Below are 288,358 nucleotides of genomic sequence, written 5' to 3'. Positions count from 1 at the left end.
GTCCCTCTCAAACCTCTTCTGTTCCTATATCTCCATTAAGATACTACCCCATCTCTCACCACTTTTGTACTGTTGATTCCTCAAAACAGAGTTGTCCACACTTGGATGAAGTGGTGACATTCACTGTGATAGCAAAAAAAAAAAACAACGCAGAGGAGAAATAAGTTGGAGTGAGAAAGTAGGGGGACCAAAGTAGGCACAGACCACACACTGGGGATGTGCTGGATTTGAGACACCTGTGAGATTCCGGGGGGAAGATGCCATGTGGGCTGCGCCATCTTTTTATTCACCTATTCTTCACTTTTTCTTCTCACTACACCCACCAGTGTGGGTCTATCCCTATTTCCACCTGCATTTCTACATAATAGACATCAAACAGATGTTAGCTGAATCGGATAAATTAGCATGTCTTATTTTTCCCTCTTCTAGTATCTTATTCTTTTCTTCTTTTTGTTTGTTATTTTCTCTTTTTCTTCCTTCTTTCCTTTTCTTCCCCTTTCTTCCTCCAACATATATTTAGTTGAGCACCTATTATATGCCAGAGGCCATGCTGGGCCTCAAGAGTATAGTTTTTAGTAGGTAATTTCCCTCTCCTCTTGGAACTTACAATACAGAGACTGGCACTGATCAGATAAGCCCATCAGTAACGTTAATAATGAGCAATGCTGACAAGTGCTGTGGAGCAAAAGCTCACAGTGTGTTGTACTGGATGTGGCTGATGTAGCCTCGCCAGGGTGGGGGGTGAAGGGAAGCTTCCTTGATAACATGGGCTGAGAGCTGAAGGAGCATTGATGTGAACTTGGGGCCCAAGGGCAAGAGCCAGGAGGAGCCTGGTCGGAGGACGAGTGGTTGGAGCGAGGATGTTCAAGGCACCGAGAGGTGGGCGTGGGTGGGCACCGAGGGTGAGGGAAGAGCGCCACAAAGGGAGCTTGGCTCTCTGTGCATTTGTATTTAATTTGTCAGCTTTTTCTTGACCTTTCTCTCTTTTGATTTTCCTTCCTTGGTGTGTTCTTTTGTGTTTGTTATTTAAGTTCTATTTTTAAATAGCCCAAATATTGGAGAACCAAGATAAGATCAGCGCATTGAATCGCCTTCCCCAGGTTTAGATGTGTACCCTAAACGAAGAGTCGGGAAACACTGGAACTTGGAGAAGAGTTCAAGGGGATGTATGCTCTTAAAGGCTGACATGACATTAAAAATATCTAAATAGTTCATACCTTAACGAGGAAGCTTTTAAGAGTGTCCAGTACCTATTGAGTGAGAATGCATAGTGAATCAGTGAAGGAAAATTTTAAGATCGCTAATGTTTTATTCTCTTTTTGGATTTACCACCCACCTGTGTGGTGTTGCCTACCACGGAGGCTTTGATGATTATGCAAGTTTTTCTTGTTTCGAGTTATGGTACGTATTGTTCAGTTTATACCCGCAATGGACGATTGAATAAATATAAGAACTATAAGGAGCACATGTTCAAACACAGAACATTAACAAGGACCATAAAAATAATTAAAATTCTGCAAATCACCTCAGTATACTATTCATCAGAATACAATGCATTCATCTAAGCAATTTTTTTATACCAAGTGCCTCAGAACTAGGATTAGAAAGAGTAAATCTAGTGATTAATGTATCTAAATTGACTTTACATTCATTTACATTCATAAAAATGATATATGTGCACAATATATAACTTGCAGATAGGTGCTTGCAAATGCCACACTTGCATATATTAATCTTTCTAAAGCCTTTCGAAAATTGTATGGGTCTGATGAATAGTATATTGGGGTGATTGCTCAGAATTTTTATTATGTTGTATTATATTTGTTGACAAATCACTCTTCTTTCATATTTAAATTAAATAGCATGGGTCATTTGATAAATGGGGAAATTTTTAAATTTACCTGTATCTTATGAATATTATTAAATATTCTATCAAATAAACTTTATACATATATTTTTAATAGTAGGATGATATAATTTTACATAAAATAGTTTCTTTATAAATCACTTCATAAAATGGTAAAATGATTATAAAAATTCATGGAGGGGGTCTCTGAGATCATTTATTACAACAAGAATTCACTAATCAGAAGAGTTGGAAAACTGTTTTAATCTACTTTAATTATTTCCCAAAGAGTTCAAGCACACATAGCAGATGCACCATCGAAGGAACAAGCACACTAGCTAGATACCTTAACAGTCTCCTCTTGTTTTCTCACCACAATTTGTTTTATCTTGTATAGCATTTTAAAACATACATGCATATACACCCACACCCAGGCAATCTGTGAACATGACATGTACAGATTTCACCAATCAATTGCATATGCACTTAAGTAAATGAAAATAGCTCCTAGATTTTTAAGAGAAGAAGCGTCTGGGAAATCTTTAACAACTTAGAACAATTACCCAAAGAATTGATTTATGCTCCTGGTATTCAAACCGCCAAGGTCAAGGTCAGCCTTGATTGGCATTTAGATTTTCATGTATTTCAAAAAGTGTATAATTTTAATTAAGTCCTAAATCACTTTAGAGGAAAGTATGCAAAGAATATTATTTTCTTAGTACAAAATCTCAGGGATTTAGCTGGGCTCCCTGAGGTCTGTACAAATCGCTTAATCCCTTTTCCTCAGTTTTTGGTTGGGAATTATACCCCTACCATATAGAGATGGGATGATCAAATACTCCAACATCTATAAGAAGCTTTGAAGTTTAGTAATACGGATGTGCAGGCTGGGGGGCAGCGTTCTTGTTCTCATTGTGCTTCGTGACTTTCCTGACCCGGGGTTTCCCTTGATGTGAGCCCACAACAAAGCCGTCATGGCGTTTGTGTGTTTCCACCTGCCACATTACTGGCTGCTTGTGTTTACACACAAAGCATTCGCTCATTGGTAAATCAGTGTGAACTAAGATTATTTGACATTTTTCAACGTTTCCATTCTTTTAACTTACCTTCAGAGTCACCAGAATGATACAGGTCAGAAATACTCTTACTGCACACACCTTGCCCTGGATGACAACGCTTATTTCACAGATAATGATTTTCACACACATACACACACACAAAGTTGTGGCATTTTATAGCCCACTTAAATGAATAAGTGACCAGAAGGGCTAATATTTAAAATATGTGTATGTGATGAGATCAAATATTGCCAAATCAGTGTGACTTCCTGAAATTCCAGTAAAAATGAGAACAGGAAGACGATTTCGTTGACATCCATTAGAAGAAGTAGCTTCAATAAAATAAGATGCATTTCTCTTTTCCTTTGTCAATTTCACTTCAGAATCATGTAAAGTCTTATATTCCAAACTGAAGCCAAGACACACCTCTCTATTACTACTGAGATTTAACGGATTTTGCCACCCTTTCATAGAACTCATTTGCAAAAACAGAAAAGTAAATTTCATAAAATGAGTTTGTCACATAAGTAAGGACTCACTTGAAATATTAATCTATTTAAATTAATACTTTTTCATACCTACACATTTCTCTAAAATATTAAACGAAGGATAATTTAAATTGTTTTTAGTTACAATGTGCTATGTGATTATGAGAAATGACAATGCAATAATATAAATCATACTGAATGCACTCTACATTAAAAAAATGAACCCAGTCACATCAGTGTAATCTTATTAGGAACTACACATGTATTCAAATGGTATACTTTGAAAGTTTTGCAGCTCTTTGTGCATAGTAGGTGTTCATTATTTGCCAAAGGCCTAAAACATGAATGAATGAATGAGTGGACAAATGAATGAATTGCCTTCAGAGATCATATAATATTTTTAATATAAAAAACAGTGATCAATATTATTCTGATCCCCAACCCTCTCCTCCTCCATTACCACAGAAATACATTTTAATAATGTTTATGTATCATTTGACTGAAGAAGCTAATTCATGCCATTCTGTTAGTTGGGGATACAGGTGAATAAGATGATTCTACAGAGGCTAAATGAATTGAGGATTTTAAATGCTTATGGGGGAGGGTATAGCTCAGTGAGAGAGTGCATGTGTGGTATGCATAAGGTCCTGGGTTCGATCCCCAGCATCTCCATCAAAAAACTTTAGGATATAGCTGATATTTTATAATTTTTTATAAATCCTTTCCTCCACTATTCATTCCATGTTCTTTTTCTGTAAAGTATATTTCTTGATTGATTTCTATATTGATTTCAGAATCATTATTAAGTGATTCACCAAAGTGTCTTATTTATTTGGTATCTTATTCACCGTGACAGTGAAATAGGATAAGCAGTGATTTTTAAAGTCAGAAGTATCACAAGAAGGGAACACGAGTGCATGTCTAAAAGAAGTACTTTTTCTGGTGAATACAGTCCCTCTAAACACAGCAGATCCAGCCCAAGCCACCTTCTGCCAGAATATGATGCCCTGTCGGGAGGTCGGCTTTGATATCTGCGACAGACCAATGGTGCGTTAACTGGCAGTAGTTGGATCCACCTTCATGAAAAGGAGACCAGATCCGTTAGTCTCTGTCCCTGCTGCCACAGTGCTTGTTGACAATCTTGAGGCAGCTGGGATGGAGACGACTACCCACAGAGCAGATCATTACGGCCACTAGATCTTTGAGAACCTCTTCACCAAGGAACCCTTATGATGAACATCCATTTGGGGCAGACATATCCACCCAGTCTAAGAGGTCTAGTTACATAGCTCTTCCCCAAACTTTCTTTTCACCAGTCATCCAGTTGTGGCCTCCCCAAGTCCCTGACCATCTGATCAAACCACTCCTCACTACCCAAGAATCAGTGGAGCTTCAAATCAAAAGCAAAATCTTCTTTCGGGCCAGTGGAGTGGCAGGTGAAAGTCTCAGCGTTCCTCACTTGGCGGATCTGGCTTCCCCAGTATCCCTCAGAGCCAGGACGGGCAGGCTAATGCTGCAGCAGTCCCCTGCCGGCTGGTGTGGGCCCATCATGCTCGACCACTCAACGGGCCTTCACAACACCCCAGGAGGAACGGATATAGATTGGAAGATGGCAGAGGAGCAGGCGTCCTGGCACTGTGAGCCACCTGCTCTTAGAATAAGTTTGTACCTTCAGGACCTACTCAAGCCACTCAGTGATGACATGCCGCCATGTAGACCCAAATAACAAGACGTTCACTGTGTATTTTCTACCCAAAGACCTCATGCACTCCTCTGTCACTTCAAACCGTATCACTCATAGAAATATCTAAAAATTATTAAATTTTGGATAGCTCACCTAGGTTTTTGTGCAGTCAGAACTTATTACTCTACCAAAAATAATGGTTTTTCACCTAAGAAGATAGTCTATAGTTTAGTCTACTTGTCTTAATTGACTTTATTCTAACATTCACTATCAAATACATTATTATCTTTATGAAACCGCTCTCGACTCTAAACCATTCTTATTGCTTATATCAACAGATGATTTTATATAGATCATATGCCACACCTTCATTTAAATTTATTCATTTCCATCTCAGCCACTGCATTCGCCTCTTTTTCACTTTTGTATTCTGATCAGACACTCTTCAGCCTGTGCCAAGAGCTGGTTTTGTGTTAAGCATCCTCATCAATGTCGATTTGATTTTAGCAATTCAGCTACTTACATAGCACTTCCAGATTGTGTGAAAAAGTGCTTTATCTTTTGCAAAGTACTTTACATGCACGATTTCAGTTTCGAGTCACAATAAATCTAGGAGGTGAGGGAAGTAGCGAAGGTATTCATTCTTTCTTTCATTAATTTAACTTCTTTCACTTACCTTATCAGTAAACAATTTTTAGAGCAGTTTTGGGTTTACAGAAAAATTAAGCAGAGCGGTCCCATGTCTTCGCTCTCTCACATACAGTGTTCTTTATTACTGACATCTTGCACTAATGTGGTACGTGTGTTACTGCACTTTCTATCACCTACAACTGAAAGAAGGCAGGGTAATATATCTATGTTAATTTTCATTAAAATATATAAAATTGGTTTCAAAATTTTATTTGAACTTGACTGTTGAAGGCCTTCTGTCAACTGAAAGATATGTAAGTTGCTATTTTTAAGAGACTGTCACTGATTAGTAAACCCTACAATTATAACCCACAAGGGGAAATCCACATAAATGTCTGAACTTAAGTGACCTAGCCCTAAACATCTGGACCTTTTCATTCCGGCAGATTTTGTAATAAAAAAGAAAAAGGGAGGGAAAAAGAATGTTATAGGAAATATACTCTTTAAAATATTTGGATAAATCTATTTTATTTTCACACTTTTGTTTACACAAGCCACAACTAAGAATCTCAAAGTCTAAATAATATAAAGCAAAAATGGGGCAATACAAACTCAATATCATTAAACACTACTTACGGAATATTGAAAGAGTCAAATAAAATGACAGCTGTGAGTTTTCTATCTGCTCTTGTTTATCAAAATGCAAATCGAATCAAGTCATTGATAGTTCATATTGTGTAATTTATGAATTTACATATAAAAATAATTCATGTTACCGAAATTGAAATATAATCGCGATATAGCAATTTGATTTGCAGTGCAAGATGATTTCAACATTATAAAAACAGAATTTAATTGAATTTGAATAAAGTTATTTCCAGGATATGTATGAGATGACTTCGAAACTGGGGGACAAGGGAGTACAACAAATGTTCCTTCAACGGTGTTTTCCTTCCAGCACTCTCAGTGACGACGTGAAGCCTGCCCTCTGTAAATGGTGCCATCTGGTCCTCCCCAGAAGAGGCCGCTGAGTATGGGGCTGCCCCTGGTCCAAGGCAGGCTGGCCCTCTCCCCTTCAGGCCAATTTTCTGGTTTGAACGCACGTGCTCTGAGGCGTATAAACTGCTTTACTTCCCTTATTAAGACATTGACATAAGTGTCCCTGGCGTAGTGAAGAAAGACTTCAGAATTGAAATGAACCACCCTTGGGGTTTAATGTTCTTGTCATGTAGAGTTTCTTCTTTTCTTTCTTCTGTTCCTTTTCCCTTTCTCTTTTTTTTTTAATAAAGACTGTAACAGCAGGGAATACACAGACCCTGAAATCGCCAGAAAATGAAATGTTTCCGCAGCCCTGAGATGCGTTTAGTGCCAAGACAGAAACTTAGGTTCCTCTATTGTCCTTTTGTAAAAAGGAGTTTTTTAAAAAAACTCCAATAAAATAGGAATAATTTCAGGGTGATGGGAGACCCCCATGCCTCAGGACATGCTACTCATCATTTGCAGGGTGTTTGGTGATAAAAGAAAGTGAAGAAAAAGGGAAAATTTCCAAATCAGGTTTCCATCAGCCGAGTACACTAGAGAAAATGGCAGTGGTCGGTTTTGTGTTCATTAAATGACTCTTCAAAGGGAGAGACTTCAGGCTCAGTGACACCGGGCATCTATTGCTAGATTCATTGTGGTTTTTGCTTGCAACTTTTTGTTTTATATACTTTTTTCTATTTCTTCTTCAGTGACATAGCTTCATAATATAAACTTACATGTGTAAACATACATACACACTTACGTACATATATACATACATAGTTGCGTCTTTTTACCTCTTTGAATTCAAATTGCCGATGTTTCATTATTCTGGAAAACCTCACTCAAAAGAAATTTAGGGTTTTTAATTTTTAAAAAGCAATGAATAGCTCAATAAATATATACCTATTTCATTTAAAAACTTAAAAAGTAAGCTATCTTATTTATACATGTATTCTTTTTCTTCTTAAAAAGTTCTTTGATATTTTTCAGGCGGTAACAGTATAATATGATTGTTGTAAACAATGATGGTAATAGAATATAAAGACGTAGAAATGCAAAAACAATCCTTTCCCATACCCTCCCAATTCTTCAGGGGAACAGTAAGCCAAAAATCCTTGGCTGCTATAAAAAAAATTGCATAAACAGTGCTCTCAGAGTATAGGACAGGGGTAGATCTGCCTAGCAGTGTCTCAGAAAGCTTCACAGAGGTAGTTTACCTACGTCTGAAAGGGGAGATTATGTAGAGTTCGAATTTATTTTGTTGGTTTTCTAAGTAATTCGGTATAATGAGTGTTACGGAGTTTACCTTTGTGCGAATCACTCCACTGGGGGCTGTAGGAACTATGAAGGTGAGATAAGATAAGATTTTCACACACATGAAGTACAAAGTATAAGAAGGAGTAGGGTAAGCACTGATGCAAATGTCCAGAGGAAGAATCCAGAGTTTGGAGAAAGCAGTCGACGCCACTCTGGAGGTGGGACCTGCTTTACCATCTGTCTGCTCCATTGAATTCCAGAAGAATATTTGCTTTTTCTGTTCACTCCTTATTCTTTCCTTCATTCAACTGCCATTTACGGAGCACAGACTATCCACCAGACATCAGGCTAAGTTCTGGTTACATGAGATGTCCGAGAGCATAGGTGAGGGAGCAGATCCTGAAACAGGTTCAAAGAAAGGAGAAAAGCCCAGCCAGGTAACCAGGTAAGGGTATAGGAGGGAACTGGGTGGGAAACCAGCAGGGAACAGAGGAGAGGTAGTCCAGGAGAGGGAGTCAAAAAACTGCGAAAGGAAGGCTAGGCTGTGTGATAATTCTCCCTTTCCTCCTTTATTTTTTCCAATGCTTTCTAACCCCTAAATTATTCACTGCCAGTTTTAAGGCATTTTTAAAGCATTTTAAAGCACTTCAAAGGGACAATTCAAGTGCTTACAACGAACCTATGCGGAGCAAGTTTGCTTCTCGTTTTACAGTGGGAGCAGCTGACGTTCTTCCCGGTGCCGATGGATTACCCCATTGGCACCCTAGAGTAAAGACACCCTTCCCGGATCCCGGGCCCGTGACCCTTGTGTGACATTCTCCCACTCCCCTGCTGATGCCTTCCTTCTTTCTAAGGACAGGAGTGGAAAGTTCAATATTTCAAGTTCATCTGTGTTGTAGCATGTTTCAGTACTCTGTTCCTTTTTATGGCTGAATAATATTCCATCATATGGATTATAGCACACTTTGCCTATTCACTCACCTGTTGATAGTCATTTGTTTTTACCTTTTTGCTATCGTGAATAGTGTTGGAAACATTCATGTACAGGTGTCTCTAGAGACAGAAATCAGATTCGTGGTCACCAGGGCTGGGGAGTGGGGAGTAAATGCTTAATGTACTCTTTTTGGGGTGATGACAAATTTCTGAGACTAGCAATGGGATTGCACAACATACTGAATATACTTAATGCCACTGACTTGTGCACCTAAAATAGTAAATGGCATAGTGGGTGTGTGTTACAATAAGATGAAGGAATAGCTTACTTTTTCATTTCTCTGGCAGAAGTCCCACTTCCTTTCTCCCGCCCATCACTTCTCATTTGCCCAGGCACCTTCCTCCTCTTCCCATTTTCACTCAAGCAGAGCTTTGACTCTGGGCAGCTCTGACTCAGGCCTTTGCTTGAAATTGTAGGAAGGAAATGCCCAAAGCAGTCTATTCTACAGCAGAGCTTACCTGGCCTGGATGGTCCAGAGTAAATGGCCTTGGAAGACCCACTCAATTCCACCTCCACATCTGCTCTTGTTCGTCTCTCGTCACTCTGCTGAGATCTTCGTTTCTGTTAAAATTGCTCCTCAAATACAGACAATGGCAATCCCACCCCAATTCAGCCCCTACCTTAGACTCCAAGCACAAACTCACCCCGCCTGCACTTGAAGCCCTTCGTGCTCCTTGCTTTGGGAAGAGGAAATGATCCACGTGGCTCTGTGTGCTGCTGGACACATGCGTCTTCATCAGGATGAGCAGGGAGGCAGAAAGTCCAGGGGCAAGACTCTTGAGGGTGAGTGACTTCTTACATGTGATCAGCAGAAGCTCCCGGGAGTTAATGGGGCATCCGAGCCGGCATCCAGGCGCGGAACTCCTCCCACGCTACCTCCCCCTCTAGGCTTCTTGAGTAAAGGGACAGTGAAACTACTCCGTTAGTGCTCTGTTTCTGAGTGTTTGCCTTCATCTGCCAATTGGATGAGACTTACTACGTTTCTGAGGAGGTTTTCTGGTTGGTTTTTTTTAGCCATCATGGGTAAGTTTTTCCACCATGCCTAATAATGAGAACTGGACTAGTGCTCGGAATTACAGAAGGATCTTCAGGAACTTAGCATTAATGAACAGGCAGATGATTTGCAGTTACCTGCTACACACAAATAGATAGCCTCAGGCCAAAGTGAGTCTCTAGGGTGGGTTTGCCAGACAAAACTATATTCTAAAACAGAAGATGGGGGTCCCAGCATTAGGGGAGGGAGGAGGGGAGGGGTGACCATTGCCTTATAAGCTCGTAGATTGGTTGGTCCTAGTGGGAGAGAATTTTGTCTTTAGGAATTATAATGAAGTATTTTGACATTTTAAATTTAGTCGAGAGAAAATGTAAAACGATCAGAATCCTCAAACCAAATTTATTTTCACTGATCTCTAGGGAAACACCTAACAAATGACACAGATGTGTTTGGCTATTCCCCTTCACTTTTAGGGTGAAAGTGTTGATTTGCCGTCTAGCTTATTACAAAATTCAGCTGCTGACACTCTTTTCTATTTGTCTCCATCCCCTCTGAAGTGATTTCTTTCCTCCTGAATAGGAGCCGCCAAAGATAGGTCCCTGACTCAGAGTTGACTGACTGACATTTTTAGACAAGCTTGTTCTGAATCACAGGAAGCTCCTTAGGTGCTTACCTAGAAGATAGATGAGTTACCATCTTGTTCTCTGTATCTTTTTCGAATAGAATTTTTTTCAAACAACAGATTTATTGAGATATAACCCCTTATACTATAAAATTCACCCAGTTACAATCTACACCTTTGGACTTTAGGTGACAGTGATATGTCAGCGTAAGTTCATCAGTTGTTAACAAATGTCCCACTCGGGTGGGGGATGTGGATAATGGGGAGTGGTGCGTGTGTGGGAGCAGGGGGTACGTGGGAAATGTCCGTACCTTCTGTCCAATTCTGTGTGAACCTAAAATTGCTTAAAAAAATAAAGTTTTTTAGTTACAAAAAGTTTAACTAAAAACTAAATGAAATATACACTTTAAAGATCTTCAGTATATTCACAGATTTGGGCAACCACCAGCACAATAATTTTAGAATGTTATCATCACCCCCAAAAGAAACTTCATTCCCATTAGCAGTCACTTCCCACTCCCTCTCCCCACCCCACCCCAGTTCCTGGCAACCACTAATGTACTTTCTGTCTCTATGGATTTGCTTATTTTGGATATTTCATAGAAATGGATTCATGCAGTATGTGGTCTTTTGTGACTGGTTTATTTCACTTAGCATAATGTTTTCAAGGTTCAACCACATTGCAGCCTGTGTCAGTACTTCATTCCTTTTTATAGCAAAGTAATATTGCCATATATGGCTATGTCACATTTGAGTTCTCACTCGTTGAATGATGGACAGTTGGCTTGTTTCCATCTACGCTATTATGCATGATGCTGCTCCGAACATTGGCGTGCAAGTTTTTGTGTGGACCTATGTTTTCATTTCTCTTGGATTCAATATAAATTTTGATTTAATATAGACTAGATCTGACTCTCAATTACCTGGGTAGGTGCTCTGAGTGCTTGAGTGGGCAGGTACCTGAGAAGTGTGAGAAGAGGGAACAAAAGAGAACATTAAGGAGTAAGTAGATGGGACTTAGTTCACTGGCTTCTCAATTTGCAAATCGCTCTAAAATAATACAAACTAATGTCATAACATCTTAGAATCATCTCACTTTATGTGGGAAGCTGAGAACCCAGTAAAGTTAAAGAACTCGCTCAGTGATGGTTGAACACCAAGCAGGACCCAGGGCCTATGGTTTATAGTTCTCAGGACACCGTCTTCTGTACCATTTGCACCACATTAGCATACTCCGTGATCCGCGAGGTGTCTAATTTGAAAAATTTGCCAAGGACCCTATTTAAAAAAAAGTTTAGAATTGACTTGGATTGTCTTCATTTTACTGGAAAGGGACATTCAATTTCTCTGCTAATCAAAGATAATGTTTATGGAGAGTTTACTACGTACCTTGTACCAAGCTGAGTGCTTTGCCTGAGCTACCATATTTAATTTTGAGAACAACCCCATTTCACAAACAAGGGAATCAAGGCTTAAAGATAAGAATTTACACAATGTAATACATGGTGAAGAAGAAAGCTAAAGCCAGAAGCGTCTCACTCAACAAGACTCAATTCTTAAGTGCTCTGCTGTACTGGTAGAAATACCTAAAACTTCCTGTCTCCTTCCTTCACCCTCCCACTCCCAACTGCTGTTTTCATAGGTTATGAGTTTGAGACAACAGACAACCTACGAATGGGACATGCGTCAATTGGGAACGTCTTGTCTATACATTTATAACTGTACTTCAGCAAAAATATGAAATCATTCCATTTATAAATAAAATCACATATATTCTTCTCCAAAATTATCCACAGAAAGGCAATGTTCTTCATCTGAAACCAGATAAGCAAATGCCTTTTGAACTCAAGTGCAAACTTCAATTGTTAGTGGCTCCTAGAATATTGTGTCCAGTATTCTATAGATTATTATGAAGCCTTGACCAGATTCAGGAGAAGATTGCAGTGATCTGTTAATGAATTGGTGTGGAAATGGGGCGCGAAAGACATGCGTTTGCTTTTCCTGAGTGTTTAAAACATTCTCACATCAAATTAAAGATCGTAGAATGTGTTTGTGTGTGTCCCTTGTAAATGTTAGTTTTTCCATAGGTATGCCCACTTGTTCTTTTTCTTAACTTTAAAAAACAAGATTCTGTTAGTGTTTTATTTAGGGCACGTGGTAGCTAACTAAAGAAGAATAAGAAAATCAAGGGTTCTATATAAACATTATATTAAATTTAAAATCCTTCAATATAATATTTGGATAACTTCTATGACCAAAGAAAGTTTATGAACTAGTACAGTGATCATATTTTTGAAACCTAAATTAGAACATACAATTCCATAATGACTTTTAAAGGAATGGCTACCTTTATTGGCATAAAGATATTTTGCAAAGATATTCAAATTAAATAGCATTTAAGGATATTTTCAATAAATCACCTTTATATTAAAAGTGATATGTAAAAGATACACAAATTCATTCTATCTGGGAATGGCCCTGGAAAATATAGGACTGTTGGTTTAAACAGCAGGACAAGAATTCGGGGGCTGCCACTCTCTGATTTCCCCAAAGAAATGTTCTTCCACCTTGCCAGACCCATCGCCTCCTGAAATTCACTCACCTCCTTTAGCTTCTGGCTAAGATCCAAAAGTTGGAGATCAACTGTTCTATCAGCAAGGAACAGACAGTTCTCTCCAGAAGGAGCAAACAGTCTTCAGAGCAAACTCAGTCAGGCTCTGAGGGCGCGGTTCCTAGAGGGAGAATCATGCCACCTCCTCTACGAGCTGTAATTGCAGGGTTATTCACATCAGAATTCACGGTTCTCACCCTGTCGTACTCCTGAAATCCCCCATTCTAATCATGTGCTCACTCTCTAAGGGTGACTTCGTTTTAGCTTTGGTTTTTGTTTTCATTTTCGTTTTCCGCGGTGACCAGGCAATCTGTTATTTTCATGAGTGGTCCAGGAATTCCTTCGCAGAGTATGAATTCCTCCAAATTCCAGCTCTATTGTCCTTGCTCACGACCTTTAGCCCCAGTTTAAGACTTTTTTTTTTTTTTTTTTTTTTTTGTCATCTGCGTTTAGCTTCAGGACATTTTGCCAAACCCAACAGGACAAAGTCTTAACTTTGGCATCACTTGTCAGACCCTGGATAAGCATATTTCTCTTTTTCCCCCATAAATATAAAAAACGGGTGCCAGTATATTAACTAAGTTGAACTTCAAGGTAAACCAACTACCCTTCTTTAATGCTCATCAATAATCCTTTCATTTTATCATGTTTTCTTGCCTCTTCCTACCCTGTTAGATATTTGTTCTTAAAGGTTGAATCAAGCTTCTTCACTCCTGGATTTTTATTCCTCGCATTCTTTGATCCTACATTGAAATCATAATGCTGGATTTGTGACATCACTCTCAATTGTTTTCAGATGGTTTCTCAGGCTGATCAAAAAGAAGGTGAAGCCAGTATATGTTAGTAAAAAAGTAGACATTCAAACAGGAAGACGGTTCAGAAAAAAAAAATATATATATATGTAGAATAGTAATGTGGAAAATACAAAACAACTATAGGTAAATTGCCTTTTCTCTGTATCTTAAAATAGTCTTTGATCAATTGCGCCAATGTATGAAAATTTGAACTCTAAAGAGGCTGGGCAGCTCTCTAAACCCAAACATCAAAAGCTTTGCTTTCATTAGAAAAATTTAAATCCATGATACTTTGAATGGATTTGAAATTCTCTAAAATGAGCTCTAATAATAACCTTTACAAACAGGAAGGAGAAAAACAGTAGGTTACGTGGCTTCGTGCTACCATTTTCTCTGGTACATTAGTTTTCCAAAGGTGGCATTTTGGCTTGTACCAAATAAAAGGGCAAAGGTTACCAAACGCGAGCCTGGGGAAGCCAGAGAGAGAAGAGCTGTGACAATGGAGGGGGAAATTCAACCTGTCAGCTCTGAATGGATAGAAATAGCATGTGTGAAATGGACAACTAGCCACAGCACGGCACCTGAAGAAGGGCCAGGAAATGAATTCCACTAGCACTCCTGTTTACTGTATTAGAGCTGCAGGTCTTGGGGGTCCATTCAAGATTCCTAGAGACAAATGCCTGGGTCTCTGATAACTTCGGTGATATTCCGTCGTTGTTCAGAGAGAAATTTAAACAAATAAAACATCAGGGTGAGAATGGTAGAAAAATGATGCAGAAGAAAGCATAAAGAAAGAATAAAAATCACCCGTCATCCAACCTCTCAGGAGGCACTGTCAACAATTTGGTTCATTTGCATCCTCTCACATGCGTTGTTTTACAAAGGTGAAACCAGCTTGCATATGTAATTTTCATTTCTGCCCTTTTTATTTAGTATTATAACCCAAATATTTTACCGTGTCATGAAAATGTCTTTATAACCAGTGTTGTTAATGTTTATAGAACATTCTGTCATGAACACACAGCCCTTAATTTACTTAACCGTGATTAATTCAACAACGAACTCTTTCCCCATTCCTTTGTCCTATTCCAATATATTTTCCACCGGGCAACTAAGAGTGAGCACTTAAAAACTCAGAGTTGATCTTGTTATTCTCCTTTTTAAAAAATTCATTCAACAACTTATCATTGCTCATAGAAAAGATCACTATCCTTAGCAGGCTCTTCGGGGTTTTATATCCTTGCTTCTACATCACCATCACGTGGGAACTTCGAAATGCCAAACTTCTACCTCTTCCCAAAACAACTGAATCAGAATCTGCATTTTTATAAGATCCTGAAGGACTCCCACGCACATTAGGATTGAGCAGGGTTGGTCTTCATGATCTGATTCTCCTGTCACTGCACTAGCCTCACTGGGACCAGGCTCCCCAGGGTCCCTGTGGTCCAGCAGCAGGTACATGTCCTCAGTGCCTCACTCACCATGCCCCTTCCCCACAGAGAGCGTTCACAGGTTCTATGCACTGCATGTTTGTGTGCCCCAAGATGCATACGATGAAGCCCTAACTCCAAATGTGATGTTATTTGGAGATGGGGACTTTGGGAGATAATTCGGTTTAAATAAAGCCTTGAGGTTGGAACCGTCCTGATGGAAATAGCGCCCTTATAAAAAGAGATAGCAGAGAGCATTCTTTCTCTCCCTCTTCCTCTTTCTGAAAACACAAAGAGAAGAAGCCTATCTTAGGAAGAGAGTTCTCATCAGCACTTGACCATGCTGGCACCCTGATCTCAAATTTTCAGCCCCTCAAAACTGTGAGAAAATATATTTCTGTTGTTTAAGCCATCCGGTGTATGGTATCAGTCTATGGCAACCTGAGCAACTAAGACAACAAGTAGGCAGTGTGCTCTCAGCCTGGAAAGATCTGCCCATGACTCTTTACCAAATAACTTCCATTTTCCCTTCAGAGTCCAGTTTAAAGGGGGAATGGGGACAGGTCTAGTATCCTGAATACATAAAGAACTCTTATAAATCAACAACATAAAATAAGACAACCCAATTTAGAGATGAGCAAAGGACAGGAATAGACAGTTCTCCGAAAAAGATACATAATTTTTCAACAAATATATGGGAAGATGCTCAGTGTCATTAGTCATCAAAGAAATGCAAATCAGAACCACAATGAGACATCACTTCATGCCTACTCGGTTGGCCGGAGTAAATAAATAAATACCAAGCTTTGGTGAGAATATAGAGAAACCGGGACCTCATACATTCCTGACAAGAGTATACAATGGTGCAGCAACTGCAGAAAACCAGTTTGCTGGTTCTTCAAAAAAATTAAACCTAGAATTACCACACAACCCACTCACCAATCCCACTCTGACGAGAAATAAACTTATGTCCTTGCAAAAACTGGTACACAAACTTTCAGAGCAACATTAACCAGAAGGTGGAAAAATCCAAAAGTCCTCCAATTTATGGATGGATGGATAAATAAAATGTTTTAGATCCATACAATGCAATATTAGTTGGTCATAAAAAGTAATCTAGTCCTGATACATATGACAACATGGATGAACCTTGAAAACATTATGCTGAGTGAAATAAGCCAAGCATGGAAGACTGAGTATTGTATGATTCTATTCATATGAAATATCCAGAGTAGGCAGATCCTTAGAGATCGAAGGTGGATTAGTGATTGCCAGGGGCTGGGGCCAGGGGTGAGGGGGATGGAGAGTGACTGCTTCGTGCTATTTTGCTTCGTGGGTGTGTGGTGACCTTTGGGGATGGTAAAATAAGAATATTCCAGAACTAGTTAGTGATGATGGCAGCACACTATTCTGAATGTAGTTAATGCCACGAAATCGTATAATTTTAAATGGTTAAAATGAATTTTGTTATGGGTAGTGTACAAAAATAAACTTTTAAAGAAGAGATGGAGAAGCAAAGGAACAGAAAAGAACCGAGGTGGAACACAAAAACAAAGAGAGGGAGACAGAGAGACCAAGATAAAAGAGGGTTCTTTTAAAAAATGACTTATTTTCTGTGAAACCCAACCATTTTTTTTTTTACACTTAATATTTGATGCTATTGGTCATCGGATCTACCTAAAACTTTCCTGGATTCTCCCTTGCCAGAAAGAAAAGTGCTTCTTCCAAACATAGTCACTGGGCACTGACCTGCAGTTTACATCCTTACTTTTTCAGAAACTTCATCTTTCCACATGCCATCATCCAGTTTGTATTTTTAGTCCTCATTTCTCCGCTGAACTTCAGGATGGGTATTTCCAGCTCTCTCACCATCACCTCATACCGAACACATTCGTAATTCCTCCCTGAGAACATCTCCAGTCTCCGCTTTTCTCTTGCACCCTTTTGGTCAATCATCTGAATTTATAGAATCCAAAACCCAAGAGAAGTGAGTGAGTCATGACTCTGAAAGGTTACACAGTCTTCCTTCATTCAGTATTTTCCTTCATCCGGGATCTCCCGTTAGTCACTAAATTGTGTTGACCTTTCCTTCAAACGGTCTTTGTATCCACCTGCACCCTTCCATCCACACTGCCAACCCCCAGATTCGGGTTTCCTCCCTGGCAGGTCCCTGCAAAGCCATCATGCACGGTGGCCTAGGAAGCTCTCCTGAATCCACAGAACGTTTGCACAGAAAGGTTTGGGGAGATCATCAAATCTGTTGCACGAAACAGAGAGAATGTGTGAGCCAGCGTGAAATTCTATATCCTGTCTCGGTCTGTGAGGAAGCAATATAGGATGAACGTCAGGATCCTCATGGCTCCCCAGAGGTTGTCAGCAGGGCTAGTCTCATGCTTGAAGGGACCAAACAGGGGTATATTCTCATGGAATCTCACCCCAGGGAGCTCAAGGACAACCCTGTGTAGGGTTTGAAGAACTCCACAATCCAGGTCTGTCTGTCTTCCTCCCACCACATGGGTCTGTGCCATCAAAACCAAGGAAATAGAGGATTGACCAAAAGTGAAGATTCCCAGGATTATTGCTGGGGTATTTCGGAGCCACACTTTGATAGTATGTGGCTGCCTAGAGGAGGATCCTGGAGGGCCACGGGGCAACAGAGGACTCTAAAGTGGAACTTGAGGCCTTCTAATGTTCTCATTTCATGGATGGGAGACCCACATCCCAAAAGTACACAGGAACCCATCCAGGATTGCTGAAACAAAGGGGAGCAGAGCCAAAATGGAACTAAGATGATCTGCCTCCTAAATCAGTGCTCGTTTCCCTTCCAGTACGTCTGACATCAGCCTCCCCTACACAGGACACTCCTCCTAACAGGGCAGCATTTGACATTATTCACAATGTCCTGCCTTCCAAAGCCCGGGGTGAGACAGCTGTGCAGGGGCTGCCACCCTTTTAGCCTTGGGATCCTCAGAGGGTCCCTGGAGGCGGGTATCATGGGTATTCGTTGCCATGAGTCCCAAGAAGCCCGAAAGTGTAAGCTCCATCCTGAGCCCACTGTCCTGGTGGAGGAGACAGCAATGCCCATGGATCATTACGTTAGCACCTCATTAAGCAGGACAACAGAGGTAGGAAAGAAGTGGGTGAGTAGTAAAAAGAAAGGCATGATTGTCTCTGTCTAGGAGGGGAGAAAATATTCTTAGAAGCGACACCTGAGCAGGACTTTCCAGGATAACTAGATAATGACAGGAAAGTGTGTATGTTCTGCATACTTGCCAGTGTTTTGATGTTGGCCCTCACTCCCAGCTCCTGGAGTCAGGCTTCCTGAGGAACAGTGCTTGCTACTCTGGGCACCTTCTCCTGTCCAGGAACATTGCTTCAGTCTGCACAAAAATATCCAATCCTTAGTCCTCGTCTGCTCTTTCCAGGAAAGTCTTCAAAATCGGGGCAGAGAGAAGAAAGTCTCTTATACTAATTAGGCAAAAGAACACACCTCTGTCCAGATTCTGCAGTGGTTTTCTGTTCTCCTGGCCTAAAACAATTTTTTTTAATTATTTTTTCTTTCAGTCATCATGCACTCCCAAATCCAATCCAAGCCTCAGTCTTACGACTGCATTCCCTCTGCCTAGCTCAGACCTCTGCACTGCTGTGATGCCTGACCTGTCGCCAATCTGCTTGAATTCCGAACCTTCTCCAATTAGTAGTACTTCAAACTCTGATTTCTCTCTCTCTTCCCCTCTCTCTGTCCCTTTTCCCTTTCTGTTTCTGCTTCATGACCCCACTATCCAAGCCTTCCTCCCCATCTTGACTCTTTCCACCTGTCCTTTTCCTCAACGGCATATGGCCTTGACCAGCACTGACCATTCACAGAGACCCAGATTCAGGCTTTTGATAGTATCTCCAAATTTGATTGCATTTACAGACCCATAACTACTCTAAAAGGATTTAAAAAAAGATGTTTGTCATTCGACTTAAATGCATGTCCCATGTTCTGCTGTATCCTAGGAATGACTATTTTTGATATATCTTATAATCATGGTATGAATGGTACAATTATATTGCATTAAGTATTTGTGGGTTATGAGCGCAAAGTTTTATATGCAAATATATACCACAAGGATGTATTAAGTTATAGCAGTCTCACTTTTTTTTTTAATATGCCAGAAACTTTCCCCCAACCTTATATTCTCCTAGACAATAGTATTACTAGCAAGGGGCTGCAGAATTTGGTCCCAAAAGCCACTGCAGTGGATGAAAGAGGGTGAGGGTGAAAGAAGGAAGAATGGCAGAGTCCATTAATTTTCAAGGGTATATAGGAAGAAGCTGGGAGCTGCCTGGATGGTTACAAAATAAGCGTATTGCTAACGTTAACTTTAGATTAATTTACATTTTTAAACTTTCTATAAGTAACATATAGAAAACACAGAGGGTCCAACTCACTTTGGATTCCTGGTGTCTGGAAACTTAAGAAAACATGTTCCTGATGATACGATGTTATAAATGTGGTCATCTTTGAGACAAGGGTCAGAAGCCTAATAGATGTGTAGTTGAACTAAATTATACTGCACGGAGGAATCTCACTCCCTAGATTAGTGAAAGGTCAGCACTAGGCACAGTTTTGAAACAGGCAAGGATTTTATTTGATGTCTTCCCACCCCTCTTTCTGTCCTCCCGGCCATATCTCCTACGCAAACTCCAATATCCTCATCATGAGCTGGCAGATTTTTTCTCCGAAGAATAAAGGGCAGATGGTTTTTGTTTTTTAAACTACACCTATTAAACCAGATAAATCTCTATCAGAGGAATTTCAGATATGAGAGAGGTCAACAGGGCTACGAGTTTTCTGTGAGGATCAGTTCCCCTAAATTTCCACTTTATAATGCTCAGGTTACATGTAATTCCAAGGTTTTTGCAATGGTTCTCAGGGTTTAAAGGGTTCTCGGGGTTATGGAAGTTAGGAGATTTACAGGGCAGTGGAAGTTTGGGTGGGGGGAAGCATTGGGTCAATTTCAGACCCCCAGTGTTCCTATGTCAAAGATTGTGGAAGCCATCCTTTCAATCTTCCCTAGAAGACTGGGCTTCTGTGTTCAGTCTGATATGATATTGAGTTCATTTTAATGAGGTTCAAACAGCAGAGAGAGAGCCTTGATAAGCTCTTTCTTTCTTTCTCTTTCCTTCTTTCTTTCTTTCCTTTCTTTCTTTCTTTCTTTCTTTCTTTCTTTCTTTCTTTCTTTCTTTCTTTCTTTCTTTTTCTGCCTTGCAACCACTGCAAACCATCAGGAAAGTATCCTTACAATGTGAACTTGGTTTCTAATACTTGTAACTCTAATACTATGAGTATCAGAGAACAGTAGCATTTTAGGCAATAATAAAACACTTTAAGTTGTTCCTTTTAAAGACTTTGCTTTCCAGGGCAACAAAATACACATGGTTTGATTGACACATCTGTTCTAAAACTTGATCAGAAGACAAAGATTAGGAACATTTCCCTCTGTTACTCTCCGTGGGTGTGACATGGGAAATGTTCTGCTAGTTGACGCCCTACAGGGACATTTGTCTAAAAACAAATTTCTCTTGAATTCAAGGCTTTCCATTTTTCTTTTAATTTTAAATTACCTCCTCAAAAAAAGTACCTTGAATTTATTCAGGAGACTCTTTCCAGAAAATATCTTATTAATGACTTTATCATCAAATGCTAAAATGTACCTTCCCAAACCCATTGACATACTTTGCAAATCAAGACCCAGATATATTTTTTCTAGGAAAAACTTATCTTCTTATTTAGTCAATAAAGAAGCTGGAGGTAAATGAAGTATTTTACTTAGGAGTTGGAAATGATTGATTAAGTAGAGAGTGTGCTTAATATGCATGGGGTCCTGGATTCAATCCCCAGTAACTCCATTAAAAATAATAAACAAACAAACAATCCTAATTACCTCCCCCCAAAACAAACAAAAACAAAACACCATTGAGCTAAGTTGAAAAAAAAATGGTATTTAATGACTTCCATGAGGATATTTAGCATGTTTTTTAAAAAATCAAATTCATGTGGCTTCTAAGCCCTGCAAAGAATGTAGAGGCTTAGAAACTTGAAAGGCAACCAAGGATCTCAACAGGGAATGCAGGTACAAACAGGTGCACGTACCTGCCTTAATGTTTGTTAATATCACCGCAAATAGTACCTTCTGGGTCCTAAGTGCCCCATGTCCTTGGGTGGGGGAATGAGTCCAGCCCACTGAATGACAGAGATGGATCATTCATTGCAGGAAAACTCTTCTTTAGGGTTGTTAAAACAAACAAAATTCAGCTGAGTCCATTTTAAGGGTTTTTTTATTGACTCTGTTAAAAAATTCGTGAATCAGCCAGCATCCAATCTAGCAGATAAGAAGGCGCTCCAAGGAGCTGTACAAAATGAAAGACTTATCAGCAGAAGGGAGTATAAAGAAGTTATACTTGACAGAAAAAAGAGGATTGGTTATTGCAAAGTCAGTTTCCTTTCGGGGATGGCAGGCGTTTGTCAAGCAGATCACCTCACTAGAGCTGATTGAGCAATTCCTGACTGACTGGTTTAAGATTCCATTCTGAGACAGCGAAAATGTAATTAAGTGTTGGTTTGGTGACGTGGGGCTTAGCATAAGGGACTCCATTTGGGGCCTGTTGTCTTGTTTTTAACAGGGTTCACTTGCGTCTCTCATTTCAGAGCAAAAATGGGGAGTAATTTCTCCAAATTGCAAAAACCTCTCCTTCTAGAAGGTGCCCTTACACTTCATAAACACTCACATAAACATGAAGACAATTGGACTTGAAGACAATGGGGCTTTCGCAAAGTTGTAGACTCTTGAGGAATGACCCTACCACCTTAAAAGACTCATAAATAGAAATTAGACAGTCGAAACAAGAACAAATTCAGTAGGGACATAACCTCTGAAGAAAAGAGTTCAAATCCAGGATCTGCTTTTTACTGGATATTTGAGCTTGAGTCAAGCACTTTATGTTCCTAAACGTCGTTTCTCCTGTCTATAAAACATAGATACCACTAGGATCTTCCTCATTGGAGTATGGTGATGGTTAACTGATTTAGCCTGGGGTTTATATATTAAAGAGCCTCACTGATAATGAGTGTCCCAAGACTATCAGCTATTATATGATGATAAGGATGAGGAGGAGGATAAAAATGTGGAACCAGAAACAATTGTTTTAATGGGATAGGTCAGTGGGAAAAAGGCAAGACTAAAGAGCATTATCTTTAAATGAAAAACTAGGTCAGTACTGGCAAGGCTTACATTAGCAGGAGAAAATTAAATACATTTTAAAAATAAAATACTCCCCCAAAAAAATCCTTTCAGAGGGTATATCTTTTTAAAATTAAGTATGTTTGTTTTTAAAATAAATGAGAATCATGGTAATGAACCTCTGAAAGTGTACTGTTTGATAGCTTTTGGCTTTAGTATTGTAATTGATGACATTAGAGGCAATTAAGCCATTAATTAGAAATCTTTACTGATGCAAAGCAGAGAAGAAATAAACCACTTCAACTTCAGCTTCTGACATATTTACATTTGAAATCAAAGCTCTTGTTAAATTAAACCAGAAAGAGCTATTTAGCATAAGAAAGAGTTAACATTGGTTTGGGGATGTTTTTAAAAAAAGCGGTTTGTTGGAAAATACTTGATAAGTCTGCCTTTAAAATCAACTGCAAAAATACTGGGAGCACTCTTTCGACAGTCTTCCTAGGAAACTTAGCTGACACGAAAGAAATCATGGTTGTCAAAATAATAAGCAAACTACATTTAAAAATAGGGAGAGAAGAAGAAACAAAGTTTCTTATTTTCTATGCTTGTGTTTTTTGCACATCCTCATGTGTGATGACTAAGAAAGACCAACAAAAGGATAGGCTAATAATGTCCATTTGTTGAATATCTTTTTAGAAGAATCTAACAAAATCCAAGCTTTTATTTAGCTCACAGAAATTCCATTAACTTCTTGAATAAGGAATGGAAGATGGCTGCTCACTTAACCAACTCGATATTCTATGGAAATGAACATTTTTTCAAATTAACATCTACAAGCTTTGGTTTCTTGGTAAAGACTGTAACAGTAACCAGTGTGAATGTGCAACTGTTTTCCATCAATTACTCAGAAACTTTTACACAAGTACCTACTTTCCAGTAGTGTTAAGTGAGCATTAGAATAACCGTATAACCTGCTGGGAAACGGAAAAGGAAAGTTTGTCAGGCGACTATATTCTGCTTTTGAATAGCTATGTATTCAGTAGGAAGTAAGGACCTTCAAGCTAACTACTTAATCTCCCTAGACAAGCTTTGCTATAAGATTGTCCAAGAAGCAGCGTTTGCAAATTCTACCGAGACAAGCAACTCACGAGCACTAGAAATTTTTATTGAAAATCTGTTTCATAAATGCATTGTGCTAAATTCTAAACAGAAGGGATATAAAGATAAGACTTTCTAATATTTTGCTCCCTAAGACTTTGTGATGTTAAAATTGATTGTCCTGTGGGCCTAAGAGAAGGAAACACTCCCCCTTTTTTCCTTTTTTTAATTTGTTTATCTTATGGAATTATTTTTGCCCTATGTACTCATTTTTCTATGGTATCCTGTTGTGGTGTTCAGTGATTACTGTTTGGCCACTCAATTTTTCATGTCTTCAACTTGTCTAAGGCTCAGTTTTGTATTTTAAATTTTTCAAATAAATGTCAGAAAAGCCATGAACTTGATTTTTTAAAACATGATCCTGGTTGGTACATAGGACAGTATACCTTGGTTAATTTCCTACACATTAAGCAAATACCTGGGACAAATTCCTGCCCTATATCCAGTTCTTATGGTCCTACAAGGAAAAATTTCAGTTCAGGGCCTGACATCCATTTCTTCTTAAATCAATACAGCATTAACCTTATTGAGATAGCCCCAAACCTCTAATCCAGTATATCGAAAAAAAAAAAAAAACATGAAAGTAAGGAAGGTTGATAATGTGTCCCCTGGGATCTATCCCACTTTTTTACAATAAAGCATGACCACAAGGAAAATCATTTTATCCAATAATTATTAAGTAAAGCTCTGTGGCATTCATGATTATACCTACTACCAAATCTCATGGCGTTAAGAGCTCTGGGGGCTTAAAGAAGAAATACTGCAGGACCAAAGGTATTTTGTGCATCTGAAGTCCCAGTAATTTCTCAAATTATGTGACATCAATAAACACACTTACTCCAGTTTAAGAGGATCTTTGCAGTTACAGATTTTGTTTCTAACAAAAGTGCATGTGGCTACTGAGAGCAAAAGATGTGAGCTAATAGATTGAATCTTAAGATTTATTCCCCGTTCCACCAATGACTTCCAATATGCTCTCTTGGCCTCACTTTTCTCATCTCTAAAATAAGGGGATTCAATTTTATCTATAATTTCTTCCAAAAGCAAAATTCTCCTCTATTCTCCGGAGGTGAGTGACGCCCATCCCCGCATCCTGTTTTCTACCTTCATTCACACTATTTACCTTAAGTGGGGAAGTATGTAATACAAATGGAAGACAATCATGTGAGTCTTTAGGTCTGGGACACATCCCATCTCAAATAGCCCAACCCCACCTCCAGGTAGATCCAATAAGACCTTAAGTTCTTATCACCAAAAATTTTCTCTTACTTGATATCTAGACTTTCTGATATGTCTCATGAATTGAACTGTCTGCTCCAATGAGGACTAACACTCAATGTCTCAAACACTGATTTCCACAAATACGGATTTCACATAGGTTTTAAAATTTTTTACTATCCTATTTGCCGTATTTTACTGACTCCAGTGTCTTTTATTAAATTATCCCACTTGTGGGTCACTGTTTTGTCCTGAGTAGTTTAGTACCCCACCTCATTCTCCCCAAATTATTCATAGCACAGCAACTCGCTCCTTTTCAGCACACTAAGGCTTGTACTTCCTGGAGGGACCGTAACTTCAGTGATAAAACCATCCGTCTGATATGAAAGTCACCATTGGATCCAATGTCACCTCCCAAATAGCTATGCCATCATTGGAAACACGAGCAAGCTTGATGCTTCTTGTGTACCGTGTGACTTCATTTAACAAGCAGTAATTTCCCCTCTCTTTCTGAGAATGATTTGGTTCAATGAGAATAAAGGCAGTAAACTTTAGTTGCAGGAGAATAAATGAATGTCTGAAGCTGTGTAGCTCTGAGTAATTTAGGCACACAGGATGTTCCAAATTACCAGATTTATTGTGTGTGTACAGAAGACACTTTATATGATATGGCTAGCAATGGACTGATTATTATACATGGAATTTTAGAACACATTTGCCGTTTGTTTTCAAGGAAGAAAACCTAAAGGGATGTTACCTTGAAAGAAAAGAATTCCTCTGCATAAGGAGTTTCACAGACTCCATAACTGATCACATAAGACACTGGTGATGAGAACTTTTTTCTTTTCTAATACGTAGATTAAGGCGACCTCAGTACCAACCTCTGAAACTACCTTAAGAACAAAACGTTTCAGCAGAATTGGGGGAATCTTAAGCCTCGTTATGTCAAAACAGGTGTTGGAAAAGTGGTGGCCCCCGAGGTAACATGAAGAGGAGAAATCTAATGCTACAATTTTGACTTACTCTTAGCAAGATTAAACCCAGCCATAATGAAAGAATTGGCTTCTAAGCTGTCAGCATCGTCTCTGTTCTTATAGGAAAGTAGAAGTAAAGTAAAAAAGAAATAAAGTCAGCACAAATTATGAGCACCCTTGTCTTGGTAAGTTCTCACAATTTCAAGCCTTTGCTGAAGGTCCTCCCCGACTCTACGTGGAATTCTTCTGTAGTCACGCCAGCTTCCGGGGGCCTCCAACAGCATCACCCTGCCGCAGTCCCGTGGCTCAGGACAGCCTGTGGCAGCCAAGATGCTGCAGGTCCAGGTTACCTCCCTCCCCACCAAGCGTCTGGAGCGGCAGTCTCATTCACCCTCACTGATCATTTGTTTACTGAGCTCAAGTTGGGATCCTTGGCCAACTGGCTGCACAAGGGGGAAAGAACCATGGTGTCTTAAGTGCATTAAATCTTCATACAAGCCCCCTGGCTTGGTAAACCTTTACTCTGCCTTTGTCCTCCTTTTTTCAGGCATGACAAACAAGTGGTTTTTCTCCTTCACTTTAATGATTCTTTAGACAAAAAGGAGTCTTTTAGGGCTTTCTCCGAGGCTGATAGGTGTTCCTGTTTAATGAGGTTTTTATTATACTGCATTGGCTTCCCTGAAAAGAAATGACAAGCAGCAAACAGCTGATAATAGAACAAGCCTGGAAGAAACAATAACCAAGAGGGGGAAAAATTAGTGTGGCAGCAGATACACGCGCTGTAGCTCAAGGATTAAATGCCACTTCCATTCTCCCTCGGCCACCATTGTACCAGTAATAATGTAGACGTGGGCACTTATGTGCGGGTTATGTGCGTGCAAAAGATATAGATCCAGCTGAACTGCCATCTGCGGAGGAAGAAGGGTGCTGAGCTCAGTCTAGACAAAGATGAGTGAAGCTCTGAGTGCGGGTTTACAAGGGCTGGTCGGTTACCATGGCAACTAATTGGAGCTAATAAGTAAAGGGACATTTTAACTGTGGGAACAGAATAGGAGGGGCGATTTTTCAATATCACCGTTACCTACAATTCATCTTTCATTTTAGGAGTGCTCCTACTTAATTCCTGCGGTGAAGCTGTACCCTTGGCACGCAACCTCGCCCTGATCAATGTTATATTCAAGTGCTGAATATCATCTTTTAGAACGTGTCATGTTTTAAGTTTGGATCTTTCAAGACAGAATCAATTTCATTTTTTTTTCCTTAAAAAATAAACTGTTTGCAGATGGCAAGGCGAAAGGAAGGGAGGTAATGGAAAATTCTTAACTTCTAAACTGACACACTGCTGAGCAGGGAAGCTGGTTACAGAGAGACGGGGAGCTGGGATCTTGTCCTGTAGCACCAGCTTCAGGTCTTTGTTTGAGTTGATTTTCCCTAACAAAAGCATTTCAGAACATCAACCAAAAACTGCATACTTGTGGACTCATTTTGCACAACTTTTGAAAGGTAATGTTTACAGACTCTGCACAGAGCGAAAACTAAGTTCACAGCAAACGGGCAGAATCTGTGGCTCCACTTGAATTTTTTATTTTAAAGCAAGTTTTAAGGAGTATAAATAACTGAAGTTATCAATAAAAGAGAAGTAGGGGCTGAGATTTAATGAAAAGACTTACAATTGGGAATAGAAGAAAAATGTTTGTGCTAAAAAGCACTGTCAACAGTAAGTGTGGGTCAGAGCCAGGACCACTTGGGAAATGTCTCGCAGAAGGTGTGTTACAAGCACAGGGTTGATAAAACGTGATTCAACACCTTTACAGTTTCGTAGGTTTTACTTTTGAAACTCAATTTACAGTTTAAGAGGAGGCAAACCACCTTAATAACGTCTCCAGGGTCTTCCACATCTATGCAGCTGAGGTAATTCAGATTTCCAGACGTGAGTCTGGTTGGATTAACCAAAAGAAAAAAAAATTTTTTTTTAATGAAAAAAATTGCCCTGCAATAATTGGCACTATTAAGAATTTTATGGTGCCCAAGGGAAGTTTCAGCCCCGTGGGGCTACTTGCCATTGTTGAATGTTTCAGGGTTGATTATGTATCTGGATTTAGCTGGTTAAGAGCAGTGGTTTAGTGTATCTACTATATATTGTGAAACGGACACCTCATAATCACTTCTGGGAAGAAATTGAGCAAATGAATCAGGAGTTCAACTTTTAATACTGTTCTTTTTCCCTTTCTTCTCTGCAGCCCAGTTGTAGGAAAAACTCACTGTGAAAATAATAGTTCTCTAATCCTGTGCTTCAGAAGATTGTACCAGGAGTAATTTTTAACTATCTTAATATACGATCACACAGAAATTCCTGAAAAATAAAAAGAAGTTAGTCAAGTAGTTTTGCTAGATATTAAAATAATTCTTTGTAATACAGGCATTCCTAGTATTAGATACCTATTTACAGTCTAAATTTTCATGCTTTCGGCAGATTTAAAGGATTTGTGTGTGTGTGTGTGTGTGTGTGTGTGTGTGTGTTTTGCCCCCGTGATCTCCCTCCCAGTTCAAAGAAATTCAAAAAGTGCAATATTTAAAATGTTGGTTTCCCACAGACACTGTCAGGGAGTTGATAAGATTTCAAATTCTTATCTTCTATTTCAGGTTATCAAAATTTCTTAGAAGTCTAATGGAATTTTTTAAATGGTGATATTTGTAGCAATTAATTTATTTCCAGATCTCTTTTTTAAAGTATTGTAACAAGTATAGCCATTTTCTGGGTTCAAACTGCTATCCAAATAATTAGTTCTATAAAACAGTTCAGAGAACTCAAAAAAAAAGAAATGCACACAAGAAGGAGGTATTGAAATGGCCCAAAATTGAAAACATTTCAAAGCAAAATTGTTAATGAGCTGTTTGAGCTATATGGACATTATAAGTGCAATTAACTAGAAGCCAATAAAAATAATCAATGACAGAGTGCAGCCCTCTGGTACCCAGTGCTTTTTACAAAGAGATGTCTGTGAAAGCTGCGAGTGATTAAAAAAGCCACCTTTATCTATGAGAACGCGTGCTATTTCACATGAGTAGAAACGAAAATGATTTTCATTGACTGTTTCTGAAGTTCAGCCCGTGGCAAACAGTGAAGAGCTGTATGTGGGAATAGAGAATTTTCTGCTCTTAGCTGCGCGCCCCCCCCTTCCTCCTAGGAATGTTGGAAGCAGCCACGATCTAATCAAAGGAAGGTAGGAGTTTAGATTTCAAAATGTAGATGTCACATTTCAGTGCAAACGACTCCTACATTAACACTCTATCAGTATGTCAAGATGAATTTTTTATCTCCTTGGTCGGGGGTGGGGGGTGCCTCACTGAGAAGATTGCACTCACTAGGTTGGCAGGAAAAGATTTTGAGTGTTTCTGTGCATCCTACAGAGGTCCCCATCATCCCCCAGGCAGGATTGTGGGGGGAGAGTGGGGGGAGGACAAGTTGTTGTGAAAAGTAACTCGCAACTGGCCACCGGAATAATTCATTCCCTCCACCTTCTCTAGAGCACCTCCCACTTCTTCTCTCTTTATAGCCGTTCTTTCTCTCGGAAAATCTCAGGTTACTTGACTGGGAGTTCTCAGACCTCCAGTTTCAGTCCTGCCCTCAGCCTGCAGTCGGTGAGAGACACCCAGCCCCAGCAATTGGATTGGGCAGCCTGTCTTGACACACCACTGTGCTGAGTGCTTGAGGACGTGTTTCACCAGATGGTTGGGGTTAGTGTGTGTCATCACATTCGAGTGGGGATTAGGAGCAGGAAGGCTGCCTTGCTGGAGCTGTGTGGTCTCCTCCAAGGGAGAGTCGCAGGCACGAGAACTCCTTTGCTTTTGGAAGAAGAGGAGGAATTCATTTTCTGCAGCCGCAAGGAAAGCAGTTTTTCCAGGTAAAGTAAAAGACATTCAATGCTTCTCTCTCTCCCTCGCTCTCTCTCTCAACAGAGTTTTGAATGGAATGCTAGCGCAGCACACTTGTCAGACCCAGTTGTTGCTCTCCTATCAATGCTGCCATTGTACGGCTGACAGATAGCAGTGAGCGTAGCTTGGTGCTTGGCTGTCTTTCGAGAACTAACACTCCTCATGCCTTGCTCTTGAAGGTGTAGCGAAGAAAACGTCTCTGGAAGCGGTGTTTGTACCCAGCCTTTAATATCCTCGTTACAGACTCAAATCAGGAGCTATACGTTGTTCACAAAGGATGCATAAGCCCAAGAAAGCATGTATCTTAGCGTCCAAAATTAAATTTCACTTTCAAACTGTTGCATTTTACTCCTCAATTTGTAAAGGTTCTTTTAAGAGTCTCTTACGGAGTGAGGGGCTGGCAGAGACAGAAAAGCTTTCTTCACCGATTTTTGCAGTGTAGATCCTGTCTGATTTGGGATGGACCAAAGCGTTTCTAAAACAAAGTGGAGATTGGCTCTAAAGTTGGAAACTCCTTAAGAGAAGGGGCAGCTGATAGAGCCGCTTTAAAACAAAAATGCTTAGAGCTTGAAGAAAAGCCGAAAAGGAGGAAGTAAGGAAATGCTCTTTAACTTAGCCCTCTTGCAGCTGCAGGGGAGCAGATGGAGGTAATTCATTTGCAGATCTGTTTGTGAAAGTTTTACAAGTCACTGAAAACTAAAGTAGCATCTCTGTAATGGGTCATTAAAGTCACTACATTTATGGGTTTTAAACAGGCTAGCTCAAGTGTTAATTAAATGTAAATAGATTTTCTGGCTTGGTTATAAACAAACTTTAAAAAAAAAGGTTTTAATTATAAATTAGTCATTGGAAATTCATGGTCATCCAGTGCCCGAGCAACATGAAGTGAGTTGTCATCATATATGTAAGTAGCCGTTAACGTAACGGCTCTGCCAAAAACACAACCAAAATTAAATTGAACCGAATGCAGCAATGGGGTTTAGAGGGAACGCTTAATTTGTGGTATAACAAAGGCCTTTCAAGTGGATGCTCTGTTTTTACAGGGATCAAAAAATTTTTTTAAAAAGTTTTTAAGTTTTTGATCAAGCGAGGTAAGTCAGTGAGTCATTTCTGCACCCTAGCAGACCTGCCCTCCTCCCTCAGCGCTCAGATACCTGTGGTGCCCCCAAGAATTCTTTCTCCAACGGGACTTTCACGTTGGGTAGAGAAACCCAACACTGTCCTCACCTCTGGCAGGCGAGAGATCCTATGAATAATATTGTATATAAGCTATTCTGAAATAGGAGCTGTTTTGTACATTGAAGGACAGGATTTATGGCTAATGCTCTGGGATTTTTGTATTCAATGGCATAAAGATGCCTGCAAAATTCTGTTCCGAGTTGCATTACATATAATTTTTGCAGCAAGAGAGTTGGCTTTTTAAAATCCTCTTTTAAAATTTTAGAATTAAGATGAAAAGAATTTGTTATTAGAGTGTCCAGTTGTTCTTCAGAGTGTTCTCTGAAACAGCCTCAAAAATCTTCTCCAATGAGAAAACATCCTTATAAGTAATCAAGCGGTTATTACGACTGAGGATGATCCGATTTCCAATATTACATAACCCAAATAGGACTGAGTTCATAAGCTGAAGTCTTTGGGAATTCCAGTCATTCCATTTCAGCTTTACAATGGAACTGGGGTTTAAAAAAAATACAGACAGAAAGTCAAACCAGTATGTGGCGTCGTGTCAGGGTTAGGACTGCATGCACAGCCTGCGGCAGGGACGGTGCTGGCTACGGATGCCACTCCTTGATCACAGAGGTATTTCAGGGGAAAGTAAGAACCTTCTTGCTGATGGCTCTGCCTCCTGAGGTGTGGGTGATGCCATCTAACAAAAGCAAGTGGCTGTTTAGCCACGGGAGCCCCACAAGCATATGGTGCTAATGTTACAGACTGACAACCAGGCTGCCTGCCCAGGATTTTGGCAACACGGGAGAATTCCGCACCCCTTCCCGCAAAAGTCCGTTGGACGCAGGATTTAGGCAGGATGGAAGCAAGAAAGGAAGTGTTGAGAAATAATAAATTCACACCTTGAGAAGGCAAAGTCGTGTGTTTTTTCCCCCTAACAGGGCTAAGGTAGGGGGCAGTTACTTAGTGAACCCAAAGGGTCTGCTTCAGGACGGTGCCCTCAGGGCACTCCCAGCTTCTTGTCAAAATCTAAAATCCACTGCTCCAGATGGTAAACATTCAGAGACATGTTTATGGTGACTTCCACATAGCTCAGTTTGACATTTGGTTTCTTCCTGGCAGCACTTGGGCCGGTAACACACATGAAGTTCCCATCAGGAGTCTAACAGCTGTGGAAGTGTCTGGGCCCTGGGTACCCCTCCCAACGAAGGGGAAAAATCCCTGGGGGGTGGGGGAGGTCTCTATTAGCACAGTGGATGCATCCTGTGATCTAGGCACCCAGTAAGGTGACGAATCTCAGAGGCGAAAAGCAATCGGAACACTCGATCCATTAACTTCCAAAACCCGCTTTGAGAGTGGAGTGGAAAACTAGAAGACATGAATCCAGATAGTCACTGAACTCACAGCAGATGATGAGCGAGAATCTTCATCACAGAAATGAAAAGGCTCCACTCTTCCCTCCCGGGGAAGCTGATGTGACTTCAGGCAGAGTGTCGTGGTGGTTTCTGTTGTAACAGCAGAGCAAGTGTGACACTTTACATTTCGTTCTTAAGTATATCCCCATATGGGAATGGACAGAGGCTTGCTTCTTTCCTGTTTTAGTTTTAAGTGGTTTATTCTTTTTCGTTTCAATTTGTTTGGGGGCGGCTGGTATGAGATTTATTTTCATAGAGATATTGGGGGTTAAACCCTGGACCTCATGCATGCTAAGCGTGTACTCTCCCACTGAGCGATACCTTCCCTCCTTGGTTTATTCTTTAAAAAGCCATAAAGCAAGATTTCTGACACTTGAGTATTGAGATTTTGCCAACCATTGCCACGTGGATGAGGCCAACCTATGGGTCAGGTCAGGACATCTGGTTCTTTTCTTCCCCTGAGCAATATTTTTGTGTGGAGAGCATGGAGTAAATTTAAGGGGTTTAAAATGTTTAAGGAGCTGACTCTGAATAGATTATTCTTTTTAATCATCATTATTGACTTCAAGGACCAAGAGGCTTATATATGAAATTAAGTCTATGATCATAGGGTAAATTTACCTTTACTTTAGGTTAGATCCATGGGGGACAGGGAGACGATATTTGAAAGACAACATTTTATGGGAAAAGTTTGTCCTGAAGTATGTTTCCTATTTGAAATATTTTCAACTCTATCTCAATGTGCTGAGAAAGAGGGGAATTAGCCTGTGAGCTTTTTTCCCTCTCTAATAGTCCCCTAACTGCCATAGACAATCTACCACCAAACTCTGTGAGCCCTTCCTTTAAAGTGTCACCCACATCTGGCCCACAGAGACCACACAGTGCAGTGATCACATCACACGTGGGTCATTACAGCCACCTCCTAACTGGTCCCCTCGTCTCCACTTCCTTCTTCTGTCCACCAGTTGCAGCTGAGCTTCCTAAAACACTGCTTCCGTCAAAGCATTTCTCAGCTGAGAATCACCACCTGGACTTTCGTCGTCCACAGGATGATGTTTGAATTTCTCAGTCTGACGTGCTGGCCCTCCGCTAATGACTCTAGTTTTCCATTTCGTTGTCTGCAAAATAAGAGTTTATCATGTGTGCCATTCCTCTGGTTCTATGTGTATAAGCCTGCATGTAAAACACCCTCAGCACCTCCATATACTTATCCTTCACAGCTTCTGCTTAAGTTCTGCCTCCTCCAGGAAGCCTCCCCTGACTACCGTATCTCCCGGTGATGTTTTCCTTGCCTTCAGGCTGACCATTAGTTATCTATGGGCTGCACTTAGCACAATTACTTTATTTTTTTAATCTTACTTCTTCCTTTGCCTTTTTTATCCCTTGACTCCTCAGGTAGAGTAAGATCTCTTAAGACAGGGCCTGGCCTGGTCCGCTTTTGTGCCTTAAGAAGACACTCATAAAGGTGTGTTGACCAGCTCACAGGGACGTTCAAACAGCCAAGGCACTTTCCTCTCTAGTTACCCGACATTGGCCATTAACTGGCTCTAACGGCCTCCTCTCTACCCATAAGAGGAAAGGGGGGAAAATGGTGAAACTTGAGTGGTTGTATTTGGGGACAGCCAAGGGAAAAATGCCACTTGGGCAGAATGTGAAATTACAGCCCCAAATTAAGCTTGACTATTATATGAAAAATCCTCACCTATGTCAGCTTTCTATAATTCTGTTAGGAATTACATCTATTAACCGCCCCTCTGTGGTATAAAATTTCAAATATGACTTTGGAAGCAGGAGAGTGCAGCCTTTGGGATCAGGCAGACTTGTGTTCCAGTCCAGGTATCACCTCTCACTAGCTGCGTGGCCTTGGACAGGTGGCTTAACAGTTCGACTCCCTCCTCTGTAAAATGAAGGGAGGGGCTCTCACTTTGGGGAGGTTACTAAGAAAATTGCAAAGCCCCTAACTCAGCGCATGTGAGATAAATGGGAGAGAGAGAAGCTTCTAGGTGCCTGTGTAGACATAGATCTGGCGTGCATGACTGTGTTCACCCCGGACATGCCAGTCATTCATATTCTCTATTTAGAGTGCATCTCCTCTTAGCCTTTTTCTCTGCCACCAAAGGTCGGGGGGTGGGAAAGAGGGAGAGGTAGAGGGGAGAGAGAGAGAGCAGAAGAGATGCTTTTGGCATTTAGGGATTTGGAGCAACTGAGTTAATGGACCTGCAGGGACAATAGTAACAGATGAATACCCTTTGCAGGGAGAAGGTAGTCCTTGGTCCTGTATCAAAGGATAATCAAGAGCAGGCGCTGGGCGGCGGTGCTGGGGGAACAAAGGGCCCGAGTAGTGGACCCCAGCAGGGAGCTGAATTCACCTAAGGGTCATGAGCTCCTCTTCCTCCTGGCCCACTGTTTAGAAAGAAATAATAACTTGGCAAAACATTGTAGAGAGTCAGGTCAAGCTTCCAGAAATAATTGGTAAAGCAAGATACCATTTAGACAAAACAAGGGGCTGGGACCTCTGCTGTCCTTTGACTTTAAACCAAATTTAACAAAAAGCTGAAAGCAAACAGCTCGAGCTCTGGTCTGTTCCAAATGCCCACCATAGAACCCTGAGCCGTCTATCTGCACCTTTTTCCCAGCAAGGGCGGCTGCCCGAGGAATTAATCTCACAAAGCAATAAATGCCACCTAGCAAATACATCGTCGGACACTGGTCATTCAGTCTCAGTTGTCGGGACCTTGGGATAGATCAAAGGAGATTCCTTCCAATCCTGATCATCTGGTCTGCACCTGCCCCGGACCGGGGAGAGGAAAGAAACTGGAACTCCTCTCATGAAGAGCAAGGCAGTATTTCTGGAGATGCGTCCCTTCTGCGCAGCCAACACATCTATAGAACTTTCAGAAAGAAGCATTAACAGTTACACAGTGTGACCTCATCTTCACCATAGCAGATAAACTATCTCCTCAAAATATGGGATTCATGTACGGCTGCCCAATAGTGTGTCCAAACTTTGTTAACTAAAAAAAGAGTAGCTCTCCACTTGACCTTCAAAGAGAAAACCTTTTCTTATACTCTGATTTCCCCTTTTCACTACACAACTACACATCTGTAGGAAGCTATTCTTGCATTTTTCAAATTGTGACTCTAAGAAACTTGGACATGCCACCATTAACTGTGGCGGGTGAAGCTGGTAATGGACTGTTGTGTTGAATAAATGAGCAGATGCAACATGTTTCTGGGTGAAAGGGTGGAGTCTCCCAACAGCAATCTACAAATTTCACGTAGTAATAATCAAATTCTCACACAAGAGAGCTGGTGATGGGAGCAGCATTTGGGAACAGGCAAGAGCCCAGATGGCTCCGGGGGAAAATAAAATTCTAAAGTCCACGTGGATAATAAATTCATGAATAAGACTGGACACTTTTGTAGGAGAAGAACCACAACAGTATGGCGACTTGTTTTTATCACAGAGCGAGTCAGGTTATAAAATGATAATAACTAGATTTTCTGTTCCTAAGCAGCTGACTCTGATGCAGACTTTTCACCTCCCTCCATATATTTCTGCTTTTGTTTTATTCTCCTCCGTTTTAATCTCTATTCCGTTGTTGGATGGTCCAAATCTTCAGCTCAGCTACAAACTGGTTGCTAGAGAGACATTCTGTTGCTACAATTAATTGAAACATTGAACTAGTTTTTTTTTTTTAATCACTTTGTTCTATGGTTTTTCCCATCTGCGAATAGAATGCAACTTTTCCACTTCATGGAATAAGTTTGTTGCAAGCACTTGGGAAAATCCTCCTCTATTCCTTCCCTTGACAGAGGCCCCAAATACACCAATCGAAGCATCTTCCCATTTTTCTGAGCGATAACAGCTCATTCCTAACAAAATGGAAATCTGAATTAGAGTTTTGTTTACTGACCAGTTTGGGGATATGGTGTTATAACTCATAGGCAACACCTGCTATATTAACTTAAAATAAAACGGAGGGTTAGACTATTACAAGATATTAGCTCTACCAGAGTCCTGGTGAGGAAAGACGAAATGTCCAGACGGTGCACGTATTGATAAGCTAATTTAGAACCGTGCACCTGTGGATGTTATCTTCAAACTCACATCACTAATATGGCTTAGCATCAAAAATCACCTTTCTATATTATAACACGTCCTCTGCATAGACTTCCTGCCAGCTTAGAGCCTCCCTGTTGACCTTCACCTGCCGATAATCAATCTTCCCCTGAATAGACTGTCCGAGCACACAGATGTGGTTGGCGTTGCCTCCAGAAATTCTTGAAACTTCAGCTTTTAACTTTCATCTACAGAAGTACAGCCTCCCCAGAAGAGACCCCTGCAAATCATGTGCTCCTTTTTCCCTCTTGAGAGCTTCATGCTGGTAAGAAAAAAAGAAAGAGTTCTGGAAATAGCAAATGAGTCAAAGCAGAGGGTATGCCGTATTTTTTACTTGAGACACCTGGAGACTTCACATCTGTTATCCCCTCCTTTTCATATATGACATCTATATTTAGTAAAAGAGATCTGGGAGCTATGCTCAATATCAAACAGCTCCAATTACTTTCTGGCAGTTGAGCTGAGGTCCTGAGGAAGAGCCATGAGGTGTCTTTCTCTAACTAGAGCCAAAAGGAACTGGCTTAAGGAAGCTGCGTCAGTGTGTTCATTCATGTATTCCACGTGTATTCAAGAATTTCCTGTGTGTGTACTTCTATCCTAGGGCAGAAAGGAACACAAAATAACACAGGGCACCCTCCTTGCCCTGGAGGAATATCTGTTAAACTGTGAGGGGAAGACATGCACACACAGAATTTTTAAGTAGTAATTCAAAGAATTTGGTGGTTAAGTACCAATTATTCATAGTCACTAAATTAAAGGGATGTCAACAGAGCCCCCTGTTGGAGGAGCTGGAACTTGAGCAGGGCAAGTTTGCTCCACATCCTTAAGCAGATGAATCAGAGCGGTGATTCACCTCCATTCTTTTCAAACTCTGCAGGGACAGTTCAGTTACGCTCGTTCACTCAGTTTCCTTCTCTATGAAAAGGGGATATGGTGATCACAAAGATTTGTTACAAAGGTTAACTGAGAAAATAAAAGTAAGATGTTTAACACAGTGCCTAGAGTATAGTAAGCATTCAGACAGCTATATATATATATATATTTTCCAAGATGGCAAAAAGCATCTCTCGAGTTAAGGCTTGGAGTTCAACTGTGTATATAGTTTTTAAACCAAGACATAGTATTTTTGAATCAGAGGATTTGCATAGATGCAGGTTGGGAATCCAAGAAAGGGAGGCACTGGACAGAGGAGAAGGAGGAAAGGGGGAGAAAAGAGGAGTCAGAGAGGAAGGGAGAGAAGACGAGGAAGGAGGGGGAGGAAGTATGGTCCTCGGTTGCCTCTACTCTGCACCCTTCTGTTTTAAGCACGTCATCTCAGCTATGTCAGGCCAGATATGAAAGTGTCGTGACACATCGGGACATCAGGTAGAGGGGCCGGACTTTATATTAAATAGATGCCTTGGGAAGTGTAAGCAGTAGGGTTTTCAGGAACAGGGAGAGAGACAGAGATAGACAGAGATAGCAATGGGGGAGGGACATACAACTGGGAAGGTGCCGGGAACCCAGAAAAGGAAAAAAAGTTGTCTGTCCCCATCAGCGACACTGTGAAGAACTAAATGACAGTATCAACAACTTGGTGGTTGGTCAAAGAGAGGAGAAGGAAAGACACGTGACAAAGATGACACCGGGGTATCAAGCCCAGGAAACAAAAGAATGGTGACATTGCCTAAGGAAAATGGGGGTGCTGGAAGTGAAATTTCATTCTGCAGCACCATAAATATCCCAAGCTATGGTTGGGATAATTTTACGATGCAAACACAGGTAAATATATGTGCATATAAATGTTTGATAATATAATTTTAAACAGATAAAAGCTGACTTTCTGATCATCCGTGGACATACTATGATGCTTTTTATGACATAGTCCCCCTTATATAAAAAGAGTCTCTTCTCAGATTAAAAGTGTTTTTAAACTTTAGGGAAGTGATGAATTTTCAAGTCAGAACAACAAACTACTTCTGCAAAAGACCTATCATTCTCTTCTTTCAACTAAGAAAATGTTGGTGGAGAGGGATATATAATTTTATTAAAGAGAGCCTAGAGTCAAGAAAAGATGAAATATTTAAGTTGCTTCTGCTTATAAGCCTTCAGATTCCACCTTGGTTGACATTGTTTTACAGAATGTATGAATGACTTATTTTACAAGTGACATAGACACTCTCTTTTTCACTCACGACAAAGACAAATCATTCTTAATTTTAAGGTTTGGGAAAGATTTGCCCACCCACCCCCCTGCCCTTTTTTCTAGTTCCTCTTGCTTTACCGTTTTCTTTTATGTGTTTCGGCCACACTTCATTTTAAGCTTCTCTCCAAAACAGGAGAACCATTCTACAGTCACGTTGTTATATTAAACCCATGAATGGTTTTCAAGATCGAGTATAATATAATTCAAGGCAGGAGACTGCGTTTGCCATTTCAAATTCTTGTACTAGACGTTGGGGTCGGGGGAAAGCGCAGCATGACTGAAAGAATACGTTTCTTGAGTCAGCAAGATTTGGAATGAAAAATGTAGTCCTGTTGCTAGAAATTTGTGTGAATAACACTAACCTGGGGAGACCTGACAGCATTTTGGTTCCTCAAAAGAGACTTGGGTTCTGTTCAAGTTTTTAATGAAGATTTTGGCCAGTTTTATTTTACTCAACCGGGTTTTCTGAACCATGCTCCCAGGTTCCTATGGGAGAAATGCCAGGCCATAGAAGTACTTGTAATATAGTTCTTTGTTAGCATTGCCGTGCATGAGGGTGGCATTGGCATCTCGGTATATATTCGGAAGTTATTCATGGCAGATGACTGGATTGGTCATTCTTGACACATCCATTTCCATGAACCAAAGGGAAAAGATACAACACACTAGAGCCATATTTGGAGCCACACACATAATCTGCAGTGAGCACAGAAGTTGGCTTTAGCTGCCAAGCTTAACACTAGACCTCCTCAGCTGGTATCCACTCAGGTCAGGATGAGCTTGCACGGAGATTAGGGTATGGAACGTGAGCTGATATTCCTAACCTTCTTAATTTCAGGCTGTCTCATCTCAGATTTCAATTCAGGATTCCACTCCTCCATGTTCAGCTTGTCAACCATCTCAGGGGTGCAAAGACTTCTCGAATTGGCGGTGTCCCTGTAAGAAAAGAAAAATGAATGAGTGGAGGGGAGGGGGGAGAAACACCAGTCAAAACACATTCCATCACGGAGTTATGTTTTTTGACACAAAAATAAGGACAGAAAACAGAGAGGAAATAAGTTTTATGAAACACTTCATGTAGAGAGATTATTATTCTCATTAGTTATTTTGCTCCAAAATCAGCGATCCATTGAACCGCCCTTCTGGTCAGCCACACTAGCAGTCTCACAGGTGGCACTGGCGGGACTCCTCCAATCGCTTCTGCCACTGTTCTGACCCCTTTGGAAGTTTCGAAAACTCCAATGAACTCCTTCATGTTTACTTGGCTTCAGGTAAATCACATTTCATCCTGGGCAAGTACTAAATTAAAATGTTACTAGCAATTAAATAAAATGTGCTGGATAGTGGCAGTACTGTTACAGCTAGGCAAAAAGCAGCATGATGGTACAGTGGAAAACACATTGGGCACCTGGATTCTAGAACCTGACCACCATTAATAATGAGATATTGAGCAAAGTATTTAACCTTTCAGGAGCACGCCACCCTCAACCTCTTTACCTTTATTCCACGGGTCCCTCCTCCGTCTAGATTACATTATTCTCCTTAACTGGCCGACTCTGCTCTTCCCTTAAGGCCAGTCTAATTAAATAAAACATTCTCCTTGAAACTAAAAAGGGTGGTGGTGGGGAAATGAGGAAGGACTTTAATCCAGTTCTGCATCACCTCGTGCTTCTAAATGGAGCTCCATACTTCATCTCTTCCTTATTCCTGCTCATCCTATGTATCACTGTTAAACTAATCTTCCTTTAGCACTTGTTATCGTGTCCTTCCATGACTCCAAAATAGCCATCTTCCAGTTCTCTACAGCATCCAGTCTAAACAAAGTACCAGCGTCTGAGGACCTGCGTAGTCTTTTCCAACAGATCCATCCCCCTTCCCCCCATGCGCTTTCTGCTCTTTACTAAGCTGGTCCAACATCACCTCAATTTACATCACTGACTTCTACCACTAAGGATTTGCTCATCCTGGTTTTCTGGGCAGGGGCTGCCCTCCCATCATTTGAGAATGTCCAAATCTCCCCCATCCCTGAAGAAAACTTACCCTGTTACCTCCAAGGAACTTTGTTTTTCCAACTATTCCCACCATTCATAATTTCCTTCTCATAGGTGATCTCCTTCATTCAAAATGCTGCCATGTAATTTTAGCTCTTAATTAAATATTAATGTTGCATTTAATGCTATTCTTCATAGGTCTTTAAATATTGTTTCCTTTATTCTTAGAAACATTGAGGCGGAAGTTGAGTTTTAAACCTCTGCATCTCTCAAACCCAGCTTCAAGGTGCTATATCTAACATCTGCCACAGGTCTGTGTTGCACACTTGCAGTCAGGACGGTCAAGGGCAACTGGGATGGAAAATTGCATGTTAGTCACTGAGAAATTCTAGAGAAATAATAAACAGCAAATCTACAGCTATACCAGGCAATTCTTTTGACACCGTGGAAAGTACTATCTCATGCACCAGTTTGCTGCTTAAATTTTTTCTTCCATCTTCTGCCCACATCACTCCCAGGACTGCATTCGAGCCAGCTGGATTCCATCCAGAAACAGATTCAAATAGACAATAGGCCAACTAGAATTCCCATCTTCCTTGATTAGATGTGAAATTGTAGAGCTGGGTGTCACTCACATGCCAGCCACTCAGGAGTCTGTTATCAATTAATTTCTCTGGAGAGCTGAATGGAGGGGACTGTGACAAGTCTGTTTTTAAAGGCTCTGTAACATTATGGCCAGACCAGAATTTTAGAGATAGTGCCAGACAGACAGACCTGTCCTACCTGAAGGAAAGTATTCACTATCTGCTGCATGTCATAAATTAAAATGCTCTGTAAACTCCATAGTAAATCGTATTTTTTTTGTAGTGGGACTTGATGGTTAAGATTCTTTGGCTCGAAATCACATCCCCAAATTGTAGGACAACTTGCTAATGAGATGTGAGAAGTTTTAAACCACTTAGAGGAAAGAGGAATTATCACACATTCTGTCAAAAGCTACTGGATCTTATTTTTTGTAGTTTTCTTAACTAGTCAGAATTAAGGGTAGAATTTCCAGGAAGGGCATGTAAGATATCACAGAAGCACAGGATGTTAGAGGTATACCTTAGAGGTCATCGAAGTAAAATCTCTTATTTTACATCTGAGGAAACTGAAGCCTGCCTGAAAAATCGTAAAACTCATTCTTACCAAAGACAGTTCTATAAGTCAGGCTTTATCAAGAAGTGCGAGGCATTAAATTCCACAAAGAGCAATGGGAATTCATGTGTCCGTTATACGCTAGAACTAAGGAGAACGTGAAAGTATGAACCCAGCTCTCTTTTTGGACCTTGAACCCTCTTGCTAGCGCTATGATGAATAATCAGGTCCTGCAGAGAATTCTAGGGACTGGAACAAATACCAGCAAAAGCATTTACTGTTCAGATGGATTCTTTGCGGAAAATCCATTGTAACAGAAATACCCAAGCCCTGATCTGAAACCTTGTTTGTAAAGGCACTTTGTAACCTTTGCCAAAAGAATGCCACCCAGGGGGTGATGACAACATTCACCACCACTCCTTCACAACATTTTCACTTGAGTTGAATCATTGGAACTTGCGGTGTTTGAATAGGCAAAACAGATACATCATTTCTGCACACCAGAAAGCTGCACCTAAGGAGCCAGTGGGTGGAGTAATGAGCCTGAGAACTCGTGTCTTCTAACTCCTACTTCTAACTCCTACACAGCTTCATGCTTCAAGTGATTCAAAATACATACACACTAGGGAAACCTACTGTATTACTACAGTTGGGCTGTCTCTCAGTAACGTCACCCCATTGAGAAATAAACATTTGTAACACATCCTCATATCCTGGAATTTTCCCAAAAGAAATGTAAGAACCATACTCTTCAGAGCTTAATAAATTATGTGGGTGTATATCCCATTATATACCTACATAATTTATGTTTAAAATTGATTTATTTGTAAAGGAAGTAAAATGAATGATTATTGGCTTAGAAATGTATTTCATGGTCATCAGCTTACATTTTTCATCTTGCACTATAAAGAATAACAATTCAATAATTCAAAATAGAGGCTTAATTTGGCCTACTTAAGTGTGGTTTTGAATTGTTTTGAAAACATAGTTTTGTTTTTCAAACGCGCTCTAGATTTCTTTTTATTGTTGTTGTATCTAAAGGAAGCCATTATGATTTTCAGAGCAAGGAAAGAAATACGTCACAGGAAAAGTTATTTTGTATTTCCATTCAGATTGTTAAGTTACTGGCTATATTTCAATCCACTGGAGAATGTGATTGAAAACCTGGTTAGGATGATAAAGAAATCAGGCTGACCAGTACGACATCTGCTGAGGAAAGGGGGTTTCTATTGTGAATGTGAAGGTCATGCAGCAGAATGATTATCTGTTTGTCATAGAGTTAAGCCTTGATTACAGTGTGTGCTGAGAAAAGATTCTACGAAAAATTATGTCTTTGGTCCATGAGAACACCTTTGTTCATACTATTTTCAGTTAAGCCTATACATTGACAATTTCTACAAAACATGCTTGAGTCTCCATTATTGTCTATAATGAAAACTTCACTTTCACTACGCAAAGGGAGTACCAGAAGAAATAAAGCCGAGTGCTTACCAAACTCTTTACAGTGCCGGTGTTCTGAGATTGAGCAGAAATGGCCCCTGAGTTTCTAGGACCTTTTCTTAAACATGCTGATAATCTCCACCAAAAGAAACACAAAATGGCAAACTGTTAGAGTGAAAAACAGCACACAAAAAGATGCAAGCCCTTGCAGAAGGACTGTATGTAACTCATGAGCGTCTTGTTTCCCTCACTCATCACAAAGACTCCTAAGTTAGTGCTCATCTCCAGCTTCTTATGCACACAGACAATGGACTTCCTTCATTTGTACTCGCCTACACTTTGTAAGTCCTCTGAAGTTTTATGTTATTTGATTTCTTCCAGCATATGAAACTTTTAATTTTATATAACAATTCATACTTTCTAAAGTGCTTTCAAACATTTCATTTGATTTTGACAACTCTGTGGAGCATGTCACACGACTAAGTACCTGTGCCTCTTTTAAACAATAAAAACAGATCTATGTTCTTAGGTAATATACACCAAAAAATATTTAGGGTTATAAGGCCATGATGTATGCAACTTTCATTGAATTCAAGGAAAACAACCAACCAAAAATATATATTAATGTAGATACATACATAGAGAGAAAAAGAAAGTGAGTGACCGATTGACAGAAGAATGGGGCAAACTGTTAGCAATAGATAAGTCTGAGTAAATGGTATGCAAGTGTCTTTTCTATTATTCTTGTAACTTTTCTGTAAGCTCAGTTCTCCAAACTTAAGGTTTTTCAGTAATTATTTTCAAATAAAAGCTTTTTTTTTAAAAGATAGAAAGACGAGGGAGTTAAACAATTTGCATATGCTAATAGAGCTGATTTGCGACAAAAGTGAAGAATCAGAATTCAGGTCTTCTATTTCTCCACATTTCCTCCAAACTTATGATCTATTTCTGTGTAAGCTGAAATGTAATTGCCACTTAAAATATTTATAAACCACCATTACACCTTTAACCAATCAGTCATGAGTAATCAGTACCAGAGCCCAGGGACAATTCATAATTATTATTTAACTATTATTTATATATCACATTAGCCATTTCAATCATTTTTACAATCCTGTTTTATCTGACCCTCATAACTCTGAATTAAGCAGATAGAGCAGGCATTATTGTACCCATTTTACAGATTAAGAAACAGGATGTGAAGGTTCCTTGTATCATTATTATTGTTCATAGCTACTAACTGGCAGTCATATTCTGCAGACAGTACCAGAACCAGTACCCTTTCCAATATATCCTCTTGATGTTCCAGTGTCCTTTCATACCCCTAATGACCATATCTAAAACTTCTAAGGTTTATGCTGCATTCAGCAATAGAAACACAACATTCTCTTAAAAAAACAAAATGACTGAGAGAGATGCCTATGTTTTATTTACTAATATTATATATAATAACAGCAAAGATTTACTGAGTATTTACCTGCTGTGTGCAAGTTAAGTGCTTTATATACATTACCTAATCTAATTTTTTCAACATTTCTATGACATGAAATTCTCATGGTCCCCATCACACAAAGAAACAGGGTCTGAGAATTTGACTAACTTAATTGATGTGACAGAACTACGGGGGCTAAGGCAAGACATGAGCCACTATGGGCCCCCTACCATTAATTAAATTGTCCTATTCCACATTTTCCCCTTTTTCCTGTAAGCTCAGTTGATCTCTTAGCCAATTTCTTTTCCGTTTATTCAGTGATTTTTAATTTCTGCAATCAAGAAAATTCTTTCCAGGAACACAGTTTGTATGGAAAGCATAGGTTTGAAAAAGCAGGTCCCACATCTTAATTTGCAGCAGCAGCAGCAGCCCCTGGCATACAGTAAGCATTCAGTAAATGTTTGTTGAATGTATGATGTTTGGAGTTCTCTATTAAAAAGCTTTTAAGATGTTTTGATCTAAATACTTAAACACAAGACCTAAAAATTGAGCAGGTTCAATTTGCCAAACCTTGGATTTTACAGCAAAGCACACAGTTTCAAAGCAGGGGGTGGGGGTGGGGGGGATTGATAATAAAAGAAGAAAACAAACTTCACTTAGAAATTTTTTAAGCCAGCCCTTAAAAAATGCTCTGTCCATAATCTGACAGTTTTGACTGCCTGGATCATCTTTTGTAGATAACCTCTTGTCTCTATGAACAAAGGTGATGCTCATCTCACCGCTGGTTGGACTCCATGACTTTTCCCTTCGCTGTAACCAGTCGGGATAAAAGGTGACCACAGCTGGCTTACTACGGCGGCGCCCTTGCAGATGCCGTTCAAGCAATGACGCAAGAAGGGACCAGCCAGGGAGCTAGCTCAAGCTAAGCGGCAGGATACACGGGATACACTTTTCCACCTCCGTTCTTCCAACCCACGCTTCCAGCTGCCCCGGTTGGGTTTCTTCCCACTCCAGAGTTTCCCATTACATTGATTTGCATCCATTTTTCCTCAGACCAGAACAGTTAGGTGAGCTAAGAGGACCACACCCTGCTGCCTCCCTCCTGCTTTATAAGATGGCCTTTGTCCCACCTCGTGCATTCCAGCCCAGCACACAGACAGCGTAAGCGCACGGCCTAACCTGACTGCGATGTAAGGGAATTTCAGGGTAAAAAGGGCACTGGTGGAAGTCAGTCACATCGCGTCTCGGGTTTCTCGGCTTGGCACCGGTTTGCAGCATTAACGCAATTCCTTTCAGGCCTGCTATCACTCCCCCGCTGCCCATTACCCTTGCCTCCCGCTCAGGCTCTTAGCCTCTGGTTCTTCTTACTAATGCACCTGCCAGCCCCGGACACGGGTACTTGCAGATTCTGCAGAATGAGGCTTTTTCCGCCCTCGGGCTCAGCATTATCCTCTACCATTTTCCCTCAGAGACTGCACCCCCTGCAGTCAGCCGTGTCCCCCACACCTCCCGTCTCCTCATCTGTGCGCCGTCTGAGCTCCGATGCTTGGCCCATCCCTGCTCTCTGACATGTATATTTTTACATTTGCCATTTATTCCTCCACCTGCTCACAAAAAGGCTGGAGGGGACAAAGTGGATTTGGCACTTCTGAATTTCTTGGATGATGGTTCCCTGCGATCATTTTTTAAAATGCGTCTCTAATCCACTGTTTTTCAGGCAGAACCTTGCCTACGATTTCCCACACCCATCCCGACACCTTGATTTTACCGGATCCCCTGAATAACTGTCCCCAGGGCTGCAGTCACAACAGTGACATTCAGGTTCTTATTAATAATTATCACCATCTTTTAAAAGTGATCCTTATTGTTATTGCTTCATATCATTTAATATTTATATTTAAATACAGAAAAAGGGGGAGAGTATAGCTCAGTGGTAGAGTGTATGCTTAGCAGGCATGAGGTCCTGGGTTCAATCCCCAGTACCTGCTCTAAACAGTATACATAAGTAAGTAAACCTAATTACCTCCCCCTCCAAACAAACAAACAAAAATAAATACAGAAACGGAGGCAACTGTGGCCAGGGTCATCCCTTGGCTCACTAAATAAAGGAATAAGTTTTTCACTTGCTCAGGGCAAATAATACAAAACCAGTGCTCAGGACACAAACACGCTAAAAGCATCAGAAAAGGAAGGAGAACCTGAATGATACTGAGTAGCACCACATGCTGGACACTGCTGTTCACTTCCAGACTTCCTTATTCTGAACTAGTCATTCTAGTTATAAGTAAAAGAATCAGACTTAAAACAAAAATTTACACACCTGTAGAGTGAGGATTTCCACCCAAGTCATTTTGTCTCCAAAAAATCAATGCTGTCTCTCAAAAGAAACTTCTATATAAATGCTCAACAGTAAAACCCCATCACTAATTACATGGAAGGAGTTTTCATTTGCCTGCCATTTACATCTTTTCTTCCCCCAGTCTAATTACATTGCCAATGCCAGTAAAGGGCTTCTTATCATAATTTATTAGGCTTTTTGGTAAAGAGCTAAATGAAGGTTTGCTGTTAAGGTGGCGAGGAAGAGAAGACTGAGATTCCCATAAAAACTTGCTAACTGGTGTGCAATACCATGCCCATTAAATGGGGAATAACTCTCACAGAATACAGACTGGTCTCTACAGCACTCGTTAAGGGCCGGCTTAAACTTGAACTGTGGGCTCACACCCAAGCCTGCCCTGAAAGGCTGAAACAAACCCCCATGGAAGACACTATTGGTTGTTTAGAATCTAGGGCGTCACGAAAAACACGCTGTTCAGTGTTGTCCGTAAGGCACCGTTACTGTTGTTCCAAATTAGCAAGGCATCCATGCACTTGCTTAATGTGTTTTCCCTTGATTTATGCGCCCTTGCTTCTTAAATCATTTCCAGAAATTCTCAGGAAATGTGAAAGGAATTTATCAAATGAATGTGTTATCTTTTTCTCCAGCAGAATGTCAGATCACTTCTTGAAAGATCTTCTCCAAATTCTTTAGCTCAAACCGATTTTAACAAACTTGAATATACACCCCATAATTAGGAAGCCAATTTATTCCGTTCATTTGCATCAGTCTAAATAATTTTTCCTGACAGATGACTTCCGTTCAAAGTACCAAGTACTTTTTAATCGTAGGCAGGTTATTGCGAAGGATAAATGATTTCACATTTCTCATAAAGATGCCAGTCATTAAGAATATTAACGCAAATTCCTTCCCCTTGAATAGAAATGAGCTGTCATTTTAGCCATGGTGCTGTGTCAGCCTTTCTATTGTCAAACACAACAAATGATGAGAAAATCAATTTACTCTTTAGAATTAGTCAAGTGAGGAATTCTTTGAAGTGGGGGCGGCAGGGTTTTGCCTGAATTCCATAATCACATAAAAGCGAGCACTGTATATATGTTGGTAAAATGTTGTGAAACTTAAAGAGGACTGTTTGCTGTCATAGACCTTCCAGACAGAATCTATCTCTGAAAAAGAATTCCCTACTCCGAATATAGAGGTTTGATGAGCAACAGATGTGGTTTAAACGAATCCTTGTTCAGCTGAATATATTTTGATCTGTATGAGGAACAGTCCAGAGAGCAGGGCAGTGACTTGGGCACAACCGGTGTTCAGGTTGGTGGTTGGGGGCGGGGGCGGAGTGGAGTATATTTATTTACTCTGGAAAGCTGCTCTCACGAGGCAAAATGCAAATGAGCTTTTAATGAATACTTTCTACTAGTTGTACGAAGCTTATGAAACAAGTTACAATTTTACTTTGTCATCTAAGATGTGTGGAGGAAAGCATTTCAACGGGTGGCCGCAACCTTTAGAATGATCTGTGTCCTGGCGATGGTTTGCAAGTTCCACAGCTTGGTTTCTCCACGCATAAAGGGAAGATTAGATCATTGTTCAAGAATGACAAGCATTTCATATTTGGAAATGACTGAATAATGAAGTGCTTGGATTCTATAGAAATGCTGAGGAGAAAAGAAGACTAATTTCAAGCCAAAATCCAGTACAAACATGACTTTCCTATTGTAAGTCTTATGTGTAGGGAAAGAAACTACTTCGAAGGCTTTGTTTCTAGGGCTGCGAATTTGGAAATACATTAATATCGGGATGATTCAGATTTTTTTTAAAAGATCTGCGTACTATCATCTCTTGTCTGTGGAGATGAGAAACATTCTTTCTGCTACCCTGTCCTGAAAGAATGCAGTTGCTAAAGATTTAAATGACAGGAATGGAAGGGTCATCTTTTGATTCCTTTGCCTTTGGGCAGGACTACAGTTAAGCCATCTCAGGAAAAAGAACAATGCTGTTGCTCCCAAAACTCTCCAGGTGAGAATGGTAAAAATTAAAAAGAGCAGATGGGAAAGCTCAGGGGCCTTGAAATTAATAAAGGTCAGTTCCAGCTGACGTAATTTCAGTTAAAGTCATTTCTATTTGCAAATAGCCTGACGCTTAGCAAAACTCCAAAGGATATGATATTTGGCACTGGTTCTCTGAAAATTCCACTTAATATTAGCATTAATGTCTGGTCATTGTTTTGTTTGCCTCCATTTCGCCGGGTTGATGAGGGAGGTAGTCCTGCTCTACGGTGCTGGGATGACCAAACACAGGACATCCGACTCGGGACATGGAGGATCAAGGGCATTGATTAGTCACATATACTAACAGCCCAGGGTAAGAAGACACTTCATGCCACGCAGGGCAACACAGAGGCTGCATTCAGGAACAGCGTGAACAAGAAGGGAGCTGTGGGAAGCAGGCTCTGTAGTAGTAAGACGGGGGTGGGGGGTGGGGTGCCCTGATTCCCAGGGGAGGACGTGATTGGCTCGTTGCAATGACTGTGTGGGCTGGCAGGAAAATGAAACTCATTAGGTTGAGGACCAGGTAGAGTACAGGTGTCTAGCTGTAAGGGAACTAGCCAGTGAAGGAGGCTTTCCCACTTGGAGGGAGAGCATATCAGGGAAAAGTAGGGGGAAGTCACAGCCCTTTGAGGCCCTGTGAGGCTCATAGATGTCCAGGCAGTGAAATCTTAGACCTCATGCACCAGTGGTCCACACAAGCTTTGTCACTTTGTACGATGATCACTTCCCCTCGGCCATCCCCACTGCTCTAAGAGTAGTAACTCCACCACACCTACTGCGTCTCATGTGAAAAGTCACTTTTGATTAGACTGATAAACATGGGGGTGTAAACAGTTTTCCAGCAACAGACTCAGGCCAAGGTGATGTAAGTAGAGGATTCAGGCAGAAGTATCCTCTACTACTCGCTTGGATTTGAATAGAAAGAGGAGGAGAGCCCTGAATCATCCAGACAAATTCCATGCTTCACTCCTCGCTTGATTTTAATTTGCCATGAGGTGAATGTTGACCAACTTTAGACTTGGAGCCAAAGAAGCAAAAATGGTCTAGCTTGCCAAAATGAAGAATATGCCTGCCTTCATTTTTCAAGAGGAACACTGTCAGGAAACAGTCAGGTCACACTCTCTCTCACTTTCCCTGCGACTTAACGACTGAGGAGATAAAGGACACCGAGACCTGGGGTTTCAGGCAGAGCTTGGACATCTGAAGTTAAGACTGAGCCTGTTATAAAATCTTGGGCAAGGCATTTCATCTCTCTGGACCACATATTCTGTAGCTTTTTAATGAGGAAGTTAAACTAGACAGAGAGTTTAAAAATACTTTTTTAGTAGCACAACCCTGGTTTAAACAAAGGCTAAAGACACTTGATGAAACAGATGGAAATGAAGCTTCTCTGTTTGAATCCAATGAATGGAGCCCAAGCCCAAGTGACCTCGTCTCCCTGCTCCCCAAGATTCCTGAAGCACTTCCTTGGAAGTCCAGTGCTCCCTGGAACCCAGTTTGAAAACCAGCAGATGATTTACTATCCAAGGTTCCAGCAGAATGGAAAAATCATGGACTATGGAGTCAGACAGACTAAGGTTCAAATCCTAGATCTGTCACTTCCTAAGCTGTATGACCGATTTCCCATCTGTAATACGAAGATTTAAAAAAAAAAAAAAAGCTCTATTTCAGGACAATTACTATGTTAAGAATGCATGTAAGGCCTTTAGCCAGTGCCTGAAACCTAGTGGGGACTCTTCCATGGTTGTTATAATCAAGGTTATGCCTCTGACATGAGCAGACAGGTTACGCTTCTGACATGAGGAAAGATCCTATCCGTGAGCTATTAAACTGCAACAGGATCTCTATCATTCCTGAAGCCCAGACCTCAAGAACTGGAGGCTAAAATTCCTCTTTAGAACCTGAATTGGTTTCTATTGTTCCAACTTAGCAGAGGCGGGAAAATTCTTCTAATTCACTGAACATTCTGTATGCGTGGCAGAGCATGGACCGCATCGACACACCCCGAGTATTTTCAATGACAACGCAGTCAATCCAGCCACCACAGATGGCATTTAAAGCACATTGCTGTCACCAAAGAATAACAGGGAAATGTCACTAAGAACACTTGAACACTAAAGCCACAGATATCCAGCACCTGACAGCCCACGTCCTGTATTTTGCCCTGGATCATAAAACAGTGCACCAGAGAGCTATTGTCCTCGCGTTGAGCTGCTGTTGTGATAGTCCGCATTCTTCCCATAGCAGAGGAATGCCCTCATAAAATGCATCCCAGAAGCCTGCGATTTTGGAAAGTCTCACCTTTCGGTAATTTTCCTGGCATTCTGTGAAGTAAGCGCCACCACACAGGTCGGATGTGCAGTAGGTGAGGCTCAGTGGATGCCAGCATCCCTGGTACCCCGACAAACACACGTTCTGAAGGAACTGGACTCACGTAAAGTTTATTCCCTTTTTAAATGTTGTTCCCCCTTTTCCTCAGCAGAGGCACTAGGGATTAAACCCAGAACCTCATGCACGCCAAGCACGCGCTCTACCACTGAGCTCTACTCCCACCCCTTCACGTAAAGTTCAGACACTCCTCTCCACGTTCTATAAAGCTGTTTTTTAATGTATGAAAATTTACAAACATACACATGAGTAAAGGGTATCACAAACCCTCGGGGGCCTCCTTCACAGCCTCCAGCATCAGTGCTTCCCTGACACGTGGCGGATTTCATCCGCGCGCGGGGGGGTGACACACATCCGCTTGGCTCCAAGACTGATGGCCCAGGTGAGACCAGGTCAGCTGCCAGTTAAACTCAGTGAAGTGCCTGTCCTAGACCACCCCGAAGAAGCACACGAGGCCCCAGACGGATAAAGCCAGACTCACATCAAGAATTACAACCGAGAAGGCAGAGCCAATAGGTAGAAAAGATGGGAAATTCTGTGGGGAAGATGAGACTGGCCCTGAGCTTTGAAGGGAATGGGAGTGAGGACATTCCAGGCTGAGGGGGAGGATGTGAGTAGGGACAGGGAAGGAAGGAACGGAAAGGCCTCTTTAGAGAATGACTCATATTCCAATGCGCAGGAGTAGGTGACGGGAGGCGGGGCGGGAAGCGGGAAATGGCACGGAGACGCGTCGGGGCCTCACGCGCCCGCCCGGATGAGGATGTTGCTCGCCTGTGGGGCGCGGTGCCAGGAACCCCGCAGGAAAACGGGAGGTAGCAGGTGTGCGCACGGAGGGTGGCAGGGAGGTTTGGTGCCCGGACTGAATGAGAACTTGCTCAGACCCAAGCTCCGGCCTGAAGAACCCTCTGGCTGGGTGTTTTGCTCCCACAGGCAAAAGAGCAGAGCCCCACGGAGATCTCACACAGAGGGTTCAGCCCTTGGCGCAGGGAACTCCCTGCAAACCATCACTAGGAAAACAAGAGACCAGGAATAAAGAGAGGCAGCAGAAGCACCTGGTCCGAGGCTAAGAAACATTAGTGTTTACTAAGCACTTGGTCTCTGGAACGGCTGCCTTTCCAAATACCACACCTTCCTCATCCACTCCATCTTGCCACAGGCGGCTACTGTGCCGGCTGCTGGGGAGGGGGAGCCGGAACCGCACGCCTGGGAGCCCTGCCTCCCCGCCCTCCCTCCGGGGAGCCTTCCCGCCTCGCCGCCGGCCAGCTGCAGCTCAGTTTGTTTGCCGAGGTTTGCATGCACATATTGAGTTGCCTTTTTTCCAGCCAGTTCAGCAGTGTCCCGAAATTCACCCCCAGTGTAACTTCTGCCTCTGCTCCTCCTCTTCTTGGAACTGCCTTTTGTTTGTCTGGCAGCCTTGGTTCTATGGGGGTGTGTGATGATAATAATACAGCGGGCTTATGTAACCTTCTTCATCTCCAGCAAGCACTTCGCAGACAGTTTCGAATGCATCTCCGGGCCGAGGTCAGGCCGGGAGGCTTGAGCCGCCAATAGGAAATCCCCACCCGAGGCGCCGAGGCCAGGAGGGAGGGCGGAGGGGGTCAAAGGCCGGGTTTTCGTGGCCCCCTCGCGCCCCCGGAGGTCAGGGAGATAAGGAACAATGACTCTCGCCCCCAGGAGGAGGAAGGAAGTCCCGCTGCCCCCTTATCTCTGCTCTGCCTGCTCCCCGTTCCCAGAGCCTGTCTCTTGAGAAGACTGTGAAGGCGGCTTTTGTAAGTATGATGCGCTCCTTTTTCTTTAAAAAGAAAGGAAACAAACTTTCCTTACTGCCCTTGTCCATTTCACCTTGTTATTCCCAGGACTGTGTTGCCGCTTTCAGATTCTGCCAGGATAGAAAGTGTTTCCGGCCCAAGGCCTCCACTCAGGTGGGACCCTCCTGAAAACAATATGAGGGGAAAGAGGTTTCTGTTGATAATTCACTTATTAACAAAACAGCACCCAGACGAGGTGCTGAAATCGCCCCCCTTTCTCTGCTTCCTGGTCCTGGTCCTCGTGATGTCTATCTCTTCTCCACACCTAAACACACCTCACCCTGCAAAGGAGCCCTGGGTATTCCCTGCTTGTTAGACACGGAGAAACGATGTAGCAACTCTGAGCTTCAGTTTCTCTGCTTTCAGTCCCCACAATTTCAGGCAAATATAATTGCTGCAAGTTTCTTTTCCCACTATGAAATAAATCCCATTTTTCAGTATAGGCTTGAAACTTGCACTGGCTTGCATAAACTTCATGAAATACTGTAGACATGTGAATTCTTAAGTTTTTCACTGCATAGCTGAAGGTTCTAAATAGTAAAGTAAAGTGGACAAAACGCCTAAAAGCACTGGCAAAACCCAAAGTCCTGTAATTAAACCACGTGTCTGCAAAGGATCCTGAACTGACAGTATTTTTCTCAGGGATGATGGTCAGGGCTTTGAGACATTGTCTCTCAACAAAAGGTGAATTTAAAACTGTAGGGTGACACTAAGATCCAGTTTCAGAACACTTAGAAAGTACGAGTCGCTAATTGAATAAGCCAAGAAAATAAAGTTCTATTTTGGGTAGCTGTACAATCTGCATTTCTAAAACCTTGATTATAAGTTGGTGTATTATGAGACATGGAGCATTACTGTCTTTATTTCAGGTAAGAAAACTAAAAAATATAAATTGACAATAATGTAAAGAGCGAGGTCTCTCTGCGTAAGTGCTGTGATTAAGCCACTGACTTGATTGCCTTTATCTTTAGATAAGCAGATATGAAAACCACATATGAGTGTGTGTGTGTATAAAAGAGTTCAGGACACTTAAATGTATGGATTTGTTTAATTAAATGTAAATATATATATATATTCAGTCATCCTGAACTCTTACATATCTGTTTTAACTATCTAGTGTTCAGTATTTACATGGTAATATAATATCCAAAATAGACCGAGTGGAAAGATTTCATATCAGATTTCAGAATGCAACAGAGCTATGTATTCATTATTTATTCAACAAACATGGGAAACATAAAATTATGTCCATTTTTAAAATTCCCTTTAAATGCCGTTTCCACTTAAAATTCTCTGTGGCCCCTTCTAAGAAAATTTAAGGCATAATTGAAGTTGAAAATAAGACTGGATTCTAGTTGCTTTTATTTCTAAATGTAAAAGTGAGCTGTCAACAGTGACTTCTATACTCTGGTTAATTTAGTTACAAAGATCAGCCACATGATCTCAACGTTAGCCGCAAAGGTGGAAAGAACACAAACTCTGATGACATCCGGATTTGAGGCTTGGTTTTCCCATGCCTGGTTATGTGACAAGCAGCAAGATCTTTCAGATGCTCAACCTCAGATTTCACATCTATAAAATGAGACCAATACTACTTACCCCAAGGAAAGGATTGTTGAAAGGACTAAAAGAAATAATATATGTAAAATATCCAGCACAGTGTCTGAAAATAGCAGTGTTTCAGTCAATTTTAGGGCTTTTCCCCTTATTTTTTTCATCTTTGATTCAGTTCATTTTTTGAGCATCTCCTGTAACCAAGTCCAAACTCGTTCTACTCGCCACAACAATAAATCTGGAGACAAGATGTTGGGGCAAGGAATAATGACTTTACCTGGAAAGCCAGCAAATGGAGAAGATGGCAGGCTAATGTCCTAGAGAACCATCTTACCCAAGTCAGAATTCAGGCTTCTTTTATACTAAAAGGGGAAGAGGTGTGGCTGGTTGTTGTAGACTTACTAGTATTGGAATCCTTTGTTCTGTCAGCTGTCCCCTGTAGGTGAGGTCAGGATGTTCCTGTAAACCTCTAACAAGATAAATGTTATTCTCAGTTCTGTAAATTATCTCTATGTGAATGAGAAGTATTAGAAGCTTAAGGGTCAGAGCCTTGAGAATGGGCTACACTGTATATTTCAGGCTACAGGCAACATTCTTTTACAAAAGTTGCAGAACCAGCATGACTAAGCAGAAGAGACAGAGCATGGGGTTAAAGCAAAAGAACAGATCTAATATGGAGCCGGATTTGCTTTTCCCTGTTTCACTGTTACATATTGCATGCTCTGCTAAGCACTAGTGATCCCAAAGTGAGTAAGAGTAACATCCTGTCCTGGAAGAGATCGTATGCTGAAGAAAAAGACCAAAACAACAGATAATTTTCTTAACAGTATAACACCCGCAAAAAATAGAAGTGTATTGAGATTAAGTACAGAACTGAGGCCAGAGTAGTTCTTTCTCTCTTATGAAAGTCAAAAGAACATTTATAGAGATGATGTTGATTGTGTGAATTTTAAAGGATTAGCCTGAGGTGTGGAAGGACATTCCAGAAGGGGAGAGCACTGGAGAACAGAATATGTGAGAAAACCTGGGGAACTGGTTTCAGTTGGTGCTGGGGTGTTGAATCTTGGTGGGGTGGCGGGGTAGGGCTAGAGATTTAGTCAGGGGCCCAGTCACGGATATTGCGCTGCTTCATGCCGAGATGTTTAGACCCATTACTCAGGTAAAACGCAAACTTGTGCTCATGAGTTTTTGGGGACCAGCTCAGGATCCAAACAAAGTTCATTTTATAGGTTCACGTCAATATAAAAAGCTTATTAGGCTGATACGGAAGTCAACGACAACACAAAGACATTATTTGGTTCAATAGACTATTTTTGTTTATTTGGGTTTTTTGTTTGTAGCAATCCCACCTCAGTGATGGATGCACTGCAACACAAGGTCCTGACCTCACCCAGATCTGGCACTTTCAGGAATACTCTGTAGTCAAGAGAGAGGCAAGGATGAACTTTGCTTGGGGCTGAGAAGGCAGAGGGTAGATGTGACTTATATTTTAGGAAGATTTCATACAGGTTGCCTACTAGCCAGTATAGGATGTGGCTTGAGCACGAGCCTAGGGAATGATAATGCTATAAACTAGGAGACCAATTAAATTCTCACTGTACAATTGCCTTGTACAGTGAGAAACGTGGAGGGTCTGAGCATTGTGGGTGGACAACAGGGCACAGATTCCAGAGATATTTAGAAGGTGGAATGTTCTCAACTTGGGGACTGAATGAAGGAATGAAGAAAAAGGAAACATCTACAAAACTACTTTTAAGCTTGAGCCACTAGGTAGCTATAATGGACCTACCATAAGACAAGAGGCACAAGCTAATAGAAGAAAATTGAGTTAGCTGGGGTAATGTTGGCTTGAGAGGTTAAGCTACTACATTAAATAAAATACAAAGTCATTTTTGAAAAGTATGAAATTGCCAGATTTGTCTTAGAAATTTAGCAAAGGACCATAGAACCAGGCTCTCCCCATTATGCTCAGTTCCCCGAAGACAGGTCAGCATCCGGGCTCAGGGGGCTCTGAGCTTTCATCTCGTATCCCTACGGTTGAGTGAAATGCTTTCCCATTCACTTTCAATAGGAAGGCCATGTCTAGCACAGGCTGGCCGGTAACTACATATAACCCCCCAAAAAGAGAAATGTGTACTTCCTCTGCACCTTTGGAAATGAGTGGAGACTTGGGAAAAGGTCCATGGGCGAGTAGCATATTTATTCATAAAGAACACATATTCTTGAAGAATTTATACTTACTCATCAAGAAGCCGCCCTTTTCTTAGAAAGGCTTTGTCACTTCCCTTGAACTGGGGACCCACTCAGAGACTAGAGGAAAAGCGGTCACATCTAAGACTAAAGCAAAGGGGGAGATTTCTTACCTGGCCATGATTTACCCTACCAACATTTCCTCCCCCTTCAGGCTCAGCGAGAAGTTCTTCCCGTTAACTTGAATGGAAAGGAAAGGTGCATCACACTGGTGAATTTTTTAAAGATAACAACTGGAAAATTCTGAACATTGAGAATGAATAGAAAAGAATCTGATTAGCAGACAGGAAGCTGCGACTTAAAGTCTTTGAGGTCTGATTACTCGATAACCTTCATTTTCTTATACCCGTTCACCCTTTCTAATCTTCTGTGGCAAAGCCTCTATCGGATTTCCTGGATTTCAGAGCTCTTACCCCACCTGAACTTCAGAGCAAATGCCATTTACTACGAAAGGGGCTTAGGCCTAGCCTTCATGGCTGATCTCACAAAGTCGTATAGTATTTCCTCCTGGTGGGTGAACTGTATCAACACATTTAAAAGCAGATTTAAGAAACTCTTTTCACCTCTAAATAGAAAGAGTTTTATCACTCATCAGGAAGATAAGATTTGGATATAATCTGAAGCCATTCTGGCTTCTGTTAGCTCATTTCAGATTCCCCTAACCTCAGAAATTAATCTTTGGTTTTTGAAATGATGAGAAAGGTTTCTGTTTCTGCTAAAATGCTTCCACTGTTAAAAAAATAAGAAGAAGAAAAAATGAGTCCCCAGGAGCTGTTACTATCTCAGTTATACAAAATAATCACCAAATATATTTAGAATAAGATGAGCTTGCTTCATGGGAAAGTTTATTATTTAAAGAAGGAGCAAGATCTATCTGGGGGAATTCCTATGAGTGCAACTGAAAGTATGAGGACCATCCTGAGCTTCCATACATGGTGCCGGCCATTCTCCTTTTAGGCTACTCAAGCCATTTAAAGTCTTGGCTTCACAAGGAAGGGCTCCAACTTCACAGTCTTTTTGAGTTTGATGACATGATGATTTACTCCAGGCTGGGGACTGCCCTGAGCCACCGTGCTCTCCTGCGCAGCGTTTGAAGAGTGGACAGGGTGCAGCTGTGCATCCCCCAGACGCCTGAGGCCAGAGCAGCATGCTGAATTTTGCTTCATCTCTGTGCTCCGTGCAAAGCTGGAAGCGCCCCAGCTCTCTCTTGGGTTTGGCTTCCTGTTCACATGTTTTCTGGTCTCAAGTCATTGTACATGAAGTAATAGCCCCACGTGCGTGCACCGTCCACAAAGGCAAGACTTGTGCGGTTCAGTGTAAGTTTTCTAATGAGGACATTTTGAACCCTTCAATAACTCCTTGGGGAAAGCAGCTTGGAAACAGTTACAACCTTCCAAGGTGCAGGAAGCAAAGAGAAAGACACATCAGCAACAAGACTAAAGCCACTTTTAGGAGACAATTAAAGGACAGCTGCTTAAGGAGGATAAACACATATTTGACACATCTCTCTAAACACATGCACATACGTATACAGTATAAAGAAATGCCTCCAATGCACAGGTTTAAAATATCAGTTACTGTTTCAGCATTTCACTAACTATGAGTGGTACTAGTGTTTTCCACCGAGGACTGTTATTTTAATGACATCTCTCTGCAGCAAAATCTGATGAGTTTACGAAGTTTGAGAGCCAGGAAATGCAGCTCCGTTTCTGAACAACCGAGAAAGCCAGGAGAGTTAAGTTCAATCATCTGCTTGCTTTCCAGCATGGATTCCTGAGTGCTAAGTGTAATAACACACTAATACAGAGGGGACGCCAAACCAAACTTTTAAAGTACAGCTCTTAAACTATCGAGCTTAACTTCTCGACATATTACCAGCAGGTGGAATTCTGGCGCGCACCCACACTTATTTGTGGATGTTAATGTCAAATTAATGGACACACGTACCAACGTTTTATAGAATTTTAGAGCAGAAGGAGATTGGGAAGTCTTCTAGTCTTACCTTTTATTTTACGAACAGAGAAACCGAAATTCCTCTGCACGCTCCCTAAACACACACACATATATCTGAGTCTTCCTGCATTGCTTACACGAAATACTATAATTCTGACTTAAGAACAGGAAAGGACAAAATGACCCAAAGCCGAGGCAAAGGTTCCCTGCTCCATTCAGGTTTGTGTGGCCCAGCTTTCGGGCTGTGAGCTGGCCATTTTTTCTTGCTTCAGGAGCCATTCAGGGTCTCAGTTTAGATATATTTAACCAAAATTTGGATAAACTCCCAAGCAAACCAAGGGTCAATGTGTGACTCAGATCCTGACGGCACAGCGATGCCCAGTCAGTGCACAGGAGCTCTGGGGCCACAGGATGACCACAGCACCGAATGTAGACAGAGCCCGAGGTACAGCCCTCACTCACCTTCAGACCTGGCCAGAGAGATGACACGGTCACTGGTCTAGGCAGCAGCGGAGACTGCATAACTAAACATTGCATTGGGGGGCACAGGTTTTGAGTGTACAGGAGTTCTGGAAGGAGAGAGAGATGAAAACTGAGGTCATCAGCTGATCCTGAAGGGACACTTAGAATTTTACTATGTGGAGGGAGTTAAAGGTAAACTTTTCTAGCAGAAGTGAAAGTATGAGAGGATCTCACTCCAGGACCCCGAGGAAGCCAGGCTGGCGCGTGCTGTCCAGGGGCACCTGTCCACCTGAGCAGTGGACCACGGAGTCCCCCATCATTATCTACTAAACCGTTCCTGAAATAAGTAATGGTTATTTCACCCCCCACCCCGACGGTTATTTATACCCCCAAAGGACCAGATATAAATTACTTTAATTATATTTATATAACTATAAATCCACAATAATATACATACAATTACATCATTGAAAATCCAAAATAAATTGCGGCTTAAATGTAAACAGAACCGTAAACCAGTAATGTTCTATTGGTGGGAATAGAATGAATTGGTCAAAACTAGAGATAGTAATTTGATTTTCCAGAGGATGCTGTTTTGCTGAGTCTAAAAATACAAATTTGTTTTAACCAAGTGTTCATTAATGAAATTGTAAAAAAAAGAGGGGGAGAGGGAGGGAAAGAAATACTTTAATTAAAATTTTCTATTGCACATTTCATTCTCCACTTCTAATGAATTATTACAAGTTGGCACATGTAAAAGAAGCAAGGATCCAGGCAGTCCATCTGCTGGTGTCAAGATTAGGGAACCGAGAACCAGGGCATCACCCTACTCTCCTCTGGCAAATAAAACTTTATATGGCACAACAGAGGTATTGCTTTCTCACATGCATACACATACCAAGCAGGTATAAATGCCTGCTTGTGTTCTTTCACAGCCTTTAAATTATGACATTAATTTAATAGCGCTTAAATATTTCACTATTCTCCCACACATTATCATTTTAATGATGACAAAGCAAAGTCTCCATTTACAAAATTTATGAAAACTCTGGTCTCGTGCCATGAAAATGTCTTTTGATAGCAAATCACTGCAAGAAAAATTATATCTTTATTAAGGGCTTAAAAAAAAGTCCTATGCAAGTGATAATGATTGCCATGTTTATTCAATGCTTGTGATGGGCCACGTACTCCTCTGAATTTTTCACATGGATGTTTGTATGTAACCCTCACATCAGCCCTATGGGATAGATACTCTTCTTAATCCTCACTTTCTCAGAAGAGGATACTGAGCTGTGTTCTCTATGAAGTAACTTGCTCAAGGTCACACGGCCAGTGGATGCTGCAGCCTGGAATTCAGGATCTGCAGATTCCAGGGTCCGCTGCTCCCAGCAGTTAGATTCAGAACAACCGCGGAAAGGATGTTGTTGTTTTGACGGTTGGCTAGTCCAGCATGACCACAGATCCTTGTAGCCTCACATTCAAACGTCATCTTTTACTTTGGGAGATTGCAAGGTGCCATGCATAATTATAAACAAACTTTTCTATGTCTTCCCGGCACATATTGAGAAAGTGGAGATCTGCATAATGCTTATAATCATTTGTCATGTTATCAGAGAGGCAGAAACAGAAAATATCAAAGTTCTCGAACTCACCAACTCCCAGGATGAGTACAAGGGAGTGGTCAAAAAGCCGACTGGTCAAAAGTGTGCCAGATCACGGAGGGCGGCATCAGTGGGTGGAGGAGTTGGTCTTCTGCCGGGGATGGAAAGAGACGTGATAAGGGAAAGGCAGCTTGGGAGGAAGAGTCCTGCGACGGAAGGCCAGCTCGGGGGAGGTCCTGCTGCAGCAGTCTCTGAGAGTGAAGCTTCCAGAACACAGCGAAGAGCCTGGGACTGCCCACATTTAACCAGAGTCAACAGGGCCAGTTCCAAACAAGAAGAGATTCCAGGTCTATTGTATTGAAGTAATCTGCACCCGTTACCTCTGAGATTCTGAGATTATTCACTAGTGAAGAGGTAAGAAAGCTCCGAATGAAATGCCTTATTAGTATATGGGCAAGAGAAGTATTCTTAAATGTAAAAGAGATTTTTGAGTTGTTAAATAGGGTGCGTCTTTTTCCTATTCTTACAGCTTCTATGTCTTACAACTTATGTTTCCTTGTAAGACGTATGTACTAGATTTCTTTCCGTTTCTATTTTATGTATCATATCTGCATTTGTATGTAGTGTGTATACGTTAAAATGTGCTATTCTTGGCAGCAAGATTGTTTCATCAAATACTTAATGCAGTAAAATGGGTGTTTCCTCTTACTCAAAGTAGCTAAGTTGATGTTAGTCACTTACATTTTTTCAACTGTCATAAATGCAGAATAGAAACAAATTTAACCACTTTGCTTACTTTGCTGCTCTTCAAATAATAGCTTGCAGTCACTTGAGAAGATTTTATGATTCTGCACATGTTCCTTTAAAATAGGTCTCATAACCTGAAATTAGATGTCATTCAACTTTTAAACTCAAAACACTTTATACACCTTTAAAAATCAACTCTTTTTTATTGGCTTTATGAAATCCAGTCAGAGAATAATGTGAAATGACCCTAATGGAGAGTCTTTTCCTCAATGAAGAGAAAGTCAAATGGAAACTTCTAGGAAAGGACCAATTTTTCCCACAAGGCTTCAAAAGTCTCCTGGAACAACTGTAAGAAACTCAATCAGGATGAAATTTGGCGAAAGCTATTCCTAACGCCGTCCTCCTTTGAAGGTGTGAAAGGGCGTGATCTGAAAGATAAATCACTGATAAAATGCCGCTGATGGCACCTTTGCTGTCTTCCATCTTAGGTGCTGACGGCCAGCCACCATCATCTGAGGACAGTGAATTTAGCAAATGACATGCCGGTTCTCCAAGGCAGAGTGATTGCAGAAAATCTTCAAAGGTACTCATATCAAATATTTATCTCTTGATTAAACTAAGGCGGTAATTAAACCTGAGTGCTCCATGTCACTTGAAGAGGGGGATGGTTCGTGGATGGGGAATTATGAGAAACTGAGAGCGAAAGGGGACCTTAAATGTAGCAGAGCCATTTCATGAAATTAGTCTTCAGGATGACGAAAGAACCAGCAAAAGAATCGTGTAACTTTATCAACATGTCATGGGCTATTCAGGAAGCTCAGGGATTTGAGAGATTGTTGATGGCCGGCCAGCTATGCCCAGACATCCACAGTTTCAGGCATGAGAACTGCAGATGTCAGCTGTCTTGTTCACAGTTTGACTTCACAGTTTCTCGCCTTGGCCAGATACATTAGTGCCAAGAGTGTCGTGAGGCCAGGGCAAGCTACCGAGACCCACCCCAGCAATACAACATTGGTTGCAAAAACATCCCAGGGGTGTTAATTCATAAGCATTTATAGACCCCACGAGTCTCTTCTTAAATGTCAGCATTGAAAGTTGTTCCACTTCGCCCTCAACCAAAACAAACAGGGAAACTGTTGAGTTCCTCCTGGTTTCAAATTGCAGCTCTTCAAAATCATTGCCCTTTGCTTGACTTTCATTCTGAATCTTGTGTTAGCCCAGGTTGCCTTGGGATAAGTCTTTTAATCACCAAAAAACTCATGAACTTCAGACAAACAAAATGAAACAAAACAGAATCTTCCAAGTGTGACCTGAGTTTCAGGTTTGTCTTTTGAGGGTTGATTTCTCCAGCTTATCTTGCTAATACTTACGGAATTAAACACGTTGTCTTCATACTACAAACGGCCAGGGAACAAGGGAATAGCTAAAAGTGTGTGGGAGTCTGGGTTAGCTTAGTTCCTTGACAGAAAATCATGAGCACTGGCAGTTCTTCTATAATTTTCAGAGCTTTGTCTGCAGGTGGGTCTGGGGTCTCACCAGGAATGTATTGGATGCTGGTTATTCATAAGTTAAATTAACAGTAAGAGAAGACAAATTGAAGTTTAGGTCTCCTTACTTCAAAACTCCAAATGGGAAAGGAAAATATTCCCCCAAAACTGAAAAAAGGCATGTTTAGGAATAAGTTCAATAATCAGTAGAACCGTGACTTCTTAAAGCTTCTTCATCTTCTTGAGTCAGTTTGCAAAACCTTTTTCTGTGACTGTCTAGTCCAATGCATCAGTTTTTCTGTAGGAAAGAAAGAGATTGACCTTGAGTATCATGCCATTCAAAATTAACTATAGTAGAGGCTGGAAAACCTTTCATGCTGGAGGCCACCCTATGTCTTCCCAAGAGGTCACTGAAGACCTGATTTTGCAAAGCGTCCATCTCAGACTCTTTTGTGTTATGAAGAGGCCACTTTTTGGGGAGACCGAGTTGTTTATTATCTGTCCTGTGATCTTTCATTTCACACTTTTTCTCCCTTTCATGGGTAACTTCACCACTTTTGGTATCACATCCTTTTATTTCTCAGCGTAGCCTTATTATGAGAAAATAGAAATGTGTTGACTCTAATACTGGATCAAGTTAGAATTACTTGCTCAGATTTAACATGTATGACACTTACTTCCTCTAAATCTGCGGAACCCCTGTTAGAGCAGGCTCCAGTCTGCTTTTTCTGTCTTCGGACTGGAAAATTCAAATTCAAAGTCTGACCGGCTGCTGGCTTCAGAGATCTGTGCCCCTCCTCCTCCATCATTTGAGCTGGATTAGGTTGGTAGCTGATCGCTTCCCGTGGCCGCATCTGTATTCACCTGGGCACAGTCCTCCCACTCGGCAAATTTTGTGGAAAGAAATAGGTCCTTTCTGTGTGTGTGCAAGCCGTCTGGTTTAGAAAGTAAGGACCATTTTAATGAGTCTTAGGGCTTCAGCATGCTGCCCTGTGCATTTTTGATGGCCTCTGTTTGTGTCATTGGGGTATAAAGTCCTTTCATTTACTATTTTTCCAGCTTTAAGAACTGCTTACCTGCAGTTCATTGAATTTGGCATTACCTCCAAAGCACATAACGCAAGAAACAGAACCAGGAGAAGGCAGAAGCAAATCTCAGAGGCTGCCCAAAGCATCTTCTGGCTGTGCGATTGCCGGAAGATTCGCTCTTGTTCCAAGGAGAGACAGGTTGTATTTACATACAATGAGACACCCGAAGGACAACTTAACGTCGCAGCTTGGGGGAGATTTTGAGGGCTCTTGTCACAAATGTTCACACCTGTGGGATAGACTGTTATTTTCAGTGGAGCCTGGTTTTCAGCTTGAAATACACCTGCCAAAACCTGAATGGCCACTATTGTACCTTCTGGACTCAAACACTGTGCTGTCAGACCAGGTTTGGTGCACACAGATGGGATAACTTAGAATGGCAACTGTGTTGTTTGGAAGGAAATTAAGACCTTTCCTAGACCTCTTGATGCTTATTTGGGATGGAAAATGTTATCTCAAGCATGCCTTAGCTGTGCCTCCTTGGCACTTTTTTTTTCTTTTTTCAGTTATACTCAGTATCTTAATTTAAGTATTTTTTAAAAATTGTCCATAGAGTGTAATAGTAAACAATGTCTTTTCAAAGAATCAATTTCAGATGTGGACCCTAAAAAAACCACTAAAATGATCCTCGTCTTGGTATCCTAGAGCATTTAAAACTTGCTGCAGATTATAAAGAATTTGGGCATGCTCAGAAGCAGACTTCCTTTGTGACCACTCTTACCCTTAACATTTCTCATTAAAGAGGGCAATTTATTACACAGAATCCTAATGTCAGTTAAAACCATGTATTTGTTGTAAAGGCAGTATAATGGCTACCTTATTAGGAACTTCTTTTGAAGTTAAAAAACATGCACACGCTTAACCCCAAGCCCCTACATCTTTTCTGTGTGAATACATGCTATGTGGAATCTTAGAAAATTGCTACTATTGGACTTTTTCTGACTACAAAGGCAGCAGTTTTGTACGGTACTACCTAACATTTATGTAGTTGGAAACTTGGAGAATGTACAATTTTATTCTGATTTTTTTTTCACCTACCTTTCTACCCAAACAGTTTAGTCTCTGCCTTGTCTTCATCGCTGATAGTTTAAATTCATGCACCACGTTCCATTGCACGGAGGTGGGACATCAGTTGATTGTGCTTTTTTCTCTATAAAAGGAGTACTCAAAACACCGCAGTCAGTACCTTCCTTCACACAGCCGCTCGCTCTGGTTGCATTTCTCATGCCTGTTTTTAAACTGGTGGCTTCCCCTGCATCATCCTTTCATCCATCTGAAACTAAATACTTTCGCACGTGAGTCTTTCAATACACATCGAAGTGACAAAGCCAGTGTTAGTGGGTACAGATATACAAGTGTGCACACGTGGCATGTACGTAGTTGAGTGGATCTGTTTAGACAATACATCCTCAAAGCCGGCAAGTTTGTGTTTAAGGAAAACCAAGCTCCAAAGCGCTGAGAAACGTTCTGCCGCCTTCAGCTGGCTCGTCTCCGTTCCCATCTGACTGAGACCTGTCCCAGCAGATGGCCCTCGCAGTGTGCTTTGGCTGCCAACAGAATAGTGCTTTGTCTCGTACAGCGGAGAAGCAAACTCCAGCATTGTTGACCGACCAGAGGGAAACCCTGGGCTCTTGCCATAGTGATACATTCAGGCAGGAAGCTAAGAGCAAAAGAGTGATTCTCATGGGGATGTGGAGTGAGGAATGGGAGGGGGGAAGCAGTTTAATTATGATGAGGGTCAGGGCTGGGGGACGGGGACAGGCACAAGTGACCATCAGAAAGAACAAGAATAGGATGATGTCATTCTTTACTGGGACATTCGCTGAAATGAAATCAGGTCACACACAATGGTCTTGTTCTATGCCCAGACCCATAAGTGTTACAAGAGATTACTTTGTAGTAATGCTTCTCAGGCGGGGTCTAAGGACCCTGCTCACATGAAGACAGCCCCCAAGACATCTTTGGGACAGATAAGAAGGGCAGAATCATTTCATCCGATGCTAAAAAATGGCTTACACTAGGTTCCCAACATTTGTGTAAGATGATTTAGCTGCAGTTTAGAACAGAAAAAAAAAATGTCCAGATATTTCAACACAGTGAGTTTCAAAGAACAAAGTGTAACTATGCAGCTTGGTATCAGGCCAGATCTCTTAAACTGGTGTCCTTTTCTGTGGGATAATTTTGAATGGTGTTCTGAAGTTAAGACAGAATGTATTTCTCGGCATGAAGTTGGCACTTCCTGAAGAGAGATACTGCCTTGTACCATGTTAAGATATTTTTAGGACTGATTAATTCTGCGTACAGAGGAAGCATTTGATCTAAGTGACTCTGGAGTTCCTCCTGCCGCTGGTGGCAGATACATTCAATTTTAGGTTCCCTCTCTCAGTGGTGTCCTAACTTAACCTCATTCATCTGCTTGGATCTCACAAGAGGGCATCACAATTACAAATGAAAGTTAGAGTTTCTAAGAAGTCATCCCTGGAATAATTAGGTGATAGGGTCAAATCCCGTTGTATTGCGTTAATAGGGCTTAAAACAAATAAGTCATTGACTGAGGCCTTTTTTTTTTTTAGGATATTTTTGCTGAATGAGTATTTATAATAAAACTGGAACACTGTAACCTTTTTACACTGGCATTTGCAGTTTAGAGACTTTGCAAAACTTAACGTTCAGTTATACTAAGCCACTGGTCTTCAGGTGCATGGAGACAGTCCAGGACAAGGTCTTTCTGTCTCTTGTAGAATATACAAAGATGGAAAAGTAAAATTGGGTTACAGTGGGAGTTCGTGTTTGTTTTACGGTTTTGCTCTCTGATTACTAAGGAATCTCGTGTGGCAATCTAGGGAGCAGGGGAGGTGATGCTACAGACGCCACAGAAGTGTTTGGACGCTGCTGTGGGTTGTGGCTGTCGAAATGGAAAGAGGCACATTTTGAAAGAGTTTTATTTGGGGCGGATTCTAACATGAACTGAGGTGATTTCTGCTTCCTGTATTTTTAATTGGAAGGTAATTAGTCTTTAGGGCCTTTTTGAGAGGGTATCATTATTTAAAAATGTTTAAAGTAAGCAAAATACTAACAAATAAACGGTCAGCACCATCCGAAGTTCCCAAGTTTTCAAGACAGGATTTTATTTTCTGTTTATTTTCTAGTAGGCTTAAAAAAATAATCTAAGTCCATTAGGGATAGCCAGTTGACAGTGGCAGCTAAAATGCAAGCATTTAAGCAAATCCACTATTTACAAAGCAAGCAAACCAAGTATGGCTTCTTACAAGAGGATTTGCCATCGCATTAATTCAAACATTATTTGCTTTGACGGTTTTACCAAGAAAAGATTGGATTCATTTTCTGCATTAAAATATATTTATTTATTACATGAAGTAAGAATGCCCCAGCAGATAAAATCTGTGCTACAGTATTTGTAGGAGTCTGCTCTGGCCAGACAGGGTGATGCCCAGCAATGACAGCAGCCATGGGAGGATCAGCAGCCAGTCCAGTGCAGTCAGTGCATAGAAACTCAGAGTATCTCTCCTGATGAGAAGTATGCCGGAGTATAACTCGTCGCAAAATTCTGCCATCCAAAGACTCCTGCACTGAGAGTTGGTTCCCATTATAGGCATTTTGTTTACCATGTACTTTCCACACAATTAGAATATCCTTGTCTCCCTTCCCTCACTGGGCTGCTGTAAATACGAGATAAAGGATGTAAAAGTGCCTTTGGAGAAAGCAGATGTACAGAATCGCTCAAACACAACCTGTTGCTACTGCCGTAATATTAAAACGCTAAGGTATTGCATGGTCATCACTAGTTCCCATCAGAATGTGCTGTTCCCAGCCCCTTATTTCTCCCTCCTTGTTCTTTTCGTTTTATACCTCTGCCAGTAGACTAATCCCAGTGTGTATTTTTGATGGTTGGCAAGAATTCAAAAATGCTTTGCAAAGATGGAAGGCTATAGAATCACTCGGATTATGACTGTGTATTCAGTGCATTTTTTAAGAAAAGCTTCAAAATGAAGTATCTTTACAGGCTGAAGCAGTAAAAGTAGAAGCGAAAAAAAATTAGCTCCTACTGTGTTATGCACTTATAGTTGTGGAAATTCAGCTAAGGATTGACTCCAAGTAATCTTTATGATTGGAAAAAAAGATGTGTAAGATGAACTCACTGGGGATGGCGCTATTGCTTTTCATATCTAGTTGATTGGCTCCCACTTGCACTGAAATGGATTGAGAAATTGTCATCATCTTCATTCCCCAGATGGAGGCCAGGGAGAAAAAGATGACATCCTCTGCCCTCTGTCAGTACTTGTCATAAGACTGCCCTTCTCTCAGGGAACTGCTCAGTTTTCTCGTTGCTTTTTCCACCCCTAAGCATTGATTTATAGAGGAATTTCTTTCAAATGTCAGATACAGTATCAGCTTAGTACTTTGTAAGTGCTGAAATGTCACTTCCGGGTGAAAGGAGAGGAACGTCATTTACATTTCTCGATGGGAAGTCCGTCTTACGCTAAAGAGCTTTCCCTCTGGTTATGGAAGTACTAAGACAGAGTCTGTATGGTGTGACTTGCGTATATATGTATGAATAGCTGTTCCAGGGACAACCAACTCCTTAATGAGACAGACAATGATTCTAACTATCAGAACATTGTTTTTTTTTTTTCTTCCTGACTCATGTTGACAGTAAGACAGTGCATCTGCTTGGTACTCACTGGGCTGAGCTGTTTGGCCTTCGTCGGTGTGAAAATGTACACAGTGATGTGTGTTAGAGTCATGTACGCAGAACCTTCGGGAGCCGGTGGGAAAAGTTCGAGACTTATCACCAGCAAAAGTGATCTTGTCTTCTTAAAATGGAAAACTCTCTGTCTTTTTCTAATTTATCGTGGCATGGGAAAGGAGTGTCACGTCGTGGGTGGAAAGAGTGTCACGTCATGGTTGGAAGCACAGATCTGGGAGCCGGGCAGCGTGGGTTTGAATCCATGCTCTATTGTTGGTTAACTGTGTAACTTAATATCCTTGTGTCTCAGTGTCCTTATCTGAAAAATGATAACACTGCCCTTGTTTAGCTGTTTAGAGAATTAGATGATTCCATATGTATAAAGGGCTTAGAACAATGCCTCCAACTCAATATAGTACTTTATGCATGTTAGCTAGTACTATTCATGAAAATTTTAAAAAAACCAGAAATGCATAAAGTGGGTAAGTTCCCATAACGTTAGTCTGCCTCTGGTTCCATACACTTAAATACGGATCACACACACACAACCAACACCCACACAGTCAGTGTACCAGGTGCCGTATAGAAACTAGTCATGGGCCACAGTGCCCACCTTGTGAAAATTGGTGCCAGTCAGAAGTTGGACGTGCACGTACACCTCACAAATAATAGCAGTAATGATACCTCATTTACATACTTAAAATGTACACTGGTGTACTTGTAACAGTTATCGAGAGAGTCAGTGACACAATGAATGGAAATGTGCTTTAGGAGTAATATCATCATGGGAAAAACTTTTTTTTTACCTGAAGTATAATTGACTTACAGTGTTGTGTTAGTTTCGGGTGTACAGCAAAGTAATTCAGTCATACATATGTATCTATAATTTTTCAGATCCTTTTCCATTATAGGCTATTCCAAAGATATTTAATATAGTTCCCTGTGCTCTACAGGGACCTTTCTCAGACTCCAATTACATGTATGTTAGACTCCTTGATGTGGAAATTGTTCCACAGATCACAGAGCCAGCATTTACATTTCTGAAAAGCCTTTCATTTCAGATATTATGGTTTTCAGTTCTCAAGATTCTATTTGGTTCTTTTTAAATAGTTTCCATTGCTCTCTTCATTATGTTCACACTTTCCTTAACATCCTTAAGCATATTTACTGTAGCTATTTTTAAGTCCACATCTACTAATTCCATCATCTCTGACTTTCTATTGACTGATTTTCTCCTGATTAGAAGTCACATTTTCTGGTTTTTACATGTTTAGTAATACTTGATTGGCTGCTGGATATTGTGAATATTGCACTGTTGAATGTCTGCATTTTGGTGTTTTCATTTAAAGAATATTGGATTTTGCACTGGCAGACAATCAGTTCACTTGAGGATTAGCTGGATCTTTTAAAGTTTGCTTTGAAGTTGTGTTAGGTCATGTCTAGAATGGTCTACACTCACGGTTAGTTGAGCACTACTCTGAAGACTTGACCTTTCTGAGGTCCCCACTGAATGCCCCATGTGTGTTCAATGAGTACTTTCCACTATGGCTGGTCAGAACTTGAGTATTTCCCAGTCACGTGTAGTGTTCATCTTACAGCCCCCTAGTAATTGTACGTTGCCTGATAGTTGTCCTTTGCCCAGCTCTGTGGAGTTTCACCCCACACACCTGTAGCTTAGTGGTCAGCCAAGGACTCAAGGGAATCCCATACAGATTTCTGGAGCTCTTTCCCTTTGTTGCCCTCTCCTCTTTTACTCTACTTCACAAATTCCACCTTGCTTCCCCCAAATAGTTTTCTATCCTCAGCTCTGCTTGGGTTCCCGTCTCTGTGCTGTAGTCCACAAAAGTGTCTCTAGTGGTACATACTTTAATTCTGTCCCCTCCCTTCATGGATCACAGCCCATTGTCCAATGTCTTAGATAGTTGCTGCATATATTTTGTTTTCTGGCTGTTCACAGCAGGAGGATTAGTCTCGTACTAGCTACTCCATCTTGACTGGAAATAAGAGTCCCACCACATTAGTATGCAAACTTGACTTTTTGGGGTTTTTTGTTTTGTTTTGTTTTCTCTCCACTAGTCAGTGAGACCTTTCAAGGCAATGAGATGGTCTCATTCAATGCCTAACGTGGACTTATGACAAAGCAGGCACAGTAAATACTGTTGCATGAAAGAATGAATGACTATGGACCCACAATATTTAGGGTATCTGTATCTAGTTGAGACACTGATGTAAATAGTTGAGGGCTTCTGTAATGTGCTTTTTTAAGCAACAGAGAAAAATTTGTCAAACAGCTGATTCCATATAAGCTCTCAATCAATGCTTGGGGAAACTAGTCCTACGTTAAGATTACTTAACGCTCTTTACAGCTATAACACGCCAGTATCCAGAAACAGGGATCACATGTTCTCAGGTACCTTTAGGACAGTCATGACAGGTTAGTCTAGAATTAAGTAGTGGTGGCTGTTTTTACCATTTGGTCTATGAAGCTGGCAAACGCAGTTGTCCGCATTCAGGGATTTTTTTCTGCCTCCGAGTCTATGCCAGGATTATAAATACCCAGACTGTAGTTTCCTTTACCTTAATCTTTTGAAGGGACTAGGGTGGTTTTTCATTTGTATGGCAAGATGCAAACGTCTATCTAGCTTGCTTTCTATGATCAAAAAGGAGATTTATAAATTAAGAGTTACATTCAACTGCTATAAACTGCACAAAATTGGGCAGGAAAAGAGTGCTGCATTTTCTTGGTACAGATTTCTGTCTGAAATTTTAATACAATCCCTGTACAAGAGGTTGTATAGAATGAAGTGTCTGTACCTGGAAGAATTCAGGATTTATGAAAGTCTCTTAAAAATCAATGATGTTTAGACAGAGAAAGACAAATATATGATGTCACTTGTGTGTGGAATCTGAAAAAATGATACAAACGAACTTATTTACAAAACAGAAGTAGATTCACAGACATAGAAAACAAACTATGGTTACCAAAGGGGAGAGGAGCAGGGGGAGGGATAAATTAAAAGTTTGGTATTAACAGATACACGCTACTATATATAAAATAGGTAAACAACAAAGGACCCACCATAGAGCACAGGAAACTATATTCAATATCTTGTAATAACCTATAATGGAAAAGAATCTGAAAAAGAATACATACATATATGTGTGTGTGTGTGTGTGTGTGTGTATAATTGAATCACTTTGCTATACATCAGAAACTAACACAACATTGTAAACCAACATACCTCAATTAAAAAAAAAACTCAATAAAAAAAGTATGATGCCTAAAATCTCTGAACATGGGAAATTTCTTATAATTTGAATAATTTTACCTGATTATTTAAAGGGCCCTTAAAATTCAGAAGTATTCCAAGCTTACACACACACACACACACAGACATGCACACACACATACAAACCACGTTACTGATAAATTATTCCTATTCCATAGGTCAGCTCAGGTTTCATACAATATTGTTATTATCAAAGCCACAGTCTTTTAATTCTCAATCTCATGTGATCCACAGGATTCTTAAAATTCCCTTTTGCTTCCTTTTGACTGTATTTCTGGTTCCCTGCAATGAAAGGCAGCAGTTTTTGTGGGTTCAGGGGCTCAGCAGTGAACATGATGCTGGCTCATTCCTCCAGTTGCCTTTGGCACGTCACCTTTTCATCTTTGTGCTTTGCTTACACAACCTACCAGATGGAAATAATAATTTGCTCTCCACACACATGTGTAGGACCCCTGAAATTCTAATATAGGATAACAAAAAGCCGCTTCGCTGTTGAGGGAAATTTTTCACAATAATAATTGTACTTGTTTAAAGCCTGAGTGAGATGACATTTAAAGAGCAGTGATTTAAGTTTGTGGTTCCAGAACTGTTCAAAACCGAAGGTTTTATTTCACTTTGTTTTTCTCCAACATTTCCCCCTCTTGATTTACATTCCCCAGTTAAGAATTTAACGTGAACCTTTGCCAAAGCCTCAAGTTCCACCTGGTGTGGGGTTGAAACCACATGAAGCCACTGAATTTTGCATAGTTTCCATTTGAAATGATGTATCAGCTTAGTTTCTCTTTCCACGTGAGCCCGGTTTAGAGGAAACTTGGCCAGGCTTTAGATGAACCTGCTCTGAGTTCTGATTTTATATCAGACCCTGAAATGAGGCCATTCACTTAGTTCCGTCCAGAAAGCTCTTATTATAATGTCCCCAGAGCGTGCCTAAGAGCTCCTAGCGGCCGGCGCAGTCACGCCTTGTTTTACTATAACGTGGGGGAGGATTTCTCAGCGTCTTGGAGCCCATTCTAATTGGGAAACCAGTCAGACTCAATACCACAGGCTTTTAGTGTCAGGCATACCACTTCAGGGAAAGAATTTCTTTTGAAGTCTCAGCAAAAGAGTTTTCAAGTAAGTAGCTCAGGGAGACCAGGTAAATTCACCTTTTCTTTTGTTCCTTCCTTCACTCATGCATTCATTAATCCAACGACTATTCACTGAGCACCTGCCATGTGATGTGCCGCACCCTGTTCTAGGTACTTGGGATCAGCCATGATGATCTAGTACATTCGTGAGCAAAATATTTAGAGAGCCTGACGCCTGTGGCACTTACATTGTAGTGGCAGAAGGTAGAAGATAAAACGAAGCATAATATGTAGGTCAAATACATATGGTGCGTTAGAAAGTAATGAGTATTCTGAAATAAAAGAGAAGTCTGGCGAAATCAGGGTAGGTTGCAGCGTTAAGGAGAAGTCACAGGGAAAGCCTCGCTGAGATGGTAAGACTGAACAGAGACTTGAAAGTAGCGGGGAAGTAGCACCTAGAGATGTTGAGGAAAAGCATTCCAGACAGAGCGCACGGCTAGGGCGCAAGTCCCAGGGCATGTCCACGCTGGAGGAGCCACAGCGAGACCAGGGGGACAGCAGCGGGGAGAGGAAACGGCAGAGTGGTGGGAAATGAGGTCCAACAAGTAACAGCAGATCAGCACGTGACCAGGGAGCCGTGCGAAGGATGTTGGCAATTTCCCTGGATGAAAGGGAGGAAGACATTGCAGGATTTTGTACAAAGGGAGAGTGCATTCTGATTTCTGTCTTAAAAGGCTGTCTGTCACGCTGAGAGTAGATGACGGATGGCAAATGTCAAAAGAGACTTATCACAAGGCTACTGAACGAGATAAGAGGGCTGCAGATTTGATGATAGCAGTGGAAGTGGTCAAAAGTAGTCAGATGTTGGCTATTCTTGGAGACAGACCTAACAGGATTGCCTGATTGACTGAAAGTAGTATTGAGGGGAGGGAGAAAAGAGAAGGATCAAGGAGGCTTCAAAGGTTTTGGCAGAAGCAACTGAAAGGATAGAGTTGTCATCAACTGAAGTTAGAAAGGCTATCCAGTTGAAAGAGTTGTAGGGAGGAAGTTTTGGAAATCAAGTTTGAGGTGTCTGTTAGACCTCCAAGTGGAAATATCACTGAGTGGGCGGGTGGTTGGATTTAGTCTGCATTTGGGAATAGAGGTTTGCATTTGGAAGTCATTAGCGTGGTACCAACAACGATGCGAGTATAAACAGAGAAAAGACGGAAAGACTAGCCTCTGTGGTTCTCCAGCATTAAAAGGGCAAAGAGAAGAGAAGAGAGTAATAGAAGATACTGAGAAGGAACCCAGAGGAATGAGGCAAGAAAAAGGGTGGAGGAGTTCCTGGTTTCCTGGAAACTGAATGAAGACAGTGTTTCTAGGAGGAGAGTGAATAACTATGTCCTACAGGTCCAGCAGGATGAGGATTGAGAACTGACTGATGGATTTATCTCCTCGGTGGGCATTGGTGGCAAGTCTAAGAGCAGCTTTGGTGAAGCGGAGGGAGAGAAAGCATGATGGTAGTAGGCGTAAGACAGAATGGGAGAAACGAAACTTAAGACAGAACTATGACAACTCTTCCAAGGAGTTTGCTTCAAGCAGAACAGAGAAATGTGGGGCAGCAGCTGATGAGAGACGGAAGGTCAAGAATGTTTTTAAAAGATGGGAGAAATATACACACTACTATATATAAAATAGATGAACAATAAGGACCCCCTGTATAGCACATGGAACTATGTTCAGTAACTTGTAATAAACTATAATGGAAGAGAATCTGAAAAAGGATATATATATGTGTATAATTGAATCACCTTGCTGTACACCTGAAACATTGTAAGGCAACTGTACTCCAATTTTTAAAAAAAGATGAGAGAAGTAGAGCATGTTGATAAGCTAAAGGGATTGACGTCATTTGGGGAGGAAGAAAGAGGAACTGAACAAAAGAGGGGAGCGTTGCTGGAGCTAAGAGGTTTCTGAATAGGAGAGAAGAAACAGAAGCTAATGCACAGGTGGAAGAACTGGCTTCAGGCTGTGAGGGCACGGATAATTCATCTCCGGTAGCTGAGAAGGCATTGTGTCAGGGAGCAGCTGCTGGTAGGTGAGCACCCTGGGGGGGTGCGGGTGGGGGAAGGCCATGGAAGTTCTCTTCCGGTTGCTTCTGTTTCCTCAGTGAAGTTTGGACCGAGGTGATCTGCTTGAGTGAGGGGAGGAGTGCTGAGGATGTGAGGAGAGAGGTGGCAGGAAGGACATCTGAGAGAATGGAAGGGCACCTGGACGAGGGAGATGACATGTGCTGCCTGGCCACGTTGGGGCCATTCAGGCCAGTACCTTTTTTCTAGGCATGTTAAGTTGCACAGGTACAGATACAGAGCAGGTAGGGAGTTGGACTCGACAAGGGTTGCGGTGTGCCAAGTAGGGATGGCGAAGTGATGGAGGAGGAGGTGGGTCAAAAGTATTCCCAAAGACTCATGGTGATGACTGTGTACAATGACTTTAACCTGGTCAGGCAAGGAATGAGGATGTCAAGGAAGGGAGGGCTGGTCAAAGAGTGGCTGGGTCAAAGGGCTGAAGAGCCCTAGCCGGTCAGAGAATTGTTGGGGTTGGCATCGTGGAACGATGAGACACATCAGAGGAAATTGAGACAATCCCGGTACTGCTAAGGGCTGGGGATTGGCCAGACTGGCCCAGGGAGCAGAGAGGGTAGAGGAGAGGTGGTCCAGACAGGTAGAGGTGCTGGTAACTCACATCATGGACTTTGAAATTTCCAAGAATTCAGCAAGTATAACAGTGGAGAGTAGAGAGTGAAACAGGAGCTCAAATCACTTCCAGAGGAGGAGGAATGTCCTGGGGTCAGTTGATGACTGTGGAAGTAATAGGCTATGTAATCTAAGAACAGGAGCTAAAATTTTTCATAAGAGGAGAAATAAGAAAGCACACGGATTTAAGGAGGAAAGGTGAGAGAGAGAGACTGGCAGGCTTTAAGAAAGATTTTAGCATGGCACTGAGTCAGTGGATTCACCCAAATTTGCATTGAATTTTCTAGAATTTATATTATTCAAAGACAGCATAGTTACCCACAAGCCTGGATAAATCATTATGTTTCATATAAAGTAGCATTTTGCCAAAATGAATTTTTTCCCCTTTCCCTGCCAGAAATTATCAACTTGCCCAGTAACTTGCTGCTTCTTGTTTTACAGTGAAATAAACAGGAAAGTCCCTAGAAAGGTGTCAAACAATAGAAACACAGAAGAAAGAATCCAGTTTAAGCCTAGATAGTCTAGGCCTGCTTTATGGCAAGAATAAAACGAGTATCTTCTCTGGGAAAAAGAACTGAGATCTCTGAAGGATGGTGGATAGTGCTTTACATGTGCAGTGGTGGCTTCATTACCCCTTTTTACGGCTTTGCATCTTCTTACTTTAACAATAGGTCATTCAGGTGTGAATTTATTTTGATGAGATCTGTACGATTTTATGCCTAGAGAAGTAACTCACAGTATTTATCCCCAGTGATGTCTTCAAGGAGATGGTCAAATTTTTATATTTTCATCGTTAAGCCATATTCCATTCTTGACACACAGGAATATTTCCCCAAAAAATTTCCTGGAAGTCAGTAACGGCCCCTTGGTTAGATTCTGTACAAAGCTGAGCCCACAGAGGCTCAGGAAGTGCCCCATGGGACACGTCACTGGGTTGTGAGTCCCATTGTAAGTTTCATTTTGTAGTGGAGATGAATCCTGTTTTCTCTGGAGTGAAACCGAGAAAGATGACCAGGTGGAAAGTTCCCTGGAGTCATTTTCCTTTTCATGTTTATGGGTCACGTCTTTGCCTGCAGTGAGTGAGGGCAAGGGTGACACCAGGTGACTCGTTTTAAAAATCAGCAAAGCAGAGGAAACTTTCTTCCTTGCACCCTTCTAAGACACCAGGTAAGGAGAAAGAAACCTTCAAATGGAAAAAGAACATGAAGCAGAGGGTTTTTAATAAATTAGGGATCTTGCTTATACTTTACTGTAAATAGTGATTATATTATAAATTGCAATAAGCTCCCCAGGCAGCCAAAATCCACGATGTGAATTAGATTTTTTTTTGGACTGGCGAATCTCAATCATTCATTCTTTTGATAAATGGCAACGCATACCTTACATATGCAGGACATAATGCAGATGTAATATTGGGTTTGCCCTGCGGGCTCTGTTCTCAGGAGCTTATGGTCTAAGAGGACCACAAGACTGCCAGTGTGAGCTTAATCTCCCTGCCAGTGCAATTGCTGTAATCTGCATCTGTAAAGGGGTAATGAGTGGTCTTCAGCCTTTGGTGCCTGTATCTTAAAACTCTTCAGTGGATGATAACTGCATCTCCATTGTTTGTTAGAATATATTTCAGAAAAATAATTAAGGATTAATAGTGAAGATTTGCCAGATCCTCCCAAGAACTGCAAAGTTTCTAAGTACAAACTGCTACCCTAATGCCAGGCCTCTGCCCATGCTTGCCAGCTTAAGGATGCTCAGGATGGTGGCAGGAAATAGTTCCACAACTTTCTCAACAACCAGGTGATCTGAGTGCAACAAAATCCCCTTTTCATATTAGAAGTGCAGTTACTATGTAGGCAGAGAGCGCTCCTCAAATACTTTCAACAGAAAGGCTCCCTCCCAGAGCTATTGCCTTGGGTTTTAGTGCAAAGAAGAATTTAAATTTATGGACTTTTGCTCCCAGAGATCAACCTGTCTTTTCTTATATTTTATTTTACTAATCAGTCTGTTAAAATAATTTTTTTTACCAGTCAATTTTTAAAAATGCTTTTATTTCAAAATATTTGTTTCCTGAAGCTTACTGAGAGAGGTTACATGAATTCCACTCAAGTTACAGGATTTGCTTCATGAGAAAAATAGCAAAAATATTAATAACCATCTCTTGTAAGTGTCTGAAACATAATACCAATCCAAAAGTACTTTCAACACTCTAGAAATACCCGTAACAAAATGTCAGTGTGAACAGTTCTCGTCTGGCTTCAGCTGGTAACTTGGTGATGGTCTTGAGAACGCCCTCCAGTTTGCTGACGGCTCTGCACCGCCCGCCCGGAGATGACATCCCAGGCAGGCAGAGTATGTAAGCGCTCTTCAGGGCAGATGCAGGCAGTGCACAAGGAGCTCGTATTCAGAGCTTCATTTTAACCGTTTGCAATCATATTCTCAATCTGTAAATTGTCTGTGCACAGAAAAGATGTAAAGAGAAAATAACGGGGTGGGGGGGGGCGCTAGCTGGCAGACTGTTCCATAGAAGGCCTTGTAGTAGAAACCAGAATAACACAAAACCCTTACAATAGCCATGTCACGGGGGGCAAGTGAAAAGACAAGGTGAATGACCAGCAGAGCAAGAGGAAAGAACTGGAGGTCAGAAGGACAAAGGCTCTGCGGAGAGGACCAAAGACGTCATCCCAGATGCTCCAAGCGGAGGATGGCCGCTGTTAGCGGGGGTTCCCGGGCAGCTTAGGGACTGGCAGGCACAGGCTTTTGGTTTGCTTTAAACACCAGTTACATAAAAATCAGAACTGCAGGTGTCTCCTAAGGATGTTTTTCTCCACACGTTCCTAAGTGAATAGAGGATGGACAGAAGGATAGATAGATGGATTACATGAAAAATAAACAAGCATTATCCATACAGATTCAAAGGCTTAAAAATGAATGAGATTCTCATGGTGTGGTTTCTGTCCATGTAGTGTGGGCACGTGTGTGTGTGTGTGTGTCTTTTTCTTTGGAGCTGCAGGAAAAATGCATGATGAAAAATAACGCTAGAAAAACAAAATCCAAATATGTTTCACTGGGTTTGGGCAGACAGAGACAAAGTGGAGGGAAATGAGAAAGAGAATGTGTAGTCTGATTAACCACTCCCCCCACACCGTGTACTGCAATAAACTAAAAGAGGGCTAGTTTTGCTAGATAATTTAAGCTAAGTAATACAAGTGTGATCTATCAAGCCAGTTTCTTACTTTCCCACTAACTCTTTTTATGTCTAACCCCACAGCCTCTATCTTCTTCTAATCCTTTTCAGTCTTCTTGCCCTTTGCCCCCACATGACCTTTGGCACATTGCCTCCTGACCTTAAAAATGAGGAGTTCAGAGTTTCAGGGAGATTTTGAGGAAACCACCTGCTGTTCTGCTCTGCTCGTCCCCCCACCACTGAATGCAAAGAGAATGACAGAGCATAGAAATCCGCCAATTTTCTGAACCTCCCTAAATCCCCAGTTCAACAGTTCCTGTGATATTGTCATGACTGGTTGGATTTCAAAATTCTCCCACCATGATTCAAATAGAACAGGAATGAAAAATCTCACAGTCAGAAGTGGATCCTGATTTCTTCTCTCAGACAGAAAAATCAGTGAAGAAAAAGACCAAATTCTCAAAAGATGAGTCAGTTTCGGATTGTGCTTCGAAATTGAGGTGATCCTTGATTATTTTTTCTTGAAATACTTGGTTTTCTTTAATTATGTCACTGGTAAACTTTGGCTTGAAAACTGGAATGTTTAGTTACCTAAAATTTTCTTCTAAAAATCCAACTTTCAGATACACAACTCTTAGAATACAGAGTCCTATCAATGTAACCTGAGATAGGGTGTCATTTAGGTCTAGGGATGGGGGTGAATTAAGACCAGCACACACGGCTTTGGGGCATCAGTCCTGGCGAGACACAGTCTTGCTGGGGAAGGTGGGGCTGGGGGAAGGCGGAAGGCAGGCAAGGCAGTTGACCAATCGTAGTGGTTCTCTCAGACAGCACGCCCTTGTCCAGTTCAGGTTTCTAACTCAGTTTGGAAAATATCTAGTTGACTAGATGAGGGGCACATGAATTCATGGATCATCGTAAAAAGAAGCAGAAACTGTGACAGGGTCATGTGATGTAGGTTGTGAAAATAATTTGATGTTGAAAATGGTAATGACTCCAGGGGCCTTCTGTGTACTAGTCTCCTGAGAACTTCACATGTATTAAGCTTTTTAACCGTCACAATATCCATGAGGTGGGTCCTATTACATCATCTCTACCACTGAGGGAACTTTGGTCCAGAAAGTCTGACTTGTGCAAGTTCTCACAGCTAGCACACAGCAGAGTGCAAATCAAAACCCAGCTTGTCAGACCCCAAAACTCACGCTTTCTCTAAGCCACTGTGCTAGATGGGGAAAGAGTGCTTGGGTATACGAAAAGGAAAAAAGAGTGAGGATCTTTGGAAAAAGCCATTAGAAAATTCCTTTGAACTGTCAATGACAGAGCTGATAAACTTTCCAGACACCTCTACTCTCTGATCTTATGAATTATTAGCGGCTACTGTAACTCCAGCTACAAAACTGAGGGGACTTCAGTCACTCATGAGATCAGCCTTCTTTAGAAGCCTATTAGTTACCTATTGTTGCATTAAAAATGACTCTGTATGTAAGTTGCTTGAAACAATCATCAACATCTTATTTCATATAATTTCTAGGGGTCAGGAATTTGGAAGCAGTTTAGCTGGGAAGTTCTGGTTCAGAGTCATTCGTGACGTTGCGGTCCAAGGCCTTACCAGGCCTGTGGTCATCTGAGGGACTGACTGGGGTTGGAGGGACCTCTTCTAAGACAGCTCACTCACACGGCTGGCACGTTGCTGCTGGCCGTCAGCAGGAAGCTTCAGTCCCTCGCCGGATGGACCTGTCTTCGCAGAGCTGCTTGAGTGTCCTCACAACATGGCAGCTGGCTTTCCCCAGGGCAGGCGATTCAAGACATCAAGGCACAGCAGCGATGATTTTTAGGACCTAGCCTCAGAAGTCACACTCCATCATTTCTGCAATAAGCTGCTAGTTACCTGGGTCGGCCCTACTGAGTGTGGGTGGAAATTTCTAAAAGGTGTGACTACAAGGAGGTGAGAATCACAGAGAAGTGTGTTGGAGGCTGGCTGGCACACAGTATCAGTTTATTAACGGTACTGTTTGGTGATTTGGGTTCAATTTTTTCAACAGAGAGATGAAATACAAGCAGTAAATACATTCAAACAGTTAGGAATGCAGTGGGCAGCCTGCCCTCCATCTGTCCCAGGAGGCCTAGAGTTTGAGGGTGTCTTTCTGGGCTAGCAACTCATCATCCTCTTGCCCTACTGCTGACATCAAGTGAAGGACTTGCATCTGAGTATAAGTCTCATCAAGACACTCAGCCATCAAGCAGACAGAAAAAGTAAGCATGTTTAAGGCCACTCTCCATATTCAATCATTTACTGGATACATGTTAGTGGTCAGAACTACAGTCTGGGCAGAATCTTAGACATCATGAACCATCGGGAGGGCTCAGTCTGTTATTCTTAGGGACCCATTGCTAAAATAAGCCCTTAGAGTTAATTAAATAAAACCACCACCCCTTACTGCAAATGAAAAAATTGACGTCTCCAGCCCCCTCTGTCTCCATCCCAGCCCACTGAGGCTGCCTTTCTACTGGTGGAGAAAAAAGTGAATCCTCATTTTTAAATATGATGTTCTTTCCCCCAAAACTTGTGTATATCATAAGCCCTAAAAAAGTCTTTCTTTGTCAACACATTTTTCTGCTTTAGAGTTACAATTATAGTAGTTAAGGTGGATGCTGAAAAGTCAATTGTATTGTGACTGAGAGAGGTCCCTCAGAGGATCCTAGATCTTTGTGCCATCTTAGAAGTATTTTTATTCTGGAATCTTTTTTTTTTTTAATGTAGGCACATTGTTTTGTAATTTTTTTTAACGTTTCCAAAACAGGCTATTTATTTCCTCCCGATAAATCAATTGGCAGTGATTAAGAAATCGATGTGACCCGGGGAGGGGGCTGTAATTTTAAGTGTAGGCACATTATAATCAGTGCTTTTTATTTCTCCTTCTCTTCCTTTGTAATTACCAGGAAGACTTTTTTCTCTGTTTCTGCTTGTGTGGTGGCTTGGGTGGTCAGCTCCGGGTCACCGCAGGCGAGAGAGGCAGTTCTAACCTGAATAAATACACCACCATCCCTTTACAGAGGGAATGCTTTGCTGCCAAGGCTCAAGAATTCACATCCTTTACGGCAGTCTCAGCTGAAGGCCTGAGACTCACTTGCCAGCTAGTAACCTACGAGAGATAACTTCTAGCTTTGCTGACACTCCAAGAGGTACACAAGTTAGTCAGAAAGCAGGAGAATTAATGAAGTCACCGACTCTCCATTCAAGAACACCGAGGCACAAGCCCTTAGGTAAAAATCAGATCCATTTAGGTGATGAAATTGTTCTTCAGGTCATCATATAACCTCAAACTCTATCTTTTATTTAAAAAGTCCTTTTTTTTTTTTTGGCCCAAGGATCTAGTTAGGAAATAAGTCATTCTATGTCTTAAAATAAGTGTTTCAAAGCAGACCCGCGAGAAAGCTTTAAACTTCAGTGAACCTTAAAAGAATTTTCAATATGTAGGGGGAAAAAATCTTCCGTTCTTAAAGACAACGAAACCAAAAAGCTGGAAAGCAATATGAATAGCATGGATTCCTTAGCACTGTGAAAAACAGGTCACTAACTCCTTTTTTTCCAAAACAACAACAGACACTTCGCCGCTATTGTTAACTTAGAAAGTCAGCTCATAACAAAAAGGAATAGTGCTTCCACGCATTTCTGAGAGAAGAGAATGTAGCGTGCGGTCTTTAAGTGCATTCGACAGTGAGAAAATGAAAACGGAACGCAAGCGGAAAGTGGGCAACTACCCGCTTGACCTGCAGATATCATAGATTTATTAGAATCACTGTGAGTACAAACAAGATTCAGATGTGCAGATTGATTAGTCTGGATGTACTAATATAAGAAAATCACTGACAGACCCCTGAATGCCCGAGTGATTATGAACACTTACTTGACTCTTACTGTTTCTAATACAGTTTTCCATGTGCTTGATTTTATGCACAAGTTGTTAAAAACCTGATCACGGATGCCTACAGTCCCAGCAAGGCCAGGGTGGTCTTGGGCTGTGGAGAGTGGTGACACCTCACGCTGAAGGCACGTGGGCCATTGGTTCCAAAACCAAACAAGTTGGAAAGAATGTGGTTATTTTTACTTCTAATCTGGCACTATTACGATACAAAAATCAAAGGCTGGTTGTGAATCGCTTAAAACTCCATAAACAAAGTTAAAGGGCAAACACAGACCAGGAGAAAACATTTGCAAGGTTCAGCTGTAAAGTTGACTATTTTCCCCAGCTTAAGTGAGTTTTCTTCTTACTGCTTATAATGACGAAGACCATGACATGGGATGGAAATGATGAGGAAGCTGCCAGTGGTTTAAGAAAATCTCCTGTTAATGACTTTAGTGAGGGCTCCATGACCCAAGCTCATCTCGAGGCTGAATGTACTTGATAATGTACATTTCACATTTTTAAACCCTTAGGTTCGCTTACCTGCAGTTCACGCAGGAAGAAGCTACTAATTAAATAGGCAGTTTCCAGGGACCAGATGAAAATTGAAAAATTCAGGAAGCATTTGCAAACACTTTGTTGAGATGTCTATAATATTATACTACATCTTTGGAGCTCTTTGGGAAACTCCTAAATTAAGAGATACACAATGGCTATTTTCGCTACATCGTGACTTACTGTTAAACTCAGTGTTTAAGGGAATTACTTGTATGACATAAGAAAAAAATGTAGTGCACTTGGAGATGCCAGCTTTGAGGAATAAGGATATATTTCTAGAAGCCTCATCAGTCACTTGAAGCTCCATCATACTGAAGAACAATGGCCAAAAAAGTAGGAATATTACATTTCTTTTTACTTATATCTGTTTTATTACCAATTCAAACTTCAGCTTTGATAAAGTCAGCTTGATCTTCCATATGTCATGGACTGCATTTCTTTGATGAATGAATGAATTCTAAGACTACCTCCCTACTCTTTTGAGACTTAGAGAAATAAGACAAGGTAGCAGTACCCACAGGCAATGTGAGGAGGTTGGCGAGATGACAAATTTCCCAGTCCAGTGAAATGAGAAGTACATTGATACAATTGATGTCATACATATTTAATAAGAACTGTATCTTTAAATTGTCATAAGCACAAAAGTCACCATTCATAATTAATTCTTAAGTGAAAAAAGTATAAATAATTCAGATAGGAGTGTGCTGATTGGAAGGGAAATAATAGACTCCATAAGGATTGTTTTAATCATAAAAGCAAGCTGTTTTTTAAATTAAAGTTTTACATGATATACGTGTATATGTGTGTGTGTAATTTAGAATGCTTTGGGTTGAAATAGAAAAAAATCCAGCTCAAATTGCTTTAGGCAGCAAGAATGTATGGGTTTCCAAATGATGATTCCAGGGATCACTGCTCACTGCAGCTGAGGCTGTACTGGAGCTTAGTTAAAGTCACCCACTCTGTTTCCTTCCCTACTCCTCTTGGCTCTGCCTGCTCTATGTTTCAACATGTCTATGTCCTCATATTTACAATATGGCTGCTGTTGCTCCAGCCTTTCATCCTCAAAGTCTTAGGTCAATGAATGTCAGAGCACTACCTTTGTCTGCAGCTCAAACAACACAGCATTGGAAGTGAGTCTTATTGGCTCTGAATGACTTGGCTTTGGTCAATGATTAGCATGCACAAGGTTCTGGGTTCAATTCCCAGTATCTCCATTAACAACAACAAAAAAAAAATTAAAAAAACTGATGTCTTGCCATTACTATTATATATCAGAGGACATTCAGACTCTTTTTGCAGCTTGCTATTTATGTTTATAAATATCTGTGCTAAGCAGGGCACCCTGCTACTTAAGGTACATTTGGGTAGGGAAGTGGCAGACTGTAATCCATTAGCCACGTTATCTGGGCTAAAGGGGGTTGCATTTTAAGATAATCATTTGGCAGACAAAATTACTGAGGATGAAGCCCCAGGACACAGACGCTTGAGGATGTTTCCTTTTTCTAGGCATAGTTGGGATGTTGATTCACTAGGTAAGATTCTGTTCATTTAGAGGAGTGTGGTGGATGTATTTTCCAGTTTTTATGCCAGTAAAAGAATAAGCTGCAGAAACAGGACATAGAATGGAAACTGCCAGGAAGTCTGGTGAGGTGGTAGAAAACCATGTTCCCAACCAACGTGGCCCTCCCAGGGAGGCAGTGTGACTGTCCTGGCGCAAGACTCACGATGAACCCCGCAGCCACTAGCCATGGAACAATGGAAAAGCTGTTTAACCTCTCTGGATCTCAGTTCCTTCAGCTGAAAATGGGGAAAAGAGTCCTGCCTCTCTGGTTTTGTAGGGAGTTACCACAGTGTTCCTGGCACATACCACAGACTCAGTCAGTGTGAGCTTTTATCATGAGCATCTCTGACTCCCGTTGTGCACATCCTTGAGGGCATCTGGGAAGGCTCTCCCTGGAGAGAGAGCAAAACTCTTGAGTTGGGACTTTCAGAGCATCCTCTCTGTTTCTCTCTGCAAGTGGAAGGAGATTTAGACCACAAAACAGGTCCAAATACCCGGATTTCTGGGAACCTTTGACAACACATGGTACATGGGACAGAGCCTCAGAGGTTTGTTGAATGAATGCTAGCACCCTGGCTGAAAATTACTTCTCACCCCCCGAGGTATCAATCGCTTGGTAGTTTCATACATTTCTTTGTAATAACCTCAACCGAATGTCCCGTGAATGGGTTTTTGTTGCCAAAAACTATCATCCAATGTGTATAATTTTGTTAAAACATTTTCTTGATTCAGCTTCTCCAAGAGTATTCCATGAGTATTGCAAGCACTTGTCTAGAAAGTGAGGGAGGAATACGTAGTAATGTTTCCATGGAGAGAAGGTTGGAAACAAAGTAAGGAGCAAAAATGAGACAAAGAGAGAAAACAGAAACCCCTGTGGTGTCTAAGCCTTCCCAGGCTTGTCTTCTTCCCGCTTGCAACCCCCAGTTTATTTCCAAAACAAAGTGAGGTAAGCCAGGCCTGAGCCTGCAGCTGGAGACCGGCTAGTGTCCAGGGCTGTCTTTGAAAAGAACAGGGGCCCACGTGTCCGTGAATTCTTCCCTCAGCTCACATGCTCACCTCCCTGTCGCCTCACTTGCTGAAAGGCTGAAGGGGCTGCTTCAGAATCCAAATACCTGAGCCTTTGTTCTGGGGAAGGACAACTTAAGACAGAAATGCCTTTCGAACTGATTGGAAATAAAGTCAGACATTCACAGCTTTTCGTTCTTTCTTTGAGTCTACGAGTAAAAATGATCTTTTCGAGAAATTGAAGTTCATTGAAAAAGGAAAGACTTTTAAAGATGAAAGATCTTGTTATTTGAAAAAGAGATTTAAATATCCGAACTTTCTCGTTTTACGCTATGATATGCAAATAGGAAAAGATCTTGTCCTAGGCAGTTGCTAACCAGAATCTTAGGTGTGATTGAAAATACCCAAGTGTGAGATAATCAATTCCTTTTTTTTAAAAAAATATTTTACATTTGGGTTGAAGAAGCACCCTTAAAGGAGTTACATTACCATCTAGACATTCATTCTTTTATCCCAAAAATATTGACCAAGCCCCTGCAGTGCGCTAGGTTCCGGGTGGGCTCCAGAGGGACAGTGATAGTCCATGTGCACAGGATGTTACTAGAGTTCAGAGGAGGGATGCAGAACTCCTGGGGAAGGGAAGCCAGCGTGTGAGTGGCTGCGGGAGGTCAAGGAAGGCTTCCTTGATGTCAGAACTTTCTTACTGAGTAAAAAAAGGGATCAAGCATTTTGGTGGGAGTGGAGTGGGTTGGGCAGATGTCATGCTGGTACTTGAATCTAGAAGGCATTTTTTTTTCCTTTTTCCATTTTTTTTTAATCGAAATATAGTCTGTTTACAATGTTGTGTCAGTTTCTGGTGTACAGCATAATGTTTCAGTCATACATATGCATACAGATATTTGTTTTCATATTTTTTTCATTATAGGATACCTCAAGATAGTGAATATACCTCCCTGCTCTGTACAGTAGGACCTTGTTTATCTATTTTATATATAGTAGTATTTGCAAATCTTGAACTCCCAATGTATCCCTTTCCACCCCCATTCCTTCCTGGTAAGTTTGTTTTTCTGTTTGTGAGTCTGTTTCTGTTTTGTAAGTTCATTTGTGTCTTTTTTTTTAGATTCCACATATAAGTGATATTATATGGTATTTTTCCTTCCTTTTCTGTCTTACTTCACTTAGAATGATAATCTCTAGGTCCATCCATGTTGCTGCAAATGGCATTATCTTTATTCTTTTTTATGTCTGAGTAGTATTCCACTGGGTGTGTATGTGTGTGTATATAAATATACCACAACTTCTTTATCCAGTCATCTGTCGATGGACATCTCAGTTGTTTCCATGTCTTCGCTATTGTATATAGTGGTGCTGTGAACATTGGGGTGTGAGTGTCTTTCTGAATTAGAGCTCCCTCTTAATATATGCCCAGGAGTGGGATTGCTGGATCACACAGTAAGCCTACTTTTTGTTTTTTGAGGAATCTCCAAACTGTTTTCCCTAATGGCTGTACCAACTACATTCCCACCAACAGTGTAGGAGGTTCCCTCTTCTCCACACCCTCTCCAGCATTTATCGTTTGTGGACGTTTTAATGATGGCCATTCTGAGTGGTGTGAGATGATACCTCATTGTAGTTTTGATCTGCATTTCTCTGATAATTAGTGATAGCATTTTTCATGTGCCTATTGGCCATTTGTATGTCTTCGTTGGAGAATTGCTTGTTTAGGTCTTCTGCTCATTTCCGGATTGGATTGTCTGGTTTTTTTTTTGTTGTTATTAAGTTGTATGAGTCGTTTATGTATTCTGAAAATTAAGCCCTGTCAGTTGCATCATCTGCAAATATTTTCTCCCATTCCGTGTGTTGTCTTTTTGTTTTGTTTATAGAAGGCATTTTTAATATTAAAGCCATGTTTGGGAAGGCATTGAATTTTGAACAGGGAAGAGACATGAGTAAGCCAGCATCTAAGAAGATCGCTCTGGTGCCTGGGTGAACGGAAGGTGAATCTAAGAGGAAGCAGACAGGAGACAGACAGACCATTAGAAGCTGTTACTGTGATCTGGAAAAAGAAGGCATAAACTATGGTAGTGACAAAAGAAATAGAGAAAGGGGAATAGAATTGAGAAACATTTAGTTAAAATCAGCAAGATAAATGATGGATCAGGTCTGAGGAGTCGGGAAGGTGCCAGAAGAGATGAAGAAAAGGGAAGTGTCCGGCCTCCAGATTCATCCGTCACTGATGGAATGACAGTTGTGCCACGGAGACAGAGACACTGCTGAGACCCAAAGCCGCTTACCCCTCTGGCGCGACGACATGGATTGTCTTCTGTAAACAGACACCAAAATATTAGACCACCTGATAGACACAAGGCATTTCGTGTTTAGCAGGTGGTCCACGAATTTTAAGTCATTTGGAAGACAGGCAGAGCCACTGCGTTTTAGAAACGAGAAACTCCTGATTCAGAGAGGTTGTTGACTTCTCCAGAGTCACACAGCTAGTAAGTGAGACAGCAGAACTTCCTTCCAAATCCATCTGTCCATCTCCCCTCGCAGGCCAAGTTCTGTTTCAAGGAGCTGTCCCCGCAGCAGGACAGAGGCACAGGCTGTCCGTCTTGGTGACGGTGTTTTCCAACCCTCCTGCCCAGGTTTCTGTGTATGTGTTGCTGCGCGTGGTTAAGAGTGCACGTTCTCGCTGTAGGGTGATATTTGAGCACTCCAGTCTAGGTAGATACTTACTGCGCTTTCTTTTCCCCTTTGCCAGATAGAATTCACAACTGGAAAACCAGTGATAAGCTCTTGGATGAAATGTACTCTAGGTAACTTTCCCAGAACCTGTCACACAGTAGACAGTGGCAAGCATTTCATGGATGAAATCTGTAGGGGCTCATTTACCTCTGTTAGGATCACGCTAAACTAACCCAGATTAACTGAAGCCAAAAATATAACATAAACTGTGATTTCGGTATGAATCTATAGTCTGAAAAGCTCACAACCTTTCCTGTATGGCACAGCTAAAGGATTCCTGAAAAGGGGAATTCCAGAAAGGAGAAGGGAAGGAACAAAAGTGTATCGGGGGAAGGGAAGTGGAGAATGATGGAGCAGGAGTGGAGGGGTTGAGGGCAGGGCTTACAGGGAAGACAGGATAAAGTCTCCGGGTTTGTACATTCATTTCTTATTGAATGCAATGAATGAAGTCTTGGTAGAAGCGGCATCCGCATTATACAGAAGGATGACGGTAAAGCATACTGAGAATGACTGCCAACTGTGAGACCGGAGCACACCCCAGCTGGTCTTAGCCTAGGTGAGGGCAGCTTGGCATATCCTCTGAGAAGCGCGATGCCAGCTAGCTCCACCCGGTGTCGCTGGGGCCGTGTGAAAGTTTCTCTAACTTTACCTGTGTCGCTACTCAGAGAATTGAGGCAGTGGAAACAAGGGAGATGCATTCTCACTTTTTATACCCCTTGTTTTCCCTAACATGCAATTTGAGGGTTCACTATGACATATTTACTCTTACACAGAAGGGGAGAAATAGATTCGGCTCTGAAGAAGGAATATGGGGCGTTGGTTTTAATCAGGCGTAATGAAAGGGAAGGAAGGGAAAGTACAAAAGAAAGGTGCCCCCTTCTGACAGTAACATTTTTAAACAAGCACAGTGATCCCTGAACATGTATTTGAAAGCACGGCTGCCTTGTTTCATCAGGGTACCTCAAAATCCCAAAGTTCTCAAAGGGAGGAGAACCTCTAAAGAAAGTCTTTCCTTCTAAATATATCTTAGGGAGAGCAAGCCTTTTGATAAAATATGTGGGTACTGTGAGGACAAGCATGTATGGCTAAATAGTGACGTTTGTTTTGTCGTCCAGAGCAGGGGATACAAGACTTACTTTAAAAAAAAAACAGAAAAGGAGAGATGGAAACGTTCTAAGCTCAGAATTGCGGACCCACCAATTTGCAGATCGCTGAAAACACTTTGAATTTCCATTCTCTTTTCTCAGTGCTTCTGGATCCAAGCCATGGCTGGGGAGGAGCTGGGGGAGGAGCTGGGGGAGGGGCGGAGGAGGAGTCGGTGGAAGAGCTGTCCTTCCTTGAACTTGGGGCTTACTGACCTGGAGTTGGGCACTTTCTTCACAACGCAGCACATCAGTGGAAGGGCCAGAGGATACACAAGGTCCTTAGAGCCTTCTTCCCAGACAGCTGAAGACATAGTCATTTCCTTTTCTTCCTCCCACACCTTCCCCAGTGGCATAACTTCTCCTGGGAGTCACCAATTTGAAACCTTGGGGGTTCCGCATACTCTGAAGAATGTTGGAGAGTGTTTCACAAATTTAGGTGTGTGGGTGGGGTGGGGGCAGAAGACATTTCTTCAGGCTACAAATGCAATTGACTCATTTGAGCAAGTCCCTTAATCTGAGACAGAACTGGCTTCAGGGAACATATTCATGGAACTCACAGGAAACTGCCTTAAGTTAGTTTTGCATGAAGTGCAACGTGTAGCTCAGATATGATCGCCGTGATCACCGTGGAGCGCTGTGCGAGGTGGCAGCGAAGTCAAGGATGCGGGATCCTTCTCTGCTTTGAGAAGCAGTGATTTGGGGGTCATTTAGCCTCTCTGAATCTGGTTTCACCCCACAAAAAATAGGGAAGTCCTTACTGGAAGATTCAAATTAGAAAAGGTATGCGACATCTTTGTAGAGTATACATTTGATGCAAATGGTATCATTGATTATTTGAAGCCTCAGTTTCCACAATTTTAAAATAAGTTAAATAAGATGATTTTTAAAGCCCATTCTTGGCCTTGGGAGCCCATGAGTCGATGAGTCTAGGACTTCTTGAGTCTGTGCTTCTTTGAGGTGGAGCTTAAGTGCATTGTCCCATTGATTCTTCTTCTTGGTCAAATCAGACTGCTTCTGTTTTTACTCTAAAAACACCACCACACATAACACATACCTACAAATATAGAAATTAAGCCCCTGGTTTTTTTTTAATCGTCTATTTTCAGTAGCTCTACATAATATTTTTTGGACAAATAGCCACATCAGTTTGAGGATCTCGCAGCCCCGTTTGACTCTCTGAAGCACAGCATCCTAGGAGCCCCTCTGTGTCGGCAGTGGGTGTGTCAAGACACCCATCTCCTCAGTCTCAGGATGGATAGGAAAGGCCAGGCTGGCCAGAGTCTCCTCGTCTGCTCCAAAGCACTGTACATAATTGATACTATGATTTCCTTTGTGTGCCATGACATGGAACAGTTTGGGGAAACCAAGCTAGACTAATCAAATTTACCATGTAATTTCCATTTCATGGTAGCTAAACAAAACTCAAATTGAATAAGGTATTTGTGTATTCATATTTTTTCCTTCCAAACTTTGCTAATTTATTCATGGTAGTGGTAGATTAACCGTTAGTAATTGTTACCGAATCAGTCTCACCAGTCTAAGAAGAGTGTGTCACTTCTGTGTATTGTTTTGAGTTTATGAAATCCTAATTTGAGGTATAACTTGACAGATAACTGAGACATATATGAGGAACAAATCATTTTGTAAAATTCCTTTGAATCATAAATACTTTGGGCTTCAGGAGTTTGTTTTTTAGAAATTCCTTTCTATTCAAGTTAAGGCAGAATTCCTATTTTCAACCAAAAACGAAAGTTATATTTGCAAGAATGAGAAGGGAAAAAGGGAAAAGGTCTGCAGATGAAGAGAGACAACTGAGTTTTTCTCATGAATAAACATGTCCCAACATTCCTTCAGAGGGGTTGTTTCTGTCACCATCTTTGTATCCAATAAAATTTTTCAGCTAGGTAAAAGAATAATAGAACATCTCCTAAGCAAATTTTCTAAAAATATTAAAATTCCTCCTTTGGATATGACATATGAAACTCCATCATTAGCAGGTTTCAATGTAACTTCTTTTAAGAAAACTCAGGTGGAGTATTGGTATATTGTCTACAGAAAGACTTTGGGCTTTTTTTTTTTTAAGACAGTAAAGAACAATTCATATCATAATAAAATCCACCTGAAGCCCCAAATTACCGAAAGATAGAGGAATTCATTTCTGCTTTTCATTTCCATAGCTAATAAGAGATTTCTAACATTCTTTAATTGACCCAGAAACCTTAAACTGCCTTAAATATTAGTTTGGAGCTTAAAGCCTGCTGAGAGAATTTCGTGTTCCTTCTTGCCCGTATGGATTTCATAGCACCTACATAACTTGTAATTACACATTTATTTGTGTAGTTCCTTATGTCCTTGAATCTCTCATTAACCACAGGTTTCTTTTTGTCCTATTTGGAGTATAAATCAGACTCTTCTGGTTCGATTTAAAAGGCCATATTGTCCTAACATTTTAAATAAAAGATGGTGGTAGAATGTGGATAAAAATAGTCATGTCAGTTAGAAGATGTGATTGGGAATTTTGACCACACGTAGCAGAACTTAGCCACGATAGGTTTTGTTCTCTCAAGGAAAAGAAATCCAGAGTCAAGCTGTTGGGGCTGGGATAAGTCACTTGGGACCCAGGCTTTTCTTCCCTCTCTGTTCTGCCGTGGAGCATTCCATCAGTGAGAGTGTCTTACTGTTCGATATAACTGCTGAAGCTCCGGCCGTGTTATGCAACAAATGGACACTCACAGTTTTTTATGGAACCATCACAGAAGTCACACGTGATCCTTTCATTACATTTCATTGGAAAGGATTCAGTCACGTGGGCACATAGGGCTGTAAGGGAAAGTAGGAGATGTCACCTGAAGTGGGGCCCCTGCAAATAAAAGAATCTTGTTATAAATGAAGAAGGTATTAATAATGATGAGGTAGGCAATGAGCAAGCAGTCCCTGCCATAAAATTTAAAATAATTTGCAACAATCAAAAATGAAAATGTATTTTTCCTTCCAATCAATGGTAAGAGAAATTATAAGACCTCAGAATTTGCCTGGAGAAAAATAAGTTGTTGCCATTAGGCAAAATAAAGGAAAGTTATCATTGTATGGGATATTATTTGGGGCTCTCCATTCATCCCCATAGTCAGGCAAAGCAATGACTCAGGTGACGTGAATTTTCAGAAATCACTGGTGGGTCCTGCTGCACACCCCCCAACCCACTCCTACCTAAACAACGAAAAGTTTTCCAGCCACTGTCCACTGAGAAGGTGCTAACTTCCTATAAAGTGGTCCTTTCCTATCTAGTTGAGTTTTGTGTCACCTACAAATGCATTTTCAGCAGTGAAATCAATCTAATTTTCTAGTTTGTTTTTGTTAGGACGTTAACATCAACGTATCTTCAAGACTTTCCTCAAGTTATTAATCCTCGCATTATTTACTCCAAATTATCTTATAGTCATATTGTTTTTACCAAAAAGTTGTTTTTCCCAACTTTTCAACCTAAGATTCTGTTAAAGATACTCTAATCAACATAATAATATTGCTGAAATTATTAGAAAGGAGCATTAGCACTTTAAGTCGCTCTCTTCCCTTTACTAGGGACATTATCGCGTCTTTGTATTTTCATTGGTTATGGGTTTGTGCAGAAAGAATAAATAAACCTAGAACCAATATTCTGCCTCCTTGAGAGTAAGTAAACCTAGAACCAGTATGCTGCGTTGTAGTGAAAAGTTACAATGAAAAGATTTGAAATTGATACAAATGCGTGTTTTTTCTTCTGCATGTTTGTGCATTACATTAGTCTGTATATTTTTCACATTTATGTCCAGGGATGATCCAGTTGACAGTCGTTCAAAAAATATTTGGATAAAATGCAAAAGAACTGATATATTAAGGGAGGGGAAAGCCACCAGCCTCAGAGTCGGAAGACCTGAGTGTGAGTTTCGGTTTCAGCTTTCTGAGTTTCCTGGAGGGGATGGCGGTGGATTGGAGAAAGAACAGTAACGCTTGCTCTAGTTCCCTCTAGAGGAACAAATTTGATAGTCTGTGCCAAAGTCTTTCCTGAATTCTGATGTATTGTGAACATAGAAGGAGTTATTTTTCCACAAAAGAACAGAGATACAGATGGGATTTCAGATGCAGGAAAACACCTGAGGGCATGAAAACTCTTGTTCGCAGTTCAGTTACTGTCAGTGTGAGATCAGGCTTCCAGAGGATGACTAAGTGTGTATCAGAGGAAGGTGCCAGCTAAGGAATAGTTGTTCACTAACCAAGTAGGAAATATCTAATTTTCATCTACTTTGACTGCGGCTCTTTGGGGGTGTGTTTAAAAAAGATGAGCATCAGGCTCCACTATGATCTTCAAGGTGATATCAACCCAGAGGGAGCATTGTGCACACATCATAGGAAGTCCCGGGGCCTTTCAAAGTGTGCTGTCCGTCCAACCTTTAGAAAGGGGTATAATCCGATTGCCAGCACATTCTGGACCTGGAGTATACCTCGCATTGCACATAACTGTCCATTCGAAAGCAGAGCTCTTTTCCTATTCGCCCCTTACCTCCAGCTGTGCCGCAGTGTGCTTTACCCCGGTGCCCTTCAAGGCTGCTCGATCATTAAAGTAAGTGGAACTGAGCAAGAAATGACAGGTAGTTTCTGTGCTTAGTCAACTCTCTAGGAAAGAACACAGGAAATGACAAAGTACTCTCGTGGAACTGCACTCCAAACCCACTCTTCCCCGACTTCGCTTATCTGACACCTTCAACCAGCCAGACACGGGCAATAAGATGGAATCTAAGAACCCAGGAAGCGCTCACACCCACACATTCGTCCCAGAGTCCATGCACCAAACCCACCCATGTATCGTGCTTGAGAGAGACCCTCGTGTCTTGACTTTTATTTTAAAGACAGATCTAACCAGCCATTGGGCATCCCCCTAGCATGTTAGCAGAGGGAAGGTGGAGTTGAAAGAGGTTAATACACTTGTAATAAGTACAAGTGATGATGGAGAGGGAAGGTGTGAAAACAACACTAGGAGAAGTATTCACGAGGAATTCCAAACGGTGTTGTACCCTGTCACTGATGTGTTGGGCAGGCAGCTCTTCACATCCCCGTACCCACAGGGAAAGGCGGAATTATTGAAGGCAATACTGATGTTAACAATGATGACCCAGGGCCATAAAACAAAACAAAACAGTGCCACCATTCCCAGTATTCTTTGAAGACTAGGATATACAGGATTAATTTTTGAAAATGCATGTCATAGATTAAATCATAATCCTCAATTATTGCTGCCCCTCCCTCACCAGAGAAGTAACCAGAGTTCGACATCCCCCGCCCGCCCCAGGTTCCGCCATGTGTCTTGCTTTGGCCAATGGCAGGTAAGCAGGTGCACCAGGCGCCCTGTCCAAAAAGATGATGCTTCGAGCGACGGTCCAGGTTCCCACCAGCTCTCCTGTGCCAAGTGTCTGTCATGAGAACAGCGTGTCTCATCTGGGGGCTGCTGCCTCGGCCAGAGACCTGGACAGGGAGGACTGAGAGAGCCACCGCCTGGAGCAGGGCTGAGCTGCCACCCTGCAGCCTCCATGTCACACAGGGAGAAAGGACCCTTTCTTTTCTGTGATAAGCCTCTGAGCTTTGGGAGGTTTTTGTGCAAATTCCGTGTGCTTGAAAATCATTCCTTTTTGTTTGTTTGTTTGTTTTCAACTCCTGCCTCTAAATAACTGAAGTGAGGTATCATAGTCACATATTTGGAGACCCTCCTTCTCTTGCTGTGACAGATAATCGAGGTGCTGCTGTGAATAGCCTCCGTTAAAACTGCACTTAAGGAGCTGCTGGGAAAATAGCCACAAGCAGCCTCGTGCTATCTAGGAGCCAGGCTGTACCTCGTTCACCCAGCAAGTTGGGGAGGGCTCCTATCAGGGCGCCTCCCTCGGGCTGGGGAGCAAGGCCTGCTGGGCTGAGGGGGTCCCAGTGGGTGGAGTCTCCGTGGGCGGGTGATACTGAGGGCGATGTCACGAGGGTGTGGTTTCAGGACAGCTGGCAGCCACCTGCCCTCCTTGTAGTAAATTTCAGGGGGTGGGAGGGGTAGATCTCTCGGATCACAGTCACAAAGCAGAGTAAGTCCAATCTTTGCGTCTCTGGAGAACGAAGCCCTCCAGCGCTAACTTGGAGCCTGAGAATGACCAACTTCGTGAGTGCGCACAAATTATTTCACCTCCTGCCTCGGCACCGAGGATTAATTAATCATTGCAAGATACCTCGCGACTCCACAATGCTAAATACAAACAGAGGAGACCCCCGAATTCATGGAGCTGTGACTCGTGGTCTTGAATATTCATGTTCAACCACGCCAGTCCACTCTCTCCGCCAGCAAAGACTGTTTCACTGAGCTTCGAGGGGTCCGCTTCTGTTCGCGAGGGGAAAGGGGCCCTGTGCGGGGTGCGGGGTGCGGGGCTGCAGTACTGATGCCTCGTGGTGTTCTCTCGGGGAGATGCTCGGAGGCACCGTGACAGCTGCCTGGAAACATCCTCAGCATCTGACACCCCTGTTTGCCCCCAAATTTCTCCTCAGCAATTTGACCGGTTCACAATTCCTTCGGCTCCCGAGATCTTTGTTAAGTCAAAATGCAGCCCAAGAGGCAATATAAAAACAGGACAGTTACAAACAAGGTATCTGGGGTGGGGTGGCCCTGGTTCTTCCCATTGCTGTGTAACCTTGGACAGATTCCTTAACTTCCCTGAGTCTCAGTTTCCTCATTTAAGATAAAAACTAAAAATAACAAAGCAATAGTAATGCCTGCTTCACAGGTACGGGATGGGATAAAAGGAGCTAAGGGCAAGTTTAGTGCATGGCACGTGCTCAACAGATGTTAGTGAAAATTGTTCCTTCTTGATAAAAGGTAAAGTCTGATCCACATGGTGGAAATCGTGGAAGGTTGGAGACCCAGGAAAGCAAAAGGGAGGAGGGTGAAGGACTTCCCGGGAGCATATGGGGGCAGAAGTATTTGAGGAATGAAGGAGAAGTAGACAATAAAATAAAGGGCGAGGGGGGAGGGAGACAGGGAGAAGAGCGCAAATTCAAGATGTGTCACTTCTCAGAAGGGTCCAAGGCCCCATGGCCGCCCACGCGGTGCAGACTGTACACCCTGAAGTCCAACAACTGGAAAACCTGGACTCCAGAATCCCTGCCCCTTCTCAAGCGGGACAGCTCTGTCTTCTGAGAGAAGCGGCTGCTACAAGACGAAAGACGCACAAAGTAGCTTGGAAGGTTGCAAACTTGACCTCCGCTCTGTCTCGCCCACTGCTCTGGCTCCGAGAAGTTTGGTCCAACATTTCGGATTCCCTTACAAAATGTGTGGCCTCGTCCTTTCCCAACTCTCGCACAGTGTGAGGAGGAGGATTCAGCTTGGGGTTCCCCAGAACACCGAAGGTGTCTTGCACGTCACAGTGCGTTGATATCTTCTTGGATCAGATGGTGGCATTGAGTCAGTTTCTTTTACTGCACCTGTATTTATCTGCCAGTGTCTCAAAGAGGACAAGACAGATGGGGGTGGAAGGCCCAGAGATGGGCAGAGTCAGCTGGACAGAAGTAGCAAACTGAGGAGGGGCTTCATCAAAACAAGAGAAGTGACTCGCTCTGCCACCTGACTAGGAATAATTTACCTAAAGGTAGAAAAAAAAAAGTTGGTGTTGCTAAACCCATCTTGGTGCCTAAGGATCGTTCAATAAATGTAACAAACTTCCACACTGCACTGGGCCACTGCCAGACTTCACTAGTTCATGTATCAGGGATATTGGAGCCTAGTTTCCTCAGATGTTAAAAGAGAAACGTATAGAAAGGGATATTAGAGGGTCCTTTGAAAGCTACTCCAATGGACACTTCTGGGTATTTGCTGAGGAAAGTTTAACACTTTCCAGCGGAAAACTCTGTCCATTGTCCATGCCTGGTGAGTGCATTGGAATGTTTGCCTTTTGGCCACTCTGCAAACGGTGATCTTACAAAACAAACAAGCAAAAAATGATCAGCTATGAAATAATTAGCACTATTGAGAGTCCTGTTTTGCGAATGGTCAGCTGTCCCAGCCAAAGCTAAGGCTGAGAGATCAACCTGAGGGCACTGATCTCATTCATGGGGGTTCCACGCTCATGACCTAATCACCTTCCAAAGACCCCACCTCCTAATACTATTACACTAGGGGTTAGGGTTTCAATATACAAATGGGGGCGGGGAGCATAAACATTTACATAAACCCAGAGGTGCTATGATTATCTTTCAAGAATGCCTCCTTCACATGGCCTCTCTAGAGTGGAGGTTGCTCCCCTCTTTTCTCGTGTATGATCTGGTCTAGGAAGCTGTGTTCCAAGGAGGAAGAGCAGATTTTCTGTGTCACGGTGTTGCTATTTCGCTAATTTCACAAACCCGTTTGTGAACACGTACCTGTTTCTTTCTGTGTGAGTTTCAAGGACATGACACTGTGTGCAGGAGATCCTGAAATGGATGGACCAGAAGCACATCAAATCTTATCCTTTGTATTTTCATCCATGATTGAAAAGAAATACAATCAAGAAACAGAAAAAGCATCAGGAAAAATAAATAAATGAAACCTCCAGAGATGCGTACCAGGACCGGAAGTCTTGGTAAATTTTGTTGGCAGCCAGACTTACTCAACTGTAAGAACGCAGTTCTCCTAATGAGGACAACGAATATTTTGAACCTGTCATGCTGTTATGTGACAGATTTTGATAATGTTTCACCATAGCGAGTCAAAAGAATGATATACTTAGAGATTCACAACTTTATAAGGGATTTTCTGAACAATCTAAGCTCCTCACTTTTTTTGGTTATAAATACTTGCTTAATTTTGCTAATCTGTCCATCAGTGAAAACTGTTTTAGTTTCTCCTCCAATTTTATATGCAGATTTTATAGATAAGTCCAATTCAGATAACAGGGGAGCATTCTTTATTTTTTTTTCCTTAATTAATAAGTAAACATCATGCACCTTTGTATGCATCATGTTTTAGTAAGCTTACAAAGTGTAACTGAAAAATGCTTTCTTTTTGAAGACTTGGATGTTAAAATCAGCCCAAACGTGTTGCATTATAATCTCTAATATCACATCAGGTTTTAATAAGCCTCCTCTTTGCAGCACACATGTGCTTAAGACTTCATGGAAACCAAATCTGTGGAGAGAAGGGATTACTTTGGATTACTTTGAAATATGCATTGTTTGAAATGGCCCCTGGTGACCAGCTTTCATGAATGGCTGATTTTACTTGTGGGGCACATCATCTGGTTTAATTATATCAGCCCCTTTGTGTGACGAGTGCTGCTCTTGTGTGTGCTGAGAAATGAAGGTTGAAAACAAAGTAGTGTAGTTAGTGAGAAAATAAATTCTGGAAGTGGAACACCATTGGGTGTTTGTAGTATCGAAGCCTAGGTGAGATCTAAGAACTTGTCCAACTATAAACCTCTATTTATAAAGATGCTCTAGTGACAATAAATATACATTTGCCCCAAATGTCCATAGACATAGACCATAATCTAAGGAAGATTACTGTATAAATACAACAAATCATAGTTGAGGGTGATGACAGCTCTTAATATTTTCATTCTACAAATTCTTCTGCTTAAAACTTCATGGAAGTCACTCGCTTGTAACAATAGAGTAAAATGTTAGCTTTCATTAGCTAAAATGTTTCCCAACTTCTGTCCTGGAAAAAACTAAGACAAGTCATATTTTAAGTTTCAGGTTGCTGCAGGCCTTCAAAACAAGTACCATCATTTGAGTCAGTTTTACTGAACTTTGGTTTTAAAAATTTCCTACTGTGTCTCTTCAGGTGCTAATCCTTCTGAAGACTTTGATAAATATCTCTGTGTCCAAGTACTGATTGGAGGGTAGGTAGATGAATTTGATTGGACAAGAATGCCATAATGGATGTCAAGGAAAACGGAGGAACAATTTATATGCATTTCATGCTTTGTGTGCGCTTTATGGTTAAAATTAATAAATTAGTTTTCCTAGAGAGGCCTGCTAGGTACTCAATTTGTCGACTATAATGATATTTTCCATGATTGCAGGCCTGAATTTCTCTTGCAATTTAAGTACAGTGGCTTTTTTTTTTTTACTTGATAAATGTACAGCTCTGCTTGTTAGTCACTGGGAGATAAGTTTGCAGCTAAAGGAACGATGACAGTCTGAAGACAGCATGGGGAATTAGAACATGTAAAGCACATGTCAAAGATGATTTTGTCACTAAACACCTGGAATGCTATATTTAACCAACAATACAAAAAAAAAAAAAAGTCAAACCAACATTTCCCAGTACGACTTGCGAAAGGAGTATTTTTGAAATATCAATACATGAGCTAATCTGAATTTTAGGGCTACCTTGAAAATGGGTCACTGAGCAAAGGAGTTGACTTAGATAGAGATGTTTGATTCTTTTTTTTTTAAGATTCTCCTGTAAGTGATACATTTTGGAAGGAAAAATCAAACAAACAAACTGGGCCATTCCGCATAATTTGCCCCTAGGTCTTGAGCTGAGAACTAGAATTTGTTGTCTTTTGAAATGCGTGTTCATCTTTCACACTCTGTTTCCCCGGACCTCCCTTTCTTGGTCATGACTGTGTGAGGCCAGCGGGCTCCCTCAGAAGGAACATGCATCTCCAACTCTGCTGTGTTTGAAGCCTTAGAAAATGTTGAAGAGCATTGTATTGATAGTGAGCTTTACAGTGTGGGAAGTAAGCCGGTGGGAACGCTCTTGACTGTGGCTTAATTTTTAAAGTAAAATCAGGTGTTCCTCTTTCCCTAATAGATTTTAATGATAAGAAAGTATTTTGAGAAATGTTTCTGAACTACAAATACAGCCTCTAATTGCCATTTTAAAATATTTTCTTCAGCCTGAACGTATCACACGAATTGTGGAAGTTGGAAATACATTCATATTGTGTCGGATTATGTATATCAGAGAAACAAACTAAAATGAAACATATCCAAAAAAATCCCCAAATCTGTTAAAAGATATATTTTTAGTACCTAGGAATGGTAGAAATTTAAGCTACAAAGAAGACTATGTTTTCTTTATTACTTGAAATGGTGTCTGCCTGTGTGAATGTATTTATACACATATCTTAAGTATGTGCATGTACATGTGTATCTATTGAGAAAAAAAGATAAATACATAAGGTGCTGATGAAACTTGATGCTTGTGGTATGGACAGGAGTGCTCAGCCAACACTTCATCTGTGCCATCAAATTTCCAGCCCTCTTGTACTTGGATGGGGTCATGTGACCGGTTATAGCCAATGAAATACTAGAAGTGATCTGAGTCACTTCCAGGTTGAAGCCCTGAAAGGCTCTCCTGCAAGATTCTCCAGTTTTCTTCTTCCTCTGCTTCTTGGTCCAGTTATTGCCACAAAACAACAGCGCCTCCATCAGCCTGCATCCATGCGTGACTGGGCAGAGCAAAGCTCCCTGTCAGTCTGTCTGTGACTGGTAGTTTAGGTGAAGCCACTGATATTTGCATTTTTTTTTTGTTGTGGTGGTTGCAACAAACTATTTCTGCTAACTTATGCAGTCCCTGAAGATACTTCAATAAGCTGCAAATATATAAAACCAAAGGCAAATTTAATGTAATAAACCATATACTTTAAGATGTAGCTAAAATTTTGAGGTCTTTTTAATCAATATACTGTCCTTTCCCCAGACCCGTTTTAACTGACGTTTCCAATGCACCCTTGTTTAAGAACGTCAATAATCTTTTCCTTATTCTCTTGGATCTCATTGCCACCATGGAAACTAGTGACCATTATCAGACCCTTTAGACACTTTGTAGCATCTGCCTTCAGGAATATCAGGTCCTTCTGGCTTTTTTCATAATTTTTTTAGATAACTCTGAGTTTTTTGTTTTGGGGGTTTGTTTGTTTGTTTGTTGCTAATTTCTGTTTGAAAGAAGCTGGACAAATCTTAGTCTTGCACTTTGCATTCTCTAAAATGCTCCTGGTAAGCTCATTTTTATGTTCTTAGTTCCTACCTTTGTGGGGTGACTCTCAGAAGTACATTTCTCGCTGTAACCTCTCACTTCATTCTTCTCACTGCTTACCTCTTTCTGTCTATTCTCTTCCTCCATGGGAAGACAGAGGGAAAGCCTAGAAAATTTAAATTTCCTTATTTCTATTTTTACAATGCAACAGATCACTGAAAAAAATCCAATTTAGACATGAATGAAACAAAAACTAAAACCTGTCCCTCCCCCTCACCGTACCCCAGGCATAACCAACAGAAACGATTTAGATGACTCTTCAAGGTTCCTTCCAATGTCAAGAGTCACAGTGTTGGGAGAAAGGGAAGAAAAGCAAACATTGTTGACAGAGGATCTCATCAGTTAGCCAAGAATTTTCCCAAAGGTGTTCCAGGTCAGAGACGCACACTTTTCAGCTGTCGTTGGTGGCTGGAAGAGATTTACTACCAGAGGCGTGTAAAGATGTTACTGCACCAGAAGGACACTGCTGTCTGTCTTCTTTGCTTGGAGTTGTAATAAATTCGATGGGGAAATAGGCTTTCTAGGGATTAACAGTAGATGAACTTTGCCAGCTAGGGGGTTTTTTAAAGAAGAAATTAGCTCCTTCGTGGTTTCACGTATATCATAAAGAAGCTAGCACACCCTGAAGGCTTCCTCTAAAGAAAAAAAGTGGTGTATGGGAAACTTGAAAGTCAAAATTAAAGGAAAAGGGCCTTGTAAACGGACCCAAGAAAATGTGAGAACTATGTCGATTGGCATGGGGGTGGGGCAGGGAGGGCGAATACCGCCTTCTTGCTGTCATAATCCTGTTTTGCTTCACTCTAAGGATAAACTAAGTGTATTCTGGCTAAATTTGGCTTCGAATAATTGCATGCTGCTGGCCTAATCTGCCCTGCTGCTGTGAGTGGTAGCACTGGCCCTTTTTTTCTCTGTCTTAACCATGGAGTGGCCATTGCTTTGTTCTAGAAATGATTTCTTTGCCCCACCCCTGAGGGGTTGATTTCTGTGTTGAGTGGGTGGTTCTGTCTCTCACATACTTCGAGTATGTGGGCATTTGTAAAGTTCTGTGTTATCTTCAGATTAAAAAAAAAAAACCCACAGAACATCATCACTCAGCAACTCCTATGTGATCCCAGGCATTTAGAACTTAGGACAGTTTCAAGACTTTTAAGCGGAAAAAAAGTGAATTAAGTTTGTAACGAGGGCCTTAGAGATGAAAGGCAGGCTTAACTATGGAACCAGGTATACTAGAGGGCAACAGTTCCCCAACCCTTTGGGCTCAAGATCCCCTTATATTATTAAAGTTGTGTTTTTAACCCTTTTAAATTATTAAGCTTGTGTTTATGGGGATTTATAGCTATTGATACTTAGAAATTCAAACTGAGAACTTTGAAAATATTTATTAATTAAAAAACAATAAATCTATCACATGTTAAATAATACATTTTATGGAAAATAACTGTATTTAACAAATCAAAAAAATATTGGTGACTAAAGTGGCATTGTTCTACATTCTTGCAAAGCTAATATTTATCTGAATAAAAGAATACTGGGTTCTTACATCTGCTTTTGCATTTAATCTGTCGAAAGATACTGTTTTGTTTGAAGTGTAGGATTAAAATTCAGCCTCACGTGGATAAATAGTTAGAACAGGAGAAGAATTTCAAAAGCTTTTTCAGATACTTGTAAATCTTCTTTGAGACTATCCCAAAACTTGACAAGTGGTGATCTGTTTTTTTTATTGAAGTAGAGTTGATTTACAGCGTTTCAGTGTTCAGCAAAGTGATTCAGTTGGACATGTATCTATGTTCTTTTTCATATTCTTTTTCATTATAGGCTGTTACAAGCTATTGAATATAGTTCCCTGTACTCTACAGTAGGACCTTGTTGTTTAGCTATTTTATATATAGTAGTGTGTATCTGCAGATCCGAAACTCCCAGTTTATCCTTTCACTCCCTCCTTCCCCTTCTGGTAACTATAAGTTTGTTTTCTGTGTCTGTGAATCTGTTTCTGTTTTGTAAATAAGTTTATTTGTATCATTTTTTTAGATTCCACGAATAAGTGATACAAGTGATATTTGTCTTTCTCTGACTTACTTCACTTAGTAGGATCGTCTCTGGGTCCATCCATGTTGCTGCAGATGGCATTATTTCATTCTATTTTATGGCTGAATGTTCCAGACAAGCGGTGATTCTTAAAGGCGACCTGTAATAAGAAATCTTGAAACCTATCAGTAAGCTGTTCGTATTCTATTATAACTAAAAACCAATGGTCGTCTTTTACTTTGAATTTTTTTTATTCATGTATGATTTTGTAGCATTATATTTGGTCTTTTGGGAAATATTGGTTCATTGAATTATCCAGAGTCTAAATGTTAGCAAATCTCATTTTAAAATATCAAAAAATAGCATTTGTTAATATCAGCATCAACGTCATCAGAAAGAAAGGTTTTACATATTAGGAGGCTGCCAAGCTCACAGTGGCAGACACCAGTTTTCTAAAAATTCTGCTTTTGACTTGAAAGCTAGATTTCTATCATTGCCAACAAATACAACAAATATCATCAGCTGTTTTCCTTGAAATGACAGTCTCGTTCCATTCATAACTTGAGAAAATGTCTGCCAAAAATCCAAGTCCAAAGAATGCTTTCAAGTAAAAATAGGAAAAAAAAATGTGTTTCGTTCATCTTGCAACTCAATCACACAAGTACTTTTCCTCAACAGGTATCACACTTCCGTAGGCAGCAAAAACAGAAAATTTAAGAGAAGAGATGTATATTCAAGGGTTAAGGTTTAATAAATTGAATCATTTTATTGCTTCATCTTCAGTGAAACTGTTTTTTTTTAAAAAAACTACAAGTGAGGCTCTGGACATTCATACAAAAGCAGTCTTACCCACCGTTGCTCTTAGACCATCAGTGCAAATGTCAACAAAGTGAAAAAAGGAAACGCAGTGTCAGTATTCTTATCAAAATCATCCTGGTCTTATGGACTCCACCTCCCCAAAAGGTGCCCCCCAGATTACACCCCGACAACCACTGCGGTCGATAAGCACATAGTCACCATCCCCTTTACCTCAGCACCGGCTGCCCAGACATGGGGACCTCTTAAAGCTACCGGGGCAATGAGGGCTTTGATTTAGCACAGGGTTTTCTAGACGAATGTATGTGAACTGGACGTTCTGTCCAGTTGGCTTGAGGTCCCCAGTCTTTTCTTTCTTTTATATGTGACTTGAAACTTTTAATGTCACATTGATAGTTGGCTTGACTGCCCAAACCAAATGCTGTAAACTTTCCACACCAACTGGCCATAGCTACAATTGGTGTTTTCATTTTAGGGCTTGAAGAAAAGGCAGCTTGTGTTCTGGTCCTGATTCATGAATTCAGACCCATCCCTCAAGCTCACTTTCCATGTGTGAGAAAAACCTCTTCTGACATTTCTCCCATTTTTAGCTATTCCTCAGGACAAATCGTTCGTCTCTAAGGATGCCTGTCATCTGCCACAAAGTATCCTATTCAAACATTGCATCCTTGTCTCCTTTGTCAAGGTCTGCATTTTGTTTGTCAGGTTTTTTTTTTCTTTTCTTCTCCACTTCTTTTCCTTCTGGAGCTGGAAACCAGGCAGTGAGAGGGTGACAGGTTCTGAAAGGTCATTTTTATATACAGAATTGTCTGTGTGCTGTTTTCTTCAGCCTGGTGTGTTCTGTGTGTTTTAGTGAAGGAAGATAGGATAAAAGGGAGTGCCCCTGCTGGCCAGGGCTGTCTGAAAGTTTAATTTTCTTTACCACACAATTTCTCAGCTTTTGACATATGAATCCCCTGAATTGATAATACTTTGTGGCAGGAAAAAAAAAAAAAAAGGCCTATTTTGCACCTTTAAGTCTCCAGAAAGGGAAGCCACTTTATAGGTAAAGCAGGCATCCTGTCCGCTGTCCATTTTCTTTCTTAGGAAATGATTTTTAATGTACTTTATACAAGGTGCCATTCAGGCTAATTTTCTTTTTCCCAAAGGAAGAAGTGAAGTAAATAAGATTTGAAAAAAAAAAAATAATAACCAGGAGCGCTGAGTGGGGTCCAGGGAATGTTACCAGCATCTTAATTGTCCAGAATGCTGTTTCACTTGTGACGCCGTGTCCTCCACGCAGTGAGCCTGACCGTATTTTCTGGGTCACCCTTGCCAGCGGAGATTGCTTTATACCACAGCAGATGCAAGCATCCCGGCTCACTCTCTCTCCCCACACCCTTGCCGGCTTTGAGAGGTGGGCAAAATGTTGCTCCTTAAAGAATCAACCCTCTTAGGAACTTCTGTGTGTAACTTTTTTCGCCCAATGCTCGCTCTGTGGGAGAAAGCCATTGTTTCACTTCTTTCTTTCGCTTTCCTGTCCTTTCGTGCTTGTATCAGTTTTCTCACGATTTAAAACAAATGCCCAGAAACCAAACAGTCAGGGCAGAACAATTGCAGGTCCAGCGTGCAGAGCAATCACTGCAACAACCCCGAGTTATTACAAACACACACAGACACACACCAAACCCTGTGCTGTTGACTTTCTCAGAACCACAGGATCCATCGGAGGGGGCTTGCTTGCAGCTCTGCGGATAACGTGGTCAGGGCTGCCTGGCTGCAGACACTGGATTTTTGTTTTAAAACCTAGTTCTTGTTGAGTCTCTCTCTCTCCATCCCGCCCCTCCCTCTGGAAGAATAATTACAGGCTGCGGAGTGAAAAGCATTAGAACTGTTTACAAAACAGCTCATAAAGTTTAAAATAATAGGGGTGTGTGTGTTTGTGTAAAACAATGTGTATGGCAGAGGGGAGGGGGGAGACAGTACACCGTCTTTCTTCTTTCTTCGTTCACTGCCTCATGTCACCCTCCAGCATTTAAGGCGTGGAAGTGAGCGATGGAGTCCCGTTCCTTCTGCTTTGCAGTCCTCACCCTTAATTCATTGTGCTTATTTATCTGATGCCGGTTTATTGTTGAGGATCAAAAGACAGACCCTCAGGTATGTGGGGGCAGAGTGGCTGCTGGAGCGGGCTGCTGTCTAATTAACTTTAGGGCAGCCGAAATTCCCATACAGATGCTCCCTCATGACATCCAAGAGATGGATTTTTTTTTTTTTAATGAGCCCCTTGCTATCTTTCAGACATACAAGAGAAAAGCTTTCAGCAGGTTAGCATTCTAAAGTGGAAGGGGCAACTTCCCAACCCTTTCAAAAGTCTCTTCTCCCGTGCAGATTTGCAAAGATTTTGTAGCACTCCCCTCTAAATTTGATTTTTTTTTTTTTAATGTGAAAGGGTCGCCTCTAATCTTCAGCCTCAGAGCCAATCAATCATTTCGCTTTGCAGGTTGAGATCTGCTGCAGCAAAGTCAAACCTCGGTGCTGGCGGCGCTGCACCAGGTCTGGACAGTAGTAGGGCTGGTGCTGACAGTCGGAGGAGGGCTCTGTCCCCTTAGGCGCCGACGCGCTGAGGATGTGGGCTGGACCGAGGGACCAGCCTAGCCCGGAGGAAGCGTCCCTTCTCCTGGTGATTGATGGAGGACAGTTAGGAGCTTTTTAGAGGCTGGGAAAGGTTGCCCTCCCAGTCACTGACTATGAAGTCTTTGTCAGCAGAAAGAACTCTCCTGGGTAGTGAGTGACATCATGCAGATGACAAATGACAGCTTTGCGTTTCATTCTGCTTGATAAGTACTCAGTAGCCTACACAGGTGAGTCAATGCTCCCCCAGCACGCCCCCCGTGCCAGCTGCTCCCCGTGCAGCCACTCCGGCGCACTGTGGTGTCACAGGCACTGTCAGTCATTCGTTTTGGGGGAATGTTTAAAGTACCGTTAAAGTGTGAGCAGAGATGATACTCATATCACCGTCTTTATAATTATGAAGTGAAGATATTACTGGAGTCATCTGTTAGCAGTTGCTTCTGCCTTTTGAAGTACAGATTTTAAATTATATATATTTATATGCATAATTATACATATATAGTTATGCTGTTTCAAGAGAGTTATTTCAGACCAAAACTCTGTATCAAAATCCTTGACTGACGTTTCCTTTGTGTTTTTTTTTCCTCCCCCTTCCAGGACCCCATCTGCAGATGTTCTGAATACCTCTGGGTATAGAAACTGATTATTCAACCAGGATACCCAGTTCAAGGTACGGGCTCTCATGAGAAAGCTTTTCCATCTGAGCTCTGTGTTGGAAATTCTATTTTGGCAACGAATTTTGAAATCGGAAAAGTTGGAATGGGAATAAAGGACAAAAGTGAATTTGCAAAATAATCAAGCGCTTAAAAAAAAAAATAACACAAAAAAAGACCCACCGCCTGGAAGGGTTTGCTGCTGCTTCTGACTCACGGGCAGCCCTTCCTCTGCCAGTTTATGTGCCAGTTCTCACTGAGCGCTTGTAGCCCTTTCTCTGCAACTGTGTTTGGGGTTTGGATTTCATTTTCGTCTCTCCCTCTCCCTTTTTCTCTGACTGCCCAGACCTGCAGGAACCAAGAGACAGACATTTTGTCAGTTTTGCGACATTGGACCAAACACAATGAAGTATTCTTGCTGTGCTCTGGTTTTGGCTGTCCTGGGCACGGAACTGGTGGGGAGCCTCTGTTCAACTGTCAGGTCCCCGAGGTTCAGAGGACGGATACAGCAGGAGCGCAAAAACATCCGACCCAACATCATCCTTGTGCTCACCGATGATCAAGACGTGGAGCTGGGTGAGATGCTGGATTTTTCGCTTGTTAGTCTCTTTTGCTCAAAGGATTTGCTGACCTTCTGCCTTGTCAGTGTCAGCGAACATTTAGGGGTTTGGCACTTAATTGTAGAACTTTAACCAACAGCCGAGGTTATAAAAGGTACTTGTATTGGTTATAAGGCATTTGGTTTGTGTTTCAACATTACTTTTCTGGTCTTAAGTTTTTGTAGCAGTCGAGGGTGGGGGGCAGGAGACTAGGACGGAGGGCGGGAGTAAGCATGAGACTGGAGGTCAAGGATTTGGATCGTGCACCTTGGAAACGTCAAGAAATTTTTTGAATAGGTGGGCAAAGTTGTTTGAAAGAGTACAGGACTGTGACTGTAACTATGCAATGCATATGAACATAGGTGGATACAAAAGAAACTTTTCAATTGTCATTGTTATTAAGGTGAATGGTTTATTCACAGCTTGGAATTGTCAGGGCGTTGAAAGTTAACAACATTCTGGGTATCTTCAGGGAGTAATTCACCACCACCACCTTCGATATGATGCTTTTCTGAAGAATTTGCTCCCCTGGGTTAATTCTAGAGCACTTAGAAAGCCTGCCAAAGTTCGGTGTTTCCAGCTTAGCTTCGGCCTCACCTGATGGGTTTCTCACCTTCGCACCTTCTCTATGGCTTTGCCTGTAAGCGTAGGGTCAGGTTCTTCTAGGGTCCCCCAGAACAGATAAAAAGCTTGCCTTTACAGATTGTGGCCACCACTTATTTCCATTCCTGGACCCAAATTCCTCCCTCTCAGGAACCACCCAGCTAGGCTTACCCATCACACTCAACTTGACCATCTCTAGTATCTTTTAGATACTTTGTGCCAGCAGAGCACGCTTGGGCTTCCTTACTGAGCTCCTCTGGCCAGGGTTTTTGAGGCTAAAACCCTCCAGGCTGGAACTAGATCCTCAGGGAAGGGGACTTTGAGTTCCAGTTGGAAACCACACCACAGAATCCCGACAAAGTAAGCTCTTCAGGTTCAGCTGGAATCAAAGGCACTAAAAGCCAGCAGAGGTCATGATTGCTGAAGGCGATTTGCAGAGTCTGCTCTCTCTCTCTCTCATTTACTTTTGAAACAAGACTATGGATTTTCAGGCAACATGCCAAAAATGAAAAGTCTTATAGGTATGACTTTGTATGTGGCTGGTGGCTGAAGTTTTCATTCACTTACAGAGCAAGTAAAATGAAGCGAACATCTTTGAAGTCGCCTTTCTTAACATGTCTCAGATTCGTTCCTTTCAACGAAGCGGTTCTCTTCTCTCCCAGTTTTTCCCTAACTGGTTGGTCACCTGACCCACCTGTCCCCTCTGGTCCCCCCGCCTATTTGCTTTATGCAAGTATCTGATTAAGTCTCTTTTGCTTAAAACCTGCCATGGCTTTCCTTTGCCAAGAGGATTAAGCCCTCTCCTCTGCAGGCAGATGAGCCCTGGACCATCACCCCTTCTCCTGCATCTCTGTAAGTTTATTTTCCTTTCCCCCTTTTCTGCTCTGTGCTTTGTGGAGACGCCTCCCACCTCCCTGAAGATGTCTGATGGTTTCATCTCCCATTCCTGTATTTTATGCCTTTGTACATCTCATCCACTCTGCCTTTCCCCTCTTTCTCCACCTGGAAAAGCCCCACCTATTCTTCATGACCCAGTTCAGATGCCTTGCCCTTGGGGGTCTTCCTTCACCGAAACTGTCCTGCCCTCCAGCAGACGGATGGAACTTTCCTTTGCACCACCTTGGACCTTCCCGCAGTATGACCCTTAATCCACCTGTCTGTTCCACTTGACCGAGAGCCACTAGAGGGCGGGGAGTGTTTTATTTATGTTGCAGTCCTGACTCGGACTGTCTGGGAATATAGCAGGTGCTAAGCAAACTGAGTAAAGTTGACAGGGACCCCATAAGGGCCTGAAAAAGCCAACACAATTCCCAGAAATAAATACAAGTCTCCATCATGATCTGCCTCTTCAACATATAGCCCTTGTCTTTAAAATAAATTAAGGAATTGTTTGATAAATGTATTTTTAATAGAATTCAAAATTTCACCATTATCCTGCAGTTCATTCATTCATTCAATAAATATTTACCAAGCAATTATCAAATACTGACTTCTGCTGGAAGCACATGGATATGATGGTGAAGAGTCACAGACCAGGTTCCATCAGCTCAGCTCTTTCCTGAATATTTGCTTTGACTTCCTTGATTTTCCAGCCAGATACCATGCTAAACATTCTCTCACCTAATCTTCACAATCTTCACAATCTAGCTCCATGAAGTAGTTGTTACTACTCTCTCCAGCTTATGCTTATGGCAGATGAGACGTAGAGAAGTCGAGCAGGCTGGGATGAGCTAGGAAATGGTGAACCCGGAACCTGGATTTCCACAGCTACACAGTTAGCCGTGACCCCATTTATCAGTCCTCTTTCAACAAATACTTGTTGAGACCTTCCTAAATGCAACCTGTAATTCCTAGGCTCTGAGAAAACAGAAGCATGAGATGAGTCTGATTATCCCATGGGCAGAATAAGTGGATGGTGAACCACAGTGAGCCATGGGTTAAGAGTTTAGGGAAGACCTCTTTTCTTGGCAGAAAACTTACGTTCTTGGTAGTGGGTACTGTTTGAATGGAGACTTTTGCCTGGTTGATTGTAATGTTCTCATAATTCTTCCTGAAATTTACTGTTCTAGACTTTAATTGGCTTTTGGTTTGGGGTTGGGTTTTTTTAATCATCTTAACCATTTTTGAGTGTACAGTTCAATAGTGTTAAGTACATTCACATTATTGTGCAACCAATCTCCAAAACTCTTATCTTAATTAAAACTCAGTAGCTATTCAACATTAATGCCCCCTCTCCCCAGCCCTTGGCAACCACCATTCTACTTTCTGTCTCTATGAATTTGACTGCTCTGGGTACTCCATATAAGTGGAATCATTCAATTTTTGTCTTTTTGTGACTGGCTTGTTTCAGTTCAGGTAATGTCCTCCCTCACTGTTCATCTGTGTAACAGCATGTCTCAGGATGTCCTTCCTTTTGAAGGCTGCATAATATTCCATTGTGTGTATATCCATATTATATTATCCATACATCTGTTGATAGGCATTAATGTGGCTTCGCTTTTCAATTATTGTGGGTATGGCTACTTCGAATATAGTAGCATTAACATAAGTATCTCTTTGAGGCTCTGCTTGCAATTATTTGGGGGTTTTTACCCAAACATGGAGTTGCTAGAACATCAGACAATTCTATTTTTAATTTTCTGAGGAACTGCGATACTGTTTTCCATAGCAACTGCATTCCTACCAGCAGTGCATAAGAGTTCGGGCTGGTTGCAACCTCAATTTCTCCACATTCTTGCCAACATTTGTTATTTTCTGGTTTTCTGATAACAGCCAGCCTCATGGGTGTGAGATGGTATCTCACTGTGGTTTCGATATGGTTTGGGTTTGGGTTTTTTTGGTTTTTTGGTTTTTTTTTTTTTACTTACATGTAATTGTGTTTGCCAAATATTGAATAAATCTTTGCCTAAGCAAAGCTTCTGCACCTGTAATACTGCAGGCATTTTTGGCTTCTGTGCCTCCAGAAGGATATAACAGACCTAGGAAAGGCTTAGGAAAACCATTACAAAAATCGTAGTAGAATACATTTCCTTTTGGGTAAGAATAGAACAATTCTCTCTCTTTCTCTGGAAAGACAAAGGCTGAGAAGGATTGCAGTCCAAGTTTATAAAATCAAGCTGGGAAGGAATGCTCTTATTCTGTAGGGGGGGCCCCTCGGGGGGGGCCCCTCCCTCAACTTGGAGGACAAATAAAATAAACTTTTTACTTCATGAAGGGAGTAAGACACATAAGGAATTTATTAATAAAAGCGCTAGAACCTTATGTGTGGATAACGCTTTGTCTTTTTCTAAAGACCATTTATTATGATTGCATTTTACTGTCACCCCACCCATCTTGGGTGGGTGGGACAAAGATCATTATCCCAGGAGAAAACTTAATCCGTGCAAAGATTAAGTGATTTAACCAATGGTCCCCGGACTTCTGGATTTGTTTTTTTCACAACTTACGAAGTAGTTCAGATTGTGCCTCTACTTGTAAATAGGTCAGGTTCTTAGACTACATTAATGGGTGGGAGATTTACACTGATTTTTAAGAGTTTAGGAAAACACAGATGGACATGATGAACATGAAGTTTGGGCTGATGGTTACCTCTGGGGAAGGAGGGGGAACCAAGAACATCAGTGGTATCCACATTTCATTTTAAAACTTTAAAACTGTCTGAAGCAGCTGTGATCAAATGTTAAGCTTTGATAAAGCTAGGAGACACGTTATTTATTCTGCTTTTCCCTGCATTTGAAATATTTTACAAATCAAAAAGAAGCAAATCAGAAATGCTTGTGGGACTCCCCTAACTAAGAGGTTGGGCTCTAAATCTTTCCCAAATGGTCCCTTGGTGCCACTCTGAGAAGCCAGGTATTGAGCTCATTAGACCACTGATCTGACTTAATTCTTAAATTCTTAGGAAATGGCTCTGGTGCTAACCTGTCAGTGATGCTGACCCCATGCGTCTCTTAGAAGTAGAATTAAGAAACCTTCAATACATGGAAATACTTTGTTTAAAGCAGAAGCCACAGACAGCATCCACAACAGCATCCACAGTCCAGAATGAGCCCACGGTGGCATTTTGCTTGACCAGCACACGTTTTCAAAGCAACATTTTAAAAATCAGGTGATTTGCCATGAAAAGAAATAAAAATCCAGATTCTGACTTTTCTTGAAATTTCAGAGGAATGAGGGCTTACCTTCCTGTGAGGCAGCCATCAGTTAAATGCTTAAAGGGCGTCAAAGCTGCCCTGTTAGGTGGGACATGGCCTTCCCACGCCATCATGGCCCTCACCACTCTCCACTGCTCCCCAAAGCTTAGGCCAAGGGGCAGCTGCCATCTGCACCATGCCCACACTGCTGTTTTTCTAACAGTCAGGAGAAAGTTCTCTCTCCCCACATCTCTATCAAATGTGGAAAACTGGAAAGACAGAAGCCCTGTGATTTTTTCTTATGCTTGGCTGTCTTCACTTGCCTACCTTCTCTGTCTAGCCCTCGAGGCGTTTTTTGCCTTCCATTCCCCTGAAAAACTAGTCTCCACTTTTAATGGCCTTTAGCTCTTAAGGGGAAAAAAATAATGAGTCCTCGTGACCTGGAAACATTCCAGACAGATTTATTATCTGCTTCTCAGTTCCCTCTTCCCCCAGCTTGTTTTCCTTCCTCTGGTTTTAGCTGAAACACATGGGTTTTTTTTTTTTCCTAACAATGCAATCGTTTGGGTAGAATAAGGTATACTGTTTGATCATGTTATTTTTTTCCTAGCACTTTCGGAATTAAAATATTCAGTAGACCAATAAAGCCATTTTTAATATGGGAAACGTCACTGTTTAGGGCTCCATACTTAACTGTTGGCATAAGAAAACAGCAGAGATGTGTGTAGCCCAGGCCATTTATATGTTTAAAGCACAGATCTTACCTTATCGTAAAACAATGGCATCCAGAAACACCCTGCACGTCTAATAAGAGCTGTGTTTGCTCGTTGCTGTCACTTACCAAACCATGAATTGCTGCAATTCACACAGAGTGTGTCTCTCTATGAAGCCAGGTGTGTGTGAATTCCACATACCTGGGACTTCCTTAAGGGATGCTGATGACAAAATGTATTACTGAATTTCTGGTTTTGTGAGTTTTTCTGGACATGATAAATAGCCTCGATGAAAATTCCAATGTTTGATAGTGCAAAATATTGAGTAATCAATTGCTAAGGTATTTGAATCAGGAAAGACAAAGCTTTGTCGTCAAGTTTGACATGTATGTGACGTAAACTAAGCTCTCTGTGATTTTGGTACATTCGTTCCGATTAGTGGGACATTTTCTCCCCCTTGTCCTTTTTCACGCATGTGATTCGGAAATAAATGAGTTGAAGTGTGTAGAATGATTTAAATTCCTGGTTTTTGGTAACCTATTACATCCTCCCTCCAAGGACTGTTCCTGGAGCCTTGATTTTTAACTCCACCAAAATTGCACACCTGGCAGACCTCGCAGAATCACCGAAGAGGGCCACTTCTCCCCTCCTAGTCACCACTGACCTAGCTGCCTCCTGGTCCACAGCCAACTGCTGTCATAGCATCTCCTGCAGGAGCAATGGCAGATGTCCCCAGTCCCAACCTGGAACTCTGGCGCTGGGACAGCTTTTCTTGGCATCCCTGAGACTCAGCTGTGGCCTGGACCTTCCTTGTCCTCACGCCAGCCCAGTCAGCAGTGCCCCCAGGCCAGCTACTGGACTTAATTACAGTCACTTCACAGCATCCCTGTCAGGCTGGCCCCTCAAAGGACAATTTTAAATGATAATGAAGTCAGGCTTTTTGCTTAAGTGGGATGTGGGGAACAGCGTGCGATGGGTGGAGGGGAACTGATGTCTTTAGGCCAGCGTCAACATTTTAAGTTTTGAAGCGTAGACGAGGTAGTTGACCTCTGTCTTAGTCCGTGACGGCTGCTATAAAAAAAATACCATAGACAGGTGGCTTAGTGGCTTAGAAACAACAGACATTTGTTTCTCACAGTTCTGGATGCTGAAAAGTCCTCGATCAAGGCTCCAGCAGATTCGGTGTCTGGTGAGGACCCGCTTTGTGGTTCATGGACAGCTGCCTTCCTGCTGTGTGCTCACACAGCCGAAAGGGCGAGGGAGCTCGTAGGGGCTCCTTTTACGAGGGCACTCATCCCATTCCTGAGGGCCCCACCCTCAGGACCTAATCACCTTCCAGAGCCCCCCCACCCCAACATAGCACCTCAGGTGTTAGGTTTAAGCCTGCGAGTCTTGGGGAGACAAAAACATTCGGTCTGTGGCAACCTCCGTATTCTTATCATAGTTTTTGGAATTCAGATGTGATTGCAGAGAGGGAGATGGGAAAGGCCAGAGTCAATTAAACGTGTCGGGGCTGAGGTGGTCACCAGGCAAAATCACAGCTCGTGCCACTTGCTCCTCAAAAACCTCGTGAACTAGTCCAGGGCGCCAGTGTTAGCTCCACATTACAGCAGAGAAGCACACACCAGAAGAGGGCAAATGACTTATTCAAGCTCATCTATGACAAAAATCCAGAGGTGTCCCCACAAGGTCGAGTCCAGGGCTCGCTCCTTCCTCACTCTCATCCTCCTCAGCCCTGCCTCATGACTCTGGTGAATCTTCAGCCTTAAGCTTCATACCAGCCCTAGGAAATGACTGTTCTGATAACTGAGAACCAGCACAACTGGCATTTTATTTTTTTATTTTTTTAAACTGAAGTATAGTTGATTTACAGTGTTGTGTTAGTTTCTGGTGTACAGCATAGTGACTCAGTTATATATAATATCTTTCATATTCTTTTCTATTATAGGTTATTACAAGATATTGAATACAGTTCCCTGTGCTTTACCGTAGGACCTTGTTGTTTATCTATTTTACGTATAATAGTTAGTATCTGCAAATCCCAAACTCCCAATTTATCCTTCCCCCTCCTTTTCCCCCCCGATAACCATAAGTTTGTTTTCTGTGTCTGTGAGCTGGGTTTCTGTTTTGTAAATAAGTTCATTTGCGTCATTTTTTTAGGTTCCACATGTAAGTGACATCGGATGGTACTTGTCTTTCTCTGTCTGACTTACTTCACTTAGAACGATCATCTCCAGGTCCATCCACATTGGGACAATTTGCATTGTAGACACCAAAGAAGGCCTAAAACCCAGAGAGGGGAGGAATTTCAGATGAACACTGAGCCCTTTCAACCATAGGACAGGACATTGTCCCATGCCCTACTCCCAATAGCTGTAAATGCGTAATTGTGAGCTTTATTTATGCAAAATAGCTTTTGATAGAATTTCCTGATGAACCATCAATGGTGCTGCCCAGTCACCCACACCTGGGCCCGAGCTACTGAAATCACTTCAGCTCTTAAACAGGCTTTAGTGTCTGTTAGCATCTCCCCTAAGAGGCCAGATGAAGCGAAATACGAGAATGGAGAATGAGACAGATCTTAGCTACGAGCAGACATCATTTCTGTATCTCAGTCTTGAGAACATCCATGTCACAGCCAGTCCTCAGCCGAGATGGAGCTTAAGGGCGTGGACTCTGGAGCAGACTGCCTGCATTTGCGTCTGGGCTCCGCTGCTTAGGGTCTCTGTGTCTCTGGGCACGGTGCCTCATGCTTCTGCACCTCAGTTTTATCATCCATGGTATGGGGATAATAAATAATAGCACCCACTATGAAAGGTTATTGACAGGATTAAATGAGTTGTACATGTGGAACACTTAGAAGTGGGAGCAAGTATAAAATCAGTGAGATTAAATATGAATCAATATTTTCTCTTCTTGTCTGCCTGTCTTATAGCCTTCGAAGCAGTCTGAGCCACTTCGCTCACTTAAAGTGAGGCACCCAAAGTATCTTCCCTGCCTCTGTGAAGGGTCTCCAATACTTTCCTAGGAGCGGTCCACGGACAGGCAGTGTCGGCAGCATCAGGGAGCTTGCTAGAGATGCAAATTCTCAGGTCCCTCCCAGGTCTTACTTAATCAGCAGCTCAGCGTGGGCCCTCGAGTCTAGGATTTAAAATGCTCTCCAGGTAATTTTTAAAGTTGGGGAAGCATTGTCTCAGAATCCTCTCTTTACTGAGAAACTTTAAGCCAGACACCCACGTTGAGGAATCCCGCCAGTGGAGCAGCCAGGGTCATAGTACCTGCAGGGACCAAATGTCTCCATTGTTCCCTTTGGCCCGGGGACTGGTTGAAGCAGAGCATTTGCGGGGATTGTTTAGTTCCTCAACACAACCAGCTCGGTTAATTCAGAAACCAGTGATACTTTGAGAGGAGAGTCCCGGCTGGGGCAATTCCAGAGATTATGCCTTGAGCACAGTTTTCATCCTCAGTTTTTACATTATTTGACCTTTGCTCAGATTTCCACCTACCACTCCATGTTGCATTCCAAATGAGTCTGTCAACGTGAGGTTGCAGCTTTGTTATTCGGGACCTTGGAGGATGGCTTCCAGCTACTTTTTTTTTTTTTAATTTGAATCCAGTGAGGCTTATAAAGAAACTCTAAGACGTCATTCGTTGAAATGAAGAGACTGATAAGCAATAAAAATTGGTCAACAGTGTTTGCTGAGTTTTCCCCAAATTCAAGCCATTACCATAAGCAATCACTGCAGGTTTCTGAAGAGGAGCGAGGAGTAAGTGAATGGAAGTCCACCCCTGCTTCAGTCTCCCTTCCCACGCTTGTGTCTCCATCCATCTGTTTGTCTCCAGGATCTTTCCCCCTGGATGACCAACCAACACAAATATGAAACACATTTCTACAGTGCGCTTCTCTGATCTTCTACAGGGCATGTTCGTTTTTAATTAATTCTTGAGCAACAGTGAAACCATTGCTTTTCCAGTTTTCTTCTCTTGCTGAAAACTGTGAGGTGTTAGTCAACGCTCAGCCTTCTGATGGATCCCAGCGTCTCTTGGGTCTGATCAAGAGTCAGTCCACCTTAGAGGCACAATCCAGGGGGAGGGTATAGCTCAAGTGGAAGCAATAAAACCTAATTACCTCCCCCCCTACCAAAAAGTAATAATAATAATTATAAATAGATAAGTAGAGGCACAGTCTGGTTCAAGTTCTCATCATGTGGTGGGTTCAGCACCCCCCTGGCTGTACCGCTGACGGGCCAGTCTTTTCTCCCCTTCATGCACATACCCCCTTTGCCACGGCTACACCTCTGAAAGACCTTTTTTCTAATTATGTCCTTCATTCCTTTGACACAGCCAGATTTAACATATGTCTATTCCGTTAAATCCACACATCTCTGCCCAGCCTCCAAGCCGTGTGCTAACTCTGCCTCCCATTTCATCCAGAGAAGGCTTCATATTCATTTTCATTCCAGAAACCCACGTGCCGTTTTCATCACTCCACTTACTTCTTCCCACCTCTGGGGCACCGCAAGCACCAACTTCCCTGTGCCGCCAACGCTGCACTTGGGCCTCCCCATGTTTCTCTTCCTCCTTTCCTGCCATTGGTCCTCATCTCCAGTGGCAGAGCTCTTACTAAACATTGCCTCCAGTCCCCGCTGTCCTTGTCTGTGCTGTTAATGCTGTAGCCACACTCCTGGGGACCTTGCTCTGCAAACATCCCCGAGCGATTTTCCTCTGTAAATTCTTGACTAGATAGTTTACTTCCGGAGGTCAGAGGCAGCAGGGAATTTTCCATTTCTTTTGTTAATGCTGCACCTGGAGCGATCAGCCGCGAGAGCTGAGGTAGACAGAATGCTTGGCACGAAGTGGGCGCACGCCACGTGGTGATCACTGACTACAAAAAGGTTTCTCGATTCCCTGAAGACGAACAGAGGAGGAAAAAGCAGTTTGGGAAGCCTCCTAACTGAAGCATATTTAGGGAGCTCTAACGAGACCCGATTAGAAACCATCTTTTCTGTTTTCACGTTTCATGTGAACAGTGAAAACTCAGGCTAACCGTGGCCTTTCGGACGGTTGCAGGCCTCTCTTCTGCTCTGAATACTGGCCTGGTTTGCAAGACGATTTCCTTTCTTGCTGGAAAACTACACAGACTTCCCCCCTTTCTTTGGAAGAAGCAGGACCAGTTGGAAATGTGAAGCTGCAGGATTCAAATGCTGTGGACTTGCTGGAGCACTCGCAGTGCGTTTCTTGACAAGTCCTGAAAAGACCATTGAATTCTGGTGCCTGAGCTTTTTTTTTTTCCCCCTGCAGTATTTGGATGCGTTTCAGCTGAAGTGTTTGGCTGGATAGGGTAATCGAAATAGATTTTTTTTTCTTCCTCAGCAATCTTGGGTACAGTTTCATCCTTTACAGTTCAAATGGAATATTTTGCTACTATGCAAATACTTTTGAGTGCAATGGAATCGTGACTCTTTCACCAGCAAACAACCTATCTTTTAACCTTACATGCAAACAGGTAGAAAATATAAACTGAGAGTGCTCTCTGGACAGAAAAAATTGGCAGGTATTTGGTGAGTTTGCTAGGGGGTACCAAGTTACGCTGAAAATCTTTTTTTTATTATTGTTATTAAATACAGGCATTTTGGAAGGACTTTTACTTAATTGGAAAAATTTTCCCCTCTTTAATTTCACATGATGAAAAACCTATCTAGTCATCTCTGCGGTGTCGGTAGCAGTGCGCGTGTGTGGTGGGCTAGGGGTTTTGATGCTCTGTTTTGATGCTCTCTGATCATCTTCAAAGGGCTGCTGGCCTTTGAATCCACTCCATAGCTAAAATTCTAGCTTTAATTATCAGATTAGCCTGCATTTTTTCCCCTCTGTTATTAAGGAAGGGAGAAGCTGAAATGTGTTTATTATTCTGCAATATACTTGAGATGGTAGGATCCCAAATGTTGCATTTTGTTCTGGAAACAAGAGCCGGTCAAATTACAGACTCCTTCAAGCCAAGGGCGGAAAGTGAATAAGTCGGGGGAACAGAGTCATTGAGCGACATGACAGACGCGGGGGTCTGTGTGGTGCTCCCCGCTAAACAGTGCTGGCATCGTGCCTTTCAGGGTCCCTGCAAGTCATGAACAAAACGAGAAAGATTATGGAGCGTGGCGGGGCCACCTTCACCAACGCCTTCGTGACGACGCCCATGTGCTGCCCCTCCCGCTCCTCCATGCTCACCGGGAAGTATGTCCACAACCACAACGTCTACACCAACAATGAGAACTGCTCGTCCCCCTCGTGGCAGGCGGTGCACGAGCCGCGGACCTTTGCTGTCTATCTTAACAGCACTGGCTACAGAACAGGTAAAGGGGGACCTTTCCAACCCGTGAGCCTCTGGGAATGCATCTCAGACACAGGAAAGTGCACTGTGTCGTGAAATACATGAATTTCCAGTAAGTCCTTCATTGGAAAGAGTCTAGGCTTTGCTCTCCCAGTATCTCCCCATCCTTTGCTTTCCAATGTACCAGTGAGCGATCCCTTAGAGAAGAGTCAGAATGACTCTCAGTGGACATGTTAGGAAAGTGTTGCCCCCATCAGAGCACCCAGCAGTTGGAATTTTCCAGGAGAACCTACAACAGAAGAGTTTTCATCCCGTTAACCTGTGATACCACCTCAACCTCCCAAATCTTGGGGCATCACCACGCAGCTTGGGGCTTGTCTTAGCTGTTGGCAAATTCTGGCTGATCACGTCTATGAGAAACCAGCAAGTGCTTTGAAACTGCTTAGCACCTACCCCAGGATCAGCGACACAATAGATTATCATAAATAACTGAATGAATAAACCAGTGAGGCGCACCTTATTAACTCATCCATTTACTTACTCGTAACTGATAGGATTTGGAGTTTCTGTAGCTTGAATGGGGGTTGCTCTTAGGTCTCACGTGTGTGCCTCCATCTTCCAGGAAACGGGGGGCACCCCAGCAGTTGCAGCTGCTATTTTTGTTTAGCCCACACAGAAGAGGGTCTGAGCTACCTGTTCTTTTGAAAGTCGGGGACCTCCTTCAAGAGAGGTCTGGGACATCATGCCAGTTTTTCTAAGAAGGAAGCAAAGCTCCTTCCTGTGAGGTTGCCCCCAGCCCAACGTTTAGATGTTCTCCTTGGGTTTTCTGAGCATTTTTTCATGAAAGAAAACAGAGATATTGTTAGAGGGGCTGTGATGAAAAAATCATTTTTTCAGAACCCCATAGACTTACTCAAAAGAATTAAGTGTCATCATGCGTGCTTGTTGAAAATGATTTTCAGGTCTAAAGAGTCTCTATTCTGAAGATTTAAACGGGGAGGATTTCAGTTTAAGGTATTCTCTCAGATCTCTTTAAAAATGAAATTAAACTTTCCCACTGGACTCAGGAAATATGTGGCCATTTGCCTCTTTGCAGAGCCCTGTGGGCACTTCATACTTGATATTTATGGATGCAAATATCGATTGTGAATGTGACAGCACTGTCATTCACACGCTCTCCACTTAGGGGAAACTCCTCCCGTGAACCTCAAGGGTGTCTGCTTATGCTTAGGGGAGAATCTAGGTTACTCAAAGTGCCTTATCCTGAGTGTGTTTTCTCATAGAAGTGATTTAAATTTATAGCAACTTTCATCTGAGAGCTCTAAAGCAATTTGCAAACCTGTCAAACATTCCTATAGGATTCCTAAACAGCAAGTGTACTTGGTTCCATTTTATAACTGAGCTGGGGATTTCAAATATTGTGTGACCAGCTCAGAAGCAAAATCAGAAATGGTCCCCTGATGCCTGGCTCCTGATTCTGACCACCAAATTGTGTTTTGTTCATAAGAAGCATTGTGTGAAGTCAGTGACTTTCAACTTGCAGGTTCCCTATAATGTAACGCCTAGTAGCAGACAGAGACAGACAGAGAGAGTTGGAACATAGTTAGAACTCTCACCGTATGCAGACCGACGTGGACGGTGTCCATCGTAGGAAATAGAGATGCGGGTGACTCGGAGAACCTGCCGGGACTTAGAGCTGTCAGTGAGGACTTGCTAATTTGTCTCAGGGCTAAATCAAGAAAAGGGAAAAAGAAGATAATAAACTCTGGAGAATTAGGGAAGAGCAAGCAATGTGGCCAGAACTGACCAAGTTCTAGCGTGTACTTGAAATTTGCTAAGAGGCTAGACTTGGATGTTCTCGCCACAGAGGAAAAAAATGGAAACTGGAGAAGGTGGGAGGTGATGGGCATGCTGATGGGCTTGGCGGTGGTCAACATCTCACAGCGTTTACGGATCACAGGCCATAAGCCGTAGCATTTTTGATTGTCAGTTAGACCTCAGTAAAGCTGGGTAGTCGGGGAGAAAGGGAGAGAAGGGGGGGTTAATATTTGATGCTTACCGACTCTGTACCAGGCACTTTAGCGACGTTTTCTCACCTAATTCTTCCTGCAACCTGGAAAGGATTTGCCCGTGTTACCAGTGAAGAAACGGAAACTCAGGAGGGTTGATTGTCCAAGGTCACAAGCTAGTCAGCGGCAGAAGGAACCCAGCACAGCTGACTCCAACGTCTTTCCTCTTTCCTGTTATCTTATTTCTTTAACATACCTTTCTGTCATGCCTCGTTCCAAAGTGCCTGATGGAGACACAGAAAACATAATAGGGTACAGAGCCATAAGGAGCCTGCCAATGGAAACCAAGAGCAGGGCTAGTTAAAATAAGGCAAAGGGTAGTATACAAGTTGCAGGCGCACCATGGAGTGGTAGAGAAAAGCTGCCTAGCTGGAGCTCAGCTTCCAAATGGCAAAAGCCAAAAAGGAACCACCATCCATTACAAAGTCCACGGGGTCACCAAGATAAAAACAAACCAGTTGCTTCTAAGAAGCGCAGTGTATTCTGGGACTTGCCCCAATTATACTGTGCTGATTCCACCCTGCAGTGGATTACAACAGCTTGAATAAAAGTCCGAGACAATTCAGTTCAGCTCCCTTATTTTCAGATGAACAAACTTAGACCCACAAGATAAAGGTGCCTTGTTGAAGTGACACATCTGATGTTCTGAGAAGAGTGGGCATCAGGACCTAGGTCTTCAGGGCTCTTTGCAGGAGGCTACCCAACCCCATGGCCCAGGTCTAGGATGAACCCGCAGACTCTCAGGCTTTCCCGGTAACAACTGTCCATCCTTCGGCGCAGCCCAGTGGGGCTGCTTTTGTCAGTTGTCTTCTTCGGGGAGAGGAGATTTGCTCCTGGAAACAAAGTCAGATTCTGAAGCCAACCTTCTTCCCAGGGGTCTAGACACTTAGGTAATAATGGAATTTATAGTGAGTCATCCTATAAAGTAAAAGGAATTCTTTCAGGGAAATGGGATTTTCCAAACACTTAGCTAGGAAGAGAAAACGGATGATACGCACTTAGGAAAATAAATTTTGATGTGCCTGTTAGTAAATCAGAAAAATTAAAAGCTAGAAGCCTAAACTGGCAGCGATAATGAGTTATACAATTAAAATTCATCTTTGATGGGAAAATATTGACATGCCTCAGACAATTAGGAAGTAAAGATGTCACTGTGACAATAATTATCGATCCAACCAGGGACAGAGACCCATTTGAAAACCCACAAATAAGCACATCAGGCTGACGGACATCTTAGGAAATTCAGAGAATTAGTGAGCAGTCATTAAACCAGCGTAATTATTTATGAGCCGCTAAACTAGTGGGAAAAAAGCCAATGTATAAAGATTTTATTGTTTTCCTAATAATGAATACATTATTTGCAGTATTTAGCTGGGATCTAAGGAAAACAATGACGGAAAGTGAACTATGTATTATACATAAATATCCACCTAGAGAAAAGCACAAAGCTGCAATCAGTTTTATGAAGAACAACTCAGAGAAGACAAATTCCTAAGAGGCTTATTTTGGGAGGCGTCCAGAATACATGGATTTAAACGAACTGAATTGATCCAATATTGTATTTACCATCATATGACATGATTTTTCTTTTTCTGAACCGAGGCATATTTCTGGGGCTGGCTATAACGTAAATTTTTCTGACGTTACTCATGGAAAATATGACTCTACAGCCACTTGAGTGTTTAAGAAGGGAAACTACAGTAACGTGTCTGTTGCATTTTTACGTTTTAAGTGAAGTGAAAACAGTCTATCATAAAGAGAAGTATTCTGCCTATATGCTCAAAAATTGTCTTAGTTTAAATTTCTGTGAGGGTATATATATATAGACATGAATGTAAAACCTGGCATTCATTTTAAGGTATGAGTGATAATCCGTGTTTGAGAGTTGACATCGAATGTTAGTATAAAACCCTGAACCAAGGATAAACAACAAGGTCCTACTGTACAGCACAGGAAACTGTATTCAATACCTTGTAATAGCCTCTAATTGAAAAATAATATAAAAAGGAATATATGTACGAATGAATCACTAAGCTGTACACCAGAAATGAACACAACATTGTAAACTGACTATACTTCAATAAAAAAGAAGACAAAAAGGGGAAAACAAAAAAAGAGAGAGAGATTCCAAGTTGGAAACAAGAAAATAAATATATTAAAAACAAACAAACAAACAAAAAAACCTGAACCAAAACAGAAGAGAACTGGAGTCATGACCTCACTCCACCTTGAACTTGTTTTGAGAACGTGCCCAGGCCAGGTTTCTAACCTATGTAAGGCAGAGATAGGACCAGATTGATTCCTCAGTTCTCTTTCCTGTCCAAAATTATACTGTCATTTTATTATAATCACTGTAATTACATTGATTCATTTAAAAATGGTAATGTTCAAAGTGTAATCATAACACAGAATATATAAAGCCACGTGTGGATTAAATTGTAGTCATACTAATTCTGCTTCCTACCACTGGGGTGGAAGGGCCAATATTTATTATTACCTGCAATAAAATGTTTCGCAAAGAATTCTTTTCGTAGCAAAACAAAGTAGACAAATTAATCAGTTTTCTAATTGGTCTTTTTGCATTACAAAATGTATGTTACTTACAGCAAGTATTCTCTAATACAGGATTTTTTTCATTGTAACCTTTTTTTATTGAAGTGTAGTGAGTTTGCAGTGTTGTGTCACTTCCTGGTGCACAGCATAATGTTTTAGTCATACATATGCTCACATGTATTCCTTTTCATATTCTTTTTCATTATAGGCTATTACAAGATTCTGTGCTCTACAGTAGAAACTTGTTTATCCATTTTATATACAGTAGCTAGTATCTGCAAATCTCAAAATCCCAATTTATCCCTTCCCACCAATATGAGATGTTTTTTAATGTCGAGTTCACTTACAGTAAAACAAACACATATTCTTATTTTTATGAATTGTGATAGTATCGATTTTTGCTGAGTACACAAACAGAGGGATGGCACGCCGTAGGATGCTGTTTACTGAGCCACAGTGTGCTTGGAACTATACCAGACGTGGGTCTTGAAGAGATATGAAGTAACACCCCTGTCTTCCCCCCTAGACTTACAACCTAGTGGGAGAAACCACTCATGCGTCCAAGGTGACAGAAGAGTAAATCATAATTTTAACTTGGTTCAAAACTATGTACATTTTAGTTACTACCAGTGAATTCCTGCGACCCCAAATCTAAGAATTACGTGGAGTAAAAGCTCAATAAGTATGTCATTTGTTACTTTAAATGAGATGCGACTTCTCTACAACGTCAGGAATCTTCTGTAGTTTCTCTTTGCCGACCTAAAAATAAATGCCTTTGCCTCAAATGGTTCAAGGAAATTTTTCTAAGTATTATGTAACAGGTAATCCTGGACAGAAGCGGCATGGCCTGAAGTCAACAATCACTATAATCAGGTCTTTCTGATCTTTCTCCCTGTCACCCAGCCCCCCCTCCCACCTTCTTAAACAGCTGTGAAGGGAAGTGTTTAATGGCTCCCAGAGAAAAGAAGGACATGGAAGGAGGGGTGGATGGTGTGTGAGTGATATGTTCAGACAGTGGTTAGGTTGACTTGCCAATGCCAAAGGATAGAAAAACTTCAAACCACACGTAATATAAAGGCAATATGGGCGAGAGAAGGAAATTCACCTTAGGGAGCGGGAAAGAGATCCAGTACATCTGGAGGGAAATAATTAGAAGCCCAGATAATCAACTGCAGAGCGCTGCCAGGAAGCGTGATGTTGAAAGAGGCCAGGGGTGATTACAAATGAGCCCCGGCGTTAGGAAGCAACGAGAAAGGCTGAGTAACGCGATGCTGACAGCGCTGGGGTGCTGCCTCATGACGCACGGGGTCCTGGTCGCTCTTGGAACCAGTGTGATGGGTGAGGGCACATCTGGAATACTCCGTACATTTTTTACACCCCATTAACGCAAAGACACTGAAAACCTGGAGGGAGTTCTGAAGCAAATAACATGGACTATTAAGAGACTTGAAGGAATGGTTTATAAGGGGAGGATTACGGGAAAGGGCAATAGCCATGGCAATGGGTAGAAAACAGTGCTAAATAACGAGTGAAACAATGAGGGAAGGGCAGGAATGACTTGATGTGGCTTCCCTGGGAGGAAAAAGCCCAGAGAACACAACTCAGGAAAGAAATCCAGAAACTAATTAAGCAGGAAACGTCAGCCAGTGGGGAGAGAAGTTGTTCAGACTGGGGAAGAGAAATATGTAACCTCTCAAGAAAGGTTTTCAGACGCACAAGTGCAGAATTCAAGAGCAGGATTTCCTTGCCCTGCAGAACGATACAGTGTTTCAAATCAGAAGGCAGAGTTGAAAGGCTGTTGATAATGGTGATGCTAACCCTGATGTAAGCTCGCCAAGTACTGTTTGCAGTGATTTCCATATATTTTATTTTAATCCTCATGACAATCCTACCAGGGTTATTATTACCGTCTTCGAGGTTTCACAGAAGGGGAATTGGAGGCACAGAGAGGTTAAGTAACTCACCTCTGGATGGATAGCTAGCCAAGAACAGAACCAGAATTTGAACTCAGGCAGGCTGGCTCCAGGTTTTATATTCCAAACCACTGTGATCTTTCACTTCTTTGAAAATAGAAAAAGAGAAAAGGGGGGGGGGAACCCCTGGGGATGAGGAGCCGGCCAGGGGGAGGAGCTGGGCTGGAGGTTAGGAAGTGGAAGGCTCCAGGAACCAGTCCCGTGCTGAGGTCGTGTTGGTGGGGTGTGGCCTTGGTCTGCTGCCTGTGACTCCCAGGTCGTGTGGCCTTTTGTTGGAAAAGAAACCCATCTTGTGGTGCTGTGTGAAAAGACGGCTGGTCTCTGAAGACAAAACCCCTCACTAGAAGAATTTCTACTGCTTGCGGTCAGTTCAGAGGGAAATTCTGAGTCACATCTGACATAAGACCGTCTGACATTTTGTCCCACCCCAGCCCATCTGCTGGTGGGGGAGGGGAGGGGATCCTGGCCAAATCCTCAAGCAGTGGGTGTTTGCTAAGTGACCACTTGATTGATTCATTCGTTTGCAGATACAATATACAAACATTCATCCAACAAATAAACCGAAATTGCTGTGCTTCTCAGTCTTGAGTCAATTCTCCAGAGAAGCTCAGTCTGGTGAGGGGGATGCACTTCAGCAACTCGGACACTCTGCTCTCTGAAAATATTTAGACCAAATCAGCCTGTAAAAGATTACAACTTAAAGGAAACACAAAATTTAAAAAGTCTAGAACTTGTAGAATCCTCAGACCACTGGGGGCTCATGAACCCCAGGCCAAGATGGGGTTCAAAAGAGAAGGATTTTGTCCAGACACAAGCTATCAAACTAAACGGGATTCTGCAGACCAGGAGGGCCCATCCAAGGTTGGGAGAAGGTGAAGTGACCAGAGCTGGTCTTCAGGAAGGTGGCAGTGAGAATGGAAAGACCCTGGGTCTGGACAGGAAAGCCGGTCAGGAGACTGAGCACACGTGAGGGGTGTCGAGTCATCAGAGAAGGAGGGACGGGTTCCAGAGCGCTTACCCCTGTGGAAGCTCCAGGCCGTGGTCACCGCTCAGCAAGGGGACCCAAAGGGCAGGTAAGGCAGGGAGATTGGCACACCCGGTGCCACTCTGAGAACTGAAGGCTACCTGAGGAAAGAAGTAAATTTGGAGGGGAAAATTATTCATTCCATTCTAAATGATTGCGTTAAGGAGCAAGGAGAAACCTCCAGATGGAGATGCCCTACAGCCAGTTGTAGATCAGAGATGAGAGCAGGCTGAGGTATCCCATGAAGACACAGAAATGATGCGCATTGACTATGCTGGAGATTCAGAAATGTGTGCTTTAAGAGCAATCCCAATAAAATGCCAGGGTTTTGGGAACTGTTTTCATCATCTCAAGCCAGTCATCCAAGGACTGTCTTTCTTCATGTATATAAGTGGAGGCATCTGTAAAATCTGTTTAATGAAGCCAGAAGGCATCTGGCTGGCCACAGGATGTGGCATCTCCCTAAAACAGAAGATTGAAACCCTTTTAAAAAATCATAAAAATTAAAACTTGCATGCACGTGGGTATGTTTGTATAGTTATAGGTGTGTATAAATATATGATAAATTCACACACATGTATGTACACATATACACATACCTACATATATGCATATAAAATAAAGTTCTCCTCGTCCTTCCTACTTGAAGGAAAGGCTATGAATGTGGCTAATGGGGTGACCAGACATTTAGGTTTACCCCAAATGGTGACCGTTCTCGGGATATAATTATAGAGACCCCAAAGAGCACCCTCTTTCTCTCTCCAAATTGTGCCAACAATTTACGGCTAACCTTCTGATGGTTATTAGGTAACTGATTGGACTTCAAGATCCAACCCATTTTATTCCTGAAATCCCAACCTCCCTTACTTTCCCCTCCACCCCCCTCCTATGTCATCTTTGGTGGAGGACAGACTTGCAGTTTCTGTCTTTAAAAGGATCAGTAAGCTCTGCTGCCCAGTGGCCCTTCTTGGATGTGACCGTGCCAAAGCTACAGATATGAAGTCCTTCCCGTGGGCTCTTCAATGAGCAGTGCAGTTTCGTGGCACATATATGTCTATTACACACCATTCTATGAAAATTAGTCATCTGAGTTGTAACTCTACGTTGTCAGAATTTTTGATTTTCAGTAATAAACGTGCATCTGTAAAATACACATAATGCAAACACCCATGACACAAAATACATGACATAAAAACCCCGACCCCTTCCCATCAAAACGTATTTTACTACAGTTCCTCAGCTGGGAAAATTTGTACTCTCCTGATAAGCAAACACAAAGATAAGCTTTTCAATAGTGTTTTTTAATAATTCACAGCTCTCAAACAGTAGGTTAGAAAACTTACTTTATCACAAAGGCTGAACTTTCAGTATTCCAAATCTCACCTTGGCTACTTCTCCCATTGTTACATCAACTTAACAAAAAGATATATTCTGCTTTTAACCCAGCAGAATCACAAAAAATCCATCCCGGTCAAACTACCCTACATATCATGATCATTATGGTGATTTTACTGAACTGTAATCCATGTACTTGGGTGCGACTTTTATTTATTCAGAAGGGAAATATGTATGTTACCTTGCCAAGTATGTATGTTACCTTTGGCATCTAGTGTGACCTGGGTTAACTTTAGTTTCATTGTCCTTTTTTCAAGTCATAATTTCATATTGATGCATTTAGTTGTGATTAATCATTTCATCTGAGAAAATAATCCTGTCTTGCCCATTGCAGCCTTTTTTGGAAAATACCTCAACGAATATAATGGCAGCTACATCCCTCCTGGGTGGCGAGAGTGGCTTGGATTAATCAAGAATTCTCGTTTCTATAATTACACTGTTTGTCGCAATGGCATCAAAGAAAAGCATGGATTTGATTATGCAAAGGTAATTTTCAGGCACTTTTACACTGCATCAATTTACTTTGCGTGTAATGGGGAAAAGCCATTTTCAGCGTGTTAGCCTGTCCGCAAGATTGGCTTTCTATGTTCTCACAGTATTAGAAGGAGAAATTGTAAGGTAATTTTAAACTCGGGGCAAGAAAAATACTCTCAAAGAACACTGACTTTGAATAGTGATTTTTTTTCCCTCTTCATTAGGATGAAAGGCAATCAGTCTTTGGTGAAAAGTATTATCAAGAAAACCATAGATGTCTCCACTCTGGTGATAATTTTTGGTTTTTCCTCCCTCTCAAGGACTTGTCCACCTAATCAAATGTTCATCTTGTACTGTTTTGCTTTTCAATGGGGTGAAAGTATATTTTGTCTGTGCCTTCAGATTTAGATATAGGAGAAAGAGCAGATAAGTGCAATGATCAGAAGTTGGGAAACCGCATTCTTTGTTTTCAGGCTTGTCTGGCCAGGCTTTGATATTAACAAGGGCACCTGCCCCATGGCAGCCAGAGTCTGCAGACAAAAGTCTGCAAGGCTGTCAGGCCTAGGATTTCGAAATCAGTTCATAGAAACCAAATGGCCATGTCCCACAGTTCAATCTTAGGATTTCCAAATCAGTTGGTAGAAACTGAAATCAACAAGCCCCGTGGTTCAATCCTAGGATTTCCAAATCAGCTCATAGGAAATGAAATGGACAGGCCCCATGGTTCTCTGACAAATGGACCCTGGATTATTAGTCTTTTTAAAGTTCATGCAGGTTTTGTGATTGCCAGCTTAAAATAAAACTATTTCCAGATTGCAGGAGTGGTGGGGAAAGTATCTTTGAATTTAGCCCCTGCTAATTAGCTTAAAGTATATCCTCTTTCCTCTAGCCATATCCATCTCTTCCTTATTTACCTGAAAGAAGCCGAGAATCTGCTCTATCTAGCACAGATCACTATGAAAAGCCACTGGTAGGAATCAGAAAGGGGGGCTTGCTTTAATTTGGGCACATTGCTGTCTCTATGCTTGGCCTGGTTTGAGCACAAGGCACTCGGGAGGAGATAAGGTTTAAGTCTTGTTCTTTCATACTCTTCAGAAAACAGTGAATGCAAATGAATTCACAAACATCGCTAATAGGTTTCCAAAACTCATCAAAGTTGAGAGCTGGCAGGGACCTTGGAGGCAGATTTGAGCAGTGCCCTACAAAGTGCACTAATTGTCACTGCTCTCATTTTTTCATCTGTGGGGATGCTTGTCATGCTCCTGGTTCAAGCTATTAACCTTTCTTTCCCTGTTGTCCTAAGGAGAGCAAAGTAATCAAGGTTCCCTCCAAAGACTAAATCAGCGTAACTTGCCCATTATCACAGCTGATTAAGTGTCAAAGACAACTGTGTCGAAAAGAATCCAAGTCTTTTTTTAGGGAGGAAAGGAGTGAAACAGACACTCCCATGGAAGAAGGTGATAGCCTGTGGACTTGTCCCGACAATGACATGTGACAGATTGCGTTCCTCGGGTGCTGCTTTTGCAGCTGTGCGGGTCCTTGAATCGACATGTGATTAGTCATGCCTAGAAGCCTCTGACTTTTGCGTATTGCCGGGGTGCTCTCTGAATAAACTCTAGACGGGAGCTCCAGGCCAGTGATACACACTTATAGGAAGCAGGTGTTTTAATTTAAGTTTTCATCTTTTCTTTCTTTTTTATTCCATTTCTTCCCTCCCCATTAGAGTCTTGCATCAGCCTCTCGGACTGCAGGTTAAGTCATTTTGTTGGCAAGTCAGGCTTTAATCCCAGCAGCTGGGCCATTTTAGCTGTGCAATTAACAGAGCATCATCTGCAGGAAATCAACTGCTCCCCATATTTAGCCTTTCAAATAAATTAATTGATAAAATGTGCCCGCTTTTCCCCGTGCACCCAGATTTTGACCACCACTTTCATTAGTAATCCTCACAGGTGACTTTTTAATTTAAAGAAAAGCTCTTTCCTTTTGTTTGCACATTTATGCGTCTGTGTGCGCTTATGTATTCTGCAACTGTGAATTTGTAGTGGGCGTGGGTGTTTCCTGCCCTTGAAGTAATTAAATTTTTTGGTCAACGAATTACATCAGCGAAACCTGAGAATGAAATAGGTATCCGGTGTTTCATGTACTCCAGCATTTGTATTGCCAGATCTGATCATTATCTTGGGTAAATAGGACTGGATTTTTTTTTTCCTAATTGCTAAGTTGTACATTACTTTAAAAAAAAAAAGTGCATATTACCAAGCTAGCAACCCCGGAAAGTTACTGGCCAGTGATTTTTGGATTACGGAAAAGGCTTTGCTGCTTTGGAAAGTACAGTTTCCCTTCCTCCTTAAGATCTTACCTCCCCATTCAGTGAGTTGCGCCTGAGGGAAAGCAGTATTCAGATATGATCTGATGAATGTCACCTTTTGTAATTTTTGTTTTGTGTCAAATGTATGTTTCAGGACTACTTCACAGACTTAATCACTAACGAGAGCATTAATTACTTCAAAATGTCTAAGAGAATGTATCCCCATAGGCCCGTGATGATGGTGATCAGCCACGCGGCGCCCCACGGCCCCGAGGACTCGGCCCCACAGTTTTCAAAACTGTACCCCAATGCTTCCCAACACATGTGAGTAACACCTCAGCTCTGGGACCTGCTGAACGCGGCCCCTTCCTGCGCTGTGCACCTCGCTCCTCCTTTTCACCGTTTCCTTCCCCCCTGCATCTCCACGAGGCAGGAACACCGGCTTCTCCCCAGAGACTGTGAAACCAAGGGCTTTGTGTAGGTCTTTGCTCTGATTAGGAATCACATTTCCATCATTTGTAGGCAGCTAAATGAAAAGAAAAGAGAAGCACATTGGGGAGTGGGGGTGATTTTTATAAAGGGTTTCCTTCTGTTGTCTTAATCTGCATGAACACGATCTAATAATAATAATGGTCAAATGGTATGGTTTTGATAGCAACAGAGTGGCGACCTGGTCTGGTTTTAGAAACGGGGGTTAATTTCCCGGGGGGCGTGCTGCCGCAATTTGAGCTGCTGCAGAAGGCAGCTGGGGAGGGCTGGCCTGAGAGGCCTTTGCAGGTCAGGGCTTTAAAAATAACCTGATGTTTCTTTTTGAGAGGGAGGAGCCTGGGCGGGGAAAGGGTGGGGAGGCACGGAGGAGAGGGCTCACGGCACATGGGGGCGAGACAGGGCAGAGAGCTATCTTACCCCAGTCACTCTCACTAGCCTAGGGTGGAAAGGTCTGGATCTCAGGCAGCAAAGGACGTGCTTTTGTTTTTCACTCCATCGTTGCACTTTCTTCCCCACTGCAGTAATACACAGCCTACCATGCAGAGCAGCTGGCTCTGTGTTCGCTGAAAGTTTGACTGGCGGAGAAGTAGGGAACAGGGAATTGATGTGTTTCCTTCATCACGAAACCTGCAGAATTCATTCTTAGTCTGTGCTTAAACATCATCCCTTTCATCCACACTGATTTTCTAGCTATGATCCCAGACAGAAAAAAAATTAAAAGATTAAATACACTTCCTTATGAAAAGAGATAAGTAACTAGTTGCTGGCTACATATCCCTGGAAAACCCCCTCTATACTGATTTTTTATCTTATTATAACTAATAAACTGACGGCTGCTGGTCACTGGTGTTGAGATCCTCTCTATCCTATCAAGTGACTGAGAAAGAACGAAGGACAGGAGCTAATACTTAACGAAGCCAGGAGGGAGCATGCCTGGGAACTTGGGGGATGGGTGTGTTTTAATGCATAAAATATTGTCAGCAAATAAAGAACCTGGGAGTATGGCCTAGATGAGCCATTGTGTTTTGGAACCAACCCTATGCATGGGTATACAAGCCTCTGAAAATCAACTTGAGTGTAACCGTGCAGCTGAATTCCTGAATGAAGCCCATGAGTGGCCAGTGGCTCTCTGCCACAGATCCCTGACATGTTTAGTGACCAGCTGGTTCAGTGTGAGAAAAAAGTCTTTGCAGTCTTCTTCTGTACCCTAGGACCCACCTTTCTTTTTTCTTTTGAGTCAGAAATCACCTCATGTATCTTCCCTTGTTGCATTAGCGGAATCCCAGCCTAAGGTGACTTTCTACAACCGTAAACCTGAGTTTGAGGAGCAGAGGTTGACAAAATGAGGGGTTTTATGACTTGTTAGAAGTCAGCCTGCCTTTGAAGCTTCAGGACAAGGTCCTGAGCCTCCAGGAAAATATGCCATTAAGAGGTTCTGACACCTCAGCGGCATGCCCAGACAGCAACGCAGGGTGAGAGGAATCTGTAGAGTTCTTAGGGCCTCGGTGATAGCTTAAAAAAAAAAAAGCATCTCTGATTCCAGCAATTAAAAATTCTGTTTAGTTCCATAAATATTGGCGAGTATGACCTGTGACGTTATACAGCACAGCGGGGATGTAGGCATGAGGAAGACAATTGCTAACCCTGAAGAAGCAATGACCTAGGACAGAAGTTGGCACACGGGGGCCAAGCCCGGCTTGCCACCAGTTTTTATCAATAAAGTTTTATAGAAACAGTCACGTGCATTCATTTAGGTATTGTCTGTGGCTGCTGTCGCAATACAGCTGTGCAGCTGGGCAATTGTGGCCGAGACCTCACGGCCTGCTGTGTCTGAACCATTTACCGTGTGACCCTCTACAGAATAAGTTCATCCTGGGCCCCTGCTCTGGGCGGGGAGACAGGCAGGTGTCCAAACAGCCTCGTCAGCAGTGGGCCCAGAAGTAAGGACCAGGGCTGGGATGCCAGGGGCCGTGGGAGTCTGGAGGAAGAAGCAGGCACGTCTTTTGGAGGAACCAGCAAAACGTCAGGACCCAGGAGGCATTCAAAGTGGGTCTCAAAGGACAGGCAGAATTTCTGCAGGTGACCTGCAGAATTTGCAGTGATGATTTCAGGAAGAGACTGTGGTATTGAAAAGTGCTCACCATATAAGTGACGCCATCTGTCTTGTGACCTGGGATGTGGGGAGAGCGATGAGGGATAAAGCTAGAAGGAGAAACCCACAGAATATTGAGGATTTGCGTGAATTTATACATAACCATAAGCAGAGAGTCACTGGGGGGCACTTAGTAAAGGCAGAGTGACATCACATGTGACGCGGTCATTTTCACACGCCGTAGTTGGCGTTACTCCTTTCTAGTTCCTTCCTAGCGCGTCTGTAAAGCGGGATCTGCACGTGGCAGAGTGGAAAGTGCTCAGGGCTCGGGGGCGAGCAAGTGTTGGGTTCCTAGCTCAGCTGTCCTCACTGAGCTTACGTTCAGTTTCTTTAACCTCTCAGAACCTCCATTGTCTTGCTTGTAAAATGGGGGCAACACCAGCACCTGGACATGGTGTCATGAATAGCAGTTAAGAGCGGCCCCACCTCGGGCCAGGACACAGAAGCCACTGCCTAGATGATAATTTTCATTGATCCTTTCAGTTAAGACGAACCCTGTACGACTGCTCTTTCTGGATTTGCTCTTTCTCCAAAACTTGCCATTTCATTTGGTTCACCTTAACATGCAGGGGAAGCAGCTAGAGAAAGGACGAGCTGATACTTGTCTGTCATGAGCTGACAAGGCTCTTGACGAGCTAAGACCCGCATTGTGACAAGGCCCGCACACCTGGCTATTCAAAAACACAGACAAGAGCAGCACCCACCCGGGCCGGGTTATCTTTTCCAGGTGCAGAATGTGCTATGGGCAAGTGCCGGTCTGGAGAACATCTTTAGCCACAGAAAATGAACATCCCCGCAGTGGGCTGAGTGAGTCAGCTTTGTCCGCGGCTAAGCCCAGGGCTTGGGTGCACCTACAATGAGGAGACATGCTGTGTCTCCCACGAGCTTAGAAGCCTTGAATTCCGGGCATCTTTGCTGCAAAGGGCCAAACAGAGACCGTGTGCATCTCTTGTCACTGGGAGGGCCTTCCCAGGTTCACAGTTCAGTCCACAGACAAAAGGAGTGGGACAAACTGAAGACAAGCTTTGCGCTGTGGTGCTCAGGGCTCCTGAACGGCTGGCTGCCCGAGCGGGAGCGTCAGGGAGGCACTCAAGCAAAGGGATGCGAGCAGTTAAGTGCTTTGCAGAGATGTTTGGCAGGCCCTATGGAAACACAGCAAGAAGCTGTAGACTCTCCCCTGGCCGGGGGATGCAAGCCTTGTGAACGCTTTCCTTGAGGTCGCCTTCCTTGGTGGTCAAGCATTATCCGGATGCCTTTCATCCACCTGGGGTTAGAGGGGTCTGACCTGCTCAGCCTGGAGCCAGTGGATCGTGTTTCCACAGTGTTTGCTGTTCCCAACAAAGGAAGGAAGCCAGTCCAGTACCGGCTTGTTGGCTTTACAAACTGAGGCTAGAGGTTACGCCAACCAGCAAAGGATGAGAACGGATGACCAACCACTCGGGAGGGGCGGGAGGCACAGTGGCTGAGCCACTCATGGCTTCTGAGAAATCGAAGGGGCCTCCTTCATGACAACACAGATCATCATCCTTGTCACAGTGCCCTTCCCTCTGGCAGGGACCCTACTGCACTTCCCAGTAAGTCATCTCCCTGGGGTCCTCATCGTAACGCTGGATTCTCATCCTTGCCGGGCATCACTCTTCCCTGCTGGCCTGGGTGAAGTGAGAATGTACACCTGTGAGCAAAACACACACACACACACGCGCGCGCTTAAGGGAAATCGAAAATCTCAGTGGAACAATCCACATCTGCTAACTCGCAGGCATTGTTCTGAAAGTGGAGTCTTGAGATGAGCGTAGCCCGTCAAAGGGAAACCGCAGTGCAAGCCTCAGAGCGAAGTTTTGGAAACACCTTTGTTACCGAAAGTTGGAAAGAAATTTCTTGCCTTAAAAGGAATTTGCCCATTCTCACTTCGTTGCTTCCACAAATGCATAAAAGGAAATGCTTTCAGAGATGAGAGGATTTTAAATTCTTCATAAACATCTCTGACTTGGGCAGAATTAATCGCTCCCTTTCCTGCATTTCCACGTTGTTCTTCTGTCTGTCGTTTACTGCACAGCCCATTGCACCAGCTGTTTGCCCAGATCTCTGAAGTCAAAATGCACAACTCTAGGGGGCAGTGTTCACACTGAAGACCACGTCAGTGGTGCCCTGCTGGTATGCAAAGTGGCACTTTCCTGAAGGCAGGACGTGGTGTTGCATCCTTACCTCCTTGTGTTTGGTGAGCATGGCTCCCGCGGCCTTGGTCCTACAGTCCCATTTTTGTTCAGCAAATGAATAAATATGTTCCTCCACCAACTGGGTGACATAAAACCTCTTTTAAAATAGTATGAAAAATAGTTGAACAATCGATTTTATGAATAAAAAGGGCACCTCGAGGTAGTATAATTCCATAAATTTTTAGATTAAAAAATGAATATCCAAAGTTTATGTAAAAAAAAAAAAAGGCCCAGTGGCTTTGCCCAGATCACCTAAGTATAGAGTCCTGGACCCAGGTGATCCTCCAACCACCCCAGTACTGCTCAGTACCCATCACAGTCACAATTAACAGTGCATGTCTTCCCTGTGAATGTATTTGCACAATTCTCACTGGCGTTTGCAGCATCATTGGAAGACTCTTTAAATTAGTTTTCTGATACACTTTTTTATTTTTAAGTGTTACGATAAACCTATAATCAAGAGCATTTGGTACTATCCTGAATGTGTTCAAGTGAACTCGGGGGGTGTGGGGGTGGGGAATAGCTCCACAAAGTCAATTAAATTAAATAAGTTTAATTTTAGTGAAAGCTGAGATGGTGTTGCTTGGGAGATTAAGTATAGAATTTCCAGTTTAATGCTTTGAGTGTATGTGTCTTAAATCTGTACAACTAGCTCATTCTGGGAGTTGAGATCTGTTTCTCAGTGAGTGATGGTCCTGCTACCAATAAGGTCTTAGGAGTTCGGGGTTTGGGGGAGGGCACAGCGCAGTGGTGGAGTGCGTGCTTAGTTTACACAAGGTCCTGGGTTCAATCCCCAGTACCTCCGTTACAAAATAAGTAATTACCTACCCCCCCATGCAATAAAGTTTAAAAAAAGAAGTTTTTTCAAAAAACAAAAAAAGAGGGGTTTTGTTGCTGTATGAGACTAAATAACAAATGAAGAAAACACACGTTCAAATATATAAAACGCTTGAAATACATTTATTTTCTCTGAGGTGACAGCAGAGGCCACCAGCGGTAAAAATGAACTGCTAAGTTCCTTGCATTTCCCCAAGTATGGATTTAATATACAACACATGCATTTCTTGGAACTATTTCTGTGCTAGTAAGAATTATTCTCCTAAAAGATCCACCCATGAAAACGCAAGATGACATGCTTGATTTTCAGAATTCTTGTTCCCGTTCTGTCAGTAAGCAATACTAGCAAGAAGGCCAAAGCCCAGGGAGAGTGCGCATCAAGGCCAAGGTGGCTCTTGCGGCGCGGAGGTCTGAGGGGTCAGTGAGATGCTGTGCTGAGCCATAAATCTAAGCAAACAAGGACTAGAGAAGAGCTACCTGCAGGGAGGCCCTGCCAGGGCAAGCGCACGTTTTTAAGTCCTGAAATAATCTGTTGAGGGTCAAGGTGTGGTCCTGAGAGAGTGAGGTCTGGTGCTCGCGGCTCTGGGCAAAACACGGATCTGAACAGACAACAGGAAGTCTCACCAGGCCAGGCACGTGTGACTGGAACTCTGACATGGATTTTGGGTTTTTGAGGTTTTTGGTTTTGTTTCTAAGAAAGCAACAGAAACTCAAAAACGACAATTTGGTCCTTTGTTCTCTCCATTTGAAAGCAAAGAGCCAGCGTTGTTTACCTTTTTGCTGATGCCTCTGGTGTGCCTGGAAGGGTCAGACTTGATCCTGGATTTGCAACAAATGTAGACCCTCGGCAGCTGGTGGGGGGGCTTCTGAGTGGGAAGCAGAAGCGGCTAATATTTTAAATCAGGAGGAAGGCTAAGCCTTCCAGGACTTTCTTTTCAAAGAAAGAAATGTATGTATCTGTTCTCCTCCTACTGACTGAGATTTTGAAGTGCTTGTTGGGGACGGTGGTCCAGGGTGACGTCATGGAAGGAGCAGGGGTGCAGCACCTTTTCTGAGCCCCCTGTGTGCACTTTACCTTCTCATTTGTAAGGCGGGGAGGAGGCGCCCTGCCTGCTCCTCGGGGCTGCGCAGCCAGCACATGGGAGCTCCCCGGCCACCTGTCGGTGCAGGTGTGATGTGGTCCCAGCATTTGTCCTCTGGAGTCACTGGAATCCCTTTGGGGCCTCACAAGAACTCTTTGAAGTTGTTGTTCCCATTATAGAGATGAGGAAACAGAGGCTGAGAAGCAAACAAGTGGCTCCAGATCACACAGTAGCCCAGTAAGGAGGCTGGGGTGAGAATGCAGGTCTGATTCTGAAACATTCTAGAACAATCGGATATGCGGTTTTCCACAGTTTCCTGAACAGTTACCTGCTTCTTTGTGGCTCGTGTTCCAGCTGACAGCTCCGAGCCCTGTTTGAATCATTGTAGGTCAATTCTGTGTTAGGGAAGCAAGCTCTAATTACCGCTGGGGGACAGAAGGCTGCATCTTCCAGGAATTGGGCAGAGCCCAGCAGGAGGCAGCTACAGGTCTTCAGCAAAAGATCACTTCTCAACAAGGTTGTCAATCCCAGCGACCCCCGACCTTCCACCTGCAGGTCCCTGAACAGCTGCTGTTCTGGGGGCCGCAGTGGCAGCCTGTCTTCCTTTAAAAGGCAAGTGCTCCCCCCCTCCTCACCCCCTGCTGAGATCCCACCTGGGGTTTCATCCCCAGAGCTGGGAGGTCATCTCCCACATCTAGAAATTAAGAAAAAGAAAAAGGGGTGTGGGGAAAGGACAGCTTTGACAACAGACCCGAGCTCTCCCTTTTAATATAAGCCAGATTTAACAGATGTCATTCTGTAAAGCCGGGAGTCCAATTTGAGGCTCGTAACTCGCAGCATCCTTCCAAACTCCTCCTCGAAGCGAGGGGCAGCCCCGCCGAGCACTTCAAGGTAACTGGTGAAAGGGATGATTTGCCCACTGTAAGCCTGTGTCTTGATTCCCCGTTGTCATTTTTATTTGTGTTGAGATTTTTGTGGTTTAAAAAAGTCAACTAGATTTATTTTAAAATTAAGGCGAACCAACATCAAAGGCAGTAAGAAGAGGCTGGTGAGGTACCTTTTAATAGCCGTGTTCTTTCTCAGGGCACGTATCAGTAAGTGGCGGGGGACCTTTCGTGACCAACTGGCTATATTTCTCCAACCTCAGACTCCCCCCACGGGTGAAAATCCGTTTCTGCTGGGATTTAGAAGCCCCCCTTCTCCACCTCCTCCTCAGCCTCTTAATCTAATCCTGTTTGTAACACGGCATGCTGTGTGAAGAATGAGAAACACAGGCTTAAATCCTTTGCTGCCACCCAAGCTGCTGAGATACAAGCGTCTGATCTGGACCGTGGTTCACTTTTAGATACAAAGAAAGCTTTCAGGCCAAAAATGAGACCATTTGGTTCAGGAGTCGTTTACTTGGTAAGCAGAAGGAAGTTAATGTTGAAAGTTTCTCTGAAGAAGAATGGCAGGTGACACCTGAAAGTTTGTTAGTTAGTTAATGCCACAGGATTTTTTTCAAGCCAGATCCTTATATAGAATATATTTGTTTATTGGCTCATGTAGCAACACAGGTGCCTCCCCTGTTCTGGGCACTTTAAAGTGACAGATAAGGAAGGCAGGCAGGCAGGCAGGAAGGAAGGAGATATGGATATATAGAGATAGATTTGTTGTTTCTCAAGACAGCTTTTTATGAGAGATTCTTCTTACCCCACTTATAGGTGAGCAAATTGGACTACGCATGCTTTTCCCACTCTACAAATCTCTCTCTTTAAAGGGGACTTGCACTTCTGAGCATATCTTGTACACTTTCAGGGACAGTGTCTCCTGTGCTCGGTGCTACACCGGCATCGGTGCTGTGGTACTTCTGCTAATTAATCAGCATCCAAACAGATCATCAGGGTAACTCTTGGCACCCAGATGGCCAATGCGAAGCAGCATTTTCCCACTGTCAGAAGGGAAGTTCTGCACATCCACTGGCAGAAGAAAATGGTGGTAACAGGTGGCATTTATACAGCCCTGTGTTTATGGGAACACCCCTGTGTACAGTCATGCATCTCAAAGACCCCAGGTTTCCCCCGTGGGAAATTCACCCCACAGTGGGTCCAGAGGAACACATGGTCGCGGCTCCTGAACTCACCAGGCTCACAGCGACTGATGGTTTCTCTAGTTTCTTGCCACGGGGTCGCCCTCAGTCGTCCTTATGCACAGTCTCTCACTGATAGAATCCTCCCCAGAACAGGCAGAGACTGGCAACCAAATTTCTCAGTCAACAATGGCTGATGCTTGTTCCGTGAGACAGGCTGTTTGCCATGTTGTGGTTCCTAGGAAGAGCAGTCTCAGGTGCAGGAACCCCTCGTTTTACTGCCCTTTCATTGTGTTAAAGCAGGTGGACTTGGAACCAAGTCCTGGTCCCACCACCTGCTAACTTTGTTAATCTGAGCAAGTTATTTAACTTCACTAAGCCTCAGTTTTCTCAGCTGTAAAATGGGAATGATAAACCGATTTCCCAGAAGAACTGAGAGAAGTAAATGAGTAGATATGTGGAAAACACTTAGCATGACACAAAACGATACCTGACATATGGTGACTACTTGCTCAGTTTTTTAATACTAAACAACTTTCATATGCTTACTGGCTAAGAAAGTGGTTCAGGTACATTACAGTCTGGTGGAGAGGTCAAATGAAAAACAAGCAGTGTCAGAGTGAGAACTGTTCTGGCATAGGTCTGTCCTTTGGGAGTATGATCTGGCAGCATCTAATGGTCAAGGGAGTTGGGTAAGACTTCAAAGAGAAGGTGACACATTTTGGGGGGTCCCCAAAGGAGAGTGTGGACACCACCTGGATCTCTGCAGTAGAATATGGGCTGGAGCCACCTGTCCTACAATAGCACTCACTTCCCTAGAGTTAACAGAAATGATGGCCTGCACTTATATTGATCTGTCTGTAATAAATAGCTTTATTGGTAAGCATGTGTCTTGCAGAAGTAGACTTGGCTATAATTCCAGCAAATCCAGTTTTATTACTGGTATTTATGTGCAATGTTAGGGATGCGAAAAATTCATAGAAGCTAGGTACATAAGTAATCAATAAAATACCCTAGTAAACTCAAGAGGAAAAAATGTGTTGAAATTCTGATTCGTTGTTATTCCACATAACATATTTGTGATTATATTTAATAGCCTAATTAGCGATAAAATTTTATGAGAGAACATCGCTGTGGGAACATTCCCTTCTACATTACTGAGTTTTATCTGTACATCTGTAACATTACCACAATCAGCTTGATGTGTTTTTACACATTTTACTCAGTGAACCTAAATGAATTTGCACTAATTAGATTTTTAGCTGCCAGTCTTGGTTTCCTAAGTTTGAATCCATATACCTTCAGAGGACTTGTGCTGTTTGAGGTGGTGACAACTTCAGATCTCTTCATAAACACAGAGAGATGTGTGGGAGAAAAAAATACTTTAGCAATGTCTGCATTATCTTTCCTAAATGGTTATTTCACAGGCTTTAACTCGAGCTATTTCTCTAAATGACTAAAAAAATATATAGTAAGACTCCTTTCTGGATATTTTCAGAACTCCTAGTTATAACTATGCACCAAATATGGATAAACACTGGATTATGCAGTACACGGGACCCATGCTGCCCATCCACATGGAATTTACAAATGTTCTGCATCGCAAACGGCTTCAGACTTTGATGTCAGTGGATGATTCTGTGGAAAGGGTAAGCATGTGAACTTGCCTCAGTGATAGGTTTTGGTTCAGCTCGCCTTTTATAGACCCATCCTGGCCAATCCTACTTCCTGTTGTTGTTGTTTTCTTCATTTTAAGAGAGAGAGAATGTGTGTGTGTTCAGTGAATTTATCATCCATCCCTTATCTTGTCCATTACCTTTCCTATTACCTCTCCAGGCTTGATTCTTGTGGAGCCAATAGCAAGGAGGAAATAAAAATCAAGACATCATTAATTAAAGGCCATAGCCACAAATACCATCAGGAGTTAAACAAATAATGTAAATAACTAAAGTAGATCCAGTATAAGGCAATAGGGAATGGTGGGGATTGCGGTGAACTTGAAACTAAGTGCCCCCATCTAAAGCAGGGAGTAACTTCTAAGCTTCAGCTGATTTTTGTCATGTAGAAATGAAGATCCAGTATCAAGTCTTCTGACTTTTAAAAGAAGCCAGAAATACAAAAATTTTATTTGAAATTTCCTGAATTTTAAAACATAACATAAACCAAACAAGACATGCTTAAAACCTGTCTAGCTGGATCCAGCTCAGAAGTAGACTTTTTAAACCCTTGATAACTAGTTCTGAGTGATGATAGTAAAATTTGTTTTAACATTGCATTTTTCAAAGTAAAACCTTCAAGTTTGGTGGTGCAGGTTGTTTTGCATTTTGTTTGTTTTTTTTTTCCAAATGGGCAAATAAAACCTTTAAGTAGAATGTGCAGATTCAAAAAAGTTACATATTATATAAAGTCAACTATTCTTGGACTTTGTCCCTCCAGAATTGTAAGCAACTAGTATATGGCTAATGGACATGTTTGTCAGCCTTATAAAAGCAACTCTTGCCTTGGAAGAATAATGGGAAAAAGATTTGGGGGAAGTCATGGCAACACTTCTGTCATCCTGCGTCATCACAATTGCTTCTGACCGGTCTCTGTGCTGTGTTCCAGCTGTATAACATGCTTGTGGACACCGGGGAGCTGGAGAACACTTACATCATCTACACCGCCGACCACGGCTACCACATCGGGCAGTTTGGACTGGTCAAGGGAAAATCCATGCCATATGACTTTGATATCCGTGTGCCTTTCTTTATTCGTGGTCCAAGCGTAGAACCAGGATCAATGTACGTAGTTCTCTCTGTTTGCAACACTCATCTGTCGTCTGAGCTCATGTCCGTCTGAGATAATTCGATTACCAGTCTCAGTGTCTGGTTTCCTTTCATCCAGAACCAAAAAGGGTGCATGTAGGTTGGTAATTTAGAAGATGAAACCCTCCTCCCGGCTCTACCCCTCCCCTCACCCCACCCCCACTGCATATTAAATTAACTCAAGTCTACTATTTAAAGAGAAACGAAAAATAACTGTATCAGTGATTACTTCTCTCAGACTGACCAGAATTCATGTCACGTGGGGTTGTGCACACAGACACAGAATGTGACCTTTAGGAAAGTCATCTTTACCTTTGAATTTTTTTTTGAAATCAACTTATGCCATCCTCTTTGGTTTACTACTATTATTATTATTATTATTATTATTCAAGAAATTTTTAAGAAAATTAAATTTTAAGAAATGCATCTAAATTTTAAGAAACCTAAAGGACAAGAGTTGTATTTCTGTCACCTTCAGCAAGTCAGTACATCCCTTTGTAGCTTGACTGTCCCATTATAAAATGGGTTTCATATGCCCTACCAACCGCAGCAGGATGCTTTGCATAAGATGAGATCATGTACATGAAACAGTTATGGAAAGGGTAAAAGGAAAGAGAGCAAGCAAAATGCAAAAGCTGGAGTGGCCCTTCAAGAGAGTCTAGCCTGGACCCCTGGTTTATCAAAGAAACAGTGTACATTCTTCTCTCTCAGAGTCCCCGAGCCTGGACGTAGCAGCGTCGGGGACCAGATCCCAGATATTTTGCGTTGCATCCTTGCGCCTCATCCACTGCAGCATTCCGCTGCATCTTGGGGAGAAGGTGATGCAGCAGGACAGGCTTCTTTGGGGGAATGTTATTATGTCTCTCCAGCTCCTTAGAAACACCCTGGAAATGGTCAGATCCAAGTTAGAAGGCTTTATGTCTGAAAGACTAGGTAGCATGGAGTGGATTCAAATATAAAAAGCCTTGTGTCCCTTTTCAGAGGTTAATTTCAAAGCCTTAGGTCAGCAGAGGAGTGGTGGATGGTCGGGTTTCAGAAGAAAGCTTGCATCCTACGAAAACCGAACATCAGGCCACAATTTGTCTGACAGTGTGGCCAGAGGTCAGGGGTACAGGAATCTCTCCAGCCCAACGTCTGTGAGAGTCAGTTAATCTTGCTCTGTACCATGGCTGCTGGCCACTCAGGCACCCTCCCAGATGCGGCCACCCGTCCCTAGGTAGACCAGATGAGAGGCAGAGCAGCAGTGAAGGCCACTGAGTCACGGGGTGGAGAAAGTGGCCCTTGTGGCCCTCCCCGCTGGTGCTGGGTCTGGGGCGTAACCATCTGTCCCTTTGCAGAGTCCCGCAGATAGTTCTAAACATTGACCTGGCCCCTACCATCCTGGACATTGCTGGGCTCGACACACCTCCCGACGTGGATGGCAAGTCTGTCCTCAAACTTCTGGACCTGGAAAAGCCAGGTAACAACAGGTGCGTCATTTTTCTTCCCTTCAGCCAGCCCCGAGCCCCTGGTGCCCAGAGCCAGCCAGCAGCTGGAGGAAGTGGAGGCAAAATACACTTTGCCGGACAGGATCTCCCCAAGCTGAGTTTCTGTGAATAGCATATTGATGGAAATGCAGTCCGGTCTGCGGGAAGAGAAAGGTGTTGCTTTAAATAAACTGTTAGCACAGATCTGTTTGGAAAAACATCCAAATGCCAACAGTAAATATTATTATTTTGCTTTCAGGTTTCGAACAAACAAGAAAGCCAAAATTTGGCGTGATACATTCCTCGTGGAAAGAGGGTAATTATTGGCTCCTGGGGTGCTTCTGGGAACCAGTCTTAGCGGGCAGCTCTCCCTGCTGGGAATGTTCTTCCCCTTATTTTGGTTTATGAAGAGTGCGGATTTCGCAAACCTAGTCGTAAGACCGAGTGGCTTGCTGCTTGCTCATCCTTCGCTGGCCAGCAGAGCAATAATTGTTGCATCAGGGTTGTAAAGGAAATTAAAGATCAAAGCTTGTACGTGGCTGTGGACTTCCCGTTGCATTTCTCAGCCTTAGTTCCTAATTGGATCAATCGATTGACTTTCTCAACCATCCTTCCCAAGTTCTGCCTAACACTTTTCTACGTCTTTCCCCTAGGTGCCTTTCCTTATTTTCCATATTTTGAATATACAAATATATGAGACTGTAATTGTTCCCAAGGTCACTTCTAGGTTTCCTCTTTTGAATTTGGGGTGGGAGGGGGCTTTTGATTTATAATGCCCGTTGTCTTTGTTTTTCTCTATCCATATACTGAGCAAGAGAAAAGCATTTCTTTTCTATCATTGCTTTTTAACAAAAAGGAACTTTGAGCCTGTTGAGCTAAACATTTATGCCCAAAGTTCTGAAATTAATGCTTCTGGGGGGAAATGATTCTTCCTCTCCTGTCCTCTCGTCTTCATAGTACCCAGCTTATAATTTTCACAAGGGACTCATGAGATGCTGGACTCCTGTGGGCGGGGCCTGAGCATCTGTCTGTCTCTTACTATTTGGAGAATATGGAGTCACGCGACAGGGAAAGAACAAAAGAACAAGCAGGTCGAAGCGGAGGTAACTTCGAATCACTTCTCACTAAGAAGTCTTTCCCTTTCTGCCGAAGGAAATTTCTGCGGAAGAAGGAAGAATCCAACAAGAATATTCAACGGTCCAATCACTTGCCCAAATATGAGAGGGTCAAAGAGCTGTGCCAGCAGGCCAGGTACCAGACAGCCTGTGAGCAGCCTGGGCAGGTGAGTGACACAGCCTCTCTGCATGGCCACTCATGTGCTTTTCTGTTTCTATTTAAAAGATTTTCACCGGGGAGAATCAGGTGCATGCGTATGTCAATAAGTCTTCGGTAGCAGTCAGCAAGGGCTCACAGTGACTGTTCCCCGGACTGAGCTGTGTCTTCTTGGTCCAAGCGGGGCCTCATGAGTCAATGCTAAGCCTCTGGGCAGTGAACCACCCCAAGAGAGGTCTTCCCACGCTGGACGGGAGTCAGATGTCATCTCACCCAGAGGGGAGGACAGAATCTGTGGCCAAGGTCGGGGAAGGAAAAGGGAGACCAGATTCTGTTTTGTCAGTTGCTTCTACCGAGCTTGCAAAGTTTCTGACATCCAATATTTCATTAGAATGAATCCTCTTCATGAATAGACATATTACTAGAGAATTCAGGGCTACCCAGAATACCAGCTGTTACCAAGAAGAGCTAAAGAATTACCATGTGATGAATTAACATAGACCTGTTTTTAAGGAAAGTGGGAACATAGGAACACAAACTATTTGGAGCACCCTCGACTGAAATCCACACTAGCTTGGAGAGATAGACTGTGTCCTGATGAGAGGGACTGAATTTCTGCCTGAACCATTGCAGCTTAGAACAAAATTGGAGGAACAAGAAAAATAACATTTATTGAGCACTTGTCTTAAGTAAGGCACTGTACTTACTACATCTTAGCTCAATTAAATCCTCACACCCGTCGAGTGAGGGAGGCAGAGTCATCCCCATTTTGCAAACAGACAGGGCCGGGAACCACAGGTTGTCTGCCTCAAAAACTCAGGCCACTTGCTGCCTTCCAAGGTAAAGTTCATTAGCTGGGTAGAGAGAAGTTCAAGTCTTCTGTGAGTCTTTTTTTTTTTTTTTTAACATACCTGACCTTTAGGTAGCCACACAGTGAGCCAACACCAGTCCAAGATACCCGACAGCCCAGTTGTTATTAAAAAGGCCTCACTCTTGTGCTCTTCTGAGACGGCCTCTAGCTTATCGAAGAGACATTTGTAATAAACAACTTGGCCCTTGTACTCTCTGTTAGGTCCCCCTGCCTGTTGGTATACAGGAATCCCTTTGAGATGGAAAAAGGTGAGGAGGGAGGGCTAATGAAGGAAGGAATAAAACCAGGCCTGCCTGGCACTCTAGCAAATTTTAATTTTCAAGTGTTTAGCGGAGAAGCTTAAATCTATTTGTTACATTTTAATTGAAAGTCTTCCAGTCCGTCTTACCGAAGCTCTAAGTATTATTATGACTAAAACCTCAGCATTGTTTTGTAGCTCTGAAGTGACTTTTATGAGCCAGCCTCAGTAGACTAATTGCACTTCTGTTCAGGAGTTGGAAATGTTCACTGTTAAATATATCTCATGCAAATTGGTGATCTTGTTACTATTTTGGCCTTCTGAGTGGCAGGACTTATAATCCTTTGAGAATAAGGTACCTGACCTACCTTTCAGTATACAGTTTTGCAAACCTCTCCATATGGCTTGTGCTGAAATTTTAACGTAAGTCCTCAAGGGCAGATGCAGCATGAACTACATGATGGCATTTGGCACATGCTCTTCACTCATGAGCTGCATGCCAATGATGTTCAAAACTTCACTCTGCTTTTTTATGGTTTTCAAAACTTATTTTGCCCCCCATGAAATGCTTTAATATCTGGCTCCCTGGAATTTTCCTCTGCTGCTTTATGTCTATGCTAATCAGCCTGAATTTGGATTCTATCACATAAATACATGAGAATGTTAGCAGTAGTCTCTTTGAGAAGTGCCCGAATTTATGGAGCAAAGAATTAGACTCTGCCTCCATGGTGGTTTCTTTCTATGGGTGGTGCTCAAAGCATGCCTTTAGAATTTGAGAACTTTGAGAAAATTTTGAGCCTCTTCCAGGCGGTCATCACGTCTGTAGGTGCAACCTGACCTAGCTTAGTTGTATTCTCTAGAATCTTTATATTTTGGTCTTTTGCTCTTTATCTCTGGCTCTGCTTTGAAGATAACTTTTTTAGCTACAATATCACTGGCTTTTAGAAGGGAAGAATAAAGTCCAGAATAATGAGATGGTTCAGGATCAAGGCGATAGCTAAGGCTGGGACTAACTTGCTTGGCTGGTCTTCTGGGAATGTGGGTCACACCTAGCCTGGCCCCTGCATCGCTTCCTCGAGCCACCTTCATTCAGAAGCAGCCCAGTCTTCTCTTTGGTTGGACCCTGCACAGGGTGTAGAGGAGGAATCAGCACCATTAGCCCCATTCTCTTTACTCTTAGTCCCCAGAGAGACAGCACGTGGCCCCCTCCCACCAACCCCCCATGCCTGGTCACCGCAAGATTGTTTGAGTCAATGTGGATGCAAGAAGTGGAGTCAATAGACGCAAGATGAATTTGAACTTAAAAGGTTCGGGTTAGAATATTGGCATCCACTACTTTTCGGTTGCATCTTCTTGGACAAGACAATTTCTCCTGGGTCTCAGGTTTTCTATCTTGAAAACGAAGAAAATTGAGTCTCCGTCTTGGGAGGATGAAGTGATGCCATGTGTGACGTGCCAGAGGCGCTGTGAGGGAGTGAGCAAGGGTTGGGTGTTTGATGTTATGGTGGTTCCAGACCATCCTACCTGCTCTTTTCATTCCCGTGAAGCCAACAGGGAATTAAAATGGGCTGGAATCCCAGACGTTTGGCATCCCTTCACCATGTGAACAGAACAACCAGCAGGGACTAATTAAGACAGCATGGACATATGTGTTTGCATTACTTCCACGTTCGTGAATTCGCACGAGGCTGAGTGTGAATTCCCACCACCCTCTCAGCTGGCGTTACACCCCCAAGCATATTTATGTGAAGACACACACACACTCCCACACCCACACCTACACACACTCATGTACAAACTCAACTTCTGTCTGAAGACTTTGGTTCAACGGAGAACATCAGTCAGTGACAGTCAGTCAGCTCTATCTGCACATTGGAAGCACCTGGGGAGCTTTTGAAACCACCCATGGGCAGCCTCACTCTAGACCAGTCACGTGAAAATGTCCGGCGGTGAGGCCGAGGCATCTGTACTTCTTAGCTGGGTGAGGAACCTCAGGCCTGGAATCAGAGGAGGGCAAAACTGGAAGGAGACTTAGAAATCTCGTGGTTGAATGATACCCTTTTCTAATAAGGACATTTAGGTCCAGAAAGCTTAAGCTACAAACGCAGCATCAGAACCTGCACGTGGGGGCTTCGTGTGCAGTCGTTTCTTCCCCGGAACACGCTGCCTCTGCGAAAATGTAAGATGGTAGATTTCCTCTTTAAAATTGTAAATAGCACTGGCCTCCCGGGAGCCCTCACAGCATCTAGCCCTCACCATGACCACATATTGGAATCTCTTAGGCAGCTTTGGAAATGTGATGTTCAAATTCCAACCCAGACACATTAAGTCAGAACATCCGGGGATGGGGTTCAGGCAGCAGTGTTTTGGTTTTGTTTTTGTTTTTTCCAAACTCCTGGTTGGTTCCTGTGAGCAGCCAAGATCGAGAACTGTTCGTGTTGGGTGAGAATTACTGGGGGGAGTTCCTCTGTGAGATATAGATAGTGATTCCTTAAATAAGAGCTACGGAAAAGAGGAATCCCCTGGGCATTCAATTTGGAAGTACATTTTCTATATTCTCTGTCCTTTAAGAGGAAAAAGCAGCTTTTTTTCTTTTTACAGAGCAAATATGTCCTTGTGTAGAGTCACTGAATTCCAGCATCTTTGTAATTTAGTTTGCTTTTCTCCTGTGGTATCAATATAAAGTCAGAGGTCTATTAAAATTCTAAAAGGACCCCAGCATCAAGCAAAGGAAATGAGAATGTGGCTTGTTGAGTGCACACTGGTTTACTCCAGGATTGATGTTGTCATCCAGAAATTATCCCTCTGACCATAGATCCTTCTGACCCTCTGTGACCAGCTGCAGGACAGGAATAAAAAGACATTTACTGGTAAGATCTGGCTAGAATTTTTAGTGTGCCAGAAATGGGCTGCCTGTTTCCAGAAACTCACTGAGCCCTGGTTAAGATCACAGCATGGCTCATAGCCATCTTCCCCCTGGCTCTCATGGTTCCAGAAAGCCTGACCCAGGGACCCAGTGTGGAAGGCTCAGCCTCTAAACTTGGCCTCCTCCTCTCTGTATCCTGCACAGAGGAATGAGTCTGAACAGTTGTGCATCTACGTAGATGTTTGGCTCCTTTGCATTTTCCAAAATACAAATCACAGGGTTAAGCATCAAGCCGTATTTAATCATGTTCCAGACAAGTCAGCAACGGACAAACGTAAGGACAGACACTTTGTTCATCAACTACATCACGTGGCCCCACCTGATTTAGTTTATATTCTCTCATTTCCCACAACGCCCGCCCTGGTCAGGCTCCCCTCCTCCCGTCTCCTAAGCATAACATTCTCATCGGCATGTAAGCTGTTGCCTCTGCCTCCCCAGGTGCCATCCCCTCCACTGAGGCCCACGTGAAGCCTTGCGCTCTGTCCCAAACCACTCTCCTTTTGTATCCAGGTCCTCATTAATTGGCATCCTGGGTCCACTGCTTACATGGTATGTGACCAGGGGCAAGTTACTTAACCTAACTCTGTCTCAGTTTCTTCACCTGTAAAATGGGCACAATAGTCGTACCTGCCTCTGAGGTTGCTGTAAAGATTGTAGGAGTTAAATGCCTTAAGCATGTGGAGCAGTACCAGGCACATAGCAAGCACTCAACAAATGCTAGCTGTTGATGGCTGGCCAAGGTCGGTTCACCAGTTTATCATCAGCCGTGACCTGCAAGACCCTTACCTCTTCCAGCATTCCAGCGCTGACTGTTACAAATGGTCATTCAGATGCAAATCTAAAGGAGGTTTTCATTTGCTCTCTCTTCTCCTTCTTTCTCTCCCCTCTGCCCCCCCATCCCACCTCACCTCATCGCAAAGGAAGCAGGAGATGTTTCCTCAGCACAAGTAACTCTGTTTCCTATTTCACGTTTGTGTGAAAAATTGACAATTGCTTGAGCTAAGTAGCAATGTGAACAAGGATATTTATGTGGCCTTTTTATACTCCCCAGTGTTGAGATGAAAATTTGTCTTTTCAGTTGAACTATAATTGACATATAACATTATATGCGTTTCAGGCATACAACATAATGATTCGCTATTGGTGCATATTGTGAAATGATCACCACGCTGTTACTGTGCATCACCACACAGTTAAAATCTCTTCCCTTGTGATGAGAACTTGTCAGATTTACTCTTTTAGCAACTTTCAAATATGCAATAGAGTGTCATTAACTATAGTCACCATACTATGCGTTACATCCCCGTGACTTATTTATTTTTCAACTGGAAATTTGTATCTTTTGCCCACCTTCACCCATTTTGTCCACCCCCACCCCAGATGAAAATTCTAAACACATACCCATATTCAGGTAACTACTTTCCATGATGATGGCACTAACCTAAAGTATAATCAGGTTATCAGAAAATTTCTGTGTGGTGGTTATATTTCAGAGAACATGATTTGACCTGCATTAGGGCCAAATCCATGTAATGAGACATATAATAATAGAGAACTCATTATGTGTGTGTGTGTGTATGTGTGTGTTTAAAATTAAGCTTTCATTGCAATGTACCTTTGAAACAGTTGTAGCCAATTTTTTTCTTACTCATGATCATGGGCATAAGTAGGTATAAATAAGAATACAGTGGGGAGGGTATAGCTCAGTGGTAGAGCACATGCTTAGCATGCACAAGGTCCTGGGTTCGATCCCCAGTACCTCCATTAACAAAAATAAAATTAAAGTAAAATTTAAAAAATAAATTTTAAGAAAGTGTAAAAAAAAAGGAAAATTCCATCAGAAAAAGAATATAGAACGATATCTTAATACATCTGAGAAATATACTCAGTTCAAAATGTGGAAATCATAATAATCACCCAGTGGCTCCCTCTGGGAAAGGGAAGCAACCACAGCTCTGTCATCATCTGATAGGCATTTTACATGGAATATTTTATACCTGAAAACTCTTATATAAAATAGGTATTATGCCCATTTTAAATATGAGGTTCAGATGGAAAAGTAACTTGACCAAATCTCACGGTGAGAAGGGCGACAGGGCTGCGTTCAAAGCAAGACCTGTGTGATTCAAAGCTCGCAGTCTCCCCACTAAGTACTAATTACTGTACTTAAGGCAGGTTGCAGCCAGGGAACGTGCCTGCCCGAGGACTGGACAGCCGTCCTTCCAGGTCCATTATAATAGTTCTGCTCTGGAGTCACATACGGAGTGCATCCTTTCCTCAGAGCTCCGAAAACGCTCAACGGTTTATCCTCATGACATATCCTTGAGGCCAGGAGGAGCAAGTGTTAGTTTACCAGATGTGGAATCTGGAAGAACAAAGAGATTGTGCAGTTTTCTCCAGGCCATAGAGTTAGCAGCAAAAGAAAATGAAAATTGAGGTCTTCAGATCCCTAACCCAATACTTATCTCCATTAAAAATGGCTGCCTCTCACCAAGTCTACACCAGGTCAGGTTCTTTAAATAAAAAGCTGTGTGTGTGAAAAAATGTAAAAAATAATAATAGCAGCTGCCCTCGTCGAGTATCTGCCAGGTGCGAGTCCTTCCTGTGTGTCACCTCTAACGCTCATGACCCTGCAGACACATAGATTGCATGGCTGACTTGCTCCACGGCCCGTGGTCATGTGATAAAGCTGATATTCAAATCCTGGCTTTTCTAACCTGGAAGCCCAGACTTTTTCCACTACGCCACATCAACATGGGCATGAAATGCCTTTCCCAAGTCCCAGGCAGAATTAGGCGGTACTCACTACTACAGAATCCTACTCCAGCAGATGAATTATGGTAGCACTTTGGGTTATTGTGAAGATTAAATGGATAACGTTTTATATCCAGTACTTGGAATCAGCTACGAGTTCAGTAGGTGAGGATAATGTGACATACCTCATTAGGTTTGATTCCACCGGAACAGCTGCACACATGAATCCTTGTTCCAAGATAGCCAGCTTTCTCCTCTTCATCCGGTGTTATTTACTGTAAGTTATATATAATCCATCAGAACCGTAATTACTAAACAGAGTGATTCCATGCCGAGCTAACCACAGGGAAGGATTCAGGGGTAAGAGGCTTGGCCCTTGGTCCTGAATCCCAAGTTTCAGTGTAGTTGGAAAGGCTAAGATGCAATGATAATAACTTCTGAGTTACTGAAATGGTTTTATCTAGCACCTCGCCTGCAGTAGATGTGCAGAAATACTTGTGGAATGAATGTGTGCTAAATTACCAGCCAGAGACTAATATGTCAGGGAGGCAGGAGGAGGATTGAGATGTTGTCCCAGAAAGCAGGAAAGGAATTTGCAGGAGTGAGTGGTCAGGGAAGACGGGGAGAATTGTGTTTGGCCATTAGCTGATTTACCGACAAACTCCAAGAGCACAGATAAGAGCAAGGCAGTGTGACATCCACCTGTATTTCAGCCAGCGCTCTTGTGGAGCAAAGCCCCTTTCTGAGGCTGACTCTACCTCCCATTAGCCTCACCTGAGCTCATGCTTTTATCCAGCTCTTCTGCAATGCAAAATTATGTCATTATGTGAAGCACGTAAATGGCTTGCAGCGCATTTCAGAGCAATTCTTTTAAAAATTCTCCTTCTTCACCTTCCTTTATAAACCCTCTAAGTAAGATGACCATTTTAGTTCCCGCTGTTTCAAGGTTTTATTGCTCAGCTGTAAAAATTGTCATGATATCGAACACTAAAATGACTGTGGCAAATGTGTGGTAATTACATTGCATTAAAATTCCTGGTATCCTTGCCACTAAGAAGATTTTCAAAGCCTCTAGCTAATTAGTCAACCTAATAAGATCTAGGACTTGTTGAGAGAGTCCGTGGTACAGGAAATGGCATTTTTGTCAGTGACTCCTGTCTTATACAAGAATGTGTGTGGGTGGATGTCTATATGTAGAATCTGTGGGTACATATGTGTGCATGTATATAGGCATGTATACATGTATGTATATGTGACTTTGTATGATACATCCATCATTCATGCCAGGGACAGTGCCTGACCTTTGCTGTGGTTAAATTCGACTCTTCAGTAAAGAAAGAGCCTTTTCCTTCATCCCTGGTCGATAGCACATCACCAAGGAGTTTGGCTTATGGGAAGGTGCAGACGGTGCTCCCAACAGGCTAAATCACTGAAAATTCTGCCTGCATTTTTGTGTTCTACGGGAATCTACTTGTATCCTCTGTTCTTCCAGGCCAAAAAAAAAAAAAGAGAGATTTTTTTTTTTTAATGCAGTGTGGTTATAAAACTAAGGAAGGTTTTCAGTGTAGTTGTGTGCTTTAAAGTTTAGTATTTGTACTAAAGTTGATATAAATTGGAACATAGAGAGACATAAGGCTATTATTCTTCGAGAATAAAGTTAGATACGTTTTTCTGCCTGGTAGAAAACAGAGCACTTCTTAGGCTTCTGCTTGGCTGTGGATGGAGAATCCGCTGACCGCTTCTCTTGCTCCTGCAGACATTAAGGCGTCCACTCTTAGGTTCTGGATGCTTGAGGCAGCATTCCAGGGGGGTGGCTATGTCTCCAGCCATTTGGATTTAAGACAGGTTGAGATACTCAAGCACCGCTGGTTGCCACACCTTTCAGAGCTATGAAATGTTATCATTTCTTTTGGGAACACTTTTCACCGGCAAGAATTCTATATGGCATTTAATTATTTCTTAACAGAGTTGCATTTGTGTTTCTGAAATTTTTTTGGAGTATTTCATGGCACCTCCTCAAGCAAACTGGACGCATCTCGGAGCCCTGGTCACTGGCCTCCGGGTTAAGTGGCTGACCCGTGGAGCAGGCCACATGCGGTTCTCAGCTGAGAGTGTACGAAGACTAAGCCTGTCAGTTGTCAACTAACTGTGGAGAGACAGTGCGGAGGACTGGTCACTCTTAAATAGAGCGCACAGTCCTGCCAGCAGAGCAGGGCTGGAAGTGTTCATCTGTTCAAATGGAGTCATTTTCTGACCCGGTTACATCAGTACGTTTCCAGACACAGATTTGTTTTCATGCTCACACCCAAAAATACATCCCTCCCTTTCACAGACTCATCCATCTGAGCTACTTTGACCTAAATACAACCCCTGTGTCCTCCTTGTGGGATCCAGCTGCAGAGAGATCCAGTAACCAGCTGTGAATCTAAAACGTGGTCCTTTTTTTTAACTTTTATTTTTTATTGAGATATAGTTGATTTATAATGTTAGTTTCAGGTGTACAGCAAAGCAATGCAAATATATATATATATATATATGTATGTATGTATATATATATATATACACACACACATTTATTTTCAGATTCTTTTTTTTTAACATTTTTTATTGATTTATAATCATTTTACAATGTTGTGTCAAATTCCAGTGTTCAGCACAATTTTTCAGTCATTCGTGGACATATACACACTCACTGTCACATTTTTTTCTCTGTGATTTATCATAACATTTTGTGTATATTTCCCTGTGCTATATACAGTGTAATCTTGTTTATCTATTCTACAGTTTTGAAATCCCAGTCTATCCCTTCCCACCCTCTACCCCCCTGGTAACCACAAGTCTATATTCTCTATCCATGAGTCTATTTCTGTCCTGTATTTATGCTTTGTTTTTGTTTGTTTGTTTGTTCAGATTCTTTTCCATTATAGCTTCTTACAAGAAACTGAATATGGTTCCCTGTGCTGTACAGTAGGTCCTTGTTGTTTATCTCTTTTATATACAGTAGTTTGGATCTGGTAATCCCAAACTCCTAAGATCTCCCTCCCATCCCCTTACCCTTTGGTAAATATAGTTTGTTTTCTATGTCCATGAATCTATTTCTGGTTTGTAAATAAAATCTGTATTTTTTTTTTAGATTTCACATGTAGGTGATATCATATGGTATTTGCCTTTCTTAAAGCAGTGGTTCTTAACCCAGCTACACATTAGAATCACCAGAGTAGCTTCAGACAAATCCCAGTGTCCACCCTCATGTGAGAACCACTGATCGGATGGAACTCCCTTATCAAGCCAAATTCACTTTTTTGTTGTTGTCATTTTGGTTTTTAGTTAAATCACCTCGCATATAGTTAGCCCTCAGATGATTCTTGCCTGTGCTACGTTTTCATGGCTTTGTGACTAGGCAGTGAGCTGCCTTCTCTCTTCAGCTCCTGTTTCTCTGGATGGAGAGGTGAACATTCAAGACATTCTGGCCAAGCCACCAAAGAAGGCTGTATCCTGAAATAATTCAGTAGCACCAAGAGTGTATAGGGGCCAAAGTGAAATTACAGAACAAATTCTGTACACCGGGGATTTGGGAACAGAGGCAGCTGTGATAATTCACTGTCTCCTGAAAGCGTGTGACTCCATGAAGAGAAAACGAACTCAGCATCGTGTCCACAGTGAAGGGTCGCACACCATTGTGTACACGAGTATCATCTGTCTATTGAGCAAGTCATCTGGGACCCCTGGCCAAACTACCTTGCATTAGGATACTTCAAAATCAAGAGGCTTCCCCAAAGTGTACAGAACAGGTGCGATGAGGGCATATGTGAGATCATTTTACATGGTGCCTGAAAGAACAGCTTTTATTTATTATTTATTTACTTATTCTAATGTGTATTGGAAAGTATATAACTGGCACAACAATATAATTTTACAAGTATTATTACTTTGGCCACAGTTTAGAAATGTATCCAGTTAAAGTATCAATAAATAATTGTACCCAGGTGACATACACGGAAGGGAAAGAAAGCTTGCTGACACTACATTGTATGCTGTTCTAACAACCACGACCGACTTAAAATGAAGATCATTTATTCTTTTATTTTTTTAAACATTTTTTATTGCGTTATAGTCATTTTACAATGTTGTGTCAAATTCGAAGGTCATTTATTCTTATCCTAATGTTTGCCAAATTGCCATCTTAGGGAGGGAGAAAAGGGAAAATAAGAAGTAAAAGGAGGTTTGATCAGGTCTTTAAGGCGGATATAGCGGAGCGCATGAACTGCTCCCCAGGCGAAGCGCTGTTACCTGAGCCAGGTGTGATACCCACGGAACAGGCTGGGGGCACGGAGCCCGGTGCTGTTCACACTCACCCGGGAATATGCCTGCGGTATCTGTACTCCCACTGGAAGGTGGAGGGCCAGCTCCCCACGCGCGTGTGTCTTGGGAAGGTGATGGTTCCTCTCCAGCCAGCAGCTCGCTCCCTGGGGGCGCGGTGTTTGCCGAAAGCCAAGGCAAAGCCGGCCTGGCACGGCTGCTCCTGTCCGGGGTGCAGGGGAGCTGGCTGGCCCGGGATGGGCTCCGATTAACCTCAGCGCTGCCCTCCTCCTGTGCCGCTCTTCCCTGGCTCACGTTAGAAATTCAAGGGCAGAGAACAAAGCAGCCGAGTTTGTTTTTTCCAGAGATGGGGAATCTGGGGAAAACAGCCTTGACGGCCGTGATCTGTGCCTTGGTAAGTTAAGAAAGGGCTTTTCCGTATTTCATTCAAGACTCTTGTTTAGTCTGTACGCTGAAGCTTTATCTGTCAGTTTTGGGCTCTGGTGTCGTGGGGGGGAGTTCTGATTTCCCGTGACTTCGTGGTCATCTGCATTCGCCTGCAGTAAAGGAGGTGACTAAGAGAACGGGGAGTCGCCTCATTCCAGGGTCACTTAAAAGCGGGCCCTTTTCCTTCGGCTCTCTTGAACGGTGTTGCCTGTGTCCTAAAAGCCATAGCGTCAGTCCTTAATCAGAAACACCTGGCTCGGATGTAACCCGCTCTCATGGTGGCTTTTGCAGAAGTGGCAGTGCGTCGAGGACACGTCCGGCAAGCTCCGGATTCACAAGTGCAAGGGGTCCGGCGACCTGCTCGCAGTCCGGCAGAGCACACGGAACCTCTTCTCTAGCTTCCACGACAAAGAGTGCAATTGTGGGGAGCCCGGTTATCGCACCGGCAGGAGCCAGAGGAAGAGTCAGAGGCAGTTCCTGAGGAGCCAGGGGACCCCGAGTAAGCCAGACCCCGGGACCCTCACGGTGGCCGGCTGAGGCCTTCGGGAATGGACGTTAGGGAAACAAAAAATGCCTTGGTCCACCTACGTCTTAGATGTTATCAGTGTCCAGTGTTTAGGGCTAAAAGCAAATAATTATTCTGTTTAAAATATGAAAGCTAAGATGCTTTGAAAGTTTGCTCTGTGACTCTTAAGCATAGAATGAAAAATGCAGTAAAAACACCAGACGCAAAACATACACATACTTATGAAAAAGAAAGAACAAAATATCCAAGATTTCAGTGCTTGTGCGTTTAATAGGAAAAGCATAAATACTTTTTCAAAAGGCCTGTCAGTTTTAGGACAACGTATTTTTCTGATTCCTCTTGTTGTCCGACAAGGTGAACCCAGCTGAGTTCCGTGTGAAAAGCACTGCCTAGCATTTTCCTTATAGAAACTATCAGGCAGCTATCAGATTCCTATGATTACAGAGGGGAAAACCCACAAGCTGCACCTTCCATAAAAAAATGAGTCTAGTGCCATCTCGTGGCTTAATGTAAAAAGTAACATTTCTGTGATGATGCTTTTCTGTACTGGTTTGGAAAGCAAGAAACATTAAGATAAATTCTATCAAATCAAGAAATCAAATCATTCAGTAGAACAGTGGAAGCCCTTAGAACAGGATTTTTTTCTTATTGAAGAGTAGTCAATTACAACGTATCAGTCTCTGGTGTCATAATGTCCCAGTCATGCACACACATACATATATTCATTTTCATCAAAGGTTATTACAAGATATTGAATACAGTTTCCTGTGCTATTAAGAAGAAATTTGGTTTTTATCTATTTTTGTATACAGTAAATATTTGCAAATCTCGAACTCCCAAATTCATCCCTTCCCATTCCCGTTACCACCCCCACACCCCTGCCCGAGTAACCACAAGATTGCTTACTTTATCTGAGTCAGAACAAGGTTTTTTACCCTTGACTCCACAGATGAACGTTATAGGCTCATGAGCCCCCTAGCATTTTATCCAGATTTCTAAGTATATTCTGTGTGTATAAGAACATGTTTCTGGATGTCCATAACTTTCTAACAAATTCTTAAAGGAATTCATAACCCAAGAGGCTGAGAAGTATTGACTTGGGAGATTTTCCTTCTTCCCTGAGAGAAAATGCCGGGTAACCATTCACACAAAGATTTCACCAGGGCCCCCAACACTCTCCCTTAGCAGAAGCGGATCCCCAGTGTCCGGCTTGGAGGCGGGGCAGCCTCTTCGCTCCCAGGAAGTTCTGTGTCGCTTCCCTGGCACTGACCATCACGCACACTGGTTTTCGTGTTGAGCACAAACTGAAGCCATCTGGGGGCATATTCGAGAACAGGAGCGGGCACACCTCTTTTCTGAAGTGATGGAACTGGTGAGCAGGCTGAGTGATGCCGCACACAGAGGCGTCTCCTCTCGGAGGAGGATCCCTCAGAGAGCACAACGGTTCTGATTCTGCGGCCAGCGTGCCCCCCTCCGTCCTGCATTAGCAGCAGGCAGGCCACGGGAGGCGGCTGTGCCCCCGCAGAGCCGGAGTGCACCGGATCAGCAGGGGGCACTGTTTGCCCCCTGAAAGCTCGTATCAGGCCCACAGCGAGCCTGGCAGTGGCCTGTGGTGACCAGAAAACATGTTGGCCTCTCCCTGGCTTTATACTCCATCTGCTGGGGATTTTGTCAGTTGGCTAATCCAGCATTTGCAAAATTTAATTTTTCGTAGAGCAGCCTTCTGTTATTTGTGCAAACAGAAGGTGGCTGGGGCGTTTACCTTTTCAAAAAAGCAGCCCAGTGTAGTGGGAAGGCTTTGTAATCTTTGAAATCTGATAGACTGTAGTCGTAGCTCCCACTGCTCTTGGCTGCGTGCCATTGCAAAATATACGTAAAATTCAAAGCTTCAGTTTTGGGGTTTTTTTTATCATAATATAAAGATAACAGCAAGTTCACGAGCCTGTTTTGGTGATCTGATAAATTGTTAATGTAAGGGTTTGTTATAGTAATCCCAGTCTTTCGTGGTTGTGCATTAGAGATAAATACAAGGTGAATGTATGTAACAAAAGCTCAATAAATTATAGTCAATACTATTATTAATAGTTTTATCCAAACAAGCCGCCTTGCAGTTCACATTGAAAACAACAGAGAAGTTCACAGCCTGCCCTAAGTGGAGAGGGTCTTAGCATCACCCAGACCTAGCCCCTCATTTAAGGGGTGAAGGGCCTGAGGCCCACAGAAACATACCGTCCATCACACAGCTCTGTGCGGGCAAAGCCAGGACCAGAGCCTGCCTCTCCCGGCAGGAATCCCGTTGAACTGGCCACAGCGCCATGTGTGCCCCTCAGCAATGCCGTGTGTACTGCTCGCCCCTTCCCAAAATGCTCACCCAGCCAGGGGACCATTCCTTCCCTCCGAAGCTGTACCTGGACACCCGCATTAATGCGTCTCCCCTTGTTTCCAGAGTACAAGCCCCGGTTCGTCCATACTCGGCAGACGCGTTCCTTGTCGGTCGAACTTGAAGGCGAGATATATGACATAAACCTGGAGGAAGAAGACTTGCAAGTGCTGCGGCCGAGAAGCCTGGCCAAGCGTCACGATGACAGTCCCCAGGGCCCGGGGGGCCGCCAGGCCACCGGCGGGGCCGCGATGCCCACGGACGGCGGCAATGCCGTGGGCCTGCCCGCCACCGTCCGAGTGACACACAAGTAGGAAGGCCTCGTGTTCAGAGGGTTATGTTCAAAGCCGCCCCTCCACATTGTCACGATGTGGCCCCTTTACAGAAAGGCAGCGGGACAGTGTCCCAGGGCTGGCCGAGGGGGTAACTGGGGGTTAAAGGAGCAACAGAGAGTCCAACAGAAGTGGGTTTAGAGTGTGCTTTGGGTCAGTTTCACGTGACGGCCGATCAGCCGGGCATTTAGCCAGAGAGATGCCGTCACATCTTGACTTCGCAGGCGTGGAGTTCTGCCCTGAAGCAGGTACCTTTGTGGGGTCTAGAAAACACGTGGAGACCATCACGGGGACTGGAAAGGCTCTCTGTGCTGCCTGGTCACTCTGGCTCCCAGCAGTCACACAGTCACGGCCTCAGAAATGAAACACAGCCCCAGGGAGGACTGTGGCACCTGGAGAAGCTTCCAGAAAGATGGCGTAGGTTGGGTATGGTTGTGAGATGCAGAAACACCTCACCTTCCAGATCCCGGAGAGCACAGAGGGCCCTGGGAGTCACAGAGACGGGGGCAGGGGGAGGTGATTCTCTCAGCTTTCTCAGAACGGACTACCCTGGTTCTCAAGTTCCATCCAAAATTTATGTGCTCTCTCGGTAGAGAAGTATTTTCTTTCTGAATTTGTTAGCAAGATCTTTGTTTTCTCTTCAATTTCATCACTTTAGGGAGGAGGGCTCTGTGAGCTCTGTCAGGACTTTTATCTTTGGGACGGGTCTCCCGGTGCCTGCATCCGTTATGGTTACACGCTAAAAGACGTACAGCAGGATTTCTCTTCAGTATTGACTGACCACTCCCATCCCACCTGCTGTCCATCCCTGGGCTACTTCTCTGCTCCAAACTTAATGGGGCAGACTCTTTGTAACAAAATGAGTGGGATGAATACCCCGCTTCTCATCCTGTATTTCTTCCCATCAGCCATTTCCATGACAGCTGTGAAAAGCTCATTTTCTTCCTACATTCTTTGGAGGGGCTTTCAAAACTGGAGTTTGGGGTGATCTTTGTTCCTAGGGACATGATTGTCGAATGTTGCCTCGACCTTTGCCTTGACTCCCTCTGACACCATCCTCTGTCCTCACCAGTAGCCGGGAAACATTCCCACTTAATCCGGTCTGAGGCTCAGCTCCAAGTTACTGCTCGCATCCAAGTTAAGCATTTAGAGGACAGTGAAGTTCTCTTTGCTATTTCTTACGTTCTTTAGTATTAGAATATAAACCTGTTTCTAATGGGTTTTCTTCGTTTGTCTTGGCAGGTGCTTTATTCTCCCGAATGATACGATCCACTGTGAGAGAGAACTCTATCAATCAGCCAGAGCCTGGAAGGACCACAAGGCATACATCGATAAAGAGGTGAGCGGTGGCCGTGTGGGTGGAAGGTGTGTTCCCGATGCAAACTCGCCAGCCCTACTGTGACTGGTGGGACGTACTGTGTGTACGCTCAGCATTTTCCATAATTATGTGAAACATAGAATAACAGAGTATCTTTCTCCAGTGACACACTGATAGTTCTGACTGAAAACAAAACAGAGGGTGAAAAAAGCCTCACCTTTTAAAATCTCTGTGAGTAAAACTATTCAATTAGAAAAGAGACAGCTGTTCACATTTATTGTAACACATTGGTTGAAATGTGGAGGTAGACTTAGTCTATGGCCAGCCTGTTTCCCAGTTAGTTAACATCTCAGATGAGTAGCTGTAATTATGGACCACGGAAAGTAAGGTGAAAAGAAAGGTACCTCCTCGTATAGGGAAATGTTAACCTTAAAATGTAATTGTTCACATGCGTGTTTTCCAGATTGAAGCTTTGCAAGACAAAATTAAGAATTTGCGGGAAGTGAGGGGCCATCTAAAGAGAAGGAAGCCTGAGGAGTGTGGCTGCAGCAAACAGAGGTGAGCGTGTGAGCGTCCCGCCGCCTCCTTCCAAACCCATCCTCACGCCACAGCGATTCGCTTAGCACTGGGCTTGTGCAATAGAAGGCTTAACAAGTTGAACTCACTTTCGCTCAGTGTTACGATCTAAACCATTTAGGTCAAATATGTCATAAACCCAAGCAGGAGATAAAAATAAAAGCCCATTAAGCTAAGATAGTTGCGCATGAGAAAGTTAACTGCCTTCCTTCTAGTTTGCTTTCATTCTGTACATCAGCTATTCAATCAGATGCATCATGATGAAGACTCACTTTTTAATCTTCTTGCCTGCAGTTATTACAACAAAGAGAAAGGTGTAAAAAAGCAAGAGAAATTAAAGAGCCATCTTCACCCCTTCAAGTAAGGAAGTGTTTGCCACATTCGTGGGGAGGGAAGGACTTGGACCCGGGACACTTAGGAAAGGCTGCCGGGACTCCTGGGTTCCAAGGGGTGCTGCCTGGGGAACGCAGATGCAGCTGGGAGGGCATGAAGTGGAAAACAAGCCCACACCTTGCCAGGGGACCAGGGCGATGTGTTTGGAATCGTGGCGGGGGTGGGGGTGTGTCACGCGGAGCTGTGCTCTGATTCTGGGTGTGCTCTCTGCCGACGTAGGGACTGGAGACTGGATTGTACTGCAGGCCCTGCTCCCTGTGGACAGTGACTAGGAGGTGTGAACTCCCTGAACTAGGTCCGTGTGTTCTGTAGGTCCACCTGCAACCGTGCTGAATTCTGAATGTTGGGAGTAGACACCATTTTTAAATAACAGTAGAATTTGCACATGAAGGGGATTTAGGATTTGAGCCTCAATAAAATTTGAGCCCTTTATGGTAAAGGCAAGATACTTATAAAAAAATTTTTTTTTCATTCTTCCTAAGCCATATTTTGTAGGATTTGTCAAGAGAAATATTCTAAATTCAAGTCGTCCAACCAGCCATCGACTTCAGGGCCGATAGGTACTGAGCTGCCAGGAAGTTAAGCCCTTTGCCCATCGAGCGTGGCTAGCAGGGTCCACTGATGCCCATCAACCTGTATTTCCATCAATACTTGCATGTCAGCAGATCCACAGAACTATGCGTAGCACAGAGAAACAACAGGGTCCTACTGTAAAGCACAGGGAACTACATTCAACAGCTTGTAACGACCTATAATGGAGAAGAATCTGAAAAAGAATAGAGATATATATGTGTGTATAACTGAATCACTTTGCTGTACACATGGAACATAGTAAATCAACTGTACTTAAAGGGGAAAAAAAAAGTCAGTGTTTTTTGCATGTCAGTAAGGAGGAAAATGTTGATCCTGTGACCACCCAGTCAAATTCTAAGAGCGTTGTCACTTAATGAGCTTGTCTTCACTATCCCCGACTGCATTTTGAGGCCCTCTGAAAGATTAAGACCATTTATTGTTGTGTATCGATTACCTCTGCCTATATATGTGTGAGAGATTCAAAGCAACGGTCCTTTTTTTTTTTTTTAATTGAAGTAGAGTCGGTGCACAACGTTGTGTTAGCTTCTGGTGTACAGCATAGTGGCTCAGTCATACATATTTGCTCCTTTTCACATTCTTTTTCCTTCTAGGCCGTTACAAGGTCCCTGTGCTACACAGCAGGACCTTGCTGTTCATCTATTTTATATACAGTCGTTAGTATCTATGAACCCCAAGTCCTGTATTTCATGGAGAAAGGAACTTTCTGATCATTAAAACATCCCTTCTGTTGGAACAGAGAAGCCGCTCAAGAAGTCGACAGCAAACTGCAGCTTTTCAAGGAGAACCGCAGGAGGAAGAAAGAGAGGAAGGAGAGGAAGCGGCAGCGGAAAGGCGAGGAGTGCAGCCTCCCCGGCCTCACCTGCTTCACGCACGACAACAACCACTGGCAGACGGCCCCGTTCTGGAACCGTGAGTGGCCCCAGATCCCAGCGCCGCTCCCTGCGCAGCAGCCCACGCACCGTGACTTAGCTAGGAATTCAGCAGCCCCTAACCAGGAGTCTAGAAAGATTCCAGAGGAAAGCATCATGTCATTTCCTATACTGACAACTAGAATCATTTTGCCCAAAATTACCTTTGTTTTAAAAAAATTTTTGGAAAGACGGGGGTAATTAGGTTTATTTATTTAATGAAGGGACTGGGGATTGAACCCGGGACCTCATGCATGCTAGGCACGTGCTCTACCACTGAGCTATAATCACCACCCCCTACCCCAAGTTACTTTTTTGCTTTAGAAATTCTTTTTTTGGTATTTTGTTTGAAAATGCCAAGCTCTCCAGGGTTTTCTTCCCAGTGATATTTCCCACCGGACCGAGCCCCTGATGGAGTCTGGCCCCACAAGACTGCTCTGTCACCAAATAACTAAATAAACGGATGGACAGTTTGGCCCCAAATATATCCGTTCCTGCTTTATTTCAAGTGCAGACTCTACATATAATAGACGGAAGTCAAAACTGTTTATACACGGGGACCGTGACCTGCTTCTTCTCAGTCCCCTTCAATACCCAGCCCTGTGCTTGCAGAATTACAGGGACTGCACGATGTTGGGTTTTACACAGAGTCGCTGGGGTGTGGAGTGATAACCATCGTGCACTTCTAGGGGGGCGCTCATATTTGCCTCAGTGGTCTGTGCACAGGATCGCCTGAGGCCCCACAGCAGCAAGCCCTCAGTTCTCGTGGCTCCCCCGCTGGTGGAAGCCTTGCCGTCCCACGGGGTGGCTACGGCACCGAGTCTTCTAGTTGAAGGGATCACAGGAGACCACTCGGGTCAGTGCTTCTCAAACTGGGATTGGAGATTCGCAGGAAGCCACAGACCACTCCTGGGGAGATTTGGGGCCTATTCGAGATCATTTCCCTTCTGTCTTTCCACTTGGATGCATCTTGATTTCAGCGTCCACGTTTGCATTTAGGTTTACATAAGGTTTACTTGGTTGAGGCCGAGTGAACTGAGACGTAGCGTTTAGCTTTGGGGTCTGAGGGTCACTGGGCTTTCGGGGGTCTGTTCTCCGTCAGGCCTCGGGCCCAGCACAATGAACACACAGGGGGCCAAACACACCTCATTCTCTGCCCTCAAGACACATACTCTGAAGGTGGGTAAAGAAAGAAAGTAAATGAAATAAATAAAATAATTACAAGTTGTAATAACGCTGTGAAGGAAAGCGTGGTCCGAGTTTTTTAAAGGGACCCTTTTAGTGAGGGTGGGCATGACCAGCATTTCTGAAGAGGTGAAATTTAAGCCGAATCTAAGGGGTGGAGAGAAGAAACCATGTGAAGAGGAGGTGGTGGGAAGGATGGGTGAGAGGGGCAGTGCCCCAGGCAGGGGGACTAGCAGGAGCAGGGGTCCTGAGGACGTGATGAGCTGGTTGTGTCCAGGACCAGTAAGCCCCTTTAAAGATGAAGTATTGAGACACATGAAGTTTAGTTTGCTCCCAGCTTATAGAAGGTCCCTCAAATCTCTGTCTGCTTCCCCCCATTTGAGCTGAGACCATCCTCCCCAAGACGTTACCATTTCTCACCTCTGCCACTGCCAACTCTCCGTCCCTCTCCCAGACTCCTCTCTTGCCACTCTGCACAAAGCAGTTAGTGGTCATTTCATGACAGATGTTTTCCTTAGGATAAAAAGCAAAATCCCTAACAAATCCTGCAAAGCCCTGTGTGCCACGTTCCTGTCTCACTCTGGTCCTATTTCCTCCCACTCTCGCCCTTTTTGGCAGCTCAGCTTTTCTCTGCCTCAGGTGACCTAAGCACCCTCCAGCCTCAGGGCCTTTGCACATACTGTTCTGTCCACCTAGAAGGCTTTGACCCTATGCCCACCCCAAACCCTATGCCTATCACAGACCTATTCACCCTTCAGTGTTCAGTTGTATTGTTGCTCCTCCCGGCGACCCTCCCCACATCTCAGACTAGGTTAAATCCCTTTGCACATTCTTCCAGCGTACTTTTTCTCCATAGGACTTACCACATTTGTAATTACATTGGGTGGTTTTTTATTTCTTTCTTTCTTTATTTTGCTTTTGTTTTTGCTTAACATTTGTCTTTTCCACTGGACTGTATGTTTCTCAAGATAAAAGACCGTGTCTGTGAGATACCGAACCCTCTGACCCAAGGGAGGTGCTCAGTAAATATTAGGTGAATAAACAGGCAAGCAAGCCACCTGGCCGAGGATCAAATCAACTCAGGTCAGTTTAACTTGTGAATGCCTGCCGCTGGGTATCACAGTGCTAGTGACATGAGGAATGGTAAAGTGAGTGAGGAAAATGGTCTCCTGCTATTAAGGATCTTAATTTTAGGGAGCCCCCCGACTCTTTGAGAAGCAAAGAGGGGATGGGATCTCAGTAGCAAATTGGATGCTCTTTCTAGTATACAGTCTATTATTAGCACTCACGATACTGGTGTTCTAGGACAGGGGTTTTCAGAATGTTTTTCCCAATGAGCCACTGTAAAAAGTACAGTTACTGTTAGGATCCTGTACACATATGTACACACATGTATGCATCTGTGCATGTGTGTATATGTGACCATTTGTGCCCTGTGACCACCTGACGTTCAGAACAGGCTAAGGCACCAGGTACATCTCTTTATTAAGTAACCATTTTTCCCTTTAAAAAAAAATAACCATAAATAGAAATCCTGATGTTTTCCTTCCCCTTCACCAGGCGGTCACCCTGTCCTGGAGCCCAGGGCCCCGCAGAGCTAAGGGGAAGGCATATTAACGGGCCTGAAACGTCACCTTCACCTTCAGCCTATAATCACCTTCGTAGATCACCATTGTTTTTTCCATCTTCGCCTAATTTCACAGCAAATTTGTATACAGAGGGGGGTAAATAGAGTTATTTTTAACATCCTCCCACATAGTACTTACAAAAAAGAAAATGTGAACTTTAAAGTGTAAAGGTAAGGAGACGTTGGAATGGCGAGGCTGCTCCGTTTTTTTCATTCTTTTTTCCTTTTGTCTTTCTTTCCTATCACAGTGGGTTCTTTCTGCGCTTGCACGAGTTCCAACAATAACACCTACTGGTGTTTGCGGACGGTTAATGAGACGCATAATTTTCTCTTCTGCGAGTTCGCCACTGGCTTTTTGGAGTATTTTGACATGAATACAGATCCTTATCAGGTAAGTCGCTATGTTTTCATCTTATGAAGGTGATTGAAAATGGAATAACCAGGACACAAGCTTAAAGGTCTTGTCCCGGTCTCTTCACCCGCAGCTCACAAACACTGTGCACACGGTGGAGCGGGGCGTTTTGAATCAGCTACATGTGCAACTCATGAGCCTCAGGAGCTGCCAGGGGTATAAGCAGTGCAACCCGAGACCTAAGGGCCTGGAAGCTGGTAAGGAAAAAAGAATGTTGTCCTCTTGTACCTGGAAAATTCTTTCTGTTGTCAAGTTTTCTGCCTTTGAAATACACAGTTGGGCATAGAAGACGTAGAAACATACAGTCGGTCTATTTACAGGAGAAACTCTCTGGGCAATTCCAAACACACTTTGTTCTCTAAATTTAGCTCTGGGTGCACTAATGAAAAATTTTATGCCCCTAAAGATCTGGTGAGTGTTTCATTCCAGTCTGTCCTACCGTTGCGTTCTCTTAGTAAACCTCAGTGGCTGACAGAAACATCCGCTGGAAGATGGGATGAAAGCATTGGTGGCGCTATTTGTCATTGCTGTCAGCAATCGTAAGATGCTCTCTCGGTAAACCAGGATATGCTTTTTTTTTTTTTAAGAGAATTTGGATGGAAACACACAATGCCCTATTTCTTCTTATCAGAGTTTGGAGCTACCCCAATCGGATCCCTGCCCGTGACACATGGAATTAGATTTCTTTTGCCAGTTACTTCCCATCTGAAACTGGCGATGTTTGAGCGAGTCGTTGTCTTGAGATCTGAAAGCTTGAGAGGGCCTGTATGGAGCCAGCCAGACACTCCCTTCCTAGTCTGCAGCCTTAACTCACTTGTTCCTCCTTGGGCTCATGGAGAGGCAGTTCTTTTCAGCATCGCTGCCAGCTCTTGCCAGGTTAATGAGAATTCTTTTCTCATAATTCCTATAGAAATGTAAATACCAGACGTCCATAGAAGGAAGGAGAAAGCCAAAGCTAGCCGAGGGCATTGTGCACCAACCCACAGGGGCAAAGAGCTGGACCCGCAGGCAGCGGGGAGTGATATTGCAGCCCCTGCTGTGCAGCTGGGTTTTCTCGGTGTCCTTAAGAGCCTGTGTCTCTGTGGTTCCCTGCAGAGCCAGCAACGCCAGTGGGCAGCTCCCCGGGGCCATGTGACTTGATGGGGATGGGAGGGGGTGGGAGGAAGGCATTCTGAAATGATCAGCATCACCCCTGTCACTTCCACCACTGTAGGACCCTGAAGGCTTTCGAGCTGGGTGTCCCAGAAGAAATTATAAATCCCTTGGGAGTTCCCGTCGCAGCTGTCAGTCACCACTCTTCAGCTAACACCTTAGTGGATTTCATCACCAGCCGCAAAAGTCATCTTGGTCACTGACCCCACCCAGCTTCCATCTTTGCAGATACCCTGCTTATCTGTTGACCTTTTCCTCAAATCTTACCCTCCCCCCTCCAAAAAAGCCCACTAAGGCCTGGAAACTGAAACCATTGTTAGAGGCACTAGAAATATTACACCCAGCTATCCCTCCCCAAAGAACACAGCAGCCTCGCTGCTGATGACAGGGCAGCTCAGCTTAGTGACATCTGACAGAGCCTCCAGATGAGGGCCTGTTACAGCCGTTAGGCTTCAAGTAGTCCTGTCTACCTTCGAGACGACTCCTGGGGGAAATGATGATTGGTCCTTTTTTCCAAGCATTTGGTCTAAAATAACCAACATTTAATTAACTATTAGAGACTTACATGGGCTCTTGGAAGTACCTGTCTTACTACTTCTAAGTGGGCTCTCCTCTCTCACCCCACCCATATTTCACGTGAGCTCTTCCACGGTTTATCTGAAACCTTTTTATTTATAGCTTTCAATCCTCATTTTGAACCTGTCTAATAGAAAAAGTTCTGTTGGACTCCGGCACTGTCTGTACTTAACCCAGTATGTTTCCTTCTAGGATTTAGACATTGTGCATGAAACACTACATAGTGGATGGTTTGACGAGTTCTAAAGCTAACATAAATTACTCTTATATTTTCCTATATCAGGAAATAAAGATGGAGGAAGCTATGACCTTCACAGGTATTCACATTTTTTATTCTCCCCGGCAGCTTCTTTCCCAATAATTGCATGATCCAGCCATTTTAACTAATTTCTGTTTCTTACTTTGTGGCCCAGAGCATAGCTGGGGGTGCATGCATGTTCTAACAGCCTTCTCCACCGTATTGTGTCATTGGGTACCGATCTGTCATTTTGCTTTTAAATCAGCTCACTGTCATCACAAGATGTCTCAGAGCATTTACTCACTCCCATGCTTGTTTGCTTGTTGGACGGTGCTTTTAAGCATGGAATGATGTGAAGGGGGGAAAAAAAAAACCCCAGAATAACCGTTGGGAGCCCTGGGGAGAAAATGGGAGAATTATTTTCTTAGGGGTGCTTACACGTTGATTTGGTGGAAAGGCGTGGGGGAAGCTAAAGATTTTATGAAACAACGTCAGAATCACAAGAAGAGTGATGGGAATTTTAAGGGCATTCTAGGCTGAAGCTGGAGGAGAAAGAGGAGCTTCCTGGTTTACAGCCCTTAAAAACTTTGCTGGTGAAAAGCAGGGGTGATAGGATTCAGAAGAATCTGCCAGTGGCAGTGGCTGAAGAGGGGGTGTAGGGGTTGGGGTCAGGGCATCTGGAGTCCAAATGCACAGAAAAGTCTCAACACAGCACGAAGACAGTAGCACCTGACACAGGAAAGCTTTATGAATGGCCCTCAGCCCGGTATTTTTATCCCCTTCCAGCCCCCACCCATCCCTCTTACCTGTCTGTGCTCTGGGGGAAGGGAGCGGTACCCAGAACGCCCGGTGGGCGAGTCGGTCTTTGCTAATGCCCTTCTCCTCCGAGCTTAGACCTCAGGCAGGTCCGTTAAAAACATGCTGCGTGGGGCAGGAGGGGCCCGTCCTTACCACCTTACTGCAGGGTAACTGAGACACAGATGTATCAATACCTTAGTTCAAGAATCCTCTTGGGAGAACATCCATCAGAGGAAGTTGGACTTAACCCCCGCCATCCGCACTGACACTGTCTCAGAGAAACAGACTATCGCCACTCCAGGGCACCCTGGCTGCCCCCAGTCACCCTTCCAGCCTCCTGAGATTTCGTCTCCGATTCCTCCTTTTAGAGGGCAGTTTATTGGTCCAGGAGAAGCAAAATGAGTGTAGGAAAGGGGATGGGAGAGGCGTGAGCAAACAAACAAGACAAAGGCAGCTGGACTTTTGAGGATCCTTGACAGCCATTTCCGTATCTCTTCTTTTCCTCTTCCCTCCTGTCTGTCTTCTCTCCTTTTCCCACTCTGCCCTGACACCGACCCTGTGTCCTTCGGCCCCCAGCACATGTAGGACAGAGCAGAAGAGCCCTGTCTTAAGCTGGGCTCACCCGGGACGTGGGTGGACAAGGTAACATCTCATACGCCAGGCCTGTTCTGCCTGCTTCTCAGGGGTCACGTTAGGACATTTCCGAAATGTGACATTTTAAGCAGACCTAACACTGGATATTGACTTTACAGTTATTTTATGATGCACTCAGTTCTGCAGTCAGGGGATTTTCAGTCTGGCCCTCTTTGATTTCTGTCATGAAAGAGGTCACAGGCTATTAACAGCTTATCTGAGACACAAGTCTGGTCAGAGCTGAGTCACAGCATCCCTCATCAAGCCGTTCCAGGACAACGTGGAGATGAAGACTGCACGCCAGTTGCAATTAAATGGCAGGGACCTGGGGCTCCCCGTCCCTGATGCCTGTCCCTAGCCACTGAATGGGGCCAAAGCCATCATTTCTGGGACCGTTCTGGCACACCCTTGGTAACTTCAGTTGTTGATGGAGTTCCTTCTCTGACAACGGGGCCAGTGAAAGTGTGTGTGTGCAGGGTGATCTAGTGTTACCTGTTGCTTTTTTTTTCTTCTTCTTCTTCTAAATTTCTTACCAAAGGACAAACCTGAAGAGCCTCTGTTAACTCAAAATGACTGGCATTTTTAGCCTCCATCATTTTATAATCTATGAGGTAAACTCTCTTTCAGCCGATAGCCATGGAAATGATCAAACCAAGAGCACTTACCTGTCACACCTGGGCTCTCCATGGACGCTCAGAGGCAGCGTTCAGTGTGGCCCTCCCTGCTCACGGCATCCTGTTGGACTGAAAGACAACAGATGCTAAGCAAGCTGCCAGAAACACTGCTGCCTCGGTTCACCAGTCCACAGCCCTCCAGGGAGAGGCGCCCCTCGTGGGATTTTTGGAAGCCTTGATGCTTTCAGATTTTTTTTTTAAGAAAACTAATTAAAATAGCTTTTTAATCATGAAATTTGATGACACAAGACTTTGAGAAAAAAGATTACAACCAAACCTGAAGAATTTGGAATTTGAAAATCCAAGGGTATATAGCTCGGTTGTGGAACACGTGCTTAGAACGCATGAGGTCCTGGGTTCAATCCCCAGTACATCCATTAAATTAATAAATAAACAAACCTAATTACCTCCCCCCCAAATTTTTCTTTTTAAAAAAGAGTATTCTAGAAAATGCAACTTGTATCAAATTGACTAAATAAGAGTTTTTAAACTGCCTTCAATTTTGTGGACCTTCAATAATTAATCCTTAGACCGATTTAGAAGATCTTTTACAAGCAAGCCTGTTTCCTGTTCAGCTTTTTTCTTTTTTTTTTTTTTTTTTTTTTTGGCGCGGTAGGTGCACGAGGCTGGGGCGGCTCAAGTGCTTTCTTATTCACCCTGGTCATTTTCCGAATGGGACAAGGTCAGAGTCAGAACACAGCCCGGAAGGTGACCCCCATGACTCAGGAAATAATTGTTGGCTTGAGTTGCAAGTAATAATTTCTGTGCTGCAAAATAGGATAGGATCCACAGGTTGATGGGGTGTTTATTTTTCCCACCGCCTATGAAAGCTGGTGCCGCTGTCCTTTGATGAGCTCCTGGCAGTCGTGGTGTGTGTCCGGTGGTGGTGTGGGCTAGACGGTCAGTTCTTGGCAGCCTCAGGCTGGCGGGGCTGCTTCCTGACCCTTCTGCCCCACGCCCTGCAGCCAGCAGACCACATCGTGCCCACTCTCAACAACCATGCTTCCGTCCACATTGCTTTTGCTTGGGGTTTTTTTTTTTCTTGACGCGCCCTCACCAGCCTCTTAGGACGCCATGCCTGCCCCTGTCAAAGCACTTCACATCCTGTACTGTAATTATTAGGTGTCACCCTGTGCTCCTTGAAGCTGTCACCTTGCAGAGAGGTGGTCACATACATTCTGTCCTTTCTTTGTTGAGTGGATGAAAGAGGGGTCCTCCCCCCCCCTCGCTTCCCCCTGTATATTAAAGCTAAACCAAGGTACGTGCCGTTCTTCGGTTTAGGGAGGATGTCAGAGTTCTGCAAATTCAGCACTTATTTTCTTCTTCTGCAACACGAGAAACAGGCCACTTGGAGAAGAATCTCTGTTAGAAAAGTCAAAGTTATGAACGTTCTCTGAGAGCTTAGATTGACTGATCCTGAGCAGGGTGGCCGCTGCGGTGCAAGGAAAAACTTACCCACCTGTTGGCGTGATCTGTCTAGCAGGGCTTTTGCTGGGTTTTTGTGCCTACCTGTCACCCCACGGCACACTCCTGTCTAGGGTGCAAACTGCACAGCACGCACAGCGGCCCTGGCCCCGACCCACCCCCTAACAGCCCTGAATGCAAGTCCCCTCACTTGTCTTAGGAAGCCAGCCTCCCCTCCCGCCCAAACGCTGGCCTTGGCTCATCTCTCGGCCGGGCGCCCGGAACAGGAAAGTCCAACAGTGCTAGCGAGGCATCTTGAAAGGAAAACAGAGCCCTGAGAGGTGACTGAGAGAAGAGACCCAGGGAAGGGGAGCCCCAGACGCCGGCCATGAGTCACGACTGGAGCGCGGTCACACAGTCCTCATCTCCAAGTGGCCCAGGGCTGGCTCGCTAGCACTGCTGAGCCTGGGGGAAAGCAAACAGACGTATCAGGGCAGGTGCACCTGGCGAGGTGCCTACACTCCCAGGGAGCAAGTGGTAGGTCAGCCAGAAACCCACTCAGCATGGTAGTTTCCTTGATCGCTGAGAACTGGCAGGATGTTTTAATTAATACAGCTCTTCTCCCTACAAGTTCCAGTTCTGAGGGCACTCATTTGATTTTCAAAACTGAGGTGGCCTGAGCAGAGCATCTGTAATGGCTTGAGTTTTAAGTTTTGTATGTTTCAGTGATTATTTCTCCCTGGTCATTTTCTATTTTGTATACTTGAAATTTCTCCCCTTTTACTTAATTAGGAAGGCTAGTGACTGTTTGATACTTTTTTTTTTTAAAGAATCAGGATTTTGACTTATTAATGGATAGGTCGTTTTTCTGCTCTTTACCTCACTGATTTTACTTTCGTTTTCATCACTTCCTTCTTTGCGCTTTCATTTGGTTTATGTTGTTCTTGCTTCAGCTGTTGAGTTTGGGGCTTCAGTTCATTTACGTTTTGTGATAAAAGTGCTTTGAGGCTATGAAGTTTCTTCTAATTACTGCTTCAAATGTATCGTAAGGTCTTAACTTGTCGTGCTTTCGTTAGCATTATTTTTAAGAAATTCTGTAATTTTAGATTTGTATTTCCCTTTCCGTCCAGAAGATGTTTAATAGAAGGTTTGTTCATTTCCAGGTTAAAGGGCTTTTTTTGTTGTTTTAATTCTATTAATTTCTAGCTTTATTGTATTTTGTCCAAGGGTTATTTATAATATTTCTACTTTATGCAACTTACTTACGCAGTCTTTGTGACCTAATATATAATCCAATTGTGTGAATTCCTGTGTGTGTTTGAGAAGGCGGAACCTCTGTTCTCAGAGTATGTTACTATTGGATATGTATTTGTGAGAACTACCTGATTGATTATATATTGAGATCTTCCATATTTTTCTTTATTTTGAGTCCATTTTACCTCTCTTGGCTGGAGTATCTCTTTTTACTATGTTTCTGTGTATTTCTCATTGCATCTTTTAAAAAATACTTTGTAGCTTATTTATTTGGGGGGAGAAGGTAATTAGGTTTTTAATTAATTGATTAATTAATTTTAATGGAGATTAAAATTTACCAGGGCTTGAACCCACTCTAGCACTGAGATACAGCCCCCATTGCATCTTATATCGATAGCTCCTTCTTTATAAAGATGGTTGCGCTTCTCCCCCACTTTTGAAATGTAGTAGAGTTTGTATTTTGTTCTGTTGGTTGCCCCTGAACTTACATATTTTTAATGCCCCTAATCCCTGTTTCTCATTTGATCCTTGATTACCTCGCTGGTCCATTTTGGACGGTGTTCCGTGACTCCCAACGATTGCGTGAACGACAGTGACCTTACTTTCTTCCAGCTCTTCCCCTTCTCGCATTTTTTTTCTACTTTATTTCTACATGAGCCCTACTTTTGTACATATTGTTTCTTCACCCTTCCCCTCTCTTTGTTTTACGCCTGAATCTGGCAAATGTTTTAAATGCTCACCATCCATCCTTTTTGCTGAAGTTCCCCCAGTGACCTCTTGGCTGAATGAAATCTATCCTCTAGAAGACTGTCCTAGAAGAGCTGATATGTGCCGTGTTCTCCGCACCCTTACATGTCTGGAACTGTTTTTCTGTAGCCTTGATACCTGAAGGAGTGCTTGGCTAGATACACGGTCGTTGGTCCGTACTTTAATTTCTGATTTAAGATGGCTTTCGCATCCTCCGATGCTTGATTGGGAAGATTTAATTCACTTATCAGTGTTTTGTTGTGCTTTCCTCCACTTTATGGTTTATTTTGGCAGGGGCATTTTTATAAGATGATGGAGTTTTCATTCTTATTTTCTATTTTCTTTTATAATAATTTTGTCTATATTTAGACTGCGCTCATTAATTTCATGGACTTCCGGTATTTACAAGACACATGGTGTAAGAGGCTCCTTTTCTGTCAGTGTCACCAAGTATACTTTCCTTTTACTTTCTTATTTTGTTATTATTTGGGGATGGGATTGTAAGAGGCTGTGTGTTTCCTCCAATATTTTGTTTTTCCTGTTTTCTTGCAGGACCTGAAATGTCCTCTCTTTGGCTTCCTTTTTGCTTTGTCACCCAGTTTCCAAAGGATGTTCCTCTCTTCCTTTGTATGCTTTTCCCCCTGAAGGGATGCCTTTTAAGACTGCCACCTCGATCCGTGTGCACCTCTGAGCCTCTCTCTCATCAGTACCTCAATTTACCAAGACTGCACAGCATTTTACACTTCAGGTTGACATCCTTTCCAGCGATGGTTTCAAATCAGTCTGTGACTCCATCCTCAATCCCTTCTACTCTGTTCTGCACTGGCTTCCCAGGGCTGGTGCCCAAAGTGGGACACCCAGCTCTACTGGGATTTCGTATTAAATCTCTTTTTCACTTACAGGTGATTTTGAAGACTACAGCATTCTCTACCTTCTGGTTACACTGAGGGTGTGGGTTTGTGTGGTTCTGCTGACTCTTCCTGCTAATCTGTGTTGCTTTGTGGGTAGTTTATCATTTTCACTGAGGGCATCTCTTTCTAAATGGTACTTGGACACATCTAGAGGAAAGATGTTGTTTCCTACAGAACTATAGTCATCTTGGTGATGTAGAAATATCTGAGAGAAAGCTGGTGTATTGTTTGCATGCTGTGAAAACCACTCAATGATTAATTTATCTGAAGGATAGAACTTTTAGGGCAAAAAAAAAAAACCCAGAGAAACAGATCCATTTAATTTGAAGAGTTTAATTGCATGCAAATGTGTTTTTATACTGAGTGCCAGGGCATATGAAATAAAAATATCTTACTAAGTGTTGCCTATTACATTAAGATACTTTGAAATCCATCATTCGCCCAGCAGCTCTATAAGTAGTAAAGGTTTTTTTTCACAGAGCTATTCCCACGCTTGACAGATGAGGGATCAAGACTCGGGGAAAGTCACTCACACGATTTCCTGGGTGCAGAGGTGACCTGAGTAAACCCAGGAGTAACACACAAGCCCCCTGACTGGTAACATCAGTGACTTCCAGCACCACCTGAGCCCAGTCGTAGAAGTTTTCACTCTTCCATCCTCTTTCCGATTTTCATTTTCATTTAATCACTTGTGTCATCCAAGGCCATGCCTTGATAACAAATCATTAGGAGAATATGCTTTTTAGTGTCATATTTCAAACGGATTTGCACCATAAAAATAATAAAAGCTGCTTCTCCAGTAAATAGGAAATACTTTCTCCACTAATGATCCACCTTCGTCTCTTTTCACAGAGGACAGCTGTGGGAAGGATGGGAGGGCTAACCTGCCCCGTGTCACTGCAGACGTCACCTGGCAAGGCCTGGAGGATTTACATAGCGTGAACGGAAGTGTCTCTGAGGACAGACAAAACTATAGACCTAGTCTGGCTGACTGGACTAATTACTTGAAGGATGTAGATAGAGAATTTGCACTGCTGAACAGTCACCATGAACAAAATAAAGCAAATGAGACTAAAAGTGCTCGAAGTGGTGGGTTCCTGGCTGCGTCCGCCGAGCATCCCGTGCCGGCAAGGGTGGCCTCCGCTGAGTCGGATGAAGACCCCAGGAGCAGGGCTGGGGAAGCACCTGCTTTGACCTTGCCAGCTGACCTTCCAGCCCTGCATTCGAACCGACCAACATTCAGTCCAGAGAGTAAACTTGAATGGAATAATGACATTCCGGAAGTTAGTCGTTTGAATTCTGAACACTGGAAAAATCATAGAACTGACCAATGGATGGAGCATGAGGAGATCAATGATGTTGAAACCGATTTCAGTGGTGACGGCCTGATGGAGCTGGGGCAGCCCAGGCGCGGGGACCGGAGGGAACTTCGCCAGGACGGTCGTCCCGAAGAAGATGTTTTGCAAGATCGGCTGCATCTTCCTGTGCATTCTGGTGTTGATTCCACGCATCAGGGGATCCAAGTGTCCACCGTGGAGCAGCCTGACTCCTCCAGCAGCACCGAGACGATGTCAAACAAGGTGGAGAAGAATCGCAGGAGGGGAAGCTTCCAGAGTCTAGAAGGCAGTGCCTCCTTTCCACTCTGATTAGATGCCATGTTACCTTGCCCTAAACACAGTATTGTTTTTTTTTTTAGCTTTTTCTTAGTAAACTAGCAAAGGCAATCATGACAACCAACATTCCAATGACCCCAGGTACACACGTGCAGTCGAAGTTAGTGCACAGGTGAGCAGCACGCACACACGGGAACTCGACGTCTGAGTCGAGTCGAGAGTAAGGTGGATTTGTGGGGTTTTGTTGGTTTGTTTGGGGGTACTAAAACAGTATTACCTTTTGAAAGTTGTAGGGAGGGACCTGCATATATAAATGGTATCCAATCAAGACGGCTAGAACTGTGCCTTTCTGAGTTTCTGAAACTTGACATCCTCCGTGAGCCTTTCAGCCCACCTCCCACTGCCTGCGTAATGTGGTTTTAATTCATTTTTTAACCACTGGAATTTTTCAATGCCCTCACTTTTAGTTCAGCGATTTTGCACTTTGAGATCGGAATGCCACGTCTCTTTGGTTAGTCTTATTTTTTTTTTTAACAGGCTTGTCACAGTCTGACTGCCTGCTGTCAGTGTGGCAAAGTGAAATGGACCCCAGGACGACACACAGTATGGATCCCATATTGTTCACTCTGCGCTTCTGCCAGAAACTGATGCATGTGTTTTACCTCGACTTGCTAAAATTGCTTAGCAGAAAGGCATGGCTAAGGATGTTGGCAGTAAAAATAAATAAAAAAACAAAATAAATGTTACCTGCTCTTTCTGTACCCAGACTCAAAGTGTTCATCTGCTTAAGATTTCTAAATTTTTATTATTTTCTTAACAGGATAAAAGGACTGAAGACTTTTTTCCCCCCATCTTTTTGTTTTCTTGACCTGGCTAATAAGCTTAAGTGTTGAGAAACTATGTTTTAGTTTTGAATTTATGTAAAGAATTTTTTTCAGTAAAACAAACTAATGACTGTTTCATAATTTAAATACAACATGTGCGTGGTATGATTATTTTTAAGGCCTTCAGCAAGTTCTGTTTTTTTAAGGCATAGTTCAAAACTGTGTTCGAAATTTTGTATCCTCAAAAATATTCTTGTCATGTATTAGATTTTTAAATACCAGCAAAAGGATTATTACCTCAGTAAGGGTTATCAGTATCCTAGCCAACTTCCCAAGGTTTTTTGTTTGTAGCTTAATAGTAATTTTCGTTTTATTTTTAGAGAATTCAAACACATAGGTAAATTATGTTTTCTTTAAGTGTTTAAGGTAATCTCTTTTAAAGAAAATTTAATATGCTATAGTTGAATCTTTGATAACTTTAAGTCTTTATCGTAGACTCTGTACATATGTTAAAATTAACTAGCTCTTTATCAGATAATGTGTGTCACCGGCTGAATGACAGAAGAAACATATTTATGGTCGTGAATGATGTGCTTTGTAAAAAGGCTTCAAATTACTAGGAAGCATACTGTGTTTTTTTAATCTTGTGTAATATTCTGTGATACTTTTATAGAACAATTCTGGCTTCAGGAAAGTCTAGAAGCAATATTTCTTGAAATAAAAGGTGTTTAAACTTTACCTGTTTCAGAGAAATGAACTTGACCCAGTTTTTGTGGTACGCACCCATTCCCTGCGAGTGAAACTGAGTCCCGATTTCAATTTGCATGATTAAACATTAGCCGTATTTGTTAAACTGACCCAAAGTCAGTGTCTCATAGAACATTCTCAGATTAACATGATTTCAACACAGAGGTGCCTCCATGATGTCCAGGGCAATGTGCAGATGCAGCCCCAGGGCGGCTGCCTGGGTATGCAACCTGAGCAGCTGCACTGGGCCAGCTGAACACTCTACTGTCGCCATCTTGAAATTCTCAATCGTTTTTGAACAAGGGACCCCACATTTCTATTTTTCACTGAACCTACTAATATGTATCCAGTCCTGGGAGTTTTTCAAAAGCAAGAGGACAGACCCACAGAAGGCAGCTTGGGTTCTTTGGGGACCTCACTACCATCTAAGACCTCATGTTTTCTGACAGACAAGTTCTGTACACTTTCTTCTGCACCACGTCTCCTGAGGAGTTTTCTCCCCTTCAGAGAGAGGGGCTAACAATCTTGAAATGTCCAGAGCTCAGAGGTTAATAATAAAGGAAAAAAGCAAAGGACTTTGGGATTTGCCAGTTCCATCTTTGGATCGTTAAGGAAACCATCTGTGCTAGTTCGCTAGGGCTGCCATTACAGAACCACAGACTGGGGTTTACACAGCGGGAATTTATTCTCCCAGTTCTGGAGGCTGGAAGTCCAAGGCCGAGGCGTGAGTGGGTTTGGTTTCTCCCAGGGTCTCTCTCTTCGGTGGGCGGAGGGCCACCTTCTCCCGTGTCCTCACATGGCCTTTTCTCTGTGCATACACATCCCAGAAGTCTCTTCTTCTTATAAAAACACCAGTCGTCATATGGGATCAGGGCTCCACTCTTATGCCCTCACTTACCTTTACCTCTTTAAAGGTCTTATCTCCAGGTAGAGTCACACAGGGGATTGAGGCTTCAACATACAAATTTCGAGGGGATGCCCTTCAGTCTGTAACACCGCAATCTCATCAAGAGAAGAATCCAAGATAGCCATGCTGTCCAAAGACACATCACTGTGACCTGCTCCTTGATCCTTTCCTGTAAAATGTGATTAGGCCAAATGTTGCTATCCTGGAGAAAATTCCACTTTAGTTCAATAACTATTTCTGGAGTAGCTACCCTGTGTAAGGGGCACAAGAAAGACTATTTCAGGTCAAGGGCCCTTGGAGACTGGCGCCAATTGGTCTCATTTGATCCATAAATAAGCTGACGCCCAGGAGGGCTGGGCTGATTTCCCATCTGCACATGCCCCGTGGGTTTAGAAGATGAAGAGGTTCAGCAGAGGTGAGGGCCAGCCCCTTTCTACTCTCTCTGTTTGAATCCACGCACATGTATGTACACACACACACACACACCCCCCACATCGGTGAAGAGAGGCCACGGTGGCCCATCTGGTAAGGAGTAGTGGAAAGAAAAACAGACACGAAATTTCAGAAGATGAACCTCACTGCAAACTCTAGTTTTCACTCTCTGTATGGACTTGGGAAAGCCACATGCCCTCACAGCTCCTTTGATGATAAGATACGAGGTTCTAACTGAGGATGGCAAATGCATAGCGCACGGGCTTCTTTCCCCAAAATGTGCCCCGGAAAGACACTGCTGGTTCATCGAGACACGTCTCCGTTAATCCCAGCGTCCGTGCCCTTAGGGCCCCCAGCGCAGCCGGCTGCTTCTCCAGACAGCGACTAGCCACACTGCTGAACTGGTGTTCCCAGTGGCCTGCAAGACAAAAACCTAGCTGCCACATCCAAATTAGATAACACCTGAGGCTCCTCCCAGTCTTCTTTTAAAAAAATTCCTGTGATTGTAGCATCTGCAGGGAGTTTTGGATGAGAGAGAAGGAATGAGGACTTCACCCTCCCACGCCACGCCGGACATATCCAAACATGCTGACCTCCTAAAAAAGATTTTTAAATGCTTTGTAAAAGAATTTTATTCATTCTTTTTTTTAAAAAAATTGAAGTATAGTCAGTTTACAATGTGTCTGGGGTCAAACGTGAAAGAATAACTGGCCACATTCATACCTTGTTCCTTCCCCCATTTCTGACCAAGAAACTCACCTGATGTGCCCACTGTTGGCGCTGGTCTAGTCAGCTCCCCTTCCTCCCAGTTACGCCGTGGACCCAGTGGAGGGCTTCACCAGCACTGAGGACCTCACCTTGGGCCCAGCAGCAAGCCCGCTGCTGAATGAAGCTGGTAGAGAGAATGACTTTCAAAAGTCAGATTTCTCCTTTTGGGACCAGGGTGTCCCTGCTCCCCGGTGTTAGGGAAAGCACTGTGGGGACAAAGGGTGCTACCGACGCTGAGGTCTTCCGTGCTCAGCGTTGCCTCACTTTTCTGCTCTGTGTACCTTTGGTTCTGCACATCCGGCCCCCACACAGGTGGGCAACCCAGGACGCCAGAATCTGCATTCTTGCCCCACAAACCTCTCCCCCGATGTTACCTCACTTCCCAGCCCCAACAGCACAGGTGACCCAGGGCTAGGGTGGAACCGTTCCAACCACTAATAGGTTTCAGCAGAAGAGGAGAGAACATCAGCCTTGCCACCCTAAAATGTGTCTGGTGGCTGGGAGCCCACAGCTCAAACCAGGAACCAGAAGGGCCAAGGGATCAGTAGAGCATGTGTTTTCCGTAGCGACCATTAGGTGTGGCTCTAGTGCAACTAGAGACCTCTTTGCTGGGAGCCGGGACCCGGGCCCTGGCAAAGCTGCTGTAAGGCTCCCAAGGCTGCCATTTACAGTGATTTCTAAAGTAGCAGCACGACCCTTTTGACAAAGAAGCATCTAGAACAACCAGATTCATGGCAGGCTCGCTCTTTCTTCAGTGCCGAGGCTCTTAGCCATGCCAGCAGATGAAAGAACAGTTCAGCTTTCTACTGATTTTGGCTCGTATTTTGAGTTGGAACTGCATCAAACTTTGACATTTAAATTCAAAAGTGAGCACCCAATATTGATCTCCTCGCTTCCTAATGACTCTGCGCAATTAAAAATGGTTTTTTTGGCTCCCATTCGCCGAAGCTACAGAAGCCATCTCTGCCCAGCAGGCAATTATAAAAAGAAGAAAGGAACTGGATGCTTTTGACCAGCTCTTGAAATGCTGAGGTTGTACCAAGCTGAGGCTAAAGCAAGGAAGATGAGTGGCCACATTCCTAACCTTTCTGCTCTCTTCATTTCTTCAAGAGAAATTTTTTTTCCCTCTATTTCAAATGGCACAACATCCAAAACGGCTCTGCCTCTCCCTTGAAAGTGTGGGATACTGAAGAGATTCAAGAGAAATGCCTTTGCTTAAATGGCACACACAGTTGAAGAGAAGATGGTAGCGTTGGGCGGGAGTTACTATTAGCTCTTTGCATAAATGGCTCCCTTGATAAATGCACAAAGCCATGGAGGAAAGTAAAGGTTTGCCCAGAAGTCAGCACAGATGCACACACTCCTGCCAATAATCCATGTATCTTGGGCCACTGTGACCTTTTAATATAGGTGTATGCAAGGGAGTGATGGAGTGAGAAACAGAAACCAGTTGCTCTGCGTTCCACCTGGAGAGTGCTCAAGGCTGGATTCTAAATAAACCACTTTGCACTTCAGTCTCTGAGTCATGCTGTTTTTTTTTTTCCATGGCTGTTATTTCCATGGCTCCTTCTGCCTCTCACCCAAAAATTTTAGATGCCCGTGGTCTTAGAAAACTTTGCTGACCATCAGAGGAGACCTCAAAATCCAGTGCTTTTTCACTGTGGTTGGAGTCTGAGCAGAAGTTCTCCCTCCAGTACCTCCTTGAGTAATGAGTAGCTTCTTTTTCAGTAGACATTGGGGAAAGGCAGTTTTAACGGCTTTGTTGACCAAGTTTTGATAGTTACTCCTTTGGAAATCATTCTTTTTTATGCTTGAGACTTTCCTTTGGTTTAGAATAGTGTGCTGGATTCCTTTGGGAATATCCTTAAGCCATCATGGCCAACTGTGTGGCCAAGAATAACAGCCACGAAATGCCTGCCATTCCCCCCCACCCCCCAACATTTCCAAGATTCTAGCGGTTAGGCAGTGACGTGGCACTAGTTCAGACCAATGCGATGTGACAAGTGTCACTTTTGGGCTGAGGAAGAAAAAAACCCTTTACCTTTCTCTGGGCTCTTCCTTTGTCTTAGCAACCAAAACCAACTCTGAAAGTTCCAGATGGTGTAGCTTCAAGATGGGGGAGCCTTGTCAGGCTGGGCCCCTGATGGACTCTGTGGAACAGGTCCACATAGACATGTCCTATAAATGAGAAAGACACCTTTGTGCTATGAAGCCACTGAGATTTGGGCGTTGGCATTACTTAAGCATAAAGCAGCCTATCCTGGTTAACGTCAACCATATGCAAGGCACAGAGTTCAGCCGCCCCAAATTCTGTTTGAATTTAAATAGATAAGTGGTGAAATATTTAAAATTATTCTTTTTAAGTGACACAGTGGACAAATGTGCAACTGCAGGCTCCTAAAACTAAAGTCCTAATTGTTTACATGTAGGACACTTGGCTTCACGGCAGAGTTATCAGTTACATAAGGAGTTCATTTCTGCCGTTTTTCAGAGTTGAGGCCATTTATTCCCATCAAACCCCTGAGTCTTTACAGTGGGAGATCACACTGGCATCACTGCTTCATCTTTTAAACAATAAAAATCCTAAGAGACAAACTAATTTCAATCCAACACACTTTATTCTTTTTTACTTTTTTTCTGAATTTTCAATGATCAAGTATTCAAGAGGTTGTAAACCAAGGTTTATTAGTACATTGACAATAGATTTCATTAAACACAGGAAACTATATATACATCTTTTAAATTACCCTAAGAGGTCTCCAAATAAATATTCATTTTAAAAATCACAAAATCAAAGTCCTTTATGCAACAATGCAAAACACCCTTTCATCACAAGCACACCTCTACACACAAAAACACACACGCTGAACACACACTCCACTAGGATCCTAATGCCAGTTCATCTGACACAGCATTACATTTCCTTTAACTCAAGAGTTAGAGGCTGACCTGTCTGTTTCATGCTTCTAAATTAATATTTGCAGTTTGGGGTGGAGGTATGTATTTTAAGAAAAATGCCCACTGTAAAGTCTTACCAATTATTCTTCTTTTTCATTTCTACATACAAACTTTAAACTTCTTTTGTTCACCCCTTTGGTTTAATACGTCCCTGCAATGACTTTAGTTTTCAATAAGATCTTCTTCAATTTTTAACATGTAATAGTGGAATACCAGAAAGAGACAACACCTTCAAAACCTCAACATTAAAAAACACCTAACATGGGTGTAAGTTTTTTTGGAGAAGAAATAAGAAAAGATTATCTGAAATATTTTCCTCCTCTCTGAAATTACTTTTAGCATCCGATTACTCTTGCTAAAATAAATATCAAAAGCGCTGAGTTTTCCATTAGAAAAAAGCATTACCCCTTACACTCTTCATTTTTGCAGCGTAAAGTTCATGGATTAATTGTAATGTAATGAGTGCTTGTTTTCTGAGAAGTTCTCCAGATTTCCAAAAGCAAAGCACGTGCAGTCCCTTATTGGTGAAATGCTGTGAATTCATTGGTGCATTTTCGTGGTGAGCATGCTTCATCAAATACTTTTAGCACCGGGGCATTTAGTTTTTAATGTTGCAAAAGCAAATACCCAGGGAGGGTCTTCATCATATTTGACCCTTCCAAGGGCTGAGTGAAAACGAACTGCTTAAAATAACCTCTTCAAATATACACAGATCTAATTCCAATGTAGCAAGGAGTCTGAGACAGACACAGCCAGCAGCATCCCGGAAGACGAGGAAAGGAGAGAAGACAGAAAAGATAAAGTGCATGAGGCCACTGACTCTGCCTTGCCAGCCATGGCACTCCCTTCCACTCTATGAAAGAGGAAGTGCAGATGCATGTGTGTGTAAAGGATATCTCCCAGTTTGCATAACAGAATTAGCAAACCTGCAGACTAGGCAATTCTGGGATTATGCAGTATTTTGATATCTATCTGCTACTTAGAATATTCAGTTTGAACCTATATATCAATAGTTATATTGGTATTTCTGTACCACTTACGATGTTTTAAGTACACACAAAATCACAAAGTATAATTGGCTACCGCCCTAGGCTTAGGCTGTCCAGCTAGTCCTGGGCACAACTAGAGAATTTCAGCAAATGCTTCAGGTCCATTCATGTTATGAAGCTTCTCCCTGGTGCACCTGTCATTGATAACAAACAGGCTCCAAAAAGAAACTTTCTGACTCCAAATCCACCAAAGAATGCAAGAGTAAGGGAGAATTTTCTGGCCAAATACATGTAAATTTACCCTGAAAATCTAAACATGAAATTTTGATGTTTCCTACAGCTTTTTTTTCCTATTTTACACAAAGAAATAATAACTTCCCTACAGTCAGAAACAGTAACGCATCAAAAACTGAAATGCTGCACCTCACTATCTCATAGTCACACCTTGCCTGTGTTAACAGAAACTACTGTACACGTTACGTACCGTAAGCAGTGAGCAACAAGACAGAGAAATGGACGTATGAACCCTGACTTGGCCACTCTGTACAATCCTAAACAACTTGCTTTACCTCTCTGAGCCTGTTTTCATGATCTCTTTTAAAAACAATAAAAACAGCTACCTTGCAAAGTTATTAGGAGGATTAAAGTGCATGATGTACATTAAATGCTTGACAAAATGCTCTGAAAATAGTCAACATTCAGCTAACGCTGACTTGTTTCCTCTCTGCTGTCCCTTTCTTTCCCCTGTCCTAGTTCTGAATGACTTTGGACTATTTTCAAGAGTTAAATCCACCTGCAAAGGATAAAGATTTCAAGCTAATGAAGATAACCAAAATAATGTGCACAAACGCCCATCCACCCTCTGGGAGTTTCTAAATTAATAGGCTAGACTCAAGGATGTTATATTTGCATATTAAAGCCAAATAATACATTAATCTACAGAATTTATAAATGAACAAATGGCCTTTCCAAAAAGCAATTAGAAGCCTAAGCTCACAGAGAGTGGCAATTAAACTTATAATAGGAATTGTGACTCTAAAGTAACATGACCAACTTGTTACCAAGCATATAAGGGCCTCATATATACAATTAAACAGTGTCATCTATCAAATGGTCACTTTAGTTGACTGTAATATCCCAATGATGCTACCAGAGCCCAAAGGGTTTTGGGGACAACTCTTAATTGGTACATTTTTCAAATCTTCAGTCCCCCATGATTTTTGCTACTTATTCTACATTCACCAACAATATACGAATGATACATCTGCTATCTGCAATTACCAGATACTTGAGAAAGTGCAATATTAACATTGCGGTGTACAGTTTGGGCCAAATTCTTTGAATTTTGGCCTACTCAACCCAAAGGATTGCACAGAGTGGCAGGTGGTGACTGGACAAGAGGGCGCCTGACAGAGAAGTGGCGCTCAGTCCATGACGGCTGGACAAGGTGGGGGAGGGGGAAGCCCCAATTGTGCCTGGTGAGTGAGTCCATTTCCTATCCCAGATTTCTAAGAGCCGCTCCTTTCCACAAAGCGCTACCAAGAAGAAAGGAATTCTACGTGTTGGAACACACAATCTTGGCTACAAAAAAAAAAAAAAAAAAAAAGAAAGAAAGAAAAAGGGCCAATCCCACTAAAACTCTCTCAATACAGGATCTAAACGATCAGAGTAAAATTACAAAAACACCACCTTTTCCAAATCTACGTATCTTTAGCTCCAACGTGAAAGGAAACTTTCTCTTCTGAAGGATCAAAGATCTCCCACAAAGAGTGAAGGGCATCACTGAGGCCCCAGAGTGGACATGAAGATGATCAGCAATATCTCTGCAGACCTTCAGCAGACACCACGTTGACCAAAGTTGGACAGACACAGTGTAACCATAGGCAACGGTGGTTCTTATGACTTAGCCAAACGAGCCTGTTCCAGGGGAAGTACGTCCTTGTCACCTGGGACCACGGACTCCACCCCTTGTAGACATTGCTTAGTTTAACAGCGATTAGCCTCTCCATAAACCGCACACAACCAAGAGAGCCGCCTGACCAAGGCCATTCCCAGGTAGAGAGGAAAGCCACCTTGGACCCAGGGACAGTCACACAACCCCGCCCGTGCAGCCACGCATGGAGGGCAGAAAGCCCAAATCATGGGTCAGTCGCACCCCTTCGGAGGGAGAGTGTCCACCAGCCGAGGAAACCGTTCCCCAAGTCAGCCCGACGTAAGCTTAGGCTCCTTGGTGGTAACAGTTCACGATCACATTGATATCTGCACGTCGTAGTCCCTCCCAAATCTGAGTTGTCATTATGCTTTTTCTGAGCAGCCAGAGGCCATGAGTTAACTTGCTATCAGTCCACAGTGCTGTCAGGAGGCATCGACCTTAAGAACCACATGGAAAATATTCTGTGTGGCATCCAAGTCAAAGTGATGTGCAGGGGGTGGGGACTGAAAGGATGATGGATAACGAACCCGAAGTGCAACAGGAAGAGAAAAATCCTCTCGGAACCACTGCAGGAAGGTTACAGTAGGAAGCAATTAAAGAGAGGGGTAAAACCATCCTAACTCTGATAAAGTAGGATTCGGTGTGACCAATCAGTTCAAGTTAAATAATTTTCAGTCATTACTTAGGATCATAATCTAGGTCCAGCTGCTAGGTTTGTCCCTCCTGCTGTGTTTAGAGTGATTTTCATATCTCAGGCACAGCCTTCCCGATGAAAGGACTCCACTTTAGGAACAACCACAGCAATTTGCTGTTCATAAAAAAAGAAAACTGCAGAGCTGCTCACACTTCCAGGTGTACAACCAAAACGATCGGGTGAGACTCAGTCTTATTTCTGTGGGATTTCTCTTTCCAACTCTTCTGAGTGTCAGGGTGGCAATTATTAACCACCCTTCAGGGGGCCCTTAAAAGTTCAAAGGATTTCTGCAGCAATTCTCTTTGGAGGAGAAAGCCATCCATTTCTTTATTTGTTATGCATCTCAAACTACAGTTCCCAGCCATATTATTTAGCACACTAGTTTTAAAGCCCCTGATGAAAGAATCCTGGGGTTTCTTACAAGCTATCAGGTTGATGACTTAGTAGCATCTTTAACTCCTTTATGGTGGGGTGGACAGACTAAAAGAGAATGTGTTTTAACGAAATGAAGTAGCTGTTCCCTTTGTTACACTATGCACATGGTTCCTTTGAAGCGTTTGAACATCTCTACCTGATTGATAACTCTGCTATGGCTTAAAGTGCAATTAACAGTACTTTAGGGAAAGTTCAGCTTCCTCTCTTTTAGTACCTGCTCTAGTCTCCAAAAGCAAAAGTAACACACTGCACTTACATTTTCCCAATCGGATTGCATAGTTGAGGCAAATTCATTTGTGCTTTGTAGCAGAACTCACAGTAGGTGTTCGTACCTAGAAACTTTGATTTGTAAATGCAAAGTCACAATCAAGCTCACCCTCATCCGGAGTGTATGTTACTGATACGCACCGTCATCACATGTCCCACGATTTTGTTAACCACGCACCCAGCCTGATTCCACACTGGAGCATGAGCATCAAATGAACATCTCAGAGATGGTAACAAATCTATCTAAACGCCTCCTTCGTGGAGAGAAGGCAGGGGAAGGCTCAGTCTTGTTGAGGTATCCAGCCCTCAATCAACAGTGGCTGTGTCTACTGAGTTTTGTTGGTTTGAGGATTGTGTCTTTAGAGGTTAAAAAAAGAAAGAAAGAAAAGAAGGCACAGGTGTTTCTCAAGCCGCCATATTCAACTTCCATTTTCAAGCTTCAGGAGGGAGGCTGCAGAGCAGCAGAGCTTTCTTCCAGCCCCAGGTCTGGGGAGGAACTTATTGCTTCTGGGAAGGGCCCCGGATAGGTCTGCGCTGTGTATTGGATCCCTTTTGGCAGACCGGTCTCTTCGTGGAGTTCTCCCTGGGTGCTGAAAATCGGGCAGGACCTAGTCCGGGCACACTTATTGGCACTGGCAGTGCGGCCCACCACCGCGCTCACGGTGCTCAGCGGGAATTCTCTCCAGCTCCGCCTCTGCATTTCTTCCTCCTTGTATTTAATGGAGTACCAGGCCAAAAAAATAAAAACAAAGCCAACAAATTTGAGGCCGGCTGCCAAACCGAAGTAGACAAAACGAAAGGACGTGACATTGTATTCCCAGCAAGAGCCTTGCACGCCACACTCCTGTTGCCAGAGCATGCAGGTGGTGTCAATAACGGCTCCAAAGTAAATCGGAGTAGGAATGTACGCTAGAATTGTAGGGGCAAAGAAAAGGAAAAACAGCACATCTTAGGAGAGGACACCGATCTGTAAATTTACAGGGTGCTCGTTTGCTCTAAAGCCCATTCATGATTTATTAGCATTTATTATTATTAGACATATTATGATATAAAATGTCTAAAAATCAATAACACATTTTAGGCATAAACATTTCTATTGATAAAAATGCAATTAGGGAATCCTTTAAAACTTAAAAATCAGATTTTGTCATTAAATACACAAATGGCCGTATTAGAATCCTTTGTGATCCACAAAAATTCAGTACACTTAGTTCTTGAGGGTTGAGTTCTAGTCCTCGGATGCAGGAAGAGTATGAGGAAAGCATTGTTCCCTGAAAGTTGGAAACCACATCAAATGGCAACTTTATAAAGGCGCCTGGAGTACAGAAATAATTAAGGCATAATATTCATCTTTAAAGGTTATGAAACATCTGGGATGAGTAATAGCTTCATTGTTTGGGCTGTGCGATTCACATTCTTGCACTCTCTATCCAAGCAGACTTCATCACATGCTACTCCCTTTGCTGAAGTCAGTCCCTATCCCCAACTTGTTCACCTTGCAAATATCTGTGCCTCCTTTAAATTCCTATCTCGTTCAGATGCTACTGTACTCCATTGCACTTTGTGTACAGCTGCATTTTCTCCACTGTCACCCAGTATTTTAACAGCTTGTAAGTCTGTCACTCATAAGCTCCTTGACGGCAAGGTCCATGTCTTTTATTCTTTGCATCCCCAAGGACCTTGGATTCACAATAAGGGTTTATGAAAGGAAATGATCAGTGGCAGGAAGGGAAGAAGAAAAGAGAGAAGGGAGGAAGGGAAGGAGAAAGGGAAAAAGGGGGTGACAGGTGGGCTTAGCCCAGGAGGCTGTGATACATTTTTAAACACACCGTATTCAATTAAAATGAGATACAGTCACTACAATTAAAATGTAGCATTGTTGGGGTGAAATAGGTGAAGGGGGTTAGGAGGCACAAAACCTATATATATAAGTCACAGGGATGTATTATACAGCATAAGGAATATGGTCAACAATACTATAATAATATTGAAAGGGGACAGATGGTTACTAGACTTTTCACAGCGATCATTACATAATGTATGCAAATGTCAAATCGTTATGTAGTACACCAGAAACTAACATAATATTGTATGTCAACTATGTTTTAATTTTTTTTAATTTGACATTATAAAAAAAATACTTAAAATTTTCTTTTTGTTTTGGAACTTGGAGAAATTGGCTGGTTGGCCTAGCTATACTTTTTCATAATCAATGGAACTTAAGGTAAGGCTGAATTAAATGGTAAATGCCTGATATGTTTGTTCCTCCATTTTTCCTCATGCTGTGGCGTCCTTCTGCTGACTCACCTTTACCTCCAGATCCATATCAAATTGCCCAACGCCCTGGCATCACAGATAGGCCAAGCAAAAAGGAGGAAGTATTTTTTTCTTTTCCTCTTCAGTTACCCCTTTGCTAAGCAAATTTCATTCTTTGAAAAATAACTTGTTTGTTTTCAATGAGAAGTAGAAGTCAAACTTCTTAACTATATATCAAAGTATGCCAGGATTTCATTGAACCAGCATTCTTTGCCAAATGGTACTGTCAAAGTGTTAATGGTACCAACAAATAAGGCACCCAGTTCAATGCAACTGGAAGCCTTTGATGGTCAGTGACAAGTCCTTGCTCTTGGTCTGAGCCATCAACCACAACATTTAGACAAAATGAGAATTCCAGAAAGGATTCATGTTTCCAAGGGTCTGATGGTACCATTTTAAAGTGTTTCCTCCTTCAAAACTGAAATAAACAATTTGAATCAAAAAGTAAACATTTTTTTGACAATGATACTGACTACTGGGGGAAAAAAACAGCTGAAGAAAATGACAGATTGCCACTTAAGAAAGAAAAAATATGATTGATGATGAGGGATCCATATAAAAATATACTGAAACTGATCAAGGGAATGGACCACTTCACATGCTGTTTCCATCATGCCCTAAGACACCACAGGTAATGCAGTGTTTGTAAAAATTAGAACGGTATCTTTCATGTCCAAATAAACTGTGACTTCCCACACTGACACAGTGCTAATGAGCTTCTCTTATTAATGAGTAAAGCATAGTCCCCATATATAATTTGGAAATCTTTTTTCTTTTTAGGATTTTTTATTTCTTCCCCTCAGAAAACTTGGTATTATCCTCTTTACCCAGTCCAATAAAATTACTGGAAAAAAGTAAGGAATTGAAATTTTCACACACACACAAAATGAGCACCAATTCCCATCACTTTCACATTATAAAAGGGACAAAAAGAGCCTGGATCATATGTCCATAACACTTGCTTGGTCGAATATTTCTTACTATACAAAACTCTGGGGAATTTAGCCCAAGTTTATGCTCACAGTGAGAAAGAAACTGATCTAAAGTCAGTTTTGTTTTGTTTCATCTGTGACAGAATCGGTCAGCTTTTAGACCAAACAAGAAAATGAGGAAGTTGCGCCCCCACCACTAACCTGTAAAATCCTAGCTACTACTAACGGTAACAAATGACTTGACTTGCCATTTTTAAAGGGCAGTGAAAATTTGCCACCAGCAAAGAGGAACTAAGAGGCACTCTTGGAAATTCAGGAACATACCAAGTGTTCGCAATAAAACAAACTGCATTCCCAGGGCAAAAGGTCTCTCCTCATCTTTTACGGACCTAAGATAAAGGGGAAGAAAGAAACGTTTCAAAATAATGATCTCAAGAAAATGAATGTCAAACAAGCCTGCTTAGTTGTAGGACCAGAGACAAAAGAGATGTTGGGCCCAAATGGCTAATTTGCTAGAATTTACTAACAACAGCCGAGCAAGACTGCTTATGGCTAAATCAGTGAATAAAGGTCTTCCCAGTGAAGACGCCAAAGAAACTCCGATTAAGTCTACTTGTTTCTGTGTCAGTAACGGTGCAGGGACAAAGATTCAGAGCTGAAGGAACAGAAGTGACTCTGGCTGAGCTTGCAAAACCAGTCCCGTTAAAAATATATACAGCATTTTATCCTAATGATGGCTGTTCTTTTTCTCTGTCTGCCTGCACTTTCTAGAACGGTAGGTGTGCACACTGAAAGTTACTCCCGTAATTTCTCAAGGAAAAGTATAGAGAAAAAAAAATTTTTAAATGGTCTCAATACTTCAATAATAATTAAAATTTTTTTAAGTGAAAAAAAAAGCCCCAAAATGTATAGGAAAGAAACAAGTCAAAAGTTAGAAAAAGAATGAATCCCTCCCAGCCACTTCGTTTTTTCTTCTTTTCATAAAACTTATGCTCCAAGTAATTCCCCCATGGCAGGAAGATTGCAGTCTACTGATTTTGTAATTAGTAAAGATTAAAGGGCTCCTCTTCTTAAGTTTTGGGTTGGAAGCTAACTGGTGACCAGCCATGTTTGAACATTATAAAATGTGCAGCCTTTATCTGGGTTATTTAACAGCTCATGTAGAACTGAAGTTCAAAGTATTAGATTATTAATGACTCACATTTTTTAATTTGAAGTACTTTATCCTTTCTATCCCATACACATAGGGTTCTCAGTATATAACGTAAAATTCCCAAGGACCAGTCATCGTTTCCCCCAATTTCTTTATTTTCTCAAAGCCATTTCCCCAGTGCTGCAGACCCTGCTGCTACATAAGCATCTGCTGATGGAGGAACTGAGTGAGTAAACCCAGGATACTTTCAGGTGCTGTTTTCTTACTGTCAAGGAGCAAACTGGCTGGGAATCGTCTAACTCAGCATCCCATAGAAGGGAAGCCAGTATCTGCAGAATTGGCACGCGAGCAGCCCAACCAGCCTGCTCAGTATGACATCTCAGCAGGTGCTTCCCACCAGGTGCCCAGCATTGTGGGGTACTGAGGAGCCAGGGAGGACAGAAAAGGGAGGAGAGAGACTGAGACCCCTCACTCTTTCATTGCACTGCATCCCAGTCCCCCTAAAGATACTGTGAGCATGCTCATTTCTTCACCAAGCTGTCCCCTCCCTTCCTTCACCCACTGCAGCCTTTACCTCAAATACGAACACTCTGACCTGAAAGTGCTAGTGTCAACATTTTAAACAGGACTTCCATTACGGTAACTTCCACGTTCTCTCTTATAAGCAAAAATAACACAAACGGGATATATAATACAGCAAAGAAAGAACAGCACGAACAACTCAAAAATTACATTTCCCAGTCTGCCCTTTCCTTGATTCAATTGCAAAACTTTATATGATAGTGAAATTAATGAAATCAGCATTCTGAACTGCAAGCGCAGCATAAGCGGTCACTGCTCCTGGAGGCAGTAATTCCCTGCAAGGCTGGAGGCACTATTCCTCGCTGTGTGCACGATTTAGCAACTTCGCCAAACAACTTCCTGCCTCCCCCGGGGCCAGGCTGCTTGTTGCTAACACAGGGATGGCTTTCAGCTCCTGAAATTGAACCTCTTAGGGGAGACACTTCAGGAGCCAAAGGCATCCAAACGAGGTTTCACTAAACAATTGGGATGAAACTCATCTGAATAAAAAGAGTTCTGGAGTAGGAAATGTTACAAATGTCCTCTCCCTTTCTCGACATGGGAAAGCTCCCTTCTTTCAAGTTCACCAGGAAAAGGAGCACTTTGCCCTGCGCAATCTCACTTTGCCCTCCCCTCCACGTTACCACATCAGTCCCCAGTCTAGGAAGTGAATTCTGGCCATTCTGAGTGTAGAAGCCACGCTAGAAGCTGAATGCTTACCTGAGTGTTACTATGATGGCGGATGGCTGGGCACACGCTGTGATGAAGGTCACGATGAAAAGGAAAACTAAGAACGGGATGAGGGTATTGCAGGACCGTTTACACTTCCCGGACACAGCATAGCCGTTCTCGTTGAGATACGTCTTGACAATAACCACGCGGAGCTGACTGCGCTGTCCCACCGTGGGCGGAGTGATCACCTGCCGGCTTTGGACACAGGTGCATTCTGTGTAATTCCTTATCTAAGGGGGAACAAAGATCCGCTGTATGCCAGTCAAAGGCAAACTTCAGCACAGCAATATTAAGATAAAGTCAAAGTGCTCTAAAATAATTCTAGCATTGAAAACTATGCAGAATATTTCAATGAAAATATCTTCCTCATTGGTAACAGTAAGGGATCCAAAGCGTGCCTCTCACAGTGTCAAAATCTGCTGGTCAAGATGGTCTAAACCTCAACTTTGATAAGAAGCTCTCAACGCTCAATTCTACTCCATTCACATTTTTGGTTGTAACCATTTGCCCTTCCAACTGCTGTTTAATTCTCGGGCTCTCTGATTAGCAAAGTCCCTCAAAAAGAGGAACTAAGCCTTATTTTCATTTATGCTCCCCAGAGCGCCTAGCACAACCCTGAACACAGTGCAAGGCCTGAAGTAAACATCTGTTAAATAAATACGGAGAATTCATGCTGCAACTGTGAGGACTTCAATGCCAATAACAGATCACTGGCTGTTTCATTTGAAACCAGCTAATTCAATGGACTAAAAAGGTGTTTCAAATGAAACAGCCAGTTAACCTTCCCGCCTAGGACACGGCTTTTACTGAGTGGATGTCAGCTGAACTCACTGTCATTGTGACCTCTGGGCCACTAAGAGAGGCAGGAGGAACAAATGTGAAGATGGGGCTCTGTTTGACCACCTGTGCTCCAGGGGCTGTTGGCCTCCTTCTAAGAATGCGGGCTGTGCCCCCGAGGACTCGATCACTCCCAGGGAAGGACTTAGCTAGCGAGCAGAACAGATGTCATTGTCCCTTTCAATTCAGTCACACCAATTATATAATGGGGAGCCAGCAAGAGGAATTCTGTTTATCACAACAGTTTAAAACTCAGAAATCAAATATGACATCCCCAAAATATACAGCCAAAGGAATAATATCTCCTCATTGGCACAGAACAAGCAAACTCACCTTAGCCTTTTCATTAAAGCAGCCCCTACAATCCGTTCTTATGCAAAGCCCGAAATCAGGCTCAATAAAGAACAGAGTAGAATATGAAAAACTTCTCCCACAGTATTACAGCCTATTTATAATTCACGAGGAAGGGAATTCTCAAAATAGCCTATTCTTGAACTGACAGAAATATCTTTACTCTGGAAGAAAGTCTGAACTGACAGTCTATGAAAAATGGTCACTGCCCATCTTCACAGACTCTGATCAGGGTGGGTGCTCTCCAGTTCTCTTCTGTCAGCACCAAATGTGGTCACCTTGACCTTCAGGTCCATCACAAGGGCCCTGTGAGGGTGACCAGGGAGAGATCCAGCACTCAACTTTATCAAGTTTCGCTGGGTTGGCACTGAATGTGAGGAGAGGGGGGCTGAGGTAGAATCAGATTACTACATTCAAATGCTCCAATCATCCGTAGGAGGGTAAAATGATAGCATGGCATAATTTTCTTTCCTTTGGGTTTTGGTCAGAAGGTATTCTGCAGACTACTTGAAGTTTCTTGAAAAAGGGAGACTAAAGCCAAGTGTTTGCATATGAAATCTAACGGCAGCACAGGAACTTGTTGAAACATACTCACCCCAGTGCTCATATTACCACTGTTAACACAGCCAGCCAGACAAGGGTTAAAGTATGTAATTCCATCTGATCCACAGACTGGCTCATACTCGTGGATTTTACAACCACAATTAACATTGCAGCTTCCCGTCAGATTCCTGTGAGGCATGGTCAGAGAAGGTCTAAGAGAAAAGAAGCAGGTCATGAGCCACACGTGCGAAAAGGAAATTCGCAGAACAGTTCTTGATGTTAAGTAATGTGTCCGCTGAGGAAAAGACACCCCTGTGAAATCAAAGCTATGGTACGATGAAGTAGCATCCTAGATAATTCTGTTCATGACTTTGAAACAAAACACAAAGAGAAATGTTTCAGTTTTCCAGTCTGAGAGATTCAGTACATTTGTAGCACATTGTTTAGCATGCCTCAATTCTCCCCTCCATCTCAGTGCTGTGGATCTGGGCTCAGCAGTTCTAACCCTCATACAACTACTCACTTACTACAGACACTTGGCTCTGTCTTAGCAAATCAGGGTCTCAATTTCTTTAACTGTAAAATGGAGGAGATATTTCTCTGTGCCAAATTAATAACATTGTTATGAAGGCATAAACATGGAATCTATCCATCACAGTTGTCAACACAGGCTCCTTTGACCAAAAATCTTCCTTGCCCTGGGATAAATGATCGAAGAAAGACATGAGACTCCAGAAAATCAAAAGGAAGTAATTTTTTTAAAGACCATCAGGAACCACAGCACTAGTTTGACTCAGACGACCAAGGAAGAACGAGGCAACTTGCCTTCCCTCAGAACGCCCGCAGGTGGATTCACAGACAAACGTGATGGGTTCTGCTTCCACATGAGATCACAATATAATACGGAAAACTCGAAAAGAATCACAAGCACTGTAGAACACCACACCTGTCCTTGTGCACAGGGACGGGACATCATCTTTCCAATAAACAAAAACATTTCTGACAAGTTAGCCTTGCAAACAAGAAGCTCATGTTCACACAGAGTCAACATTAAGTGTTAATTCCAAGTGAGGAACAAGGCTTCACTAACAAATGCCTTCTAACTGCATGGTCCAAGCTGCAAGCATGAGTCACACAGAACATCTCACTATAAAAATCATGCAATTATAGAATTAGAGAGATGAAAGGGGTCTCCGAGGTTAATCAGCACAACTAGCTAATTTTAAAGTCTAGGAAACTGTGAGCAGCGTAATGACATGCCCCACAATCCTTGAGGCTTTAAGGAAACCAGCCACAGGGAGACCAAATGAACAAAAAAGGGAATAAGAGCAAATCTGCTGTCTAATCTTCATTAAATCAACTGCTTAAGAATCGATGTTTATTTAAAGTAATACACAATAATAAAACAGATGGTGACTTAACATAAGTAAAAGTCCCTACCGTGGACCCATCACAGCTGGGTATGTAAGGACACAGTCGCTCTCCAATCACACACACACACTCACATACACAAACACACACTGTGTCACACCACCCCACCCCAAAACCTAAAGAAGGGCTGGGCTTCCCCATGTGACACACTCCTACTGGCCTCCACAAATCAAAGAGGAGCCCTTAGCCTTCTTTCTGCCTCCTCTTCAGTCTCTCCCCGCTAAGAACTATGACAGATAGGAGTCCATTCATCTTATGTTCAAGCCGCATGGATTAAGAGGATATGACTTGGACAACAAAAAACCTTTCAGGCAAAATATACTAGTCAACTTAAAAAAAATGGTATCTTTCTCATAATTATTAAATCTTTATCAATTTATCCATCTTTAAGGAGACTTCAATTAGAATGTTTCTCTTCAATTCTACTTAAGTTCTTGGCTTTATAGTAAAGTCCTTCCTTGGCCAGATACAGCTGTGCAGCTTCAGGTTTATAAATATTATCATCATCACAATCATCATTATCACTTAGAACTAAAATTGACGGAGTCCTACTTTTACTCCAGAACTTGGGCTCTGAGATCTCTACCTGTTACCTCACTTATTCCTCATGAGAACTAAAATTATTGTGACTGTGCCTCCAACTTTCAGATAAGGAAACTGAATATTTGAGAGGACAGGGTAGGTACTGTCAAAGTTCATAAAGCTAGTAAGAATCAGTGCAGGACCTAAACCCAGTTATCTCTCTCCATAGCGTGGACCCTTAGAGCCCTCCAGCAGGGGGCCGGCTGTGTGTAACTCTCCACAGTTTTGCTTTCTCCAGCATACATCCTCTGGGTGTTCATTCTGCTCCTTCTTTTTCCTCTAATGTAGCTTTCCTGGGACCCAGCTTTCACTATCCCTGAGCATCAGAATCAAAGAGCAAGTTCAAGGCCACATCTACAATTCACAAGGGCCATGGACAAAATCTAGAGAGACCTCACGTTTGTAACTAGAGATCAGAATGTCTACATCACACGGTTGTTGGGAGGATGAGATGAGGAAACAGATATCCAAGGTCCGGCCTGTTCCCAGCACAGAGGCACTAAGACATTGGCGTGCTTTCTTTCTTTACACAGGGCAGAAGAAAGAAGGAGAAAAAGTAACACAATCACAAACACAAAGAACACAAAAGGCCTTCATGATGGTTTTCCTTTTGAAAAGGAAGATGACATTTTCTGAGTCTCCTACAGAGAGGGGTGGGAAAACAACAAGATGGGGGTCCAGTGTCAGGCCCGTCATTTAGTAGCTGTATGACCCTGGGCCAAACCTAAGTCTATGGCTGTCAACGCCCCTCCTGACATGAGCAGAGAGAAAGCATAATCAACACAGGGGAGAACGTGATGACACAGGTGACAGCTCAGGCTGACCCGAGGACTACCCTCATGCCAGTTACAGTAACTGCATCCAGCCATTCACTTACTGTTACAGCTTCCTTGAGCGTTGCAGTCAACGAATTCAAACCAGATAGAACTTGAAATTTATATATGATAACCTCCAACTTATACAAACCATCTCTTTAAATCCAGAATCATTTTAATAAAATGATGCGTCCTTCGTACAATGTTTTGAAATGCTTTTATTTATTATTAACATAATACATACTCATTGTAGAAAATTTGGAAAATACAAAAAAGGACTAAACAATCAAATTGAACTCACACATAATGCTGCTATCCAAGAACTTCCACCATTGTGCTTTTAGTATATTCTTCCCTTCGGGTCTTTTTTCAATATGCATATAAATTAACGTTAATAACACAGTGTTGTCAAGACTTTACAGAGAATCCTAAATTCTATTTTTCCTGCTAACATTACATGATGAACATTTTCTATTGATTGTGTTAATACAAGGCTACGAATGGCAAATTTGGTCCTGAGCTTACTAATATTCATAGGTTCAAGGCTCATTATGTTTAAACAGACATTGTACATTTTTACAGAGTTCCTCTGATTTGTTTAGATCTCAGTTACAAAATGTAAAACTTATTGGAAAGAAAATTTTCTTACATCCCCTCAGTATTCCTAAAATGAAGCAAAACAAATTTTGTTCGCATCTTCCAACTAGAGCCAAAAATAGACTGAATCATATACTTATAGCTAGAAACGAACTGTAAGCCAATTAATAAAAATAGCCAACATAATCCAAAAACACACATACCTAAGCTCCTTTAAGTAAACTGTTTTTCCTCTACTTTTCAGGAATTTCCTTTAAAATTAGTAATATCTATGATGAACTAAAAATCTTGAATGGCATCAAAAAAAATTAAACAATAGGAAAAAAACTTCAGTAGGTTAAACTGTCTGTGAAACATAGAAGAGATGAATGATTTAATTAGGGAATTTAGGAACAATCTGGCCGAAAGGCTAGCTGCCCGAGGGCTGATGGTACAGTACTAACTAAACAGTGTCGGGATGGCAAGCTCAGGAGTGGGGACAAGAGGATGAGATGTACCTTTGGGAAACTGCAGCAAAGCTCTGAATTAACAGGCTATATTTAATTTCTATAGTCTTAGTACCGTGGGGGTAATAAAACTGTAACGAGAGAAGTGACTTCAGGAGAAAAGCACAACCTCTGAGATTCTGGACTTATGGACTGGTGGACCACTCCATCCAAGAGTCAGTGATGAACCCAGAAAACTGAGAGAAGGTTTCTTCGTCATTTCATAGCTCGAGAAATCATCCCCAGAAAAGATCTGCCCCAGAAATTCAAGTCTCAAAACCAGAAGAGAATATAATAGATTTTAGTTTAAAGTTCAAAGAGATGACACTTGATAAATGAAAGATAATACAGCCAGAATTATTAAATGATTTATCAAGACTGAGTATACTACTGAAAAATTCTGCACATGGACATCAGATTGAACCCCATATGAAAAAATTATTTGAAGGTAAAGAGCAAATAACTCACAGTATACAATGTGTTTATACAAAGTGTCGCTTAAGCTACAATTTTCATGCTAAATTTTGGCTCCTTTGGCTGCAAAATGATTAGGACACACCTGTGTGAAATACAGTTCAGAAGACACAGAGGGGAAGCAAAACACATTTCTTAATTAAAACTGCAGGGAAATTATGGGTGCTGGGGGTGTAATTACTCGAGTTGGAAATGGGCCAAGATATTAACTAGAGTTCGTAGGATCTCTCAGAATGAAAAATTATTAGATTCTCAAATCTGAATTTCTTTTTTTCTTTTCTTTTCTTTTATTGTGGTTAGAACACTTACCATGAGATCTACTCTCAACAAATTTTTCAGTGCACAACACAGTGTTGCCGACTATAGACCCAAAGCTATACAGCAGATCTCCACAGCTTATTCACCTTGTTTACTGAAATGTTGTTCCCACTCTAAATTTCCCCCTTCCCCCAGCCCCTGGCAACCACCACTCTGCTCTTTGACTCTATGAATGTAATTACTTTAGATTCTTCATATAAATGGAATCACGCAACATTCGTCCTTCTGTGACTGGTTTATTTCACCTAGCACAACGTTCTCAAGGTTGATCCATTTTGTCGCATATTACGGAATTTGTTTAAGGCTGAATATTAGTCTATTATACGTATATATGACATTTTCTTTATCCATTCATCTGTTGATGGACATTTAGGTTGTCTCCACATCTTGGCTATCAAATCTGAACTTTCTAAGGGAATCACTATTAACACATCAGGTTCATTCTACAAAAAGAAACTGTGACTCCACTTTGGCTCAACAGGAGAAGTGTATCTTCCTAAAACATCCCAACCCCATTCTAGGCACTAAGGTGTCTCCTGAGTGACTTAAAGATGGGTTAGTCATTAACTCCCTGCACGTCGGAAAATTCACCATGCTGGTGAACCCGGAGCTTCTCACATAAGCTTTAATAAATGGAATTGGCTTACATATTGTGCTTCCTTCTCTGTGTTTCTTGTCTTCTTTTGAGACAAGTTAATAATCAAAAGTATTGCACTCAAAGTCAGAGAAACCTGGGTTCCAATCCTAGCGCGATCATTTTCTAGCTGCATGACATTAAGCAAGCTATTTGATCCCTCTGAATCTCTTTCTCCTCATATTTGAAATGAGAAAAATAGCATTCAATAGTGATTTAACACTTGCTTACCATTTGCGGGTTTGATCCCATGTTATCCTCTCTATAACTCTAAGGGATCAGTACTATTATTAACCCACCTCAATGATGAGGAAATTGAGGCACTGAGAGGTCCAGGAATTTACCAAGAACCTTATTCAATCTTCACAGCAATTCAACAAGATAGATACCATCAGTGTCCTCACCTTAAAGATGTGGCAGCCAAGCTCAGGAAGGTTACGTCATTTGCCCATACTCACACGGCTAACACGTGGCAAGGCCAAATACCAGTGCACTACTGGAAGAGATGGATGCACTCTCTACAGCTTTCTGAGCAAGGAGGTGGTGTGTGCGCTTAGATGTGTGCTTATATGAAATACAAAACATATACCAGGACCACAGTGTAGCTCTCAAAAAGAACACACACTCTCTAAAATAGATAGTCTGGGTTTCAGTCAGTTCCACTCCTTATTAACTGATGGCTTTGGGCAAATCATTTACTCTCTAAGCCTCAGTTTCTTTAACTGAAACATGTGGCTAATAACACATACAGCAGAGTGATGTAAGCATTGTATATAAAAGGTATACCCAAGTGCCAATCACTATACCTGAGCCAAACAGGCGTCTCACAAAAGCTCCTCTCTTCACTATTACTCCCTTTATCTCTCTCTTTACTAGCTTTAAAGGTGGAAAAAAAAATCCCACATGCAAGTCTCAAAATCACACTGAACAACACACAGTTTTTACTAGGCAGGCCAACCATATACTGATGAGCAGGTTGTGCACTGCACAAGAGCACCCAGCCAAGGAAGCAAGGAGAGGCTGACATGTACCCCGTACCCTGCTTGGAAAAGGGGCCCCATTATTCTTCACACAAAAGTAACTGCTACTCTAAAAGGGTCCAACCTGTGCAGCTGTACCACCCAAAAGTGCTGCCCATAATTCAATTTTAGATAATCTTCCTAGCAGTATTTGGAGAGCTAGAGAATTCCCCAAGGAAACTGGGGTTTTCTTTTGCTAATTTATAAATGGTGAAATCTGGCTGCAAATACTAGAATGAACGAATCCCTCTGGCAGCCTCCGGCACTCCTAATCAAGTTTTTTCTTTGTGGAATACAACTAAATGAAAAGAAGTGTACCATAAATCATGGATTTTAGATCATTACGATCATCATTCATATCAAGTTCTTAGTAGTTTCAGCATCACTAAATAAGTAACATCCCAGCGCAGAGGTAGACGCCAGACATTAATCTTTTTAAAAAGAAAAAAAGAGTCGCTTTGCAGGATCTAGAAGGGAAGGGAGTAGAAAAAAGAAACTCACTTTTTTCAGCACATACGAAGTGCTAGACTCTGTGTTAGGGAGTGTCAGAAAAAACCACCCCTTAGGGAATCCTCAAAGTCAAAGCTCTAAACATTTGCCTCTAATATCTGAATTCTTCAAACTGGAGGTTGAAGACCGAGGAAGGAGAAACTGACTTTTCACTTTTTACCCTCCTGTTGTATTTTAATTTTTCCAACCACATGTGTTTTACTTTAACTATGCCTGTGACCAGGTGTGACTGACACTCCTGCCATCTTGTACATGAGGAAACCAAGAGTCAACGACACTAGATAATTTTTTGCAAGGTCACACAGCTAGACAAAGAGGGTGCTAGTACTTGCTTTTGAAAATAATACCATCTTCAACTAAGGAGCCTGAGGGGAGAAGGAAGAAAAGTCCAAGGAATTCTTTGGGGACCTGTGTTTTCTCACTGATGAGGACTACTAGGTTGTCCCACAACAAAAACAAGAATAGGGTAACATCTAAAAAAAAAAGCTTGAAGAAAGGGATTTTATTTTTAATGGAACAACCAATACAAGGCATAGGAAGGGAAGCTGACTTCGGCCAAGGAAATGGACTGCTCAGCAAAGATGAGGGCCGGCTAAGATTGGAGCTCATAAATCTGCAATGGAGCCAATGAGCACAATTATATAATTTTTTCCCAGTAGTGCTGGGGAGCCCAGAATCAGTTGATTCAGGGTTGGCAAGACTGATGCAGAGTTAAGCAAAAGCTTGAGAAGTCTGGAGGGGACTTGCAATTTAAAAGCATTAAGACACTGAGTCTGCCTTCCACCGGTGAATTAAAAAAACCGCTGCCTGCCGAATCAGTCAACACAGGCTGCAGCAACCAGCAAGCCACCCCACCCCCCACCCCGTGCTGAGCCCTGAGGGGACTCGGGATGGAAACAGGAGGCTCTGCCATCAAGCCGTCAGTCTCTGCAGCCGCCCCCAACAGCGTCCCCTGAGGGGACTCAGGATGGGAAGGAACAGGATCCTGGCCCCAGAGAGGTAAAGTGCACTTCAAAAGACCGATTTCAATGAGCCCAGACCCTCGCGTCTTCTCGCACACAGAAAAGCGCTGCACGCATTGACGTGAGGTGTCTGGTTTTCCTGATTTAACAGTAACCTCTTGATGCTCCGACTACCTGGCCTTTGTTGCAAAACCCCCTATATATCCTGGCTCCTCCCCCACCTCTTCCGAGCAGCCCCTCAGAGCGATCCGAGAGGCCGTCTCCTGGGCTTGAAGTCCTCACAAAGTCTGCCAAATAAAACATAATCTCAACTTCTAGGTTGTGCATTTTTTTTCAGTCAACACAGCCCTTCTGAGAATACACTTAAAATAAGCGCGAGTATGAGTAAAAGGAATAAAGCCAGAAAAAAGAAAGGGCGCGAGTGACACCAAACCCCATAAAAATGCCAAGCGGGCAGGCAAGGGCGAAAGCGAAAGAGCAGAGGCCGCCTCGGAGCAGCGCAGCCCGCCCCCCGGGGCCGCGACGGGGCTCTGAGCTCGAGCGCAGCGGGTGCAACGCGGGCAGAAGCGAGCGGGAAGCTGAAAGTCATGGGGCTCACTGGCGATCAGAGGGAGAGAAGGCTGTCCTTCCATTCTCTATCCACTCACTTCCATCCCCAATTCAGAGCCCCGATCGATCGTCAGAAAGCTCTTCCCTAAAGAAACTGGAGTGGGGGAGGGTACAGCTCAAGCGGTAGAGCGCACACTTAGCACGCACGAGGTCGTGGATTCAATCCTTCACTTAAAAAAAAAACTAGTAATAAATAAATAGACCTGATGACCTCTCCCCCCCCCGAATAAAATAATAAAAATAAATAAATAATTTTTAAAAGAGAGAGGAAAAAAGAAATTGAAAAGAATTTTTAAAGCTAAGCGTCTACCTTAGATGTTGACAACTCAGAATAAAACTCCCTCATTCTTGTATGGGGGGCGGGGAGGGACACATAACCTGAAAGATGCTAGACTGAGAACTGTCAACCTGTAAAACCCAGAGTGAACAGACAGAAAAATCGACCCTAAAAATCAAGTGATAAAATGTGAGGCACAGAAAAAAAGTAAAAACAAAATTCGAATTATATGCACAAAAAGATCTAGAAGACATTACTCCCAAGAAAACAAAGTCATGATGTCAGGAAAAGGGGACAGACACTCAGAATACAACAAAGAAAAAAAGAAATCATTCTCAAAATTTTTAATTTACATAAAGAATAAAAAAATCAGGTTTAGAAAAATCTCTTCTTGTGGCAAAGGATGTATGAAAAATGAGAGAACAAACTAAACACACAAGCCACCTGTGTATAAGTTCCAATGTCTGATTAACAGGTGTTCTCGACAAGACAGGGATAATGAAGAGGAAAGAATGAGTAAAGCTATAGAAGAAAGTTTCCCTGGGGTAAAAATATGTGTGTGTGTCTGTGTGTGTTACATTAAAAGGGTCCCAAGAGGGTCTAATACGATGAATGAACAAAGTCCTGGGCCAAAACATTCATGCATCCATCCATTCATGCATGCAAGAAGCATTGTTTTAGAATGATGACGGAGGATTAAGTTAAAGTCTGCGAAATGAACAGTGGGACCCAGGCCCCTTCCAGCCACCACCCCCCAGCTCTAGAAGACCAGCAGCCACGCTTCCTACCCTGAAGCCACCCCAACACGGCCCGAGCCGAGAGACAGGAGCACCTGAAGCACCTCATAATCATAACCTGCGAACATCAAAAAAGGATTTGACCACAACTTTGAAGCAAATGCTGAACTCCTCGTTTACTGAGACAGGAAGTCATGAATAAGGTCCCAACTTGGTTCATTTATCTAGAGGTCAATACTAGAAGAAATAACTACAAAGGATTTTAAATTATTGCCCCTGGGAAGCAGGGGTCGTCAGGAGACTAGTGGCTTTTTCCTATTTGTTTATTTTTAACACTTGCTCTATTTTATTTTATTTTATTGGAGGGAAGAGGTAATTAGGCTTGTTTATTTAATTATTTTTTTAATGGAGGTACTGGGGATTGAACCCAAGACCTCACGCATGCTAGGAGTGTGTTCTACCACTTGAGCTATATCCTACCCCCCTCCTACTAATTTTTAAAATTCTACTAATGTTTTCCAGTTATAATAAAAAACAATTTGATAGAAATTGAAATTATTCTTAATGTATCAGTGATGACTAATAGCAATGCTAACCAACACTGGGCACTTCCTGTGTGCCAGGAGAGCCGGGAGTTTTACACGTGTTTCTGGTGTAACCCTTTCCTGGGATCTTCTACAGTCATTAACTACTGCAACAGACTAAATGTTTGGGTCCCTGAAAAATTCGTATGTTGAAAGCTAATCCCCAACGTGACAGTACTTGGAGGTGGAACCTTTGGGAGGTGATTAGGTCATCAGGGTGGAGCCCTCAGGAATGGGATCAGAGCCTTTAGAAGAGGACCCTAGCAGGATGCCTCACCCTGTCCACCTTGTGAGGACACAGCAGATGAACCAGGAAGCAGGCTCTCACAAGACACCGAATCTGCTGGCACCGTGACCTTGGACTTCCCAGCCTCCCAAACTACAAGAAATAAATTTCTGTTCTTTCTAAGCCACCTAGTCTGTGACTAAGATCTGATATGTGTGATCTGTATCTCAGTTCTGCCATCAGTAAAATCAGGATAATAATAGTACCTACCTGACAGGGCTGTTGTAAGGATTAATGAGTTAATATATGTACAGCATTTAGAAGAATGCTTGGCATGCAGTAGTGTTAATATAAAGCTTAGCTATGCTCTAAATATTATTATTATGACGATGATGATGATGATGACAGAAAGATCTCCAACCTATATTGTTACACTTAAAAAAAGCCCAGTAAAGTAGGTATGGAATGCTGCTATCTTTTGGATATAAAACAGGGAACATTGAAAATCCATTATTCATTGTTTCTTGTATACAGAAGCCTTGGCAGGAGACACAAGAACTAAATTAAAGTGGTTGCCTGGTTTGTTTTTGGGGAGAAGTGGGGTGGGGGACTTAGGGTACACCATATTTTCCATCGAATTTTGTTTTTTGAAACTATGCGAATGTATCATCTATTCAAAACAGTACACTAAAGAAAAAGAACAGTTTCCATTATGCCAACAAGCATTTCCTCCTCATGTGCAGTAATCCAAGTGCCACGGGATACACTCTGTGAGGGTCAAAAGGGATATAGTCAAAGGAGAGACTCCAAGGGTGCAGCCCCACGGGGAGGGAGGGGCACAAGCCGGACCCTGAGATCCAAACACCGCAGGGCTTTGCACTTAAATCATGATCAGGATGAGATGAAGCACTTCCAAGATACTTACCCCGTCGTGTAAGGGATGTTTATGCCCCCTAGATTAATACTTTCACATCCAACAATAAACAGGGTTGAAAAGCACAGTAAAGACACACCACTGCAGATCATTGCTAGTTTTGCAGACTCTCTTGCACCAAGTTTCAATTTTTTTATGATGTAGCCTCCCAGGACAATCCCAACGCCGGCACTGGGGACAATGATAACGCCTGGAGAGAAGAAAGAAAGGACGGGGTTAATACGAAGCAATGCAAACTCATTCGTTTTCTAATTATTCTGTTACTACTTACTTATTAGCACTAAGGTAAAGAATTTTTTAAATACTGTAATCAATAAATCTTCAATGTTTGTGATTTTACGGTATAATTTATTTTCAACCCATACAACCAACAAAGAACTCACAACTAGAATGTGAAAACACTTACAAAGTCATAAAATGAAGACAAGCAGAAAGCGAGCAAAACTTAAATGGCCCTTCGCTCAGGAGGAAATGCAGCTGACCCATTGAGACAGAAAGGGGCTCTGCCTCCTTATGACCAGGGAATACAAATTCAAGCCACGCTGAAATACGGCTCCATGCCAATGACGTCGGTAAAAACTGAAAAGTCTGACAAGACCACATACTGGCAAAGATACAGAGCAAGGGGCACTCTCCACACGGCTGATGGGATGTAAATTGTGGCAAGAGTTTTGAAAGACAGTTTGGCATCATCTGGTAGAGCTGAAGAGATACATGCCCTGTGACAGGCAATTCCATCCCCGGATCCACCCCCTGAAGAAACTCATGCACGTAGGGACCACCGGAAATGTACAAGATCCCGGAAGCACCACAACAGCCCCAAATAGAAACAAACCAAACGTCCATTAATAGATGCATTACATGCAGTAAAGTCACGTAATGAGATGCCACAATACAGTAATAAAAATTGAGACATGTAATTATATATGAACACAATGTCGGATGAAGGATGCAAAACACAACAGGAAACATGACCCGACAGTATCTGTGTAAAGTTCAAAAACAGGTAAAACTAAATGAGTTGTTTAGAAATGAATATACAGGTGGTGCAACTATGAAGAAAACCCAGGAAGTAATTACCACAAAAGCCAAGATAGTCGGGGGATGGGTGGGATCAGGAAGGGATACAGGGGGCTCCTGGAGGGCTGAAAATACTCCATCCCATGACCTGAGTTGAGTAACAGTTACACAGTGTTCAATTTATGATTACTTATTATCTCTAAGTTTTGATTAATGCACTTCTGTATGCATTATATTTGACAATAAAAAAGAAAAAAGCTAGAATAGTCACATTGCCAGCCCCATGAACCTGGCAATCTAAAAGAGAAACAAACAAAACAAATTAGAGGCTAATAAGACAGTTATACCAAGGGCAGGGAGAATACAGGGAAAGAAGCACCTGAGTCTTCCCTGAGAGAAATCAGGGAGGACTTCACAGAAGAGGCAGTATTTGAGTTGACACTCCAATGATGAAACAGAATCTGTCCAGTGCACCAGCACAGAGAGATATCCTGCACAATGGGAATTCGTGCAAAGAGGTATGTGATAACAGAATTGAAGATTCAGAGTAGCTCAAAGCACTGGGAGTGTGGAATGCAAGCCCCTGGGGGACATGGGCAAGAGACACAAGGCAGAGTGAGACCATGAAGGATCAGGGAGAGGAGCCCAGGTCGTACCTCTGGGCAATGGGAGGCCTGGAAGAATCTGAGCTGGGGTCTGAGAGGACAGGAGGTGGGTGTGACAATGATCGTTGCCAGTGGTGAGATGGAAGACAGCTAGATGGAGTCAAAACTAGAGTCAGAGATGTGGTCAGGAGGGTAACTACAAAGGAACATGTGAGCCATGGTCAAGCTCTACCCTGATAGCACAGTTCATGAGCTGGGAGGAGGAGGGGAGACACCCAGAAGGCAGGAGGGATCCAGAAGCAGCTCACAGATGCCATGGCAGACGCACCGAGTGTGACGGGCCTGTGGTCCCATCAGGGAGCCAGGCCTCACACAGCTGTCTCTGCACCCCAAGCCCAGCAAGACCAGGTCTGGGGCACTTACAGCCGGTGGTGGAATTCATGGCATAGACAGGACGTTCCAACAAGACTGAAATCAGAAGAGCAGAGTCAGATGAAGACGGAAAGGAGATGACTCCATCACTGGAGAGCTTGCCAAGAGCAATGTTCAGGGCGCTGTGAAGGTAGAAGTCAGACTGCCATGGGTTGAACCATCAGCCATGGGGATTAAGAGACTGGAATTCAGACTCTTTCTACAACAGACTAGAAAAGGAAAAAACGGGTGTGGGTCTAGAATTAGAGTGGGTCTAAGGTAGATCTGGAGCTTGGGGAGTCTGTTTGCTAATAGTATGGAGGGGATTTAACCATATTTATATGCTCACAAAAGGGTGCTAAAAAGGAATGAGTGGTTCAATGTGCCAAGGCAAGATCCTTGAGAAGTCAAGAGAATATAGAATTAATAGCACAGATGATCAGACTAGCCCTGGAGAGGGAGGAGAGGCGCCTGCATCTGGGCTGGGAATAAGATTCGGGAGGGGTGGAGGTGGGGGATACATCAGTGGGTGGGTGGTGGTGCCTCAAATGGTAGTTTTTCTGTTTTGTTGTTATTGTTATTTTGAAAACATCATGCAATACACATTGTAATAGAACACTTGAAAAACACAGAGAAACACAAACTGCCAGCTTACATTCTGGTATATTTCACTCCAGTCTTTTTTCTATGCTTTTTTTTCGCTTCAAGAATTGATAACATGCTGTAGATTCTGTGTGTGTGTGTGTGTGTGTGTGTATGCATATGTATATATATATATATATATATATATATATATATATGTATATGTATATCTGTATCTATATCTTTGGGTTTTGTTTCTGTTCTTTTCTGAATAATTGAAAACAAAACTAACTCCCAGAGAGAAGGGAAATGGAGAACTTTAAATACAGCCAGAGGTTGGAATAATCATCGTAGAAAAGCCAAGGGAGCATTAAATTAGAATATGCAAGAGGCTTTGAAAACAGAACTGTGGGTCCAGATGATATTAAATTCCAGAGTCTGCAGCTGCATTGATGCGCACGCTCGGATGGTTTGTTCCTGCGTGTTCACCAACCCAAGTGAAGGAGCAGAGACGGAGCGTTAGATTAATCTAAAGTCTGAGTTTTGCCTGGGTTGCTAGGGGGGGAAAAAGTATTCATCTTGTAATCTTTACCACGGTCCTGATTTTACAAAACCAGTAATGGCCCTTTTACAGACGAGGAAGTGACTGGCCCACAGTGGACACAAGGGAGGGGGAGAGACAGAAGGAAAACTGAGGCCTCTGATCCCCAGCCCAGCGCATGGTCCTCAGCACTGCAGCTGCCTCTTAGAACCAGCTGGTACATGGAATGTTTTAGGGAAGCTGACCAGAGCTCCGGGCTTAGATAAGCTGGTTAAGAAAGTACCCTCCTCATTAAGGAACCGTACACATCCCACTTGTACGGATAAATAGGCAAAGCTTTACCTTTAGAGTGAAAATGGTCCACTAATAAAATTCCTATTTCAATTCAATAGTTTACGTAATTATAGTGACTGTGCCCGACCCCAGGATCTCCACGTGCATGGCTGAATTATCATTTAAAAGCGGCATTAATGTATTCGACTCTACATTCTAATTAGTATTCAACTCTAAAAACAGAAAATCTGTCATTAGCAAAGATGAGGTTACATCAAACACAGTGAAGATCTATTAAAATTTTCCCCCGATGTCTCCCTGTCATCTCCATGTCACAGCATGATCAAAACAGAAAGATTCTGGCTACTCGTTCAGGCTGATCAGTACAACGCTCAGATCTCCAGCTTGAGTCAGAGAACCACATGTTTCGTGTGGGAACTGCAGGCGTATGGAATCAGGGAAGATTTGGTGCTGGGTGGGGGGTGAGGCGGGGATAGGGAGGCAGTAGAATCTTCTTATGTTCCCTCCTCAGAGCCCCTGGCTCTGCGGAACCCAGCTTTGGTTAGCTTGTGGAGAGCATGGACGGGCTGGGGGTCAGCTCCTCCACCCACCACCCCGCGGCCATCCTGCTGCTAGCCCTGTCTGAGCTCACATTCATTCACCTCCCTGGCTGGTGCTTTCCTGCCCTTCCCAGTGTCCCCTGACCCCAAGTGTCCCTCCTTCAGCCTCCCACCTCTGAGCCTCTGCTCCTGATCCAGCCCCTCTCCCAGCCACAGCCAGACAGTTCTGCTGCCCTGCGTTTCTGTTCCTGGTATCCTCCACTGGCCAAGACCCAGGGAGGGCGGGGGACAAGACAGTGGGGAAAAGGCATCAACTGCGCCCAAGAACATGTGTCTGACTGATGGGGAGAGCAAGGACAGAGCAGCGTGGAGAGATGGGTACCAGGACCATGCCTGGGGCCCAGCCTAACGCACAGGTGGTAGAGGATGGAGGTCAATGCAACTGCAGATGTCTGAGACAGTTCCAGGTAAGAGCGTGGGGCCGTACAGATTCCCTGAGTTTGAATCTCTGCCCTGACGCCTACAAGCTGTCTATCCCCAGGCAAGTTCTGAACATTCCAGGCCCTGGATTTTTCTCATCTGTAAAATGTGGCTCAGAACAGTTTCTTCCTCATAGGTTGTTAGGACTAAATGACTTAAGACCTATGAGATGATAAAACAGTGTCTCACCCATGGCATACCCTCAATAAACGTCAGCGAGCATCACAAGTATGAACGTCCTTATTATCTGCTTACTATTAATGAGTTTAAAATTTGCACAAGTATATTGGAATTATAATTAGGCAAATGTCCATATGCTATTTAACCTATAAAACTGAATTTAAGCTACTACTTAAATGGTCCAACATAAACCTGTGTGTGTTCTTTAATATGTAAGCCTTTGTTTGATATCTAGCTACTATGTCTTCTTTTTATTTTTACTATGTCTTCTTAAACACATTAACCTCTGTTAGCTTTTCAGCTACTGTGTGTATATATCTGAATGTAAAGAACTCATCGCTGCATTAAGTATTGACAAAGAGAGGACCCTGCTCTGTTCATAAGACGTCTGTGAACATCCTACTGCTCGACCCCAGGATCTCCTTTATCTACTCATTTATCCAAGCAAATTGATGTGTTAATTGTCCGATTTCCTTTCTTTCTCTTCTTTCAAGCACAACCCCGTGACATTCAATTTTCAAGTTTTTCCTCTGGGTCACAATACCGCTTGCCCTTCTAAAGCATGGCTGGACGGAGTCAAAAGGTTTTTATGAAAAATGATACTCAGTGAATTACCAAATATTAAAGCTACTGGTGGAATTTTTCCCTTTCTTAATTTTTGTCAGTTTGTGGACACTGTCTGTATGCCTAAGCTTAAAGCAGCATTTAGATCACAAGAAAACCTTGAGCTGGAAAAGAGGAGGACAAAACTAGGTGACCCACTCACCATCAAGAATGTTTTGGGCTCAGGGAGCTGGAATTGTGCTGCTTTTGCTGTTGTTAAGAACCACGATTTGCTTTCGGGGTCCCTAGTGCCAACCGCCGTCACGAGGCCAGCCAGCCACCACCTGTTTGGTTGACTTCCCTCTTTCCTATTTGACTGTAAGGTTCCTGTGCATGATAATAAAGATAATAATATCTTTATTATCTTCACACCTTTCTGGCACTTACCAAGGCCTGGTGAACGTATGGATGAATAAACTAATTTTGTTACTTAGGATTTATTACATAAAATCTTCAAATGACTTATTCTTTTTCATTTTCAATTATTCCTTGAAACAGGCTGTATCTTGTTTTACAAACAGGAAATCTAAGATCTAATTTGGAACTAACATAACTTGCTAAAACTGGCAGGTACTAAATATCCAGGCTGATGCCTGAAAAATCTCACTGTTACCAAAATTCTGATTTGGGCATTATTAGCGAAAGCTTTACCGCCAAGCCACCATGGGTGACAAAGCATGGAAGGTCAGCAGCCCTCAGACACCTCTTTTCTACTGTGAGGTCACAGTGGTGCAGCATGTCTGAATTAAGTTAGCAGAGTCTGAATCTCAGAACCTTAGATGTCCGCATGCTCTTTTCTCTAAATTCACTGACTCTGTGTATTTCAGAATTTTGTGTATCCAGAATTTTCTTTAGTTAAGTTGAAAAATAGATAGTTGGCAAACCTAAGACTACGAATCAATACGAAACATCATTATAAGCCATTATGACTTCCGGGTTCTCCTGCTGTCTTGGGGGAAGGTGGCCGGACACAGGGGAGGGGAGGAGAAAGAGGGGGGTGGTGAGCATCTGGAAAAGAAAGAAGTACAATGCATCCTCATTCCCATTCTCTCTCTTTTTTCTTTCCCTCTCTCCCCCTTCTCTCTCTTTCCATACACACACACACACACACACACACACACACACACACACACACACGTGCGCTCATGTTGGCTATATGCCCAATACGGTGATAACTAACTGTATGTATAGTATTTCATTTAATTCTCAAAATAATATGGATTTTGAGTTGCTCTGAAATCAGAATGTGGCTTACAATCAATAGTATCTCTACCCTGCGTCATAGCCTAATTAGAAGCATTGCTGCTTTCATAGTAACTCAAAATCATGGGGTACCTTACAGTTAAGGAGTATATATAGCTTCTTTCCACATCACAGGTCCGAGGAATCGTCAAACAAGTGACAGAGCAGGGAAATCTATTTAACTTGTTTTCATCTGGTTAACAAATGTATTTAGCTTTTCCAAAAACTATGCTTCTAACCTTATCATACAAAAATGTTTTCCTGTCACCCAAGGCTAATTATTTTACCCCTTTTTAAGCTTCCACTTTACCGTGCAAATATTTTCTTATAGGAAAGAAGTAACAATTACTGTCAGAGGGGAACAGAAGAGAATATTTTTCAAGTTCAAACCTTGAAGCTAGCAAATTTTAAACGAGAATTTAAATTTTATCTGAGAATAGATAGTCTAGCAAGTACACATTTTCACAACCTATATGTACATCCAAAAAAATCACAAAAACATAATATAACTCTTTCTCTTTCATACACATATCACCCTTGCAAAAAATCTCAGAAACCCCTTCCCAAACTAAAAATGAGGTCTAAATAAGAATTAATTTATAGTATCTTTATTTTTATAATTCAGTGGCTGCTCTGAGACAGAGACCAGACTATTTCTTTGAATCCGTAACATTTCATAGCACAACGTCAAGTCAGATTGTAAAGGAGAGGCAGCAACGTGTCGATCCACGCCCCGATTGATTGGATTAGGAGAGGCAGCCCCTGTGTGTTCAATGGACAGCCTGAGTCGCTCAGAGCTACCAGCACCTGGAGAGAAGCCTATAGGTTGAGTGGAAGGATCTACAGGGGTTCTTTTAGGAATTCTCTCCAGCTTCCGTTAGAGGACAGTGCCAGAAGCAGATCTGTCGGGCCACGGCATCCTGTGGCAAAGACCCCATGATGGCCACAGTGTGGCTCAGATGGGACCACCTGCCGCTCATCAACAGAGCATGCTTGGAAATGTCTAGCATGGCCCTGCTGAGATGACTAACAAAGCTTTCTAAGGAATTACACACTTCTCAAAACCGTAGCCTCCTTAGTCACCTCAGCATGGAGACATCAAACAAAGCTCACGCTGAACTCCCTCCAGGGCAAACGGGTCTCATTCAACCACAGTAATGCTCTCTTCAACTCTGCCAACCCCGGCAAACGCCGTGCGGTGGGAGAGAAATATGAAAACCCCAGTCTCAGGGATTCAAGGCCTTGAGAGCACTGGAGGGGAGGTAATAAAAAGGCACACTCAACAGAGAAAACAACCCCACTTTTCATTTCAGGTTTCTGCAAGGCTCTGGCTGAAATAATACGTAAAATCAGATACCAAGCTGGGCTGTGAAAGGGATTCAAAAATCAAGTCAAATTAATATTTCATCCTTTATGGCTTAAAAATCTCAAAGAGTTTTCTGCCTCCAGGCAATAAAACCACAGAGGGCAAAAATAACTTGAAACAATGAGATGCAAAAAAATCAAGAGTGTTTACTTCCGTTTTTCACTGGCTCTGGGAAACTTAAGGTGAAACAGCAAAAGCTTTAAATAAATTACTGCAAAAGAAGCAGGCTGGCGGGCGGGGGGAGCCTTTTGTAGAGGAAATTTCACAGGAGACTAAATAGGGTCTTATTAACTTTTTCAGTTATCAAAATAAGGCTCAAAGGAAGACCTCGGTATTAAGTTACTGTACGTAGTTTCGGTTCATAGAGCCAAGGCCTGCAGATGTGGGCCAGTGCCAATTGCAAAACCCCCTTGGAGGTCCTTTGGGTGAGATCCATTTTCCGTCAGCAGTTCTCAGTGTCTCCCCTCTTTCCTTGTTGTCCAAATCCAGCAGCCCTCAAACTTTTCCCATCGAAGAGAATTGATCGTTATTATGCGCACGAATAGCTCAGCCACAAAACCTGACAGAGCAAGTCAGGTAGTAAGTAAGCAGATTTTTCAAACTCCATTTATCCAAAAAAATATTTCTGAGACAAACTTCTACACACTTCAGTTATACTTTGCTAGAGTGTTCTTGCCCCACCAGGGCCAAGTGGAAATTCATTAAAAGCTGTATTAATTCTGCCAAGTGACTGAGGAGGACCTGAGCAGCCATTCTATACAGATCATCAACTCACTCATCTAAACGCGCTGTGTTTATTTTTCTTTCTTTTTATATTGATGGCTTCATGGAGCTGTAATTCACATACCATACAACTCACCTACTTTAAGAAGGGGTTTTTTAGTATATTCGCAGACATATGCAACCATCACCACCATCATTTTTAGAATGTTTTCATGATCGCAGAAAGAAACACTGCGCTCATTTGCTTTCACAGTCATTTCCTCCCACGCCCCTCCCTCAGCCCTAGACAACCACTAATCCACTTTCAGTCTCTATAGATCAGTCTATTCGAGACATTTCATGTAAATGGAGTCATAAAATATGTCTGGCTGCCTTCTATCACTTAGCGGAATGTTTTCAAGGCTTATCCACGCTGTAGCATGTCAGTACTTCATTCTTATTTGTGACCCAAAGCATAATCCACTGTACTAATAGACTATATTGGATTTATCCATTCATCAGTTGATGGACATTTGAGTTGTTTCTATTTCTGGCTATTAGGAATAGTGTTGCTATGAACATTCATGGTCAAGTTTTTATGTGGACGTATGTTTTCATTTGTCTTGGATATATGCCTAGAGATGGAATTTCTGAATCACATGGTAATTCTATATACTTCAGGAAGTGCCAAACTGTTTTCCAAAACACCTGCACCATTTGATCTTCCCCCTGGCAGTGTGTGAGGGCTCTAACTGCTCCACATCTTCACCAGCATTTGTTATTTCTACAAATCATATTTGATTATAAACATCCAAGTGGGTGCAAAGTGTTCTCATTGAGGTTTTGATTTGTATTTTCCTGATAACTAATGAGGTGGAGCATCTTTTCATGTGGCCATTTATATATCTTCTTTGGAGAAATATCTATTTGGACCCTTTGCCCATTTTTAATTGGCTTATTTTTCTTTTTCTTATTGAGCTTTAAGAATTCTTCACATATAATAGTGTTCTGTATATAGCATACAAGTCCCTGATCAGATATACGTTTTGCAATTATCTTCTCCCATTCTGTGGGTTGCTTTTCAACTTTTTTGATGGTGCTTTTAACATATAGAAGTTTTTAATTTTGATAAAATCCAACAGCTGTTTTTTCTTTGGTTGCATTATCTACTTCAAGGTCACAAAGATTTAGTTTATGTTTACTTCTAAAAGTATTCTAATTTTAGCTCTTACAGTAAGATCTTTGCTCCATTGAGTTAATTTTATATATATATGGTGTGAAGTAGGGGTCCAACATCATTCGTTTGCATGTGTCTATTCAGTTATCCCAGCATTATTTTTTGAAAGACTATCCTTTCGTCATTGAATGGTCTTGGTATCCTTGTCGAAAATTGGTTGACCATACATGTATGGTCAATTCTATTCCAATGACTTTTAGATCTACTTTAAGTCAGTACCATACTGTCTGGATTGCTGTCGCTTTTTATTAAGTTTTGAAATCAAGAAATCTAGGTGCTCCAACTTTGTTCTTTGTCAGGATTGTCCTGGCCATTCTGGGCCACTTGCATTTCTAAATGAATTTTAGGATCAGCTTGGCAATTTATTCAACGAAACCAGCTGGAATTTTGATGGGGATTTTGTTGAATCTATCTGGGGAATACAGCCTTCTTAATAACACTGTGTTCCAATTCATGAACATGAGCTGTCTTTCTGTTTATTTAGGTTTTCTCTAATTTTAAAACCATATTTTGTGGGTTTCAGAATATAAGTTTTGCACTTCTCTTGTTAAGTCTAAGTATCTCATTCTTTCATGCTATTGTAAATGCAATTGTTTCCTTAATTTCCTTTTTGAATTGTTCATTGCTAGCATATAGAAATACAACTGATGTTTGTGTACAAGCATATTTTGTTTTATAGTGCTTTGCCTTATCTTGCTTCCCAGATACTGCGTGTTTTACAAATTGAAGGTCTGTAGCAACCCTGAGTCAAGCAAGCTTACTGGCACCATTTTTCCAACAGTATTTATTCACATTGTATCTCTCCACATCACATTTTGGTAATTCCTGCAATATTTCAAACCCTCCACCAGCAAAAAGATTATGACTTGCTGAAGGCTCAGATGATGGTTAGCATTTTTTTAGCAATAAAATATTTGATTAATGTATGTATATTGTTTTTTAGACATAATGTTATTGCACACTTAATAGACAGTGTAAATGTAACTTTTATATGCACTGAGAAACAAAAAAATTCATATGATTTGCTTTATCGCACTCTTTGCTTAATTGTGGTGATCTGGAACCAAACCCACAATATCTCCGAGGTATTTCTGTATTAATCTTGTGTTTTGCAACCTCCCTAAACTCATTTACTAGTCCTGATAATTTCTAGGGCACGCCTTAGAATCTTCTCTATACCAGATTGCATAATCTGTGAATAGAGAGGTTGTTACATCTTTCTTTCCAATCTAAAAGCCTTTTATTTCATTCTCTTGCCCAGCTTCCCCAGCTAGAATCTCCAGTGCAATGGCAAATAGAAGTGCCAAGAGCAGACCTTGTCTTGTTCCTGATCTTAAGGAGAAGGCATTCAGTCTTACAGTAAGAAGTATGATGTGAGCTGCAGATTTTTTATAGATGCCCTTTACTGCACTGTTTTTAATTTCCCATCACTTAAACAGTAGTTGAGCTAAAATTCATTTTTGTTATTTACAAACGTGTTGTTAAGCATAACTTTCAGAAAGCTTAAAAAATATATAATTTTAAAAACATGTATTTAATTCAACAGAAAACATTTTTTGAGCATCAACCATGTCCCAGCTCTGTACTAGACTCTGAAAACACACAGTGAATAAAGCTGACAAAAAAATCCTGCCCAGGCTGAGTTTACAATCTACTGTGGGGAAAAGAGACAATACACAATAAACCAATATCTAAGAAAATCACACTGAATGTTAGAAGGTGAAAAGCACTACAGAGACAAGTGTTCAGCCTAGCAAGGAAAACCAGGAGTTCTGGGAGAGGAGCTACATCTTTAGATGGGGCACACTGGTCTCACTGATGAGGGCCATTTGAACAAGACGTAGAGGAGAGGAAGAGCAGCACACACAGAAAATAAATGATCCACCAGTTGCACCGTTTTCATCTATCAATTAAAATGGGTTCACCAAGGCTCCCTTGCAACTAAAGGTCGCCATGTGATAAGTTCTGCATAATGTGATATAAGCAACAGGAGTCCACCCATTCATGCCTTTCTTCACCTTTCCTACGATCCTGATGCTTGGAATACAGAGATAATGGCTGGATCTCTCCTTTGGACCAAGATTCCATGATGAAGCAGAAGTTGGAAGCACTCTGGGTGACTATACCAACTCTGAGTGCCTAACAACACATTGATTACGTGAATAACTATCTCTGAGAACAAGGCTGGAATAAGAACAGCAACAAAAAACTTGCAGTGTCACAAATACAGATGTCCTATTGGAAAATCTAATCAAAGGACACGGACATTTACCCAGCTGTCTTCCTCTTCTCCATCACTGACTGACTGCACCAAGTTCAACTGCCTTTCCAAAAGGGTTTGCTACTTATATAGAACATATTTCAAACAAACTTAAGGAAAGTGTTGCAAAATAATACTGAACTACTCTATATAAAACAATTATACACACGTTGTTCCTTGCCTAGGTAAGAGAAGCATGTGCCTATAATGTTTCTGAATATCCACTTCAACAAAAAAAATTATATTCCTCTTTATTGCAAATAGAGCTATAAGAAAAATTTCAATAGCGTGACTTGAAAAAAATTAACCATTAGCCTGAAAATCAGTCTAACAGTAACAAATGCAAATAACCCCATGTTCTAGCTTCTGGCCGATGGAAAGATGCCGCAACAGGATGTTGAGCCTGGCAGCAAAGCAAATTTTCCGTGGTCCATCCTGAGGTGGTTCAGGTTTCAAGAGGACATCACTTCAGCTTCTAATAATGTCTAAGCACATGCTTCATTATTTAGCTGAAAAGAGTAAGGTATTTCCTGCCTGTGTGGTAATAACCATATCCTGGCCGCAGTTAAAGGCCAAGATATTCATTAGCTCTGGACGTGATTTTCATGAGTTAACAGCATCTCTGAGGAAATGAGAAATAGTAGCATGAACTGGGAGTCAGAGCAGTCTGTCTCCAGCCCCAGCTTGCCGCTGCCTTGAGGCCTGAATCCTTCCGTTAGTGCCTACACCTTTATTTATCCGTCTACAAAACTGGGATAATATTATACTCCAGCCCCTACTTTCCTCCCTTCCTCAGCTCTTTCAATAATAATCTCATTTCCCCTCTCCTATTATGGAGGACAGAATATTTGATGAATAGAGATGAAAGCCAGTGTCATTCTCATTAATAGTTAATATTTTTGTTGTTCTTTACACGTAATAAGTAATTTTTAAGCTTTCTAAAACTTCAAGAGCCCTGTAAAATGGACATGATTACACCCTTTCACAGCTGGTAAAACTGAAGCCAGAGAAATTAGTTAACTCACCCAAGGTTCTGTGGCCAATAAATGGCAGAGGGAGAGCTTAAACCGAGACCTTATGACCCCTAAATCCATCGCCTTTCTGTTAAAAATATGTTGACTCACTACAAAGCAAGCAGGGATCATCCCCATGTTAGCAGGATATAGACCTGCTAACATGGGTCCATGCCCAGGAGAACGTTCCTGAGTTCTTAAAAGGAGAAATGTAATCATCAAGCGAACGTGCTCCTTCATGGTCCCTCCAAAAGAAAGCAAATAGTGTAGCAATTCAACCTCGGTTCCATCTCATGCACCGAAGGAGAAAAAAAATCAATATATCTATAAAAGAAATTTAAAATGCCAAGGAAAGCTATTACATATATCCAAAGTGAAACAGGCAGACACTGACTAACTTGAATGCCTCGAATAAGAAGTTGCTCACAAAAAATCAGAGGATTTTTTTGGGTTGAGGATGTGGGGGAGACAGTGGGATGTCTGTTAGTTGATCTTCGGTGAAAGATTATCTAATTCAATCGCTCATTTCAAAGAAGAGACTGAGGACCAGAGAGACTCGTGTTTACATTCGTTCATTATCAGATCTGTTGGGTGAATCTTGGATACTGATTTAACCAAGGACATCATACATTCAGTAGAAATGCTCTTACATCTGCTCCTGACACTTTATTCTTTCCCCTGGGTTTTCCGTCCTTTTGAAAACCTCCCTAATCTTTCTCAACTCAGCTTTATACAAAAAAAAAAAAAAAAAAAAAGAATCCTGCTCTGCGAACAGAATACAGTGTCTTTGATGACTAAGTCTCTTCAGAGGGCTCTGGGCCATTCTGAACCTTAGAGATCATCAAGGGGCAATAAATGTAGATGTAGAAATCTGATCTGAGTGTCCTCTGAGCCAGAAAATCCCTTATAAGTGATGTTTGCCATTGGGGGGGGGGGTGTGCACGCATATGCACATTCATGGGAAACATATCCCAGATATAAGGACTCTGCTATTGTAAATCATCAAAGATGAATGAAACGAAAACATTTCATCTAATTGAGAGATTTGGTCAACTGACATTTCACTATACTGTGCTCAACTATACAAAAGTTAAAACACTTAAAATGTATTTTTCCCTTCTAAGAGTTGCTAAAAATAGACTTATTGGAGGTCGAACAATAAAGGAGAATAAACAAATCAGAGACACAAAGATTTAACCCTCATTCAACACCAATTCAACTGAAATCAGGTTCACGTGTAACGTGTTACACTGCACATTTATAACTTCTATTATATCTCCAAGCCTCCTGCTGTTCAGATGAAATAATCCTTAACCTGCATGATAATATCAAGTCCCTTGCCTTCTCTTTCGTTGTCCCACTACCTTTGGCCATTTTTTCTCTCTTCTTACTCTTACAGTTAATTTCTCCCAGGTAATCTTCCCGATGAATGTTTCCCCAGGTCCTAAGTCCCAGTGTCACTCTTCTGCCTTAGGTTCCTTTTCCTGAGAGTATCATTAAGTGAGCGCTGTGGTTGCTACCAAGAGCTCCTTTCCAGGCATTATGTTAAGCATACCATCTCCATCCCCTCACTTACTCGTCACAACCTCTAACTCTCATAAAAGTGAAAAAACTTGTCCACGGACACAGGCAGCTCACTAAGGTCACCGTACTGTACAGTCCTTGAGGGTGGGATCCCTCAGTGTCCTCATCATGATTTTTCTAGCACTTGGCACGCTGGGTCAGGCCCCTAGCAGAAACTTTATAAATACTTGTGCATGGACGACAGATGGATGGATGGATAGATGGAGAGGAAGGATAAGAATTTCAGCAAGATCTGTCTCCTTCCAAAACTGACTCTCTTGACTACTGTACTGTATGTCTTACTCAACACATTCAAGCTGGAGAGGAAATTAATTGGTTAATGAACAAATAGGATCTGAGTATCTCGACTAATTGTCCACCATAACCTTCTACAAAAGTTCTAATTGACACTGAAGAAACACAAGTGTAATTCAGAGTGATAAATACTTCTCTGCTCAAAAGATACAGAACCTATCATGGTCACTCTTAGCTCCTAACATAACTGTGTAACACTGTACAAGCAAAAGACTCCAGCAGCTGCTGCAGTATGTCCATTTGCAGGGAGCGTCTCTTCTCCCCCAGAGCACATCCAGTTTGAGTGTAGTGTTCACACATCTCGCAGTCAGACATCATCATCTGACCTTGGAAGTAGCTTGTGATGCTACAGTACATGCACACCTGATACAGTCTACTTGCATTTAAAAGGTTAATTTAAAAAATATTTGAATACATTTGTAAACTTAGTACAAAGTGAATTTCAAACACTACTCTCCTAAAATTAAAGAACTGGCGTAGAAAAGCTGTTAATGCTCTCAGAAGAACGAAACCAACCAAAGCATGTTCATGCCTCTCTTGCATCAAAAGATGCAATGAGTCTCAAAGGCTGCAATTTGCGTTCAGTGACACTACCTTGAAACTCATCAGCAAACTCCGAATCAGTGGTTGAAGACGGGTGGCAAATACTTCGTTAATTAGACAACCATAAAAACCACAGTAACTTTTCTTTAGACAGTAACACCCCAACCTAATCTCCTTACCACAGAAGTAAGTATCTTGATTATTCTCCATTGAAAAACAAAATAAGAGTTTTCCAGGACTACTTCCCTTGTAAAGACAAACACGTGTCTAACTCTTTATAATTCTTCACGCAAAGGGCAGAAACCCAGGAAAGCAAAAGTGATGCTGAAAGACCACAGTGCTCTGCAAACGAATGCTGTGGCCCCTGGTTCAGTGGCAAAGGCGCTTAGAGTGAGTGGAAGTAGAATCTTAGAATATCATTTCTCAAAATAGTTTAAAAAAAAACCTAACTGGAAGTGATGACAGTAGAATATGCCTGTTATAATAGTTCAATAAAAATCACATACGAATATTTCTATACTCCAAAGAGTGCAAGACTCCAGCCTCCTGGCTCTCACTTATATTTGTGTGTCTTCAAGCAAGTTATTTAAACCTCTCTGGACCTTTGTTTCCTCATATGGAAAATGGACATAATCAGTAATACCTACTGCATGGATTAAATGATGTTTTCCATATAAAAATACCTCGGCGAATAGCATCAGTCATTTTATTGGCATCACTATTATTACAAAGGCTTCATTCTCAGACCTGTTCAAGCTGTAGAACTTCAAATGTATGGCGCTACCACTGTCATCATAAATAATGACTTTGTTTCCTATAATATGTGATCAAGTTGTATTTTTCCATTTCTGTTGCTGGGCCTATTTGAAGTTAGGTAAGCTTCAGAGCAAATCACTATTTACTACCTCACGTGATCCGCGCAACAACACTGACACAGAGAAAGACGGGGAGATACTGTCCTCATCACACTGATAAAGTTCAGGGAGTTGAGGGACTTGTCCAAAGTCACAGGGTGAGTAACCAGCAGGGCAGGGTTCACAGCCGTTCCATCTAACCCCTCCTGCAATGGCTCTTCCCCTCATTCCAGGCTCTTCCAAAATACTAACTTCATAATATTTAATTTCAGTCAATACATGTGACCCTAGGAGGGCCAGTAGAAAGACCACAAGCAGGGAGAGTGTAACGTGAACACAGATCCACAGCTGCACACACACAAACTCCAGCGGGATGAAATGGAATTGATGAAAGTGTTTCAAGGATCCTCTCCTCGGTGTCACCACCTCCTCCCAGGGCACAGAGGCCCCCAGTGCGATGATAACATATGAGCCCAGTGGTGCTGAAGGTCCCAACCCCAGTACCAGAAAGCATTCACCTCCCCCTCACCACCGCCCACCCCACCTCCCGCCCGCTTGCCTTCACAGTCCTCTCTACTTCTCTCCTAGGCAAGCCTTTTTTTTTTTTTTTTTTTGGCCAGAACAAAGCTTATCCTTCCCTGCTCTTTGCTCAAGCTGCTCCTCTAAAGAGTTAATGCCTTTCCTCCAAACTCCAAATGATCAAATTTTGCTTTTCCTTAAAAGCCTGCTTAAAAGCCATTTTAAGGGATGCCATGAAATGCAACTCAAACACACCACTCCGCCAGGCAAAATAATCCCTGTAACCCCAAGCTTCTATTAATTTATTTAAACAGCTTTTTCTAAACTTATATTGTAAGCTTTCTCTCTCCTCTTAGATCTGTAAGCAAGTAAGCAGGGTCCTGGTATGAGTCTTTATATTTGCTGCATGCATGGAACTTCATCTCGACCACGTAACACAACACAAGCAAATTGTTACGGAAGTTTAAGGTAATTTTTTTAAATGAAAAAAGAACTTTAAACTCGAAAACTATGTCAGATGAGAAATTAAAACTATTTTTTAATTCTTGTTCAGATACATTTCTTAATTCATGTCACTTACATGCATAGAAAGCACTTTAAATACAAAAGATTAAATGAAATTAAATAAGTCCTTCAAAAATATGAATCTCTGCTTAGAGAACAAGAAGGATTCAACTGACACAGATTCAAAAAAAAAAAATCAAGGCGAGTTTTAAAAAGAATTTGTTATCCCTGTTTAATCTTACTGTGATCTGACAGACCACCCTCTACTCTTCATCAATCTGAGTATTTCTTGACTATTTGTATTTGTTATCTGTCTGGAAAGGAAGGAAAAACTACGTGATCTGGGAATGAAAGGCCTTTTATCAAAACACAGGAGACTACCATTGTATAAACTGCATTGGCAGTGATTAAAAAACAACAAAAACAACAACAACAAAACTGCTGGTGACAAAACCAGAATGGCACTGGGCGCTGTGTGACAATGTTTCTCTAAACCCAGATGTCAGAACGTGGGATGAACAAACTCCTGTGTTAGATTTACTCAATCCTGCCCCTCTTTACCGAGGAGGCCATGTTCAGTGCCTACTGCCTTAGCCACACCACAGAACTCTGCAGCCAAGCACCCAGGTCCAGCTGAAGCCTTTATTCCATTTTTCCACAAGGAGCTGTTATCTAGCCTCTGCCTCTACCAGTAATTAAGAGATGGCCTTGGTCAATATACATTCATTACACACTGATACCCACCCAGCTCGGCAATGTACCACTCCCAGCAACCCTTGAAGTCAAATGGCGATAACCAGACGGCTCTGCTCCCGAGTCTGGTTGGAACAGGGACACACAGGATGGACTAGCAGTGTTTCCCAATGTGAGTCCCAAGGAACACTGTTCATGAGAAAGAATGCTTTAAAAAAGTCGGAATTCATGGTCAAGTAAGTTTGGGAAAGACTGCACTTTGAACCTTCCTTTGGGAGTTCCTCAATGCACACTGGCATACTAAGGGTTACGAAAAGTCCTGCAGCAAAGATCTCTGTAATACTGAAACTTAATTTAGGTAAAGCTGAGACTACATTTGACAATTATGTGGCATCAGATCTAGCCACAACTCTTGGTTTCCCCATCCAAGAACTGTCACTCAACAAAGCTTAGTGTAAGAATTAAACTAAAAATGGGATGTTAAGGATTTCTCACACCCAAACTCTAATGTAATCTGTAAAATTTACCAATTTTACCTTAATATAAGGAAAACATGTATTTTTTTTAAAACCAACAGAGAAAACCTATTTTTAGGTGACAATTACAAGGTCCACAGCAGTACACTCTTTATAAAAAGATTTGCTATCATGGACCCACAACCCAATATGTATGTCTTTTTATGTGCAAAGTGAAAACAAAGTGATAGAGAACAAAATGATTACCCAGAGATTTCAAGTCAACTTCTCTTTCTACAATAATAGTTTTGTGTGTTAATTGTCAGATAGTCCGAGCTTGCTGGGTTTAAATGTGGACGTGGAGGAGAAAGTGGAAGCCAAGGCCATCGGAAAAGGTCTCATAATTCTCCACTTAACTGTTTGTATTTTATAGTAAATTGAGCCTCAGGAAGATCATCTTGGAAACCACTAAGGAAACATCCAGAATATTATATGAAATACACTGAAAATTCCAATATCTGAGAATTCATGTTGCCACATTTCTGAGCATCTGATTTATCATGAAAAAAAGATTTGAGCACTAAGCACCATGGGCATGTGGACCGAAGTCTTCTAAAACTCAGTTTTCCCAGACAGAAAACATCATCCGAAACAAAATTCACAGACCTGCTTTCTAACTTCAAGCACCTCCAGTAATTCAGATAAAATCTGTTCATATTTATGAAGAGAAAATCTTAACGCTATGAAACTGATCTGCATTTCAGGTTATCAATTATTTAAAATTTCTATGTTTCAGATTATCAAGGTTTTAAAATTTAACACTTTAAGACTCAAGTCAACCCATACAAACGTTTATTCAGATTTAAGTTTAAATGCCTTGCCTGTCTCACCCTTTTTAATTGAGAACCGTAACAAGAGAAATATGCAAAGTTCTCCCTTTTCCAAAACACCATCGGGAAAAATGTCACACAGATAATTCAATCGGAATCAAAGAGAAAACATTCAAAGACTTCCTCCTCCCAAAATCTGAGGAGGGAAGGTTGCTGCTAACGAGCTTGTTAACACTCTGTGATGTTAGAAGGAACATGCTCCTCACTCTTGGCATTCTCGTTTAGTGGACAGAAATGGTCATGGTTTCAAGGAGCTCTCACGGCAGTGCCTTACCAGTGTAGATGCTGGCATTGGAAGCCGGAATACCAAACTGTGACTCGATGAACTTGGGAATGAAGGTAATGAAAGCAGTCACAATGGCACTCTCAGCTGTGTATGACAAACTCACAAAAAGGAATGTCATGTTGCTTAAGATCCTGACAGCTGCTCGTGGTAGGTCTACAAAATGACAAGAATGACAAATGAACGTTATACACGAGGGATGGAAAATAAGATCAAATTGAATTGCTTTTGAAAAGAACTGGAAGTAGCCATTCAGCAATACAGAAAACCCTAAAGACTAATTAGAACGTATCCCCTTTATGAAGTAGACTGGGGCTTTTCTTTTCAATTTTTCAACTAGGATAAGGAAACTGAATAAAGAATCTAAAAATATACCCATACACAAACGTCCGTATCAGAAGTAATCAACCTATGACTCCTGTTTCAAAAATGGCTTGAAATAAATGACTTGCAATCATTATTGATTAAAATGATGCTATTCTTTGATAAGACCCTAAAGTCTACTAGTACATGTGTTAAGTTCCTGCAATATAATCCCAAATTTCGGGTTCCACTTCATCCCACTAACACCTCCCTGAGAAGGCGCACTTCTGAGATGCCACCTCCCTGGCCTGACGTGGCAGACGCCCACAGCAGAGGAACTGGTCCATGATGGTGGACACTGGTTCTCCCAGCCTCTTTGTAAAACAGGACAGAATACAGCTACAGGGCGTAAGGGACAAGGCCACCGGGTCAGACACTCCCAGGGACTTTGGACTGGGGAACAGAAATGGTCTCCAAAGGAGCAGGACAGCCCAATGAAGGGAGTCACATCTCACTTTTGAGTCTAGGAATTTACTTCATAGAACTTCCACACACATGCTTCAAGAGGTATGTGCATTTTCATTGCAGTGTTGTTTACAACAGCAAAAACGTAGGGGAAAAAGCTAAATGTCTATCAATGGGAAATGTTTAAATTAACTGTAGCATAGCCATGTAATGAAATACTATGTAGTAATAAAAAATGAAATGGAGCTATATGTATGGCATAAGAGGAACTCCAAGAAATATTTTTATTGATGAAAAAAGCAAGAAATACACATATACATGTGCGTAACTATATATATATATAAATTAAGGTAAAAATCAAACCAAAACAATGTATTTATATACAGTCGAATGTATTCTTTTCAATATATATAACACCAAGAAATTCTGGGAATGGGATTAAGAAGATTGGAAAGAGAAATTTAAAAAGATTATTGGGTAGATGCTGTTGTATTTTTTGCATGTTTGTAATGTGAATTAACTCACGTGTGTGATTTTTACATATCTTCATAGAAAAGGTAAAAAGCTGCATTACTTTGACATGCACAGTCTCACTTATCAGAATAATGATCTCCTTATGCTACAACATATTAAAATCATTCCATAGAAATTAAGCAACCACTGTTATTAAGGCTATAATTCATAGCCTATTCACCAGAATCTAAGATTTCAGAAGTCATGACTATTTGCAATGATCATTGTAAAGTGTAAACTAACTTTAATGTTCGATAGCATCATTTAATTGCTTCAAGTTAAAATAAATATTTTAAAAGAAATCTTAAGATGCATACTTTACTTTCTTAACATGGATAAACACAGCAGAAAAAATATATATATAATCAAAGTACTTCATAAAATTACCCAATATTCTCTTGTAAACAGCAAATCAAAGTGTCATTTCCAACATTAAAAATTAGAAAGTTCAGAAGATTTCCTATCAACATTTAAAGATTCAAATTAAGTTTAGCTGGTCTACTAAAAGCCAATGTGCTGAAACTAAAACACCTGGGAAAAATATAAAATAAAATGTTTAAATCCAAGAAGATAACAGATGTATCACATGAATATTTTTAAAGATACTAGTCATATAAAACTGGTTTTTCTTTTATACCCTTTTGGTATAGGGTAAAACAGCCTTCTAATTTCAAAGCTAACTAAAAATACACATGTTTCTCTTCTTTCATTACAAAAAAAAAAATCCCTATTGTTATTTAAGGACAATTTAGCAAAAGTTCAGACTTTCTACAACTTTAAGTTAGCTTCCTTCTATCTTCCACCTTCCTCTTCCCCTTTTATTGGAGCTAAACTTTCAAACTACATGCCCTGCAGGAGTAGGGGGCCAGGTCTCCAGGGTTGTGTCTTTAGCTGGTGGGGCTGGTTATTTGTTTACATACAGGGGTAGGGGAGTGAGTAAATCAGTAAATACACTGAGACTAATGGGAGTCACTAACTGCCTGAGAGGAGAGTCACAAATACAGAAAGGGGACAGTTACATTGGAACTGGAGATAGTGGTATGAATTCATGAGATGATAGATAGACAGACAGACTGTGTGTGTGTGTGTGTGTGTGTGTGTGTGTGTGTGTGTGTGTGTGTGTGTGTGTGTACATACACTTCCTGTTACCAACACGGCTTAGAAGTAATGACACCCTGGTAGCAATGAGCCCACCTAGCACCCAGTTCTTGTTTGCTAAATGCCATTTTCCACTGAAAGGAATCAGAGCTCCTTGAATAAATGTCTAATACACGGTTAGGTAAGCTTCCTTCAGGCATGAGTGATACAACTGTTGGCTGTGGGTTCAATGTTAAGGAACCAACAATATATATTAAATAAGCTGCCTTTGAAGATAAACACACCTGAAACAAGGTTATGTATTGACGTATGATTATGTTTTAATAGGAATTGAACCTGGATCTCCCCCAGAACAACGCTTCAGTTTTCAATATCTTGTTTCCCATGACTTTATAGAACACAACTACTGTAAATAAGAAGAATCAACTGCATTTACAAAACTATTATCCCACAAAGTATTTTTAAGTTACATACAGATTTATGAAATCAATAGACTTAGTAACTTTCAAGTACAGAAACCTGGCAGATCCAATCTTACCCAAGACATAAGAATGTACCTAACTGCTAACAGGGTAAATTCACACTGTGTGGCTTCTATGATGAGGCACCGAGTACATCACCCTTTCAGTGGAATGTCTACAAGGGAGAATCAGCAAACCCAAATTGAGGGGCATCTATAGACTTACTAGCTTATACTTTTAAAAAAAAAAAAAGATCAAGATCATAAAGATAAGGGAAGATGAGGAACTGATCCAGACTGAAGGAGACTAAAGGACACCACAGTGAAAGACAACATGTGATGGCAGACTGGATTTTAGACATTTTTGTTGGGATAATCAGCGAAATTTGAATGAGGCCTGTGGTCAAGAGAGTGACCCCTGTTAATAGGTCTCATAATTTTTCTGACATAGATACTTTGGGAAATAATTTCTCTTCTTGTGAAAAAAAAAAAAAAGATTTACCTTAAGTTCCGTAGCCCATACAGTTGATTTTCCTTATGTTTAAATGCCAGTAAAATAAGCATCTTTTAAAAAATAATTTGAGATGAAATTCACATGATGTAAAATTAACTATGTTAAAGTCAACAATTCAGTACATTCACAATGATGTGCAACCACTACCTCTATCTAGTTTCAAAATATACTTTTTTATTATTAAAAAAATTTAAGCACTGGTGCTCAAGAATGAGGTTGGAATTCACTTTTATTTTATTTTTTATATTCTTAAATACTTTCTAAATGTACTACCATGAACGTGTATTGTGTTTATATTCCAAAACAAACAAATGAAAAAAAAACTGCAATTTTAAAAGGAGGCAGACATATGTCATCTTCCAAGAGAAGTCATCCCTGACTCAGGCAGCTAACTTAAGAATTCCTTCTTCCTCCTCCTCCTCTAATGGACACACTTCCTTAAAATGTACATACCTCCATTTTAAGACATATTTTATTAGGTTTATTTTCTTTTCTGCCTCTGTCTTGAGTTCTTTGTCCTGTAGTGGCTCAATAAAGACATTTGTAGGGGGAAAAATAAAGCAAAGAGAGATGTTTTCTTAAGATCGATACTGCCAGCCATCTCTTTCAATAATTAGAATGATACTTGAGAACCAGTCTAGTCCCTTCCTTAAAGTCTTAGATAATATCAAATTCTTAAATAAAAGTAAAATATGAGGGAAATATCAACTGAACAAGCAGATAAAGGGGCTTAAATAGACTAAGTCAAACCAGGCATAGAATTCACATTGGTCACAAAGAGACCAGGAGTAAAAATGGAAACACCAGAGTGGGGGTCATTGTTACATAAAAGGCTGGGATTTCTATTGTAAGTTATAAAATAACATGATGTGTCCAAAACACAGGGTGTTCAAAGCACATGGGCAGGACCCAAGGGCTCAGCTTCAAGGGCTCAGAAAAGGCCTCTGGAGGGTGGGGCAAGGGAAGGAGGTGGAAAGAATTCCATGTGATGATGATGGTGGAAAATCGGGCCAGATGACAATGTGCTCTGGAGGGGTAAGGGGTATAGCTCAGTGGTCAAGCATGTGCTTAACATGCACGAGGTCCTGGGCCCAATCCCCACTACCTCCATTTAAAAAAAGAAAAAAAAATTGCAAAACAAGAATGTGCTCTGGCTGTAACACATAAGCTTTTATAGCAATCACTTTTTTTCATCTTTTATAACACTGACATCTTTAAATCCTTGCTGGCTGGGGAGAGACTGGACAACCAATTCTTAGAGATAGCAAGGGCTCAACTGGGAGCACAGTTTTTGTAGGGAAACCAAGCAATCCTGAGTCTACAGCCCCAACCGCCTCCCCAGCTAACCCTCACACACCAAGCCTGTATTTCCTCTGCCGTGAACCATCCAGGGCCAGGAACCAGACAGCTAGACATCATCCCTACAGCCCAGGGCCTGCTGGAATTACTCAGATTAGCCAATAGTACGCTGTTTACTCTGCCCTACCTGGCTTTCCCATGGAAACCCCGATAAAGGCTCTGTCCTTGGCTTCCCCCTCGCTCCTGCTTTTGCTTCCTGACTAGAACCTGGTGCTTTCCCTGTGGCCTTCATGGCATGGCATGTCCCCATCTCTTGGGGAACGTAAGTGAAAATTCTTTTTTCAATGGCGCTGACCTCCTCATGTGGTCACTTGGTCACCTCCATAAATTATAATCCTACAGGTATAGGAACTGCTTCCTTTAACATCTCTCCACAAAATTTCCTTTACCTCTAATCTTTTAGTTCTTATTATTTGTATACTTTTAAGCCTTCAGATGCATCAAAAAGCTGATGGAAATATGCCACTACCATATAGTGAAAACCTCAACGACCCCCTTTAATAGACACAGCTTTTCGATGCCTATTACCCTGGAACATCGAACTATTTCTGGTCCTGTCTCTCTGTAAAAGCAAAACCATAGTTGCTCTTCATATGAAACACGGCCAACGCAGGGCCCACGTGTCCTCAGCTCCTGTCCATTTTCTCTGAAACTAATAACCCCCTGGGCTCCCCAGTCACAAATCCCCATGAAAGTGTTCCAGTTTCTCATCCCCGTCCACAACATACTGGCAAACAGCATTCCCTGCTTGCCAATAGAAAAGCAGAAGGAAGTGGAAGGCCCTGGCACACCACAGTCACTGCTGGGCGAGCACACAGAGCTCCTGAACCACTTGCCTGCAGACAGTGAACAGAAATGGTGGCCGGCAGAGCCCAAAATCACTATGGTTCCTGGCCACAGTACTGTCCTGCTTGTTTAAGTCAACACTAATGAGTATTTTTACGTATCTTCCTAAGTAGATGCTAATCTGATGAGTAGTAGCCCCACAATTAATTTGCACTGAGTACTAAAAGTGTTTTCTTCTTTAGACATTCTTCGCCAGACCTGTCACCATTTACATTTTGCCTCATAAGCTGCAGGTCCAAATCTAATGGTTCAGCTTGCCATAAGAAAATATGCGTACAGCAAACTAAATGTAAAAGAGAAATGAAACAAAGGGTTAGAAATAGAGAACATGAAATGAATGGATTAAGATGTGGCATATATATACAATGGAACACTACTCAGCCATGAAAAAGAATGAGGTTTTTGCCATGTGCAACAACGTGGATGGACCTAGTGGGTAAGATAAGTCAGACTGAGAAAGACACACATTCTATGTTATCACTTATATGTGGAATCTAAAAAATAAACAAATGTATATAGCAAAACAGAAACAGACTCACAGATACAGAGAACAAACTAGTGGTTACCAGTGGAGGAGGGAGGGGCAAAATAGGAGTAGACGATTAAGAGATACAAACTACTATGTATAAAATAAATAAGCAACAAGGATATATTGTACAGCACAGGGAAACAGAGCTATTATTTTGTAATAACTTTACATGGAGTATAATCTATAAAAATATTGAATCACCATGTTGTACACCTGAAACTAATATAATATTGTAAGTCAACTATACTTCAATTTTTAAAAAGAAACTTAAATAATAAATTCATATTTCCCTGAAAAAAATGAAATAAAGGAGATGTAAATAAAGCAGAACATCAGAGCCAAAGAAAGGATTAAATTCTTCAGATTCTTCCTGGGCTTCAAATTTGACTCTCAGCATCCCAGCCACCAAAAGCAAAAAGTTGTATACTCATTATTAGCAGAAACTTTCCAATTTCCCTGTGGAATACAGAGCTTTTCCTAACTACGTTCTAGAGCAGTGACTGTCACAGTGTGGTCCCTGTCCCAACAGCATCAGTATCACCTGGGACTTGTTAAAAATGCAGTCTCAGGCCACACCTCAGGCCTCCTGAGTCAGGCACTCTGGGCTGGGGTTCGGGACTCTGGGTTCTAAGCAGCCCATGTGCTTCCTAGGTGGGCTAGGTCTGAGAACCATCATTCTCAAGAAATAGAATTTTACATAAAGGGCACTGAGATATGCTCTTAGGGCAAACATGGGGAATTCAAGCAACAGTTTTCAATAAAAGCTGCCAACCTAAAACTAAAATGCAATGCAGCCAAAAAGCAAAGGCAGAATGCAAGAGGGCTAAGACGGCATGGCCCAGGGTCATGGCTTTTGGTGATCCCTCTCTGCTGAGTCAAGTATTGCCTCTAACATACTCCATGCTACACTGGGTTTTCAAACACCTAGCAAAGGACCACACGCTAGGGTTCTGGATGTTCTTAGGCAGCTCAAATTCAGAATTTATTTCTTCTGCCCCTCTATTCTTCTCTCCATCATCTGAGGTTGAAACCCTGAACCATCTTTGGTACCTCTTTCCCCATCATTCCCTGATCAGCTGCCACATCCTATAGACACACCTCTTCCTTCCCTCCTCATCATTCAATAATTCATTCATCAAATATTGACTGAGTGTCTACTAGATGGTATGATTTCATCAGGGAACACGATGAGCAAAAAATCCCCTTGATTGGAGCTTACTTTCTTATTGCTGAGGTGATAAATAAGACAAATAAGTAAAATGCACAGTATGTTAGCTAGTGATGAGTGCTAAGCAGAAAAATAAAAGAGGGAGAGAGAAGAAGGTAGGCATTTTTAAATAGGGTAGCCAAGAAAGGCTTCATTGAAAAAGGGTCATTTGAGTCATTTCCTGAAGAAGTAGACTGGGGAGAAAAAATTCCCAACAAAGGAATAGCAAGTGCAAAGGCCCTGAGGTGAGAATGTGCCTGGCACATCTGAGGACCAGTGATGAGCCCAATATGGCTGAAGGAGAATGAACAAATGGGACTGCAAGAAGGAGATGGGGTCGAGCAGGTAACCAGGGGTTAGATCGTGGTCCTGGTAGGTCACGTAGGGAGGGGACTCTTCTGTAAGATGGGAGACCATAGAAGCTTGGAGCAGAGGAGTGGCGTTTTAGCAGGATCCTTCTGGCTACAGAGTTGAAAGCAACTGAAAGGGGACAAGGGTAGAAACAAGGAGACCAGCTGAGCAGGCTACTGTCTTTTCCTTCTCTACAGGCCAAACCATCATCACTTCTCCCTCGGGCTCTGTCCATAGCTTTCTACCTGCCCCACCCCAAGTCCATTCCACTCCCTTCCCTCCCTAACCTAACCTAATTGAGCCAAATGCTGCTCAAATCTCCCCACTGCCCAGTGAGGGCAGATTCAGTTAAAGGTGAGAACTCTAGCTCTCTACGCACAATATGGCCCTGCCTTACCTTCCCAAACTTACCTCCCAGGCCTCTGCCATGTATCTCCGACCACAATACACGTGCTCAGCATTTTCAAATACATCTCCACAGTCTGACCTTCTTGCCTGTGCTCTCTCTGACTGCAATACTCCCACTAGCCCACCTCCACCTACTGAGATTCCCCCGGTCTTCCAAGGGACATCACAAATCCCACCTCCTCTGGGAAACCTTTCCTCATCCCTCAGCTAGACGCTCACTCGCTGCCTTTCACCCTCACACCACTGTGTCTCGCCTTTTTTTTTTTTTTTTGGCCGTTGGTGTATTCTTATCTGTACTTGTCCTGTCTCCCTCAGTGTACTACAAGTCTCTGAGGGCAACTACAGCTCACTCATCTTCACATCTGCCCACAGCCTGGAAAACAGCAGCTTCTGGAGAGTGAATAGTCATTGAATTAAATGATGACAATGTAATTCTCTAGTGATCAAAATTCTGTAAGTTCCAATGGCCTCTTTAAATCAGTTCTTCACCTCGGAGTGACTATTTTACTTAATTAGGGTTATAAACATAGCATACTCTAGAAAGATTTGTTTGGTTTTTGTTCTGAGATTAGGAGTTTTGTGACCCAATAAGGTGACCAGCTATCAGTCTGTCCAGGACTTTTCTGGTTTTAGCACTGAAAGTCTTACATCCTGGAAAACCCGTCACTCCCTTGCACACCAGGTTGGCTAGTCAACCTTGAAATGAGCAGGTAATCGGTAGCTTATTCTCTTTACTTATCAAATATGGATATCAATACTTATCTCCATGAGGTGTTGAGAGGATTAAAAACAATAAAGTGTAAAGCCCACAGCACAAACCTGGCTCATAGGAGAAACTGGAAAACACTGGCTTCTAGTAATAACTTTTTCCTGGTTGTGAGTACGTGGAATGGGAGTCTCCTTAGACCAAAAGCTGTGACAGTGGCTTCAGGAAGCGCCTATTTTGGTCTGACAGACTGTTTGGTGATGACAAGGAATAATGGTTTTTCTGGACCAAAGGACAGTTCCGAGCATTTGCTAGTTCATTCTTAAAGTCTTCGAGGGATGAATTCGGGGTCTTTATTGGATAAGATATCTTATGAACATAAACCTTAAGTTTATAGGAGCTCTCTGATAAACCTATGCACACAGTGGCCCAATGTAAGAAAACCCAGTTGGAGAATTCAGACTGAAAGCAAATGGATTTGGCCATGTTTATTCACATCCTGAGGAGCCTCCCTTTTATTCATCACAGGGTTCCTTTCAATTAATGGAGTTTCTCTCGTCGCAGCTTTCTGCTCTGATGCAAATACTCTGTTTTGTTCTGTCCAGTATGGTCCCCTAGCCACGTGTGTCTGTTGAGACTTTGAAAGTGGCAACTGAGGAATGCGATTTTTAATTTTATTTAATTTCAATTAATTTAAATGTGGATTGCCTTCCTGTGGTTAGGGGCTGTATTGGAGAGACGGGGCCTCCAGTACGTTGGATAGCGCTTATGGTAGCCAATTAACTGAGAAGCTAAGAAGAACGTAGGCGGAGACACCGATAATTCTATTTTAATTCAAAGGCAGAATGAGCTGTTTCTGAAATTTTGTAATTCAATGGACAAATAAAGATTTATTGACCAAAAAAAAAAAAAAAACAGTATACTCTACCACAGACGAAAGTCTAGCGGAGAAACATTTGTTATGCTTTATGCTATTTAATCATGCAAGGCAATGAAGCTTAAAAGGTTAAAAGTGGACACAAAAATTAAAATTCTCTTCTGATTAACTGCTACCAAAAGTTTTCTGTTAGGAAGATACTCAGTTAAATTCGGAATACTTTTAACATGCTGGACCTCAGACCTCAGGAAAATTGATCCACTTAAGTATTTTAAGTGTTTCTTTTTATTGGTAAGATGTTCATGCAGTCAACGCTAATCTTTTTCTGGAAAGGTGATGCAGACACACTGAAAATTCTACTTTGTCCTTTGTGGTGTTTTAAAACAGTCTTATTCCTGCATAATTTATAATAAGAAACACTGACTCAGATTTTTCCCAGTGTCTATCATTAAAATGTGGAGGCAGAGGGTGGGAAGTATAGTGTATTTTCTTCTTGTATTCTCTGCAATAAAGCTTCCCAAAGAGCACCATTCTGTATGACCCAAATCATTTTGTTTTAAGGAAATAAAATATTCTAGCTTAGCTATGTTTCCACCTTCTCTTTAAGGAAGCTAATACTGATTTACAATTTTCAAATTTTATTCTATGTTGAATAAAGACTAAGAGGAACCCTGCTCCCGAAAACAGGACAAAGAGAAAGAAGATCTGGGAATCAAACTCAGATTTAACTCAAAATGATGTCTTAACAACCATTCTTTAATTCAAGACCTCAGTAGAATCTCAGCTTTGTAATACAAATTATGTCTAAGGTAGAATGATTCCCAAAGATTTAATTTATCCTTTTGAAAATCAGATTAAATATTAGACTGTCATTTTCAATAAATGATAGGTATCAGAAATCAATATGTGCCAGATATATATGAATTAATTTTAAAAATCAGAGTTGAACATTGTTCCAACATCATCGACTTCATTTGAATAATTTTTAGCAAAACATTCTCACTTTATAATCCCATTTAAACAGGATTCTTCTCTAACAAGAGGAAGCGTCTCTTCTAGTCTAGATAAAATTAGAGAATCCAGTGCAAGTGGAAGTAATAAAAGGAACCAGCTCTGGTCCTAACCAGGAAGGCTAGCTGTAGAAGTGAGACAAGTCATCATAATTAAGGCATAGAATAAAACAGTTGAGAACTGATCAGAAATACTGACAAGAAAATCAGAATGAAAATGGATTTTATAAACCGACTCCCCATCACTGTCAAAAGTCTCCTCTTATTCTTTCCTTTAACAGAAAATATCCTGAACCGTCAAATTGAGCATAGAAAAAAATGGAGACGAGCAACCCCTAGCAGCACCAGAAGGGATCAGATCAAACAGTGAATAGATTCAATTTTGAAAAATAATTTTAAAATGCATGACAACTTTAAACACTTGAGCCTGCATGCCTAAGAGAGCCTCCCCCAGAAGCAGGTCCTGAGTCAAGGATTCAAGTGCAAGTAGTTTAGATTCAGAAAAGGCTGGACCAGGACTGCAACACAATGCGTGGGAAGAAAGGGCAACTTACAAAGGAAGTAGAAACATACCTCGGAATTGTCTCACTATGAGGGGGTGGGGCTGGGATGTTTATCAGCCATTGATTAAGTCAGTTTTAGCGGTGGGAGAACAGGGTGTTAATTCCTTAGCACTTGCAGAAGCCAAGCAGTTTTCCAGCCTACAAAGAAGACCTTCAGGCAAAAGAAGCCCTCCAGGCAGAGAGGACCAACAGACCTTCAGGAAGTATGCACAGAGACAGTTCCCCACCAGGAAGACTATAAGGTCCCAGGTACAGATGGGGCACTGAAAGCATCGTTCACACTGCTTCCTCCAAAATTTCACATTCGAGCCACCTACTCCTAAGCTATAAATACGCAATTTTAGCTTAGCCCTTACTTCTCCCCTTGACTCTACTTTATATTCTCCATAAATTAAGACTCTTCAGTCTATTCTCGCATTGTAAGTTCTTTAACATCAGCTTTGCTCTCAACTGAGTTATTAAAAAAAGTCACTCCTTCAGTAGTATTATGGTCTGTAATATGTCCATGAAAAATGATGGACTGGTCCACGGGGTAAGACCTTGGGCCATGCTAGCATTCAGAGAACCTTTTATGTTGCAAGAGCAGCAGAAATCACTGTGGCAGTTGCAAAAGTACACATTGTCCCAAAATAACAGGGAGGGAGCGGGGAAGGCAAATCTAAAACTGAAGTGGGAAGAAGCATTTCCAGTGAAAGGTCACTTCACTACTTGGAACACATATAGTCTTAAAAAAAAAAAAAAAAGGTCCAATCTAACTATTCTTAGGCTGCAAGGACAGTTCATAATATATCAGCAGATTCCTTCTAGGTCTGAAATTTTCCTGTTTGCTTTTACTGTGGATGTAGTCAAAGGGAGAGGATAATGTGCCCAGGTACATTTTACCCCAAACAACCTTGGCTGATGGAAGCATTTGATAAATATTATGCTTCACAGTTTAAAAAAATCAAATCAGAAAATTCGGGAAATAGGCAGGAACTAATGGGACAAGAGCATTATAGAGTTCTTGGATTAAAGGAATTTATTGCCACTCAACAGAGGTATTGAGTACTGAACAAAGACGACCTGGTTAAAATGAGATTAAGTTGTGTAGAACTGAGATTGCCTAATCTAGCTTTAGTAACGTCATTATTTTTAAGAGAAATAAAAACGAAAAAGTAGACCAGTACACATCACTGAAAACTCTCTGGATGTTTTCACACCTGGTTTGGAGACCCATCCCCCGGCTTCTCCTTCTCCAAGTCCACTTACAAGCATTTGACAGAACCACTGCTGAACAAGGTCCCTTCCCAGGGGTAGGTTTCATATTTACGTAAAACTCAGGCCACACTACGAAACCCACCATTCCCTGAAGCAAACCATCCATTGTACAACGCAACAAGTATTTTAAAAATCAGACATCTCTTATTACAGTAAATGATAGATACATGAAGTCTGTCCCTTTAACATCTAAATCAGTGCCTTCTCAAGCCATCTGTGACAAAGGACCATTTTTTTTGTTATTACTTCTACTCTACTGTTACTGATACTTTCACAAGATGCATTCATTCAAGATGAATGATTAGAAAGTGAACTTTTTAAATGTATAAAATGTAAGCCCCAGTTATTACTGTTGTTATTGGGTTCAAGAGGCACAAAATTACTCTGTCAAATTTCTTTTTAAAAGCTTCTCAGCACTTACTCTCATTTCAGCCTTTATCTTGTCTCAGACCAGTAGCTGCTGGTGGGCAGCACTGGCCTGGGTCCACACTTCTGAGTAGCACTGACCTGACTAGCCAGGCACATACTTTTTCAAAAGATATACTTTACCTCTGACATTCTTTCCAAATCCTATAGAAGAAACTTTTTTGTCCACTTGTTCACAGTTGTTTGGTTTCTCCTTCACAACATCATCATCGCCAACAACATCAGCAGAATATTTTTTCTTTTTCTTTTTCTTGTGTCGAGGTGGAAGCTTTTTTGGAAAAGTAAACATTGGGAATATCACAAGAAACATTGCAATGGCACAAAGGAGGAATCCACTCCACCTAAAAAATCGGGAAATGTGAATAGTATTTACGGTTTTTGTATCTAGAGTGAGAACAAATTAGCAAAGCAGACATTTATGATGATAAATTCCTCCAGAGAAAACTTTTTACCTTCATCAGTTGTACAGCAGTTAAGAAGTTAGGAAACCTGAGAAAATACAGGAACCCTCCCTTTCTGCAGTATAAGTGAGAAATCTACCCAATGACCATACCACTACTATAATGAATATTATCATTAGCAGCCTGACTGGAATTTCATTCAAGTGTTTTTGAGCACATACGTGTTAGTTCTGCTCACTAACACTGTTAGTTCTACTACAATATGCATTTTATTAGAAATCAGCGGCTCATAAATTTAATAGAAAAACAATATAAACTGCATAGCATGCTTTATGGACCAATACAGATACTTTTTTCTCAAGAGAAAACCATTAATACCTGGTGTGAAGTCATGTCAAATTGCTGATGGCATTTAAATATTTTTCTGCAAGCACTTGAGAAGGTATTGACCCTTCTGAGCTGGCCTTCCCTAAACTTAAGCAAGTGAGAGTGCTGCTAAAGACATTTACACTTGCTCTTTGCCATCAAGAACTTACAACCTAGTTGTAAGAGAGCTAAAGATACAAGAAACAATTCCCAGAAATGCAAGAATGTCCATGATTAAGTGTTAGATCATGTTAGATCACAGAAGATGAACACTATACAAATTCAGAGGGGAAATCAACGGGTCAGAAAGTTTCTGAGGCAAAGTAGAACTGAAGCTAAGTAGAATTGAGATTCTGTCTTTAAACTCATCTAAGGTTGCCATGCGGCAGAGGTTAGGAAGCGAATACCAGCGTAGATCTCAGATTCTAGCCTTGTATTAGAACCATGTGGTAAGGCCTTGTGCTTCTTGCCTGCATAATTTCCCAAGGGCAATTTTTCAGTCTCCTTCCAGCCTTTCCTTAGCAAATAGAGGTCCCTGGTCATGCCTGAGGTGGCCTAACATGCCTTTCCAACCAGGATTCCTCAGCTCCAAACTCTGCCTCAAAGCTTCGAAGTTCATAAATGCTCAGATTCTGGCCTCGGTATCAATGTTACCATCGGCTGTTATCAGAATGCAAGCAGCGTTCTAAGCATTCATGTTGACGACAACCCAGTGAGAATCCAGATCAAGTGCAAAGTGAAAATTCGTTTTTTAGAAAAATAAGTGTTTCTATTAAAATGCTGTTATCAGCTGCTAAAGGTCACAGGTTAGCTGAGAGGATGACTCCTAGAACCAGTCATTAACAATCCACTGTGCTGTTTTCAAAGATACTTAACATTATATCCAATTAAGATATCAAATAATCAGAAAAAGGTTTTATTTTGAGAAGACGGCTCAAGGCAGACTTCCAGCAACCTCAGTTATTCAGTATATAATCACGAACCCAGTGCCTGACACAGGTTAGGTGCTCAAAAATTTTCCTAAATAAATAAACTGAATGAGATAGGTTTTTAAAAACCAGAGTCATCTGCCTGCAGGGAGCAGAGTTATAATAATATCTGGCCCTGTTTGTACTTGGCTGCATACAAGGCCTTTACTAACCCAGCCCTGCTGTTACGGTTCTTGAATTGCTTTTTGCAAACTCTGCATTCAAGTCCCCTGAACCCCTTACTTCCCGGGATCTGTCACACTCTCTCCAGAAGAGGGCAGGCAGCCGAGTGTCAGAGGCAGTCTCGAGCTGTGGTTTCAGACAGACTTGGGTTTTTATCCTGTCTTTACCACTTACTAGCTCTAAGATCCTGAGGAAATTAGTCAGCTTTTCTTTCTCTCTTTCTTTCCTTCTTTCTTTTTGCTGTACAAATACTAGATAGGTTTTGCTGCTAAATAGTTATAATGCTTATCACTAATCATACACAACAGGAAAAAGAGGAAATGGCAGACGTTTGCAAAATATTATTAGTGAGAAATTAGACAATTCAAGAAAAATCGAAGACATATATATATATATATATATATATATATATAGTTAGCTTTTCTGAATGGGCTTTCTCATCTGAAAGGGGGGTAATATAACTTTGGGGGGGGTCATCAAAATTAGTAAGACAATATATAAGACCTAATAAAATGCCTAGCCTCAAATCAGCAGTCAATTCATAGCAGCTAGTTTTGTTTCTCATAACAAACTCAGGGCCCCCACCTCCACTCAGAGCCACTGACATAAAATTACAAGCAAACATTAAAGACGCCCTCAGAGTAGCTCGAAAGGAGAGCAAATAACAGAAGAAGGGGGAGAATTACAGTGAATAAACAAAAATAATGTAAAAGTCTGGGGCCTTTTCTAAGCAGAGCAAACCAGCCCACATTCTTCAACATTCTCCAGGAACATCAAAGTTAACACATGATACAACCGCATGTGTAAAGCTGAGTCAGGCAAGAAAATGTGCATTATATGCGGGAAACAGCTACATCAGTCAGAGCTAAAATTGAAAAGCCACGGCCCTAACTCCCTTTCATGAACCATCGCTCAGAGACACTCCCTACTGAAGGGAGGACAGATAAGCATATTGTCTAAGACCTCCCCCCTGGACTCAGTTCCCTATCCGTCTCTCACTGATTCTGTGGCTTTGGGCAAGGTATTCAAATTGGTGAGCATCAGTTTCCTCATCTGCATAATGGGCATACCATTAGTGACTACATACGGTTGTTATAAGGCTTAAATGAAAATGCTTGTAAAGCATTTAGTATAATGCTTGACGCACAGTAGGCACCCGGTAAATATCAGCATCATTCACTCAGTCTTTCCTTCACTCTTCCAGCATCTATTCACCAAAAACCCTGTCATTACCACTAGGCATCATAAAAAATAACATTGTATCAGATAACACTGTCTCTGTTCAAGGTAGATGTCTGTTACAAACAGGGCTACTCAATAAACAAAAATTCATTTCCAAAGAGACCCCTATTATGTATTTCTAGATGGACAACTTTACCATTTGCAGAACTGCTATGGAGCCATTGAAATGAACAAAACCACTTGAACACTGATTAAATCCAAAGGATTGAATAACAGCAAACACACATTATGGAGCAAGAACTATTTACAGCTCCACATACATAGACCCATTTATTCCTTACAGCAACCTTACTGCAAGTAGGTACTGCAACTACTTCCACTTTATGGATTAAAACAGAACAAAACCTGAGGCTCAGAGAAGTTAAGTAACTTCCCCAAGGTCACACAGTTACTAGGTAGCAGACTGGGGTTTAAACCCAGGGGAGTATAGCTTGAGGGTCTGCACTCAGTCTGTCCACTTTGCTACCAATTGGGTTGACGTCCATTAGAAAACTTCTGGAAAACAGCGTAAGGCCTTGTGTCCTAAAGCTCCTGCCTTCTCCCTTCTCCCTGCCCCTGAGCTGGTCCCCTGCGCCTCTCTCTCCCCCTCCAGATGTTCCCTTATTGCCCTGTTCTTCTCATGGATTCTATAGAGAACACAGACTGTACATGGGATGTTCACAGACACATTTGAATAATCTGGTTTTCTGGGAATTTTTTTAAAAATCCTTACTTTGAATTATTTCAAAGAAGTGCAAAGAAGACAGCCATTGTGACCAAAAATCTCACTATGGATCAAGACCTTAAAATTCCTGTGTTATTCCCCTACTGCTGACAAGGGAACTCCCTTTTGAACAATTAGAAAATTCTACCAGGCAAGGCTCATCTAGGTCTCAGCACTTCCATTCTCAAAGAGTATTTACTTATGAAAATAAGAAGTGTTCTATAATTTTATTAACATTTATTAACTGCTTAGAAAATACTGCTAAACATTACGCCCACATACCTCAAGCTATGGGGTTATTATCTCATAATGAAACACAGAGAGAACACAAGTCGTCTAAGAAACTCTTTAGAAAGTAATTACTTGGCACTAGTTTCTAATAATGAAATACTCTCTCTGTTTGAAAATGAACACTTCTTATCCATGTATACCTACTACTAACCCATGTTAAATGAATTCGGGATGCTGACACATCCAGTTAGTGCTTGCAGTCATGAAAAAATAACTTATGTTCAAGATGAGGACTGAGAAGAATTCAGATGCAGCCCTGGGTAGATGGATAAATAATCTACCATTCAAAGTTGGAGCTCTCATTCTAAGTCCTAAACGTACTGATTTAGCAAGACAGTTAAAGGACACTAAGGGAGAGAGCAGCTGAATCTGCAGCACACCCGGGAAACAAACAATTACTGAGCGCGAGGATTCACTAAGAGTGTGGCAGTGGACAGTGGGGGAAGACGAAGCAGAAACACAAATACAATGAGGAAGTGGGGAGAAAATACTTTTTTAAAGGCACAGAAAAGATAATGAAAGCTATGATTAACGTACACAGGAAAGTCCCAAGACAGCCACGTTCCCCTTTTCCTTCACTCGGCTATGAAGAAAAGAGCCGTCTGAATCCCAAAGAATGTGGATGAAGCCCTTGCTCTCAACTCTTCCAAAAGAGTTTCTTAGGTGATAACAGATCACCACACCCTGCATGGCTTAGAGCAACACAAATGTTTTATCTTATTATATTATCTTCTGGAGGTCAGATGTAAAAAAGTGGGTTGGCAGGGCTGCATTCCTTCTGGAGGCTCCAGGGAAGAACCCATTTCTTTGCTTTTCCCAGCTTCTACAATCCACCTTGGCTCGTGGTCATTTTCAAAGCACATCACCCCAAACTCTCCTTCAACCATCGTAACTTCTTCTCTTACTCTGAACCCCCCTGCCTCTTTCTTTCTGTTATAAGAACCCTTGTAGTTATATTGGACCCATCTGGATCATCCAGGATAATCTTCCCATCTCAAGATTCTAAATTCAATCACATCTGCAAAGTCCTTTTGCCACGTAGAGGTAACACATTCACAGGTTCTGGGGATTCAGATATCTTTGGGGATTATAATTTCCACTATCTCTGTAAAAGGCATGAGTGAGAAGGTCCAAATGGACATGGATATCTTTGAGGATTATTATTCTGCCTACCACCCCCTCCTAGGTGACATTTAGCTGTTTTTTTGTCTTCTCATTCTGGAAATTTTTATTTTAACCACAAGGGGTCTATGACTCTATCATAGTAACAAGTGAAATAAAAGATTTAGCAAACAATTCTTACCAGTTTCCAATGAAACGAGGATCATTCTGGTTAAGATGAACGGGATTTCTGGGATCAACATAAAAACCAATAAGAAGTCCACCTAATAAATATCCCACTGCAGGACCAAGTGCGCCCATGACATACATGATGGCTGAGAAGACAGAAGGGGAAATGTGAAATGTAACATCGTGTTATTTGTTTCAGTAGCTGTCTAATGTCAATCACACCGTGCATAGATCACAGATAAATCCAGTTAACAACTTCCCAAAACAGAGAACTTTAGCGGTTGTGTCTGTGTTAACACTGGAGTTTCAAGCTGTATCCTTTATTTAACTGTTGCCTATTGTCCTCTTAGAACATCACAGCTAGAAGATTCTAACAGGTTGAGGGAACTCAAAGGACAGTTTTTCTGGATTCAGTTGAATTGGCAAAGCTGCTTAAATATCCTCAAATCACTAATATTTTTCAAATCACCACTTTAGAATCAAAGACCTCACAATGCATTAGGGTTATTGTTAATTGAGAAATATTACTTAAAAATTAATCAAGCTCCTTAAAAGTCGTGAGTGAGAAGGTCCAAACGCAAAACACAAACCCACAGCTGAAATAGAAAAGTTTTTAAAGCACAGGTCCATGGGGAGCTTACTGTCAGTAGACCAGAAAGGTGGTCATTCTATCCAAAAAATGTGGCCATCAAAATGGGCATTATAGCACAAACAACAGCAACAAATTCACTGTCATTTCTTCACATTGCTTTCACTGCTGTAATTAAAATTTTTTAAATAAATAATATTTTCCCAAGTTTTAAATTTTGAGGTAGGATGTGAAATTCCTTGAAAGTCACAGAAAAATCCAACCACCCTTCAAACTCACTTTTCCTCCTGTTAAAACGCAGTTTGGGGACAAATCCATAAACATTTCTAAGAGTTTACAAGTCATGAAATAAACTCAGGTGATAACTTGCTTCTCATTCCTGTTGCTGTCATGTATTTTAACCAAAAAATAAATAAATGACTTGTCATATCTTTAAATAGTACCAAAAAGCAAATTGGACTTATCATAATAGCTTCACCTGACTTTATGCTCCGTGACCTAAATAAACGTTGAATAATTTTGTCCTTCCTGTTATAACTGCAGACGGTGATTTAACACCTGCTCTCACTCTCCTCAGCATTTCCAAAGAGAAAGCGCAGTGTTTATTTATTTTACAGAATCGTCTGCTTGTAACAGCAAGACATTAGGTTCTTCTCCATCTATGTTTGGAAATGAAGAACAGAGGCACAGCCACAAGTGAATGGCATTCTTCGGAAGCATGCATTTAATAATGTAAAATTAGAATTCTGATAGATATCTTGTTAACCTTTTGTTGATAACCTAAAACTGAACTCAAGATTAGAAAGTATTTTTTTCAGCACCAGGTTTCCCGTACGCGTAGGAAGATAAAATTGATGTTTACACCTCCAGGCAAAGCAGCGCCATCTACAACTTAAAACTGTAATGAGGCCAAAATGTGACATGAATCATCTTCCTGAAATAGTTCTTCTGGCATGAAAGGGACTGTCTTACAAACACAGATGGGGAAAGGGTATTTCCGCCACACTGTTTATGCCCAGGGCACTCGAGCGCTGCATCTTGGAGAGCCAAGAAGTGACGTGCAGGATGTATACTGGCAGGACCACGCGATGAACCAGTGAATGGAAAACCAAATAAATAACATTCACCGAGAAACCCCAACTGCTTTAGGACATAGAGACAAAGCTTTCTTAAATTCAGCTATACATAATCATAAAAATTCATTTTTATTATATAGCAAATAATTTTAAGTCCAATGGAATCATTCTCACTGACAGAAGTCTGCATGTACACCTACATAAGTATATCTACAATTACACTACACGCTATACTATGTAACAAAGTGCAACCACTATGCTCTAAACAGAAACATGCTTATATATGTGTGGATATATATCAATAACTGTATGTGTATGTATAATAACTTACTGATACGTTCTCATTCAGTACATAAATCATTCTGGCCATTGAGTTAACATTTGTTAATTCGGTAACTAATGGCCTTCATTCAGAGCTTATCAGAGGAGCGAACTGTTGAAGCAAATTCAACCACTAACAGTCCCATTCAAAAAGTCCCCATCACGCCTCACTGCCCAATGTAAAAATTCTATTTGGAGTTCAAGGGTGGGACAAGTTGGCCAATCTACTGCCTGTACTCAGGGCTCCATGTGGACCGATGCGTAACAGGCCTGGGCAGAGCCACCTCCCTTCCTCTGTGGCTCCCATGGTGCAACCCCCCGCCCCCACCTTTCTGTCTGAACTCTGCCCAGTCCTCCAGGCCCTGCCACGTCCAGCACTGACCACCCTCACCTGAGTGCTCTCTCCCTCCTCAAAATCCCTGCAGACAATATACTGTCTATGCCAGTGGCCACAACTTTTCACTGCGCATCCCACCAGTAAAAGGTTGTAAACCTGGACCCCCGGTGTACTTTTCAGTAACAGACTGTGTATGTACCATTCGTCTCCGTCTCACAGCTCAAATCTGGATCAGTAAACCCTGCTGGTTCTACCAACAAACCATGCCCAATATGCAGCTCTTTCTCCGTGCCTTTACTGTGATCCAAGCCACCATCATCACCCGTCTGGAAAACTGCTCTGGGTTTTCCAGCGGGCATCCATGCCTCTGTCCTTACTTCCAACGTATTTCCAACACAGCCTTCTAAAGGAGCCTCTAGAAACACGAGCCAGATCACATCACTTCTTTGTTCACCCGCTCCAGTGTCTTCCCATTCCACTCCCAATAAAAAGCCAAAGTTCTTTTCTGTGGCTACTAGGACCTCCCACACGCTTGACCCACACCTATTATCCATTTGGTCTCCATCCCTCTCCTGTTCACTGGGTTCGAGGTGCACTGACCTCCTTACGCTTCATCCTTCCAGGAGCGGTGCCATGTTAGTGTGTTAGTACTTGCTCTGGGCGGGGGTTTTTTGGGGTGGGGAGTGTGTGTGTGTGGGCATTGGTCTGCCCCTAGACAGCCACATGGCTCATTCCCTTACTTCCTCTAGGTAGTAACTCTGTTCCTTCTCACTGAGGCCCTACTGGGCGATGCTATCTAAAATCTACAACTCTTTCCCCGACTCTGCTGTATTTTTGTTCCCAGCATGTATCACTCCCTAATACACCATACATTGCCTTGGTTCATCTTATTTGTCACCTGTCCTCCCCGACTAGAACGGATGCTTCACACGGTGTCCCCCACACCCAGGTGTGCAGGAGGCATCAACCCCATTCACTCCCGTTGTTCATGACCTTCAACTCTCCCAGTGAGTCTGAATCATCCACCATCATTAAGAACAGCGATGTCAGTGACACAGTTCTCCCTCAGTGTCTATCATCTCTTGAGACACTAGCTAATGACATAGATGTCCATCCATATTCATACAGTGAACTTGATAATTCCATGGTTTTGACTGTGTCTCATCAGATGTGATTACACCATCACTGGTTTTCTCTGGGAGGACTGGCTGTTCAACAAGCTAGCAACAGACACACACACGTGTAAGTTCCAATCCCGTCTTCCTGCCTGCCTCCCCACCTGAACGCTCTCACATACCCCCTAGGTTGTGCACAACTCCCCTCTGAGGGAGCACTGGACCATTCCATTCTTCTGAGATGAAATGTACCCTGCTCTTTACTTCCACTTCTCCCTTCAAATATTTGTCTTCTCTTTTGAAGTAGCTCTTCCTCCTTGACAGGAGAAATCATACCATGTATAGTACTATGCAGTAGTTAAAACGCAGGCTCCAGCCTTCTGGGGTTTATATCCCTGCTTCAGTTCTTCCTGACTGTGTGACGTTAGCCAGTTGCTTAACCTCTCTGAGCCTCAGTTTCCTCATCTGTAAAATTGGGATGGTAAAAGTACTTACTCAAGGGGCTATTATAGGCATTAACTGAGTTAATTTTTGTACAGCATGTGGAATATCTGGCACATGGTGAGGGCTATGTAAGACTATGCTGGTTTCATTGTTGTTACTATTTTACAATAACTGATGCACACAGTTTAGTGTTTGGGCATGGGAGGCATTCAATACATATTTATGGGTTGGTTACATATGTGTATCAACCATGTCTTTTATTTCCTGTATTCTTACGTTTTGACATCTGAGGATTTACAGACCCCAGAGGGACTGCCCTTCCCAGGGTTAGCCAACCCCTAGAGATGGCAAACAACTCTAACAGTGAGAGTGCACTTTTCAAATACAAACCAACCAATCCGGAGCCCCGACTCAAACCACCTCTTTTCCTGACTTCCCACTCCAGGCCGCTATCCACCTCCCTAGTCCCCCAGAGGCCAGGAACCAGAACCAGGGACAGCGCCCGCACCCCGGAGCCCGCTGATATTCAGACTAGCCAGTCCTAAGCCAGCTCACCCGCAGGCCTCACCCATTCCTCCCTGGGGAAACGACAATAAAGGCTGGAGCCCACGATCCCGCCCTCCCTCTACCTGCAGCTGCCGCTGCTGCTTCCTCGTGCGGCCCCGCGGTGTCACGTGCCCCTTCTCGGCAACCGTCAGCCGCAGACTGTCTTTTCCCTGGCAATCGTCTCCTAACCTGTCGGCCTCGCTAAACCTCCAGTTTTCTATTCATACACTGTCTTTTAGAACGACATCACGGCCACGGTTCCTCCAGTGCAGGACCTGCTTTCTCAGTGACCCACGTGGTGGTGAATGCTGCTGGGAATGGATGCTGACAGGGGTTTAGATGACAAGTAAAATTTAGGCTCAGTGTCAGGACCTGGGATTGCCACCAGGATCGTCCCGCAGAGAAACGTCTTGCATCCTTGCCTCACATGCCTACCAAACCCACCTGGGACACAGGCAGAGGAGGTCGCCCTCGAATGTGTCTCACAGCTACTACACAGACCAGGAGGATGTGAAACTCAAGCCACATGTCACCGCGACACGGTAGCAATGACACCAACTCTCACTCAACTTGCATCGTTTCTTGAAAATGAGCCAGGGCTCTCCCCGAGCACCAGGGCGCTGTGCGGCAGGGAAATCGTCCCTGGCGCATTCCTTCACTCACAGGCACAGGCAGATAAGAGACTTCTGATCTCGGTTATTTTGAGCAGCAAGCTTTTTTTTTTTCCTTTTAAGTGATTCAGTTATTTTGACACAGGCCTGACAGCAAAGGAACAGCTGCCACCGCAGTCAGGGAAGAATCTATCACTTTGCTGAAACATCCTGGTAGCATCTTAGGTCACAAATGAGAAAAGGATGGAAATGGATTTGAGTAGATTCGGAGTATTTTTTCCTCACTACCAGAGCGAGCAATAGTTGTTCTAAACTCACTCTCTTCATTTAGAAATATTTTCAAAGTAATTTGTATTCCAAAAGGGAACTCACAAGTGTACATGGAGGTAGTCAGTTGGATTTAATACCTGGGGCTTGGGAGGCATTTAAAACGTCAAATTGGGTCCCTGTGAGTGACCGCTGTCTATAAACTTAATCCAGTTCTCAGGAAGGACCACAAGAACAGCTACCATGAAAGCATGAAAAAAAATTAGGTCAAATTTTTAAATAAAAAACTTTTATTTATAATTTTATTTATAATTTATATTACTTTATTTATAGTAAAATAATAAAAATAAATTTTAATTATAATTTGAGGGCCAAAAATGTTTTACTGAAAGTTGAGAATGGAGTCCCTTAGAGCACAAACAGAAAATGCATAAGAGAATGATTAAAATATTAACGACCTCATGAGAAACTTACTTTACTAGTTATCCAAAAAAATAGAAGCCGCGAACAATGAGATACCATCCTAACTAAATAAACTAGCAATGACTGGAACATGACAGCACTCAGCACAGATACAAAATCAGTGAATTGGTTATTTTCACCCACAGCTGGAGCAGAGCTACACAACTGGCACATGCCTTCAGACAGCAATTCACCATGTATATGATGATGACATGAATCACTGCATTCAGTGATTGTTAACTATGCTTTGAGACATAATGCAACTATTAATTTTAATGTTTACAATACGTTTTTATACCTTGAGGAAATACTCATTTGTAAAATTTAAGTGAAAAGAATACAAAATTGTTGACAGTGTTATCATGATTACATCAAAAAATACACTTAAAAAAGGCTGTGTATGAAAAACCTACTAGGACTTATAAGTGAATTTAGCAAGATTGCAGAATACAAGATCAATACTTTAAAAATCAATCATGGTTCTATATATAAGCAACAGTCAGCAATTAATACCTTTTACAACAGAATCAAAAAAATTAAATACTTACAAATAAATCTAACAAAAGATGTGCAACATCTATACACTGAAAATTACAAAACATTGAAATTTTAAAAGATCCACATGTAACTGAGCTATTCTCCCAAAAGTGACCTGTAAATTCAATCCAACTCCAATCAATATCTGAGCAGAATTTTTGGAGAATGTGACAAATTGATTCTAAAATTCGTATAGAAATGCCAAAGCCAAAACAACTTTGAAAAGAGAACAAAGTTAAAGAAAAATGATCACCTGATTTCAATACTTATTTATAAAGATTCTGTAATCAAGACGATGCAGCACTGGCTTAGAGATAGATGGAATAGAAAAAAAGTCCAGAAACAGACCCACACATATATATGGACAGCTGGCCTTTGATAAAGGTGTAAAAGTAATTCAATCAAAAAAGGATAGTCTTTTCAACAAATGGTACTGAAACCAGCAGATATCCATATTAAAAGTAATTGAAAATAGATCATTGACCTAAATGTAAAACTTAAAACTAGAAAACTTCTACAAGAAAACAATTAGGGAAAATATTTTTCAACAGACACTTTACCAAAGAAGATCTGTGGATGGTAAATCAGCATCTGCAAGACATTCAGCATCAGCAGGGAAGTGCAAATTAAAACCATGATGAGATACCACCAAACTCCTATTCAAACGGCTAAATTAAGAAGATAAATTTTGCCAAGTATTGTTGAGGACGTCAAGTGACTAGAATTCTCATGCGCTGCTGATGTGAAACATAAAATGATACAGACACTTTGGAAAACAGTTTGGTAGCATCTTAAGGAGTTAAACATAAAACTATCATACAATTCAACCATTTTACTCCTAGATAGCTTCACAGGAGAAACAAAAGCGTATGCCCATACAAAGAGTTGTATACAAATGCTCAGAGCAGCTTTATCTGTAGGAGCCAAGAACTAGAAACAACCAAATGTCCATCAAGAAAGAGGTGAATGCATAACCTAGCTGTACTGTATGTATATTCATACAATGCAATCCTGTTTAGCAATACAAAGGAACTATTGATACCCGCTAAAACATGGGTAAATCTCAAAATAATTATGCTAAGTGAAAGAAAGCAGACATAAAACAGTACATACTGTATGATCCAATTTATAAAATTCTAGAAAATGCAAACTAATCTAAAGTAATTAAAAAAAACAAAACAGTCCGTGGTGATTGGGGATGGGAGGGGACCAGGCAGAAGGGAGGAATTATAAAGAGGTTCAAGGAAGGTTTTGGCAATGTTGAGTATGTCCTGCAGTCTTGACTGTGGTGATGGTTTCATGGGTACATATATACGCCAAACTTTATCAAATTATATACTTTAATTATGTGCAGTTTATTTTATGTCAACTTCTCAAGGGAAAAAAAGAATTTTTCTAAAAGTGAGGTCTGATAATGGTTACACAGTTCTATAAATTTACTAGAAATCATTGAATTATATTCTTCAACTGGGTAAATGTTATGGTATGTAAATTATGCATCAGAAAATCATTTAAAAAGACAGACAAATGTCATATGATATCACTTATAATGTGTAATCTAAAATATGAAACAGTACACCAGAACCTAACACAGCACTGTAAATCACTATATTTCAATTAAAAATATATATATATAATACAAAAGAACTAATTTATATAACAGAAAAGAAAGCCATAGAACAGAAACTTATGGTTACCAAAGGGGAAAGCAGTGGGTGGGGGAAGGACAAACTAGGAGTTTGGGATTGACAGATGCAAGCTACTGTGTATAAAACAAACAACAAGGTCCTACTACACAGCACAGGGAACTACATTCAATACCATGTAATAAACTATAATGGAAAAGAAAAAAAAAGATGAGAAGGAAACACTATATACTGAAAGTTGTTAGCTCAGGGTAGTGAAATTACAGTGGGGTTTTTTTGCACTTTCTTTATAACTTTCCGTATTTTCAGTTTTTCTAACTGAATACAAATTTTAATAAACCAAAAAAATTTTTGAATATGTTTTCTGGAATTAGTGCTTTTACTTATTTAAGATACTAATAGCTAACAAATGCATCATCTTTGTGTATATTTATGATAAATATATTTTTAAAAACTGTAAGGAAGCCTTTACAAGTTAATGGACTTGTATTTGTTGTTATATCTTCAGCACCTCCCACAGGAGCACCTGACACATCATGAACACTGAGTGCATCTCTGATGAACGAGCACACAGTGTTTTTAAAGCAATCCTCCAATTTTTCTTATGATTGATCTGCCCAATACTTCATGGTGACTTCTCCCAGGCTAAATTATTATATATATAATTAGGGGTCGGCAAATCCAGTAAACAAAGTTTTATTGGAACACAGCCCTATACATTCATTCCCATATTGTGTGTAACTACTTTCAACCACAGCAACAGAGTTGTAGTTGCTGCAAAGACCCTCAAACTGAAATACTTACTATGCAGCCTTTCAGAGAAAAAGTTTGCCTGGGAGAGTGGGAGGTACAAACTGATGGGTGTAAGAAAGGTTACAAGGATGTACTGTATGACACAGGAAATATAGTCAATATTTTGTAATAAATGTAAATGGAGGGCAACCTTTAAAAATTATATAACAAAAATTTTAACAGTTAATTTTTTAATTAAAAAAGGAAGAAGTTTGCCAGCCACTGTAGTAAATAATGGCAGTCATTTATTGCACGTTTACTATCAGCTAAATGTTTGCATATAATTTTTCTTTTTAATTTTCACCTCTGAGGTAGTTATAACTACCTAAGCTATGGATATAAATCACAGAAGTATTGGTGAAATTTTGCTTAAATGCACTTCTGGAAAAGCCACTTTTCTATATATGTTTTATTTTATTTTTAACCAATTATCTATGTAGATTATAAAAGTAAAGGTAAGTAATATTTATATAAAAAATTCATTTGTAAAGTCCATCTTTTCAGGGTTGGCAATTTATCAAAGATTCAATTTTCAGATGAGAAAGCTGACTCCCTGAGCAGTTAAGTTTAAGGAGCCAGAAATTAGTAAGTGGTAAAGCCAAAATTAAACTTTGGCTCCATCTGAAACCAAAGCTTATCTTCTCTCCATTTATGGACACATGTCTCTAAAATACAAAAAGAAAGCAACAAGAGTTTAATTATAAGAATTATATAGTTCTCTACTGCTGAAGAAATGAATCCCATTAGAGCTAAAAATCTCAAAATATTTTTGAAACTGTTAGTAGCAGGAGTTTTTTAAACATTCTAAATGAAAAAAAAGCTCACTATTTAAATTCCCTTCTCCAGTTTCATCCCGAATTGGCTGCCGTTAAGGATGGCAGAGAAATGTACATTAGCCGAGAAGTACATTCCAACGATGTCGTACGACATTTACTTCAGTAGTTACAGTGAAGACTCAGAAGAGGGTACCAGCTGTTAAGAGCAGATTAAATTTACCTCCTGGGAAGGGGAAGTCACTGCTAAGAAACACCTTCCAGGTAAACAGCCATAGGTAAGACACAGCTCCCGTTTGCCTTCCAGGCACTCAAAGAAGCATGACTTCTGTAGGAAAGATCCAAGTCTAGAGCAACACTCAGACACAAGTGGAATAATGTCATGTGCAAACGTCCCTACTGTCACCATCATCATGGCCATCCATTGGATTTCATAGACATTCAAATGATATAAACTTTTTAGGTCACCTTTAACGTTACTCTCCCCACCCTCCCCCATCAATCCACAGGATAGTTCTATCACAGTCAGACTGCTTGCACTAGGGTTCACTATAAAGCTTATTCTTGTATTTAGAGAAGGGTTCACAAAGTCTACAGTTACTGACAGGAGAACTAGTACCAAAAGATAACATTGGGCATTTATTGCATGTAAGATGCTGCGCTAAATGCCTTTATATGTATTTTCTCACTTTATCTTCACAGCAACCTTATGAGGTAGGTACTATTATTGCCCTAATTTAAGGCATTCTCCTTTGTTGAACTATAATTCATTGTGAAGTGGAATAACTATCTTACAGAAACTACACTAGACACTTGACATCTTTTGGCCCATTTGACACTAACAACTTCATGGGGAAAAACAGGAAAGGCAGTGCTGTTCTGGATCAACTCATGTAGGGAGCTTCCTGCCCAGGTGTAGGTATCAAACTCCAGCCCGGGAGAATTCATGCACTATGATACATCCACCTCTTCTTGTAAAGAGTAACTTTATTCTTTCTGACTCCTGACACATTTCTGATAAACTGAAATTCAGACCTATGCATGCCCTAAACTGACGTACCATTTCCTCCAATTAGAAGTTCTGGTGGTTAATTTTGTGTGTCAGCTTGACTGGTCTATGGGATGCCCAGACAATTGGCAGAACATTATTTCTGGGTGTGCCCATGAGCATGTTTTTAGAAGATTAGCATTTGAGTCAATAGGCTGAGTAAAGAGATCCACCCTCACCAATGTGGGTGGGCATCACCCAATCCTATAGGCCCTAATAGAAGGAAAAGGGCGGGCAGGCAAATTCTCTCTCCTCTTGAGCTGGGATAGCCATCTCCCCTTGCCCGCAGACATCAGACCTCTCGATTTTCAGGCTTTCAAACTCCAGGACTTAACACCAGCAGCCCCTCAATTCTCAGGCCTTTGGACTTGAACTGACTTACACCACCAGCCTTCCTGGTTCTCCAGGCTGCAGAGGGCAGAGGGTGTGACTTCCCTAGTACCATGTGTGTCAATTCCTATAATAAATTTCCTCATGTACATATAGGCTTCTCTGGAGAACTCTAACACAGATTTGCTTCAAATATCTTCCTTCATGCCCTGTGATTATCATGATTAAGTCATATCCAGCCACTGACCTGCCTATGCACCATGCTAATTAATCAAAATTGTCTGCGCTAGATAAGAACATGAATTCAGGTCCATGGGCCACAGCCCAAACCCTTGAGGCTGGATGTGTCCTGGAATTAACAATTTTTCACATTTTACAAAAGTAAAGGGTGAGTGACGCTCTATATTATGTAACTCCCCCAGCAGAGTCTGGAACGGTGCTCCAAAATCAGACATGCTATGACTTCTGTGACAAAATAAATGAACAGTCACACTAAGTGTGATTTTAAAACTAGCCCCTATCAGATCAGGCTGGGATTGGCCACGAAATGAGATGCAAAGCTACCTTTTGGATTTCAAAGATTTTAATAGAATGGGAAGTTTTAGTAGAGGAGCAGCAGCAGTAGAAAATGCTTGAAATTACCATGAGAACAGATATGAGGCACCAGCTTTACATCCCTCAAGAGTGTTTTACTAAACCGATAAAAGATTCCTTCCTGAACCATGAATCAAGCCCAGTATTGGTATTAGCCCTTTAGTTGCTCAGTCTCCTCCATCTGAACACTACTTCTATGTTTCTTTGATTCTAGGATTTCAGTATCATTAGAAATATACATATCAAGTCAGGAGGTAGATTTAAAGGGGAAAAAAATCACATAATTTCAAATTATTTCAGGAGATTCAGACAGCCACAGGATGAACCCTTAGGTTACTCACTAGTTCTGCTCGTTCAACCAAAATGATATGTTGACGAACATCCCTTTCAGGCAGCTTCGCTTCTTTTAGTGAATGTCCCTATGATCACCCCATAATTCTGAAATTTGTGTTTATTCTGATTACCACAACAAGGAAAAGCTTGATTTAAAACATAAAAGACAGTAAAAGAGCTCAAAGTATTCTTATTGGATTGGACAGTGACTTACTGAGTCCAAAACGAGCACAGAGTCCTGGGTAAATCTCATTACCTGTCCTAGGTCATGGTCACCATAAGCAGCTTAAGTGACCCGGGCTTCCTAACTGTTTACTCCACATTTACCCTAGTAATTTGGATTAGTCCTCATCCAAACTCTGCCAGCTCCGCTTGAAAAACGCTGGCCTACATCACATCTTGCAGAATTTTTGTAAACGTGAGTCTCTAAGGGTCTCAAACATTGTCATGCATGAGACTATAGTAATGGTGGTAATCCCCTTACGTCTGGTGAACAGCTCACAATAACAAACCTGGTATAAATTGATTACACATGCAGTTATCATTTTCAACATGCATTTAGTTCACACAATAAATCAGACACCATAACAACATAATGTATAATCATTTTCTTCCTTAAATAAGATCCTTCCCTACTGTGCATCTTAATCACAGAACAAGGGAATCATTCCAACTAAAATCGTAGCCTTGGTACAACTTAAAATTATCTTCTCACTAATATGAAAGCTGCTGTAGCGAACATCTTAGGTTGGATTCCCCCAGAAGCAGACGTTAAGATAAGGATTTGAGTCCAAGCAGTTTAGCGTGATTCTGGAACGCATGCATACTGAGTTTAGGGATACCACACACAGTGCTGGTTCATCTAAATACCATCTGTCTCCGAAATACCCTCAAACATATATATTTATTTAGACACACATAATAGTCTATTTCAGTACAGTGTGTGTGTGTGTGTGTGTGTGTGTGTGTTCCTTGCCCCAAGCAACACATTCTTTTTTCCAGCAGTAGAAATTGGCCTGGGACACAACACTGTGCCTCTTGGCCAATGAATCTCAGCCAATAACTGGGGTGAATATGTCTGCCCAGTGGCTGGCTTCTCTTTTGTCCATTTATGTGTGAACAACTTTGACCCCTATTGTCCAAAGAAGAGTATACAAGTAACCCATGCTGGACTTGTGGCCCAAATAGACCTAGAAGGAGAATCAGCCTGGACGTGGAAAGGCAAGGAGGACCTGTAAGTTTCATGTAATCTTGACAGTCATCAAGGACATGGTCAAGGATACAGAGGGCGAAGCTCAGCAGGCGAGTGGGACTGAGGAAGGAAGCCCTGTGACAGTCTGAGGGCATCATACACAGAACTGCAGCCCAGGAAGACTCAGGACAGAACCAAGGCCAGCGGCAGTCACAACTTCAAGGGATTTGAAGAGAACTCAAAGCCATTGCCAAGGCTGCCATTACATGATTATGTCCCTTTCAAATGTTACTAACATCTTGTTAAAAAAAAAAAAAAAGGAAAAATAGCAAAGGGCTGGGATCTCCCTGTTTCGCTGGCATCAAATGGTCCAAGCTGAGGCTTCCTATTCCTGCCCTCCGGTCCCCACATCCCAGAGGTTCTCTGATCGCATCTGCTCACTCTCTCGCTCTCTGCTCACTGGGAAGGGCCAGCCTTGGGTGTTGTGGGGTAAGTTTCAAGAAAGCACACACTGGCGGTGAGGACACACATATAGCCAGCCGGCATTATCGCTCTGCAGGAAGGGAGAAAGGGGAACGTGAGCTCTCTGCAAAACCAGGATGGCAGCCGTCAGGATAAAACAAGTGAGTGCTGTAAATTCAACCCACGGATGTACCGAGTCAGGAGATGTCCTTGTCTGCTCAGGCTGCCATTGCAAAACGTCACAGACTGGCTGGCTGCAGCAACTGACCATTTCCTCAAAGTTCCGGAAACTAGAAGTCCAAGATCAAAGTGACCTCGGAGATGGCTTCCAGCGAGGGCTCTCTTCTGGCTTGCAGATGGCAGCTTTCTCACTGTCTTCACATGGCCTTTCCTCCATGCACCTTCCTCTTCTTTCAAGGACACCAGTTTTACTAGATCAGGGTTCCAGCCTTTGACTTCATTAAGCTTAGTTATTTCCATAAAGTCCCTATCTCCAAATACAGTCACACTGGAGGTTAGAGCTTCAATATGAATTTTGGGGGGACACAATTCAGTCTATAACAGGAAGTGAGCGTCTTTTTTTAAAAAAAATCATTATATTGTTAAATTATAGTCATTGAAACTTGTGCTCTGGGCAGGGCAGGGGATAGCTCAGTGGCAGAGTGCATGCCTAGCAGGCACACGGTCCTCAGTTCAATGCCCAATCTCTCTCTTTTAAAAAATAAACAAATAAATTAAAAACTTCAAACTACCTCCCCTCATTTAAAAAAATTGTGCTCTGTTTGTTCACTAGAAGAAAAGTATTCAATTTATGACAAAGATTCAATACATTAAAAAGAAAATCTGGGATGAAATTCTCCCCTCCTTCCACGTCTGCAGTGCTGCCCCGCAGTCTTGCACAGAACACACAGCCAGCACTCACTATGTGCCAGGAACCGTGTGAGGTCCTTGGGCTCATGGAAGAGGACAGAAGCAGTAACTTCCACAGGGAGCTCACGGTTCAGTGGGACAGCATCTGGGTCATAAACAACACAAGCATTTGCTTCCTGTCACTAAGATATTACTAGCTGGAGTTTATTTCATTTAAAAATATCCCATCCTCAACAATGTAATGGCTTTCTCTATGTAGTGAATTACGGAAGGTTCACTTTGCGAGATACTCAAGCAAATATTGATCTGACCATTAAAGGAAGACTATCAGGATAAACAATACTATAAATAGCAAAGTTGAAAATAAAGTCAACAAGGAAAATAGCTAAATTGAAACTGTCTTTAATTGAAGCCTTTGTATTCTTATATCTATTTTTATCAAGTATTAAAGATACAAGAATTCATCAATCAACAACCCATAGATGACCCATCTTCTGCAGGACACTGGGCGCTAAAAAATGTAAGCACTCTCAGAAACATTACAATTTAGAGAGACAAGGGAAGCAGGTGCACTGTCCAAAGGCACAGAGACTAACACTGTTTCAAATATAAGAAAAGCACAAGCCAGTGATTAACCGCCAAACAGAGCTACTGCAATTTACAAAAGCAAAACTGTGAACACTTTGGACAAAGATATATTCAAGGATGAGTAAAATTTAGATATAATGGGGACAGGAGAGCACATGAAGAAATATGGTAGGAAAATTCCATAAATAAGGTAATGAGTAGAATATTTGGGAAAGCCGGGACAGAGCCATTGGGGAGAGCCTTCAACATCACGCCAGAAGATTAGATTTTATCCTCAGTAACGGGGAACCCGAGGAGCCCCTGGAAGTGTTCTAGCGAAGGAATGATACAATCGAAGTATTATTTTAAGAACATCCATCTGGCATCACCATGTAAGGGTTGAAATAAGTCTGTAGACAAGAAAACCCCGATAGTCCAGGCGTGAAATGATAAGGATCTGAACTAGGCTGGGTGGGGGAGGGTCGTGTGAGAGGGATTTAGGAGAAAGAGAATTTACAAGACTTGGTAAGTTATAAGAAACCAAGAGATTCACTGGTCTTCACAACATGTGGGCAAGAGATGGAAAGAATCATTAACAAAATTAAAAAGTCAAGTTGGAAAGCTGGTTTCAGAGCAGGTAAAATCCAACAGAAATTGATCACAAAATGGTGAGGCCAAAACAGCAATCATAGGATTTAGTGTTGACACAGGCACATACTCTTTTGGAGAATAATCATAATAAATATGTCATTTTTACAATAGTATGAAAATATTTTTTAATAGAACTTTTTCTGATCACAAAGCAATTCAAGTTCAAAGAAAACACACTTGGTACCAAAACAAAAACAAAAACAAAAACAAAACAACAAAAATCGCTCAGAATCCTGTTACCCAGAGATGACGATTCTAACACTGCTTTCCTTTCAGTGTTTTTTTTCAATGTTAATAACAAGAGACAAAGGAAGGAGACAGAAAGGAAAACATAGCTAAGATTTATTGACTGCCTAGTACATTCCAAGCATTAGTCCAAGCTCTTGACACACATATAGGAACTTATTCTTCACAACAGCCCTAAGGAATAAGTACTATTGTTATCCTTTTTTTGCAGATGGAGAAACTGGAACCCAGAGAGTATGAGAAAACTGCCCAAAGTAACACAGAATTGGACTCTAAACCCAGGTAACCCAGCCCGACCTACCACGTATATTGCCTCTTGCACTATGTGATTTTATAATGTATATCAGTTTGGATACAGAATAACAGAACCTACGCTCATTCATTCATTCTTTAACCAAGCCTGTAAACTCTGCTGTTCATAGGAGCAGCAGAATTCCTTAGGCAAACTCCATTAAAGGAGGGGCTGCCAACTGGAAACCTCTCCTACAATAATGATTTTCCCAATAGCTGGTCTTCCTGTAGTCTCTTGAGATTTCCCCAGTTCACTGAATCCAGTAGTCAGGATTGGCTACGTAATGTCACTGTAACAAGCATCCCAGAACATCTTAGGGCTTATAACCACAAAAGCTGATTCCTTGCACACAATTCATGATCCATCAAGGGTCATCAGAGAGATCTGCTCCGTGACTTCTGGCTCCAGAACCCAAGTTGATGGCACCAAAATGTTGCCACTCTGGTGACAGAGGAAAAGAAGGTTCCTCAGGATCTTGCCGTGGCACTTAAATACTCTGGCCTGGAAGTAGCACCCGTCACTGCACATGACTCATTAGCCAGAACTCGTCAAATGGCCCCACCCAACCACAAGGGGACCAGGAAGTACACTCTGCCCAGAGGCCCAGAATGGGGAGGAACACCTCTGACTTCACATTACCTGCATGCAGTTCACATCCTGAGTCCCTGGAACCCTCCGGTTCAAGCCACACCTTGACAAAGACTCTATTGCTAATATCCTTTTAAGGCAAAAATGGTCAATATAGATTGAATTAGCTGTAAAGGAACCTTTACAACACCAGCTTAAGTTAACAAAGTCATTAAAGAGTATCCAGGCCCCTTCTATGAATGTAAAAAACAAAGCCCAGAGACACCAGTCCAAAGTCACTCCAACAAGTAACAGACTAAACTTCAAGAGTTTATTCTTTTTATGATTCCCTCAATAATCCTTCACAAAGCATGTAAGGAAAAGGTACGTTCCACCTGTTGAGAGATGTACCATTTGTACTGGAACCAACCACAAACTTCATTAAAATTGAAATCTATGTTAAAATATTTTTCAGGAAAGTACATTATCATAAACCTTAGTCTTGATAAGTTTCTTATTTTCCTTACCAACATTTTATGATTCAGTGTTTTAAATTCTCTGACAGATTTTATTTTAACTTCTAGTCCGGGAAGTGTATTCATTGGCAAGCAAAAAAGAATCTACATGGCGGTATTTGATGAATAGATCTTTATATGTCTTGCAGTATCTTTCCTTTGCTTTTACTTAGCTGACACAAACTCAGTAGTCAAACAAACAAAAAAAAGATGAAAGCAGGACTCACTCCCCCACAGTGGCTCCAGGGTCATGGGAAAGTAGACAATGTAGTCCCTTCATTTAGTGCAGAAAACTGACACCCACAGAGCTCAAGCCACGTGCCTAGGTCCCCCACTAACACCGAGTTAGAGCAAAGTCTCATCTCCAGGCTTCCAGGTCCAAACTCAGTGTTCTTTCCAGCACCCCATGTTCCCCCAAGCTTCCTTGTTTTGGACAAGTCATTCCATTTCTCTGGTCTTCAGTTTCTTTCACGGCAATGAGGGAGAAAGACTCACTAGGTGAAGATTTTCCAAATGGGTTTCAAGAAGACCAGCCTCTGAGATGACTGTGGAATTAAAATTTCTTTGGTCACACAAGTTTGAGAAAGACTAGATGCCTTAGTCCTCTCCTGGACGGCGACAGAGTAAAGGCTATAAGGAATTCTGCAGCCAAGAAAAAGACGGAATGTTGCTGATGCCAGGGCTTCCCCAATGCATTTAGTAACAGGAATGTTTTTGTGTGTTACTGTCCTCAGCGTCCTGACTCCCTCTGATCACTCTCCCTCCTCTGTTCCGTCTTCTCCAGTAACATGAGCCCCAAACACTGCAACCCCTTCCAGTCTCAGGCCTTCAGACCTGCCGCACCCTCTGCCTGGTGGGCTCATCTCCCCAGGAGATCTTCCCTGGTCACCGCGCTCCCACGCTGTCCTGCCTGGCCTTCTTCATCTTCACGCCTCCTATCCCTGCCTAGAGTTACAGGGTGCACTGCCAGCCCCCTGCCCTGGAATAGAGACTTCCGGAGAGCAGGAGTTGGTTTTGTGAATCACTGTAAACCCAGCACCTAAAACACTGTCTGCAAAGAGGAGAGATGCAGTAAATATTTCTTGAATGGATAAACCAATGAGCCAACTAGTGAAGCCGGGGCAAACAGTGTTGTGTAGAACAAGGGGAATTGTTGCCAGACCAGGCACTGGCATCACCTGGACACTTAACAGAAATTCTCAGCCTCCACCCCGGACCCACTGAACTAGACCCACTGGGTGCAGCGGGTGGGGGTGGGGTGGGGGTGGACAGCAATCTGGGTTTGAACAAACCTTCCAGATGACTCTGATGCCCACTCAAGTTTCAGAACCACTGGTCTAGAACATCTTTAAAATCAACCCCTGAAATTCTGGAATTCTATGATTTGTGAGCAATTCTCTTAAGGTCCTTTGAGCATTTTACAGGGGAATAAACTAATTTCTCATGTTTCCTGAGAGCCTTAGAATTATCATATGTGGTAACACACTGGCTTTTCTCTCCAGTAGAAATAAAGCCCTAATTAACACACAATGTCCCACTGAAAATTAATCAGTTTAACAGCTACCCCAATGCACTTGAGGGTCATTTTACCATCTGTTATAACACAAAAACCAGTTGCCCTGGAACAATTAAAGCTCTCTCTAACAAAGGTTGAGATCTTCCCCCAAAAGAAGAAATAATTCACACGCACACAACACATACACACACAGAGAAAGACGTTCTTATTATGAATCAGTCCCTTGATTACATTCCCAATGATAATGCAGGAAATCCAATTAGCTTTAATACTGAAAAACACTCCAGAGAATAATTTACATGCTCTCATTTCTATCTGTTGCCCCTTTTCGTTAACTGAAAATGGACAGCAGGGTAATTTTTGATAAAAGTTCTACTAGATGTAAAATCAAGCAAGCATTACTGAGAGCAAAAAGCCAGGGGTGTAAACCTCATTTACAAGTCACAGCGCTCTCTGGGCCTCCAGTCTGGCCCAAACATGCTAACGTGCTCACCCAGAAGCTCTCTTCCTGCCAGACTGATAGACTTGAAAGCTCCTCACCATGCTTTTCACACTGCCCCACCTGCTCTGTGTGCATCAGACCCCCTCAGCCTCTCTGGCCCGGCCCCATCCTGCCCTTCACTCAAGGTGGACCCCTCTGCAGACCATGTCTGCAAATCCAGGCCAAAAGTCTGGCCGCACTGGATTACGCCATTCTCATCAGATGTGAGTGTGTTTCATCTCCTCTTATGATTAGTATCAATGAAAGAAGAGGCCCAGGACATACACATTTCTGCGCTCTCCCTCACCTGTTCTCCTCCTGAACCTGCCATCTGGCATCTTTGGTTCATCTCTTGGTTTCAGCTTTAGCTAAAAGACCGTCGATCTCTACAGCTCTCAAGGGATTCCAGCAGCCAAGTGAGTCCCACCTCCCCGCCTCACCTCCCTGCGGGGAAGAGAGGGAGAAATCTGAGCAGGTAGCCAGGAAGGAGTCCTGACCGGCAGGAACTGTGACTACAGGATGAGGGGGTGGTTATGAGATAGCGCCTTCCTTGTGAAGGAGGGCAGAGACCAGGGTAGACAATACGTCTGGCCTGGTATATGAGACATTGTCCCTGTCCAAGACTTTAGAATCCCCAGGAGAAGATGTAAGATAAAGCCAGGCCTGAAAGCAAGACATTTTTGTTAGGATCTAAAATCTGAATCTTAAAAATCAGACTTTCGGCTTCCTGTATTTTGTGTTTATTTTCCTGTGGATCTCAGGATTTGTGGAGCCTTTTACAAGTTTCAGCTTATTTCAGTATGCCCAGAAAAAAAAAAACAAAAACAAAGGAAGGGGGTTGTCTGTTCCATAGTTATTACCACATTAAACAGGCGGCTACCCACCCCATCCCTCCACCTCGGGATGAGTGCGGAAATGATGCAGAAGCAGAAGTGAGACATCCTCAGGGAAGATGGACAGGCATGTCGGAGCCCCCTGGTGAGTCACTCACCCCACCTGCAGGGCCTCCTGCCAGAGAAACCTTGAAGCTTCTGAGTTCTCAAGGCAGCAATCACTGCGCACAAAAGGTGACTTGAGTTTACACCCCGAGACCACGAAGCATCACTGCTCAGGACATGCTGGGTTCCAGAAGCCACACCCTATGAGCCACTAAAATTCACTGGACTGCAAGCAATCAACCTGTTAAAAATATAGCTTGGCACACAGGAGGGTTTCTAAAATAAACAAATTTTGGAAAAAGCCTCTCATGGGTAAATCCCAGCGGGTACTGTATGTTCCCAAACAAACTGCTACCCACCTTTCCTGAACATCCCCAAAGGGAATGAGAAAAGAAGAAGAGACTCCAGGTTCCTTTTCTACAAGACTCAAATTGAGCTTTGCTAGACCTGAGGATCCCAACATAAGAGCTAGTTCCATATTTAAAACCACTCAAGTCAATAAAAAATAACAAAAAATTAAAATTAAAATAAATACACAAAATAACACAAAATAAAAATTAAAAATAAACAAATAAAATAAAAATTAAAACACAAAAATAAAAAAATAAAATTTTAAAAAAAGAAAAATACCATATGAGATCACTCACATGTGGAATCTAAAAAAGAAAAAACAACAACATAAATACAAAACAGAAACAGACTCATAGACATAGGATACAAACTTGTGGTTGCCAAGGGGGCTGGGGGTGGGAAGGGACAGACTGGGATTTCAAAATGTAGAATAAACAAGATTATACTGTATAGCACAGGGAAATACATACAAGATCTTATGGTAGCTCACAGCGAAAAAAACATGTGGTCCATCTTTATACATTGATCAGAAGCTAATTTACAGCCAGAACATTAGGTCTAGAATTCATTACACACATTCCTGTTCACCTAAATTTCCCTGCCCGCCTTTCTTAAAACAAAACAAAACAAAACAAAAAAACAAAAAAAAAACTTTACTTCTATGTCCTTCATAAGAACTCAAAGCCAAAAAATAGGAAAACATCTGATAAGACCAAAAATCTATTATTATTATTATTATTATTATTATTATTATTATTATTATTATTATTAATTTATTATAGTTAAGAATTCTCACATGCTAGAAAGTCAGAAACTGTACAATTCAACTTCAGGCACTTGCAAATTATGTCATTTCATCCTGCTGAAAACATTAATTACATGAATATGCTCTTTACTTCTAAGCAAGAGTAACCTGCACCTGCTTTTCCCAGTTATATTAGGTAACAGGGATTACCATTTTGCAGGGTGACAGTTTCACAAGCCATCGTAACTTCCAGGAGGGGAAGAAGAATCTGAATTTACCATCAGGTAATACACAGCTGCCAGAAAAAGGAGCAAAAGGAATGTCTGACTCCCAGGGACAGCTGTCACATGGCGACATCACTCAAGCCACCAGCGTGGGGAAGAAATGCCCAGGACACTTGCTTCCGACAGCTCAAGAAAAGCAGAAGAGGCTACAACTCCTCTCCAGACCCGAGTCCTAAGCTCAGGAACAACACCATACCAAGCCAGGCTGAACAAGGAACAGAACTAAAGAACTTGAGGCCACAGCATCTAAGAAACCACTAACCTTGCCTCCTCATCTCCTCTAAATATAATAAAATCAAGAAACTCAGCAAAGTCGCACCAGAAGTTGATAAACTTTTCCCTCCCCTTCTCTCTCCTTATGTCAACAGTTAGAGTTCAGGCTTTGGACGATGACCTTGAGTGCTGGTTTTGTCACTTTTTAGATGACCTTGAGCACATTTATTTAATCCTGCTTTTTTTTTTAACTTTTTTTATTGCGTTATAGTCATTTTACAATGTATTTAACCCTGTTTTTCTCATCTATAAGACGTGAAAAATAAAAGTAGCTGCTGATTTTTGACAAGAAAATCAACCAAGACTAGACAATGGGAAAAGGAAAGCCTCGTCTGAAAATGGTTTTGGAAACTGGATCTCCACATGCAAAGGAGTGAAGTTGGACCCTTACCTTACACCGTATGCAAAAATTAGCCCAAACTGGATTAAAGATCTAAATGTAAGGCCTAGAACTATTGAACCCCTAGATGAAAACATGGGGGGAAAGCTTCAAGACATTGAATTTGGCAATGATTTCTTCAATATGACACCAAAAGCACAGGCAACAAAATAAAAAATAGACAAACGAGACTGCACCAACCTAAAAACTTCTGCACATTTCAAAGAAACAATTAAGAGTGAGAAGGCAACCTATTAAAAGTGAGAAGGCAGCCTACAGAATGGGAGAAAATAAATGCAAACCATACACTTGATAAGGGTTTGATATCCAGAATATATGAAGAGCTCCTACAGGTCGACAATAACAAAAGATAATCTGATTAAAAATGGCAAAGGACTTAAACCATTAACCATTTTTAAGTGTACAGTTTAACAATGTCAAGTATATTCACATTGTTGTGAAACAGATCTCCAAAACTTTTCATCATACAAAACCATAACTCTATACCCATTAAATACTAACTCCCCAGCCCTCCTCCCCTCAGTCCCTGGCAACCACCATTCTACTTTCTGTTTCTATGAATTTGACTATTTTGGATTCTTCATATGAGTGCAATTTTACAATATTTGTCTTTTTGTGACTGTCTTTTGTGACTTCACTTAACGCAATGGCCTCAAGGGTCACCCATGTTGTAATGAATATCTCAGAATTTCCTTCCTTTTCAAGGCTGAGTAATATTCCAGCATATATACCTACAATCTTGTATGCATTCAACCATCAATGGACACTTGGACTGCTCCCACTTCTTGGCTGTCATAAATAATGCTGCTATGACTATGGCTGCACCAACATCTCTTTGAGACCCTGCTTTCCCTTCCTGTGAGTCTAAACCCAGATGTGGGGTTGCTGAATCATATGATAATTCTATTTTTCATTTATTGAAGAAATGCCACACCGTTTTCCATAGTGCAGATTCTTTCATCTTTTGGAGTCGGGGTTTCCTCACCCGTCAAATGATCATGTTTACAAACGGGGCTGAATGAGTCGGTCTCGAGGACACATGCTCGCTTGACTGTGACTGCTGGAGAGATCTCAGCCAACCAGTCCAGCCTTTTCTATCTGACCACTTTTTGCCAAGGAAAAACTTCTGACCCCCTCAGTCTCCAAAACCATTTCCAATATGCCCAGATCTTACGTCTGTCTGCCACCAAACTCCCAATTCACTGTTAAAATTTCTAGATTGTTTAAAAAGCAGAGCCAAGCGTGTGGGTGTATTTGCTTCCCCCACCAAAGGGTTTATAAGGTGAGCTCACCTGGGGTTACAGAGCTCACAGACTTACCTCTGACACGCAGAGTTCCACCACCAGAGAGAAACTTGCCAGCACAGAGCCTGCAGGGTGGTGACAGGAAAAAGAAAGTGGTGCCTCCCTTGGTTAATAGTAAAATGAACACCTTTTGTCCAAAGCCACTCTCTCAGTAAACTCAGGGTAGTGATCACAATGTCACACAACTGTGGAATTCAAAAAAGGAGCCATGGCTTACGAAACACCCAGAACTGACATCCTTCTTTCAAAAAAGCAATGAGAGATGGTGGGGCTCTTCCTGATAAAGTAGAAGTTCAATTAGCAGCAGTGGCCCCAACCCCAAGCCCAGACTTTCCACCTGTGAAAAGGGCCAAAAATCTGTGGTCTTTAGCCCCTTGCTGCTCAAAATGTGGTCCTTTGGACTTGCAGCACTGGCTTCGCCTGGGAGGTTATTAGACATGCAGGGTCCCAGCCCAGCTCAGACTTCCAGAAGCAAGATCTGCATTCTGAAAAAATACCCTGGTGATTCACAAACACACACATACACCCCTTAGAGTTTCAGAAGGACTGCTATGAACCACGTAGATAACTAAACTGATAGCGATGTGAAAGATGTATCAGAAATACTACGAAAAAGGCTGTTCTCTGCTATTTGCAGGCGGGCTGAATAGATCAATGCGCACTCAACTGCCTTTTTCACAATGAGACAGGAAATCCTTTGCTTTTCAGTTAGTATCTGAAGTTTTTGGTTTGTCAGCCTCTTTGACTACTTTGTCTTAGAGGCCAAAGGTATTCATATATAAACATATAAATTCAAGAATTGTAAGGGTACAGAAGATGCACACATCCTGACACAGAGGAACTGTCCCAGGTATACATGAAACTCATCAACATCCCAGCATGCGGCTGCCACAGGCCACCGGCGCCCAGCTGTCCTCACTCTCTGCACTGATCCAGCCCAGCCACTCCTCCACGTGTCTGGGATCATTGCCTCAAATCCCTCCACCATCGCCCTCCCTCCTATTAGTATCCAGGGGAGATTTTAGTTTTATTTATTCATGATTTGTACAGAGCCTACTTCCCAAAGGAATTGTATGTGGCTTAGAAAGATGAACACATTTGTAAACAAGATGAGCAAAAGGAAAGCAGACTAAATACCCAGTTAGAAGGCTTAGAAGAGAATGTATGTTCCACACCATCTTTCTTTTCTTGGCTCACCCCCTACCCCCATCACTGCTCTTCCCTGGGAAGGCAGAAGGGGGTTAACGTGACGGATGAATCTGAAAATGAACTGGGGTGCTCAGTTCCTCTCCTGCACACAAGGAGGGAAATTCTGCTCCTTCTTGGCACAAGTCTGATCCACACACACCCTGGCCCCAGGCCACAGAGGGAGACCCAGGGCTGCCAATGTTGAGATCCAGCATTGCTGGTGGCTGCATGGGTAAATCTATTTAATGCTGGGATTATGGGAAAGTCCATTTGCACAAAGATACGAGCTGTATTTTCAACCTCACCTCTATCAGTTTTAGAAAGTGGTATTTTGGCTCCCATGTGTTTATTCCTCTGACATATTTTTCACTTAGCTCAGAACTCAAGTGAGGGGAAAGGGTGCTATTTATTAAGCCCTTTCAAAATCCCAACAAAAAGATCCAGGCAGTTCACACTACAAGCCAGGGCAGGACAGAGAGGAAGCTGGCACCACAGAGGCTGGACCAGCCCTTGACCACCTACCCTGGCCGGCTTGCTGCTCAGGATAACTAACCCCGAACTTGTCAGAGCCACAGATACACATGGTTATATGGTCCTAGGGAACTCGGAGTTGAAAGACACGTAAATGTATCTTTCTTTGGTTTTATTACTATAAATAAAACCTTATATATACAGATACAGATTGCTCTATATAACATTGCAAAAAACCAATCAAGATTTTTCTAGGCAGTTTTTAAGCGAACTCTTTTCTTAAGATTCGCATATACTAACTAATATATATAAAATAGATAAACAAGTTTATACTGTAGAGCACAGGGAACTATATTCAATATCTTATAGTAACTTATGGTGAAAAAGAATATAAAAATGAATATATGTGTGTTCATGTATGACAGCAGCATTATGCTGTACACCAGAAATTGACACATTGTAAACTGACTATACTTCAATAAAAATACAGATACAAAAAAAGGAACTTCTTTTCTTTTTTCTAATTACATATAAAATATGTATGATGGGGAGGATATAGCTTAGTGGTAGAGTGCATACCTATCATGCATGAGGTCCTGGGTTCAATTCCCAGTACCTCCATTAAATAAACAAACAAACCTAATTACCTCCTCCTATTAAAACATAAACACTAAAAAAAATTTTTTTAAAGGTATGTTTAAGTATTTTCATACTCAGAGCAATATATGCCAGATAGATGGATAGATTGCTGGATAGAGACAGAAATAGTCACATATGTGTGTATACATATATACACAATGTTTATACTATTATAAAATCTTGATGAAACAGAACTTAACTTACTTCAAGCTCATTCTACTTTTAAAAGGCTGAAGAAATGTTAAAGAAGAAGAAGTTGTCATCAAGAAACGATTTTAAAAGAATAGTGATTACTTCCTGGCTTTCTTTTTTTTAATTCCGGATTCAGGACCAGTTCTTGCTCACCAACATCCTGCACAGTCTATGTGGACAAAGGAAGACCCGCAATGGTGAAGCTGGGACACAAACCTCAGAAGAACTTATGTTACATTACACTAGGTGCAAATGTACATTATGTAAATGTTTCTCCATTAAAGAAAGGTGTTCATCAAAGGTTGACAGGTAGAAAGTTCTGGTAGTAAAATCTTGAGGTCTCAGAAAATTCAGTTAATCAGAATATAACATTGCTGCAACACTGATCAAGATTTCCCTGTACAAAGAAAAGGGAACCCAGGGGAGACGCAGGGGGAAAAAAAAAAAAAAGAAGAAGAAAAGGGAACCCTTGTACACTGTTGGCGAGAATGTAAATTGGTGCACTATGAACAGTGTGGAGGTTTCTCAAAAAACTAAAACTGGAGCTACCATATGACCTAGCAGTCCCACTCCACTATAAACCTGAAAGAAACAAAAACACTAATTTAAAAAGATACATGCACCTCAATGTTCATAGCAGCACTATTTACAATAGCCAAGATATGGAAGCAACCTAAGTGTCCATCAATATAGGAATGGAGAAAGAAGATGTGGTGTGTATATATATGTCTATGTACCCAGTGGAATACTACTCAGCCATGAAAAAGGAATGAATTTTGCCTTTTGCAACAACGTTGGTGGATCTGGAGGGTATTATGCTAAATGAAATAAGTCAGACAGAGAAAGATAAATACTGTAGGAAATCACTTAAATGTGGAATCTAAAATATACAACAAACTAGTGGATATAACAAAAAAAGATCACAGATACAGAGAAAAAAATAAATTGTTACCAGTAGGGAGAGGGGAGGGGGAGGCGCAATATAAGGGTAAGGAATAAAAAAGGTACAAACTACTATGCACAAAGTAAGCTACAAGAATATATTATACAACACAGGGAATAAAGTCAATATTCCAGAACAACAACAACAACAACAACAAAAAAAAAAAAACCATGGACAACTAAATATTCAAAATATATTTTAAAAAAAAAGATTTTCCTTATAATGTCTAAGGAGTGTTTCCTATACAATGTTTTACTTTCTTACATAATGCTCCTTTTCTTCTCCCCAATTATTAAAACATATGTTTAAAGGTTTTCATACTCAGATGGAGTAAAATATCTCCTGCTCCTCACTCTGTCTGCTCTCTGGGATGAGTCTGAATTTGGCTTTAACAGAGCAAAGCACTGCCTCTCACAGTTGGCCCAGTGTTTGCACACACATAATCCCGTTTGGTCCTCAAAACATTACAATGATGGGAACAAATGTAATAATGCCCATGTGGAAACAGAGGCTGGGAAAAGTCAAGGGATTCATCAAAAGTCTCATGCCCAGTCACTGGGAAAGTTAGACTAAAACAGAGATCCGCTGCGTCGAGAGCTGGTGCTCTTTCTAAGATGCCATGTCGATGCCAACCCTTCTCTGTGGTGTGAAGTGAGGGCAGACACACCAGAGGGGTGGAGTGGCTGTCCCCACACCACTTGGTCAATGGCCAGCCCATCGTTAATCATTTTGAGAATCACCCAATCGGAGTTGTGGCTTTCTATTCTAGAAATGTACTTTTTTTTTTTTTTTGCCTTTTTCCCATCTGGTTAGCCCTTCTTTCTTGTTTCCTTTCCTGTTGGTTCATGAATTTCTTGTTCCCCCAAAAGGTCACATTTTCTCCCTCTCCTTGAGATACTGTTACAAATCATGGCCCATTTGCTAACCTTACTTCTTCATACCTACAAAGCTTTCTCTGTGCGCCGGGTCAACACTGAACCTCTCTCCCTGCAGAAAGAGTTAGGGCATTTAATGGGTGTAAAGGCAGCTCTATCTCATCTATACCATATCTCTTTTACACTGAAAGCGGCCGGAATGTTAATACCGGAACATTCAAAAGATTAAGATAAACATTTACATTCCATGTCAACGGTTTTTACATTAATTCAGATATTTGTTACTGCCTGCAATTACTAACCTGCTATCTGCTTTTTTATTTCCTTCTTCTTCTGTGGTTGTAATCAGTTAGAAAGACTGACAAAAAGTTAAGAAAAGGGTGGGGAGTGCACAAGGTAATATGGAAGAACAGTTTTGTGGAAATAACAAAGATATATCACCAATTACTCATTAGGAAAAATGCCACATCATATTAGGTTAACACTGCTCATGTTCTAAGAATATATTGGTCTCTCTGATCTGAACTTGTACACAGGTAATCTGTAAAAAGCTGCTTTAAAAGGTCTAAGGTCTACAGAATGATCTTGTTTTGATCATGTTTTGATGGCTTTAGTTCAGTTCTGCACCTTCTGCACCATATTCAGAATGCTACTGAACATGAGCCATCCTTTGGTTTCAGTCGGCTCTCAGATCCCCTTGCCAAAGAACATGCAGCATGGAGGCAAGTTCAAGGGCTCTGGGATTGGATAGGCGCGTATTTGAAGCCCATGAGCAAGTCACTTAAACTCTCTGAGCCTTGGTTTTCTCATTCATAAAGCAGGGGAAATCTCATACGGACATTGAGAACATTAAATAAAATAATATATGTGAGATTCGTGGACTCAAACTACTGGAGCTTTTAGTGAGATCCATTTAATACAAAGCAGAATTCTCCAGAGTTTTCCAAAGAATGTGTCCTAAGGCATCCATCAAAATATTTTCCAAAACAAAAAACACAATTATTAGTCAATATCTAAAAGAAGACGAGGAGGAAGAGGGGGGAAGAGCAAATCTCTTTTGAGGAACTTTATTCCTCTTTCACAGGTCACTTCACACCCTTACCTTAAACTGGAAATATTTCTTCATTACACTGGAGGGACCTCGGATGCTGGGACTATGTCTCATTTCTGGTCTTCCCATAAGTAGCACAGAATATGCACTTGCTGGCATATTCTTGATGTGCAATCACCTCCAGAAAAGTTAAACCTCGGGGGCCTAGTGGAGGTTCTCCCTATGTGTGGGGCTCTGCCCGGGTTTTTCATGAAGCAAATTTGTATCACTGGTACCCAGGAATGGAACGTAAAGGAGATTCAAGTTTTCAAAGTAAATGGAAGCAAAGATCAGCAAGAATACAGAGAACAATTGGGATGTTTACAGAGTCACTCTAAAGATGACTTATTTTTTTCAAAGAGTATGTTCACAATGGGGAGACCTGGCACTCACCAACTCAGTCAAGTGATTAAACTCAGTAACACTAATGAATGGCCAGATGCATGTAATAGAAAATACACAGTGTCACCTACAAAGTAGTATAGCCAAACGTGTTTTGTCTGAATCGAATCACGCCTTTAGACTGGACTGGTAGTTTACAAGAAACATGAGAAATGGAGGAACAAAGTAAGTGACACCGTGAGGAAATAATCAGGTAAATCTAGAATGAGGAACATTCCACAAATCAACTAGTTTTGTCCCTTCAAAAAGTCTATGTGGTAAAAAAAAAAAAAAAGTTGAAGCACTGTTCTAGATTACAAAGTGCGAAGAAGGTTTAGCAGCCAAATGCAATGTATGAGTGAATCTTGACTGGCTCCTGATTTGAAAAAATAAATAGTTATAAAAGACACTGGGTAGCCAACTAAGGAAATCTGAATATGGACTGGATATCTGATAAGATGAAATGGTTATTAACTCTCTTAAAATGTTTAAGCTCCTGAGTTATATAAAAGAATGTCCTTATTTTCAGAAGATATGGGCTGAAGCCTAAAGGTGTCTGCAATCACTTTCAAAGGGCTTAGCCTCCCACCCAAAATATATATATTTCTACACACACACACACACAGGTTGATAAAACAAACAGGACAAAATGAACAATTACTGAATCTAGGTAGTGGATATACTGGTGTTCATTGCACAGTTGTTTTAACTTTTCTGTTTGAAAATTTGTCATAATGTTAAAACATGGAGGCAATGTAACAAGCAAGCTATTCCTTTCTGCCGTAGAAATTTCTTTCTCTTGCATTTAATAAAAAAAAACTAAGTTATAAAATTCTCATTCTAAGGCAACTGGGCCAGTTACTGAGGACTATAAATGGCTCAGACAGCCTCTATAACCAATTCTGGGGGCTGCAGTTGTACTGGGGAAAAACATAACCCTCTTACTTGAGTATCATTTTCACTGCCCTTTCACTGTCCAAGAGCCACCACTTTTCAGAAAATAGTAATGATTCTTCTCCCAAGTTCAAGTAATTGAGGGTCTTCAAAGCAACAATAAAAATAGCTTTGGATAAACTTTACAACCTGTGATGTTGCTTCTGCATAAAGATAACCTAGTCATTTGATATCACTCAAGTTCTTTTTTAAATAGTGACCCAGATGATATGCAAACAATACAGACAGGGAGGCGATAAAGCATGTTCAATGTAGTCTGGGTGCTCCATTAACCCTGCTGTTGGGGCAGGAATGAGAAGCAGCAGGGGATGAAAGATGTAAATAACCTCACTCCACACACCAGCTACTCCTGTTCCTTCCTGAGCCCTTCTGGAGGGACATCTTTGAGAGGATAAACCTCATAAATCAGAGTTTTTCTAAAGACAGGCAGCAAGAGAGAAAAGCACGGCCCCACAGTTAAAAGTCTGTATCACTTGGGAAAAGATAAATGTGAAGTGGGAGTCTGAAAATTCAAAGAACTCTCAACTACTGGATTCTTTCCCCAACAGAAAACACACCACACTAAGGCAAAAAGAAAAGAAGGAAACAAAAAGTATACTGAAGCTCAATGTTTAAACACATATACAAAATACATAACATCAAGCAAAATGTGTTTCCTTGTGACTTTTGAGTTCAAGCTTATCTAAGAAGACAAGAAACTCTTACCTAAGTACAAGGATGAGTTTTCTTTCTTGACATTGTCATCTAAGTAGGTTGGTCCCAGGGTATAAATAGGTGTGGAGCCCATTCCAATGAGAATCTGTGCACAAACGAATAAAGCCACATAGACCCAGTGACTGTTTCCTCCCGAGTCCTTCAGGCAGGTGGGTGGCTTCACAGTGGGCGAGGAGTTGCCATTCTGACACAGGCCGTCGTTGGAGGCTGAGGCGTTCAACTCTTGGATCTGGTATGCAGGCGAGATGAAGTGAGGTAAAGCGAAGAGGGCAGCCCCCACGGCGATGAGGAGACCCCCCACTGCCAGCCACAGGGGCCGCCGCCCCCGGCCGCCAAAGTAGCTGACGAAAACCACCACCACCAGGCTCCCAATGTCAAAGCAGCTGACCAGCAGCCCCGACTCGGAACTTTTCAGGCTGTAGCGCCTTTCAATGGTGGTGATGACGCTGCTCAGGTACCCGGAGACCATTAATGCCTGGATGAAGGTCAGAAAGCACATGCAAACCAGGAAGCAACGGGAATCAGTGAGGACCACGTAGAGGCACCTTCTCCCCTGCAGCATGGCCAGAGTGGAGGACACCGACATGGTTTTGCTGACTTCCACCCGCTGGTTACATTCCACCAGCCCTGCCGTCTCTGCCGAAGTTGACGGGGCGGACGGGCTGGGGGCCCGCGGGCCGGGGCTTGGCTTCAACTCCTGATGTCTAGAAGAATCTGTACAGCCGGAGGCGGGCTTGGCGCCTATGCTCGCGGGACTCAGGTCTGGCCTGCAGGAGGCGCTGTTCAGAGCGGGTAAACTCTGGGACCTAAAGGTCTCTGGTTCGCACTTTTCTTGGACAGCTCCTACTGTGGCCGGTGCTTCCAGCTGCTCTCCCGCCTGGGGCTGCAGCCCCGTGCCTTCGTCCATGGCTCTTAGAATTCAGATTCGATCGCTGATCGCACTCAAAGACTTCCGGCGCTTTTCATCCACCCGCAGGAGGGGCCGAAGCCGGGCCCAGACAGTCGTGCCCACCAGGGACCGGGCCTGGGGATGCAGAGCCGCGCAGCAGGGCATCCTCACCAGCAGAGAGGTGCCCAGGGCATCCTGACCGCAGCCGCGGCCCCGAGGCTCCGCAGCCGCGTGCCCCGGAGGGCAGGGGTCCGCGCGGTCCTGCGATGAGCCCTACTTAGGGTCCACCTCGGGTTGGTAGCTCGCGGCAGGAGCCTTGCGCGTCCCGGGCGCATCCCCTCCTCAGCCGCCGCTCCGCCAGCCACCCGGAGCGCGTACGCCCCGTGCCCAGCGCAGGGGAGCTTAGCGCTGCTGCCCGCGCCGCATCCCGCGTGCTGGCTGGGCCAGAGGCGCCCTGTCCTCGCCGCCTCGGCTCGCAACACCCTCGGGCGCAAAGCTGCCAACCTGCAAAGCAGAGACAGGGCAGTCAGCGAAGGGCAGCTGCGGATGGCGCCCCAGCGCTCCGGGGGACAGCGCTGGGGGACTCTGACAGTCCCAAGTGGGACCGAAGGACGAACGAGGAGCGAAGCCCTGGAGGAGGAGGCATTTGCAGCCAGCAGTCCCCAGTGCCCGAACAATAAGCAGCAGGCGGTCGGCAGAGACCCTCCCTCCTTGTCTACTGTGGACCTGCCCCCGCCCAGCCCCTTTTGCCTTAAACAGCGCATCTGCTTTTATGTTAATAATTATCAACCCGGCAGCTCTGACTCAGAGACAGTGTCTTTTATTCGAGTGAACTAATTGCAACCTTTAGGCACTCCTACTCCATTACTCAAAATAGAAAAGGCTCAAAAGAACAAAGGAAAGTTTTTTGGTTTGTTTGTTCTTTTGGTTTTACAAACACAATGCACCCCCCCAGTCCCGATTTTTAAAAAGAAAATTAAAGAAAGGAGGAAAGCTATGTGTGTAGAAATGTGCGTACACAGGCACGTGTGCGCGACAGGATGTGAATCCGTCTTCCTCATCAATTGCAGACACGTATTCAAAGCCCAAGGCAGCAGCAAAAAGGTCAGCGTGCTTGCCTCTTTATTCCCAACACTAAAAATAACAACCCTGCCCTCTGCCGCCGGAGAGAACTATTCAATTACAAATACCAGGGGCATTCGAGGCTGCGGCCCACTCGAAGTCCCAGCGCACGGTGTCAAGAGAAACCGAAAATCAATTTGCTTTGCAGAGGGGTGGGGAAGCCACGCCAAACAAAGAGATGCCGGCGCGCTATCACAGCGCGCTAGGAGCCCACGGAGCTGGCTTGGTACGCGCGGGTCGGTAAGGAGGTATGCTATTTACATCGATTGCACCCTGGGAGCGCGGGCCCGGGGCGCGCGCACACCCCGGTGCGTATGTGTTGGAAACCCTCGCGGGATCCAGCACCCAGCTTGAACTCAGCACGAGCCGAAAACAGGTGTGTCCCCAGGGTGAGCCCGGGCCCCTGATCTCCGGGACTCCCACTCCATTTCTCCCGCCCGGGGGGACGTGTACCAGGTGGGAGAGGAGAGCCGGACTTGGCTGCTTTGGGTCTCATTCTGCGACGCGCTTTTGTGATGCTACTGACAAAAGAAAGGAGGGAGGGTAAGGGAGAAAGGCGGAGAGGATGGGATCCAGGGGCGGCCGCTCTGGCGTCTCCCTCGGCTCTGCTGTGCCAGACCCGCTCCCAGATTCCTGGCCTGCCAGCCGCTCACAGCCGGGGCTTCCCCGCCGCCTCCTTACCCAGGCGCCTTCCCGGGGAACCCCACCGGCGTCCGCGCGCCGAGCCGGGGAATCCCGGCAAACTCGCTCCCCGCGCCCGGGGCTCCGAGCTCCTGCCGAGAGGGCACCCCCATCGCAGCGCAGCCTCGGATGGGCACCCGGACCCCGGCGGCTCTCCAAGCCAGCGCGGGACCCCGGGGACACCTACTGCGGGCACGCAAACACACACACACACACACAGCCAGCCAGCGGGAGAACAGGACCGCCGAGGACAGCTGGCCAAGCTGCCAGGGAGCACGAGCCGCGGCTACTCACTCGGGAGTCGGCGTGTCTGTCTGTCGGTCTGAGAGTGGAGCGCCGGGAGGTGGGGACCTTGAAGGTGCAGGAGTAGTTGGGAGCCTCCTGGCAAGACAGCGTCAAGAAACCAGTGAATGAGACTGTGACTCAGGCTGAACTCTTCCCCCCACCGCTCGCCTGTCCGCCAAGCCTCTCCAAACAGACACACGCGCACAGACGCGCCCGGAGCGGAGCAGCGGAGAGCGCAGGCGCGCGGGCAGCCGCCCAGCCCAGCCCGAAGGCGGCGAGCCGCCCTGCTGCCCTTCACCTGAGCGTCGCGGGAGGGCGAGGAGCCTGAGGGAGCATGTCTCCAGGAAAGTCAGCTGCTGAGGCAGAGAGCCCACTCGGGAAGAAAGAACTATTTCTGTTTGTTTTATTCCGTGCCGAGGCCATTCACCGTGTCTTAGGGACCATAGTAGGCTCTGGGGACAAAAGATGAACAGGACAGGATCCCTGAACTACGGAAATCTCTGTCTTGTGGAAGATATACCCCTGTAAGTAGCCTAAAATAACACGGTAAATACTATACAAAATAGATACGGGAGATACTGGAGAACCTAATGTCCATTGTTAACGGATTAGGTCTTCATTTCCAGGCAGAAAGAAAGGCATGTGCAAAGTCCCGGGGGCATGATGCTGCAAGGAAATAGGTAGATGTGTCACAGAGTGGTTGCAGGGATGGGGCAGAGGGCTGGGCCACAAGAGTGGCAGAGGAGAAAAGGGCTTCACTGACTTGCTCACCAGAAAGCTGGTTCTGGCAGTGATGGGTGAACTGAGGCCACGTGGAGGGCATGGAGACAAGTTAGGAGGCAATCTCTGAGCAATACGTGATGGGGTTTGGGGGTGTGGGGTGGGGGCGGGCAGCAGGGGAAGAAGGAACTGCTTGAAAACACTGACAAGGTAAAAGTGGCCAGCCTTGGAAGCTGATGTAATCTGGAGGTTGAGAAAACAGGCCAATGTAGGCTGTCTCTCAAGTTTCACACTTGGGTGACTGGGTGGATGAGATCCAAGGAAAACACAGGAGGAGAAACATGCTCTTAGGAGAAAGATGTTTGTCCGTTTAGATGTGTTGACTTTGAAATGCCTTTGGGACATCTGAGTGCACATGTCCCGTAAGCCACAGGGCATATAACACACAGGCAGTTGGGATTAGGGCGTGGATTAACAGGCATCAGCCCAAAGGCAGCATGAGGTGAATAAGGCAGATCATGCAGGAGATGTGAGGAGAGGGAGGCTAAGGGCTGAGCCTTGGGGACACCATGACTTAAGAGATGGAAAGAGAAAAAGCTAAGGAGGGAGATTAAAAGAAATGTGTTAGTGATCAGAAAACAGTGAGTGTCACAGAAGCCAAAGGAGCAGAAAACTTTAAGAAGGGGGTGGTCAGATGCCAGAACACCTGCGGAGGAGTCAAATAGCTAAGATGTTAGAGTCCATGCGCTACAGCAAGTAGGAGGACCCTGAGAACTTGACAGAGGGAGATAGTGACCTAATGAGAGTGTGTGTGTGCATGGGAAGGAGGGTTCTACAATTACCAGTGACTGCGCTGGCCATTGCTGAAATGTCAAAGCCACTTCAGTGGCTCTTGGCTTTATCCAATAAGAGCACTGTGTCCACTTTACAGCATGAGGAGAAAGTGTAGAGACATTAAGTAACTTGGTAAAGGCACATAGCTAGTCTCTGGATGATAAAAAAAAAAAGTTCATGCTCCAGAAGTCCATGCTCTTAACTCTGACTCTACCCTCTCTCATCATCTGTAGCAGCCTGACTTTTCAGTGCATCTTGCATCTGCTAATTATCTCACTTTAGTCCAACAACCATCCTATGGACAGTCATCCTTAGAGAACAAAATAAGTCAGGTGACACCAAAGAACAGCTGGTGCATGCTCCAAATCCATGTTGAGACAGCACTAATCTGGCAACAGCCAAACTGCTGATCAAACAGGCCGAAGGCATTTATTTCTCATCCCCCTGCCCCTGTCCCCTTTTCTTGAGATCTCCATCAAGCCCACTGTCACTTTTCCACAAACAGGAAATATGACTCCAGCTGCTAGCCTTGCCCAGATCTTAGCTATGTGGCACTTCCTGTACCTGTTACTCCTCTGAGCTTATTCTGGATCCAAACAGAATTGATCTACCTCCTATTACGTCCTTCCAAGCTCTTTGGTCCATCCTCTCATTTCAGCCTCAGCCCCAGACATCCCTGTTTTACACCGAATTCAATCTGTCGCATCAGGTGCCAGCAGAGGGCTTCCCTGCTGAAAGTCAAATAATCACGCCCCCATCACACACTGTGTTTATTCATGGTCAGTTACCATAGTTACACTAGAAACAATGCTAAGAACCTATAGTTTTTTTTATTCCTACTAATAGAAAGATCATGATTTATAGATAGAATTCAAAATGTCCAATTAACTACCCATATAGGAAACAAAAAGAAAACATTTAGCACAAGACATTTCTTATGCTTTCTCTTTCATAGTAAATGTGGCTTTGGAAAAGGCCAGGTGCGCCTCCATCAGCCCTCATCCTTCGAATCAGAGAAAGAAATGGATTTACATCATGGGATTCTGCTACCCCCATGACTTACTTCACAGTCGCCGAGACTGGACTATCTGCCCTGCTAGGCATATTGGGAGAGAAAGCACATGACTATAAACTTGCTTCAAATTTCCAGGTGTGCTGATGCTTCTTCTAAGTCACTAAGTCAGTCTAACTTACACATAAATTGTCTCTTTCTCAGTCTTCACATAATAAGATGGTAGCCTTTGCAATTACCTAGGGCATCCTATAGGTTTAAAATCTAGCTGCTCTGGAGAATGGGGCAGGGAAAGCAGAGTGTACCCTTTCCTCCACTCTCTTTCCATTTTCCTTAAGAGGGTTCAATTCAGAGGTCTCCCAGACACAAGAAGAAGAACTGAGTTTTGGTCCAGAACATTTTCTGGGCTTAAAATATAATGCATAGTTGTCACTGCTCTAATTGAATTAGGTATTGGTTCTTGAAGAAGAGACAAGTTATATCTTTAAGGTAACCTTTTATATATCATTGAAATACAGATTTATTCACAGACCCTGAAGAGGTATATAGACTATTAACCTCTGTGACATAATTAAATTACATCTCTATTCTTGATTCAAAAAGGTGGTTTATGGTATGACTGATTGCCTCAATATCTTTTCTTTTTTATTTAATTACTTTTTTATTGAGATATGATTGACACATAACACTATTAGTTTTAGATGTACAATATACTGATTTGATATAGTATGTATATATTGCAAAATGATCACCACAATAAATCTACACATGGTTACAAAGCTTTTCTAATGGGGGAGGTAATTGGGTTTTTCTTTTTTTTTTTTTCTCTTAATGGGGGCACTGGGGATTGAACTCAGGACCTCCATGCATGCTAAACATGCACTCTGCCACTTGAGCTATACCCTTCCCGCCCAACACACAAATTTTTTTTCTTGTTATGAGGATGTTTAAGATCTACTCTCTTAGCAGCTTTCAAATACCCAATATGATACTATTGATTATAAGATTATAAGGTAATCTCTTAACAGAACTTGGCATTTATACCCTTACTTAGGAAGTAAATTTCAAGCTGGGTAAAACAGAAGAGGGATAGATTTGGCCCTGGGGGAGGACAGTGAATTCAGGCAATCACTCCAGCTCTGTGGTTTGAGTATGGCAATCAACCATGTCAGTTTTAGCACTACAGGTCTCCAATGCAAGAAACCACAGTCCTGTGAACACTTGGACACTTAGTCACCCTCTAAAGGAGCCAAGAAATCAGGCAGCACCATTGGGAAGCAGCCAGGACAAGAAGACAACACTCTACCAACCAGGGCCTTCTAGAAACTGCCACCTCCCTTAACAAAAATAGGCCGGTAATGAGGAGAAGACGAGACATTTGTCCCCAGAGATTCACATTCCCTTGAGATTTTCGTAATTACCTCCACTGCCACCTGGGCCTGGGAAAGGAAGGAGGCGGGACAGGAAGTGGGAGGGAGGAGAGGCCATCTGTGTGACCCTAAGCGTCTCTTCATGTCTCTGTGGGTTGTCGAAAATCAGGGCCCTGACCACTTTTCACCCAGGCCATTTCTCAGGGTTGTGTTTGCAGCCAGCGACCTTGAGGAGTGAGGTACCCTTTACCCCTGGAAAAAGAGCAGGCTTAGTTCTGCCGACTCTGGGCAGCACCCCCAGCTCAAGGCTCCTCTCCTGTAAGGCAACTGCCCATGTACACAGGCATCCGCAGTGGGCTGTGCATCGCCCCGTGGGGTCCAGGGCCGCGGGGAACTGGAGCAGACATCAGCCTGACAGTCGGCCTGCTGCTTTTGACATGAAGAACAATGCCCATTGCCTCTGACTCTGCAGCCTTTCCTCCCCAGGACCCATGAAACAGAAGCAGGCTAACTTGTTAGCTCAGAAGGAGGGTGAAATCCTAGACCCTACACAGTCCTTGTGAGGCCTCACCCGATTTTAACACCCTGACCCGGATACTAGCTTCCCTTTCACTGTGCAGGACAGCTGGGCCGGGGCCTGAGCCTTTAAACAGAGCTTTCCTTAAGCCTAAAGGCCAATAAAAGGAAATAACTACACGGGATAACATGTTAGATGTGGCTGACGGGCTCTCAGCATGCAGCCCCGACATTTCTGTTCTATCTTGAACAGCAGAGTCTCAAAAGCAAAGCAAAGCAAACAAACAAAACTACATTTCCCAGACTCCTTTGCCAGTCAGGTCCTGGATAAGAACTGATACACTCTTGTGAGTTTTAGAAGTTGGTATAAGGCATAAGCCACATCTTTATGGCCGTCTTAGGCCAGCAAGCAGGTCAGGGGGACATTGTATATTTCTGCTTCAGCCATCGTTGTCCAAACTCCAGCTTCTGGACATCGAGAGGCAGTTACAGCCTTGGACCTCAGGATCCAGACACAGCAGGGTATCCTGAAGTCAGTAGACCACGGAAGGCCTTTGATTCCACCCTCCAGACCGCAGCAGATGGACCAGCTTTGCTGGAGGGACAGACCTGCCGTCCTCAGGGTCGTTCCTGGTCACCCAGCCTGAAGATCAGCCCTGCCAGAGACTGTAAGCTCACAGTTTCCTGTAGGGAGTCCCTTTCTGCCTAAAAGCCCGGAGCGATTTCTCTGGGCAAAAAGCAATACACTAGAGAGTCAGCTTGTAAATTAGGGCTACTCCTCCACGGTCGGTGCCCCCCCGCAGCAGACGCCCCTTGGGGATCTACCCTAGGGATGACCCTGAACTCTCTGGAGACGACTCGAAGCCTGGATCCAGAGAGTAAAGCCAAGAGAAAGCTCGAACTCCTCTTGCCTTCCTTCCTTCTAGATCCCCATTTCCTGGCTGAGAGCCTGCTTCTTCCCTAGGTGCCCGGAAGGACTCGCAGACGTGACCTCAAGGAGGTGGTCTCATTTCAGGGCGTAGAAGAATAATTAACACAAGATAAGATGAATGACAAATCGCTGCAGTGACACACTGCTGAGGCCCCCTACACAAGCAGGTGGGACGCAGCAGGCTTCGCTGCCTTCCACTTGTCTAAAAGGCCTGAAGCTTAGACAGCTATAAATAATCCTTGATATTGTCCTGCTGCTGGCAACAGGCAGCCTGGCCGGGGGACAGCAGAATCCTCATGTCCCCTCCCCTCTTTCCCAAGGTCCGTGCCCTCTGTAGGACAGATAGAGCAGAGTGGGTCAGAACAAGGACACCACGGGAAACTAACACTAGTCAATCTGTGTGGTGAGCACATGGGGGTCCCTCGTACACACTTCATCACCAGAAGCAGCCCCGATTCTAAGATGCACCATTATTTTGCATATCACCAAAAAGGAAAAAATACGGCCTGCTAGACTCTGACGCATCTTAATGTGTCATTTAACCTTAATGAGTCAAGAGAGAAAAAGAGGACTCTTGCTGAACTATCTAAATTTTAACTCTGGCTCTGCCGTTTCTGCCAGTAGAGCCTTGGACAATTGATTCAACCTCTCTGCCTCAGTTTCCAAGTCGGGGTTAACCCCAGTGTCTATCTCACAGGGTGGTCGTCAGTGGAAAATGAGATAATGTACACAAAATGCTTACAGCAAGGCCTGGACCAAGTTTGGGGCTAATGAACGCAAGTCCCTGTCAGAGTTATGCGTTGCGGATTTTTGCAGTCACCATATTCATGTTTTCCTCCCTGACTGTCAGAGAGCAGATGATCCAGAATCTTTTATTTCATACGCACCACACACTTATCTAAGATTGGTTCCTATCCTGGAAATTATGTTTAGACCGATAAAATCTCATATATCCTTCTAAGGACCATTATTTGGTTGTTTTTGTTTTTTGTTTCATTTTCCATCTTCCAACCAGAGGAATTCCTTCCTCATCAGTACCCCACCACCGCTCAAGTACTTACAAAAGTTAAAACATAGTTATCCTCTCATTTATCATATTAGGACTGACTGTGTATTTTACAGACATTATTCGTCTTCCCTCTCAGATGTATATTACCAATCCCTTTTATGGAGGAGGGTGTTGAGGTTCTGAGATGATCATCAATTTGCCCTAAACCATTCAGCTTAGAAAGTGTGGAGAGAGATGCAAACCCAGATCAGCCATGTTCCAAAGTTTACACTCCTTGGGACGATATAGCTCGGTGGTAGAGTGCACACTTAGCATGTGTCCTGGGTTCAATCCCCAGTACCTCCATTGAAAAGGGGGGGGGGCAGGGAGAATAAAATAAAATAAAAACAAACCTACACTCCTAGCCACCTTGCTGTATCTTCTAATTGGGCTTTACATAATTTTTAGGAACTCACCTATTGATGAAGATGAAACATGTCTCATCAATATAGAAACATTTAAGTGGACTGAAGGATGGAGCAGTCTAAGTTCAAACGATACATGCTATTGCTTCGGAATAAACACAGAAAACCAGCTACTCAGAGAGCCGTGACCTCTGTAATGCCTAGGATACGGGTTTTTCCAGGGCTGCCTAATCTTTCAGTCACTGACTGTGGTTTCATTCCCAGCTGGAGACTCCTCCCCAGCCTGCTCTGCATTCCTTTCCTTACTAGGGACCTTGAGCATCACGGGACAAGCTTGCCATGAAGCCCATCCCTCAGAAAGCAGCGGCCCACCTGCCACCACACCCCACCACTGAGTACCACTGAGTCTGAGAATAGCGGGTCAGTCACGGGGAGGGAACCCCGCCTCACTCCCGCAGAGCCAATCTTGTAAAGACAGACGAGATCAGTCCTGGCGTCCTGGGATCCTGAATCACAAACACCACAGAGCAGCATCCTTTTAATAAAAAAATACAGAAATGTAGGGGGCTGTGCAGAATGATCACGAGCTCAGGGCTGCCTGTCTTGTCAAACGTTCCTTCCTCAATACAAAGACACTCGAAAAGAGCTCTTTACAAAATTCGCTCAAATCCCCTTCTCTCCTCTTTTGTTGATGACAATTTTGATAATTATCTGATTGCACAAAAAGTCCCCAAATCCAGGTTGAGGTGCTATATGATTTTTATTATTGTTAGTGTCAGCTTCGGCACATTCAGCGCTGGTGCCTGACCTGTATGCTCCGTTCTCTCTGGATGGCAGTGATACCCTGATAATCGTTCTGTTTCCTTTGCTGTAATTAATGACCCCATATTAGCAGAATGTACCACTTGGACCATCAGGGGAGTGGTTTTAAAGGATTTAGTGTTCCATCTGGGGACTGCAAAACCTGTCATCACGGAATGGGATGCAAACGACAAATGAGTTGTCTTATGTCATTCCGTCTGTGAAAATCAGAGCTGTCAGAGTCTAAACTTAGTTCACCCACACTGAGGGACGACCAGGGGAACAGGCACGGGTACAGTGGAAATGCAACGTCTAAACGTCGCAGTCTTCTTTCC

General features: G+C 42.3%; 2 protein-coding genes, 2 long non-coding RNA genes and 1 other non-coding gene across 12 annotated transcripts; 3 read left to right on the top strand and 2 right to left on the bottom strand.

Moving 5' to 3' along the window:
* Nucleotides 1–10,707: 10,707 nt before the first annotated feature.
* LOC140690217 (uncharacterized) lies at nt 10,708–13,397 on the bottom strand. The gene is made up of 3 exons (XR_012065398.1): nt 13,199–13,397; nt 11,520–11,556; nt 10,708–10,939 (listed from the first exon to the last, which is right to left on the bottom strand). It is a non-coding gene; the product is annotated as an uncharacterized lncRNA (long non-coding RNA).
* Nucleotides 13,398–53,104: 39,707 nt separating this feature from the next.
* SULF1 (sulfatase 1) lies at nt 53,105–180,486 on the top strand. 7 transcript variants are annotated; one of them, XM_072951836.1, is made up of 23 exons: nt 53,105–53,382; nt 62,477–62,571; nt 64,535–64,701; nt 108,531–108,603; nt 108,933–109,162; nt 120,739–120,978; nt 130,305–130,456; nt 132,907–133,076; nt 143,095–143,245; nt 144,201–144,376; nt 145,738–145,869; nt 146,126–146,182; nt 147,019–147,148; nt 158,965–159,172; nt 161,646–161,889; nt 163,154–163,250; nt 163,693–163,787; nt 164,100–164,165; nt 165,529–165,701; nt 168,761–168,903; nt 168,998–169,121; nt 178,164–178,891; nt 179,462–180,486. In XM_072951836.1, exons 5-23 carry the CDS (start codon nt 108,991–108,993, stop codon nt 179,570–179,572), a joined length of 3,369 nt encoding a protein of 1,122 aa, XP_072807937.1. In that variant the 5' UTR covers nt 53,105–53,382; nt 62,477–62,571; nt 64,535–64,701; nt 108,531–108,603; nt 108,933–108,990; the 3' UTR covers nt 179,573–180,486. The 7 variants fall into 7 exon arrangements, 6 of the variants coding, with proteins under 6 accessions (XP_072807937.1, XP_072807940.1, XP_072807938.1 ...); XR_012065449.1 differs by lacking the exon at nt 64,535–64,701 and having other exon boundaries at nt 178,164–179,096; XM_072951839.1 differs by lacking the exons at nt 64,535–64,701; nt 179,462–180,486 and adding an exon at nt 170,936–170,969 and having other exon boundaries at nt 178,164–178,338.
* A 4,712-nt stretch (nt 180,487–185,198) lies between these two features.
* Nucleotides 185,199–280,570, bottom strand: SLCO5A1 (solute carrier organic anion transporter family member 5A1). Of its 2 annotated transcripts, XM_006204712.4 has the most exons (10): nt 280,436–280,570; nt 277,441–278,842; nt 246,541–246,673; nt 241,207–241,424; nt 228,183–228,347; nt 208,489–208,687; nt 197,356–197,515; nt 195,561–195,802; nt 193,451–193,515; nt 185,199–190,787 (listed from the first exon to the last, which is right to left on the bottom strand). In XM_006204712.4, the coding sequence occupies exons 2-10, from the start codon at nt 278,354–278,356 to the stop codon at nt 190,318–190,320; spliced, it is 2,568 nt and encodes an 855-aa protein (XP_006204774.1). In that variant the 5' UTR covers nt 278,357–278,842; nt 280,436–280,570; the 3' UTR covers nt 185,199–190,317. The 2 variants fall into 2 exon arrangements, with proteins under 2 accessions (XP_006204774.1, XP_031548072.1); XM_031692212.2 differs by lacking the exon at nt 228,183–228,347.
* Nucleotides 272,210–272,282, top strand: TRNAD-AUC (transfer RNA aspartic acid (anticodon AUC)). The gene has a single exon. It is a non-coding gene; the product is annotated as a tRNA-Asp (tRNA).
* On the top strand, nt 280,018–287,395 carry LOC140690247 (uncharacterized). Its single transcript, XR_012065448.1, has 3 exons — nt 280,018–280,950; nt 282,936–283,130; nt 287,266–287,395. It is a non-coding gene; the product is annotated as an uncharacterized lncRNA (long non-coding RNA).
* Nucleotides 287,396–288,358: the final 963 nt, after the last annotated feature.

The sequence above is a fragment of the Vicugna pacos genome, chromosome 29 (assembly GCF_048564905.1).
Source record: "Vicugna pacos chromosome 29, VicPac4, whole genome shotgun sequence".
NCBI classification, from domain to species: domain Eukaryota; kingdom Metazoa; phylum Chordata; class Mammalia; order Artiodactyla; family Camelidae; genus Vicugna; species Vicugna pacos.
The sequence above is the reverse complement of the archived record's forward strand: the minus strand, read 5'-3'. Positions and strand labels throughout refer to the sequence as shown.

What these genes read in the sequence shown, in the direction of transcription:
- SLCO5A1 (XM_006204712.4), bottom strand. Translation starts at nt 278,356, where the DNA reads ATGGACGAAGGCACGGGGCTGCAGCCCCAGGCGGGAGAGCAGCTGGAA. An exon ending in CCTCGTTTCATTGGAAACTG is followed by an intron (nt 241,425 to 246,540) that starts GTAAGAATTGTT and finishes CCGATTTTTTAG; the next exon opens with GTGGAGTGGATTCCTCCTTT. An exon ending in ATTTGGAAAGAATGTCAGAG is followed by an intron (nt 228,348 to 241,206) that starts GTAAAGTATATC and finishes GTCATTTTGTAG; the next exon opens with ACCTACCACGAGCAGCTGTC.
- SULF1 (XM_072951836.1), top strand. Translation starts at nt 108,991, where the DNA reads ATGAAGTATTCTTGCTGTGCTCTGGTTTTGGCTGTCCTGGGCACGGAA. An exon ending in ACATTCCTCGTGGAAAGAGG is followed by an intron (nt 146,183 to 147,018) that starts GTAATTATTGGC and finishes TTTCTGCCGAAG; the next exon opens with GAAATTTCTGCGGAAGAAGG. An exon ending in ACCTAAGGGCCTGGAAGCTG is followed by an intron (nt 169,122 to 178,163) that starts GTAAGGAAAAAA and finishes CTCTTTTCACAG; the next exon opens with AGGACAGCTGTGGGAAGGAT.